The sequence below is a fragment of the Emydura macquarii genome, unplaced genomic scaffold, assembly GCF_026122565.2.
Source record: "Emydura macquarii macquarii isolate MOO-44397 ecotype Brisbane River unplaced genomic scaffold, CSIRO-AGI_Emac_v2 contig_2207, whole genome shotgun sequence".
NCBI classification, from domain to species: domain Eukaryota; kingdom Metazoa; phylum Chordata; order Testudines; family Chelidae; genus Emydura; species Emydura macquarii.
In genome coordinates this window covers 2,349,950-2,625,709 of record NW_027132344.1, presented here as the reverse complement: position 1 = coordinate 2,625,709, position 275,760 = coordinate 2,349,950, and the positions used below count along the sequence as shown (strand labels likewise).

At 41.2% G+C, this 275,760-nt stretch overlaps 1 protein-coding gene and 2 long non-coding RNA genes across 4 annotated transcripts; all 3 read right to left on the bottom strand.

The window, feature by feature from the left end:
• Positions 1-23,792: 23,792 nt before the first annotated feature.
• On the bottom strand, positions 23,793-63,062 carry LOC137160952 (uncharacterized). 2 transcript variants are annotated; one of them, XR_010922012.1, is made up of 3 exons: positions 62,949-63,062; positions 24,213-24,332; positions 23,793-23,921 (listed from the first exon to the last, which is right to left on the bottom strand). It is a non-coding gene; the product is annotated as an uncharacterized lncRNA (long non-coding RNA). The 2 variants fall into 2 exon arrangements; XR_010922013.1 differs by lacking the exons at positions 23,793-23,921; positions 24,213-24,332 and adding exons at positions 56,561-56,791; positions 58,528-58,672 and having other exon boundaries at positions 62,949-63,040.
• Positions 63,063-67,937: 4,875 nt separating this feature from the next.
• On the bottom strand, positions 67,938-76,873 carry LOC137160951 (uncharacterized). Its single transcript, XR_010922011.1, has 3 exons — positions 76,675-76,873; positions 70,622-70,816; positions 67,938-68,044 (listed from the first exon to the last, which is right to left on the bottom strand). It is a non-coding gene; the product is annotated as an uncharacterized lncRNA (long non-coding RNA).
• Positions 76,874-120,175: 43,302 nt separating this feature from the next.
• ATP10A (ATPase phospholipid transporting 10A (putative)) lies at positions 120,176-246,014 on the bottom strand. Its single transcript, XM_067559986.1, has 21 exons — positions 245,369-246,014; positions 204,607-204,811; positions 185,402-185,487; positions 170,854-170,960; positions 170,618-170,749; positions 168,028-168,158; positions 166,122-166,374; positions 152,223-152,440; positions 151,019-151,213; positions 148,681-149,242; positions 144,448-144,551; positions 144,152-144,278; positions 138,774-138,958; positions 137,029-137,350; positions 135,901-135,977; positions 128,795-128,920; positions 125,245-125,445; positions 122,623-122,703; positions 122,426-122,530; positions 121,977-122,164; positions 120,176-121,504 (listed from the first exon to the last, which is right to left on the bottom strand). The coding sequence occupies exons 1-21, from the start codon at positions 245,815-245,817 to the stop codon at positions 120,790-120,792; spliced, it is 4,569 nt and encodes a 1,522-aa protein (XP_067416087.1). The 5' UTR covers positions 245,818-246,014; the 3' UTR covers positions 120,176-120,789.
• Positions 246,015-275,760: the final 29,746 nt, after the last annotated feature.

The following is a 275,760-nucleotide window of genomic DNA, read 5'->3' as shown; positions in this document are numbered from 1 at the left end:
GTGGCAGCCTTCCACTGCGCCTCCCACACAACTACTCCATCAACTTCCATATGCCACTTCCCCTCAGCCCCAGTACTTTCTCCGCCCTTGCTTCAGGGCCTTTGGCTCTGCTGAATCCCAGCAGCCAGCCACTGCTCTGTCCAGAGTGCTAACAGTCCTTCCCCCTTCAAGCTCTTGGGATGCACTCTCCTTGTTCTGATCTGCAGCTCCCTTATATACTGGCCTCCTGGACCCTGACTGGCTGTCAAACAGCTTCCTCCTATTGGCTGCCTCTTGTGCCGCCTCTCCAAGGGCCCTCTTAACCCTTTCCTGGCCAGTCAGAGGCAGGCACCCCATCACACACCCCTTAGCCTTCTCTTTGATAGCTAAACAGATTGAGCTCCTTGAATCTACCATTATAAAGCATGTTTTCCAATACTTTAATCATTCTCATGGCTCTTTTCTATACATTTCCCAATTTTTCAACATCCTCCTTGAATTGTGGCCACCAGAATATAATATTCCAGTGCAAATGTAACCTCATTATTTCTACTGATGATTCCTCTGTTTATGCATCTAAAGATCCCATTAGCCCTTTTGACCACACTGCTGCAGTTGGAGCTTATGTTCGACTGATTATCCACCATGAACCCAAGTCATTTTTCAGAGTCACTGCTTCCCAGGATTGAGTCCCCCATTCTGTAAACATAGTTTGCATTCTTTGTTCCTAAATGTATACATTTACATTTGGCTATATTGTAACGGATATGGTTTGTTTGTACCCATTTTACTAAGAGTTCCAGATTGCTCTCCCTCACTGACCTATCCTCTTCATTATTTAGTACTCCTCTAATCTTAGTGTCATCTGAAAACTTTTAGAAATGATTTTGTTTTCTTCCAGATCATTGATAAAATTATTAATGCATGTAGGGCCAAAACCTGATCCCTGTGGGATCCCACTAGAAATACACCCGCTCAGTGTAATTATCTGTTTACAGTTACATTTTGAGACCTATCACTAGCCAGTTTTTAATACATTTATTATGTGCCATGTCGAATTTGTATCATTCTAATTTCTTCATCAAAATGTCATGTACTATCAAGTCAAATGTCTTACAGAAGAATGTGTGTTATGTCAATACTATTTCCTTTTTCAGACAAACTTGTAATCCCAGGACCTCTGCCCCCTTCCCCATCTAAATAGTGTGACAATCTCTATTTTCCATAAACCAATATTGATTGCCATGAATTATATTCTTCTTCAATCAAGGTCTGTATCTGCCATTCCTTTATTACACCTGGGATTGATGTCAGGCTGACAGGCCTGTAATTAACCCTGGGTGATCCAGGGACTTTTTGGTGCCAACTGGCAGGGAGCACAGGGGGTGCACAGGGATCCCTGGGTTGGACACATGCATAATAGTTCACTAAAGGGTGGCATATGAGGTCCCTACTGAGAGCCCACTGGTCCTCACAAAATGCACATATGGATAGTATTTAATGAGCTATATTTATACTGAAAACTATGTAGTTAGATCTTAGAGCTAAGGTATGTCACCAGGAGGTGACATACCACAGAAATGTTCCTACCTGGTAGGAGTTAGCAGACACCTGTCTCCCTGTCTGGTCATTTGGGTATTATATGCCTCACACTGTGGGCCTATTTGAATATATACAGACAGAGTTTAAGTCCAGAAGGGATCACTAGACATCTAGGCTGACCTCCTGTATATCACAGGCCACCAGCACCACCCAAAACCCGCACACTAATCCCAACCACAGAAGCGAGATGAAAGAAAATGAGACCCACAGAAGACTAGACTATCATCTGCCACAGGGAGTGAACAGGAGGGACTGAGGTGCACCAGTGCTCGAGGCCCCTGCAATGGCAATGAAATGAGTAAATGAGATATACCCAGATAATTCCGGCAAGTGACCTGCACCTACATGCTGCAAAGAATGGCAGTGACTTGGGGGGAGGTTGCCTATCTAACCTGGGACAAAATTCCTTCCTGACCTCTATATGGCAATCTGTTAGACCCTGAGCATGTGAGCAAGAACCAACCAGCCAAACACTTGAGAGAGTGTGTACTCAGTGCCCTCTCAGAGCCCTAGCCTACCTTATCACGTGTCCCATCTTCAGCCGAGGCTATCCTTGATGCTTCAGAGGAAAGAGATTAAAACACCTGCTCAGAATACATTAATGGAGAGGAATCTTTGCCTGACCCCTGCAGATGGCCAGCTGAAACCCTGAAACGTGAGCTTTTAGGAACATAAAACAAACTGGAAGTGAGCCCACAGCTGATGAGCTGCAGGCAAAAGAAGAAACAAAAATCTACAAGAGAGAAAATTCACAGGATGAAACAAACAGCAAGGTGTGTCCTGTTGATGATTAAAGGCAAAGGATGGTTAGGGTGTATCTATGGGGGCAAAAGAACCCATGAGGTCCTTCACTGAAGAGACAAGCTGACAGCATGTCTGTCTGATGAAAGGAGGATCACTGCCAAGCCTGACTGTAAAATGCTACAAGGACTTTGGCCGAGCCATAGTTTACAAAACATGAGTGTATCTAGTTAATTAACTCTAGATTGTGGAATGTATGTTATCATTTTATTTCATATGTAACTATTTGTTTCCAATACTTTTACTGCTACTACTCAAACCTCTGTGCTTTGTTAAATAAACTTACACTTGATTTCAGCACAAACATATCTGAGTCCTTTGTGTTAAGCAGAGCCGTTATCTGAGGTGGAATGGGTAAACTGGAATGCACTCTTTTTTTGGAAGCAACGAATCTGTGAATACTGTGAGTGTCCAATGGAACAGATGCTGGACTCTCCAGGGGGATACTCACAGGGCTGGAGTGTGCCTATCACTAACCTGTCAAGTAACAGTGGGGCTGGCAAGGTCTAGAGGAGAGTGCTTATGTTGCCCATGGCCTGTGGAGTTGGAGAGCGAACTCCCAGCAGGCATAGACAAGGCTTTCTCGCTCTAAGAGTAAGTGGTAGCGATCTCCCTGACAACCATAGGTACTCCCGGAAAGCATCACATCCAGTCATCCCAATTTACCCTCTTTACATATTAGCACATTAACTTCCTTCCAGTCCTCTGAAGCTTCCCCAGTCATCCAAGAGTTACAAGGAAAAAAAAAAAAAAAAAAAAAGAGCTCTTTGGCCAGGTCTTAAGACTCTTGGATACAAGTTATTTGGGCCTGCTGATTTTAAAATGTCTAACTTTAGAAGCTGCTGTTTAACATCCTCCTGAATTGCTGTTGGAATGGAAACATATGAATGTTAGAATTTGTCTTTTTCGCCAAATGCAGAACAGAAATATTTGTTGAACATTTCTGCCTTTTACAATTGACAGTTCTGCCATTTTTATCTAATAATTAGTGTTCTGCAAAAAAACTTTTGTAACATATGTGACCTGTCTGTGCCCAGGGTAGCCACCTGAGAATACCAAGATCAGGGCAGGCTGCAAAAGGAGAGCAGATTCTCCCCATGCTGGTGGGTGACACTGAAGCCCGGCTTCCCAACTAGCCACGAACTGCTTCTGATTCCCCCACACTGGTTATCAAGAAGCCAGTCCACAAATGCACACAGTCCCCTTTACTGCATTCCAGTTCCTGGCTCCCAAATCAGCACTAGGTCCAGTAAAGAGACCAGTTACTTAAACTGTATGCTTTTTACTAAAAAGGTTCCTTCTGACCCCAAGGGGTCAGCCACAGTACCAGTCCAGTATAAGTTTGGATCTTACCTAAAATACTATGCTGCCAGCCAATCCTTTAGTAACTGAGACTAAAGGTTTATTGTAAAGAGAGAGAAATAAACCATGAGAGAAATGTTACATAAAATCAGATACATCAGATACATACAAATGATTGAAAGTCCATATACATCAGGTTTCTGGAAGAAATGTGGAGTTGCAGGCTTGTATAGTTCCCTCTTGTACACATCCAGTACCTGGATGGGTCTAAGTCCTTCAGTTAAGTTGCAAGATGAATTGATCCAGAGGTAGGTGTGTGTCTGCAGCTGGACAGGGACATAGACAAAATGGATTCTGTGGTTTGATCTTATATACCTTCTGTCCCGGGCCATGCGACCTGGGGAAAGTCACAAGAACTAAAATGGAGTCTAGAGTCACATGGGCCAATCCTGGTAACTCTTCAGGTATGGCTGGGGTTTCTTTCTGGGCCCCTTGCCTCTATGAGTGTCTTAATGGGCCATTAAGCAGGCTATTGTCTTGCCGCCTCTCTGTCTGGGGTGTGTCCCAGCCAGCCCAAATTGACATACAGAAATATCAAATACATCCATAACTTCCATTTTACATATAATACATGAACTTAAGCATTATCTTACTCAGCACGATATATCCCTTCTAACAGTACCAGACCTGATGTATCTCACACGAATCATCATGATTCTGACATACTGATGTCACACAATATACTAAATGCTCCCCCACTCAAGCCAGCCCGTTTGACAATGTACATATTTTACTACAGTATAACTTGAAAGGCTCTCTTTTAATGAAGAAAGATATATTTTGTCTCTCTCAGAACTAGTATTTTTCCAGAAATCCTGGTTTGTATACATCTGCATAATTCTCTTCAAAGTATCCTCACTCCATTGAGTCTCTTGCTGTCTTGGAGGTAGTCCAACTTTGAAAATATGTGCTTTGTATTAATAAATCCAGGGGGTAGACTCAAAGCTCACCATGCCACTTTACCGAAGTGGGGAAGTGCGTCTTGATGACTGTTCCAAAAAAGCCAGCACATCCAGTTTTGCAATGTCAGGGTTAGGCAAGTTAATGTAAAGGCAAGTAGTAAATTCCCCTTTCAGATTTGAAATTTCATCTTTAGTGGCAAATGGTTGAAACACTCTGGTATAACAGTCATAGTCGGCTGCAAAATTTACCTTGAGGAAGGAGTGCAACACCTGGATGACATTTCAAAAAGAATCTTTGGCACCAAACACTTTGGGGATCAGATTACGGGCCATGGTCGTCTCCCATTTCTCGCTGAGTGTTGTGTTGAAGGTTTTGAATGCTTTTTTTTGATGTGTGTATGTTTTAGGATGGGAAGGATTTTCAGAAACAGATGGATTTTCTCACCGTAGTTTCTCCTACAGGTTTTATGCTCACTTCATCTGAGATTTTAGTTGTCAGGATCCAGTAAACATCTGTATTGGCAAATGTATTGGAGAAAACTCATGTTTTCTGTGTGTCAAACAGTGATTCTAAGTTTTCAACAATGAACATTACCTTGGTGTGCAGAACATGGTGGTCATTTTGATTATTTGCTAGTCTCTTCAGAGTTTCTGCTTTAGAAGCAATAAACTGAGGATTACGTACTAGATGCATTAGCACAGTCCTTGCATTATTTACATCAAAGGCAGCGAAATACAAGCTCATCCACCGATGTGGCACAACAGGGATAGGTAATGGACTATTGACTCTGTACTCGTCTCACAACGTGTAAAACAAACTTCAACTTGTTCGCATGCTTGAAAATACCCTGGAATCTAATGATGCAAGATTTCATATTTTTCATTTCTTCTCTAGCAGTAACTGATGACAGTGCAATGTTAATTAGATGAGCAGGACAGGTAATACGTAGCAGTTCCATTTCCTGATTAAGTTTAATCTCCCATGCAAACTTAGCCATGTAGGAAGGAGTATCATAGAATCATAGAAGACTAGGATTGGAAGGGACCTCAGGAGGTCACCTAGCCCAACCCCCTGCTCAAAGCAGGACCAACACCAACTAAATCATCCCAGCCAGGGCTTTGTCAAGCCACAACTTAAAAATCTCTAAGGATGGAGATTCCACCACCTCCCTAGGTAACTCAGTTCAGTGCTTCACCATCCTCCTAGTGAAAAAGGTTTTCCTAATATCCACCCTAGACCTCCCACACTGCAATCATTGCTCCTAGTTCTGCCATCTACAACTACTGAAAACAGCCTAGTTCCATCTTCCCAAGAATCCCCTTTCTGGTAGACTCAGACTATAAAGTCAGAAGGGATGATTATGATCATCTAGTCTGACCTCCTGCACAACACAGGCCACAAAGCTTTACCCACCCAACTTCTGTAATAGACCCCCAACCTAAGACTGAGTTACTGAAGTCCTCAAATAATGATTTAAAGACTTCAAGGTACAGAGTTTACCAGCAAGTGACCCGTGACACATGATACAGAGGAAGGCGAAAACCTCCAGGGCCTATGTCAATCTGCCCTGTGGGAAAATTCCTTCCTGACCCCAAATATGGCAATCAGCTAAACACTGAGCATATTGGTCAAGACTCACCAGCTAGACACCCAGAAAGAATTCTCTAGTAATTCAGAACCCACCCATCTAACATCCAGAAGAACCCAAGCCCATCCATCCAAACCCATAAGGAGACTGGCACTAAAGGAAGTAACCAGGTGGATAGGGGACATTACATATCTTTATCTGTGGAGGATTGATTGTTTAAATTCAGTGTCACACTAAACAGATGCAAAGAAATAGGCAGGCAGCGGCTCCCTGTGAGCCAATCGTAGCACAACATTCACATTTGATTTTCCAACCTCCACTATGGAACTGCTTCAATCGCAGAGTTATAGGACACAACAATTGCATAAAGCTTTAGTATTTAACAAAAACAAGTACCTGAAAAAAAATACTGAGTGGATTGATGAACAGGTATAAATCAGTAAAAACTGAACTCCTTTAATAAATAAAAAATGGTAATTTATCAGTGAAAAAAATCAGTAAAAACTGAAAACGCAAAAAAACACTACTAATAATGTCTCAGTACTATTCTTAGGGTTCCTTTTGTTCCTTATATATTAAAGAAAATCCTTATTGTTTTTAATTCTGCTGGCCATTGATTTCTCTTCATGACCTTTTTCTTCCTTTATCAATTTTCTACATTTCCTACCATCTAATTTATATTCATCACTATCCACTTTTCTTTCACCCCTCCATTTTGCACATATAAATGTACAGCCTTATTTTTGCTCTAAGCCAGGTGATTTTTTTTAACCCCTTGTAGCTTTCTCTCTCAATTGTGGGATTACAGATTTTGGAACATTTAGTGAAGTATTTATAAATAATTCCCAATTATGATTCACATTTTTCTGTCCAATTTTTTTCAACCAATTTGCCTCATCATTGTTTTCAGCTGTGTGAAATTGACCTTTTAAAGCACCAAGGATATATACGTTGTTGGGACTTTATTCTGTTGGCCCACAACAAGTGTAATCAAGTCATGAGCACTTGCACCTAAGCAACCACTAACTTTTAGTTCTGTGATCAATTCTTTTTTTCTGTCAAGATGAGATCTAAGATGGATCCAACACAGAGGAATTCTAATGCTTGTTGAGTGTTGTAGAGTAGAATTCTCATCTATAATGATTTTTAGAAATTCCAATGTATTTTTAGTACTAGCATCATGAGACCTCCATCATATGACACTCAGATTGAAGTCCCCCATGATCAAGTAGTTTTCCCCCTTACACATTATAGATAGGTGGTCAAGGAGCTGCTCATCCTGTTCTCTAGTATGATTTGGTGGGTTATAGACAGCAACTCCTTTCCCATCTTGTACTTTATTCTTTAGGACATTGATCCATAAGCATTCAAGATAATTTTCTTTAGAGTTGTCAGTGACGTGTAAACAGGTAATGCCAAATTGACCAAGTGCCAGCCCCCTCCCCATTTGCTGACTTGTTCTTTCCCAAATAAGTTATATGCAGTGACTACCATTCCAGTCATGCAAATCATCCCATCAGGTTTCAGTAATATCAACTAGGTGGAATTTATACTCCTAGATGAACAATTCCAATTCCTCAAGTTTATTATCCTGGTTGCCAGCACTGGCATTTAGGCAATTAAAGAATTTCTTTAAGGAAACCCTATACAGTTACCCAGGGCAGCACAAGCAATCTTTGGTTATTCTGGAAGAGGCACTATTAGTGGGCAGTGTTGAAATAGTAGTAGTAGTATAACTGTAGCCCTAGCAGCCCTAGTCTTGGGCCAGGACCCCACTGTACTAGGTATTGTACAAACATAGAATCTATGTCATGAAGCCTTACTAAATATATTCCACAAATGCTATTTCATCTTTGACTTGATGCACACAGTCTACAGGAGAAGCTATTTGTGGAATTCTCCACCCCTATACCTGACATGTTGGTTATCCCAGTGTTTTCCCACTCTTATAATTACTTCAGGCAGAATTATCTTAGTTCAGGTTTCCCACCTACAGTTTTGCCTTACCACTAGGTGACTGGCTGTGAGAATGGAAATGCAGAGCACAGGCTTGTAGATAGAAACAAATTCAAGTTCTGCCAAGCCTCATTTTGATGATTAAAATAGATTTTTATTTTTAAGATTTGTTTGATTTTTAACTATTTTTATTGATTTTCACAGTTGCTGGAAGTTAAGTGGGGGGTTGGGCTGGGGTTAGGGCAGCGCCGGCTACGAGGATGCAGGAGGCTTCCTGCACAGCCAAGGGGCCCAAGACACCAGGTCGCAAGGTGCAGGAGAGGCTATGGTCCTGACTCAGCAGAGCAGAAAGCCCCGGCCAGGATTGCAAGGACAAGGACAAGCCCCCAGCCACTGGGTGCTGCTAAATTGGTCCTGCCTGGGAATGGTTCCCACACTCCTGGCTGGTGAGTGAGTAAGCGGGGCTGTGACAGCAGGGCTGCAGAAGGCTCCCTGCACTGCTGCAGGGCCAGTGACCTCTGATCCCTGCAGGTGTGAGGTACAGGGAAAGCTGTGGTCCTGGCAGGGCAGAGTGGAGACCCCTGACCAGGGCTGCAAGGAGAAGGGTGTGGCCCTGGCCACAAGGGAGGCCACTCTGCTTCTGAATGGTTCCTGCCTGGGGACAGAGCCATTCAGCAGTGGGATGACCTCCCCATAGCCACCGCTCATCCTCCTCTTCCTCCTCCTCACGGTCCTGGCTGGGGGGTGTCTCTGCTCCACTGGGCCAAGACTGCAGCCTTCCCGGCATTGCATGCCTTCAGGAATCGGGTGTCACCAGCCCTGTGGCAGTGCAGGAAGCCCTCTGCAAACCTGCGGTCATAGGAGTGAGGCAGTGGCCATGACGGTGGGGCTGCAGCTCTCTGTGCTGCTGCAGGGCCAGTGACACCTGATCCCTGTAGTTGCAAAGAGGTGGACTACACTTGCCCTGACTGTTACCTACTGATTTTTTTCATTGATTTTAGTGTGTGTCAACTGAAATCAACATTTAGCAACATTTGTTGATTTAAATGGAATCCGGCCAAGCCTACTCAGGCATTCTTGTTAACAGCATCGGACAAAAAAGAATTAAGAACTGAATGGACATAGATACCTAATTACTATCTCAGCCCTAGAGGGGGTTTCTCCCCCATGGTGTGGGACAGGTTGAGTTACAAGTGTACTGCCACTGCTCATGGTACCTTGTACCTGTTCCAGGAATAAATAAAGAACCTCAGTCTCCAGGACTGTCATTGTGGCACTTTTCACAAGCACTACATCCACCCTGAATAATAAAAAAAACAGTGCCTTTCCTTCCTGCTTTTGGCTCCAGCTGTCACTCCATCACCTTCTACATTGCGTTGATATGGCAACAGTCTTATTCAAGATCAACACTGCAGCACTTCCTAGCAATTTATGGGCACATACTATCTCTGAAAAACCTTCTTCAAAGCTTCCCTGCTTTCTACTGAGCCCCAACACACTTATCATGCAGGGCAGGGCTGGTAAGGAGTCCACAACCCAACAGGCAGGGCGGGCAAGCAGTCTGGTGCCCCTGGCCCTCTGCCAGGGCAGGGCAGGTGAGCAGTTTACAGCCCCCCGGCCCTCAAGCCGGGTGGAGCTGGTGATGTAGTCAGTAGGCCCCAGCCCTCAAGTGGGCAGGGCAGACAAAATAGTCTAAAGCCCCTGGTCTTTTTGGCAGGTGGGGCTGGTACAGCTCAGTAGCCTATGGGTACTCAGAGGTAGCCAAGCACTCCCGGGGTGGTTAGGGAATGGGAGAGGGTGGACGCAGGCCCATCCAACTCCAGTGTGTCCCAGCCCAGGGCCCTATCAGTGGCAGAGTGTTTGGCCACTGATTCAGTGGGGATCCAGCCACAACATGCTGACTGGTTTGGCCACACACTCAGCCACTCTCTTGTCAGCTGTCCCTCGGCTACTTCCTCCCACCCAGTCCCGGGTACCTGCATCCAATTGCTTCCCTCCAGGTCGCTGGGGTAGATGGCGTGCGGGAGATCTGCACGTCCCTCACCGTTGACTGCGGCAGGTCCAAAAACTCCTCAGGGTCGTCCACGGAGGGCAGCTCCTCCAGGTCCCAGGGGTTCTTCAGTCCACAAGGTTCCATCCAATCCTGTGGATCCATCACGTCAGGCAGCTCCTCCAGGTCAGGGCCAGCCTCAGGGTTTTGGAAGGCTTCAGGAAATAAAAACTAATCTTGTAAAATGTTGACCCTGAAGCTTTGATTCATTGGGTCAGGACTGCTTATGCCGTACTCTGAACTCTTCTTTCCCCATCTATCAAAGTATGATGACTTAAAATCTTCAGTAAAACTGACAAACTATGTGTTGCAAGGCACTGTGGCCTTACTCGGAGCCTGACCCTGAGGAAGGGTCGCAACGCCCCTACTGGACAGAACCAGGCCCTGCAGGCCAAGCCACCCGGAAGCATAGGGGCGGAGCCAGGGTCAGGGAGGGACGTATAAAAGGCAGGCCCAGCAGCTCAGTCAGGGGGAAGTAGCTGCTGGAGGCAGATGTGTCTTCCCAGAGGCTGTGGTCTAGGCCTGATTCAGGCCCTCTGGCTGTTTGGAGCAACTGCCTCACCGACCGGCGCCTCCAAAGCATGCCCGGATTGCAGGGCCCGCGTGATTGGGTAAGGCTGCCGGGCCCGAGTGACTGGAGAGCCACTGAGCCCAAGTGACTGGAGAGGGCTGCTGGACCCTAGTGACTGGGTAGGGCCGTTGGATTCAAACTGGAATAGGTGTAGAGAAGGGCTACTAGGATGATCCGAGGAATGGAAAACCTGCCTTATGAGAGGAGACTCAAAGAGCTTGGCTTCTTTAGTCTAACCAAAAGAAGGCTGAGGGGAGATATGATTGCTCTCTATAAATACATCAGATGGCTAAATACCAGGGAGGGAGAGGAATTATTTAAGTTCAGCGCTGACGTGGACAGAAGAACTAATGGATATAAACTGGCTGTCAGGAAGTTTAGACTTGAAATTAGATGATGGTTTCTAAACATCAAAAGAGTGAAGTTTTGGAATAGCCTTCCAAGGGGAGCAGTGGGGACAAAAACCTAGCTGGCTTCCAAACTGAGCTTAATACATTTATGGAGGGGATAGTATGATGGGACAGCCTAATTTGGCAATTAACTAATCTTTGACTACTAGTGGTAAATATGCCAATGGCCTGTGATGGGATGTTTGATAGGATGGGTTCTGAGTTACTACTGAGAATTCTTTTTTGGTGTCTGGCTGGTGAGTCTTGCCCACATGCTCAGGGCTTAGCTGATCGCCATACTTGGGGTCGAGAAGGAATTTCCCCCCAGGGCAGATTGGCAGAGCCTCTGGGGGTTTTTCACCTTTCTCTGTAGCATGGGGCACTTGCTGGTGGAGTCTCTGTGCCTTGAAGTCTTTAAACCATGATTTGAGGACTTCAATAACTCAGTCATAGGTTAGGGATCTATTACAGGAGTATGTGGGTGAGGTTCTGTGGCCTGCATTGTGCAGGAGGTCAGACTAGATGATCATATTGGTCCTTTCTGACCTGAGAGTCTATGAGTCCATGAGCTTCAGTCTCTGGTGTTGATTCTCAGTTACAATCTTTCTGCTGGAAAAACACAAGCACAGAACATGATTTTATTAACTACTCCAAGACTGGCAAACTTGTATCGATGTTGAGTTGTTTAGAGTATTGCATTTAAATACCTGCTGGTCACAGGCTTACAGTAACGTTGCAAAATACGTAGTCTTGGCTGGCTACGCCAGACTATTATTAGATAGATGACAAAAGAGGAGGCATAGCACAGAAAACAAATAAGGTGGGGAAGAAAAAGGAGATGCTTGGAGGGGATGTGTGAGAAAAATCTCACATCCCAGGTGGTATTCGGGATTTAGCTAACGCTGATGGCAATGTCATCTGGCTCCTTCTCTGTGGCTCCGGACATCTCTCAGGATTAGGACAAAGAAGGTTCAGGAACCCACGAGAGTTGGGGGGAGGGGGGGTGGTGTGGCAGCCATGATGGTGAAGCTCAATTCTTCTCTTCCTTCAGTCAGCCAGCATTACATTCATCTTTGTCTGTCTGTCCATCCACATTTTTTCCCTCCCAAAGTTTTTGTTTTTAAGGACCCAAAAGGGAATGATGGGTGAAATAGCCCATTCCCTCAATTTTGTTCACCAATGATTCCTAATTTCCAACATACCAATTTTGGTTTACTAATTTCTGCTTCCATACCTCTTTTCCTTGAATTATATCAGTAGGCCCTTTAGTTTGAACTAATTCAGTCTGTGTTCCTTTTGCAGCTTTCCCCATCTCTCTGCCAACAGCATTTATTGTTATAGTTATGGTGACACTTCATACACTTTCTCATAATTTTTACTGATGAGCTCTCATTTAGGGTCAATTTGTAAGACCAGTTATCACAACATGACCTACTAAATACCATCTCCCAGTGGTTCATACAAGCTGATTATATTTGCTTGGCTTAAGGGACAATAACCTCCACTCTTCAGGTTCTCTTCATGTTTTGATATGGCAAGAAATGAAGACTGAAACCAAATACATCAAAGACTATATCAACATGCTTCCACTTACATGCTCAGAGCCAACTTGAGTTTAGCATCTTTTTTGAATGGTCAGTGGCTGACACATGATCCAATGCCAGTGTATCTAGGAGCCACCTTAGGTTGCACACTCATATACAAATACCATCTCACTAAATTAGCACAAGAGATCGAGCAGAAACTGTTTCCTGCACAAACTGGTAGCATCCACTTGGGGTGTCAATGTGCAAATACTGCTTAGTTTGGGGCTTGCGTTCTGCTACTCAGTTGCAAAATACGGTGCCCCAGTTTGTTTAAATTCTGCCAGACTAGACTAGTAGACACAAAGCTTAAATCATACCATCAGAGTTATCACAGGCATATTGAAGCTAACAAAATTTGTATGGTTAGCTGTCCTGGCCAGCATTCCTTCATCTAACATCTGGCGTCAGAATGCAGCCAATAAACTGATCAGCAAGGTACAGCAAATGCTGCACTTGCTAGTGTTCAGGAATATGTGGGAAAACCTTGTTTTGCCCACATGCAATCATATATTTTATAGTTTAACACTAAGGTTGTTAAATGTTTTTTGCATATGTAGGTTAATGGTATGCTGTATGTGACAGATGGTCATTAAGTTTATAGTGTTCATTGTTTGTTTTCTTTTTGTAGTGTGATGCTTGTATTGAAAAGGAAAAAATATTTTTAAGAATAAAAAATATTGTAAAAACATATTAGTTAAACATGTTGGCTAATAAGTTTTAAGCCTTAATGCCAGTAGGACAAGTTATATCTTAACACACGTTACCTGCTTGAGGTGAACCCAAGGGTTTAACATATTTCTTGTTCTAGAGAAGACAAGCCCTGAGAGTTGCAGAACCAGTCTCTTTCTCTCTCTCTCTCTCTTTTTTTTTTAAAGAGGAAATTTCCTCCTGAGACCATCAAGTTTTTAAATGTTCTGAAGATTGATTAGAAATCCAAATCAGTGGAATGTTTTTAATGGGAGTATTGTTAAATATTTAAGATATATAAAAGTGATAAAAAATCTATAAAGATTGTAATGAATTGCTCATACAAATAGGATTAAGGAACAATGGTATGATTACCTGGGAAGATAATGTGTTAATTCCTCCTATAGTGAAAGCTGTGTGCTAGTTTAAAAAAAAAAGAAAACAAGACATATGGCCTATGCTTTTGGGTGTGCTAAATAAAGTTATCCGGTGGTGGGAAAGATCATCCTATCATCCACAGCCAATTCCTTATATTCAGATATGTATGATATGAAAGCAAAATATATTTAATCTCTTTTAGATGTATCCTTCATGGGCTTTCTTTGGGGAAAATTTACCAAGACATATGATAACTAATATCACTAATAGCCTCCAGTAATTCCAGCTTTTTCCTTTATCTGCACTTAATGGTATTATATTGTATAAATATAAATCAAATTCACTCATTACTTTGCAGGTAGCCAAGAGATGTATTTCTGGTGTATGATAATATAAGACATCCTTCCGCTCCTATTGACTGGTTGATAGTTCAACAAAGACTTCTCCTCCTTGAAAAAAGCTGTAGTCGCAAATAGAGGAAAGAGTGGCAGTGCTCTATTTAATTAGGTTTATCTATTTCATCTGCAAGACAGATGATCTAATTTGTCTTTCAGATTCAATCTCAGTGTGACAATCTTCTTGCTTAAATGTGTCCTATTTGTTTGTATGATTGGTCATTCACCCCCAGTAGTGGTGCTGCATATTGAATATTTTACCCATATGTACAGCTAGTTAACAACAAATCATGTTGCATGATTGTCTTTGTTCTTACTTTGGAGCAGATTTTAAATTGTAGCTTGCTTTTGATGTTGCTGTTTTTCTTTGAATAAGTGCTATTGTTCCAAAATGCAGAATTTAATAAAGAACATTTCTGAAGCTAAGAGAAGTAGTTCAGGAGTAGAGATTTTGTGGCCCTGTGCACTATAGAAATTAGGGCCCCCTCACCTTCACTCAGTTTGGCCTGGCTGTTCCCCTGTCATGACACAGGTAGGGCCAGGCCAGACCTGAGTGGAGATATGACTGCATGCACAAGTCGCAATGCCACTCACTCAGATTTGGCTATAGGAAATGGAAGAAGTGTTTATAGCTGAAAACGCCAAAAGGTGTGTGTTTTGATTAGCTAGTTTTAACAGGATGAGGTTATCAGCCCTCTCTGTATATCGCATACCTGTAGGGTTGCTGGGGAGGTTATGGAAATTGCCAGTGGGACATGTGAACTGGACAGAGATCAGCTTCACCCTGGTGGCTGCCATGGCCACCACCAATGGTTGGGACTCCAGGATATATCCCAACATCATCTGACTTTTGCAATCACGTTCCTGAAAGATGTACTCACCCCAGGCCAGAGAGGAAGAGAACCAGGTGACAGCATCACTTCCCATCAGGTTTGCCTTAATCTTGAATAGTGTCTGGGATGTAAACTTTAGATTTTTGCTAAAAACCTAATGTCATTTTACTTCCCTATCTTTTTGCCTTCTGTCTAACCTGAGTCTCGCTTAGCCAGCCAAAACAACTCCACCTTTTGCAGCAATGCTGTGAGCAAGCTAAAAGCTGATGTTTTCCAGGCCCCAAAGGGTATGTCTATACTGATATTAGACACCTGTGGCTGGCCCATGACAGCTGACCTGGACTTACGGGGTTGTTTAATTACAATAGGCTCATAAAGTTGGAAGGGACTTCAGGAGGTCATCTAGTCCAACACCCTGCTCAAAGCAGGACTAACCAGGACTAACCTCAGCTAAATAATCCCAGCCAGGGCTTTGTCAAGCCACAGCTTAAAAACCTCCAAAGATGGAGATTCCACCACCTCCCTAGGTAACCCTTTCCAGTGCTTCACCACCCTCCTAGTCAAAAACGTTTTCCTAATGTCCAACCTACACATCCCCCACTGCAACTTGAGACCGTTGCTCCTTGTTCTGTCATCTGCCATCACTGAGAACAGACTAGCTCCATCCTTCCTGGAACCCCCTTTCAGGTAGTTAAAGGGTGCTATCAAATCCCCCCTCATTCTTCTCTTCTGCAGACTAAACAAGCCTAGTTCCCTCAGCCTATCCTCATAAGTCTTCTGCTCCAGCCCCCTAATCATTTGTGTTGCCCTCCCCTGGACTCTCTCCAACTTCTCCACATCCTTGTTGTAGTGGGGGGCCCAAAACTGGACACAATATTCCAAATGCGGCCTCACCAATGCCGAATGGAGGGGAATAATCACTTCCCACAATCTGCTGGCAATGCTCCTATTAATGCAGCCCAATATGCTATTAGGCTTCTTGGCAACCAGGGCACACTGCTGACTCATATCCAACTTCTTATCCACTGTTACCCCCAGGTCCTTTTCTGCAGAACTGCTGCCTAGCTCATCGGTCCCCAGTCTGTATCTGTGCATGGGATTCTTCCGTCCTAAGTGCAGGACTCTACACTTGTTCCTTGTTGAACCTCATCAGATTTCTTTTGGCCCAATCCTCCAGTTTGTTTAGGTCCTTCTGTATCCTATCCCTACCTTCCAGGGTGTCTACAACTCTCCCTAGCTTAGTGTCATCTGCAAACTTGCTGAGGGTGCAATCTACCCCATCCTCCCAGATCGTTAATGAAGATGTTGAACAAAACCGGCCCCAGGACCTACCCCTGGGGCACTCCGCTTGTGACCAGCTGCCAGCTAGACATGGAGCCATTGATCACTACTCGTTGAGCCAGTTCTCTATCCATTTTATAGTCTATTCATCCAGCCCATACTTCCTTAACTTGCTGATAAGAAAACTGTGAGAGACCGTATCAAAAGCTTTGCTAAAGTCAAGGTATATCATGTCCACCGCTTTCCCCACATCCACAAAGCCAGTCACTTCTTCATAGAAAACAATCAGATTGATCAAGCATGACTTTCCCTTGGTGAATCCATGTTGACTGTTCCTGATCACCTTCCTCTCTTCTAAGTGTCTTAAAATGGATTCCTTGAGTACCTGCTCCATGATTTTTCCAGGGATTGAGGTGAGGCTGACCTGTCTGTAGTTCCCTGGATCCTCTTTCGTCCCTTTCTTGAAGATGGGCACTATATTTGCTTTTTTCCAGTCCTCAGGGACCTCCCCCAATTGCCACGAGCTTTCAAAGATAATAGCTAATGGCTCTGAAATCACATCAGCCAACTCCCTCAGCACCCTCGGGTGAATTGCATCTGGCCCCATGGACTTGTGTATGTCCAATCTTTCGTAATAGTCTTGGACCTGTTCCTTCAGCACTGCGGGATGGTCACCTCCTTCCCATTCTGTGCCGCCCAGTGTAGTAGTCTGGGAGCTGACTTTGTCTGTGAAGACAGAGGCAAAAAAGGCATTGAGTACCTCAGCTTTCTCCACATCCTCTGTCACTAGGTTGCCTCCCCCATTCTGTAAGGGGCCCACACTTTCCCTAATCTTCCTCTTGTTGGTAACATACCTGTAGAAAACCTTCTTGTTCCCCTTCACGTCCCTTGCTAGCTGCAACTCCAGTTGTGCTTTGGCCTTCCTGATTTCATTCCTGCATGTTCGAGCAGTATTTTTATAATCCTCCCTAGTCATCTGACCAAGCTTCCACTTCTTGTAAGCTTCTTTTTTGTGTTTAAGTTCACCATATACTTCTTTGTTAAGCCAAGCTGGACGCCTACCATATTTGCTATTCTTTCTGCACATCGGGATGGTTTGTTCCTGTGCCCTCAATAAGGTTTCTTTAAAATACAGCCAGCTCTCTTAGATTCCTTTCCCCCTCATATTAGCCTCCCAGGGGATCCTCCCCATCAGCTCCCTGAGGGAGTCAAAGTCTGCTTTTCTGAAGTCCATGGTCCGTATCCTGCTGTTCTCCTTTCTTCCTTTTGTCAAGATCCTGAACTCGACCATCTCATGCCTAGGTTGCCACCCACTTCTACTTCCCCTACCAAATCTTCCCTGTTTGTGAGCAGCAGGTCAAGAGAAGCCCGGTCCCTAGTTGGTTGCTCCAGCACTTGCTCCAGGAAGTTGTCTGAAACACTATCCAAAAACTTCCTGGATTGTTTGTGCTCTGCTGTATTGCTTTTCCAGCAGATGTCAGGGTGATTGAAGTCCCCCATGAGAACCAGGTCCTGTGACTGGAAACTTTCCCTAGTTGACTGAAGAAAGCCTCATCTACCTTGTCCTCCTGGTCTGGTGGTCTATAACAGACACCCATCACAACATCACCCTTATTGTTCTTGCTTCTAAGCTTAACCCAGAGACTCTCAACTGGCTTATCTCCAGTTTCATACTGGAGCTCAGAGCAATTATAGTGCTCTCTTACATACAGTGCAACTCCTCCACCCTTTCGCCCCGCCTGTCCTTCCTGAACGGTTTATACCCATCCATGACAGTGCTCCAGTCATGCGAGTTACTCCACCAAGTCTCAGTCATTCCAATCATGTCATAGTTTCTTGACTGTGCCAGGACTTCCAATTCCTCCTGCTTGTTTCCCAGGCTTCTTGCATTTGTGTATAGGCACTTGAGATAACTAGCTGATTGCCTTACTTTCTCAGTATGAATCAGGAGGCCTCCCCTGCTGCATCCTCCTCCTTCTGCTTCCTTGTGGTGTCCCACTTCCCCACTTACCTTCGGGCTTAGGTCTCCATCCCTCATCGAACCTAGTTTAAAGCCCTCCTCACTAGGTTAGCCAGCCTGTCTGCAAAGATACTCTTCCCAAGCTCTTGGAGCTTGGGCTTACCAGGCTGTTTAATTGTGGTGTAGATGTTCATGTTTAGGCTACAGCTTGGACTCGAGGACCCTGTGAAGGGGTAGGGTGCTGCAGCCTAAACCCAAAACATCTACGCCACAATTAAACAGCCTGTTAAGCCCAAGCCCCAAGAGCCTGAATCATCTGGCATGACCCAACTGTGGATGTCTAATTACAGTGTAGACATACCCACAGTGTGCTATGCCTGTATCTTTCTAGCTAGATGCAGAAGAAAATCAGATGGAAGCTGTATTTTCTACTTCTGCTATTCTTTTCTCTGGATGGAAGAATCTGAAATGTTCAATCATCTGTATTAATAAATGTTGATGGAAATAGGAAACAGAAGTCCAATTCACCCTGTTTATTAAAATCAGTAAAAGTGAGAAACAGAAAGATTGTTAGTTTAAACAAAAGTTTTACCCATATAACTCAAGGACAGTGTTGAGGCCATTCCTGGTAAATAAGAAGGGCGAGTGACTGGCATGTTGGAGTCAGGCCTAGATGTTTGGGTTCAGGCTGCAGTACCCTACCCCTTCACCAATAATGATAAGGTGGATTATTCCACATGTCACTTCTCCTTCATGGCCCTGAGACTTTGAGGGTCAGCAACATGTGGAACTATTGAGGGATTCCTGGAGCAGGGGGAAGGCTCTCAGGCTCCCACTTCACTCCAGGGACTTTGTCTTTTGTCGATGGATTCCCAAAATCATTGCATCATCATGAAATCCTAACTTCAGCACATCAGCAGAGACGCCAGGCCACCACATTACACCAGCAGAGACTCCCACCAGAGACATGTGTGATCCTGCTCTATCTCCCCTTCCCTTGTGTGTTCCTTTCTGTCTCACTATTTTTCCTTCCATCCTGTCTCTCTCTTGGCTTTCCATCTGATCTTGAAGTCAACCCATATAGCATCAGCCCTCTTCTTTACCAGCTCTACCCACTCTGAGAGAACCAATGAAGGAAAGGGACCAGACTAGTCAGATGACATCCCAAATCAGGAGATTACCCTGAGCCCAGGACAACGGCTGTAGTGGCAGACTGGCCAATCCAGAACATTCATCTGTGACTGACCTGCCAGGTGGAATCCTGAGAACACCAACAGAAGCTGTGTTTCCTTCACCTTTACTATCCTGTCTCTTTTCTCCCTTGTGTGGGTCTGTCAAAAAACCAGGAAAGTGATCTTTTTTTCACATCTCAGAACTGAGCTACACTGCTAACCCTTTCCTCCCCACTACAAAGAGTTGTCCAGCAAAATAAAAGATTAACTGATATCCTTTTTTTTAAAGAAGGTTTTGGTTAAAGTTGATTTACATAATGGTTCAATTTTAAAGTGCTTTATAACTTGTTTTAGCTCTGTTTCATGTATTTCCTAGCAAATTAATCTCCAGACTTTGGCATGTATTTCCGAGTGTGTTTACCATGAAACTTAGCAAACTGACATCTCGAAACTAAACTCTGAACAATGCTTAGGACCATAGGTGTGTGCAGCACATTTCATTAGGGCGTGCACCCAGTCATTAGGGTGTGCACCCAGTGAATTTTCATTTTAATCTTTAGCAGGGGTGTCAAACTGAATTCCACTGGCGGGCCACATTTGAATTGCCCGCCGTCGGAATTCTTGCCGCGTCTTACTCTCTGCTGCAAAATCTCGCGGCTCCTTCTTTTTCGGCGGCAGCTCGATGTGTCCGTCCACACGTCACATTAGTTTGGCATTATTTATTGTTCAGATTTTAGAAAAATCAAACCCCACAGAACAATGGAAGCGTCACCGTAAGACTCATGTCATGCTACTAGTATGCCCTATGCTACTGGGATGATGTAATGTTAGTATGGGAATGACTGTGCTGTTACCTGTCTCAAGACTCAGTCCAAGTTGAGTGCTCATGCATTTAATAGAAGTGCTGTGCCTTCACTTCAACCCGTCAGCCTCTTGAGTGCTCATTAGCATCACAGTACTTTGAAATCTAGAATAGAGAGCGCCTGTTGTGATCATAGCAGGCATGGTTAATTCATTGTTTCAGTGCTATCAATAGACAAAAACAGAATAGAGAGTGGAACACTAACAAAATCTATTGAAAAGCCCCATCCTAATGTAATTTTGCAGCCTCTAACACAGGTAGTTCATATCAGAAAAATAATCTGAGTAGCCTCCCAATAGTATTCTTTCCAAGAACTCATGCTTAGAAGTGGGTAACAAATGACTGGGACAGAAGAGAGGGAGAAACATATACTTTTTACAATATTGAAAAGCAAGCCATACACACTAGATTTCATTATAGCAGACCCTTACCTTTTTGGCTTAGCTGCCTCAGTTTCCCTACTGGTGCCTCCTTGGTTTTCTCCCTGGAAATGGTCACCCTTTGGCAGTAGGTTAATTTTTGCTTCCATGTCCCTTCTGGTAGGGTAACTTTTCCTTGTGGCCAAATCACAGAGTCCTCACCTTCTGAGTCAAATGTAGTACTGCCAACTCTTGCTATTTAGTTTCAAATCTTGGTCTTTTCCTTAAAGCCACAGCTGCTGGAATCAAGCGACTGCATGAGAATCTCATCTTTAATTAAAATGGTCAATTTATAGACCTCATGATTGCGGAGAAGCTTGAATACATGAAACAAGTGATCCCCAAAAAGCTCTGAAACCAGAGGGCAAATAAAAAGAACACAAAATTATTTTTGAAAATCTCATAATTTTTTAGTGTTGGGTGGTGATAATACTGCACATTAAAAAATCCAAACACAAAGAATCCTTTAAATCTACCTGGGTTTAATAGTTCTTCATCTCTGTTAGTGCTGGGTTGCTTGATAGTCCTTCTGCCCTTTCCAGGTGACAGCTTTTACTTTGCCGGTGCAGGGTTGTTTGATTGCAAGAGTAGTTTGATCTCCCTATGCTCAACAGTTTCGTTCTTGGCCGTTTCCTGGCCACCCAGTTAAAAAGTCCTTTCTTCTTCAGGATCCACCCTGCTTTCACCACTGTTAATACAAGAATTGAGAAACCCTCTGAAAACCCCAGCCTTGGGGCTCAGCACAAGAAGCTAGTGTTCACTTCCCATCCCAAGCTTTATGTGTGAAGCTGGTCAATTTTTTATTGTTGATTCTTCCCCCTTCACTAGCAAAAAAAAGGTGGAGTTGACCAAAAATGAAAATTTTCAGAAAGTCTGTTTTGGTCAAAATTTGATTTTTCCCAACAAAACAAACCACAAAATCCCCATAACACACCACCAGCACCAAAAACAGAAAGCCAAGTGTTTCAATTTCTGTTTTTCATTTAAAAAAACAGAATATTTTCATGGAGATTTTTAAACAGATTTTTTTCAAGTTCCCACTAAAAAAATAAGTGGCATTTTCCAGCCATCTCTACTTCTAAAATCCCTTTCCTCATAGACTCTCCCTTTACCTCTCCTTGGGGGTCCATCAGTCCCTAGGTCTTCTTCAAGGTCCCATCACAGGCTTTGATAAACTGAAACTGCCAGGCCTTCCATGTACTGATCAGGCATTGAATATCTTACCCTTCCTTGTAGCTCTTTCCTCTTCATAGCCCCTTCTAGGCTGTTCTCCAATATTCTTGATGGAGAATCTCACTCAAGACCTTACCTCATGTTTGTTCGTAACAGACTAAGGAAGAAGCTTGCCTTATATAGGCCTATCTTACCATCACATGGTTCCGGCTGTACTACATCTCCCATCAGTCCCTGTGGACTACGTTCCCCAAGATGTCCTTGTTCAGAGCTCAGGACTTGAGGCCATGCTTTGCTTTTAGACCCCTATAGGACCAGTACATACCTCATTATCATAGGTGTGCGCAGCACATTTCATTAGGGTGTGCACCCAGGGACTTTTCATGTTCTTTATCAGGGGTGTCAAACTCAATTCCATCGGCGGGCCACATTTGAATTACCCACCGGCGGAATTCTCGCCGCGTCCTAGTCTCCGCTGAGAAATATCACGAGGAACAATATTTCGGTGGCAGATCGCGGTATGTTCCTGTCCACCGCAAAATATCGCAGCTCCTTCTTTTTCGGTGGCAGCTTGCTGGGTCTTGCCGTCTGCTGAAAAATCATGCGCCCTACACTCTTTCGGCGGCAGCTCTACCCTCCAGCGAGATGGTGCCGCGAGCCACATCAAAAAGGTTCACGATGTTTGATACCCCTACATTAGGGTGTGCCTGGGCACACCCGGCACACCCCGTACACATGCCTATGCTCATTATAATAGACCAAAACTGGCATGGAAATAGAAAAAAGAGGGTGGAGGATGCACCACTCTGAATACAATACAAAATGCATAAATGTTGCAAAAAGCTACACTGTAGTAAGGCTGCAATGGACACACAATCAATCATCTTCTGTAGATAAAGTATAGAGGACTGCTTCATACTTCTTCTTAGGTGCAAAGGAAGAGCAATCACTGGCCTCTGGAAAAATGCCAGTTTTTGAGCAAAGTGAGTATGAGTCTGAATGTGATCAGGTGTAGGCGTACAGAGTGCAAATTGTGTGTCTTGCATATGTAAAGTGTCTGCAGTTATTTCCTTTTCTAGTCCCACAATTTACTGTTTGGTGAATAACTTTAACTTCACACACCAATTTTTGAAAGGTGGTATTCAGTTTTTTAGAGAGAAACATGCAAATTACTTGCCCTTTATGCCAACTTACATGCTTGTTAAGGTGTCATCTTTGAATGATACCTTCATTTCAGTTCCCTGGACATCAGACAAGTTTCCTTTCATCTGAAGAAAGAAAAAAAAGAAAGGGAGGGGAAGTGTCCATGCAACAATTTTTCTCTTAAGGTGTGATCCACACTCTAAAAAGGTTTGAGAACCCCTGAACTATGAATCATTTAGAGAAGTCCCCTATTTTGGGGCTGGCATCACTGTTCAATCATTCCACACCTCACTGGAGGTATGACTTGGACCTTCATGTTCCACAGGCAGCAGCTTTACCAAAGTCACAGTCTAACAACCAATTTATCAAGCAGCAGCACAATGAGAAATTCAAACAAAGGGCAGACTGCAGGGGAAGTTCATGGTAATGGCATGAAATGCTCCTCTACAGAAGGTAATTGCCTGTAACCCCTCTGGATCCTATAGTCCAAGAAGGCCCTAATTAATTGCCTCTTCCAGATCTCCCTTCTAAGGACAGTGAGATAGTGCATGGGAAGTGTCTAGTGAGCAGCCCAGTTTATCCTGCAGCAGAACATGCTGAGACTCAAGACATCAGGCAATTTTCTTTTTTGAGGTTAGGGAGCAGTCGTTTGGTCAAAACACATGGACAATTCAAAAGAACTGAGTCTGAAGTCTGTTTTGGTCTGAGTAAAAATTGTCAAACTTTATTGTATCCACCCAGCACACCTGGACTTCCATATTTCCCAGTCAGGTATCCGTAGGCTTTAACCTACCAGTAACCTGTCGAAGTTGGATCCAGGTCAGCAATTACCTGCCAAATATAAGATTATTTTTGATGATGCTTGTCACATAACACCTTCAAAACGCTATGCAAACATTAACTAATTAATTTATCCTCAAAACACCTTTGTGAGGTAGACAGTGCTATTCCCAGAATTACAGATTAGCAAACTGGTTAAGTGATTTACACAAGACCAGAGTTTCTAGTTCCTTATCCTGTACTCAGATCACAACCCCATACTTCTTTTTCCTGAATCATTTTCAGAGTAAAGTAGACGTCAGCTGACCAGGAACTTACAAGAAATAGAGAGTCTCTCCTTACCTTGATATGCATTTAGTCACATGGGTACTGCGCATGTAGAAAGTCTGGTATGATGTCTTGATCTTGTTTTTGGGCATTTTGAATGACGCAACGTGAGATGTTTGAATGACAAATGTGTAACTAAAAAAGCAAAGAATTATAATGTGTGGTTTACCATAGAATCCAGTTTCTCATGATGTGTAGCTGCCACACTTGCCAGACAAATTTTGGAAACAGAGTACCAGTGTTGCGTAATTCATATAGACCAATCACACTGTGCTACATTTTCATTTCATTTACAGTGGAATTGGAGATGGAACCCACTGGGTGTGTTAGAACACAGCCATCAGTGTAGTTTTCAGGAGCAATTCCATACTGATATTTCACTTTTGAATATGCCATATTGTAAATAATAATGTAATAAAAGAAGAGACAACAAGGGAATCATAAGAGCTTTTACATTGGGAAAGTAAAAGAAGGGAACCATTCAGTGCAGCAGATAGGCTGAGTTCTGCTCATTTAGCCATTTGACATACCTTCATTAGAAGCCCCACATAAAGTTCCCCGAACCAATGGGTCATTGGGCTGATATGGTTAATGCACAGAATGGCACCAGTGAAAACCTTGCAACACTTGAAAGATCAAATAAAAGTTAAATAAATTCTAATGAACAGCATAAAGGCAGTGTCAGTTTAATGATCTGTATCATTGCTTTAATTAAATCATTAATGATTGTTTAGATCTGACTTTGCCAAAATAAAATTCAATTAGATAAACATGAAAAAAACCAAGCAAATATGGAAATGAAAAGAATACTTTTTTATGTCCCAAAGAAGGAAAAATAATGGGATTATTTCTTATGCAATTTCATACAATTGTTATAAATGTAATTGAATTTGTTGGGAGAGAAGTTTAGGCACTCAGGGCTCATTCTCAAACACTCACCAGCAGATGTCACTGTTTACCTGCCAAATATAAACTCTCAGTCATTAAGAAAACTTTAAAGAACAGGATTGACTAAAAACTGAATATTCCACGTTATCTGAGTATTTTCACTAAGGATTAAGAATAAGTTGTTTTTAAGACTATTTTTATAAAGACGGGACATGTGTTAATATAGTGTGACAGGGTCAGACTTGATGGCTACCGGAGAGTGCTACTATTTGAATTCCGGGTGGGGTGGGGTGGGCAGGCTCAAGCTCGCCCACTGCTAAAGGCCCCTACCCCAGCCTAAGGAGAGGAGCCACTGGGCCCGGGACTCAACTGATTTCAGTGGACAACTAATGAAAAAAACAGGAAGGGTGTGAGGGTCAAAGGGTCAAACAGAGAGAACTGGAAGGGGACACTGAGCAGAGCACTCCGGACAGTGCCCACCGCTCCTGAAAGACGTCTAGGGAGCCAGCGGACGTTGCCCAGAGGAACCCTGCCTGGAAGCGTGAATGGACGGAAGAACGGAAATAGGCCCCACAGTCGCAGAGCACCCCATCAGCCAACCTCCTCTCCCTGGTGGCCCTAGATGGTCACTTTGGCCAGGGCTAGGAAGAGGTTGAATAGGTGGTCCCACGACTTTGTGGGGCCCCAGATGGGGTGTGCGTAGAAGAACAGGTGTGGGGAAAAGTGCAGCCAGAACCTTAACAGGAGGTTCTGAAGGAGCCAGAACAGAAGCTGCAGCCTGGTGCACTCAAGGTAGACCTGCACCAGGGTCTCCCTCACACTGCAGAAGGGGCAGGTGTCGGGGTGAGGGGTGAACTGCGCCAAGCATATGCCCGTGCTCATGGCCCCATGAAGGAGCTGCCAACTGATGTCCCCAGCGGGCCACGGGGTCAGGGTGGAATAAAGACTGGCCCACCAGGGGTCCTCGCCCTCCACAGGTGATATCATGTCTCACCATTTGGGGTCTGGGCAGGAAATGAGGAAATGAAGGGTGTGAAGCACAAGTGTGAACAGATGATAGTCCCTGGGCACAGTTTGGAAACAGACCAGCTGCAAATCTAGCAGCCGGCTTGGTGCGTGGGGAGAGGGCGGCTGGGACGGCACACGAGGCCGGGGCCTGATGAAAAGCTCCAGAGGGCTAGGACTGAGGGGGGATGGGGAGCAGCCTCTCACAGGACCCACTCGAGGTAAACCCGAGCAGTGGGAGGCAAGGCTCCCCTCACCTCCTGGAGTACGTGCCGGGGGGTTTGAAGGGTGGAGAGCCCCAAGCACCGAGACAGCTCCTGGGGATCCACCCAGTCCCCCCGGTTGTAGTCCAGGAAGTCTCCGATCCTGGTGACGCCTGCCAGGACCATCCTCCATCACACTGAGGGGGCCTCCGCCACCTGTACACGGAGTTGGGGGTTGGGTAGCAGGGGCTCTGTGAGGAGGTTCTCCCCCTTGGCGACTGCAACAGACCTGGAGGCTGAGACCAGCCACCAGGTCCAGAGGAGGTCCTGATAGAAGACCAGCAGCTCAGAGAGGTCTCGCGGAAGACCTCTTGGATGGAGATAAAAGAGCTGCTGGTCGTATTGGAGCCCTCGGAGGCAGCAGAGGAAGGTGTGCCCCAGTGTGCTCCACGCTGGACTACTTGCACTATAAAGGAGTTTCTGCAGGGCCTGGAGAAGTAAGGTGTGGACCTGGCTGTGAAGACAGCACAGGCCCTGCCCTCCTTCCTTTATGGGGAGACTCAGGATCCCTGCAGAGACCCAGTGCAGTCCTGGCCAAAAGAACTCCAGAATTGTCTTCTGGAGATAGGCCAAGAACCTTGGGGTGGGACCTGGGTGTTGAGCTGGTGCCAGAGCATGGACAGGACTAGCTGGTTAAGCACCAGTGCTCTCCCCTGAAGGAAAAGGCACTGGAACAGTCCTGTCCACTTCTGCAGCTACTCAGACACGCTGACCTCTAAATCTTGCCAGTTCTCTGTCTGGGAGGGATGGGTGGCAGAAAGGTAAATGCCCAGATAGCGCAGTGGACCTGCACTCCACCAGATGGCTTGAAACGCGAGTGGGAGGGAGCTCATCTGCCACCTGGCCCCTACCATCAGGCCAGAGCTCTTGATCCAGTTGACCCGGGCGAAGGAGGCTGCCGAGTAGACAGCCAGGCAGGCCTCCAACTGCACCAGGTCACCTGGGTCTTGGACTGAGAGGAGTATGTCATCAGCGTACGCTGACAGGACCAGCCTCAGCTCTGGCTCATGGAGCACCAACCCTGTCAGCTTCTGGTGGAGGAGACAGAGGAAGGGATCGATGGTCAGAGCGTACAGCTGGCCCGACAACAGACAACCTTGGCGCATGCCTCGCCCAAAGCTGACCAGTTCGGTTAGGGTCCAGTTGAGCCTGACCAGGCACACTGTGGAGGCTTACAGCACCGGGAAAAAGCCCACAAAACAGGGCCCGAAGCCAAACACCGGCAGGGTGCCCAGGAGATACCCATGGTCCATCCTCTCGAACGCCTTCTCCTGGTCCAGGAGGGCGAATGACAGACTATCCCTACATCTGGGATGTATGGCCCGGGATGGTGTAGGTCTGGTTGGGATGGACCACGTCCTTCAGCACGGACCCCAGCCTCAGCGAGATATCCTTGGATATGATTTTATAGTTGGTGCTGAGGAGCGAGATGGGACACCAGTTCCAAAGGTCACAGGGGTCCCCCTTCTTGGGCAGCAGGGTGAGCATGGCCCACCTGAACGAGAGGGGGAGCACTCCATTGCCTTCGGACTTGGCGCAGACGATGGTGAGGTCCGAGATGAGGACGTTCCAGAACACGTGGTAGAACTCCATGGTTAGCCCGTTCATGCCCGGAGATTTATTCATGGGCATGAGATGGGGGGCTTCTTATAACTCAGCCAGAGCGAGAAGTAGTTCTAGCCAGTCCCAGTTGCCTGCGCCAACCGTGGGGAGTTAGTTCCAGAACACCCTGCAGGTGGCGGCTTTGGTCTGATCCGGGGAGAAGAGGCTAGCGTAGAAGGCTCTGGCTCTTCCGCACATCTCTGCTGGATCCATGAGGGGGGCACCGTCCTCTGCCAGAAGGCAGGTGACGTGCTTTTTAGCCCCCCTCCGTTTCTCCAGGGCATAGAAGAAGCGGGAGCCGCAATCCATCTCCTGAAGGAGACAGATGTGGGATTGAACGAAGGCACCCCGATCCCGAAGGTCTTCAAGGGCCCGGAGCTCCTCCTGCTTTTCCCGGCATGCTCTGTAGAGGGATGGATCCTCGGGGCTGGTGGCCAAAAGCCTCACCAACTCTAAGACCTCCTGCTCCAGCTGTTCTATCCCCACATCCCTCCGCCGGCTGGCCCCCCGAGTGTAGTCGCGGCAGAATAGCCGGGCGCGCACCTTCCCCACGTCCCACCAGTACCGCGCTGAGGGAAAGGTGCACCTCTGCCCCTGCCAGGCCAGCCAGAACTCCTGGAAGGATGCCACGAAGCCCTCGTCCTCCAGCAAGCTGTTGTTAAAATGCCAGTAGGCCAGCCCCAGCCTCTCTGCTGTGAGAGAAGCCGTCACGGTCACAATATGGTGATCTGAGAATGGGGCTGGCTGCGTGCTGGAGAAGTGGACCCATGAAAGATGGTGACATGATAAATAGATGCGGTCCAACCAGGAATGGCGTGACCGATCATCCCCCACCCAGACAAAGGTGAAAGTAGTCATGTTGTCTGGGCGGTGGTTGCGCCTGACGTTCACCAGGGAGTGGTGGTTGATGATGTTGAGGATGTCTGCGGTGGCCTGGCTGTGCTCGGTTCCCGTGCAGTCCTGTTCCACGAGGGTGGTGTTAAAATCCCCGCCCAGGGCCAGGCACTTATGAGGATCCAAGGTGCGGAGGAAGGCAGATGCCTGCTGAAAGAAACGTGCCGCTCCGGGCCCGAGTTCGGGGCATAGACATTGACCAAATTCAGTGTTAGCCCCTCCCTATGGACCCGGAGGTGCAGCAGGCGACACAGCATGACCTCGGCAACCCCCAGCGCCTCAGGCTGTAGCTCAGGGGAGAACAGGGTGGCCACTCCCGCTGCAGGCGTGGAGAGATGGCTAAAATACACCTGTCCCTCCACTCCAGCTGCCAGATGGTCTTGGTGGCTGGATCTGTATGGGTCTCCTGCAGGAACACCACAGAGTACCCTCCTTCCTGAATGAAGGAGAGCACTTGGCACCTGTGTAGACCCATCCTACAGCCCCAGGTATGTAATGTAGCAAAGGTGGTTGGGGCCATGAGGAGGGCTGGGGAGGATCCTCATGGGCAGGCGTGCCAGCGGCCACTGTCGGGCCCTGCAGCAATCTGTGACCGACCCCGAAGGTCATCAGGGAGTCATGGAAGCTGCAGGCCTGCTGGTAGGCCACGGCGTCCTGCCTCCCAGTCCCTTTGCGCTCCCTCAGTATAGCCCTCATGGTCTGGAGGAGAAGGTGAAAGTCCCCCCAGAGCTGCAGGGCAAGCTGCACCCTGTCCCTGGCCCCTCGGGAGTCAGCCAGGAAATCACGCAGCTCGTCCTGCAGCGTAAGGGGATCCGGGGTCGAAGAATCCCAGCCGTCCTCCAGCCAGGTCTCCGTAGCGGCCCTGCAGCCAGCCAAGATGGGCAGACAGGGGGCTGATCCCTGACACGGTGCTGATGTTGTGGGCGCCGCGCTGTCCAGCTCAACTCCTGGTATAAGAGACGGTGGCGGAGGGAAAACAGCAACCCCAGGTGGAAGGGGGAACACAAATGCCGCATCCCAGGAGTTGGTGAATGGAATAGGAAATGACACAACCCTGGTGGTGGCAGCGATATGGGAGGTGGACGGGGAGGGACCGGGGGTGGTACTAAAGGCAGGAGCAGAATCAGGGTCAGGGGCAGTGGCGGGGACGGAGGCAGGGGCAGGGCTGGGATCAAGGGCCCCAGTGGTCGAGCCACCGGAGCACAGCTCCACTTGACCTGGCACAGGGGTCAGGGGCATGAGTCCGGGGTGGGGGCCCTCGCCTACGCCAGACCTGGGCGCCACGATGGACTCAGTGCCTGGAGCCACGGCAGTGGGTAGGGGGAGACTTGAGTTAGGGCTGTTGAGAGGGGGGTAGCTGTCTCACCAGGGATGGGAGCCCAGGGACCGGCTGCTTGGCGCTGGCCATCGCCTCAAGAATGCCGTCCTCAGCAGGGCAGGTGGAATGGTCTGGGGGCAACAAGAAGGCAAGGGCGGGGACAGCACCAGGTCCTTCTCTACCGCCTCCTGGGCAGCGGCCTCTGATGCCAAGAAGAACACTACCTTTCCATACATCTTGGAGGCTGCCATGATGGCTGAGGGCCCCACCACCCATGCCAGCGCACACAAAAGTCTCAATGTGGGGCGAGGCGACTACCAGGACGCAACGGACGCCGTTCCTCCTGGTCAGGAGGCAGATGTCGGGGCGGTGGCTGGAGGGGTGGCGGCTACCTGGGCGTATGCTCTAGGGGTCGAGGCAGGAGCACCCCCAGAGCTGGTGGAGGGGGCGGCAGGTGAAGGGGCAGGCTGCGGCCGATGGCTTCGCCTTCTGGGCAGGGCTCTTGCCCTTCTCTATCCCCTGACCCTTTCTGCCGGTCGAGGAAGCAGGAGCAGGAGAGGTAGACGTCCCTCCCAGGCCTGCTGCTGCCAGTGTCCCAGTGGGGGCAGTGGTGGTGTTAGATCTGGCAGCAGCGGCAGTCAGAGTGGTAGCCGCAGGAATGGGTGGGGGAGCAGGCTGAGGGCAGGGGACAGGGTCAACCGGGGGGGGAGTTCTCCCCCCAGTCTCCCCATCCATATGAGAGAGGGGACAGGAGTAAGCACTAAAGGGAAAGGGCAAAGGCAAAGAGGCTGGGGAAGGGCTGACCATTCCTCCCCGCTGGGACGCAGATAGGGGAGGAGGGTACTTACAGGGAGAGGTCACAGGGGAAAGCACCGGGGAAAAGGGGAGGGCAAGGAAGGAGGGAGAGGTGTGGGATGGCTGACCTCTCTTCCCTGAAAGGCTGCAGGCAGCGGAGTAGGGCACCAATAAGGAAGGGTCACAAGGGCCTTGGTTGGGATGGGGGGGGGTGCTGGCTTCTCCAGCTGCACTGGGTGGGGGGGATACAAAGGCATTAGGGGGTGCAGTGAGTGAGAGCACAACAAAAAGTCAGGTGGTTGCAGGGGTCTTACTGGCGCTTGGGGAGCAGGTAGGGTGGGGCGGGGCAGGAACAAGCAGCAAAAGGGGGGTTAGGGAACAGGTCTACTGAAAGCCAGGGATGGGGTAGGAAAGGACAAGGGAGTCACAGGGTCTAGGACAGTGCAGGGAAGCCAACAGAAGCGGGAGGGCTGGGACGGGGCAGGGAAACCAAACAAATCCCAAGGGAAAAATAGGAGTGGGAGGAGGGGGACAAAGTGGGCAACAAGGGGTGCGTGGGGCAGGCTGGGGGTGTAGGTTGGGCAAACTGCCTCAGAGAGGCCGGAGGGCAAAGCAGAGGGTGCGGGGGGCCCTCCAGCCAAATGTAGCTGGGGAAGGGAGGGCAAATCCAAGGGGGGAGGGAGGGGAAAGGAATCACGTACGCCCATGTGCGCCTGGGTAGTGAAAAAAGAAGTCCTTGCTGCTGCAACAGTCCCAGATGGTGCAGGAGGCAAACAGCTGAGTTGAAGGGTGAGGAGGCGATGCAGGTGGTGAGGGTGTCTGTGGGTGTTGGAGGGGGCAACAGCGATGGTGCTGGTGGTGGGGTGGGATGGGGAGTAGATGGATTGTGGGGAGGGCTCCATGCTGCTCCCTCCTCTCCCCACAGCAACAACAAGAACTTCCCCCACCACCCAAGAGCAGGGATGGCACAGTCACTTAGTCCAGCAATAAACAAACCCCCTCCACATCTCCTGGTGCAGTTCTGAGCACTCCCCCAGTGGTGGTGGTCTTCCTCCTTTTCCTCACAGGGAACAACAACAGCAGCAGTCTCCCAAATGGTGGGAGGAGCAGCAGCAAGCCGGCTGGCCAGGAAGGGCCCCACACAGGTGGTAGCAGTAGCAATGGTGAGGCCACTCACTGCCCGCAGGGAGGTAGGCCAGCAGAGCCCCCAAATGGCAGTGGCAGCAAGCATTGCAGGGGGAATGGCCCCCACAAGAGAGCACCAGCTCAAGGGCTAATGGATCAGCCCCAGAAGGAGCAGCAAGTCCCTTTTCCCCTGGTAGCTGAGCAGGGGTTACTCCAGATTAATTAACACACCTGGAGTCAATCAAGGCCCCACCCAGGACTTGTTAAAATCCTTCCCTCCAGAGAAAGGGTGTGGCTGGAGTTGTAAGAGTGAGGTGAGCTACCAGAGGGGTAAGCAGGCAAGACACTGTCAAGAACCAGGAAGGTTTAGGAGAAGGAGCAGAATGCTGGCAGAAGAGAACCCTGCAGATACAAAGAGTGGGAGAGGGAGAACCAGAGACAGGACTGGGAGCCAGCAGGGAGCGGCCATTTTAGAGAGGCTGTATTACCCTCCCCCACCACTAGAGGGTGGAAGAACACTAGAGGGTGAAGTAGTTCCCTGACCTACCACTAGAAGGAAGTGCTGGACCCACCGAGGTAAAGGAAGAGCTTTGTCACAATAGATATATAAATCCAATGTAACTTAATTTATAAAGGCATTCTAGAAAACTTGAAATTGAATTCCTTTCAGCCCCATCCTAGTGCAACCGCAACACCTGTTGCAAAATCTGACATTGGATGTGTGGATTAGGATCCCACTGAAGTAAATGGGAGGTGTGCATACATATTCCTGGACAAAGTTTGACTGGGAAAGAATGGTTACTTACCTTGTAACTGTTGTTCTTTGAGATGTGTTGCTCATGTCTATTCAGAATTAGGTGACTTACCAGTAGAGCCTCCTCAGGTGGGCAGGAGTTCATAGACGTGATGATTGTAGCACCACTCTGCAAAACCCAGTGCCGTCCCGTGCTTGCTGCGTGATAGCATAGTGGGACATAAACATATGTATTGATGACCACGTAGCGGTTCTACATAGGTCTTGAATGGGTACATGCCACTGAAGAGGCCTGCGCCCTTGTGGAGTGGGCGGACAGGGAAGCCGGGGGCGTGACTCCCGCTTGCTCGTAGCAGTCCATATACAGGCCATAATCCAGGATGAGATCTGCTGGGACAGCACCGGACGTCCCTTCATCCAGTCAGCGATTGCAATGAAAAGCAGTGGGGAGTGGTGGAAAGATCGGGTCCTGTCGATGTAGAAAGCCAATGCTCTCTTCACATTGAGAGAGTGGAGATGCCTCTCCTCATTGGATTTGTGAGGCTTCGGATAGAACACTAACAGGAATATGTCCTGGTTAACATGGAAGTGGAAATGACCTTCAGCAGAAAAGCTGGATGAGGACAAAGCTGCACCTTGTCCTTGAAGAAAACCATGTATGTCAGCTCTGAGGTCAGGGCTTTTAACTCAGTGACCCTCTGTGCCAAGGTGATCGCCACCAGGAATGCCACCTTCCAGGACAGAGGCATGAGGAAGCAAGAAGCCAGTGGCTCAAATAGCAGTGCCGTGAGTCTTGAGAGGATGAGGTTTAGATCCCACTGAGGGACTGGGGCTCGTATCAGAGGAAAAAGTCTCTCCAGGCCCTTGTGGAATCTAGACACCATCCTGTGGGAGAAAACTGAACTGCCTTGGATCAGAGGGTGAAAGGCCAAGGTTGCTACCAGGTACACCTTAATAGATGAGAAGGCCAGGCCTTCCTGATCCAAATGAAGCAGATAGTCCAAGATCATCTGAATAGGGGATTTAGTTGGCAAGATGTTTTGACCCGTTGCCCAGCAGGTGAAACGTTTCCATTTGGCTAAATAATTTGCCCTTGTAGAAGGCTTCCTGATCTCCTGATCTGAGGGATGGTGGCTCAGCCCTGATCTCGAGGCAGAGGGTGGCAAATTGCCCCAACGGCGTTTAATGTTCTTGTGCCTCCTCCTGTAGAGCTCCATCCAGGCCTGACCCCCGAAGCGCTGCTGTTGAGAGGGCCTGAAGTGCCTCCTGGACGAAGGTGTACGGGCCCAATGATCTCAAAGTAGTTCTTGAGTCTTTCAGTCCATGCAGTCTGATGTTGGTCTGGTCCGTGAAGAAGGTGGAACCATCAAATGGGAGGTCCTGGATGGATTGCTGGACCTCTGTTGACAGACCGGATGATCGGAGCCAAAACGCTCTCCTCACCGACACTGCAGAAGCCATTGCCCGTGCCACCGAGTCCGCTGCATCCAATGCTGCCTGTAGGGAGGCTCTGGCCACTGCTTTCCCCTCCTCTAAGACTGCTTCAAATTCCTGCTTGGAGGACTGCAGGAGGGAACTGGCAAACTTTTCCAGCAGCTGCCAGATATTAGAATGATAACATCCCAAAAGCGCCTGCTGATTAGACACCCTTAGCTGTAGGCTCGCTGTTGAGTACACCTTCCAGCCAAATAAATCGAATTTCTTGGCCTCTTTATTCTTGGATGTTGAACTCATTTGTCCCTGCCTGTCATGCTCATTAGCTGCTGCCACAACAAGCGAGCCTGGAGATGGGTGTGTGTATAAATATTCAAACCTCTTGGCGGGCACATAATAATTCTTCTCCACCCTCTTAGATGTGGGAGGCAGGGAGGCAAGAGTCTACCACAGTATCTTAGCGAGCTTCAGCACCCCATCATGCACTGGGATGGCCACTCTGGAAGGAGCTGCAGATGCCAGGAAGCCAAAGAAAGTTCCTCTATATTGAGGCCCAAATTAACCACTTCCAATGTCAGCAGGTCTTGGTGCACCCTGTAATTGTCCAGCAGGGAAGCGTGAGAGAGGCCCACTACCACCTTGTCTGCGAGGAGAATGAGGAGGCAAGAATCTGAGGGGGAGCTGGATTTTCCTCCCTGGTTGTGGTGGTAAGTGAGGGGCTACCCGAAAGAGAGTCTTCCCGGTCCGACCCAATATCTACTTCCAGTGCCGTGGCCGGGCCCTTAGAGGAGTGCAGTACTGAGGCGCTCGCAGTCACCTGAGCATACAGCATCAGGGTCTGAGGGAACCCTCATGGATTCCAAAATTGCCAGGAATCTGGCCATTGTCCTTGCAGCCACCCTCTCATCTATGGCAGCTTAGGGGCTTGTCCTTTTGGGGGGACGACTATTTCCTCTCCCTCAGGGCCGGCCCACGCCATTCTTGCGCCCCAGGCAGACATTATAATTGCGTCGGGTTCAGGATGTGGCTCCGCTGCTGCTGCGTGTCCCTGATAAGCCGGCATAGGCGTGTGCAGCACATTTGATTAGGGTGTGCACATGTCCTACCCACCGCCATAAAAAGTACCAGCATCCTGATGATCTGTGGCAACTCGCATCGCGCGCCAGGTCCTTCCCCGCCGTCGAAAAAACTGACAGCATCCTAATTTTTGGCGGCAGCTCGCGCCACGTCATTCCCCGTCGCCGGAAAAACTTCCGCCAGTATCTCAAGCCCTACGCCTATGTAAGCCGGCCAGTCATTTTGGCGCCCGATACAATCAGGCGCCCCGGGCTGTTGCCCGGTCAGACCATAGCTTGGGCCAGCACTGCTCTCCTGAGTCCGAGGAGCTAAATGCTGGCGACCATGAGTGCTGACTCCACGTGCTTCTCCATGCCACTTCTCAAGCATCCAGGCTCCAGCGATGAGGAGTGGTGCCGAGAACCTGTGCACTGTTCATGCCTTGACTGCATCTTGTCCTTAGGCTTCTTATAGGGACTTTCGCAGTGCCAGGGCTCCGGAGATTCTCCTCAGGGGCTTGGGGAGTGTCGGCGTTCTGGAGATTGACATTGGCATTCCTTGGACAGGAACCGATGTTCCAGTGACTGGCTTTTGGCATCCGGTGACCAAAGACTCGACCCTGACCTATGCCAATGGCGGTACCGGGGAGCAGTGCCGGGACTCTGGTGACCACTGTGAAACCGGTGTGGAAGGGAGGGGCTGTGGTGGAACCAGTGCTCGTTTTCCCTCCAACTGGCCCCCGACCTGGGCATCTGAAGTTTGGTACCCTGCCCTACCCTCCTGCGGTGTAGGCAGCACCGGCAAGGCCAACAGGTCCCTCATTGTCTGGACTGTCTCAGGTGTAGAAGGGACCAGTAAACAGTGTGGGCTTCTGCCACTCCTCAGCGTTGGCGGTGGCACCGGAGTCGGGCTCGATGCCCTCACGGGTGGAGGCTTTTCTGGGGCTGAATTGACTTTGCTCGTGGTGCCTGAGCTCTTATTAGTCGACTTCGGGTCTTTCTTGGCATGTGCCTTTTTCTTCTTCGGTGCCGGTGATGCTGATCGGTGCCATGCAGGCACCAATGCCGGGGGAGCACTTCTGGTCGATGCCACCATACTGGGTGCTGAGTCTGATCGTGGCTCCAACACCAGTCCGAGTGCCGATTCTCTGAGAAGGGACTAGAGTCTAATGTCCCGGTCCTTCTTGGTTCGAGGGCGAAATCCTTTGCAGATTTTACACTTTTCACACAGGTGAGCTTCCTCCAGGCACTTCAAATAGCTCTGGTGTGGGTTGCTCAACGGCATAGGCTTCTTGCATGAAGCGCAGAGTTTAAAACCAGGGACCGGAGCATGACCGAATCCTGGGTAAACAACTAACTAATCAACTACTAACTATCAGATAATAAACTCTGAACCAACAAATATAAATACACTAGATAAAACAAAGAACCGTTAGGAATACTGTACCTTGCAGGAGCAAAAGAGTGTTCCAGCAGCATCGTAGGTGGTAAGAAGGAACTGAGAGGGGGGTGAGGGGGGGCTAGCAGCACCCTATATACGAGCATATACACACACTGCTGCAGAGGGTTCTAGAGCCAGCCCTACGGATACCACTAGGGGAAAAATTTCCAGCACTGGTGCATGCAGTGTGCACACACTTAATTCTGAATGGACATGAGGCAAGCACTTGAAGAAGAACTTTTTTTAAGCCATGAATAACTAACCGTTTGAACTCACTGCTATCACTGTGGTGAAGGATTAAAAAAATTAGTAGGATTAAAAAACTGATTAGGTATTATTATGCAGACTGAGAATACCACCAATATCTAAAACCACCAAGATACAACAGTACCAAGGCCATAAAATCTCACAGTTCAGGACATAAATCAGCTATTAACAGCCTAGGATTAGAAAGGAAGTTTCTGCTAAGAGCAAATTATTCCATAAGTGTCCATTTTTCCAATTTTTTTGTGGTGCTGGCCAGTGTTGGAATAGGATACTGGACTAGGATGGACCAATGCTTTGATTTGGCATGGCAATTCCTATGTTCCCAATGAGTGCCCTGCCAGCCAGACTGCCCTATAATTCCTGCAGAGGCACTTACATACTACAATAAAGAGACTAAAATACCATGGTTGATAAGAATGACTTAAATGCCTACATGGGTAGTGTAGATAAGACTAGTAGGACTACTCACATGGTGACAGGAATATAAACAGGGCAAGGTATAATTTCACATGGAGCATTAATGATTTCTATTCATTTATTTATATATTTAACAAACATTCTGGTTAGGCATTTTGCATACAAAAAAGAAGCAAGAGAGCATGTATAAAAAGAAAATTAATAATCTAACTGCTAGTAAATATATCATTCATACAGCACAAAACATGCAGCCACCAATAGTTCAAGTTGGTGTTAATGGAAAGAAGTGTGTTCTGTGTTTGAACAGTTCCTTGCACAATGGGGTCGTGGTCCATGGCTAGGGTTCCTAGGTACTATGACAATAATAAATAATAATAATGAATAATAATAAAATGATTCCATGTGGAAGGTAAAATGTTCAATATATATTATGGATGGACACATCTCACTTCTATTTTTTCAGTGTACACCAAGTTTTAATTCTCATTCATCTATTATAAATAAATCTTAGACTTCATATTGATTACTGTACTCATTTGTGATGGTCCTTTTCTAACATCTACTCCATCTGCTTTCCCAAATTCACCTCAATGGATTCAAAACGCTCATTAAGCTCGATGGGAGCAGGAGCAGTCCGATACAGAGAAAATCCTAGACAATATTTATAACAAAGGGGATATAAATACTGTGTTACAATATAGCATTTCAGCGAGCTTCACACCTACAGGGCCACATATTTCTCTCAATACATATGACTAACATTAATGTGAGTTGTGTGCGTGACTCGTTGGCATAATTTAGAGTATCCCTAAATCAGGGGTTCTCAAACTTTTTTTGCTGGGACCCCCTTTGAAAATATTCCAGGCTGTGATGGCACTCTCTCCCACAAAAGTGATGACCCCCCCTATGCCATGCCACCCTTACTGGCATGCCTGGGGGGGGGGCTGACAGCTCGCAACCCCCCCCCCCCCAATAACCTCACAACCCCCTGACAGGTCACGATCCTCAGTTTGAGAACCCCTGCCCTAAAGGCACAATTTGAGAACTGCACTTAAGTTTGATCTATTTCAAATATTTTTTCTTAAACAAACTATTGCATATTATTGTAAGTCTCTTTATGATAAGTTACTTCCTCATTATCAGTCTCTTACTATTTGGTATAATTATTGCACTCTTGCTCTCAACTCAGTTGAAGACCTTTATAAATTGCCCTTAACACCACGAAAATGCTTCTCTGACTGAGTTAAAGAAGACATATTCTATTCCTAGGATTTTATTGTGACTAAAATACATCACAGTGAATAAATTAGCCCCCAGAAAGAATGTAGCTTCTGAGAGGAATTTATCAATGTCGAGAGTGTAAATTAGGTCAGATGCAGACCTAGAGTAAGAGATGATGCTAAATTTGCATAACACACTGACTAAATGTAAGCTTCTTCGGGGCCTAATGGAAAGCTTAGTTCCTCAAGGGACAAGAGAATGTGTATTCATGCCAGGAAAATTGTTACTAGCCTCATCATCTACAGAGTTACAAAGAGCAGAGCCATTGTAAACCTAAGCATGGGTAAAGTAGTCGAGTCCAAGTAGAACCAGGTTGAAGTCAAAAAAACAAACTCAGTGTGAAGTGAATCATGTCCATGACTGCATCTTGAGAAAATTTATTCAGGTACATACAAGATTGGAAAAAACTACGATTGACTAATTAAGTCATTTTGAAAAGCATTTCAAGGTATATCGACAGCTATATTGTAATCAGTTGGCTGATTTATTAGGTGTTCTCCCACACTGACAACCTTGTTCCACCCTTAAAATGGCTGGAAGGAAAAGACTTTGGTAACAGTACAGGTTGAAAATTTTCTATCTGGGTTTTTTACTGAAAAATCGGGTGTTCGACTAAATGAATTTGTATGTGAAAAGTGTCTCCTTTCTGTAGATTTTTTTTTAACAAAAAATCAAGTGCCCAAAAAATCTGAATATTTTAATTTGGATATTGATTCAGATATCATGCTTCATGGGAACTGTATATTGGTTTCCTCATGCCCCATTCCCCAATATGGGCTATGTTTCCCATGATGCGCCTTAGCCAGGGAGTCCCATGATGCAACCGCCTCAACCTGTGGGGAGACTGTAGTGCATCATGGGATATGTAGTCCAATCAGGAAGCCCAGTCCATAGAGGAGAATGGGAGCATGAGGCACCTGAACTACAATTCATGAGGCACAGCAGCAGTACTCCTGAATGGAAACACATTTTATCTTCACCTGAAATATTTCAATGTATGATTTTTTTGCCCAAAAGTCAAGCTTTTCCTTGGAAAGTTTTGATAACTTTTTTTAAAAAAAAATTTTCATTGACATTTTCCATGAAAAAAAATCCCATTTTCTGACCACCTCAACATGGGACCACAGACCATCCTGGTAAAGATGGATCAGCATCTTGTCAGCTCTGTAATTCACAGTACCAAGGAACAGGTAACAGCTTTTAGATGGCCCCAGAGATCAGAAACTGGAATTGTCAAGCAGGCTCCTGTGAGCAGTAGGCTGCAGGGAGCAACCTGGAAGCTGGCTTCTAAATGGAGGTTGGGCAGCATGGCTTGATAGGTGGCTGCAGGCAAAGCTGTGGTGTGGAGAAACAGCTTCTGAAGAACTTGGAGATGCAGATGAGAAGATTCCCTGAATGGGACCTCATGAAGATATTTATAATGTTTCCTTAAATCTGTAGGCGAGAGGGAGGCTGGGAAAAGTTCTAGGCAGAAGGTTCACAGTGAAACAGAGAGAGGCACATACTCAAATAGGAGCTTTAGGGATCATACTGTTTCCCTGATTCTAATAAAGTTCCTTGTTCTATATTGGTGAGAAAAAATTATCTTGATAAGCTACAAAGAAAATAATAAAATCATTATAAAAATGTAGATCATATCTGATTTCCATACATATCCTCCATGCCTATGTTCAAAGTACTGGAGTATTCTGATATAGTAGCTATTTGGGTGAATTCTTGAAGAAGTAGAAGATATTTCTGGGAACAAAATAAGGGCATGGTAACAATGCAAAAGCAAGTAATATTAATACTGAGATGAGTTACTTGAATGCCATAGTTGAGTAAAGAATCCTAAATCTGTGAAGAGTGTTAAATGTGTGACTGTCTGCATATCACAATTTGTTCACTTACTATATCCTGGAAGGCATCTTGAAAAGAAAACGGGGGAAGAGTAGAATAAAAGGGGACAGTTGTCGGGAGAGTTCATGCCCCTTGTTTTTGTGATTGTAAGGGACCTGGCCCTAGTGGGTTTGGGCTGGAGAGGAGTGTCAGCGTTCTAGTGTCATCTCCCTTGAGCTCATAAAAACCCTCCATGGGATTCACTGTGGGGACTGGGCTGCACAGGTTGGGAAGAGGTGGATGGCTGTCCTTCATGTCATCATTCTCCAACACCACAGGAAACCCCTTTGCCCATGGTTATATTATATAATCCCTATTGTAGTTGGAATATTACATTGCAAATAATGAAAAGTGTGTATTTTTCTTTTAAAATAAAACTCATTAAGCAGATAACATTTTGCATTTCTACAGCACCTTCCATCTGAATAGCTCATCCCGCTTTACAAATATTAATGCATTAAGCCCCTTAGTACCCTTGTGAGATGGGTAATTTATATCCTTTTATATATAGCATAGAGAGGAATAGAAAGGTTGTAGCTTGTTCAAGGACAGAGTGTCAGTGGTAAAGGCAAATAATAGTTCCATTCTCCTGCTATAATCACTAGATCACAATAAAGAAAGCACTTGGGTTGTATAAAAACAATGTACAAGCTCACAAACAGGATACAAATGAACCAGCAAGTGGAATGATCAGAAATGAAACAGAACCATGGCCTAAATGTGACATGATCACAATGTAGCTTCTTAATATTTGTGTTAGTGTTAGGTTTTTTTCAAATTATAATATTAATGTAAAAATGTCACCCAGTGTTTAACACCTGCAAAGAGAAGCAGCTGCATAACGGCAGCAGAGTGGTAATTATGCAAACAACATTCTAATGAAGAAGACTCCTTTTAACTCTTTTGTTCCCAGCTACAAACTTAAATGACTAGAGCTTGTAAAATAAAATTTAAAATGTAACTCCATTGTTTTTAATGGTGCTACACCTACTTACAAGGGTTCCAAACTTTGGCTCCATCACAGGGGTGTACCGTGAAACTCAAAGAAATAATAAAAAATGGGGCCTTGTTGGGCACATGTCGGGCACAAGAAAGTCAGTGACCTCACATAACTCTAGTTTCTTTCTCAGTTTCCAACCACTGGAATAGGCATGAGATTTGACCCCCCCAAACCTGCAGTGTTCTGAAAGCCATGTGGAATCCACCCAACCGTTTCCTGGTTCCCCGTCATCCATGGCTTCGTGCTCCCAAAGGAAATGTAGTCCAGTATAACCGGCACTTTGAATTATTGAAACAAAGATTTAAGCTGTTCACTGTTCTTCTGGAAAAGTGGTGGCACTGGTGAATTGCCTGTCCACCCATCTGTAGCCATCTCCTCTCTTGGGGTTGGGACTGCTCCCTCTCAGTGGGGTGAACGGTTGTAGGTCTAAGCTCCGGCCCCCTGCGTGTGGGCAGAGCAGGAAAACTGTCTATAGCTTGCAGCCTCCTGGCTGGAGCAATCAATTGCAGTTTGGGCTTTGGCCCCCTGGGTGGGGCAGGGCAGGGAAACAGTCTATAGTAAGGCCTTCTGACCTTGGGTGAGTGGGCTGCCAACCCCACGAGTGGAGTCGGCAGCAGAGGATGGGGGACCCAGGCCCACCCTACTCCACTGGGTCCCACTAACAGTGGCAGGTGGTTCTGCCACTGGGTCAGCGGGGATACCACTGGAGCATGCTGCCTTACTTCCCGGCAGCACAGCTAGATCATGGTCTGGTTTCCTCGGCTACTTCTTACTGCTCTTGTTGAGGGGTGCTCCATCGCTGCTGGGGTCAGCTCTTAAGCTCATGGCCAAGCTACACTTCCTCTGGGTTTCCCCAAATTCCTTCATCTCCAGGGTTTGGGGTGTGCCTTTGCTCCTGCTGGCCAGTTGTAGGTTCTGCAGAGGGCTCAGAGAGATGGCTGCCTCTTTCCCTGGTTCAGCCGCAACTGAGCTGCAGGGCCCTGCTCTTGTACTTCCGGCTCCCCCCTGCACTTCCTGCCAGGGGGGTGGGGCAGGTTTGGTTGCACCCACCAGGAGGTGTTACACCCTTCAATATTGGAGGGAGGTTCTTCGGCTTCACTACATCATCCAAATAAAAAGTGCCAGCTATGAATGTCATCTTCACGATATAAAGTTTTTACATTACAAACTGTTTCCTACATTTTAAAAATAGCACACGTCACCAGTATTAATGATATAACAGCATCTGTAGAAATCTTGGATAACCTCCAACCAAAATACTGTGAGTCTTAAGGGACTGAGCTGTAAGAATTAAACGATGGTTGTATATAATCTGTTCTAAATAAATGGAAAGAAATTGTGCTTTCATTTTTAAAAAACAGCTTACACTTGTTAACATTCCTAAAGTGTGGAGACTAGAAATGCTTAAAATAGTCCAAGCGTAGTTGCACCAGAGATAAGCTGAGAAGCACTGTTAATTCCTTATTTGTCATGGGGTCACACTTAATGCTCAAAAAGAAAGTGAGTTTCAGGAAGTTTGCTTATGCTATCTTGATGCTATGGCATTATGGCATAGTGTTCAAAATATGGACTGCATTCCCTGAGATTTATGGATATTGAGTTGTATCTGTGTCTTATTTGTAGGTGGTGGAACTGTGATCTAAAGTAATTTAACTATCACCACTCTGTGGATTCCCTCTACACAAGTCTGAGAATAACATGGACTTTTTGCCCCCTACAGTGTCAAACTTCAAGTTTGGATTGTATTCAGTTAGATCTCCCATAGATCTTGGGCTTACCCTTTTCCAGATAACCGCCCCCTCCCCAGTTTATATTTGTTCCAGGTGTGAGACTTTTCTCTAATCAGCACAGAATCTGAGCTCTTTGAATCAGTTCACTTGTTCCAGTCTCTCTAGACAAAGCTGTTTTTTTGCCCTCCAGAGTTTTTGCAGCCTCCGCATTGTTGGTGTGGTCAGCAAATTAACCACAGTTGAATTTATACATCATCCACACTGGTAAGTAAGGGGCAGATTCTGACAATCTTACTCATGTTGGAGTCAGTGGGCCTACTCATAAAGTAAGGTATTTCTCAATGTAAGGAGCGCAGGATCTGGCCATAAGAGAGATGAGTCTCAATACTGATCTTTGTGGTACATCATTTGGTATTCTTTCCTATTTAGAGATCTTACCAATTCTTCTTAGTTCCCTGTTATCTATATCTATGTGATGATATCTTTGCCACGATATCTGAATCAATATCCAAATTAAAATATACAGATTTTTTGGGCACTTGATTTTTTGTTAAAAATCTTTACTGTTAAAAATGCCTTCTGTAATTTACATGTCTTGTGATGTTCACCAGCTGCCTTTAAATGTATCATAGAATAAATTTATTATCTGGCAACAATCCACTATTAGTAACAAGGTTTTGTGTGAAAAGTTAGGAAGCGTACACCCCGTTCACACCAGCTGTCAGCCTGCCATTAATTAAATTCTGCACCCAAACATATTTTGCCAATTCTTTAGGTTGTAAATAATTACTATACTCATTATAGGACAGTGTTCATCAAAATGAGAAGAGCATAAACAGCTTTCCAAAATATGACTAAATAGGACTAAGTGCTTTGTTCCAGTATATTGGAATTTGTCAGCTGTTATCAGACAGTGAATGAGCATTTAATCAGCTTGAAGAGGACCACAAAAGATAAATGATTAAGGAGGCTTCTAACTATCAGCTGCCAGTGTGTGGCTGGCAGGCAGCTCATAATGCATTCGGGGGATGCTTTCTCAGCTGCTACTTGTTCTCCATCCATCCATATACACATAACTTCTTGCTGCAAAATATACAGATTTCATATTTACTCAGTACTAGTCAAGTCCAGAGGAGAGTAGCTACAATGTAAGGCCCCAGTGCAACAAGCACTTATGCATATGCTTAACTTTGCTTCCATGATAAAGATAAGGTTGCAGGATCAAGGCCTATAGTTTGCTGAACCAGATTTAACACAATTAATATTTTAACTTCTGTTAGTAACTTGTTTCGATTAAATTTAGATAACTTCACAAAAGAAGAATACAGTAATATCCATAGGATAACTAATTAAATATCTGACTGAGGCCCTGTCCTGTGCAGTCTTTATTCAATACCTACTGAAGTTAAACTCCACTTGACTTTAATAAGAGATTTGCATGTGTCAAGACAGATAGATTTGACCAATTCTGTAAACTACAGAGTCTATAGAACTGACTGTAACTGAGCTATGAAGTATAGTTTATTTTTTCCAAAGAAAGGTGCTGGAATTTGTCTAGACTGACAGCTTTAGAGTGTGAATTCCCCTTTTAATCTGAGGTATCACCTTTGATATTTTAACAGACAAATCACCTATCTCTATAGCTGGCCCTTTGTGAAGTTGGGGGCCTCCTCAGCCGTAAAGACCAAAGCAAATAATTCATTTAGTTTCTGCGAAATAGCCATATATTCCTTGAGTACTCCTTTAGCATCTAGATTGTCCAATGGCCCCACTAGTTGTTTAGCTGCCTTTCTGCTCCTGATGTACTTAAAAGTTTTTTTGCTGTTACTTTTTGAGTCTTTGGCTAGCTGTTCTTCAAATTCTTTTTTGGCCTTCCTAATTATATTTTTACACTTCACTTGCCAGAGTTTATGTTCCTTCCTCAATAGGATTTAACTTCCACTTTTTAAAGGATGCCTTTTTGCCTTTAACTGTTTCTTTTACTTTTGTTGTTTAGGCACATGACCAGGTGATCTCCACCCATATCAGCAAAGATTCAGTCAAAAAGGAAATGAATATTAAAAATAATATTTAATGAATTTATATTAAATATAAATGAAATATTACACTGACTAGAATACTAAAACAGTAACTCTTAATAAATATAACTATATGACAAAGAGAGTATCTTCTTCGATACACTAAAACATCAGAGCAGAAATCTTTTTTTGGCTACTAGAGATAAACAAAATAAAGAAAATTAAAGCCCTGGGGATTGCCTGGTTTCAGATTTCTTTGGTAGGTCTACATAGCAACTGGCAGGTGTGATTCCTAGGGCAGGTAGACATACATGTACTATCTCTGCTCAAGCTAACATGCTAAAAATAGTCATAGGGGTGCTGTGGCATGGGCTAGCTGCCCAAGCATAGTCCTGCCCAATCCCTATGGCACATACTTAGGCGGTTAGCCTGACACACCACCTGTGCCACAATGGCCACACTGCTATTTTAGTTATGAGTATGAACAGAGCTAGTGCGTGTATGTCTATCTGCACTACGAATTACACCTTCCAGCTGCTCTGTAGGAATCCCCACTGTGAACACAAAACTCCCTGCAGTTTGCCAAAAAGGTTTGCTGAGGTCTGGGAACCTGGGCTGAATTTCTAGCCATGTTTCAAAACCCCTCTCCAGGCCCAGTCTTGCCCTTCTCTCAATCCCTCCTTTTTCCCTACAGGGCCACTGTGACCCTCTTTCTTTTTCCACACAACTTCTCTCCTCCATAAGAGATCCCAGGATTTCTTTGACTACCAGCTCATAGGATTCAAGAGTGTAGCTCAGGTTCCAGATTTGTTCAGGTGGCCAACAGCAGTGAACGCAGGAGGTGAGCCTGCACCTTTGATGAAGAACCCCTAAAAAGGATTGGTGGAAGCAGGCCTACTAGGCTGCCCTCCAAAGATTTAAGAAGGGGGAGTAGTCATCCAGTGTCTCTGAAGATCTTGGAAGGACTGATGTGTTGTGATTTGTTAAGCTCACATTAATTTAAGCCACCAAGTTCCACACAGCTCTCAAGTCTGATTCAAAGCCAGCAGAAGTCAACAGAAAGAATCTGATTGACTGCAATGGGGTTTGGCTTGGCCCCTTGGTTGCCAATATTGGAAAAAAAACAACAGATATAATCTATTTGCCTATGTTCCAATCTCTCTCTCTCTCTGTGGTTTTGAACTGAGTGTTTCTTGACTTATTCAAATGCTGGAAGAGAGGCCCATGTACAGTTTGAGATCTACAGGTCAGGTACAAGTGCTAGGGAAGAAGATTAGTTCCTTCTTAGATTGCAAAAAGAGTGGCAAAATAGCTACAGTTATGCTCCTTTTCACTGAACAAGTTTAAAGCGAACAGCGTAATTCTAAGCCAGAAAGACACAGTCTTGTTTTAATAAGTTCTTTGAATGTAGTTTGGGAAAAAAGACCCTGCTTTTCCTCTGCTGGTTGTTATTGTATCTTTTCATTTAAAATCTAACGTACAATATAAAGGAACTGAGTGAAAGACTATTTCCAAGTGACCCTTCTATCCCTTTCCCATGTCATTACACCCACTCAACAAATTCAAAGGCTATACACACAAGTTGCACCTGTACTTTGAACTTCCTGCCTACAGACATCTGGAGATATAAACATCCAGCATGCACTGAGGATGGCATGCTGGACAGACAAGCCAAATTCCTTTACTCAAAAAAAAAAAAAAAAAAAAAAAAAAAGGGGGGGGGGTGTACATGACTCCAAAAGCAATAACAAAGTAATCATTTTGAAATAACAGATTTTCAGGTTCATCTATATCAGGCATGAAATAATACAGACCATTCTTGGCACCTTGATAGCAAAATGACGGTTGCATTGGCTGAGATGGACGGTTGAACAGATACAAGATGCAGTTATTTAAACCTTTAAAATATTGTTGGTTTCCCTAACATGGTTTGAAGTATGCAAGAAATTAAATCCCAGAAAATAAAGGGACAAAGTCTGCTCTGGTGTGGACGCCCTTGACTTCTGCGGTGTATGTAACTATGTAACTGTTATGACTGTTTCTGTGTACTGCACCTTTAAAAGTGAGGACTATCTCCTTTGGAGGCAGTGCTGTGAGGCAATTCAAGGTGGCTGTTGTTACAGAATGAGACATATAATGATAATGTCTGTGGAAAGATAATGGAACAAATAATCAAGCAATCAATTTGCAAACATCTAGAAGATAATGAGGTGATTAGTAACAGTCAGCATTTTGGATTTGTCAAGAAAAAATCATGTCAAACTAACCTAATAGCTTTCTTTGACAGGGTAACAAGCCTTGTGGATATGGGGGGAAGCAGTAGATGTGATATAGCTTGACTTTAGTAAGGCTTTTGGTACTGTCTTGCATGACCTTCTCATAAACAAACTAAGGAAATACAACCTAGAGCTACTATAAGGTGGGTGCAAAACCATTCCCAGAGAGTAGTTATTAGTTGTTCACAGTCAAGCTGGAAAGGCATATCGAGTGGGGTCCTGCAGGGATCAGTTCTGGGTCCAGTTCTGTTCAATATCTTTATCAATGATTTAAATAATGGCTTATTTTAACATATAAAGTTTATCTTAACTTATAAAGTTTGCAGACAATATCAAACTTGGAGGGGTTGCAAGTGCTTTGAAGGATAGGATTCAAATTCAAAATGATCTGGACAAACTGGAGAAATGGTCTGCAATATATAAGATGAAGTTCAATAAGGACAAATGCAAAGTACTCGACTTAGGAAGGAACAATCAGTTACTCACTTACAAAACAGGAAATAACTGCCTAGGAAGGAGTAATGCAGAAAGGGATCTGGGGGTGATAGTAGAGCACAAGCTAAATATGAGTCAACAGTGTAACACTATTGCAAAAAAAAAAAAAAAAAAAGCAAACATCATTCTGGGATGTATTAGCAGGAGTGTTATAAGCAAGACACAAGAAGTAATTCTCGCACTCTACCCCACGCTGATTAGGCCTCAGTTGGAGTATAGTGTCCAGTTCTGGGTGCCACATTTCAGGAAAGATGTGGAGAAATTGCAGAAAGTCCAGAGGAAAGCAACAAAAATGATTAAAGTTCTAGAAAACAGGACGTATGAGGGAAGATTGAAACATTTGGGTTTGTTTAGTCTGGAGAAGAGAAGACTGAGGGGGGACATGATAACAGTTTTCAAGTACATAAAATGTTGTTACAAGGAGGAGGAAGAAAAATAGTTCTCTTTAACCTCTGAGGATAGGATAAGAAGCAATGGGCTTAAATTGCAGCAAGGACGGTTTAGGGTGGACATTAGGAAAAACTTCCTAACTGTCAGGGTAGTTAAGCAGTGCAATAAATTGTCTAGGGAGTTTGTGGAATCTCCATCACTGGAGATTTTTAAGAGCAGGTTAGACAAACATCTGTCAGGGATGGGCTAGATACTTGGTCCTGCCATAAGTGCAGGAGACTGGACTAAATGACCTCTCAAGGTTTCTTCCATTGCTATGCTTCTATGGTTGTATATGCACTGGAGCCTTTATATTAATTCTTTCTTGGTTTTGCTGTTTACCTTAATATAAAAAAAAAGTTGACTGAGATGTAGATTGTGTAAATTCTGTAATTTTAAGTAATGGTAAGGTGCTCAGAGCTTGAGATGGATGTGTGTTAATGTGTATTACAAATCAAAAGAAATAAATAAGAGGAATAATTAAATGAAATAAGTAATTACAGCCTTTTTAAAAAAATGGAAAACAGCTTAATTGGAGCTACACACCCACTGCCACATTTCCCTATGTAATATAGTCTGCTGAACACAAGTGGGGGTTATTTATGATATGCCAAAGATTTTCTTGCCAGAGGATATCAAGCAATCTGACTTCCTTGCCCTGTACAAATTGAAATAAAGTCTGTTTATGTGCTTGGGAAAATAGAGTGAGCTAACATAACAATGGACGTAATTTCGATTTGTACAGCTTAGAAGAGGCAGAGTGGCTGATCTCCTCTAGCAAGAAAGTCATTGGCATATCATAAATAAGAGTAAAGGTCTCCGTGTCCCCCCTCACCTCCAGTGTTCAGCAAACTTTATTACACAGAAACATGCCACAGGCGAGTTATATCAAATCTAAAGGAACAACATGATGCAGAATCAGATACCTTTTCACAGAGGAAATCCAACATATGGTCATTCATGCCTTACTGGTACAATATAAGTGTTTGAAAATCAATCTTAAATTCAACCAGATGTGAAGAAAGAGATTAGTGATGCATGGCTACTTTTGTGCTGCTCAGTAAACATTTAGCAGAATTATGAATCAATGTTAACCTAGAGATTATCCCCCTGTTTAAAGAAATTATATAATTTAGTCTTGGATAGGAGAAGGAGCTCAGCATCTGCTAGAGGAAGAAAATTTAGAGCATCATATTAGAAAATTTCAACTGAATTTCAGCTTTAGTTCTGAAAAGTTGGCTGTAAATCTGTATAATGCCAACATATGGGTAAGTATGAAAAAGTACATCTGATTCATTTTATTTTGGATCCCCAAAAACTTATCCAAACAATCCCAATCTCTCTGGTCTGCAAAACTGAGCTGCTCACAAGGTCAGACTTTTCACACATTTCCAATATTCTGACTTTCCAATCAGATCAGAAGTTTCACAAGAATGATTTTTGGTGGGATTCAAACATCCAGTTCTGCTCAGAATCAGAAAACTGCTTCAGACATGGTTTGGTTGGAGTTCTGGCCAAAAGTACAGGGCACTTTGTATTTTAACTGAACCTGTTTGTACATCCTTAATAATGCCATTCCATGAGGGCAGAGGGTGGGAGTCACGAACAAGCGTGCAATGGAGTTCACCTAACAAAAAGGTAGGTAGTAAAAAGGGGGAAAACCCACAATTTATGGAGAACTTAGCTTACAATGAATGAACTGAGCACTTGCTAATTTTATTAACATTACAATAGTCTCAAAGCATGAGCCAAATGCTGCTTTCACTCAATTGTGTGGAAATCCCAATGAATTCAATGAAAGCTTCCTACATACATGAGAGGGCAAGATTTAATCCCATATGTAGAATAAATTGCTATCTACTACTGTACTCATCCAGGTGTCATCACAAAATGGCAAGTTATTTATATTTGTCCATCCATACTGTGGACCATATCTTGAGATCATCACCCTTACTTTAGGCAACTCCCACTGACTTCAGTATGCACCTCAGACTTTGGGGTTTGATTCAAAAGGCCACTGCACTTAATGGGAGTCTTTCCATTGAGTTTGATGGGCATTTGTACCACAAACAGAACCTTTTGTATCTGAACCTTAACTTTTCAAAGAGTTTCATGGGCCTTGGCTACATCATCCCATTAAAGTCTTGTGCATCCTCAGTGAACATATATCAGAAACAATGTCATTTTCTTAAGGCTTGTCTATAGAGCCCTGCAAATCCACAATTATTCATTTTATATCTGCAGATATCTGCACCGGTGGATCCAGATATCTGCGGACCATTTTTGCAGATTGTGGATTGGTTGTGGATACATATTTTGTATCCGTGCAGGGTTCTACTTGTGTACGCATACAGCACTGCTACCTAGGCCGATGCAAGAGCTTCCCCCATCAGCGTATGTATTCTACCTTCCCAAAAGGCAGTAGCTATGTTGACAGGAGAAGCCATCTGCTAACACAGTGCTATCTACACCAGGAATTCAGTCAATATAACTGCATCGCTCTGCGGGGGGGGGGTTTCCACACCTCATAGTAATGTAACTATACCGACATAAGTCTGTTGGTGGACAAGCCTTAGGAATAAACAACACAGGGAACATCATACTCATTGCCAATGTATTTTTACAGATGTGTGTATTTTGGGCCATAATGATTAAGTACATAAAGGAATTATTGTAGCACTATAAATGCTGACCTTACCTGAGGTGGATTCAGCCCATTGTGGAGTTTTGTTAATATTTACAATACTTTTTCTGATTTCATTGATCGCCACTTTTTCTTGCTTTGCCAATTTGTACTATTCACCTGTTAACGAAAACTGTTTGCCATAACATGTTTGGAGGTGGTCCTCTGTCATGTGGATATGTTCCTGTTTGGAAGCATTCAAGGACATTCTCTTCATAAAGGCTGGTTGTCAGAGCGGTGCTTATTTTATTAATCACCATCATGTAACTATACATTCTCTATTAATGACCATCTCTTTTTTGATACCATAAGTGCCTCCAAAGCAGTCAATTATAACATAGAGTCTCTCACAAACACTGGATTATGAATTCCAGGGGGGAATAAGCAACAAGAGCAGAGGAATTTTAAAAACAAAGATCTTGTTTTCTGCTAAATGCCTCAATAAATAAATAAATACATTTAGAATGGGGACGAATGCTATGCTGTAGAAGCAGAGCTGCTTTCAATTAGAATGTTTTTCAAAGATTTCCATAAATTGTCTAGCTAAAGAATTTAGCAATTGGCCATACAGGAATGTTCCAACTCATCTAGACTCATCTGGTATCCTGTCTCTAACAGCAGCTGGTGTCAGATGCTTTCAAGGGAAGTGTCATCCCTTCCTTGCAGCCCATCCCCTTAATTCAATGCCCACTGAAGAAAATGGAAAGACTCCCACTGACTTTAATAGGCATTAGATCAGGTCCAATATGCCTAATTATGCAATATTACACCCCATATGAAAAATTTCACACTGAGTACAGTTGATGATCATCTTATGCCTTGAAACAGAAGGATGGATTGCCCTTGTGATTTATATCCTAGCTAGAAGACAGCAGTCTTCAACTTTGCAGTGTGATCACCAAAGCATTTTGGAATATTGGCAGTTACAAACCCTGATTAATTTTAAGCATGTGAGTAGTTCCACTGACTTCAGTGTGACTGAGTGTGTGCAGAATGAGGTATGCAGCTGCTCTATGGAGAGCTGTCTACGAAGAACACTTTTTGAGTGGGAGTGGGGATTTTTTTCCCCTTTCTTTCAAGTAGCTGGAGAAAACATATACAAACTGACACTCAATTTCATATGTAACAAATAATTTATTGGAAAACAAATTCTAAAAAACCCTTGAGAAATAAAACTACTGATTTGATGATTTCTAATAAAAGTAGGAAATATTGAAATCAGCATAATTAGCTTTTATTAATTCCTATAATGGGAAGACAGGTTTTTAAAACAAACATAGCCTTGTTCTTCTAATGTAAAATAATTATTGGCCCAAATAAAACTGTTTTCTGAAGACTACTTCTATCAGAACAATATAAAGGATACATAACACTCTTAGCAGAAGCTACAAACTAGCCTAATTTTGATGTTGCTGGAAATACATTTGTATGTGTTTTTAAATATAATTTTGTGCTATAAAGCACATTGTACAATGACTAAACAAACAATCTCTTGGGCCAAATTTATCCTTTGTGTAACACCATTGAAGTCAGTGTGTTATGCCAAGACTACTCTTCGCCTCTTGTTCTGAACCACAGAAAATAACAATGTTATAGCTCCATCATAGTTGCCTGTTTTTTATTAACATTGTTAGTTCTGCTTAGCTAACCAATAGGATTCAGTGAGTTTAAAAAGCCCCACAAAAAAACAACAAAAAATGAAAAAAGCCCAAACCCAATAAACCAATATCAACTACCCAGACTTTAAAACAACGGTTTTCCAACCTGCCAGTCAGTTACTTGCTAGGGTGTTCTTTGAGCTCTTATAAGCAGCAGTATCTCTCCACGAGGGCCAGCTGGCATAAAGAAAATCAAGGGTCTAATCCACCAGGAGTAACCCAGTTTCAGTGAAATATTTACTGCTCAGGAGTTCTTAGTGATTAATCTGTTGTATTATATTTTAAATGCATGTCCCTTCCTAGGATAGGCACTGGTTACCTTGCAACCTTGTGTTGCCAACTCTCATGATTTTGTTATGAGTCTCATGATAGTTATTGTTTTCCTTAAAGCCCTGGCTCCTGGAGTCAAGTAGATATGTGATGATTTCACCCTTCATTCTTAAAGAAAAAGTAAGTTTCTAGCCCTCGTGGCTGTGGAGAAAGCTTCAAAATGTGACTCCAGTGCACCCTAAAAGCTCAAAAAGCAGAAGGCAAATAAAAAAACCACCAAAACTATTATTTTTACTTAATCTCATGATTTTAAAGCCAATTTAATGATTTTTGGTGAGCCTGACCCATGATTTTTGAACATTTGGGGTTGGCAATTCAATTACTGAGAAGGCACCTGGTCCTGCTTTAATTGAAGTCACTGGGAATTTTGCCACTAATGTCAGAGGGAGCAGCTGCAGGCCCACTATGTTTAGGGCCCTCTCAGTTCCAGCTGTGCTCACTTTGGGTGGTGCAGTGTTTTAGCCTCAGCTGTGACTTTGTGCAAATCCTCTTGAGAACTAGTGTCAGTAAGGTCAGGTTGTCAGCTCATACCCTGGGAAAAGTGCTGACCTCAGGAGCAGGACTGCTCCCCAGGCACAGATGCTTTACTGAACACAACATGAACTGTCAGCTTGTGCTGTAGACGACAGCAGTGAAAGTGGCAGAAGTGAAAAGCCCAGTTTGTTTTTTCCTATGAGCTTTTATATAGGCTATTGCACTTAAACAGATACTAGTTCAGATTCATGCACCCATGATGCTGCAGGTTAAATTTCCTTAGATCCTGAACAGAGGTATTTTGTCCCCTGCTATTTACAGCCTTATGGTGCCCCTTGTAAAGGAGGTTATGCCCTCTGCCATTGGGAGAGACCTACTTGTATACGCTTGCAGACAACCCCACACCCTCACGGAGCCCTTTGTACTTTAAAATAATGAGAGTTTTTAACCAGACTTCTTTCTTTACTCTTCTTGGAGACACTTGACTTCACCAATACTGCCTCTTTTACTACTCTTTAGAAACATCTAGGCACACAGCTCTTGTGAACGATCATACACTATGTGCAAAGGGCTCTGAATTGCCACAATTTCCTTTCCCATAATGGACTCTGGCTGGATTACTCAGAAAACAGTTTGAGTCATGCATGAATCAAGCTCTCTAGCAGCATATGGATTCCATGCATTCAGTTTGGACATCGCAATCCCGCCCACACATACAAATACAAACATAATTATCTAATGAGGAACTCATTAGTTATTGTTATCCAGAATAAAACTTAATCTTTGTCTTAACCTGGAAAACACGATTTCTAACAAATTATTTAAAAAATTCAAAATGTTTTTGTTTAATAGCTGTTGACTGTTTTTCCAATACATTTTTATTTTAAAATACGATTTGTTCCCCTGTCTGGCATAATAATGTTTTATTGTAGAGAGCACGCAGCTGCACTTGGCGCCTTAGCAATAGAACAGAGATCTCATCTTGATGGGGTCAGGAAAGCTGAAAATACGAACAAAAGATCCTGGCATTTTTCCAGTGCTGCAACCATTTCTTTCTGATTCTGCATTATTATTTAGTTCCTGTCCTTATGGCCCTCTCAGGGGATAGTGCTGTGGACTTCATCAGCAGATATATTTTTAGTGTATTGTCTCTAGCTTGAAGGCTATATACAAAGAGTATATTAGCAGGATTTTTCTTTTGAATCAATGCCTATTTGCTCTTCAGTACATGAGCCCTTCTTAGGTGACTGAAGTCTCCATCTTATCTGGATTGTGATAAACTCATTACTCGTCCATCTATCTCTGTGCACTATGATCTCCCTTTGACTGATCAAAGTTATCTCTTCCAATGAAATAGCCATGGTTTTGGTATCAATTGGCATAGCACAGAGATGTAGAGCCACACATTGGTGTGATCTGGGGACCCTATGTACATACGACTTGTGAATACTGGTTGATATTATGAAGTTGTTTCTATGGAAACATCTGTATTTTGAATGGCCCTCTGTCTATGTGTATCCACCACTGCCGACAAGCTGTTAAGCATGTACCTCCCAGATCAGAGACAATGGTGGGTCATTAGTACTCAGCGACCATCTATTCAGGGTACAGCACTATAGGACCATGGGTTTGCTTGAGCTGGGAGAAGATACTTTTTTCTTGAGTCTGAAGGGAGGGGGGAAGTGGAGAGAGTGGAAATTGGCCAGGCAGGAAGAGAGACAGAGATGTTGATGGTGGGACATATAACCTAGGGAGACTCAGTCAGGTCTACACTACAGACTCATATTGGTATAATTACGTCACTTAGGGGTGTGAAAAATTCACACTCCGGAGCGATGTAGTTATAACACCTAACCCAAAATTTCTTTGGCAATTTGGTCTTCACCTGCACATTTCCCATCTTTAATCTTTGTCTATTGCATCCTTCACTTCTTTCGCAATGTGTGATGTTATGATGTCTACTTATGGGTGTTTACATTTTTGTCAGAGTGAATAGATTCTTATGGTCTTGGTCTGTTTAGAACCTCTTAAAAGCATTCTGCCTGAAACGTGGGGTTGATGGAACATAATCCTGAGTTTTCTCTCTTCTAATGTTTCAAATTGAAGATCTAGATCTATGCTTCCAAATCTACATCACAAATCCATTACATCAAAAGGGTGGAAAATTGTGCAAGTATTTAAACCTGTCTGACTAAAGTTACTCTCCTAAACCCATATATAAGCATGTAAATAAAATTGGCCTGATTTTCAGATATTCTGAGCACCTGCAGCTCCCATTGACTTCAGTGGGATTTGTAGAAACCTCGCCCTTCTGAAAATCAGGCTAGGGGCCAAGCACAGGAGTTATGAGAGGACAAGCTATTTTCTTATATATATATCTATTACTTTACCTATGCTAAGGCAGTTTACATCAACCTAACTCCGTCAGCGTCTACTCTAACATGAGACTCCCACCAATGTAACTTGCCCACTACACCAACTTAATAACCCCACCTCTGTGAGAGGTGTAGCGCTTAGGTCAATGTAGTTAGGTCGACATGGAGTCAGTGTAGACACTGCATTGCTTACATGGACTGTTGCTGCTTTTCAGAAGCCAGTTCACAATGCCCCCACACTGATAGTTAAATTGGTGTAAGCGCTCCTGACGAGGACGCGCGCCAGCGACACAAGGAGCGTAGTGTGACCATGCAAAAGTGATTTAATTACTGCAGTGGTTGTATGTCGATGTTACTTAGGTCAGCTTAATTTTGACTTGCCCTAATGTAAGAGGGAAATATGATAGGGTTTCAGCAGTTGAGTTACAGTAACTATTTATTGTATTATACAAGTTATATCATTTTAAAAAAATCCTCTCATCCCACTTAGTCCATCTCTTTTCAAATAATTCAGCTGTTAATCTAATACAGTCAGAAAATTGCTCTATTTCTTTTAGTCCATGCTCTGATTTGGTTTCTGTGTGGTACTGAGAAGTTGGTATTGATTCATAAAGCCATAATGGCTTAACAGCCTACTTCAGATATTGCCTCTTTCCTCATGTCATACTGACACAGTTGCAGTCAACGTAAGTGCTTGTGCTGGAGTGCCCTGGATTTAAAAGAAAGGGGGCTAGTCATAGAATATTTTCCTGGAAGGACCCTAAACTTTAGAACCTATTCCCCTAACTACCAGCTGTACAAGTTGCTGTTCATGGAGAGAATACAATGAAACATTGGGAACAGCTATTTTTACTCATCAAAACAAAATAGACAGAAATGACCCAGCAAAATGCTGATGGGAAGGCCATGATATAGGGAATCATCTTTTTATCTTCTGTAAGATTGAAAGGTTTCAGTCTGATGTTAGAAAACTAGAAATCAATTAATGATAGCAACATGGCTATTTTGTGCTTGTAGCAGCTTGTGCTCTCTAAGAAACAAAGGGAAGGAATGTCTATCAAAATAAAGACTATTCATTATTTAGATCCACAGATTCCAAACCAAGAAGGCCATAGAACTTCCCCAAAACAATTCCTAGAGTATATATTTTAGAAAAACATCCAATCTTAATTTAAAAATTGTCAGAGATGGAGACTCTACCACAAATTTTGGTAAATTGTTCCAATGGGTACTTACTCTCACCATTAAAAATTTATACCTTATGTCCACTCTGAATTTGTCTATCTTCAACTTTCAGCCATTGGATTGTGTTATATCTTTCTCTGTTAGATTGAAAAGCTCTTATTTGTAGATATTTATAAACTGTAACTAAATCACCCCTTTTTCATCCTCTAAACATTTTTGTGGCTCTTCTCTGAACCCTTACCAGTGTATCAACATCCTTCTTGAATTGTGGGCACAGGAACTTGACTCAATGTTCCAGCAGTGGTCACACCAGAACCAAATACAGAGGTAAAATATTCTCTCTATAGCCACATGAGATTAGCCTGTTTATATATCCCAGGATAGCATTAGCTTTTTTGGTCATAGGATCACATTGGGAGCTCATGTTCAGCTGACTATCCAACACGACCTTCGACATTTTTTTCAGACTCATTGTTTCCTGGGATAGACTCCACTATCCTCAAAGTATGGCCTGCTTTCTTTGTTCCTCTATGTATACCTTTACGTTGATCCATATTAAAATGCACATTGTTTGCTTTTGCCCAGTTTACGAACTGATCCAGATTGCTCTGAGTCAGTGACCTGTCCTCTTCATTATTTACCATTCCCCCACTTTTTGTGTCAACTGTTTATTTTTACCATTTTATTTATTATAACTATCACTTATTTATACGTCACAATAAGTGCAAGCACTCTCAGGAAATTAATCAATTATCAAAAAAAAAATCACTCTCAAAAGGACCTCTGACAAAACAGACATCATATAGAATATGATCTCGTCTCCTTCCTAAAGTCTATGGCTTACATCTACACTAGAGAGAATCCCTCTAAGCTGTTACAGTCTAAGGCTCTGGTCCTCAAAGGTATTTAGGCACTTAACTCCCATTTAAATCAATGGGAGTTAGATGCCTGAACACCTTTGATATTATGGGTTCAAGTCCTTACTATCCTATGTCTTACTTTGTATGGACACTATAAATAACAGAATGGGCACATCTGGTCCTAGGACTCAAATTGTCTTCCAAAGAACCTGTAAGAGCTTTCATTGCTACATTTATAGATGAGAAGAAAGAATAGTTTCTTCTTCAGGCTTGACAATCTTCTTCTTTGGACTAGAGAGAATTCATGCTAGAGGTCAGTCCTGATCTCCCCAAAGATCCAGCCAAGATAATAGTGTTTTACTGCTGCTTGATGCTATCATCTTGACAAAACTGAACCTACCACTTCAACTATCACATGTGACACACCCAGGTCTAGTGAAGTGAGCAGAGGATTGTGAACCAGGAAATAGAGAATTCCAGTCCTGACTTTGCCACTGACTTCTTCTGTGGTTTGGGACTTCATCTCTGTGTCTCAGTTTCCCCATCTGTAAATGAGAACAATTAATACTTACCTACCACCCCGTGTGCTATCCAACACCAATAAATATGAAGTATTACTATATTCTATTAACTACAAATGGCAAAGCAAGATAGCAGTCAGTTCTTTCATTGGAGGTTACTGTGAGAGACCAGAAGAATCCTGCTGCTGGGGGAACTAGAGTAAAAGCTTAAATTGTCAGCAAAGGGAGCAGATCTGACTCTGAGCACACACAGAGGGTGAAATCCTGTCTCCTTTGAAGTCAATGGCAAAACTCCCATTGACTTCAATAGGGTCAGGATTTAATCCTTCAGATTAGGCACAGGCAGAAGCAATTTGCTGAATTAGGGCCTTGCAGTCCCAGAATGTATGTCTAGCATTTTGAAGACAGTACCACCTGTTGTGTCTTATTATTTCTGTGTTGTTTTGTACATTTTATATATTACTTTAGAAAACCAGCTAGATAGTTTTCATAGAAGGAAATCTGCCACCAACCACTTCTCTTTTTTTCTGAAAAATTTTATTTTGGAAAACCTATTGTCACTAAAGAAAGGTTGACCTTGGTTGAATTGCCTTTAGCAATCTTAACTTTTTCTTCACAAACAGTTTTTGTTTTTGAATTAATAACATCAATTTAAAACAGTAGGGAAAGAATATTTAATAGGAATTCTCTTGCCAAAGTTCTGTGGTGCTGTGCACCGATTAATAATACAATAGGGCATAGATAATCCATTTCTACTGCATTCTCCACTCCCCCCACCCCAAAGTTAAAAATAATACACTTCTTGGCTGAATCTTGGCATTATGTTTCATCTCAGAACAACTTTTATTGTCAAGTCAAAATCCTGAAACTATGGAGTTAATAGCGTCTAATGGGTATTGGGAATCTAGTCCTGGTTCAGTTACTGATCTACCGTGAAAGCTTGGGCAAGCTACTTATTATTAACATTTAGGTATATTGTGGTACTGCCTAGAGGCCCCATTGTGCTAGGTGCTATACACATATATATTATAAAAGCTCCAAAGTGCAACCAATACTCCTTAGTTTCTCTACCTGTAAAATGGGGCTGATGCTTACCTACTTCATTAAAGAGGTTCTGGATGGCTCAGTTAATATTTGTACAGGAAAATGATTGGAATAAAGGTGCTATGCAAGCATAAAGTATTATTCCTATTAAACTCATTTGTTATAATGGAAATAACAAAAAAAAACAAAAAACAAAGAGCAGAACAAAGCTATAAGTTAAGCTTGGATGACTAACTAAAAGAATGAACACTAAACAGGCAAGCTTATAAGAAACACAGGGTTTTCTTCAGGCCCTGGGATCCCTGCAGGACTAACTGTGTTACATACCATATTTATTTCATGAACTAAATAACAGAAATGTTGGAGAACCCTTTACTTTAGCACGACACAGAGTAACTAGACATGAATTATTTCATACCCAGATGGTGTGGAAGCATGATACACATACAAACAAGGAGGAAAATGACAGGCTCAAGCACACCGTCGATCCCTAAATGACACTGAAGACAGGTTAGATTTGAATGGTTGTGGTAACTTAGTGTGAGGTAAATACAAGGCTTGGTGGGTGAAGGGAGGGTAAGAGAGGGAAAAGATGGTCCTTTGGTTAACACGTTGATCTGAGTTCATTCCTAGCTTTGCCACCAGCTATCCAGATGGCCTTAGGCAGATCAGTTGATTTCCCTGTGCCCCAGTTTCCCCACATATTGAAGAGAGATAATAAACTTTTCTTTTTCCCACCTTTTGTTGATTTTGTCTATTTAGACTGTAAGATCTTTTCGGTCTCTTACTATGTGTTTGCCCAACACCTAGCACAATGGGGCCCCAGTCTCAGATGGGGCTCCTAGGTTCTACAATAAATAAATAATAGCAAAGAATTAATCTGGTGTGTCCACATAATTCTAATGGAATAACCCATTCAAATACTAGAATGGAAAGACCATGCATAATGACTGAAAAGGAAAATTTTCTTTAGGCATCTTTAGTTTGGTCTCACAATCAGGCAGGAAATACAGATATTTCAAATGTGCTCCCATTGAGTTTAGTGGGAGCAGGATTGAATCCAGTGTGTTAATGTTAGTAAAATAGGGCCAGGTTTTCAAAGGGGGATGGGGCTCTATCTGGCTGGCATTTGTGCACCTGCTTCTTTGTGTACACAAACACCTGCACATACACTTTTTGACTGCTGATTTCTGTGTCTGCAGGTGATAGAATTTACATGCACAAAGGGGTGGACAAGTGGGTTTTGTGAGCATAAATTCTATTACCACTGTGTGCAGAAATTAGAGGTCGAGAAATTGACGTGCTTGTCTGTGCACATAAAATGAAAAGTGGATTTTTGAAATTTGACCCCAAAAATATGAAGATGGAACCCGCCCTACACAGTTTCCTCCTACGCAAATATCATTTTCCCTTTACAAATGAACATATTGAGGCAGACAGTTTGCTGCATTTCACTTCACTCTTTGAATCTGTTTAATGAATAACAATGAGTTGTAAGGCTTTCGGTGGATTCCGGTACCTCGCTTATATTTGCATTAACAGTTTTCAGTGCTCATTTGATTTTGATTTTGTTCTGCGTTTCTGCCTCTTGTATGTGCCTGCGAAGCTGAAATTCTAGGCACTATAAATAAATAAACAAACAAAACCCAAGCAGGGTATTCTCCAGGGAGCTACACATTATGATCTGTAAAGTCATAGTACAGACAGAGCTCACTTCTCAAATTGATGTGACTCACTCCTAAATTAAATCATAACTGTATAACCATGGTTTCCATACTAAAGAAAAAAAAAAGGTATGTGTGTATGGGTTACCGGAGGAGGGGAGGAGATGCAAAAAGCCATAAAGAAGACAAGAGTCTGGAGGATATGTCTTCACTGCCCAGTTAACTTGGAACTTGACCTGGGATTTAGCCTAACCTTCCCACTCTCACCACACACATACAAAAACCTACGACCTGGGTTTGGAGATGTTTTAAGCCCTGGCTAGCTTCCTTGACTGGCGTATAGATTAGAGGCCAGATTCCACTTTAACTCTGGGCTGGAACTCCCTCACTTTGCAGTAAGGACTCAGGCTAAATCATTCAAGTGCTGATAGTCCTCCATTGCTTTCGCACAGTTCCCCCTGAAGGACAGACAGGTTCTCCCACAACTGACACAATTGTCTGGGAAAAAATTCTAGAGCATCTCAGCATAAAGAATCATGGGATATGTCTCCAGACATTCACATGGGAGTTCATAATGGCTGAAGCCAGTACTCCCAAGTGCACCAATTCAAGTCCTATGCACTGGTGACTTTAACAGCCACCACACTATGTGGGGCTATGAAGCAAATGAAGCTGACAGTGAAGATCTTATGAACTGGATGTCTGCGGAAGATCTGCAACTGGTCTTTGATCCCAATCAATGAGCAACTTTCTACTCCGCTCGCTGGCAACGTGACTACAGCCCGGACCCCACCATCATTTCCAAAGATGAAAGCAGGAATATGCTTCATGCATCCTGAAAAATATTTCCTGATTTCTCCAACTGCCAATCTAAGCCCATCATCACTCACATCAGCACTGAAATCCATTTGATTCTGTTGAAATGAATCCCTTGATGAAACCTAGCCAAAGCTGACTGGGACTGCTATAAGGAAGCTGTCAAAAAGTGGTGATCTGAATATCTGCGACACCAGAACATTACCACTGGTCCATTGGCCTCCTTATTGCCACTGCCAAGAAGAGCATTCCCTGAGGCTTCCAGGAAGAACACACTCCCAGTTGGACAAAAGAATCCCAGGACTTGCTCCGGCAACACAACCAGTCAGGCAGCTCACAGGCAGCTAAGGCCCTGCTAGATTCTCTAGTATCTAGACTCAACCAGATGCCAGTGGTGGATTGAGTGTGTTGAAAGTCTGGACTTCACAACTTCTAGTTGCCATTCTTGGGTCCTACTACAACGTCTTGGACCCGCTAATCTGACGGAATACTGGATCTCAAAAGTCCAGTCACCTTCATAACCTCCAAACTGATGGAGAGCGCTAAAGTACCACTCAACAAAAACATCAAGCAAGCGATCCATCATCAACTAAACTGGACAGTGACCTCAATTCCTCCACAAGACACCACTCCCATCAGCACAGATGAAGTAAAGGAGGGCTAAACCGGAATAAAGAAAGAGAAGGTGGCCAGCGGAGATGTTATGCCCCCAGAATTTCTTCATCAACAGTCAATAAAGTAACACTTGCTGAGAACACATAATGGGCACCACATACCTTATTTCTTCATAAATTTCATCCTGTTCCTGCATTCTCCTGAAACCTTTTTTAAGACTTCTCCATTTGTCTTTGCTCTTTCGTTCTCCTTGCTATCCTCGGCACATGGAACAGCTTCCCAGGTAACAAATGCCTTCAATCTCCTCCTTTAATCAAGACAATGAGCTTCTTCGGTGGATGCTGGAGCAGGGCCTATGTGTCCTAAGATGCAAACATGTTTGAATTGTATTGTACCTGTTTATACCTTTAGGTTTGTAAACTTCTCATTATTACTGTAGCTTATTATTCTGTATTACTACGGGTGTGCGTGGTGCTTTGCAGATGTAAAAATGAGACTACTCTACAACTAGGGTATGTCTACACTGCAGTGTAACCCCAGGGTTTGAACTCAGGCTGAAGTCTAACCACCCCTTCCGTCTACACACAAATTGCACTAACCCAGGACTCTGACTCAGGGTCCCAGGACCCCATGGTATGGAAGGTCCAAGCCTGATTCAAGCCGGGAGCCAGGGTTCAACCCCTATTGCTTTGCGGTGTAAACACAATCCTTCTGGACTTATGCTGTAGGAGTCTGCCAAAAGTATTCCACTATTCCACAGGCTGACTTTCTTTGTCCTCTGGACAATCATATTTGGTGGACAGTCAGTTTCTGCTCCCCTCTCCCCAATGAACCAAGGGTAGGGTTGGCATTGGGAAGTCTGGGATATGGGTCCTGGGTCTCTGGCACGCATAATACAGTGTAGATACTGGAGCCCCAGGTTGTGTCCCAGGGTTCAACAACTCCAAACCTAGGAACGTCTACACTCAGGTTACAAATGAAGGTAGATACTCGAGCCCTTGGTTAACAAACCCAGGGTCTGCAAACTTGAGTTTTACTAACCCTGGGCTTACGCTGCAGTGTAGACATCATAGCTACTGTGCTCAGGGGTGTTAAAAAAAATTCATACCCCTGAGCACTGTAGCTATGCCAAGATAAGCGGAGTAGATGTGTCTAGGTTAATGGAAGAATTCTTTTTGGAGAAGTGGATTATCTACAGCAATGTCAAAACCCCTTCTATCACTGCAGGATGCGTCTACACTATGTGCTGGAGCAGCAGGGCTGCAGTGCTGTGGCTGTATTGCTGTGGCACTCATAGTGTGGACATGGCCTAAAACAAGGTCCCACCTTAAGGAATGTGCAATGTAATTTATACAAATAACAAATCAGAATATATAATCAATATTTGTGTATGGTGGTGGCGGGGGGAGAGAAGACTAGTAGGGCAGGAAGTTTGTATTGTATGTGTTGATTTGTGCATTGTCACTACTCTCAGACACCTATAGGATATATAAAACGGATAACAATAATAAAGGGTTACATTTCAACACAGAATAAAAATTAATCTCTGCATGCTTTCTTCCATCAAATGCTTGTTGTGAAATATTTGGAAAAATGTTGTTTTTATTATACATTAGAACCTCAGAGTTATGAAAACCTTGGGAATGGAGGTTGTTCATAACTGAACAAAATGTTATGGTTATTCTTTCAAAAGTTTACAATTGAACATTGACTTAATACAGCTTTGAAACTTTACTGTGCAGAAGAAAGATGCTGCTTTCCGTGGGTTTTTTTTTTAATACTTTGCGTTTAATACAGTACTGTATTGTATTTTGCTTTTTGTTTTCTATCGCTGCTACTGCTTGATTGTGTAATTCCGGTTCCAAATGAAGTGTATGGTTGACCTGTCAGGTTGTAACTCTGGTGTTTGTAACTCTGAGGTTCTACTGTAGTTTCCTGGTTATTTTCTCTCACTAAATTCCTGCACTCTTTCTGTTTTGAAGACACTTTCTTTCTGTTTTGTATTGCCAACCATCGTCACAGCATGTGGGTACCTTTCCCATAAAATAGATTGGCAGTCAGAAAGTCCCTAGTGGAATTCCTGTCTCTTCTCCCTTTTTAAGATTAGAGAAAACTCTGCTTGTGGAAGGGTCTTTTTTTGGAATTTGAAAAGTGGGGATTGATTGATGCTGTGAATGCTATTCTGATTATGGTGGGGAAAGCTTTATCAAACAGGAAAGTTTTGAAGCATTTCCTAAAGGTAATAAAGATTTTGCTGTCTATTTTTCAGTTGTACATCTCTCTCTTAAAGAGGACTCATTGATGCAGCAGTAACCTAGAATAGGAGAAGATACTCTTTTGATATGTGAGGCAACTTCTGAAATACACTTCCCAGAGAGAAATAAAGACTACTTCTCAATTAAATTTCATCATCTAGAAACAATAACAGAATGTTATGCTTCAAACCACTGGCAATTGAAGTCCTGCCAAAGTAAAGCATCATGTGCAGTAATATGTCAGCTTTTATACTTGAGAAACACATTTTCTTGTTAGCAAGAAATGCTACAGAAATGCCAGCACTGCAGATGATGTGCTAAGAATGGACAGGAGAGTGCTAGCAGCACAGTGCTGATTAGTGTATATTAAAATCTTTTGTTGAGCAATCTCCCTTCAGAAAGCAACCATGCCTGTGTACTCTACTCCACATGCAGCAAGATGTTTCTGTTGTCTTTACATCTTATGCCCACAGTTTACTGGTGTCATAACGGTCTGTATGTGTTTAATCTCACCAGTGCATAACAGCATCTGCACAGCCATTTCATATTAATCAACTTATGCCTCACACTTAGAGAGACCTTCTGTGCTAAACACCATGATGCCTGTTCCTCTGCTACTTCTAAATGCATCCATTTTTTAAAATTCCTATTACAGAGCCTCCAAGACTACCAAAGCACATTTGCTGTGTGAAAAGATTTTCCTATAGTCATAATACCCTTTGGTAATGTGTGATGGGATATTCAAACCCCACACTGGACCGCAACGGGTTAAAGGACTACTCTGGGGTCAACAGCTCACCTGCAAGGCATGCATGGGCTGGAGGAGGCATTTTAAAGGGGAGCAGAACAGCTCACCTGTGGGCTGACAAGGGAAGGGAGCAGACCTTCAACCCCCAGCTCCTGAGGGAAGTGCTGACTGAAGGCAAGAGATTCTCAGCCAACCACTTCCTGAAGGCCCCTCTATGAGGGAAGGGAGGACCAGATTCTTATATACCCTGACATGCGGGCATTCCCCTCCCTCTTACTGACTCAGTTTGTTTGTGTTAGTTCCCCTTGCTCTTTCTTTATGCACTACCCTGGAGGGGGAGAGACTGTGACGTGACAAGGCCGGAGGCCCAAGTCACAGAAGGGCGCAGGCCACTTGACAGGCAGAGCAGCCCCAGCAGGACGTGCCAGTAGAGAGAGAGAGCTACTATGTCTGACCATGAGAAAGAGACAGTGGTGAATCGACCCTGTCACATAATGTAGATCTGAAGCAAGTATTTTTTCCCCCCATACATGAATGTCAACCTCCATGAGACTTTGATGGACTTGATATGCAAATGTCACTAGTTAGTTATGTGGGGGAAAGGAAATCTATGATTTATTTTTCAGCTTGCTAAAGATCTCAGAAGTTGTTCTAAAGATCTCTCACTCTTTTAATCATCTCTCTTCCTTGGTTTCAGACACTTTCCCCGCAGCCCCACTTTCATGACTGAGCCTAAGGGGGCAGAAGGACCTAACAAGATTCTGAATCTTATTTTCCAGGATTCAAACTCATGCTAGGGCTTTGCTTACCTCTGCAGAAATAACAAATGGAGGGAATACAATATAGCTGCTGTACACTTGTATCATATATCAACAAAAATTTACAGCTCTCTGTTAATACAAAAAAACATGTAAAAGCTACTGGTCGTTGTGTTTCAGCTCCATTGACTCATCCTCCACCTTCCTACCATTCTCTGATCTCTTTTCCCAATTATTCTTGTACTCTTTCTCCTGGTGCATGGCTTCCTCTAGCTTTTCATCAACATGGCTCCCATCATCTCTTGAGAACTTCTTTGTATTCATTCATCTCTGTTCTTTTTAAATTTTACATCAAGTATTTACAGCTGAATCATTTATATTCTTGCTCCTTCCATTTTTAAAAAATGACATCATTTCAGTTCATCACAGGGAAGATTTAGCTGCCCAAAGATCAGATCCTAGAAAGGACCCCCTATTTGAAAACTGAGATACAGTTGTGTGCCTACAGTTTATGTATTTTACCCAGTGTATCATTTACCCAGAAGTCACAGTTTTTTTGACAGATTTTTTTCGGAGTCAAGGAATCTATCTGCAGTAGATTTAATATTTCCATGCTCAGATAAGGAAAATGATATAAGGACAAGTAAAAATCCTGCTAGTGTATGGCTGATGAAATCAAATGTATCTCATGGCAGCCACAGTGACTTCATCTGAGAGACAGCCTGTGATGGGGTGTACAAACCTCACACTGGGTTGGCAAGGGTTAAAAGACAGTATTGGTCCCGTGTAGAGCTGCCGCTCTGGCCCTGCAGAGCATGCTCCAACTGGAGAAAGGGTTGAAAAGGGAGCAACCCAGCTCCGAAGCCATGGTGGGGAGAAGGACAGACCTTCCGGAAGGCTCCTGACAAAGATGCTGGAGAAGCTTCGCTGAGGAAAGAAGACAATATACTGAGCCAGGTTGGGACTGACGGTTTGGTTTCCTTTTCTTTTTACCTTATCTTGGACTGGAAGTGGAGAGAGGAAAGCAGCAGTAGGGAGTGACCCAGGGAGGCACCTTTGGGGGCCAGACACTATTGGCCGTCCGAGGGCCCTGGGTTGGTGCCCAGTGGAGTGGGTGGCCCTGTGCTCCTCTACCACTGCCCCTAAAACAGGCAGGACCCAAACCTCCTGTCCACCACACTGCACCTCTGATTAGAGGAGGATTAGGACTGCAGGTCCTACCCCCTGGGCAGTGGCACTGGGTGCACTAACCACTAGGCCACAAAACCCACCAAGGTCTCTACTGCATAGCCTCATTCCCTCAGTCGGTAATGCAGCTAGCTTTAGTAAGGCAAAGTGCAGGATTTTAAACAATCCTTAAGTGATTTAGGAACACAAATTTCACTGACTTTTAAATGGAATTTTTACTTTTAAATCACTCAGAAGCTGTTGAAAAATCCCACCGCTGAAAATCTGCCAGTCACTTCTGAGCCAGCTATCTGTAGACAATTTTCTTGCTATTTATTTGGTTTAAAAAAAAAAAAAAAAAAAAAGGTAAAATCAAATGCTGTCTAAAATGGTTTCTTTAGGTTAGATTGCAATATAAATGTATTATTCATTTTACCCATTGCAATTCAAATATAGCAAGGAACCAACTAGGGATGCTAGGGATTTTATTCTCTTGAGGCACAAAGGAGTTGTGCTCTACTGCAGATTTAAATTCAGTGCTCACCCAGGAGATGAGGCCCTCTTAGTAGGTTATACAAAACATGTCTCAGCATTAAAAATATTGTGCACAGCCATTTAGAATCCAGTGTCTAGAACACAGACGTACTTTTCAGTGTAACTGTAAACACAAGATGGATTCAACACAAGAAGCCCCTTATTAAATAGAATTATTTTCCCTTTTTTGTTTGCATAGCTAAAATATGCGGCAGAGGTGTGGTTACAAAGTTACCAGATTATGCTCTCTTTACTCATGCTGAGAAGTACTTTTGATGCAAATCACCTAATTGAAATGAATGGGTCCTCTTGTGGAGGAAGGGACTACCCAATGTAAGGGACAGACTCAGGCATACAGAACTCAATCCTGCAAGGTGCTGTGCACTCTGGTCCTAGTCCAGCAAAGCACTTAGGCACATGCTTAAATTGAAATCCATGGAACTACTCCCATGCTTAAGGTTAAGTATGTGCCTAAGTGCTTTGCTGGATCGTGGCCAGAGTGCTTAGCACCTTGCAGGACCTGGCCCTAAATGAGTGGAGAAAGTGTATGGAGTGCAGTTTCTAATGAGGACATACACTATGTGAAAAAGTGAGTAACATAGCTAAAGGTATAATAAACCTAGCTGAAAAAGATACAGCCTGGCGTCTTATGTGCAGCAAGTGGGTGAGCCAGCCATTTTTATATCCAATAACAAGTGATTAGGTTGCTTCATTCCCACCAGCATTCTGTTCTTTGGTTTTAGCAATATTCTGGAAGCAATTAAAGTTAATTCTATTCTACATGCGACGTGGCAGATTTGAGAGCAAACCAGAAGATTGCTTGGTGCTTGCTATAAACTACGGTCTTTGGACTCCAGATATTCCTCATTTACTTTTAAACTTTAATACCCCAAGTTTCCATTTTTCTTTTAAGTATGAATGTATTGAACTTGGTGTCTTTATTTCCTCCTCCCTGTCCCCACTACACCAGGTATTTTTTAAAAATATGAAATCTAAGTAATAATCTCATTTTCCTACTGCTGTGCAGAAAGGGCAACAAATAATGGACAATTTTCACCATAATATTGAGTAGTTTTATGCCCCTTGATTATTCTTTTCATCAAAACCAAATGAGGCTTGTACTATGGGACTGACCCAAAACCCACTGAATTCTACTGGAATCAATCAATATTAAGCAGTGATAAATCCAGGTATACTTCTGAAGTGCTAGTACCAGAAGTCTCTTGAAGGACTGTTATTGTGTCTATTTTTATCTTAAGGAGATAGAATCCTTTTCAAAATGAAAAATATGAAATATGTACTCTAGGAGTCAGGATAGACATATGTTTCCTGACTTTTCCAGACAAATGCAAGTATGCATTTGGGAGGGAAACTGGATGTTATGTAAGCCAGGTTTTGTATCTTGGAACTCAGCTCTTTGTCTTATATTGCATTAAAATAGGAGTTGCATCATATGGGATAATGTATAACTTTCCTGAGTGTACACACAAATCCTTGCTTTTAAAATAACCGTGCCACAGGAACAGAATGATGATCCTCTTTTAACCTAATAAAAAGGATTTAAATGAAGAATTCTAATTTGCCAGTTTTTTAATATCTTTTGCTCTTTCATTGTTTCTTCCTTTAATTAAATTAATCTGCCTGGATTTACTAGGGGGACTATATTTAAATTTGCCTTTTTCTGAAAAGGAATATTTATCTTTGGGCAATGTTTGCTTCTAAATTTTTGTTTTTTCTGTATTTGAATTAAATCCTGGTCAATTATTTGAGTTAGGTCTCTGATCTCACCTAAGAAATGTTGGGACATTTGACTCTCCTAAATGTATTATCTTATTGATTAATGTAGTCTTCAAGATTGTTTGGAGGCTTCTTTCAAAAGTTTCTTCAGTATAAAAAGCTAAATAAAAAATTAGAAGCAGATTCATAACCATGTGAGTGAACCTGAGCCCAACTTTAAGCAAACCTAGGATAATTTCTAGTCTTGTAAGGAAATCACAGTTTTATACTTTCAAAGCAAGAGTGAAAAACCTCACATGATCATTTTGTCCTACTCAGCAAGAGATGGATGGGAAGTATTGCGGCCTAGCGGATGGAGCATTGCACTAGGAGTCCCGACTCAGCCCGTGTCCTTGGGTGTCACTTCACCCCTCTGTTTAGACTAAGTTGTTTGAGCCAGGGACTGTCTCTTATTATGTAAAAGACTTTACATAAATCACTTAAATCACTGCAGCATTGGTTTGGGGCTATCCGCACTAATGTAATACAAACCACCGCCAACAAAAACCTAGGGTTAGAAAGATAATGTGGTAGGGCCTGAGGCAGCAGGGTGGCTGGTGCAGTGCTGGAAAAGGCCAAGGTCTACAAAGACTTACCTGAGTGAGGTCAGGGGGCCGTAAGAGGCTGAGATCCTGAACTAGGGCTAGGATTGGACTGAAGCAGGGCCCAAGGCTGGAGACCAGCCAGTGCTGGAGAAGCATAAACCATGCAGCAGCCCAGGAACTCTAAACAGGGTCAGAATGATCATTCAGCAGGGCTTTTGCTAAGATCACCAAGGAGGAAGTAAGGTCCTGAGAAGAAAGGGGAAGAATAAATTCTAGTCAGTCTCTAATAACACATTCGTCAATGCTGCACCTAAACATCAAATTTGGATCGTGTTGTCCAGAGAAAGGCATTTCCCAAGTCGAAAGAATGCTTAAACTGAGTGCATAGTTTCAGGGAGAATTAACCCAGGCAAACTGAAACCAAACCAAGGAAGATATTCCCAGCTAACCCATACAAAGGGAGATCTACAGTTTTTTCTTAGCACTCCCAGACAATCAGTCAAGCAAGCAGCCTGGCAATTAGAAAGCAAGAGGGGCCAAATGCAGCCCTGCAGTAAGCATTCATGACTCCAGGAGAAACAAAGGGGAGTTCTATGCACTTACAAGGACTGAATTTGATCCAAAGAATGAGAATGAGCAACTGACTAGGTTGTATAGCAAATGATATTGTCCTGGACCTTAAAAACAACAATTTCAACAATTCTTTCAAAAGAGAACTCTGGGAAATAAAAAGCAAGTGTAAAAACACTGAACTGTTAGGGAGATTATTTTCAGAGTTATTTGATCTTTTATGTAGAGGGACGCTTACCATCAGAGTGTTGTGAGAACTGTTATTTTTCTGCAGTCTTCAGCAAATAGACTAATAATTAGTTTCCCTTCACCTTGGTGCAGTGTTCTGAAACATAGTATTATTACCATCCAGCAGATGGGAATATTTCTCATCAGAGATGGGAAAGACAAGTTGCCAATATATTAAGAACAGTTAAAGTCAGGTCAAATCAGTGTCTATCGTATTTTATTAGTTTTACAATACCAGGTTAGCAGTCTTAGACCGGGATTTACTAATCATGCAAATAACTGCTTTTTACAATAACAAAAGTGCAGAAAAGCCTGTGCTATGGAGTACAGTCTGTACTATGGAATGCAGCATGGAAAATGCATAAATACTAGGGATGGAGTGAATTGTATTAATATTGCATTTGTGCCCAGAGGCTGCAGTCAATACCACTGACTTGGCGTACTACACGCTGTAGAACAGATAACGGGTTCCTGCCAAAGAACTTACCCAATATGGATTCAGTTTGGACACAAATCTGCTCATAGTCAAATGTTTCAGATTGTTTGCAATTTAATCTAGAATGCAAGGGGCTTAGTTCACTTCCTATAGGTATAGCGGAGAACAATTTGTCCCACACTTTGTCTGTGGGAGCAGCTGACCCCAAGGTGAGATTTACCTCAGTGAAAGGCAAGTGGCAGTTGCACCATCACTTTTTCCTAGGAGTTCTGCCGTGGGGGACATCTTATGTTTACAGGTGGGGCTCTGTGGGGGCCCACTGGCAGAGACTGCCCAGGGATGTGCTGAATCTACACTGGAGTGGCATTAGGTTGGGCTACGGCCCCTTCCTTTCTAGAGAGTCAGGAGAAGTGGCATAGGGCCTCACATTCTCACAGTAATGGCAGCAGTGCCTTCAGGGCCAGTTTCATGGGTTCACCTCCCTTTCCTCCTCCACCTGCCTGGAGGTGACAGCAGGGGATGTTCCAGTACTTACATCCTGGCTGCTGGGCTATTTGCTTGGGTTGTGGGCAGGGCTTCCCAAAGCAGTGAGTCTAGATATTAACATCCCATTGAATTGAAGCGGGCAGATCTGTGACAGAACGTACCACACTCTAAAGCCTATTGTAATAATCTTCATGCAATGTATGTCTGTAAGGTATCATTTGCTGGTCAATATTTTCCTGATAAAATGTGTGGCAACATTGTATTTGAAGGTATAAGATTTCCTTGTATGATGTTATGAACACATATTCCAAACTGGTTGACAAACAGATCTGTCTCAAACAAAAGAATGTGTGCTCTGCTTAATTTGCATTTAAACAGAATCATCAAACAGGAAGGGAGTCAAAGAGAGTTGAAACGGGGGAAAAGCAGCAGGGAATATCCTTACATATAGACATGCCTTCTCCTGAATCTCAGCTGGAAATGTTTTCCAAAATGGGGACTGACACTATAAAAAGGAGGAATAAATGCCCCAAAGGATTCTGTTCTCTTTCCCTCCCTGCCTGTTGCATTCATGGCACCAGAAGGCACAGGACAAAGGAAGCATTCGCTGGATTCTGAGGAGAACAGGTCCTGACCTAAGAAGTTTGGTCAGTAAGATTGCTGAAGCAAGTGATAAGAAAAACTTTGATTTGAATTGAACATAGTTTGCTGTTAGGCACCAGTTGCATTTTCTTGTTGTTTTCCTTGTAACTAGTTCTGACTTTTATGCCTCATTATTGTACTCACTTAATGTCTCTCTTTGTACTTAATAAGCTTTTTTACTGTTTTACTGTTTTAGCTAATCCAGTGTGTTTAAACTGAAGTGTCCAGGAAATTCCATTTGGGTAACGAAGTGTGCATATTATTTCTATGCAAGAAATACAGACTTTATATGAATATGTATTGTTCAGGAGAGGGATGGGCAGTACAGGACATACATTTCTGGGGGAAAATCTAGGACTGGGGGTGTATCGGTGTTGCCCTCCAATATAAACAAAGTGGGTAAGAGCCAGGGTGTAGCTGGCTGGCTGCAGCACTCACACACACAGACATAGCTGGGAGTGACTTACATCCTGGAGGCTATTTGTGAGCAGTCCAGATGGGAGGCTACAACAGCAGAGTACTCCAAGAGAGAGGGCAGGTGTGACACAGCTACTCAGTCTGGATTGCACCCTGGCTATGTCACAAGTTTATGCCTCTCAGAGCTGTTACTTCAGGCTGGCTGCAGACTCAGATAGAAATCTCTTTGGTTACACTCTAGTTCCATTTTGAAACTTCACTTTGTAACCTTATGGTCTAGAAGTGTTAAAAAATTAAGGGTGAGAGTCTGCCCTCATCATGAGACTCTAGAAGCTGAGAATCTGGGCTTTAATCCAAACCTGCTGTCCCATTCAGAGGGAACAATGCTGCAGAAGATCTGTGGTTTTAAGGCCATAAGGTTTTACTTAACTTTGTTCCCTTCTGTATCTTTTTCTGTGGGAGGCAACAACCCGACCCTTAGTCAGGAGACTATTTCTCCCATAGGATTAGCCACACAAATTTGCCTTTCTTTTCAGCTCCCTTTGGAGGTATTAGTGAGCAAAAAAAGTCTCAAAATGAGAAGATTTGATGTTTTTGGAAACAGTTTGTTTTATTATTTCAAATACACCAAAGGATTTCCTTCAAAATATAATTCTGCTTGTTCCTGAGCCAATGCATGGAACGTGTGAGATCGATGGATAATATTTCAGAAAGCTAACAGCCTGTGCAAACAGATGGTTATAATGGAAATTTTAGATGTGAAATCCAGAAGGGAGCATTAGGATTATATAGTCAATCTTACCTCCTGTATAATCTAGGCCTGAGGATTTCACCCAGTAATTCCTGCATCAAAACTATAACTCTGGGTTGAGGTAGAACATACCTTTTTTAGAAAGACATCTAATTTTGATTTAAAGACTTCAAGTAATGGAGAATCCACCATATCAATTGTGTAAGTTGTTCCAATGGTTCATTACCCTCACCGTTAAAATTTTGTCTTATTTCTAGGTTGAATTTGTCTAACTTCAACTTCTACCCAGTGAATCCTGGTGTGCCTTTGCTAGTTTAAAGAGCCCTCTTCTATCAGAAGTCTTCTCCCTAGGTAGATGCTTTTAGATTGTGATCAAGTCACCTCTTAACCATCTCTTGGATAAACTAAATAGATGAAGTTTCTTCAATCTCTTGGACAGGTAGAATGTCTGGCCTTTAGATCATTCTTGAAGCTCTTTTCTGAATCTTCTTCAGTTTGTCAACATCCTTTTCAAAATGTTGATGCCAAAACTAGTCACAGTATTCCAGTAATGGCCTCACTAATATCAAACAGACATACTATCACCTCCCTATTCCTGAAGTCTCAACATGACCTTAGCTGTCATGGGCAGTAAATTCTATAGTGATCACAAATCTCTGTGGTCCAACAGGTGGAAAATAGGGAGCAGAGGAAGCTACCTCGTGTACCCAATTCCATTCCTTTCCCAGCCTGACCTCTTAAACTGCTCCATTGTGTCAAGTTCTGCCCCATGACCATCTGCACAGCAGGAAGCCCATCATCCATACCTTGCGTGCCACAAACTCCTAATGAGCTCAAGAAGTGCATGATCAAGCTGAAAGAGGGACCATCCAGGTGTCCCTTATAGACTCTGGAATCATCTATAATGTACTGATGCGGCGCTATATTCACACTGCACATATCAGTTACAATCATCTGCATTTAGGGAGACCAGAGAGCAAATATAAAAAATCAGGACAGGGAGTGGGGTGGTGAGTAATAGACACCTATATAAGAAAAAGCCCTGAATACCAGGACTGTCCCTATAAAATCAGGACATCTGGTCACCCTAGCTGCATTTCTTGGTCTCTCACCAGCAAGGATGAATTTTTCTGATCTTTTCATTACAGCTCAGTGACCGAAATTCAGGTCAAGAGGTGGAAGGACCCAGTGGCTAGCTCCATTTCCTGCTTTTGAACGCTGCGTGAAAGCAACTGAATCTGACGCAGAATGTCTTCCCAGTGTCTGTTATGTGCTGCTAATGATGATGAGACGTTAACCTGACGGGGTCCCCGATCATATCTGACTATTTTCGGTATTTCTCAGATGGGCTCAAACTGGAACAAAACCCTCTTCAAACACTGGGGAAATTCACATCTAAAGTGTGTGGCTTGTGCTACATAAGATAGATCCAAAGCTCCTTGGGACTTTGTGGAAGTCTGGATCTAGATTTGAATTATTATTACTATTATCTAGATCCATTATTAGTAATGAAGTGGCGGCTTTTGGAACTATTTAAATCATGTGTCCTTGATCCTCAGTAACAAAAACCAAAGGCATTGTAATACATCTCAGACACATTACAAATCTGAGAATTAATTCCGTGTTGCATGGACTGTGCATAGACTATGAAAGTTGAGTTTCCACATGAATCTGTAACTCCCACCATCTACAGATCAGATAAGCAGCCATCCAGCTGTATCCATTTAATTAAATGTGTTTGGAAAGGAAAGGAAACAAACAATACTGTAAACCCACAACACACTAGCAAGGTCCAAGAGTTTGTAATTCACTTTGCATTTTAAGATGATGCCTGTTCCATGTTTCCAGACACTTTCACTGCAAAAGTGAACAGAATTAATTTGCAGGCCTACCACAGCAACTTGAATAGTTGAGGTGGATTCAGGAAGGGGAGAGAGGCAGCAATCCCTCCAGAACCTCATAGAAACTGTCAGCAACCTTGAGCAGCACAGATTTTCCCTTTAATTTCAGTAAAGGCACCATAAGAAAGTCAGGTTCCAGTGTTTGATCAATTTAGCTTTGTTTCCCCTCCTCCCCCAATCTTTTTGCCAGCTACTATTTCACGGAGACAATATCTAGATAAATGGATAGTCTCCAACTTTGAACGAGATACATGCAGGATGAATATTCCATAGCATCTAAGGAAGTACATCATACAACACAGAGCTATGAGTTTCCTCTCATTCTTTTTCATGCTTCATGTGATTTTGTTTCAGGTCATGTCAATAAGCAATGCTGCTACTATCAGTCATATTTAAAGCAAATTTTTTTTTTAGCCATCGGGAACATTTTAGTTTTACAGAATGACAATATTTCTTAGTCAGCATGTAATGCTTTTACTTGGGATAAACAGCACCTTACATAAACATAATTCCACTGACCTCAGTGGCACCATTTGTGGAGTGATGTGAAAAGAGAGGGAGGGGGCAGAATAAACTCCAGAGATTTAGCAGACTGTGAGTTATGTTTCCCAATAAATCTCATGCATGTCAGTTTCCATTTATCTGTCAGGGCCTGTGATGTGTGCTGCCTTACCTAGTGGTTGGAGCCAGGAGTAGAGTTGGGGTTGTAGTCATGCCAAGGATCAAAGCCAGAGTCAATAACCTGGGTCAGGGCAAGAAAATAGGAATAAGATATAGGAACAGGAACAAAGCAAGATATCAGGAACAAGAAGCAAGAACCAGGGACTCAGTCTCAGGTTTGGGCAGCAACAGGCCTAGCAACTAGCTGCTCAGAAAAGGGATGAGACAGGAACAGGAAGAGACAGGAATAGGAAGTTTTATACCCAGTGGTGTCCAATCAGCAGTCTCTTGTTAGTCATCTGACCCCACTGAGTCAGTGGGTGTAGCTTCTAGGGGTGGGTATTAGTAGCAGTTTCCTCATTAGCTTCTGTGGTACAGTGGGTAAGGCTCCTGCTTAGCAAGCCCCTAGGCCTGCTTTGTGATCTGTAACACCTATCTTATCATGCTATCCCTGTAATGAGGTATCTGGGAAAAAAATTAGATGAAGCTTTATTCACTCATCCCATCTAAGTGTAATGCCATCAAGCAGAAATGTGCAGACATATGTCCTGACATTAGGTGATTTTTCAATTACATGTATCAGCTGGCTGGAGTGTGTGTTGAGCGACCGCCTTCACTCAAATGATTTAATATAGTTGAGGAGGATTATGAAACACAGAGCAGGGGGAAGACATAACAGAGCACCCAGACTGGCTGGGAACTTGACCACAACTGTTTCGCTTGACGTGGCACTACATCTTCAAGTTGCTTTTGCCATCTTACAAGATGTCGGTTAATACATTAAAATAGAAACCTGGTGTCACTGTCTCTAGGCAGGTTTCACTTCCTGAGATCCCTTTCCAGTCCCCCACCTGCAACCGTGTGAACTTCTCTTTGGGCTGGCCCATACTTCAACTTCTCTTTGGAGTGGGACCCCGCCCCTTCAACCACTCTCCAAGTGGGTCTCCTGGTTACACACCCCTGGCTGCCAACTAGGTTACCTAGAAGGCCCAATGGGCTGGAATCTAATGACTCATTTATTTATTTTGAATGCATTTTTTCTATTAATCCTAAAATCAGACACACATGGCCTAACTATAGGTTAAATAATTCTTGGATGGTGCTAAAGTTATCGCATCAGCGAGTTACCCTTTTAGGCCAAAGCCAGCACAACAAAGGGGACTGATAGCTCTTGTAAATAAAAGCAGGCCCCAAACAGTGCTCCAACTAGAAAGATATTCTGCTTCCTCAAACTAAATCTTTTATCATCATTTTTGTGAAGAAACATCCAGTCAATATGCCACTGTTCCCTTCCCAGCACCCTGTGTTACAACTACCATCAACAAGACAGGCACTCCCATGGCACTCCACATCTTGAATGAAAATCCACAACCTGTTAGTGTAGATGTCTCAGGGGGGAAGTTGGTTGGGGGTGGTGGTGTGTGTGCAAATAACTGACACTTTCATTTCATGTACAGCAGAGGGAGATTTTATGCATGGTATTTGATCGAGGGGGTATCATTTGATTTCACTTTTGTACCCAAACTGTCTCTTTTTCTTTCATGGAAATAATTTAGGTAGAATATGAGCCTTGCTGGATCTGGACACCACAGCAACTTTGAATAATGTTTTTGTCATGTCCTGGCTTGATTCTTTTAGTCCTCTTTGTGCCCATTTCAGGCGTAGTCTCCTTCAGGAAGGGGCTGCAGGTGCCCTGATCAAAAATGATTAATCAATATAACGTGAACAAAAGTGCATGTTTACTCATGAACTCTCATCCCCACTGGAAACATTGACATCCTATTTGATAATGGATAGGTCCATGTCTGGCGTATCCTCATTGTCTCATTTTAGAGTGCCATTCTGCTTATGTTACCATCCTCCAGCAGGCATACTTGGCTGCTGCATTGACAGTACCACTGTGCTATTCATCCACAATTGACAGATGTCCTTTTGTGTAGTTATGGCTCAGTTCTAGAACTGCCTCTTTACTTTTTGGGAGGATTTTTATTGCCTAAAAGATCACTTCAAAAAGCTGCAATGTGCTTTTGAATATTTAACTTAGCACACATTGCTTTCTTCCTTCGGGTGGTATTGAGAGCTTTTGATATGGCACCATAGAAAAATAAAAACAGTCAAAGATGTGAATGGGACAGGGGTGTGTGTGTGTGCGTGTGTGTGCGCGTGCGTGCATGTGTGCAGGGGAGGAGGGAAAGGGGAAGGAGAGGAAACCAAGCTTCCCAATCATCTAAAATAACTGGGATTTAATTCTGGTCCTGGACGTGTATACAGCTCTCCTGTTCAGCAGATGAGTGTGTGTGTGTATGTGTGCACCCACATTCTTTTCTGAGAGCATACTCTGACCCATGTTTTTAGTATGCCCTTTTGTAGATCAGACTGGGTGGAAATGCAGGTTTGCCTCTCTCCTACTTCAACAGAGGAGTACCCTGCACAAGCTCGATTTGCAGGACAGATACTTGCTCCTGAGTATTGGTATAGACACACTAGCCAGTGCCCTGGAGCAGAGCCAAGGTTCCATGCATCTCCTAAGCCCCCCTACCCACCTTATGGTGAATACCTGAAATCTTCGTGGTGCCTGCTCTCCTCCCCGTGAGGCAATCTGTGGTACAGCTAACCTGGTACAAAGGAGTAAACAGGCCCATGATCTGTCCCAACACACTGATGGTGCACAATAAGCCTATCAAATAAAATTCATGGAGCATGCTGGCCCCACACGGAACAGTATAGTTAGCACAAAGTAGAAAAAAGGATCAATGATGATTAATTATTGTATAATATTTTTTAAAAAAAGCTTAAGCATATCAGATTTACTCTTTATAGCCAGCTTCTTTGCCAATTCTGAAATGAGTTCTTATGTTAGCCAAAAGGTCACAGTCGTTTTTTACCCCAGGCAGAGTCTTACACTGGTCTAACAAAAGATAGCACCACATTTTTCTAATATTAAAGCAAGATTGGGAACTGTCATGATTAGTAAATCTAATATTAATCAAAGATGTACATAATTAAAATGGCAGGATCTACTGGAAACTTAATTGCATGTGAGCAGAAATTATATTTATCATAAACTCCCTCAAAACTCTTGTAATTTTTTACCTGGTACTACATGTCCTGATCACATGAATTGAAGAACATGTCTCTATTTAGCGAAGTTTCTCTTACCTAAAATGTTGCACAATTTGTCAACATGAGGTATTCTGGCCAATTCTACACTGGAACATCATTTTTTCTGAATATTTTGTTGCCCATTGTCTCATGGACACGTGTTTGACAAAAGTGTCTAGGCTGTTGTGATCTGCCATCAGAAGTGTGCTGTGGTCAACAATAATACAGTTTTTTATTAAACGATAATCCAAAGCACCACAGTAACCTCCAGTAATAGCTCAGGTAGTACAGTGTCACAGTTGTAAGCTGCAGTATTTTGAAGTATTAATGCAGAGTACTGTATTTGTTTTATTTAAAGATGGCTTGGATATAATTCAATCCTTGCTGAAAGTTTCCAGAGTAGCTCAGCTATTGAAGTGCAGTATTTTAAAGAGAGAAAAATTAATAGAGTATATTCAGATTTCACGTTTCACTAGTCATATATTGTAATTGTTTTTACTGCTCAGCAAACCTCAAGCAAAAAAGAACAGGAAGTTGGCTATGACATCATCGTTGATGAGTGAGAAGGCAGCCTTTGTTCATAACAGAGAAAATTATTTGGAAAGGCTTCTGCATCAGCCAGCCATCTTCAGGAAGAATTCTGAACTGAATTCTTAGAAGATACTATTAAAAACAAATAGTCTTGATTATCATGAAGTACCTAAAACCTTGGTCATACACTGAGATCCACTTGCGTAGACCTATGTACCCACATGGAATGCGATTCAAGACTTCCAGAACAGAGAAATTTGAATAACCATCCAAAAGGAACCAAATCTTTTGACATTTGCCTTTCCAGAAAGGATTAGACCTTTATATGTGTAACTAGAAGATGCAAAGTTACATTAGATAGAATGAAATTAGATGGACTGTAAACTCACATGCTTCAAGGCATAAACTGGCCACTAATTGAGGTGGCTTACTAAGAAATTTCTTGTTTACAGGTTATTTAATAGTTGTCCATTATGGAATTTCTTTCATTTTCCTATAAAGCACCTGATTACTGATCACCCTCAGAGACAGCTAGGGCTGTTCAGAACACTGGCCTTTTTTCATGAGAAATTTTGGATGAAAAAAATCTTCATTCTAAGTATTTCAGTGGAAAACCTTCAATTTTCCCATGGAAAGTGTTGAATGAATTCAAAATAAAAATTCTCCTTTTCAAGTGACTTTTCAAAGTGAAATGACGGTATTTATTTTTATTTCAGCTTACAGTGTTTTTCATTCTGAGCAAAGAACTGAAAATAATTCTGAGAGATGGTTACTCTTTTTACACTGGTTGCAATTTTATCTTTTGTTTACAACTAGAGCTAAGTGAACACAATTCATTTTTCTGTTCAGTGGCTTAACAAAAAAGAAATTCAGATTTTTGTTTTTGTTTTAGGTTGAACAAAACTTTGTTTGCCTTGTAATAATCCTCCCCTCACACATTTAGGTTTTTTTTGAGGGGGGGGAGGGGGGAGGAAGGTGGAGTTTTACCTGCTCAGCATTTATCAAGGTATTTCCGAGGACAACAGGCTCTTAGGAACAGCTGGATTATAATTTAACATGAAATTACAGAGTCACGAGACCTAAATGACTTGAACAACAAATTTACTGCTGATGAATTATCATCCAGAACTTGTCTGTCTTTGTATGTATTTGGTCTTGAATAAACCGGAGTCAACATTTAAAAAAAAATCTGTGTTGAAGTGCTGGAGTGACAATTATTGCTGAGGAAATATTTTAATTCTAGAAAAAGTCAATTGCTACAAAGTCCATTGAAGTTTGACACTGAATGACACGGAGGATGCATTTTAAATATCAGGCTGTATTCATGGGACAGTGGTAACCTATGATAAATAACACACTTTACTTGCATCTTGCCATTGTCTGATAACATTGCCATTTGTATGTGCTCCAGACATAAGTGAGAAGTATGGGATTCTGCTGTAGATTAATATGGAAGAATTTAAAACTGGGTTCAGAAATATATTGGTCTTCATAGTCCTAAAGATAATTGAGGCACAGTGAAAATTCATAAGGAATATGCAGCACAGATCATACACATCCTTTAAGGGAATTCTCCCATCAGTGGAGGCATGTAGTGCTCATTTGTACTCACCGGAATTATCTGTGTGCTCTAAGGGAAGAAGAGGTCTCAATATAGATGCACAGCTCTTGAAAAGGTTTAACCAAATATACAAGGCCTGTGGCAATAAATGTTCTAGCATCGTCAAATGTCCTGTTTTATAATTATTGGAGCTTTACAGACCACTCTGAATATATTGTCAGCAGATTTGCTTTCCTCTAATATCCGCCAGCTTTGTCAGCTACATCAAGGCACTCCTCCAGTCCAGCAACTCATGGAATGCTAGTCTGTCAATGATTCATTCTGAAAGCAGGTCTTCTGTTTTCTGTAAAGCAGAGACTGGGTTACCATACCTCTTTCCGTTACATCACTGATTAGCTTTAAAATGATCAGCTGGAATAATTTGGGATGTTAAAGCTACTATTACAAAATTTCTAGCTATATCAGCATTTCGAGCACAGAAATTAATGTCAGAAACTTCAAAGTGATGGAATGAATTGCCACAAAATGATGGTTTAACCTGCCATTTAGGTTTTTTTCTGACACTAAGGAATAGCCAATGAAAAATTAGATGCCCTGTCTATGTTTTGTGATGCAGATCTTTATTTGGCCCTGATATAATGCCTGAATCCCATTGAAAGGTCATTATTGAAATTTTCAACTACCTGGTGGTTATATATAATCTTAGTAAAGTATGCACATTTTCACATTTCTCCAATTTTTTTTCTTTTCTTTCTTCCTTTTTTTTTTTTTTGCAAGGTTATCCGCTCTATAATAATACCCTTGTGACCTGCTGCTGTCTTTCAGTGTTAATGTCACAGATATTTGGCTTTGTCTCTCTGCATCTGTATTTCTATCTATAAAATAAAGCTAATAAAGTTGGAGGAATACAGGAAAAGCCCTTGATCCTCATTTTATCAGCACTTACCCAATCCATTAACGATGGGCCACATTGTGAAGTCTTTGTTCAGGGCCCAGTCTTGCTCTCATTAAAGTGAGAGGCAAAACTTGTTAATCAGTTTTTACTCCTGCCTTACTCAGGCAGAAAGGGATGAGTAAAAACTTAGTCAGGACTTCAGGTTTTGGCCTCATATGAATAAGTGAGGCACATATTTTTAGTGATTTTCTGAAGTAGCTTCAGTTATGACCCCATTGACTTGCATCATCTTTTACACTGTGCTACGGTGAATTAAAATGTCACCATTCTGATTTGGTAGTATTTTACTTGAACTTGATCCAGGTGGAAGTGACTGTACAATGTGCAAAGTGGTAGGGAATCAGGCTCCACACCTAAAAGAGGAACAAAGCTGCAGCAGTTTGCAGTTTTACAGAGAAACTGAAGTGCACCTTTGCTCATTTCGGTACTCCAGAACAACTATTGACAGGCAGTGGACCACAGTTCAATGCAGTGGACTTTAAGTCATTCCAAACTCAATAGGATTTTGATCATATTACTAGCAGCCCACATTACCCACAAGCAAATGGAGAGGTACAGGGGGCTGTACAGATAGCCAAGAATATCCTACAGCTGGAAGATCCATTCCTTGCTCTTCTGAGTTATGGATCAACACCAGTAACAGCTACTGGATATAGTCCGGCACAACTCCGGATGGGGAGACAATTCAGAACTACTGTTTCGACTTAGGTTCTTTTCCAATCTCCAAAGTGGCCATACATGAAAAGAGTAGCCAAATCAAAGGAAAAAAAGAGTTTACAAACACTTCTATAGAAGACGTCATTCAGAGAACTGTTGGATATAGAACTTTGTGACCATGTCAGGACTGGATGAAGAAAAAGGATTATCATAGGATCTACTCACCGCTGGTCTGGCGCCTCCTCCTGGTCATTCTGGGGATTAGTTGTGAGGTTGATGCCCCCTCCATGGTTTTCATGCCGTCACTCTGTCTCTCCTGCTGGTCTGCAACCCTTCTCTCAACTCCAGGAGCCACAGCATCCTCTTCATGACTCAGCTCTCCTGCTAGGTCACTTAGTGTTCCCCTCATCTGGGGGCGCAAAGGTCCCTTCTCCTACCAGTCCTAGGCAACCTTCCCTTTTGCTGCCCCATGATGACATTCCCTCTGTGGCTGTTAGGGGAACCCGGGCCCACCCTCTATTCTGGGTTCCAGTCTAGGGACCCTCAGCTCAGCAGCTCTGGGCTCTCTGCCTTCTCAGCACTCAGTCCTCCTTCCCTGGATTGCTTCCTCCCACTTCTGGTTCCTCTTCTCTTTCTGGGTATACCAGCTCCAAAACCCTCTTCCCTCTTCCGAGGGAGTGACTGCTGCCTGCCTTCTTACAGCCTTTCCCCAGCAGCCCCTGTCTGTTGCCAGCTACCTGGCTTTATATAGGCCCTGCCTGTTCCTGTACAGTGGAACCCATTTAGTTCTTTGCTCCCTGGCTCTTCCTCCAGGTGCAGCCCCTGGAGTTAATTGGCCAGCCTGTCCATCTTAACCCCTTCCAATCCTGTGTGGAGTAGACATCCCATCACAAGAATGGAGAGCTCCAGCTGTCAAAGAAAAAAAATTAATTGCCCAGGTCATAGGTGATCAAGACTGACAGTGGAGAGTTCATCAGAAATCAACATCTACAGTTTGTTCTTGAGAAATAACAATCAACAGAGCAAATTCTACAGATGATGAATGCAGAACGAGAAGATTCAGATTCCAAACCAAGTTTTTACATGTTTGGGTCATGTAATTAGAAAACCAATACAATTCATAGACTCATAGACTCTAAGGTCAGAAGGGACCAATTTGATCATCTAGTCTGACCTCCTGCACAATGCAGGCCACAAAACCTCAACCACTCACTCCTGTAATAAACCTCTAACCTATGACTGAGTCCTCAAATCACGGCTTAAAGACTTGAAGGCACAGAGAATCCACCAGCAAGTGAACCGTGCCCCATGCTACAGAGGAAGGCGAAAAACCCACGAGACACATAATAAACTGATAGGTACTGAACTTTAAAAATAGCATGATACTGTTCATAGAAAAATTTGTAAATGGAATACTAAGCTGTATTACACCATTCAGCCAGTAGGTGGCACCATGTATAACATATCTGAGCATTCAACCCATATACATGGCAGTGCATTAAAGGATCTCATGTAAGACATATCTCTAGTATATCTCCTAGGGAGGCTCTGTAGCCAGTTCACATATAGTACATGACAAGCTGCAACATATAGTGTAATTGCTACAAACATGGACAAGCCTATGTAATCCTTTGTCAGGGAGGTTGTGTTTATTTTTACAGTAAAAAAAACCCTAAGAGCAGACAACAATGCTATCTCTTTGACTGCAACCCAGTGGCACTTAAGTAAATAAAGATTTAGCTCAAGCTAAAAATTCAGCCCACCTAGGGCACTGTGCTTTAAGGGTGTAATTCAGCCAGCATTTATGTTCCACTTAAGCCATTTTGACGTATAAGTGACGCATAATTCTTGTGCTCCTGATTCTGTATGTGGAACACCTAAACAGGTGAACCTTTCCCAGACTGAGCCCAACACACATTTTGAGAGTTTACTCTGTGCTAGGGGAATGTTCATTAAAGGACAGATTTTCAAAATAACTCAGCCTGTTGAGTGCTGGAAATCTAGCCATAAGTGGCACAGTTGGAATTGCTAGGTGTTAGAAAGTCTGGACCTGAACTCTTAAAAATTTGGCCCGTATAGTTCTATTCTGCTCCCATTAAAGTCAGTGGAAAGACTCCCATCGATTTCGTTGATCAGATCCATATTGTAGGCACAATCTGTAAAAATCATAGTTTATGATCCTTACTATTGAGTCAGAAGGCTTTGATTTAAACATTTCTTTAATAACATGAGATTCACAGTTTTTTTATGAAAGTATTTCATATCTTTGTAACTTTTTTTTATCCCCAACAGTCCTGTCCCCACGGTGAATTAATTATACAGAACTGAATACTCTGGGACCTTTATATAGCAAAGCTTTTTTATTTTCTTACTTTACCTACACAAAACATCATCATGTTAGAGATTCACTATAAATGAAATTGCAGCTAATACATTGCATTCTCTGAAACAATTTTGGACTTTCTAAGTCTTTGCTATATACAGAGTTTCAAGGTCCTGAACTGTATTGTCATCATTTGCAAAGAGTCAAAGGTTGAAATTTTAGATCAAGTTATGCTGTTGATAAACTGCTACATTCTGCCTTCACTTACCACCTCACTAAAAGAAACACATATGTCATTTTAACTCCAACCCATGTAAAACATTGTTAACTTCTAATATTGACAACTCTTGAAGCTAAAATGCTGAAGCCAAAAAACAATGAATTTTTTTGGATGTTGAATAAACTATTCCCAACTCACTTTCTATACTTCTCCTACCAGAGATGGGCTCAGATAGGTTTCAAACACCCACAGGTAGGAGGGTGTTCCGATGCTTGATTTGGTTTGGGTTCTGTTAGTTTTGCTTCTATCATTTCTCTACACACAGTCTCATACTTGGTGTTCAGCCTGTAGAGAGAGAGAGAGTGTATAAGTAGCATATGAGAGAAAATGTAACACATGGCATCTCCTGTGGATGAAAAGCTAATGACCATAAATTAAGGAATCTCTAGCCAGTAACAAAAATAAGCCTTGAGGAAGTAGTGTGGGAGAAGGATAATGGAGGTGTGAAGGACTGACAGGAAGAGAAGAAAGAGCTCAAGGCTAAGGTGGGGAGGAGGACATTACTTTTGCTGTCTGTCTTATTATAACCAACGTCTGCCAGCGCTTGTCTTCTGTTTAGTCATTTGGCCTCTCCCCTTGAGTTTTGCCTGCTGAGGCCTGATGGCAACACACCCCACTGTGAGCAGACATCTCTGCCCAGGTCCCTTGACCAAGGCTGTGTGGGGCAGATTCAGAAATTCAACCTCTTAGGGGAGGTGTGCTGAAGAGAAACAGGGTTCTTTTCTCCTTGGAGATGCCTGCATGAAATCACCCATGAGATTATAACAAACAATGTTTAACTAAACTAAAAAAATAACTAAAAACAATGAAAAAAATGGGTTGCTTAACATATCTTGATTTAGACTTCTCATATGCTTTATCTAGTGTACATTTCTCAGTAGGAAAAGGCTCTGCTCTGACATCCCCTTGCCAGAGCCAGACCTTGCTGCTGTGTCCAGAGTCACTTCCCCTCCCCTTCTTTTTGTCTACACCTAGAGACATAACAAAGAGTACACCAAAAGGCCAGGACTCTATGTATTTGAGTGCATGAAGTGGAGACCAAATCTATTAATATGGTTACTACTGACAGTATATTGTCTAGTTCCCACATTCCTTATCTTGGCATTCCTGAAACCCAGGTATGAGATAAAAGGGTTCTGAATCCCTTCCCTTCCCCCCCACTCCGCTTTTTACTATACACAGCTCCTGTCAATGCAAAAAAACAAAAAAACAAAAAACAAACAAACAAACAAAAAAAAAACCTTTGAAAAATACCATCTTTTGGGAATTGAATTTCTGCCTGCCTTTTTATTTCCACTTTGTGATTGTCTGCAATGAAGCAGAAATGGTAGAAAAATGTGTCCTTGAGAGCATGTTGCATGCTAGGATGCAGCTGCAACACTAGATTTGAATGAGACAGCAAAATAGGACAATAATGCTACATTCCTGAATGCTCTTCAGGTGAGAGTGGAGAAAGTGCTGTTCCGGCTCTGAGTTTCTGAAGCTCTCCTTTGTTTTTGCTGTTATCAGCTACACAATATGTTGTAGAAAAAAATGCTTCCCCCCTTCCATATCCTTGCTATTTTGTTTGCTTCTGCAGTTTCATGGAGACACTTATGAAAATGCCACAGATAGGCTGACAGTGACCTTGCTATATTAATAGATATGAAGGATTACAAATATGTGCAGAGGGAACCAAGATGCAAAGTTTGAATCTGAACTTCACTAAATTTGGGTTGATGCACTCAGACAAAGGGGCGTTCTGAGGCATTCATCTCTGGAATCAAAACTTGAGCAAAGTTCAGGGGTGTTCAGCTCCAGGTGCTTAGTTCAAAACCATTCCCAACTTCCCCAAATATCTACTTACAAAGCATGAGATTAAACATAGCTTTCTAGAATGCTCAGTGGTAACTACAGCTGCTGTATAATAGGGGGTATTCTTGGCAGGAATAGACAAGACAAGAAACAGTGGATTTGTATCTTTTCATTTGTCTGTCTATGCTTATACAGTACTAAAACCTAGAATATGAACTCACACAATGTCCCCCCATTGAATGGCTTTGAAAAAATGTGTGTGTAAAAAACAATTCTGTACCGATGTGGCCATTCAGCTGCAGAGGGGAGGACTGGCTGGGAAACAACAATTCCAGAATAAAGGAAAAAAATTGAGGTTTCAAAATCTGTTTTATACTGGAACACAAAAAAGTGCTATTGGATTTTTTTTCCCATGAAAACTAGACATCCACCACTACAGAATAGCCCCTTGCCTGGAAGACCTGGATTTAAATCCCTGTTCCAAATCAGACAGTGCAGGGATTTGAAGATGGGTCTCTTTACATTTCAGACTAACTCACCAGCCTCCGGGTTATAGAGTCAGTCTCTTGGTATAGAGCTGTTCCATTGTATATGAATGATTAAATGGGCATTGGCCAATAAGAAAGAGAGCTCCACCACCGCAGACTAGCCAATAGCTTAATGGGGATGGTATTAGCTCAGGACATGGAGGATGGCCTGAACATGGTTCTCCTATATCCCAGACTCTTAACTATTCTGGGGTGGTGTGTCTTTCTCTGACATTTCATCCTGGACCTGAAAAATCTTCAGTTAATGGATGGAAATTTCACCAAACCCCAGATCTTTCTGCAAAACATTGTGATTTCAACAACTCACCATTTCTCAATGGAAATAATTTTAGTTGACTTTCTTTGTCCAGCTTTATCAAAAGATATAAATGAGCCTCCAGAGTGAATGAATGTGTCTGAGGAAAACGGCTGCAGGAAAAGTCAGTTGCCAATTAGCAACTGATATTAACATGAAGAAAGCAATTTTTTCCCCTCCATCAAAATCAGAAGTAGGCCTAATTCATTGACCACTGCTCCACATTTCCCCCAAATTCTATAGCGTTTGGACCCATGTCTAGTCAGAATAAAATCAGATCAGCACACTATATACTTTCACCTTGTCTCCCAGCTGCATTGATGGGTGCATCACAGGAAGCTACTTATTCATGGGGGAGAAAGGTATGAGCTGTTACTATGAAAGAATGGACAACCCCTCCCTCCCTCAAAATATAAAACAAAAAACAAAGATTTTATTGCAATTCTCCCCTATGCAGCCAATTCACATTGACATCAATAACACCTCCCTTATTCCTCACTCTCACAACACCCCCCGCCCCCAAATCAAAACAGTGGGGCAGTGGGAAAGGTTTATTTATGAATCTAGAGAGCACTGTCTAATTACTATTGGCTAATAGTGGTACATAAAGATAAAATGAGGAAAGAGAGAGAATGTGTTCTTGAAGTAACAACTGCAGAGAGCAGCAGCACAAGTGTTAATTCTCACAACTGATGCATTTGTTGTAAAAGTGTAGTAAGCTGTCTTGGAGCTTCTCCAGGCAGCTTATTCTCTATTAGTGAAACAATGGACAAATCTCTCTCTCTTTGTAAGGGGGGGTTCCAAGTAGGTGACTTTCCCCTGAAGCAGTTCAGTCTACCAGCCCCCCTTCTACCGCATCATGTTTCTACAGTTAGACTGAGTAAATTATACTGTAATATCCTCTTGGTACTTTTGAAAATCTGGATTGGTATTACATCCAGCAAAGAGTCTTTGGTAGGACACTATGGCTGGATGGACACCCTGGGTCCTCTGCCAGCAAGAACAAAAGTATAATCTCTTGGCAAACAGTGCAACAGGCAAGAAACAAGAATGAGTTCAGGAAAACATGTCACCAATGCTTACTTTCTCAGCTTAAGTTCTTGTGTTTGACCATTAAGTCAATGACTCAGTAATAAAAGTGTGGGACTGATTGCATTTGTGCACTTCCCTTTTCCTGAAAAAACAAAAAACAAAAAAGCAACACTGGGCCTCATTCTGATCTCACTTTCACTTGTAACTCTATTGACTTTAGTGGAGTTACTCCTGATTTACAGCAATATAGTTTCCCCCTATCATTCATAGAAATCCTCAAAAGGCTATGTAGTTCTTAAACAATAAAAATTAAGGCCTCGTCTACACTTAAAAGTTGATCTATACCTGTATAAAGTGTCTTATATCACTATAACTGCATCTGCATTGGGGCTTTTAGCAGCATAGGTATGCTGAAAAAAAATTAAAATGGCATCTCACGACATTTTAGTTATGCCAGTAAAACTTTTAAGTGTTGGGTCTAAGAGGGAGTTTTAAAGGGATCTGATTGTTCAGAAGAATCTTCTTCAATTTTTTCTTTTACTTTAAAGATGTTCTCTTAGGCTTCATTCCAGCAGGTTTAAGTTCTAACCCCAGTCACTGCAATATTCAACCATGAAACTTTTATCTCCCCTGAGTATGAGCCAAGTGAAACCAAGAGGAGCAGACAGCCTCTTAAGGATGTGATGCATTCTGCAGCCTGCTAGCCAATCACATCAAGAGCTGCTGTGCAGCTCAGATTCTCTCTTTAACTATCATCAGTGGCATGAAAATTCCTCAGGGAGTAGTTTTAAAACTGGCCAGCATAGGTGGCACTTCAGTGCTGATATCACCATCCCACAACTCCCACACATTTTGCATTAGATGGAAATTAGAAAAAAGTATATACAACATAATACTGAATAAAAGGACATCCTCTCAGAGTTGCTGTATAACTAGCAAGACCTCTGGATCCTTGCAGCAAAACAGTAAAACAAACATCTTGAGAAGGGGAGGAAGTGTGTTATTTCCACAACACTAGGGGATTCAGCAATATAGAGGGTTTACTTAAGTGGTAATAGTATATTTGTGGTGTTTTATGAGGTAATAATGCAGTTCCCAAGTGGACAAACTACGAAGCCAAAGGCCAAGTAGTATATTCTGATCAGAGAATTGAATTGGGGCTGAACTAGCTATAATAAAACCTTACCACAATACACTTATATCACTACAGTGCTATCAGCATTTGGTGCTGAATTTCAGCTTATTTCTCCCCCCACCCCCCCACCCCCCACCATTTTTAAAGCTTTATTATATTCATTTTTCCAAATGTATGACACATGTATTATACATGCAAGAGCTCATGGCCTGTGGGATAAACATGCTAAGTTGTTTATCTCCACAACACATCCAAACAGTTCTTTGTTGCCAAGGGTAAAGCTTTCAACTGATTTTCAATCTAATGGAAAATTCTGACTAGTTTCTCTTATCAGACGAGCTCAGTTCTGCAACCCTCACTCACAGTTAGCAGTACTAGCTCACATGATTAGCCTCGCTGCCTTCAAATTCACTAACAGCATTATTCAGCACTACCGAGGGTAAGGGGAGCAGAATCAGGTTCTGTGAACCTGACCCTGCAGCATTGAAGTCAATGAGAGTTTTGCCAATGGAAGCAGAATCTTCACTAGGCGGATAAACACATTGAAGAACTTAACTTTTAAAAATCATATTGGTTCATTTTCTGGCAAGTCTAGTTTGTCAGCTAGGTTGTGCCCTTAGGGTAAGCTGCCAGAGAGGGGAGTAAGGGGGATAAGACATCCCCTTGATTGTGGCTGCAGGTGCACAAGGAGAGGGCAGACTTTGCACCTGATACTTCCCAGGAGTAAATGTGCAGAGCAGGGCATAGAGAGAGCTGGGGAATGGGGAGGGCCATGGCTATGGCAACACTGGCCAGGCATGAGAAGGGGAGTAAGCTGTGCCCTGGAAAGCAGGTATGCTCCCCCCTTTACGCTGGGCTAAACCTACTGGCTCTATTTAGCACGCAGCGAAATTGTCTAAAATACAAATAGTAAAATAATAATGGTTCAAATAGTTCATTTGGTGAAGTGAAGCTTGAGCGTATCATACATGTATGGGTCTAAAGGCACATGCAATCATAAGTGCTAGAACTGGCTTGAAATGGTTTCCGTTTACATTCAGGGTTTACAGTTTGGTTGAATGGCTCTCTGCGCCCAAACTTATAAAAATTGTTCCAGCACCTCTGCATGCAATATAGGGTTTATGCTATGGATACAGTGTAAGACCTATATAGTGTCCTTCGTTCCAGTTGTTTAACCCCATCTGGTCTGTCAGATATATCACCTATTGAAAAGTCTACTAACTTAGTCAGACCTCTCACAATCTGGGAACATGTGTATGCTTTGTTAATGGAGAAAGCTGAGTGAGAGTACAACATAGAATGTAGGGCTCAATACTGTTACACCAGTCAGTGATCTGGTGCAATGCAAATAAGAATAACTGAGATCTTGAAGTCAAGTCAGCTATACCCGTTGAATAGTATCTTCCATGTGAAAAGTCCCACTGAGTCCAACAGGGCTGACTGCACAGGAAGCTTGTCACAGGAGTGTCCACCCCATAGCATCCCTTCCTGGGGATGGTGCTGCAGGTGCTCCCTGACTCAGTTTCCTCCTCCAAGATGGCTCCCCTCAGTCTCTCTCACACCGGTCAGGGTTGGTAACGTAGCTTGTCCCTCCAGCCAACTCACTAAACAAATGTAACCTCTTCCAAGGTAAGAAAAGCCTGAAAGCCACCAGATTCTTCTGACTCCTTGGACTATTCTTCAGCTCACCTTCTCAGCCCCTTCTGAGCTACCTCTGTGTTTTCCTCTGTTCTGTTATACTGTGTTAGCTTCCAGGCTGCTTTTCCTGAAGCCCATCTCACATGCTACCACTTACTAGAGCTTCCTGCAGGCCAGACCCCAGTGCCTGCTACAGGAACCCTATCTACTCCTTGCAGTTCCTCTCCGCCTGAATTCTCTCAGCTCTTTTATGAGGCTCAGGGGTTCTTCAGCCTATCACACACCCACACCCACAGGCTTGGAGGCAGCTAATTATGCTACAGGTTGGGCCAACTGAAGTGGGCTGACTGGCCTGAGAACACCTGGCCCTTAAAGGGGCAGGCTGCCCTGATATAGAGGTCCTGCTCAAAATAAGGAGCACTCGCGTTATGTGCTCCTGGCATGGTACCCTGCTTAATCAGGGGGCAACCACGTTTTGCAGCAGTTTCAATTTGCAAATGGATTTAAGGTGTAGCCGTGCACTGAGTGCAACTTGAGGTGACTAAGATGCAGATCTATAACTGATCCAAACAATCAAAGCTTTCTGACTAGACACATACTGAAAAAAACCTCATCCTGGCCACGGTTACAAAGCTGGAGTCCTAGCTGTGTACCCAACACTATCCCTGGGCTGTGAACTTGGTGACCAATGGAATGTGAGCACCCTCAGTCACAAGAGTAGATATGATCATAAGAATGGCCATACTGGGTCAGTCCAATGGCCCATCTAGCCCAGTATCTTGTCTTCTGACAGGGGCCAAAGCCAGGTGCTTCAGCGGGTATGAATAGAACAGGTAATCATCAAGTGACCCATCCCCTTGGCCATTCCCAGCCTCTGGCAAACAGCAATCCCTGCCTATCCTGGCTAACAGCCATTGATGGACCTGTCCTCCATGAATTTATCTAGTTCTTTTTTGCCAGGTCCTACAGTTATTTTCCGCCCAGTCTACCACCACCACCTCAGTCTTGTCCAGAATGAGCCTCAGCCAGATTGTTTTCATCTGTTCTTCCCACATTGCCTCAGGAAAAAAACAGAATAAAACTTTATGTTGCAACTCGTTGCCTTTGGCACAGTCTGATTCTTTTACTGATGCTCTAGCCATCTTCCGCCTCACTTCATTTGTTTCATGTCATCTTGAAACCATGGTGGGTTTGGCCTCATCCTCAAAGGCGTTGACAGAGATGGCTGTTGAAAGTGCAGTATTTTCCTTCAGAAATGTCTGGAAATATTCTGGTTCCATTATTCTCTGAAGGCAGGCCATCGATGCATGTCCCTGGCCTCAACAGAAGAGAGGTTCTCCAACCTCAAAACACACAAGACAAATGTTGGTCCATGGCATCGGTAGACTTTCCAGTTCCTTAATCTCGAATCCCATTTTTGGTCAATCCCCTCTTTTTTTTCCTATATTTTTCCATGCAGACTTTTCCACGAAGGATGGTCAGATTAAAAGAAACTGGAACATGCTCATTTCTGGGCACTTTGAACAAATGTCTGACCCTCACATACATCTTTCATGTTTTAAGAAACCAAGGCCTTGATCCTCAGGTATGCTGGGGCTGCTTTGTATTGTTCTCAGCATGCAGCTCCAGTCACTGGAGCATTCTCCATGCAGAGGGGGATCCTTGGTTAGCATAGAGCCATCATAGCAACTCTTAAGGCATTCTCCTGGCTGCAAAGTGCAGGGGATATGACTGGCAGGGAAGGAGGCATGGCTGTGGCTCTTTTTGCCCCAGCAATTCCAGGCTGTCATAATGGCTCTTTGGAGCTGTTGGCCACTGGCAGAAATTAGAGTAGCCTTCAGGATGCTCTGCTTGCATTGGGTACCAGTCTGCTGTCTTGATGGCCCCAGAATTGGGAGAAGTTAAAGGAGACCTAAAGACATCTCTGTGCCACTTCATTGGTGTAGGACTCTTCTCAACCACCCTTGAAGTTCTGTTCTCATCAATCTAAACTGCTCACTAAAACATATAGCAAGGATTTGATTGCTGTTTGTGTCATTGCAAGAATCATAGATTTATAACAGCAGAATTCCTGAGGGTCTCTGGAAAGCTGTAAGAACTGAGACACTCCGACCCAGCTGCCGCCATACAGTTCTGAAGTCATTTCTCAAAGGTTACTTAATTTTATTACTTTCTGTATTTTCTTTTCACCCTTAAAGATTATGGCACAATGAAAACTGAAATAAAATGAAATCTAATTAACAGAATTCACTCTAAGAGCACTGTAGCTGGGAGAAGTTTGCCTGGACCCAAGAGAGCCATGCTGCTCTATTTTCAGGTCCAGGTTTAATTATTTTCAACTTACAAGAGCAAATGTCTCTAGTAAAAAAAGTCTCTGAATTACTTGTACAAACTGAACAAACAGCAAAAGAAATTCCTGCTGGGCTTTTAAATGAAAACTTTCTTCTGCTCATCGCTATCAACTCTCACCTACTTCACAGGGCTTGTAACCTCAAAGCTGTCACATCTCTGAGTAATCTTTTTGTTCCTGGAGGGGTGTTCATTACCGACAGCCAATGTCCCACTTCTTACTATTTACCAGCACAAGCTTGGGCCTTCAATTCAGATTTCAGATCATAGTTGGTGGTCCCTGGACTTCCTTTGTCTGGATTCTTTTCTTCTCCTCTACACCTTTTTCTTCTATGCTTGCTTTCTCCAGGTTAGCAGCTCCATCAGATAAATTGACTGTAATCATAACAGACATCTCTGTTGAGTTAAATGTTACTAAACATTTTAAAGCATTATTAGAGAACTGTGTGAAAATAAGAATAGTTAGATATGGGTCTCTTCAAGCAGTCAAAGCACAATTTGAAGCAGCACCATCTCATAGGTGTTATAGATGTCCAAGCATAATACATACCTTTGTTATCAGAATATTTCTGGATCAATACAACATTCTGCAATCACATGGGGACCACCTTGGAAGGGAACAATAATGAATCTTGCCTGAGAGTACAAATTGGGGGCTCTTTGCCCACTAACTGGAGAAGAGAATTACAGGAGTGTGATGCTGTGGGTAATGGGCTACTTCTAAAGGTCCTTTTGCCTTTGAATGGTAGTGCCCCATTAAACTGGCTTGAGGTTCTCTGATGAAAAGTGTTATATAAAACTTTAGTATCTCCAGTGGGACACAGAGCATTTGTTTCTAGCCCTGGCAGGTCCCAACTCATCAGATGATAAAATCATGATGTTAGTGTGTCTAAGCAATTTTGGTAATTTTTATAGGTAACTGTTTTATAGGTAACCCATTTGCTGATTCCCGAGGCTCATAGCAACAACGTCCTTGTAGGTGTGTGGCCCGACCCAGCAGGGAGGATTGCAGCTGTTCCTCGGGCCCAGGCTCCAAGGAAGGCCACAACGCCTTAGTCTATGGTGGGAAAATGCTAGCTGTTGGTGAGTCTTTAGTCCCTGGCCCCTAGACGGGGCAGAGCTGACAAGTAGTTCATAGGCTCCTGGCCCTCAAGTGGGTGGGGCAGGCCAAAGCAGTCTGTAGCCCCCGGCCCTCGAGCAGGGCAGGGCAGGGCAGGGCAGGGCAGGGCAGGGCAGGGCAGGCAAAGTAGTCCATGGCCCCCGGCCTTCAGGCAGGTGGGGCTGGAAAGCTTGGTATCCTCTGGCCAGCACTGCAGAGGAAGCCAAGCACTCCCGGGGTGGTTAGGGAAGGGGGTAGGGGGACGCAGGCTCACCCGACTCCACTGTGTCCCAGCCCAGGGCCCTATAAGTGGCAAAGTGGTTTGCCACTGAGTCACCAGGGATCCAGCTGCAACATGCTGATTGGTTTGGCCACAGCCTCAGCTGAACTATGTTTGGATACCCCTGGGCTACTTCCTCCCACCCTGTACCCGGATACCTGCAGCCAGGGGTCTTCCTCCAGGTCGCTGGGGTAGACGGTGAGCGGGGGTCCCCTGAGTCCCGCACTGTCAACCAGCGGCAGGTCCAGAAACTCCTCGGGGTTGTCAGTGTCGGGCAGCTCCTCCAAGTCACAGGGTCCCAGCAGGTCCTCCGGTATACCGGGTTCAGGTAGCTCCAGTGGGTCCCCAGTGTTGGGCAGCTCCTCCAGGTCAGTGGCCTCGGGTAGCTCTTCCCAATCACTCAGGCCCGGCGGCCCTATCCAGTCACTCAGGTCCGGCGGAGAAGGGATACCGTACTCACCTGCACCCTGTTCTCCTCATTATCATCCTCCTCCTCATCCACAGACTTGCCCTCATTCATCCTAGCCTTGGATTCCCCCGAGGTATCTACGCTGTGTGGTGGCATAATGGTTGGGTCTCTGCTGAGAAAGGCATGCAGCTCCTCATAAAATTGGCATGTTTTAGGCAACGAACCAGAATGACTGTTAGCTTCCTTAGTTTTCTGATATGCCTGCCTCAGCTCTTTGATCTTAACATAGCACTGCTGCACGTTCCTGTTGTGCCCCTTCTCCAACATGCAGTGAGATATCTTCTCCAAATTTCTTTTGCTGGTTCGGACCTGAGCCAGAACAGACTCTTCACCCCACAAACCAATGAAATCCAAGACCTCAGGTCGGCTCCAGGCTGGAGTGCATTTGGGGCATGCAGATGCCATGATCAGTTGTGCTGGCAAGTTCTCTCCACGTTGACCTAACAGGAAATGAGAATTCAAAATTTCCTGGGGCTTGAGGAGAAGAGCTGTTTCCTATTTACATGGCCATAATACAGCAGAGTGTGAATGTCCAGAGCGGTCACGACAGAGCATTATGGGATAGCTCCAGGAGGCCAATGACGTCGATTTACGGTGTGTTCTGCATACACTGATGCTCATTTGACCCACACAATTCGACTTCAGTGCTATGCCACTTGTGCAGGTGGTTTTATTAAGTTGAATTTTACCGCGATTTGTGTCGGCAGAACTGACATGCCAGTGGAGACGCATACTTTATGTGGTCGATGGAAGCTGCATTCTGTTGACCTACGTTGTCAGTGTAGACTAGGCCTGTGTGCTGGACAGCCCTGGTTCCGCAGCTCTGACCACAACAGGCTGTCTACAGCCCCACCACCCTATTCTGGCTTCCACCAGCCTTGGTCACACCAAGCAAGGTAATCCCAACACACTCCCAATGCTGAATTTTCCCAAAACTGTGCTCTGTAACATCTCGACCTCTCCTGGACAATTCAGAGAAATAATATGGTTCATTTGTTCTTCTAAAGACCAGAAGCACATCACAGCTTTTTAAGTGAAGTGGGGTAAATACACCCTTCTATTTAAACACAGCACTGTGTCAATTTATAATAACAATAAAACACATTTATTAACAATAGGATATAGGCTAAGTAATGGCAAGTAAGAGAAACACAGGTAGAAAGGTCGCAAGCAAATAGAAGTGAAAACACACATCTAAAAGTCTAAAACTTAATCTAGCAAGGTACAATCTTTGCCTATGCAGGTTTCTCACCTATATTCAGTTCCCGAGGCTTCAACCCCTGCCTTATTGAAAGACCCATCTTTCTCAGAATGCAAGAGCTCTGTTCCCTTGTCTAACTAATGATAGATGCCAAAGATGACTTCTCCAGGATGACCTCATGATGTTCTTCCCTTCTTGTGGGCTTCCCCATCCCCTGTATGTAATTAAGCTTCCATTGTTCTGATTCCACCATGTTTTATTTACATTGGAATCAGGTAAATAGCTGCCTTCCCTCCTATCTGGGAGTGAACCTGTTTCTCCCTGTTTGGCCACAGACTTTAAAACATAATATAATTAAGTATCCATATTTCCTTACATAGGGTAACTACATACATTTCACGGTGATAGCATCACCAGTATGTTGTTAGCTTTCAGAAAAGACCTCACTCTATACACTCTTATAATACAGTAATATTGTGTACAATCAGTTGATTGAATTGCTTATCACTTGATTTTCAGACCCCTCCCCTCGTCTTTATAGCTCAGTAAATCTTTGACATGGATTCTTCTGAGGGTGACCTCTCAAAGTAAAGTTTATTCAAGCTGTGAGGAAGGTGACATGAAGTCCAGGAGTGAAGCAAGCTCCATATTCTTCCTTCCGCCACTTGTATTTGCTAAAATGCAAATTGTTCTGTTTCCTGCCATCTCCTCTCCTTGCTGGTCCTCTTTTCTGCTTATTTGTAAATTGAGGTAAACAGCCATTCGTTTGTTTAGGACAGACGTATTTAACAAGTCTTCTTGACTTGCCTGGTTTACTCACACTTTAGTCATAATTCTAGCATATATCCATAACTCAATACCCACCACATATGTACATCATGCAAGAACATTAATGATCAGTGAGTTATTAGTTTTCAAATGATACCTTACAAGGCATATTTTGTACAAAAATTATTACAATAGTGTGTTAGGTGTGACTACAGAGGTGGTTAGTGTCACAGTAACACTTATTAGTTGTGATTTTCTTCTCTCTGTGAGATATTTACATTTGGACATATAGCACTATTACACCTAATAAGCAGAGGGAGATGAAACCTAGTATCAATACAGTTATTTAAAGCTCTCCAAAACTTTTTGAAACTTCTTCTGTAATATATATAGCATGTACAGACTACAGGGCTGGAACGTGGTGAGGTTGGAAGGGAACATATCACCCATAACTTTTTACTCTGTTTCCCTCAGTATGTTGTAGGTCTCATGCACTCTCTTAGAACTTGTCAATAGGGCCAGTAACTCACTGTGTTCACTTCTACAGTGCAGTGGAAATCCCAGCGTGCAGCTTAGCCTGCTGCACTGTCAAGCAGCACTGTAGCAGAGATCATGTGGTGAATTGCTGTGCGGTAAGCTGGTGCATTGTAAATTCACACCCTGGCTTGCTGTGCAGTCATTCCACATTTAGACAAACTCTTACCTATCTCCCCTCTGACTCCACCCAGCTAATTTTTAATATGATGTACATACTGAAGCTAAAATGGGACCTAGACTTCAAGAGTCTTCTTGGAGGCCACTTCCTGTACTTGAAATAGTAACCACTTCTTAGATATGTAAGGCAAGGTTGTTAAAATAATATAGCTCTACTGAATTATCCAATAATCTATTAAACATCTTCTATACCTCTATTCATAATCATCCTAGTCTTCCAAAAGAGTTTTCATTGCCATTTCAGTGCAAATGCATACAGTGTCAAATAGCATGAAGAATGAGTAAGAACCTTTAAATCTATTTTTCAGAAAACTAAGCAATTTTCAGAATGCTTATTAATTGGCAAGTTGTGCAGGTGTATCTTGGAGATTAGCCACTTTCACTGCTGCACTTTCTCAGCCCCTCCCAGCCTCGAATAGGACATTCAGACTCATTTGTTTTAACTGTAGTGGAGAAAATTGCTTAAACAGCTCATCCACTCTATGGTGGCCCTGCATTTAGTTTTTTGGATGTTTATGTTCAGCCTTATGTAAAAAAAAATAGCAGTGAATGTGGTGGTTTTCCTCTTCATCTAATAGTATTTGAATACAGTTAAAATGAGAAGACCAGGAACATGGTATTGCTACTTCTGAGGAGATCCAAAATAAGTAACAGACTTCTGAATTGAGGGGAGGAAATGGTAACTTGGAGATTCTAGTTCTGTTTTGGAGATGGAAAGGCCTGGGAGTATCCAGCAACAAGTCTGTTCTTAGGCAGGGGAAGCCTGAAAAATTGTTTTGCAGGCCTGCGATACAGCGGGCCATGTAGCTTCTCCAGCAATGTGTTCACTAAAATCTCCTTGTAAACTGGCCTATCAGAGAAAGCCAACAGCCTTAGCACAGCCTTACCCGGAGAAGGACACATCTCTTCTGAATTAGGCATACTAGTTTGAGATTTAGGGATGAACGGAGCTATTGTGAAATTGTAGAAATAGTTAAGCACACATGCTATTTGGTACTTCGCACTCTGGCCAATTTAGCATCCGATAGCAATAAATCTGTATCTGGAATTGCTGTGTTCATTGCTGATAACTTTACAGTTCGAGATAGGCTGTCTTGATAAGTTGAGCAAACTACCCTTGAACTGAATGCTTTGAAGTTTGTGAAAAATTCAGATTCAGGCCTAAACTCTTCCACTCAGGACCATTTCAACTCAGAGTCCATTCATGGAGTAAAGAGACAAACAAAGTCCACTCAAATAAATACTTTCCTGTGAACAGCCAGGGGCAATATTTCCATTTTATATATTAGACAGAAAGAGTTGTTTTGGGGTTAAGACACAGGATTACAACTCAGACAACCTGTGTTCAACAGCTGGCCCTACTATAGACTTCCAGCATGGTAAATTGCTAAATTTCTCTGTGTTGCAGTTCCCCCATCATCCACTGAATGGAGATAACACTTCCCTGTCTCTCAGTATTGGTGGGAGAATAAATTCATCAATGTTAGTGAAGTGCTCAGATACTATGGTGATGGGGGACTATCGAAATAGATAGCTAACTCACAAACATACTGCCTGTATGTGTTAACTGATGGTTTGGAGATAAACATTTAGTCTTGAGGCTTGTCTTCATTGCAAGGTTAACCCGAGTTATAACTTGAGTGCTGCCCCTAACTCAAGTCCAATCCACGTACAAAGCCGCTTAACGCAAGTGTGGTGGTACTTTTAACTCTAGTTGGCTGGCCTCAGAGGGGATGTTGCCTAAATTTGAGTGAGCACAACTTGTCAGCTGCTAACACAATCACTCTGCAGAGTGGACGTAGGCAAGCTCTATTTGAGTACCGCTAGTCCTCTAATGCCTTCTCAGAGTTCCCCTTGTGTCCAGGAAGAACAGATGAGCTAGCCCACAATTCACTGGTAAAGAATTAATAGAGCAACTCAGCTTACTGCAGCACAAAGAACCTGGGATGTGCCCCCCCCGAATTCTTAGCACCACACGAGTGAATACAGTGTGGACACAGCAACTTGAGTGTTATTTTGAAGAGCAGCTGTTCTCCCTTGAGCTAGGCTAGCGTAAGTGTAGATAACTCAAGTTAGTGCTGAGGTGAAGACATACCCTTTGGGCAGCTGTAGAAGTTTCTTAAGAAGCAGCAAATCTTGTTAATTTTCCTCTTTCTACTCATTCATTACTAGTCATTTTTAATCTGCTCACAAATGCAAACTAACAACTCTTGTATAATATCCTTGTCACAGGATGCTCTACTCACTTCTGAAGCGCTTCCTTCTGGCCGCATCCAGGGATTAGTTTTGCCAGACTAACACCCTTCCTGTGGTTTCACTGTGTCACTTTCTCAGTCTCTCTCTTCTGGGACTCAACCGTTCCTGCTTCATGGTTTGTCTCTCCAGCCAGATTGCTGTAGTTTTTCTTCTTCTGGGTGGAGTGTGTGTATCAAAGTCTCTTGGAACCCACTGTCTCTTAACAGCGCCACTTCCACAGGGGCTGGTATTGGAATGCAGGCCTGCCCTCTACACTGCGCTCCAGCCCAGAGACCCTGCAACAAGCAGTCAAGTTCTGCACAGCCCTCAACCTCACTGCTGTATCCCTGGGATACTTCCTACCTTGCCTTCTCTCACCCCGTGAATGATGGTAGCCTCATTCTCTGCAGCCCCCTTCTTCTGGGCTACTGGGCTTTATACAGGCCCTTCCTGTTCCTGTCCAGCTAAACCTCCTCTTTAATTATTCCTCATTGCTCCCTGGCTCTTCTTCCAGGTACAGCCTAGACAGTTAATTGGCCCACCTGCCCACCTTAACCCCTTTAGACCTTGTGTGGGGTGAACACCCCTCACAGTCTTAAAGTGGCTATTGCTGTAATAGACATATCCTATCAATACACCCAGATTTAATCTGCTCTATCTAGTAATCACTATCGTACGGGGAAGGAGAGTTAAAAATGTACATGATGTGTATGCATACTGTTTCAGAGGGAGTGACAATATATAATCTAAATAGACACGAAACTGCTCAAAATCTTGGCCAGCAATTCATTTTCCTTACAGTAAATGTATTGAAATTCATTCTGCAGTTAGGACACAAGGCGGTTTACGTTTGAAGGAAATAGTGTGATTTAAAAGTCTGATAGCTGTTTGTTTAGACTCCTGGTAAGAACACAGTGTTCCACTGGAAAAAAAAAGTTACATTGATGTCATTTAAGGTACATTCCTAATGCAAAAAATAGCTACAGTTCCTGGAAAAGTGTTTTATGGAAAATACTCATGTTCCTCCATCACAGTGCTCAGCTGCCACCTTCTCCGTGCACTGACTCTACCACAGCCCCTTTGCCAAGGCACCATTAAATGCTCAGGAGATAAAATAGGGGACATCTATTAGCACAATTGAAAAACGTATAGGATTCAGTGGGATGTGATTTTTTCCCTATAGCTGGCTTTATTTTTCATAGATTCTAAGGCCAGAAGGACCCATTGTGATCATCTAGTCTTTCCTCCTATATAACACAGGCCATAGAACTCCCCCAAAATAATCCCTAAAACATATTGTTTAGAAAACCATCCAATCTCAATTTAAAAATTGTTAGTGATGAAGAATCCACCATGACTCTGGGTAAATTGTTCCAATGATTAAATCATTCATAAAAATTATGCCTTATTTCCTGTCTGAATTTGTCTAGCTTCAACTTCAACCATTGGATCACGTTATACCTTTCTCTGTTAGACTGAAGAGCCCATTATTAAATATTTGTTCTCCATGTAGATACTTATGGCCTGTAATCAAGTCACTCCTTAAACTTCTCTTTGTTAAAAGTTTAGCCAAAACAATTGCAGATTGTAATATTGAAAAAGCACAGCAAAAATGAGGACTGAAAAAATAAGAGCTAAATCTAATTTCAAAACCTTTAGGGCAAATTCAATTTTGGAATAAGCAGGTATGATTCAGAAAACTTCAGTGGCATTTTATTACCTGTTATCATGACTGAACTTTGCCCATTGTCTAAAACAAAAGTTGTTAAACTTTCATAATGTGGACTACACTTTAAAAAAGAAGTTGTCTCATGAATCATCTGTCCTCCCATTCATATAGCAAACCTGTGGCAACTACAGCAATTGTTCATGAGGAAAGAGTATTATTAATCTATCTCAGTTTTTTTTAAAGTGCATTTTAGCTTCTGGAAAAAGGAGAAAAAAGCCAGTACCACGTGACTAGCCAGCTCTCCACGGACTGTTGTTTGAGAATCTGGTTTCCAGGGTTTTTTTATGAGACCGCTGCCTGCTGCTAGCTATTTTTTTCAATAAATCATCATTTTAAAAAACTGATTGTCATTAAAATATTTTTATTCCATTTCTTCACAGTGATTCCATCATCTAGCTTCTTAGGAAACTGGAAGTAGGAATCTTCTATTTGCTGTGTTGTCTAGGGATACCTCTAGCTTTACTGTATACATAAAACGTGGTCTTTCTGAGATGTATGTAGCTATAAACCCTTCTTCTGTGTACTGCACTTTTAAATGTAATCTGCTAACAACCTGCTGAGGTGACTCTGTGGGGAGGTTCTGACAGAATGAGATCCTACTCTCTCTCCCATGGAGATTTTATTGTTCTTTCTTTGAGGTCTTCTATCATCTAAAATAAAAGTAATCCAGAATGAAAGTTCATATTTTGTTCTTCTAATATCCTTATTCACAAACTACTCTTTAAAGTTACCATGGGCTTTCTTTCCATTCTGTGTTAGTTGTGTGTCCAGATTTATCAGTTAGTCTCATAGAAAGAACATTGTTCAGTGGTTTCAGCAAAGGATATAGGATAATGTCAGACTATTTTGCTCCAATTGCTATAGCCTTCACAGGTGGAAATGGGAACAGATCTAAAAGGGTTCATGTCAGAAGACACTGAAAAGGCACCAGACAAGGCAGGAGCTGTTTCAAACATGCACAGTTCAGCAGGAACCTTGCTGGACTGAACTGTTGCATTTAAGAGAGATGTTTGTCTGAGCAAATATTCTTCTTCAGTACATAAAGATTGCATCATCCAGTTGTGACAATATATCGGGCGGGCAACCTAAAGAACATGGGACTAATCCCAGCAACTCACCTGCTGAGAAAAGGATACTTGGCTGCCATTTTTGGAGCATACCAGAAAAAAGAAATCAGGAACAAATCCTTGCATTAGTCAATTGGAAAAAGTGATGGGTGTGAAGAAACAGCAGATTCTGATAGCTCTTGCTGTGCCTACTTTGGACAGTGACAGTGACAGTGAGATGTCCACACTAGAACCTTTCTACTGGAATGGATGAGCCTTGAGACTAAGATGTTTTTTCTTTACAGATTTGGGAGTGGATTTAATCCTCATGAAAACAAGACACTGATAGCACCATCTCGTGCCAGATACAGTGTGGACAAGTAGAAGGAAGGTTTCCCTCACATCTCCTCAGTAAATTGCTCTGAGCTAGAATACCTCCCCCGTCTCTGCTATTCCAGTCCTGGACCTCTCTGGAACAGAGTGCTAACTGCACTAAACTATAGTGATTTTGCACTGTATAAAAGTGTAAATTTATAAGACAGTTATTTTCATATCTGCTAAGTCAGATAAGATCTCATCAGATAATGCACCAACTCAAAGATAATGCACTTAGCCCCCCAAACAGTGAAGTTTCAGACTTTCAGCAACAACATAGAAGATGTATTAGAAAATAGGAAGAATTTCTCACATGCAATTCCAGCAACAGTGGAATTTTTTTTAAAGCTGTATCTTTTTAAAGGAGGACAAGGAACACACAGAAATCTTGACAGTTCAGGATCCCCTTAAGCTTTAGACAGGATAATTCTGAATGTTTGCACTGGTCTGGATAACAAGGGCATTATTTGCTATGGTGTAAGGAGGGCAGTTGCCCCGCCCCTGACTTTTCATAGATGTATATGCTCCATTATGTCTTCTACTTGTTGCTCCTCCTCCCCCTTCTGAAATGATGCCTCCGCTGAATAGTAAACCAACTTTCTACACAAATTTGAAATCGTAACTAGATATGAGTCCTTGGGACAAGGACAATTGATGGGTTTAGAGGATAGATGATGGTCCAGTGAGCCCTTCATCTCTGGGGTCACCAGTTTAGATCTCAGTCAGGGCAGTCATAACCAAAAGTTGATACTAAATTTCATCAGACTAGGGGACCTGTGTGATATATTTGATGATCTCAGTTCACTTCCTAATGGATGAGTGTCTACATATCATATATAACCAAGCATTGAATGAGCCATAAACAATCCTGTCACCTTACCCTTCCCATGGTCACACAACACAATTACCACATAGATAACTCTCTCCCCTCCTTCCCTCATTGCCAATTACATCAGTCCTTGTCAGGCTGTGGGGTACCACTTTTCATGGGGATGATATCCAGGTGGAAGGGGAGTGGATCAGGATGGAATGGCAGACCTGATTAGGGAGTTCAAATATTTTCTTAGAGTTTAATGAAATGTTTTCTTACAGATATGTAATACTGTCTAGAGTTGGATGAAAGACTCAGTTGCAAAAGACTGAAAGACTCTGCTATGGGTTCCTAGGTGAGGAACTCCTTATTGGAGCAGGACAAGAATGAACTGAGCCTTAATGTTTTCAGGGCATAATGCAAAAACTCACTCTTCACAAAGAGTCTTCCTTCAATAATGAAGTCTGAAAACAAATTTAGAAAAAAGAAAATGGAAAGACAAGTAAAAGTGGCTAAACCCAGAAGAGCTGGATCATTTATGATTATACATCACTACATATTCATACATGATTGTTCCCATTTGCTAAGCATCTAGGCTTTAAATACAAGAATTAAGAACTTGAATTATGTAATAATGATTGCTTCATAACACAAGAGATCTTGCATCCATTCCAGTGCAAAATACTTAATTGTAAGACAAGTTGTATAAATGACAGTGCATGGACAAACTGTCATGAAAAGTATAGCACAGTTTCTGAAGTTAACATTGATATAAAGTTTAGCTAATCAAATGCCTTACCATGACTACTGAAAAGCAACTAAAGCACCAATGTAATATAGTGAGTATAATCCCTATTTGAGCTAAGGAAGTAACTAGCAGCAGTAATAGACTGTTATTCAGGAAGTAGAATAGCCATTAGAAAGGCAAAAGGCACACATTTTGTAGTGGAATTCAAAGCTATTTGCTGACAGCAGAGGAATATGGAGATACAAAAAATCCTGGGTTCAGTTTCAGGTTCCTGATAGGAGTTTGTTCTAGTGGTTATAGACTCTTCTATCTCTGTATCCCATCGGCTTCTATTTCCTCCTCCCAACTCTTGGTCCATCCCCCATCAAATTCCTGTCTCTGTCCCACTTACCTCCGATTTGGATTTCATGCAAAGTGATTTACCCAAGGTCATGTAGAAAGCCTGTTGCTGAATGAGGAGCTGAACGCAGGACTCCTGAGCCCTGGTGCAGTGCTTTAACCACAAGACCAGCCCTCTTTGAACTCATGTACGGTGGTATGTTGTACCAGCATTTCATTTGCAACCATATTTAGGCTTGGTCTACACTTAATTCAGCGATTCGGTGGCAGTCGACAGGAGTTAAGCAAAGTACGCAAAGAACTTGAGTAACTCCCGTTGACTTCTGTGCTTCTCTTCTGTACGCCGTCTTCATTGCACTGCACTGACGGGAACCGTGTTCCCGTCGATGCAGAGCTACGCCACTTGAGGAGGTGGTTTTAGTGTGTTGACTTCTGGATCGACTGAGCGGGTCTTCACTGACCACTCAGTCAATCCAGATAAGTCAATCTGACAGCGGTGACTTTGCCACCGTCAGTGTAGACATAACCTTATTTTCTAGCCCTTCAGGTTAACATGAAATGATGCATTCCTGAATGTGCAGAAAAAGAGAGCCCAAATGCTGACTCACCCCCTCCACAGGGAAGGAAGACCCTAAAAACAGAAGGATTACCATTATTCTTCTGTTGAGGGGACAGGCATTCCAATAGTTTTATTTGGTTTTGAATGCAAAGTTATTTAAAGCATCTTCCCCTTAAGTAGTTGATAATTATTTACAATCAAACACCATTTTAACAATATTTTGTCTAGTCATATAGAATTAGGCTCAGGCTTATTTACAACCTGCAATCTTAACATGTACTGTCACGGTTACACACTAGCTGTGCTTCTATCCCCTCTTCTGGTCTCTCTGACAGCTCTCCCTCGGGTGTGAGACCTCTTGTCTTCCTCTGTTCAGGAGTGGAATCCCACGATTCTCCCACTCTTGGACTGTTGCTAGGTTACCTGCACATCTTCCTTTTGGGAGCTGTGATCAAATACAGTGACGCAAAATAACCTTTTCAAAACAACTTACTGTTTAATCACAACAGTATGAACAACGCATAACAAGAGCAAAGGGTTTACAATAAAAGGTCTACATACATATCGATCTTACCTACAGGGTTAGGAAGGCCTACCTTATCCAGATCCCTTTGCTTTTGGGGAAAGGGAATTCAGTCTCTTCCCAACTGTCTTTGCCTCCTTGTCCCTCTTTTCCCATTCAGCAAGTGACTTTTTATTCACACAAAGTTCTTTATTCCAGTTTTTCCTACTTGGATCTCCTTGTGGTTACAAACCAGACTGCTGAGCTCAGCATGGTTGGAGGTAAAACTTCAAAGTGAATGACACCCGAATTGTCCTTTTAGCATCAGTAAATAAGATGCCATCTAAAGCTATTATCCTCTTTCCTACATAGTCAACTAACCCTTGCTTGAATTAACCCCTTGTAGTCATATAGCAAACACTACAATAACAATCAGCCAAACAGATAGAACTCATAATATTCATAAAATATTAAGGGCAGCTCCAGGTCCTTCACACAGAAAGATCTAAGATATTCCAGCTCAGGTTTCTCCACTGGCTTGTGGATGTGAGTTTTACTTCTACTGTATCAATGCCTGAGGTTCCTCAGTCAGTCTGCATGTGCTTGGAGATGTTCAAAAGTGAATTTCAGCAATTATTAACATGGAGACATGATTTTTTAAAAAAAATCTGACAAAATAATACAGTGGAAATTTCCCCCAAGACATTGGCAAAGTAGTTCATTATTAAGGTGGAACATCTGCACATAATGGCACTGAAAGTGGGCATATGTCTCATATATAGTCCCCACCCTGGAGGGTCCATAAAGGAGAAAAATAATCTCTTCGCCATTTTTCTTTCTTTCATTTGCTTTTTTCAGAGCAGTATCTCTGGGGTAAATCAGGGTGTTTGTACGTGGGTCGGGGAAATGCAGCAAGTGGAGCACGTGTGCAGGCTTCAAACATCAGTGCTTCTTTAAACCAGGACAATTTAGATATAGAGGGACTTTCCAGAGCTTACAACAGCTGATCTTTTCGGACAATGTCCACATTTTAGTTACACAGAGATCACATTATTCCTTGGCTTTCCCTCCATTGAGTCTTGGCTTTTCCTCACCCCTCAACAAAATGCAAATTATTTCTCTTTGCAGATATTGCCATTATGTTTCAAGATTGATGCATCTTCCAAACCTTTGAAAAATAGTCTAATTTAAAAATTCTGCTTATATGTCTTATGTTTTCTTTTTTGTTTGTGTTTCCTCTATTATTTATCACTAACATATGTTTGCATGTAAATATGGTTGCTCTTTGTAAAAAAATCCACTCGTCCTTAAGAGAGAATTCTTCTCCCTGGGCCTGATACAAAACCCAGTGCAGTGAATGGAAATACTTCCCTTGACTTCACTGGAGCTTTGAACAGGTCGCAGTTGTTTGTTTTGGAAATGATTACTATGTAAACAGAAGATTACGAAGTCAAGTGAATAATTAGCTGCCAGGGCAGATTTATTAAAAAAGAAGAGATACTATTTTTACACAAACGGGTATATTCAGGAAGAACAAATGGAGAAAATACAGGAAATATGACAAGCAGAATTATTTCTTAGCAAAAGGTTTACCCCAAGTTTCCCAGGAAGTCTCAGTAGTCTCTGAGGTCTCTCACACTGTTGGCAAAGAGAATTGCTGCACCAGAAGTCCCTGCGTGCTTGTTTGCAGAGAGCTCTAAGATATACAGCGGGGGGGGGCCTGTTGACAGCTTTTATGAATGTGCACTGGAAATTAATAGCTGTCAGCCTCCACTGACTTCCCTGTTCAGACACAAGGAGATAGTAGGTACAGACGATGCATTTCAAATGCACACTTCTTTTAGTGATAAAACATCCTCTGACAACACACATCCTCAGAAGCAATTAAAACATTTGACCCAGATCTAAATTCTGCTCCCAATTACCACTAGGTTCTTTACCTCCAAAGGTATTTTAAATTTTATTATAGTCCCTTCAATATGGGGCCAGATTGTGCCTAGCTCTGCATGGGGTTCAAAGGTCGGGGAGAGGATGTACAAGGCAGCCTTTACACAAGTAGTGGTTACATTTGACTGAAACAGGAAGGGGAACTCTCATCAAGCCAGCCCAGGGGTAGGCCAGGGAGATGTGCTTTCCCCAGTTCCCTTTACTTTAACCCCTGCACATGAGGAGAAGGACTGAGGCACACAAGGAAAGGGGTTGCCTAGCGCAAAGGAAGGGGTATGATGGGGACATAGCGCAAGACTGTATTGACAGATTTAGGAGACTAGGGAGCCTGCATACAGACCGCACCCTTAGATACTCCTGTGTCCCTGGGGTGAGGCACCTTTGCCCTTCTTGTTTTAATGTTTATCTCATCACCGTTTTAGCATGTGTTTTGTTTAATGTTGCGATACATTTCTGGGTTCAGCAACAGGAAAAGCTGTGGTTAGGCATGTCTAGGCAGGCTGCATACGTGACACGTGACCATTACAAGGCGCATGTGTAACTTAAGATGTAGAGAGGGGGTGTTGAGAGCGTCTCTGGGTGGAGAAATGACGGACACAGGACGGAAAGGAAAGCTCGTCTGCCTTAAGCAGTACGCCTCTCCGGACCACCCAGCAGGGAGAGAGATTGCTTACTTTACTTGCTGTGCTGTAGTCTAGGATCATTCGTTTGGGTCCCACTGTGGTTTTCAATAAATGTTTAAAATCCACCTGGTCTCTCAAACGTAACTGAACTGCTCTATGGGGAGGGGCAGTTTGTAGCACACAGTGCATTCTGCAAGCTTCTGAAGCATCCTCCCCCAACTGCCAATGAGGTCGTTTTGACTGAGTCAGCCCAAATGCCTCGAAAGAGAGGGCCTGTGCCTCTTTCCACCATGGCTCTGAGCTGGGAAACAAGGAGAGAGACTTCAGCCTTTTAAAGCCCAGATTGGAGGCTGATAAGTAAAAAATGTTTCACTACCAATTTTAAACAAGTCGCTGAAATAGGAACATATGACTAGAGCTGGATCAAGAACTCTGGGGGCACTGAGCACAGAATGTCATGAGGCTTCCCTACCCTGACTGGTAAAAAACAAAACAAAAACCCTTAACAGAATAAGGGAACAACACACACATCACAGCCAGACATTAAGAATTAGGTTTAGCTAGTATTTAATATTTAGAGCCAGTAGGTTTCCACAGAAACACTGCCTGCTTGATACTGCAGGTCAGCTTAGATACTAGATACTGTAGCAATTTCATGCATGCGCCGATAGAGAAAAACAAGATAACGAGTTCACTACAGAGGCACAAAAAGAGGGCAATTTGGTTTTGAACACAGAGAACAGATGTTGCCAAGTGTAGTGGAAAATAGATATAACAGTATTCACTAAAGTGGAATTTCTGATCACTTAAAATTTTACCCAACTCTGTGCAGACTTTGTCTTATCAATTCTTCTCCAAAACAATTTACAGAAAAGTAAAAATAGGCATTGGTAGCAAACCAGCTACCTCTGGAGACCTGATATATACCAGTTGATTGTCCAATATTTCATGTAAATGTAATATTTCATATTAACACACTTCATGTTCAACAAACAGCCCAAATTATAATCAGGCCTAATCCTCAAGCTTTTAAGGTATATTATATGAAGATATATTTTTTGTTTTTGATAAAGATAAAACAGCAAACAATAGTTGCAGAGATAATGCAATTCTTTTTAATCACAAATAACTACAAAATACAGTAACAAAATACATCTGATAGATGAATAAAACATAAAATATCTTTGCTATGCACACTTTTCTGACTTTAAAAGCAAAACATAACTATTTTTATGCAACTGTTTTCTTCCTAGCTCTAGGCAACCTAAAATCAGTGATTAGGTCATCAAAGTTCTTTTCTTGGACCAACTCTGACTCTGCTGTCATGAGGGACAAAGCATTCAAATAACTTTGCTGCATTGTGGATCTCAGTTCATTTTTTATCCTAGCTATCTTCAAAAATGCCCGCTTTTGTTCACAGTTAGACACATGTAGGAAGCAAGTGCTGCTGCCCATTTTCAAACTTCATTGATGCCCAGTGAACTCAGTTCAAAACAGGATTCCAAAGTGTTCATACAGTATTTTGTAAGTATCGAGTCAGTAATGTAGGTAACCTGTAAGTTTGTCAGTTATAACCCAATGTTTCAATGCAAAATTGTTCCTTCACTGGCTTCCTTCATGTGCTAGTTCTACCTCTTCAAACTCATTCTTAAACTATTTTCTTGACTATGATGATACAACTTATGCTGAGGGTATTGAGAAGTAGCTCTGAACATTTTCTTTGCACTGAATTCAAAATCCTCAAACTGGTCATACTATGTTGCAACAAATATTTCCAGGGAATGCCGTACTTAGATGCATGCCCATTTTCTGTAGCTGGAGGACGGTCAGTTTGAACCACCAAAGCACAGTGTTCCAAAAGAGGGCCATGAAAGCTGGCCCCCAGTTGTTCTATTTTCTTCAGACGAGACATTGCATTTAAAGGCCAGTCAGGAGCCTGATTTGTATCATTTGACAGCTCTTCCAAGGCTTGTTGAACACTGCTATAGTTTTGATACAACATGTTGGTAGAATCAGCATGACCATACCACTGTTGACACCAACTATATTTGGGAATGTGAGCATAGGGCACATACTATATTAGTAGATGTGACACTTCCTGGGGGTACCAGGGCTGTGAGGCACTTCGCTACCACATGCCCTTAGCATGAAGCCTTCTCTGACTGCTGCTCACGATCTGCTAGCAATGCTCCTACTAATGCAGGCCAATATGCTATTAGTCTTCTTGGCAACCAGGGCACACTGCTGACTCATATCCAGCTTCTTATCCATTGTAACCCCCAGGTCCTTTTCTGCAGAACTGCTGCCTAGATCATCGGTCCCCAGTCTGTAGCTGTTTATGGGATTTTTCCATCCAAAGTGCAGGACTCTGCGCTTGTCCTTGTTGAACCTCATCAGATTTCTTTTGGCCCAATCCTCCAGTTTGTTTAGGTCCTTCTCTATCCTATCCCTACCTTCCAGGGTATCTACCACTCCCCCTAGCTTAGTGTCATCTGCAAACTTGCTGAGGGTGCAATCTACCCCATCCTCCAGATCATTGATGAAGATGTTGAACAAAACCGGCCCCAGCACCGACCCCTAGGGCACTCCACTTGTGACCGGCTGCCAGCTAGACATGGAGCCATTGATCACTACTCGTTGAGCCCTATGCTCTAGCCAGTTCTCTATCCATTTTATAGTCCATTCATCCAACCCATACTTCTTTAACTTGCTGATAAGAATACTGTGACAGACTGTATCAAAAGCTTTGCTAAAGTCAAGGTATATCATGTCCACCACTTTCCCCACATCCACAGAGCCAGTCACCTCCTCGTAGAAACCAATCAGGTTGGTCAGGCATGACTTTCCCTTAGTGAATCCGTGTTGACTGTTCCTGATCACCTTCCTCTCTTCCAAGTGCCTTAAAATTGATTCCTTGAGGACATGCTCCATGATTTTTCCAGGGATTGAGGTGAGGTTGACCGGTCTGTAGTTCTCTGGATCCTCTTTCATCCCTTTCTTGAAGATGGGCACTATATTTGCTTTTTTCCAGTCATCAGGGACCTCCCCCAATTGCCACGAGCCTTCAAAGATAATAGCTAATGGCTCTGAAATCACATCAGCCAACTCCCTCAGCACCCTCGGATGCATTGCATCTGGCCCCATGGACTTGTGTATGTCCAATCTTTCATAATAGTCTTGGACCTGTTCCTTCAACACTGCAGGATGTTTATCTCCTTCCCATTCTGTGCTGCCCGGTGTAGTAGTCTGGGAGGTGACCTTGTCTGTGAAGACAGAGGCAAAAAAGGCATTGAGTACCTCAGCTTTCTCCACATCCTCTGTCACTAGGTTGCCTCCCCCATTCTGTAAGGGACCCACACTTTCCCTAATCTTCCTCTTGTTGGTAACATACCTGTAGAAACCCTTCTTGTTCCCTTTCACATCCCTTGCTAGCTGCAACTCCAATTGTGATTTGGCCTTCCTGATTTCATTCCTGCATGTTCAAGCAGCATTTGTCTACTCCTCCCTAGTCATCTGACCAAGCTTCCACTTCTTGTAAGCTTCTTTTTTGTGTTTAGGTTCACCAAAGACTTCTTTGTTAAGCCAAGCTGGATAGCATCTTGATAGTAATGGCTAGGAAATACCTAGGAGGAAAAGAGACAATGGCCACCACCAGGGGTTAGTGTAAGTCCTTCATGATGTGATTTTCATTCATCATGGGATATTTTTAAAATAGTCTTCTATTAGCAAAATTATATTTCCAGCTGCTTTGGAGGAGGGTGGAAATGAATTCCTCACGGCATATACACCATTCCTCACTGTGTTTCATGTTTCATGAGCAGCTTTTACTTGCTTGAAGTCTGTGCCATGGCTTCTGTACAACTAAAACAAAAGGAGGGCTCCTGAGATTTTGCATTGTTCCAAAGGGTGGATCCTGCCTGGTGCTGCTGAGCCATGAAAATCAATGAGAGCTGAAGATGCTTAGCACCTCATAGAATTGGGTCCTGAAGGGGTGTTCCAGAAATGATTTTACATTCAGTGCACTCATTTATAGAAAACAACATTTAACTCTGTTTTCATAAAGTTGGCAGGGATTAAAATTCCATTGATATGGAAAGATCACGGGCCAAACGAAACAGTTCCCAAGCCATTCTGAGGAGTGCTGGGCTTCAGCCAATGAGCTACTTGTACTGTGCAAAACCAACAATGAGCAAAAAAAATTAAAAATGCAGTGTGGTAGATCTCAAGAGCTATCAATTTCTCATTTATACACTGACTAAATAATGGGCCTGACTCTCCCCTGCCTTGTACCTTGCGCAGTCATGTAATGAAGAGCAAAATGCTGCTATGCTGATCTGACACCTGCTATACAGAGATGCAAGGCAGGGGAAAATCAGGCAGTGTATTAATTGTGCACTAAACACCCACATTCCTACCTGGGTATGAAAAGACTACACCAACTACCTCACCTTGCAGAACAGCTTTGCTCCAATTGTCTATGCAGATACGTCCATGCACAGAGTTTGTCAGGTTTGTTTCTTTAGTTTGCTAGGCTGTTTTTGACTGAGACAGAACATTCTATTTTATTTTTTACTATTGCATTATTACTGATGGCTGTTCAATCCTAATGCCAAATATCAGGGCACGAAGGTCTTCATGAAGGATAATCTTTTTCAGAAGTGGCTTCTGATGTTGGGAGCCCCACTACAGATGGGGAGGTGCTGAACAATGGGAGGAGTGCCTGGGTGAAAAACAAATAATTGGATACCCAAAATATAAACCACCCAGAATCAGAGGCTACATAGGACACTTTTGGCCTGGAGAAGTGTGAATTTGGGAGTGGAAGGAAGGAATTTAGGGTGGGCAGGGGAGCCAGTTCCAGCAGAAATGTTTAAACTTGCGAAAAGCAGCATCAGGGAGCAGAAATAGAAAACAAGAAGACTGAAATAATTTCTGAGGGAATCATCTGCAGGTGTAGCTGCACCTTGGCTTTGTTCTTATTTTGTGTCAGTTATTGACTGAAAGGAGAGTTTTGTAAGTCCATACTTTCCAAATAGCGCTTCAAAGCACTCAAAAATCTGTTTCACATCACACCTCACAACGTAATTTAACACAACACATGATTCCATGCATAAAATACTTAGTAGAAGCACAGCAATAAAATCAAATCATAATAGCAAACAATAAAAGCACTTTGCATGGTTCCCGCAAACACTAATCCATATCCTTGCAGTCAAGTGGGTGTTAAGTGTCTCCAGGACTGAGACTTCTATTGTACTTTTCATCTCAACTGCTCAGACATTAATCTTCACATTACCTGATCCCCATCCTGTAAGCTAGGCAAGTACAAAATAATTTGACAGTCATTAGAATAAGGGTTATCTGTAGTAAAAAAGGGGTTAATTGTGGAAATGTCAAATATGATTGCTGATAATTGTTAGTAGATATCCACATATTAACAGCAATCTCTTTAAATTAAAATTCCCATTTAAGTAAAATAAATTTAGAGACCAGCTTAGTTTGGCACTGCTTTTTTTTTTATAACCCTGATTTGCTTGTTATTATGAATTTACTTTTAATCTGTCTAGTCTGTGGTGTTATGGACAGTAGCTGCCATTAAATAATCATCATTTACCAAAAGTGAAAGATCTCCCAAGCATTTCCTATTCTAAGTAGAAGAAAATATTTATATCTACATGACCTGCATCACCATGGTACCGGAACTCTTCCCACGAGTTAAAAGATGATAATACCATCTCTTCCTCCTCCTTTCCCTGCCACCTAAAAAGCAGTTCCAGATTTAGATATGTTTCTCTTTTAAGGGCTCTGCCAGAACGAGGGTGCTATTGTGGAAATCTAGGGTGAAGAACTGGCATTTGGTTGTAGCTTTGTATGCAGTGAGGTTGGTGGGTGTTATTTCTGCTGGCAGTGAGTTCCATACACTTTGTGTGGTTCCTGTGAAGATATGTTTCCCATAGTCATGCGCCTACCCCTGTTGGCTGACAGTAGCATTATTGCAGTGGAACAGCTGTTGTGGGAGGTCATTTTGAAGCACGCCAAGTGCCTGGTGCTCTCATTTACATGGCAACATCCAGCATATTCTTGCATTTCACAAATATTTCATAAAACTGGAGGGGCCAAGCTCTGGTGAGAACACATGGAAAGATTTACGTGCACAGCATGACCCCTATTTTGGTCCCTTCACACTGAGTAAAAGGACCAGGGCAGCATAAAGGTGCTCATAAAACTCTGCATCCAGCTGTGGGAGAATTCCCCCGATGCAGGATCTGAGGACAACCAGCTGTAGTTTTACCCTGTGTTAGCAAGTTGAGGTAAACACAGGGCTCCCCTATACTGTTTATCTCAACCTGCTAATGTGTTAAAATTACACGTGCGTTGTCCATAGTCGCATGCTCTCATTTGCTAGCCAACACGATTAAAAGCCCACCTTTTTTCCTAGTGTGGATGCACCCTTAGAGGCAGAGCACATGCCATCCTGCTCTCACCCCATCGTCTTTTCTCTAGAAAAAAATGAATGGACTGAGTCAAGAGAGTCTCTGTTATTCTCAATACATTAATTTTCACAAACTATTCCAGCAATGAGTTTCTGATTGAAAATCCACGATTGTTTTGTTTTTAAAAAGTCCCTGACCTTTCTGCTAGCTCACACCCTCTGGGACATTTTGGCGTGGGACCATTTAACTTAACTGGGGAAAGGAGAAGGTGCTGGGTGCAGTGTGAGAACCTAAACAGGATTGAATCCTGTAAGCTGGACTTTATAGTGGTCTTGGTAGGTTATAGAGAAATAGACTCATATCCCCACTGAACTTGAATGCAATTGGGTTAACTTACATTAGGCTAAGAAATTCAGTGCAAAACCTTGGTAACTTTAGGGTATATTCTCCCCTTGATATTTGCAGTTAACTCATATTAATATTAATGATTTTCATATACACTGAGGGGAGAACCCTTAAGCCTTTAATCAGTGTCTTAATTTAAATTAACAATCAGTGTAATCATTTCGTCTTCTGTTTCCTGTGCTTTTAATTCTGTCATCTTTACATCGATTTTAAGATTAATTCCCTTTAAGCTGTTGTAATAGCTCTATAGACTTTTGGGAAAATTGCAGAACATAAACTTACTAAAAGTTAACCATATCTACAAAAGCAAACAGGACAAAAAGACAGAACTCTCACAAACTCCCAGTCCATTCAGAAAAACTTAGTACTTTTATCCCCACATGAACTAATGCTAATTAGGACTGCTAGAAAATTTTCTGTTGAAAAAACACAGGGCTGCCACCTCCAGAGTACCCCCTCATGGGCTGGGGAGGCACTGCAGCAGACCTGCCTCAGTTTCCGCTTCTCAGTCTGCTTCAGCAGCTGCAGTGACTTGCTGTTGTAATTCAGCTTCGGCTAAATCATTAAATAAATTATAATTCCTAACTTCTACTTACCGCGGCGTCTTCACTTCGCTGCGCCAATGGGAAACATGCTCTCATCGGCGTAGCATTACTTTTTTTCTAGGGAGTGGATTGATTAAATTGATTTCTGGATCGATTGAGCAGGTCTTCATTTCTGCTCAAATGATCTCAAAGAATCGATCTGACGGTGGTGAATATGCCCCCGTTAGTGAAGACATACCCTGAGTGAGTGGAGCCTGGGACATCAGTGGTGGAAAGAATGCCATCCTGAGGGATCATGTGGAACCCAATCCAGTAAGATGTTAAGCATTCTCAACTTCCAACCCACAATCTGATGTTAAGACGGATGGGAAAGTTGCCTCGGAATTTGGCCAGGGCCACAGATCAACCTTATTACCCCTGAATGTGTGAAAAGTACCAGAGGACCATCAATAGTCACCAGTGGCCAGGGTCTTGGTTTCACATTTGCATCAAAAACAGATGCATTATTTTCTTGGCACGTATAGAAGTTAAATACAGCTGAACCCAGTAAACAATACTGGTGTGCAATTCGGCTTCCATTTCAAGATTTTGTATGCCAGGTTTTTCCACATAGTACACATTCACTGGAAATATAATATCTGAAATTGAGGCATTCAGATGATAGAAGAGCTCTTTGTTAATATTACTGTACTTGTAGCTAGCTATTTAAAACCAATGTATAGGTCACTGGTATCTGTTTATACAGTGCCTAGCGCAATAGGGCTCCAGTGTCGGGTGGTGCTTCTAAATGCCATTACAATACAGTAACAATGATAGGGAGAGAAGTGGCAGGCCACAGGATCTGCATTTATATGGATCCAGTGGCCCCAATACCCTGCACACCTGCCTTGGGGGAGCTGGAGCTGAGCCGGAATAGCAGCCATGAGGGACATAGATAGCAGTCTCCTTCCCTGGTCACAGGTATTGTTGGCCCAGGGAGTAGATTTCAAGTCCCCAGCCTCTCCAAACTCCACTCACTTGGTTTCTGAATATTCTGGCTTTATGTGGGTGGAGTGGATTTCACCCTGACATCCTGTTTTACAACTGAGGAAATGTGTCTACCAGATGGCAATATTTTCAAACGGATATTGCTTTAAAAAGGTGCGGCCATTCCTTCCTTTGACATTAAAAAAAGAGGTTGTAGCCCCACCTAGGAGGGTTCTTTGCACTGGCACATGCTGCATAGTCCATGTTAAATTTTGCAAGGTCAATTGGCCAAATGAATCCCTCCAACAGGATTATACAGGATGCATTTGGTGGTCTGAGCATGTGTAGAACTCTATTGCCTGAGGTAACAATAATACAGAATGTAGAAGCCTTACAACACTTTTAGCCAGTAAAAATCTATTAAAAAGAAGAGACGCTTCCTCTACTTTAGAGCTAACATATTCTCTTTTGAGAGGAGAAAGAAATGATGAAGCATCGTTTGAATCACAAGTCTTTCCCCAAGTTAATCTCATGTTTAATGAAAAGCTAGAATATGTGAATCTTATGGATACATTTAGCTATTCAATATATACTTCACAATGAAGACAGAAATATCCTCATTCCAAAATGTAGCTTGGCTGTACAGTTGTGTGTCACACTTTATCATGGCAACATAAATAAAGGATAGTAGTAACCCTTTATTTATATTGCTTTTAGAACATCCCTTTGTTCGAGTTTCACATTTTGATATTACCAATTTTGTCTGTGTTTGTGGGAACTGGCCAACATGGAAACCCTCTTAAAAATACCTGGAGAGGCTTAGACACCTGTATATGGCAAGTATTGTGGCTTCATGTTGAGGGAATCCATGTGAGCCAATATGGCTGGGGATTTCCTGTCAACAGACAAGACTATGAGGTGTACAAGTTCTGGGCTTATTAATAGTAAATACAAATAGGACTGTAACAATAGGACTCTGAAAACTCAAGCTTCAAAGACAATAAGTGAGAACTACATCCTGTGTTAGTTTATGTGTGAAGATGGCACACACTGTGTGATAATGTATGACAGACCCAAACAGCCTCCAGAGATAAAGATGGTCACTAATGTCTTGGGTTTCAAGTCAGTGAAGAAGAAGTGAAAGAGGCTGCATTCCATAACAAAGGGCTCTCCATGTACACTCCATGTACAAAGGGCTCCATGTACAAAGGGCTCTCCATGTACTCTTTAGCAAACTGGACCTACATTCTTCAGCAAGGAACCTCAGTTCTATGGCATTTCAGCAGAGCAGACTGCTACACATTGAACGTGCTCTCGGTTCCCACTGACTTATATCTTACCACGCATACAACATGCAATCACCTCCCCACCTAATGATCTTTTTACAAAGCAAAACAGTTTTTCTTTTAAAAAGGAATGGCCTGACCTGCCGAATGCAAGCTATTTTTACTGACTGCAAGTGAAGTACTGAACTCTGATTAACGACAGACTGGGTAACCACTTGGTAATATGGTCGGTCATTTATTTATTGTTTTTATCATGACAAATAAAATGCTATTGATAAGATATTAAAATATGGTGACATTTATAAGATGCTACTGTATTTATACGGTGGTGAGACATTGTTAACATTTACAAAGAGGTATGGTATTTCCAAAGTCCTGGCCAGCAGTTTCCCCCTTAAAAATCTGATTGTCAGACCTCATAGAGGTTTTTCATTTTAAATCAGATGTCAGATTATCCAAACTGCTGGGACATAGTGTTATCATTATGTTTTCCCCTCCCTGATTGCTGAACCAACTATAATCATGTCTGTAATTGCTCCTGAAATCCAATACTTTTGGACAAGGTAGGTAGGTCCATTGTTTACAATACTTGCCAGAATAAAAGAGAAGCAACTGAAAAATAAACATACTGCATTTTCTTATAAAATGAGATGAAAAAATAAAGCGATATAACTGGAACTTTCAAGATTTCTTTCTTTATATTTAAAGCTCTTATTTCAATATATAGTATTTAAACATTTTTTAAATAAAATTGTTTGTACCTTTGATTTCTTGTTTCATCTTTGGAAACAATTTCACCATAAATCTGTGCAAACGGAAAATATATTAAATGTACTCAAGGTCCAGGTCATAAGAAGGTGGTTTCAAGAGTTTCACTTTTACAGCAATCAGCTGGGGTCCCTTTAATTTTCTCCTGGAAGTCATTTGAGTTCTGCCCTGGTAAGCCTTTGAAATCCTGATGCAAAGAAGATATGGAGCCAAGCACAGACATGTCCTGTACTTCATTTTGTAAACGTCTTGTTGTAAAACGTTGTAAAACTCTCCCAAACTGACTAAACAGGGGAGTTGATGTGATCCTGTTCAATAAACTGAAGCTCGACTGGTCTACTGTTGAGTTCCATGGGAACGTTTCTACTACAGAAATTGACTCCATCTCCAAAGCATTGTGAGTATTTTCGTGAAATCCCAGGGGTCGTGCGTCACTATTTGCCATGGAGGAGTTTTTATTTTTCCCACACAACAGAGCTCCAGGGGGACAGGCAATAACACTCAGTCCTGTTGTGTGTTCTGCCTTTGTGTTTGATGGGAAAGCTGGTTCATTGCCATGCTGAGATGGTTGCGAAGTGGGGTTTTGGTTACAGGCCTTAAAACAATCCCTAGCACTGGATTGAGGATTCTGTGGGGAATGTTCTGCACATGGTGGTTTCTGGGGAATGGATTCTTTTTTGATATTCAACCTGTTCAGAATCTGATTGCGCGTCTCTGGATCCAATCTATTCAACTGGCGTCCAAGCTGAAGCTGGGTTGGAAAGACTGTCCCTTGAAGGGTTCTGTATAGAAATCTGCAGGAGGAAAAATATATATATGAAAAGAAATCTAAGAAACAGGAACTGCTTGAGATTTTATCATGAGAAAAGTGTCCACAGAACAGAGTATAACAATTACTTTAAGATGAGGAGAGCTGGATACAGGCAAGTAACACAGTTAATTCATTTTCTTTAGATTGGACATTTAAAATAAAAAGATTGTTCAAAGAAGAGCTCTGAGTACCCTGACAATAATTTGATTTACAATAACCAACCACCAGTGATAATACTAATACACAAGTAATTGGATTCTGCTAGCCAGCAGCTTTAAATAATCAAATGAAGATAATAATATGCCTCAGCTGGCTGACAATAAAAAAGAAAAAATTTTAGAAAAGTCCCTCACCCCCAACTTCTATTCAGGCATATCCCTTTGCCTTTCCTCCACTTCCATCACAAACAAAGAATATGAGCCACTAGCATACGCACACAGGGAAAGATACTGTACCTGGGCAGTAACGCAATAACTGGTGTTATAATGCAAGTCAAGTAAAACATAGGCTCTCCCATCAATTTTTCCATAGTCCAGTAAGGATTGGATGGAGCGTAACATATTGGGCAAGAAATGTTATAAACCAGAGCCACAATGAAAAATAAAAGGATACTGAAGATACAAGATGACCAGTTGAGCAAAGTCTAGAAGAAACAACAACAACTGATTTTTAACTTTCTGGTACAAAATCCAGGCACAGAATGTATTTACATCAGTGTAATTTCATAAATCCTTATTCTATAAACAGGATTACAAAACTGCTCACAGATTTAAACCATTTTGATGTTTGGTTAAAATGCTTGATAAAAATAGAAAGTGCTTTTCTTGATTTTAAAGAGTGACACTAAGGAAATAGGTAAAATATCCCAGAAGGCGCCTATATAATTGTCCTGTAGACAACTTACCCAAGTTTTGGTTTCAATAGCCAAATGTAATATGATGGTGAAAAGAGCCATTGTGACGATGGGGGTTCCCCAGGAAAATATATCCACCTCTGAGTCATAGTAAGTCTGAAAAGAAGGAAAGGGGATTTACTCTAATCTGTATTTTCAAGTCTCCTCCTCACATTGCATGAAATAGGATGTCTGAATGGATAACTTACAAAATAAGGGATGAAAAAACAAACCAAGCTTTGATAGAGAGCATCAATCATGTTCATCCAAAACATGTGTGGCTGGTACTCCTGTGACACAAAAACACATAGTAAGAGGCTAATGAAGAAGCCACTTGTTAGCACCAGACAAAAATCAGAATTGAAATGTTTTTCTTCCAGTGCTTGTGCAGACAACCTCATCACTCTTCTCTCTTCCCAGGCCAACAAACCCCACTCTCCCGATGGAATGATTTGCTGGGATTTCTATGACCTGAATTTATGCTTCAAATTATCCTCTTCTGTGAATTTTTCCACAAGAGGGTATAATTTGGAACTAAGGTCCTGATCCAGCAAAGACTTGGGCATGTGCCTAGCTTTGTGCATTATAATTAGACCTATTGACTTCAATGGAGTACATACTTGTAGTATGTACATTTCAAACACATACTTATATTTTTTCAGGATTGGGATTTAAGGGCCAGATTTTTAAATACAGCTTGGTGCCTAACTCCCACTAGGGGGTTTAAACTACATTTAAAAATCTGGCCCTACATCTTCTACATACACAATGAAAGACTATATTCAAGAAAGATTAAATATGAAAGTATGCAGCTTACTTTGAAAGAAAAACCCAAAACAATATTTAATGAATATTTACACAGCAATATAATCACTCCTTAAGAAACAGGACTGAATTTTACTAACCCATTAGGATAAATAATTTAACCATTTTTTACATTTACATGAATTATCATACAGAACAACTGGGTATAGAGGAAATCATTTTGTAAACATCAGATCTGTAAAATGCTCATTTATTTTACTAATGTTCTTACGCAGGTTATACATTTCCTGTGATAAATATTTTTTTAAAGAATTCATTAAGCTCCTTTTTTCCGCTAACTGAAGGTTTCCTAAGCCTAGAAACGAGACTCTCATAAAACTCTTATGGTCTTTGGTCTAATGAAACAACATGTAAACTGATTCAATTAAAATCTTTTCCAAAGAGAAGAGTGAGGATATTACTGGCTATCTACAAGCAGGAATGGCATAGCAGGATTTTCTTTATAAGCCTTTTTAGACAGGTATTCAATGAAATTGCTAAATAGCACTCAAAGAATTTCAGAATGGCTCATGGATTCTACTTTGAGAAAGAATTCTACTGTCTTAAAGAAAGAACTTGAAAGATTTCTCTTGTCAATCTGCCAACTCTTTTTTCAAACCAATCCATCCTTTAGACTGGCTTGTCAATGAAGAAAACCAAACAAAACCTCCAAATGGGGTTAAAATGTAGCTAGCTATTTTTGTCATCTTTTGATAGGGAAGTAAATGGGGGTATTAATTTTGTAGAACTTTAATTGCAATGTTCTGGAGCAGAAGGCCAAAGTACAGAAATATAAAAACCAGAAACAACACCTGATAAAAAAAGAGAGAATCAAGACGAAAGCACTAAAATGAGAATTTCTACAATTCCCCACCTCTTCTTTCAAGAGCAGTGTCTAGAAATATTACTAGAAACTCAATGCACCAAATACTGAATACACTATTGGTTGAGAGAGTCAATGATTCCCTTCAGAGGCCAAGGTGCCAGCTGTCTTGGAGGAAGCTGTTGTAAGGCTTCCAATCAAGAAGGCGTCTCTTGACACTTGATAGTCTTGCCAACCTGAGAAGCCACCTCTCTCCCCTTATAATATGAGTGCAGTTGCAATCAGCAGGAGTGGTCTAGCTTGATGGCCTCCTGCCCCTTTCCTCATAGTTTAAACAGAAATGGGCTGCAGATGTGTTCTCCAGAAAGGGTTCTGGACTCTGCAACTAACTTCATCACTTGGTCTACCAGAGTCCGATTTGTTAACCTTCTAGGCACACTTCCAAATTCATCCTCCCCCCCTTGGGGAAGGGCAAGGGATTGACAGAGTTCTTGTTTTTGGTGGGTAAACATTGTTACGTTATGGTGGGAACAGCCCATTTTACTCCATTATAAAATATATAAAATATATAAAATGACTTTTATTTGTGTTTATATTTGAAATAGGTGTTACAGCACCTAGATCCCCGAGTAGGTGCTTAGTATAAATTGGAAAAAAGCAAACCCACTAAGAAACATAAATCCATATATTTTAAGATATTGATTACAAAAAGGCTTTTTATCTTAAAGGTAGTTTCTGGCATTTAGATATTTTGGTTAGGATTATTTTAAGGGATGTCTACACTGCGATAAAAAAACCCAGCCTCAGAGCCTGGGTCTGCTGGCTCAGGCTTCTGGAGCTCTGGCGCAGGGCTATTAAAACTGCAATGTAGACATTTGGGCTTGGACTGGATTCTGGGCTTTGAGACCCTCCCCCCACATGGGGTATCAGAGCTCAAGCTCCAAGCCAAACCTGAACATCTACACTACAATTTTATAGCCCTGCAGCCTGAGCTCCGTGAGCCCGTCAGCGAAGCCAAGCTAGCCCTGGGTATTTTATTGCAGTGTGGATGTAGCCTTAGAAATGCTAACACGCAAGAAAAACACTTTCTCAGACTCCCATTCTTTAGCTTTACTTGGTGCCAATGTGTCCTTTGCCAACAAGACTGGTTTTCACTACAACTCATGACCATCTGCAAAAATCTACTGAAAGGCAAAGTTTTTACCTCCATCTTCTGGCCACTTTTGTAGAGCTGAGGTAGAGCAATTAGCACTTCAGCTGGTATATCCTTATCCAGCACACCAGTGATCAATTGTGGAACAGACGAGAATAATAAATTAAAGAAGATCAGGTACCACTGATCAATCATTGAAGACCCAGAGAACCCGCAATAGAACTGGTACCAAAAGAGAAGGGCCACAAACATCTGCAACCAAAACAGCAATACATGAAGCATGATTAGTAAGGAATTTAAAATCAGTAGGGGAAAAATAGTGTGAATCGCCCTACATCATCTCTCATTGTTCTGTGAAATCACATTGACTCCGGTCCTGTGAAGATTCATGCATGTGCTTAATCTTAAAATCATGAATAGTCCTACTGAGGACACCTGTGGACGTTATTTATTATTCCCATTCCCACTACTCCTGCTTAAAGTTAAGCATGTGTATAAGTGCTAACAGGATTGTGGTCTTAGGTATGATTGGGGGTTCTGCCTCACATGAAATTAATTTTCAGTTCAGTTAGAACACTCTACTACAAAATGCAGCTAAACTTAAATGAATAATGATACCCTTTTTTTGGTGGCGTTCACCATATATTTCATGAATGCAGATCACGTTGTGTTGTTTATTATTGTCATAAGAATGACAATGTTTCTATTTCAAAATCTTGTGTTGGTTTGAAAATTTTCAGGAGACTCAGCTTTCTCAAAAAGGCAAAGTAGATGGAATGAGGATAACCGGGCCTTTTACCTCTTTTCAAGACCGTAATGAGAGGAGCACAGCCAGGACAGAACTATATGTTTAGTGAAGTTATGTTTGATTTGTCTTTGATTTTCAATTTCATCTGCTTAACAGTGGGTGGAGAGGTATCAACCTATAATCCTCGCTTTAAAATAAAAACGTAAATTATTTGCACTGAGGGAGTGTGGTGACCCTGGTCTTGGGAATGCTGCATCCAGCTTAGTTGGGATCACCTAGAAATGGACAAATCACACAACCCACTTTTTCTCCCATGTATAGACAACCAGACCAGCAAGCCTGAACTGTCTGTAGAACAGCTGGGGTTCATTTAAACTACAGAGCCTAGCTGTTAGCAATATATCTACCTATAAATGGAAGTAAAGTATGTCTGGAGGTGAGGAAATGCTTGTCTCAGCTTTGAGGGGAGACTGGATGTCACAACCTGCACCCTGGAAAAGGGAGATGTAAGCTGGCGGGCAGGTTGACTGCCAGCAAAGGAAATTAAGCTCCAAGTCTCAGTCCTTCTAAGGCCCTGTTCTCCAGGCTTGTAGGCTATCCACCAAAGAATCACAAAAACAAAAAGCAAATCAACTGAAAATACTTAGCAGTAATTCCTCAGAGGCTTTCCCCACTTTAACTAGCTAGGAGGAGAGAGGACATTCTCTTTCCCTTAGCTCCCATTTGACCCAGCTTTCTCTTCCTTTTATACTATGCTCCAAGCAGCCACATGACCAGCTGGGAACTATCCTGCAGCACCTTTTTTAATCCTGCACCATGGTTTCTGCAGCAATCTGGGTCTTAAACTATGAGCTAAATAGGTTCTACTGCAGAATAGAAAATGACATAATACAAGCAAATGGAAAACCATGAGGAGACAGAAGATCTAGTAGAATATATGCAGTTATCTTGATTCCCTGTGGACAATTCATCAAGAGTGGTCTCCTTGTAAATGAATCAGGTACTTAGAGGAAGTTAGAATTCTCTTTCCCTGAGAGAAGCTAGTCTGACATATTCAAGTCTATAAATTGGATTTCCCACTGTGGTTTCAGAGTCAGTAGTAACTAGGACTGCTCTTAAGGGCACTGAAGGCAGCAAAAGTACAGCAAACACACAAAAAAAGATTCTTAAGTTTCATTCAAGCCCTGGGGCAACAGCTTCAGAAAATGTCTGTAGTTGGATGTCTTACTAAATACAGCATGAAAAATAATACTTGTAATCAGGGGGTGAGGGTGTTAGAGGAAATGTAAGATTTTACAAGAATTGAACAAAAATGCAAATGTATAAATTGAATCCTTGTATGGAATGTAGTTTCATATACGTTTTGAGTGTTTTTATTTAAAAATAAAAATGCTCCGAATACATTTCTCTGAAAGTGTAATATTCCACTTTCATTGATGAGATTCAATATTACCATGATGATGGGCACATCAGAAATACACAGGAAGGATGGGCAGATGCTCAACACATCTCAGGATCAATCCTAGAACCTAAGCCTGTGTACAGTAGAATTTTTCTGTAAGTTTCCTGCCATTGCATTACCATAGATGCAGCTCCACCAATGGTAGCCATGGTTGGAGCACTAGCATAGGCAGACTATTCAAATTTGGCTTGCTTTTTAAAGCTCAGTGAGATCTTCAGAAGTTCAGAATTTGGAAGTGTTTACTTTGATTAGTTTTTGAAAGCATGCAAATATATCATTCCTGATCAGAACATACTTAGAATATTTGTATCGTGCATATGTTAACTCAAAGATAGCTAAATTATTTTGATTATTTGCCTAGCACGCCCTCAGTGTTCCTATGCTGGTCAGCAATTTGAGCAAAATTCAGTCTGTCCCAAGACAATTAAAAATTATCCTTTGGACTGAGACCAGACATAGAATCTTTAGACCAAAAGGTATTTATATGAGAAAGTTATGAGCAGGGATTATATGGAAGTTGGAAATAAAACTTAGCTAGACTGAGTGCTACTTGCCCTCTCAATTAGATACAGGTGGCTAGATCCTCATTATCCTCTGGAGCATCAGGAGTGCTGTATGGCCTGGCGCCATCCTACTCCTTCATGATCACTACTCTCAACAGAGTGAGCAGGCGATGCAAATCCACAATATCTTCATGCCAATAATTCTTACATGCTGAAAGAATCCTCAGCTGCCTCTTTGAGTACTGCGTGAGTGATGCAAAGGGGCTCAGGCAGGGCTGAGGAGCTGAGTTTCTAATGGCCCAGTATCTAGTATGGCGTTATTCATGATTGGCACTGGTGTAACTGGGAGGACATTCAGGCCCATACTTTGATATGCACTGCAATATGTTCCTTCCACAGTGTGTTTATTTGGCTGAAAGAAGTATGGGAAAACAAAAACCACTTCCAATATGGTTGGCTGATAAATACAGAAGGCCCAAATTTAGTTCAGATCACTGGGGATAATTTACAGTTTGCATAAGCAATTAAAAAAGAGGATTAGGAAGAGAAAACACACCTACTACTACTTCAGACCAGCACATGGTGAATTTGGCATGAAAGGCTGCTATGTCTAGCCAGCTAGATTTTTGCAAGATGTACTGATCTATAAAGAAGCTTTTGTTAAGCAGCACTTATTCATGTTACCTCATTTACACATTCTGTAGCACACTATAGCTCTCACAGAGTGGGACCTGCTATTCCTGTGAATGGCAGCCAGCTGTCTTTCAACTCTGCAAGTTTCTTTGCAGTTTATTTATAAACCATTTGAAGGCTGACCTCATGTTCATTTCACACGAAATAAACCCTGGAAACATGCGGAGCCACAAAACTGCCAGGTTAAACGCTTACTGCATTTTTGTAGAAGAAATACAGCACCATATTGGCAAGCCGGGAATAACACCAGTGCCCGTGAACAAGCAAGAGCTTCTCCAAATGCCGGAACCGTGGAACTGCAAAGTCACTCGCCATCACTGCCTTCAATGCAAGAAGAGTTGAAATCATTATTGTGAAGCATCACCTAAGACACACAGACAGTGCACTTGACTGCAAACATCCACAAACTTAAAGCAATCGTAGCTCTATTAAAGTCCAATGGAATTGGATTAGTTCCATCCTCATGTAAGTGAAAGAAGAGTCTTGTCCATTGTGCCCTCAATGCTTTCAAAAACAGTTAAAATTTTATAATGCCCAAAAGCAAACCAGGTGAACAGAAGGGTGTGCTGTCTGCCAGGTGCTAAGATACGGGATGTGGACCTGAGGCTGAAGAGGATCCTAACGGGAGTGGGAAAGAATCCACTGATTGTCCTTCATGTGGGTACAAATGATATAGCTGGCTTCTCGCTGGAACGTATCAAAGAAGACCATGCCAGGCTGCGGAAGACTTAAGGAAATGGAGGCTCAGGTGATCTTCAGTGGGATTCTGCCTGTCCCTAAAGGAGGACAACAAAGGCGTGACAAGATTCTGATGATCAACAGATGGCTCAGCCAGTAGGGCTATAAGGAGGGCTTTGGGATGTGTGGTCAGTGGGAGGCATTCATGGACAGAGGACTGTTCTCTTGGGATGGACTTCACCTGAGTAGGGAGGGAAATGCACTTCTAGGATGGAGGCTGGGACAACTGATTTAAGAGAGGTTTAAACTAGGGAGTTGAGGGACATGGTTGGGAGATGCTCCATGCCTGATTTTAGCATTGAGTGGGAGGAAAATGAAGTAAGAAAGGACACAGCAGTGGGGACCAGAATGGACATTAAGTGGAAGGGTAGTATAGATACCAATCTAATAGGCAATATTGGCAGTAGAATGACTGTGCCAAATCAGGTAAGGAACGTGAGCGAAGCCAAACAGCAAAAATGAAGATGTTTGTATACCAATGCAAGGAGCCTGGATAACAAAATGGAGGAACTAGAGCTACTGGTAGAGGAAGTGAAACCAGATATTCTAGAGATCAGAAATATGCTGGAATAGTAGTCACAACTGGTGTACAAATATTGAAGGGTATATGCTGTTTAGGAAAGACAGATAAAGGTAAAGGTGGTGGAGTAGCATTGTATATCAATGTTAAGGTAGACTGTAAAGAAATTAAAAGTGATGGAATTGTTAAAACAAGTCTGTCTGGGGAAAAATCACATTGCGGAAGAAAACTACTAGAGTTTCCCCTGGGATAGTGCTTCGGGGTGTGCTATAGACCACCGGGATCTGATTTGGACATAGATAGAGACCTCTTTAAGGTTTTTAATGAAGTAAATACTACTGGGAACTGTGTGATTATGGGAGACTTTAACTTTCTGAAGCTTGCATCCCAAGGATGGTGAAAAAATTCATAGGCAAGAGTTGTAGACCAAACTGGATGAGTAAGCATCTCAGACTGGTGATTAAGAGAAAACAGAAAGCCTACAAGGAGTGGAAGATGGGAGGGATCAGCAAGGAAAGCTACCTGTTGGAGATCAGAACATGTAGAGATAAAGTGAGAAAGGCCAAAAGCCAAGTAGAGTTGGACCTTGCAAAAGGAATTAAAACCAATAGTAAAAGGTTCTATAGTCATATAAATAGGAAGAAAACAAAGAAAGAAGAAGTGGTACCGCTAAGCACTGAGGATTGGGTGGAGGTTAAGGATAATCTAGGCATGGCCCAATACCTAAACAAATACTTTGCCTACGCTTTTAATGAGGCTAGTGAGGAGCTTGGGGATAGTGGTAGGGGGCTAATGGGAATGAGGATATGGAGGTAGAAATTACCACATCTGAGGTAGAAGCCAAACTCGAACAGCTTCATGGGACTAAATCGGGGGGAGGGGGAAGAACGGATAATCTCCATCCAAGAATATTAAAGGTACTAGCACATGAAATTGCAAGCCCATTAGCAAGGATTTTTAATTAATCTGTAAACTCAGGGCTCTACCGTATGACTGGAGAATTGTTAACATAGTTCCTATTTTTAAGAAAGGGAAAAAAAGTGATCTGGGTAATTACGGGCCTGTTAATTTGACCTCAGTAGTATGCAAAGTGTTGGAAAACATTTTGAAAGAGAAAATAGTTAAGGACATTAAGACCAACAGTAATTGGAATAAAATATAACATGGCTTTACAAAAGGTAGATCGTGCCAGACCAATCTGATCTCCTTTTTTCAGAAGATAACAGATTTTTTAGACAAAGGGAATGCAGTGGATCTAATTTACGTAGATTCCAGTAACACATTTGATACAGTTCCACGTGGGGAATTATTAGTTAAATTGGAAAAGATGGGGATTAATATGAAAATTGAAAGGTGGATAAGGAACTGTTTAAAGGGGAGACTACAATGGGTCATACTGAAAGGTGAACTGTCAGGCTGGAGGGAGGTTACTAGTGGAGTGCCCAAGACCAATCCCTGGGACCAATCTTATTTAACCTCTTTATTACTGACCTTGGCACAAAAAATGGGAATGTGCTAATAAAGTCTGGAGATGACACAAAGTTGGGAGGTACTGCCAATACAGAGAAGGATCGGGATATCATACAGGAAGACAAATTGGAGGATTAGGCCAAAAGAAATCTGAGGAGGTTCAACAAGACAAATGCAGAGTCCTCCAATTAGGACGAAAGAATCCCATGTACAGCTACAGACTGGGGACCAATGGGCTAGGCAGGAGTTCTGAAGAAAAGGACCTGTGGATAACAGTGGATAAAAAGCTGGATATGTGTCAGCAGTGTGCCCTGGGTTCCAAGAAGGCTAATAGCATATTGGGCTGCATTAGTAGAAGCATTGCCAGCAGACCAAGGGAAGTGATTATTCCCCTCTATTTGGCATTGGTGAGGCCACATTTGGAGTATTGTGTCCAGTTTTGGGCCCCCCATACAAAAAGGATGTGAACAAGTTGGAGAGAGTCCAGAGGAGGGCAACAAAAATGATTAGGGGGCTGAAGCACAGGACTTATGAGTAGAGGCTAAGGGAACTAGGCTTGTTCAGTCTACAGAAGAGAAGAATGAGGGGGGATTTGATAGCAGTCTTTAACTACCTGAAAGGGGGTTCCAGTGAGGATGGAGCTAGGCTGTTCTCAATGGTAGTGGATGACAGAACAAGGAGCAATGGTCTCAAATTGCAGTGGGGACATCTAGGTTGGATATTAGGAAAAAGTTTTTCACTAGGAGGGTGGTGAAGCACTGGAGGTGCTAGGGAGGTGGTGGAATCTCCATCTTTAGAGGTTTTTAAGCTGTGGCTTGAGAAATCCCTGGCTGGGATGATTTAGCTGAGGTTAGTCCTGCTTTGAGCAGGGGGTTGGACTAGATGACCTTCTGAGGTCCCTTCCAACTCTAATCTTCTATGATTCTATGATTCTTCTAAGATCTGGATGACCTTGTAAACTGGAGTAATAGAAATAGGATGACATTTAATAGTGGAAAGTGCAAGATCATGCATTAGGGACTAATAACAAGAATTTCTGCTATAAACTGGGGATGCATCTGTTGGAAGTGACAGAGCAGGAGAAGGACCTGGGCATATTTGTTGATTGCAGGATGACTATGAGACGCCAATGTGGTGTGGCCGTGAAAAAAGCTAATGCGGTCTTTGGATGCATCAGACGAGGTATTTCCAGTAGAGATAGAGAGGTGTTAGTACCATTATACGAGGCACTGATGAGACCTCATCTGGAATACTGTGTACAGTGCTGGTCCCCCAAAAAGATGATTTCAAACTGGAACAGGTGCAGAGAAGGGCTACTAGGATGATCTGCGGAATGGAAAACCTGCCTTATGAGAGGAGACTCAATGATCTTAGCTTCTTTAGCCTAACTAAAGGAAGGTTGAGGGGAGATATGATTACTCTCTATCAATACATCAGAGGGATAAATACCAGGGAGCGGGAGGAATTATTTAAGTTCAGCACCAATGTGGACACAAGAACTAATGGATATTAACTGGCCATCAGGAAGTTTAGACTTGAAATTAGACACAGGTTTCTATCCATCAGAGGAGTGAAGTTCTGGAATAGCTTTCCAAGGGGAGCAGTGGGGGCAAAAAACCTAGGTGGTTCCAAACTGAGCTTGATACATTTATGGAGGGGATGGTATGATGGGACAGCCTAGCTTGGCAATTGACTGATCTTTGACTACTGGTGGTAGATATGCCAATGGCCTGTGATGGGATGTTAGATGGGGTGGGTTATGAGTTATTACAGATAATTTTCTTTGGTGTCTGGCTGGTGAGTTTTGCCCACATGCTCAGGGTTTAACTGATCACCATGTTTGGGGTTGGGAAGGAATTTTTCCCCAGGACAGATTGGCAAAGGCTCTGGGGGTTTTTCGTCTTCCTCTGTAGCATGGGGCACAGCTCACTTGCTGGTTGATTCTCTGTATCTTAAAAGTCTTTATACCATGATTTGAGGATTTTAATAACTCAGTCATAGGTTAGGGGTCTATTACAGGAGTGGGTGGATGAGGTTCTGTGGCCTGCATTGTGCAGGAGGTCAGACTAGATGATCATATTTGTCTCTTCTGACCTTAGAATCTATGATTCTATGAGGTGCTTCAGACAACATACAAAATGAAACAGTCCTTGCCACTAAAAGATTACAGTCTACACTACAGATGGTGACATGAGTGAGAAACAGTAGGAAGGAGGTGGGGTGACAATGGACCAAGGGTTATAGTCATGTGATTGCATAGATGATGATGGGTATAAGATTTTCTCTTTGTAAGAAATACAAAGAAGACAGTACTATAGATTTATTGTGCAGAAGAAGGGAGTTTTCAGGAGGGATTTAAGTGAGGAGAGTGAGAAAAATAATAAAATGCTACGTCTCAATTAATGGAATTAAAAAGGCAAAAAACCCAAATAATTTATTTTAATTAATGATTATGACCTTGGCTTGCAAAGGTTTGCCCCAGACACATTCCCCTGAGATCTCAGTATTTTGAGGAAATTTATTTTTATCCAGATGCAAATTGTCTAAATTGTCTGTGAGAAATAATTCCAGAAGAGGTTCCCCTGAAATTTTAGAAGCTGCCAAATCACATCTACCATATGAATCACCACAGTTTCTTTCTATATCATAGCTACTTTTGACTGACTAAAATTCAAAGTAAAGTATGCCCAAGATTTAAGGCCTCAACATGAATGGAGCAGTATATCAGTAGCTTTAGATCCCTCCATATCACTGAGATGGCCACAGATTCCGCAGAAAGTTGCATTGGTTTTTAAATTTACACGTTGTTTACCTTATTCATTCTCAAGGATGCCTATAACTGTTTTCTTCTCTCCTGCCCATTCTCTCATTTTATAAGGAATGATGAGGTAAAATTGTTTACTTCTCTTAATTTTTTTGTTTCCATCAAATTATTCTAAAACACATTATGAGAGTTTTTTAAAGATCTGTAAAGATAGTTTTATCTTATTACATGTGCATATTTATTTTATCTCAGAATATCAGCTTGGATTTTACAAGTTCATTCTCCTCCATTCCCTCACCCCAATTTTTGCAAAGGAAAGAGTGATTCATGCTCCATGCTGCTCCTTCCATAGGATGTGAAAGAAAAATAAATCAGTCAGTTTGCTGACTGGGAGATCCAGATGCTTGACTCCTTTGAAGTATCTGCATGTATACAATTCTGACAGCTGCTGATAGTACAAAGACATACACGATTTCTTATAGAACCCTGGGATCAAAGGCAGGAGATCCATAAACCTTGCCACTACGTGTTAACATCCAGTAAAAAATAAACATAAAATAGGAAATAATCCAGGTGGTTTAATGGAATAACAAGCGAAGTGACAAGCTTTCAGATCAGAATGCACTGAAATAGCTAGGGACACAGAAAGACCAGATGTCTAAGAATTACAAGATCAACTGAAAAATGGAACTGGAAGGAGGAAAACAAATTATATATATATATATATATATATATATAATTTCATTATAGCTGGGAACTAAAATGATGTTCACGAGAAATCAGTGGCTTGAGTTCACACAGAGATGGTGATTGGAATGACTTCAATAGGCTTTGGAATGGGCCTTGTCCAATCCTGCTCAGCATTCCTCGCTTGTTAAGCTATATTCAATCCAAATGTCCTCCATGCTTCCCACAACTGCAGCATGGAGGATCTTGATTACAGGAAAAAAACGCAGTCTTATTTCTTTTTTACTGCTCACCATATATAGCAACTTCAGAGTGCACGCATCATCCCTCAGCTACCTTCCCATAATGAACAATCCATGGATGGTGAGTCCCCTTGGGATTGCACTGAAGCAGAGATTAACCAGAAAGAAGGCACCCATTGGGTTGGAGATTTCCACTTCCCAAACTAGCACTAACTCTCACTGCAGCTACTCATATTCCAAGGACTGTGGAGTAAGACCCATATCCTGCACGTCGCAGCAGGGAGAGGGGAGCAGGCCTTGTGCACTGTTCAGGCTTATTGTCTGAAGAGGTTGGCTTGGAGCACAAGTGGCAAATGCAGCTTTCTGAGGCTTATGCACTGCAATGCCACCTATCTTAGCTGCATTAGGTAAATAGATTTGTTCAGTCATGCCACAAGTTAATTTTACAGGAGTAGTGCAGGAGGTAGGAAGAATAAAAGCAGAGAAGGAAAATGCAAGGAGGGGGAAGTCAATGTAATCTTTATTTATTGTAGAACTAGTACATAGTTGAGGGTTTTTTTTTAAATTAATAACTGATATTTTAAAAAAGTGAATGCACTGAAAGACCTCTTATAATTTGAGTTCTATGAAGTGAAAGCAACATGTTTAGGATCACCACAGATTGGAGAAGAAACATATGCTTGAACTCAAGCACAAGTGATTTTTTACAAAGTCCAACTGGTACCCCTCAGGGCAGCTTGCAACTTCCTCATTTACTTGTGCTGTCTGTCAAGAGGTAACTTGTTCTAGCTGACAGGGAGGCAAGATGCAAGTAGACATATGGAAAACACTTGGTCCAACTTTTTCTTGGGGAAACTTTTCAATAAATAAACCACATTACCTGCATGCCCTCTGGACCAGAGATCCCCACACCCACATCCGCCACTTGGATCATACTGACATCATTAGCTCCATCACCTAGTAACAATAGAATGCAACATTGTTTGATATTATTAAGCAGGGATGATTAATGGCAGAAAAGCAAAGGGAAAATAAGTGATTATAGAGCATCAGTCAGAAAAGATGGCAATGGGACCTGGTTTGAAACATCTGTACTTCATGGAACTACAGTTTCAAAGCCTTAGAAGGGACCGCAAAGGCCTTCACATCTATCTATCTAGGTTTTTGTTATACCAGGCTAAAGAAACATAAACCGAGTACTTCTAAGTGGGTCTTTTTAATGGGACCTAAAATACAGAGGTCATGTCTGTGCTGGAAGAACATGAAACAGTCCATGTGCAACAGGAAACAAACCCCTGAAAACATTCCTGCTGCAAATTAACTGACTGTCTGGAAGTATTATGGGACTCTACAATTGACCAGGAGGCAGAGCGTAACTGGATAAACTCTGTGACATTAGATTCAGAGTGGGGAAAGGAGGGTTGTGTGAGGAATAAGACGAGCTTTCTCAATTTAAAGTGTGGGAACCCTGTGGGTGCTGCAGGATTCTGAACTGGATGACTGACAAAGTCCCCACCACCAACCACACAATGGAAAATGGTTGTGAAGAACTATGTTAGCTGATGTGATACTGACCACAACTTTGCAATCACTGTAGTCCTGCACAACTGGTGTTCAGCACCGTCACCAACTCATAATAAAAAGTTCAGAGCTGTGAGTTTAATCATGATTAGCTGAAATGATGCTGAACACAAATTTGTCCTGATCTATACTGCAAAGTGATGATCAACATGGTGTCAGGTCAGCCCACTCAGTTCTTCACAATGGTGCTTGAACATGGCAACATTTTTTAGAGTAGACCAGCTCCATTTGGCCATCTTCTGCAGGAAGTAATCCCAGATGCTACCTTAGAATCTCTATTTTTGTTTGGAATAAATGAGATTGAGCTCACAGAAGCATTTTCAAACTAAAATTGAAACTTTTAGGCTTCTGAAGTGGCCAGAGGAAAAGGGAAATTCCCAGGGGGGTGTGTATGTGAAGACAGGTTCATTTAAATGGAGATACTTGCCTATTGCCAAGGTCATTGCTTTGAGTTTATCTCTGACTAGTTTTACTACCATGCTTTTTTGCAGTGGGGTAGAACGACAACACAGAACTGAGCGACATCTCCTGGCTAGTGAAAGAAATTTTTCTTCTAGTGTTTTATCCAGTGCATAAGCCAGAGTTTTTCCATCAATCACTAGGCCCAAGCTGGAATGCAATGAAGATGAAGGCGGAGAGAGAGGGCCAAACCCAACTGTCATGTTTCCAGTAGTCTTGTCCATTGCGTTGTTTGAAAACTTAGACTCTATATATTGTAGACACTGGTCCAGCAAAGCAGCACTTGTTTCCTGAGATAAAATACAAAAAAGGAAATATGTTTAAGTGGAAGTGGCTGCTGGGGGATCATGTAATCAGCTTACTCTGTTGTAGATTTAGAAATGGGAGACATTGGAGTCCGCAATATTGATTCTACTTTGACAGTTTTTATTTCTATTAGTCTTTCCTCCTCTTTTACCCTATCTAAAAACACTTAATTCTTGTTGCCAAAGATACTGCCAGCATAATTAAATAAAGGGCTCCAAAGCAATTCTGTTTCCTTTTGAACCTGCAGTGCTGTCTTTTAAACTAATTTCTTTCAGCTTCTTCTCAGAAGAGTAGAGTTGATATGTTATATGATGAGGATCAGTACTGGGTTAACTATGGTGATGGGTATCACAGAAATGCCTATAAATCAAATAATTAATCATGTATTTGTAAATGCCAATTAAAGGTTATTTAACTTATTTTAAAAACTATGTCCTAATCAAACTTAATTAACAAAATGTATTGCTAACATCTGAACATTTCAAATAAAATGCTACTAGTCTTGTAACAAAATATTTTCAAGTTATCAGAAGTAAAGAATTGAGATCATAGGAAATCAATTTACCAGCTAACTCGATACACTGAAGAATGGAACATCCTGTTATCTTTTCTTTCCTTTACAAAGGAATTGTAGCTGGATAGTGCTGGGCTACCTCCAGTTATGGATTTGAAGGCCGATTAGATCACCACATTAAATTACTTTGGTGCTATTAACCTGGTTCCTTCTATGTTTGACCATATCAGCAAACCCGTTGCTATTGTGTATTTTAGACAAGCTGAGCAGTGCCTGAGTGTAGCTTGGGTTATCAGTCCATCATGACTCTGAACACTGAAATTCAAATATTTTCCTTACCATCAAATGAAAAAGTTGATGTAGCACAGTATGGATCACTGAATTATCTAGTATTATAGTCCATTGGTTTTAAAATAATTATTCTCAATAGGCAGTTCATTGTTTTCTCCTTCAAAATATGTATAATAGATTGCTTTTGTATTTGCAGTTGGTGGCAATAAGAAATAAGTGAGTACTATGAGTGAGTACTATGTCCCGGCATACCTTACTATGTCCTACATTAAAAAGTATGCTAAAGAAAGGCATTCATATTACGTTATGACATATATTCATGTGTAGGGTGCCCGCTGCAAATAGTTCTAACATACTGTATACATTTCAAGTTCAGTCATGATATAAGACACTAGTATCTAGGAGTATAAATAATTAATAAATAAATATCCACATACATATCCTATCCCCAAACTATAGATTGACCAGGAAGAAGAGAGAGAAAAAAAGAAGAAGAAGGGAAAAAAGCAATCATTTTAACTGCAGCTGCCAAAGTCAAAGCAAAACTAGTTCACATCTGGACTTCAACATAACGTTTAACCATATGACAAGGATCTGTTTACCAGTGATTCAGCATTCAAGGTGATGATTTCCTCATCATGATCTAGTAGCTTGCATGCATAAGCTATATTAATGGCTGTTTCTTGCTTGTCTCCAGTGAGAACCCAAATTTGCAGGCCAGCTTTGCGTAAGTTTGCAATGGTTTCTGGGACACCATCCTGTAAACGGTCTTCAATACCAGTTGCACCTGAACACATGAACAAAGCAAATAAAGCAATTAAATAAATACTTTGGATACTCAAACTGTTACATCATGAGCTCATCTTAACATCTGGTTTTGTAAACACCAGTTGCTTTCACTGGAAATAACTCTTCTAACAAATGTAAATGAAATTCTGACCACTATGATCACTACTGATGACAGCTTTTTTGCTGGCAGCAGAGGGACTGTGAGGAGAGAGGAAGGATGAGGTTGAGGCAAATCAGTAAACAGACAACAACATCCAGAATTCAAATCCTAAAAAGCAATCTGCTGACATCACCGGTACCAACAGGATTAGAATACCCTCGCTGGGCCTCTTCTCTGCATCCATTACTTTTTCTGACTCTTGACAGGGAAGATACTGTTGCTCCCAAGGGCTACTCCATCCTAGGAGGTCTTGTTTTGCTTCCCTCAGGCTACGTGGCTAGCAGGGTAACAGGGTCTTGTGCCCTTTAAGGGGATCTTCAAGAGGGAATTTAATCAACTACCGGCTGGATGTCTGGTAACAAGAGGCCTCGACCAAGCCTCTCTCTGCTCCACTGCTGGTCCTGGCTGTCGCAGCATGACATGGCAGAGGATAAATAATAAAGTCACAGAAATATAGCGCTGGAAGGTGTTGCTGCATAATTCCCAGCATATGCCCACCCCTCGCACCCCCATCCACTCGGTGCTAACAGTAAAACCGTGACCTGACCTTATTAGGCTGCAGCTGTTGTTGTCAGCATTTAGTTGTTATGCTGCTACCCCCCCATAAGAAAACCGCCTACGCTCCCCAGTGCCAATGTTGTTCACAGATGTCTTTGTTGCCCACCGATAACGGGCTATGTATCCCGTGCCATAACAGCTCTACCCAAGGCCACAGGCCTCGTCATAGTCTGGCACGTACTAATGTATATCCCTCCCCCAATCCAGAGCTACCAAACTCATTCTCTAGTATAAAAAGGGGTACGCCCCATGCCCAAATTGAGAAAGCGTTCGCCAGCCTGATCACCTGGACCACCCCGCTTCTCCCGTTCCCGTACTCTGAACGCAAATCGTGAAAGCCGGCCCGTACCGAACGATATGCTACGACTCCTTCTCTGTTCCTAGTGGTGAGATAGAAAAAGTAACTGCTTTGCCTGTTTCTCTGCCTGCTTTATATGATAATCATTTAAGCTACGTATTAAGTATTACAGCATGTACCCCATATTCCTTAATAAAATTTTGTTGTATTATCCAACTGACTGATTATTGACTCTGGGGGATCCATAACCTGTCGAGACAGAAGGGACCTCCATAGGTCACCTAGTGCAGTCCCCTACACTGAGGCAGGACCAGAGTAAGCCTATAGTGCATTTTATTTTCCTTCCTAAGTATAATATTTGGCACGTGTCTTTATTGAATTTAATCTTGTTGCTGTGAGACCAATTCTCCAATAGGTCAAGGTCATTTTGAATTCTATTCCTGTCCTCCAAAGAGCTTGCAATCCCATCCAGTGTTTGTCATCTACAAATTTTATAACTATACTCTCCGTTCCATTATCCAAGTCATTAATGAAAATGTTGAATAACACTGGACCCAGGACAGACCCTTGTGGTACCAACTAGATATGTTCTAGTCAGACAATGAACCATTGATAACTATTCTTTGAATATGGTTTTTCAACCAGTTCTGCACCCACTTTATAGTAACTTAATCTAGACCATGTTTCTCTAGTTTGCTTATGAGAATATCATGTGGGACTGTGCCAAAATCCTTACTAAAATGAAGATATATCATGTCTATAGCTTTTCCCTTATCCACTAGGCCAGTAGGCCTATCAAAGAAGGAAATTAGGTTGGTTTGGCATGATTTGTTCTTTACAAATCCATGCTGGCTATTCCTTATAACCATGTTATCCTCTATTATCCTCTAGGTCAGTGGTTCCCAACCTTTTTGGCTTGAGGACCAAAGATATCATTTTTACAACCCTGAAGGGCCACCAGACTCTGCAAACAGCCCACCTTTCCCCCACTGCAGCCCGACGGAAGAAGTTCAGCAAGGAGGCTGCTTCCTTGCTGATCTCCTGTCCCCCAGGCTGCAGCAGAGAACTGCAGGTGTCCTGTAGCCCTGTGTGCTCCACTTGGGTCCCTAGGCATTGGCTCCTTTCTGCAGCCAGGGGGATGGGAGATCAGTGCTCTCCTCCCTCTGGCTCCAGCAAGGACCCCAGAGCCTAGGGACCCAGGCAGAGTGCTTTGCCATGCTCCCTGCTACAGCTGGGGTAGGGGAGCGCTGATCTCCTGTCCCCTTAGCTGCAGCAAGGAGCCTGCACCAGTCTTGTAGCCTCGTGGCACCGAGCTCCGCCTGGGTCCTTGGGCAGCAGCTCCCTTTTGCAGCCAGCGGGAGGGGAGCAGTGGCCACTTTGAAAGACTCCATGGGCCACAGATTGGGAACCACTGCTCTAGGTGCTTACAAACTGATTGTTTAATAATTTATTCTAACATCTTTCCAGGTACTGAAGTTAGTAAGTAGTCTGTTGTTACCTCGGTTCTCTTTGTTCCCCTTTTAAAACATAGACGCTATGTTTGCCCTTCTCCAGAAATCTGGGACCTCACTCGTCCTCCATGAGTTTGCAAGATGATCACTCATGGTTCAGAGATTGCTTCAGCTAATTCCTTAATTACCCTAGGGTGAATTTCATCAAGTGCTGCTGTTTGGAATACATCTAACTTCTCTAAATATTCTTTAACCTATTCTTTCCCTACTTTGTGTTCCTTCCCCCTTGTTATTAATATGAACTGTGATAAGCCTATGGTCACAGTTTAACATCTTAGTGAAGACAGAAGCAAAATAGGCATTAAACACCTTCTTGATGTCATCCATTATAATTTCTCCTTTCCTGCTAAGTGGTGGCCCTATACTTTCCTTCATCTTTTTCTTTCTTCTACTGCCTTATAGAACTTCCTCTTACTGCCTTTTATGTCCCTTGCTAGGTGTAACTCATTTGGTGTTGAAGCATTTCTAATTTTGTCCCTACATTATTTTGTTATAAATAGTAAATCTAATTGGATTGCACTGTGACCAGAACATGGGTGGTAGGAAGGCACAGAACCTGACCAGGGCCTGAGACACTGTTTGGGCCCAGTGCAATGCCTATTAAAATCAATGAGGGTCTTTCCATTAACTTTAATAGGCCCTTATCCCATTTTATACCAACAGAATTCTGTAGACTTCATCAGAGTTTAACTGATTTACACCAGTCTGAGCCAGAGGAAAATCAGGCTGATTGTGCCTCAGTTTGGCAAAATGCCTCTGGGAGATGAGGGGGAGTTTTGCTTCTGCAGCATCTGTTCACAGGATACAGCATATCTGCCAGCTCACTGGCTGGTGCTGAGGCCCTGTTGCCTCTCTGAGTACTCTGGGGAGACTAGTTCGAACAGAAGTACTAGCCCGGAGTGGTCCATGCAGTTACAAGGGATGCTCTTGCTTATGCACAGCTGCAAGGGGAAAGATGCCTCTCTCCCAACCTGCCTTGTGCAATCCTGCAGTGCTTCCCATAGTGCACCTGTAGGTGATTAGATTCAAAGTCTCTTCTACCACAGTTTGAGGTTGTCAGAGGATAACTGGCAGAACGGATTGTTTATTTCTGGCTGGAGTCTATTTGTACTTATCCAGCTGTGGTTAACTATGTTTTAATTTATTATTAAGATCTGTATGTGCACCCAGAGTCAACAGAAGCGGCCCAGAGTCAAATTTGCTTGAAATGATTAAAAATGTTAGCACTGTTCCAGTTATCTTGGCCAAAGAAAAAAACTGACAGCCTGAAGAAATAATAGATGTTTAAAATGTATTGAACATGGGAGCTTTTGACATTTTACTTATGTAAATAAATAGTAATACTTAGCACTTGTACTGTCCTTTGCATTTACCAATTTTAATGACATCACTAGATCCCTAGGAAGTAAGTATTATTATCCCCTTTTTCTGGAGCATACAGGCCCTCATCCTTCAAACACATGCTTAACTGTATGCAGATGGCATCAGGAATCAGGGCCTGCAGGAGAATTCATCTCCAGGCAGCCTCATCAGTACAGCTGGCTTGTAGCAGGCTGCCTGACTGGCCACGCCACCTGATTGGCTGGAGGTGGCCATCTGGCCGCTCTTAAACCAGCAGCAAAACCAACTCGCTGGATGCTCAGTGTTCATGCCGACCACTGTGCCTGCTCCAGTTTACCTTGTTCCTGCTGCTGCTCCTATCCTGCCTCCAGCCTTGCCTCTGTTATGCCCCGGCTTTGAACCCCTCCTCGCCTGCTATTTTGCTTGCTCTAGTTCCTGACCTTCAGCTTGACCTATGGCTCTGATTTCTGACTATTGGCTCAGGCTTCTGCCCTAGTCCTTGCTTCATGTTGGCTTCTCTAACCACTAGGCCTGATGCCTGCTCTGACCACTAGGCTAGACAGCCCTCTCCCCAGTCACCTGACACATGAGCTGTCTCAGTGAAACCACTCATGTGTAAATCACATGCATAAATGTTTGCAGGATAAGCACCACAGGCACAACTTAGAGCTTTCAAAGTACCCAGTATGTGACCCTAACTCTGCTTCCATTATAAGCAAGGGATGTTTTACCGCTCATTTTAATGGGAACAGTGAGGCTGATGCAGAGCGCTTTTGAAAATCCCATCCTAAGTGACTTGCCTGAGGCAACATAAGAAGTCAAGGAGAGCGCCCAGGACTGACAGTGCTCCTATCTCCCTGTGAGTTGTGCTCACCCTCAGTCCACTAAACCATAAATACAGTGTTTATGAGCATCATTTTCTCTAAGTGTTTGGTGCTGCTGGAGGGAGCATCTAGTATTTTCAAGATGCACCACCACTATAATGAAAGTCTGCAGAGAGACTGGGCCAAATCCTGCTTTTCTTACTCAGGTCAGTCAACCTCATTTAAGATAATGGGTCAGATTCATCCCTGGGATCACACCATTGATTTAATTAGTATTGCATCTGGGATACAATTGTTATCAAAGCAAGGCAAACAGGATGTGTCTTGTGTTAATTATTATCCCACCTTCTGTGATGATGCAAGAGACATGCCTGAGAAAGTCCAGTGATAACCAATTTCTATATGCGTAGAAGCCATTTAAAAGATACAAGGGTTTTAAAATAAAACTTTGAAAATGTTTAACACATTTTAATTTCATGTCCAACTCCCATGTAGTTACCGAGCAGATGCAGATTTGTCTCTATACGAAGTGCAGATTGAAACAGCAGTTCTTCACGGTTTTCAATAGAAGATTCTGCTTCCAAGTGACTTTTTAACCAGCAAGCATACTCTTCTTTGCTTAGAACCTATTTAAAAGAGAAGGTAAGAGAACATCCAAAAAGATACATAAGCATTCATGTATTACTGAGTAAAATGAAAAAAAAAATCCTCATAAATGTTCTTGCTAATGTACCGAAACGAAAAGGATTTGTCAATATCTCCTTAAAAGCAAACTAAGAGCCTGTATTTACTTACTCTCTTGGCAATACACAAGGTTCGCAGCCCATCTATAGCATACAGATTAAGGTAACTCTGAGTTTTGCTTTGGATTTTTTTTTGATGTGTGCCTCTAGGGTCATCTAGATAAAAATAAAGGAGAAAACTAATGAATGAAAAATAGTAGCAATTAAATGGCCTTAGAGAATATAATTGTTTTCACAGCACTTACTGTACAAAAGCTTAAGGAGTGATATTTTTAAAGAGCTGCTGATGTCTCATGGGAAACTTTAGAAAGCTTTCTATTTAGAAACAATTATCTTTACATATTATCTGTTTTTTAATTCCCTGTTTAAAAGTCACCAAGAACAACTGTATAACAATAAGATATTTACTTGTTAACTATTCATCTGCTCCACAAGTATTTCGTGACATCATGGTAATCTCCATAGTAACCAAGTATGTCGCCAACAAAAGTATAATTTCAAATTGGCAATAAACAGAAGCAGATGGACTATATACCAAAAATCTTATCATTAGCCAAATGTTTCTAAATAAATGTAGGTAGAAAAGATGACATTTAACTATATTTAGAAATGACACTAAGTTCTCCATCCGGGTTGGCTTCTCTTCAAAAAAACCAGAAACAGGGCCTAGTACCTAATATTTTGTTTCTGCTTAAGCAGATTAAGGTGCTGTTTGTTATCAAATCCCTCATTCCATTTGCTTATTCTGACCTCACACATAAAACTGAGTTATTGAAAGAAACTGTAGACCTAATTCTGATATCATTTACACTCATGTAAAACCTGTGTGCTAAAATTCTGCCTGGTACATTAGCATAGTTTGAATTGAGTTACTGTGTAATTACATCAATATATGAAATGAAAATCAGGCACGCTCCCTCTCTTTCTAGCAGGGAGTGGATCAAATTGTTCATAATGTGAACAAAAAAGATTATTTCATACGCTGGTAATGCATTTTGTTACATTTCATTGCTCAAAATGATGTTGTCAAGAATTGGAAAGGGATATTTTCATCCTTCAGGATCAAGACAAACTTAAGTACAATGTACGGTCATGGCAATAACCAATAATATGAATTAGTTGTAATAATTGTGATAAAAGGACATAGAAGCAGACAAAGAAAGCATTTTAGGTTGAAACAATAGAGTGAGTATACTTGAGAAATCTCGATACCTTGAGGCAGCAATTTTCCTATACCTCAAGATCTATGCAGTGTTCCTCAGGTAATATTGCTTTTATTGATACCTCTTGCTTTACATGGTTCACAACTGTGATCCAAAATGAAGATACGGAGCTGGGAAGACACAGTCTGGTGGGTCTGGCATTAATAATTCTTGATACCTTTGCTCTCACCCAGCAAGGTTTTCAGCAGCAGGTCTGGAGAATAGATCACTTTCTAAAATCAGATCAAATGTGATATCCGTCTAATCGATGTTGGAATTTTATACTGCCACTTGACACCATAATATCTAGGCGCTTGCCACATAACAGCAACAGCAGCGGCAAAGTCCCTAGTGAACTTCATGACGTTTCTGGCGCTTTTTCCTTTACATGGTAAATAACTGCTTTCGTTTTTGATGTTATCAATTTTCGTTTTTCTTTTCCTTTTTTGGTAGTTCATATTTTGGGGGTAGACAAAGGTGTTGGGGTTTTTTTTTTTAGCATTTCCTTGTGTCATGGCAGCAGGTCCCTGTCCTAAGCTTCCTAAAGTGGCAGTGCACATTATTAACAACGGCTTATCAGACTTAGTTGGGGGTGGTACTGCTGTAAGCAGGGGGTTGGACTAGATGACCTCCTGAGGTCCCTTCTATCCTTAATATTCTACAATTCTACAACATGGATTTTTGAGGAACCAACAAAGAAAGGATTTTTGGATAAATAGCCTGTTAAATAGGTGTTAAACAGGCTCAGGGCCTTCTTTCTGATCTTGCAAATGGACAGGACCCCTGGTTCATGGAGGGCCCAATCCTTAGGGAAGGTTTGGAATGACTTGGCCTACTGAGGCCCCATAAGACCAAGTGCTTGTCCTGAGCTGAAGCTGCGATGAGTTTAAACCAAAAGAAAACCCCTTGGGAGGAGTGTTGGAGGATTGCTCCTGCCACAACCCACGTTAGGGGTGGAGTGATCGCTGGTAAGCTTATTAGCATGCATGTAGGTTCTTTTATTGTTTTTAATATGTTTTCTCTGTAATGCTTTTAACCTGAAGAATAAAGTGGGCTTAGAAAAAGCAGTGTGGTAACTTATAACTGTGGGCAGTCACACTGTTATTCCTGTCTGAAGAGAAAGCAAGCAAGTGTGCTTGGCTAGCCTGTCCAAGCACATGCAACAGTTGCTCTGAACTGACACGAATATCAACATTTCCTGTAGCTCTTTAATGAAAATTCACTGGTATTTACTCCAGGAGCCTTCAGTAATGTTAAAGTAACCATAGAGTCAATGCACTAGTGACAAACAGGAAATCTCTGTAATACATCAGATTTCTGTCCATTCACACTGGGTTAACCTTTGAACATTGTACACAGTTAAATGTTGACCACAATAAATCAGACATCACACCTATCGAAAAACCTATGTCTCAAATAAGTGTATAAAAGCCAGCCAGGTAGTCCTGAAATCCAATTGATTAAAATAAAGAGACATTAAAATTACTTCTGGTTCACAGGATGTTCACATATTTGAGACTTTTTAACTGAAAAAATACCATCCAAAAGATAAGCTTTCTGTTCACAGTTAGAAGTCTATTAATCACTAATCATCTGCATCTTTAAAACCAAGACCATTATTAGTAATTACCCAAGCAACATTTCTCTTAACGCAAAAACACCTGAGTAAGCAAGCAATGTTGGGAAAATGTACTCAATGAAAGGTAAATTGATTTGGGAAGTTCTTGAAAAATGTTCACTTAAAATAAGGTTTGCCATTGGGAAAGCTCATACTGAAATCAATATTACTCATATTTCTTTAGGCAAAGTACCAACAATCCATTATAAGAAGTTATTGGTCATTGAGAGCAAAAGTTTATAAAAGAAGCAGAGAGGTCCTACTGTGATACTTCCACACATATGCACAAACTATATAGACACAGCTCTGTGCTAGAGAACTGCAATCTGACATAATGAGTGTGACACTGGCTGGATTAGGGGGACTATTTATGATATTTAACATCAATATTTCATAATAACAATAATTCATATGAGATATGCCATGTCAGATACCATTAGAAAGGTTACGATTTGCTAAGTATGATGATATTGTTTATGTGCATGTGTCATATTTGTATTGGAAGTTATGGATATGTTGGATGTATCTGTATTTCAACTGGTGCTGTGTTTCTGGTTGACACCCCAGACAGAATGGCTGCAGCACTAGTCTGCTTAATGGTCCATTAAGAAAACTCACAGGTACAATGGGCCCAGGGAGAGAAGCCAGGGCTACACCTGATGAGTCACCAGGACGTCCTCACGTGATCCTGGACTCCATCTTATTTCTGTAAATTTCCACAAGCAGCATGACAAAGGCCAAGGGACATAACAGTCAGCTGCGCCACATCCATTTTGTCTTTAGTCTCCAACCTTCAACCTTAACCTACCTCTGGATTTACTCATCTACAACTGAAGCTGTGAAACAAAGGACTGAGGCCCATCCAGGTACTGGATGTCCACCAGAAGGACTAGACAAGCCTGCAAACTCCAGAATTCTACTGAAAACCTTATGGACTTTCAAATCAATTGTATGTGTCTGATTGCTTTAATAATTTAACATTTCTCTTATGGTTTGTTTCTTTCCTTTTATAATAAACCTTTAGTTTTAGTTACTAAAGGATCAGCTGGCAACGTGGTATTTTGGATAAGATCCAAACTTATATTGATCTGGTAATGTTGCTGATCCTTTGGGGTCAGGACAGCCTTTTGGGTGAAGAGCATAGAGTTTTAAATAACTTTTCTCTTTACTGGACCTAGTGGCCGATTGGGAGCCAGAGACTGAAATGCAGTAAAGGGGGCTGTGTATATTTTGTTATAGCTTCTTGATAACCAGTGTGGGGAACCAGAAACATTGTTTGTGGCTGGTCAGGAAGTCTGACTTCAGTGTCACCCACCAGTGCTGGGAGAATCTGCTCTCTTTTTACAGCCTGCCCTGACCTTGGCATTCTCAGGTGGTCTATCCTATGCACAGATGGGTCAAACTGAGGTTGCAGTTCTCTAGCACTGTCTAAGAGTTATTGGAAAAAAGTAAGAGACAACTATACCTGAAGAACAGGGCAGAAGAAGATCCATAATAACAGAATCCGCTCCTTTGGTGTAAACATTTATTTCATCTGTAAGGGGATGCCTAACCACCACTGACATTCTTTTTCTGATGGAATCGAAGCCCAGTGTGTGCAAGAGTTCAAAGGTTAACCTTCCCAGGTGAGGTAGCTCTACGGATACCTGGTCAGACAATCTTCCAACCAGAGCACAGTTATATGCCCTCGCTGCATAGACAAGCGCAGCTTCATCTGGACTCTCTGCCTCATAACGGAGTTCTCCTTCTTCAGGTCTAATCCCTATAGCCCTTCTGCCCTGCTGTGAGCTATATCCATTGTTATTCATCTGTGCAGAGTGTGCCAACTTCTCTTCCAGTTTTAATAAAGTGCTCTCAGTGGATGCAGTTGAAAGAATACTAGAACCAAGTCTGTGCATTGATTTACTGGTACTCAGGCTTGATGAACTGCTGCTGTTAGATCCAGATGTCAGGCGGCTGGGAGTGAATCTTCGAATGAAGTCTTCTATGGTCTTGACTGGAGACTTAAGTTCAAATCTAACTCTAACCTTCAGGAATAAAAACCAACAACCAAAGAAAGAATATGTAAGAAATCTGACATTGTCATTTGATAACTCAAGGTAGGTAACAAATCTGAGTTTTGGTGTCAAAAAGCTACGACATCTAGAATCTGGGATGGACAAGTAAGTGAACAAGACTCCCTAAGTTGACTCTGTACCAGAAACGTCATTGGAACCATTATGTATGCACTTCAGAATTACACTACTGTTGACCTTTCCTTGTGTGTATGCATTAAAAATATTTTAATTTCTCCATTCTTTTCAGAAATGACCAATGGATATAAGCCATCAACAGTGAACCAACATTGGAACCACACTCTAGAAATGAATGTTAATATAACTAAAACCTTTGCATTTTATGGGTATCTCTGCATGTGTAAATCCCTGATTGCAGAGATATATCCCTGCTAGCTCTCATCAAGCTAGCGCATTAAAAATAGATGGGTAGCTGTGAGCAGCAGGAGGGACTAGCCACCCTGAGTCTGAGACCATATGTACATAGCTGGGGCAGCTAGCCCCTCCTGCCACTTGCGCCACTGTGGCTACACTGCTATTTTTAGTGCACTAGCTTGATCAGAGCTAACCAGGTATGTCTCCTCCAGCTGGAATTTATACGTTCCAGTTCTGGAATAGATGTACCACGTGTGCGTATTCAGTAAAGTTGGTTGAAAAAATGTTGATAGAACACTTCCCTTGAAAAATGCAGATTTGATGAAATCTAAATGTTTCATGAAAATGCACCCATTTCAACAACATTTTTGATCAGAAAAAGTTGATACAAATCATTTCAGCTTTCTCTTTCATTTTGATAATGTTAAAACATTTTGATTTGATAATGTGTTTTATTCCAATTTTATCATTTTGTTCAGACTTGTATAATACATCAAAATATTAATTTACTATTACATTAAATACATAGAATATACATTATATATTATAAAGTTTTAATGTAAAAAATGTTTCAATGGCTCCAAATCAATTTTTTTTGTAATTTTCATTTTGTGGAAAATTTTGATATTTCCACTATGAGAGAAAACAAATTTAGAAATGTTGGTATTTCTCTTTAAATGGAAACTGCAGTTTCTGATCAGCTCTAATAGTAAGTCTAATTGTATTTGTGTGATATGCAGTATATGGTGAGCGTTTTGCCACAGTTCTCATTCATAAAGGACACTAATTTGTAAGTGTATAAATCTGCCAAATAATCAGCTGTCATAATCTTGCCTAATTTGTGTTATTTTTCTTTCACTCAATTTTCAAGATTTAAGAGGGGTCTCGTCAGCACACCCTCTTTTATAATATATATATTTTTAAATTTAGCATTCTACAAATGTAGTTGATATAAACAAAATATTTATAGAGAACTGCCTATGTGCCCCTCATTCCAGGGGACTCCTACAAATTAATCTAATCTTCGCCCAGAGATACAAATTATACTTATATAAGGCATTACAGTATATGAACTAAGGAAGAAAATGATTTTCCTTGCTTCAAAAATTGCAGGCGCATATAAATAATCTGTTGGGGTTAAGTGAAGCAATTGAAATACACCTTTTAACTAATGCTTGACCTCACCACTAATTTTAAACTCATATAAGTTGTTTTCCTCATTGAAGCGTGGACTGGTGCCAAGAATTGCATCATAAACATGTCTATTTTTCTGTAAGAAATGACAGTTTTATGTCTCCTATTTACAAAACTCTGAGATAATCAAATATAACACAACAGAGACTCAAACTCCATTATGTTGTCTCTCTAACCTACCTTTTGCCGTGGCTGATCTGGAGAGGTAACAACAACTGTATTGCAAATAGTTAAAGCTATGAAAAAGTCAAAGATGTCAGAAAGTTCAGGGGTGAGCTGGGATAATAACTGTTCATTGCTTCTCATGACCTCAAGACTCCTTGCACATTCATTTACTTTTTCTAACAAGTTAGGATCAGGTGTGATGTCTTTTTCCTAGAAATACAACAGGAGCAGTGTTAATATTTTGCAGTTCTGTATATTTCAAGTCTCAGACTGAGCTGGTTCTGGTTGATGCATCAGCCCCTCTCTGGCGGCCACATAATTTCTGGAGAAGTTCAATTTTCCATTAAATGAACTTCCCCTGTCCTCTTCCCCCGACCAGACAAGCATAAATGTGTACACTTTTTTAGGGTTAGATCCAACAGTGCAAATTGCAGCTTTCCTGTTCTACACTTGGGCTTTGCACTAGTGCAGCTACATTGGTGACTGGCCATCAACAGCTGGAATCAGGGCAGACGAAGTATACAGGCCCTAATTCTCCATTCCATTAAAGCAATTTAGCTTGCTTTAATAAAACTCCATTGGCTTCCATGTAAAAACACTGTAACAGAGTAAAGCAACATGTTTATGCAACATTAATGAGATACCAGTTTGCAGGAGGAAAAACAGGCACATGACATGTAAAAACACTTGTAGACATTAGTCATGGAAAAGTTATGAGGACATTGTTTCACCTAACTTTTCTGCATATAAAGGAAGTTTTTATTTGTTTGTTTTTTAATGTAACTTTCTCTACCTAATGATAATCTTGAACCACTTACACATGAAACTATGGAATGATTTACGTTTGCAATTACAGTGCAGATCTGAATATATTAATGTCACAGTCCCCAATCCAGTACTTATTATTCATGCATTTGTAAATCACTACTTCCCAAAAACTAAGATTAAAAAAATGTGTACGTAGCCCACTAGAACCCTTGATTTTAATCCTCAATCTAACATCAATCGCTGTAAACAAAGGGATGAAACACAAAGGTTTCAGTTTATCTTTATGAACTTGGAGCCTAGAGGGATGACTTTTTAGATAAAATCTCTTCCTACTTTGTTGTTTTTAACATAAAAACTGTGATGAAAAGGAAAAAGCCAAGATCTTTTCCCTTGAAAGCAACTGTGACTGCAGAAGATACAGAGCAAAGAGCATTTGTTGCTCACAACTAACCATTGGGCTACTGAATGCAGTGTGCTTGGAGAGAATGCTTGCTCTTTTTGCTTCAGCTCTGCTGCCGGTGCGTCGGTGGGATTTCGTACTCAGGGTTCTGTGGACAACCTTAATGCTCTGATGACTGCCAATACTGTCCCTCTGGGATAATGTTCCTCCTTTAGCCCCTGTTTCTTCCTCCTCGGAATCAGCTTCCTGGTACATGGCTAGACGTCTGGCTATTGATAAAAATACACAAAGTGTAAGATTACACATTTTGTAGAGAGGAGGAAGACAGAAAGAGTAGTGGTGGCTAAAACTTTCTCTGTGTGGTCTAGATTTAGTTATTATACTGCATTTTACTATGAGAATGAATGAGGCTGTTTTTACAGTATAACAGGGGCTAGTCTTAATTGAACAACAATATCTATTGACTAAGGCAGATAAAATAATTAGCAATTTAATTCAGTACACTGCGTGCCTCATCTTCAGCTCCGTGTGACAAGGCTATTAGACTCTTCCAGTAGCTCACAAATCCATTGACGCCCATTATAAAATCTAATGTTTTTCTTGCTAAAACTATGCAAAAAATTGCTTGTCAGTTATGGTCTATGAAGGAAAAAACAAACAAACCTTACTGTCCTCCAGCAAAGGTTGGGAAATTTTCTCTCATGTATTTCTGCCCATGAAAATTTCAGAATGAATCTATTGATGATCCTTATAAAGCCCTCATTAGCATAATATCTGAACACCTCACAATCTTCCTATTTCACAAATGGAGAACCGAGGCACAGAAATGCTAAGTGACTTGCTCAAATTCACATAGAAAGTCTGTGGCAAAGCAGGGTCAGGAACCTAGGTTCCCAAATTTTAGGCTAATCATTGGACCATCCTTCTGCTCTGAATGAAACCCTGAACAAAACGAACATGACAATGCTAAGTAAAAGTACAATAGATAATAAACCGCAACAGGCCATCAACAAAGATTTTTGAAACCTCATTCTCTGTGTTGTTTATTAACGCTGTAGGATACAAAACTGCTATTAATCTGATGGTTGCAATGGCTTGATTCTGTTAGTTGAGTACTGCAGAGCACAATATGTACACAGAATTATGTTTGTTTCAGAGTTTTCCTGTTTTGTAAATCAAATCTTTTCTTTCATTAGACAGGCATTTATTACTAACATTTATCCATTCATCAGGTATTAACTGAAAAGGCTTTCATTATACTCACAGAAACCAGAGTATAATTATGCACAGTGTACTAAATGCAGATGCATAGTATCCATTATGTACTGAAGTCTTCACTTTCTATAAATTCTCAGGTGTAACCAGTCAGGCTTTCCCAATTGCCATGTACTAAATCACTATCATATAAGTTCATTATTTAGCGACTTAATATGCAAGCAGGATAACACTAAATTTTTTTCCATTAAACATTCATTAAGAAAACATTGCATTACATTTAACTGAATTTATTGTGTACTTTCTTTTAATACAGCTAAGATTTAAAAAAAAAACTACAATCCAGTGTAATTTTCAAAACAAACTTCATCTCTCAGAAAGCAGCCACATGAATTGAAATCAGATGGCATACAGTATATAGGATACCACTATTGGCGTTGTATGTCAGTAAAGCTAGGCAAGATTTTTTCAGAAGGATAGTTTTTTTGACAAAAAATGTAGTTTCGGTAGACTTGAAACTTTTCACAAATTTGACAAGAAGTTTCAGTCATTCACAAAATGGCCAGAAGAAGAGGAGTAGTAGTAGGTGAATATGATGCCAGCCCCCCAACTGATAACCTTTAGCCCAGAGAGTAGGCCACTCACGTGGGATGTGGGAGACCCAGATTAGAATCCCCGCTCTGAAACAAACCCAAAACAGATTTTTTGATTCATTGTAAATTCTGAAACATTTCAGATTCAGTTCAAAACGAACTGAATTTTTTTATTTTTATTTTTCAAAACTTTCACCACAAGCTGTCAACTTCAATTTAATTTAATTTTGTTGCCAGTGGGTGCCAGTGGGGGGTAGAGTTTCAGGGGAGAGCAGGGAGGGCAAGTGACTGGTCACGTGACTTACGTGTCTCAGAACAGCCCCCTCCCCGCCAATGGCTGTCCTGGTCTCCCCCACTCCCTGCCCCACTTAACAGGGGGGTGAGCCTCCCCCTGCATATTTGGCCATTATCCCTGGCAGTTGGGTGGGTGGCCGCTTCCAATCCTGGCCCCTCCTGGACACTGCTCTGCAGCACAACGGCTACCTGTGAGGACTTGGCTGGGGAAAGCGGCTTCCCCTCCCTGCCCCAGGTTGGCTGCCAGGACAGGGACCCAAGCAAACCGACAACTTGCTGGGGGCGGGAAGGAGGGTGGCTCTGGTTCACTTGGCCCCTGCCCCCGGCAGCCAGCCAGGACGAGGAGGGGAAACTACTTCCCCCAGCCACCCCGCTGGGCTCTCTCAGGCAGCTGCTGCGTGGCACAGAGCAGTGTCCCACTCATTTTTTCTGATGCGCAGGGAGAGGCTGTTCACAGCCCATCAGCTGAAAGACTCTGAAGCACCATCTCTGAAGGGTGCCTGATCGCTGGCCAGGCCAGCCCTGGTGAGTGCTGAGTATCCCCTATTTCTTCTGGTGGGTTCTTGGGCACCCTGGCACCGACAGAACTCAGCACCTTCCCCTTCCAATCAGTTATTCATCCAGCTCTATATGTTGTACAATCTTTTGAATAACTAAATACACAAAAAGAGACAGATCCTGAGTTGCAGCCACACAGCACTTCCTGCACCTCAGGAGGATGGAATGCAAGAATGCCATTTGCATGTCCTCAATTCAGTACCAGTCAATACCGCCAGTACAGATTAGAGAATCCTGAGGACTGTACTAAGGTGTACAGACAGTCAATGGATGTCGTGGGTCGTTCTGGCAGATCACTGGGACACAAGAATGCCCAGGACACAAGTCTGTATCAGCAGACTCACATGGCACATTACAATCCTAGATGAAAAAATATTCACATATCTGCTACAACAGGTATTTGTTGCTCTTCACCAACATTTTGTTAAAAGTGTGAGAATTTTTCATGCAAATGCATACTAATTTTTCTAATTAAACTTTGCCTGCTTCCTCTCCCACACAAACACCAATGTACTCTGGGAAACATATGCTCATTTTCATTAGCATGTTTTCATCTCAAAGTAGCATTGTCAACTCGTTAAACATCAAAGACACGTTTGAACACCACATCCTGAAAGCTTCCAAGCAACACCCTCAACTCCCAGCAGAATCAATGGGAGTTGTGGGCACTTGGAATCTCACAGGAACAGGTTCCAAGGCCGAAGATCTCAGTCTCAGGTTTTCCACATGCAATAATCTTTCTCACAGTTGATAACGTGCACTTGAAGGGTGTGCCAAGGGAATGGTATACTCCTCTGTATTATGTACCTTTGCTAGGTTAAAATAATTACTGTATATCTTTACAAAACTTTCAACACAATTGGTCAAGCTCTTCTCCAGCTATATTGGTTAATAACAGGCCGTGGAAGTTTTGGGTGAATCCCTGACTTGCTGAGACTTTCTAAATGAATATGAGATCTTATAATCACATCCAGGAAAAGTTTCTGTTTTGAAAACATCTTTCAAAATGCATGACTCCAAGCACAGACCCTGAGCTAATTATTATTTTATTCCACAGACACACAAATCAAAAGCTAAGTGAAAATGCATTACATGGAAAATGTACCAAAGTTTCCTTTGCATTCCTTATCTGTATAATTATTCATTGATTTTGTCTCTTCTATTTAAAAAAAAAATCTTCTATTTACAGAAGGAGCATACAATAAGTGTTTTCCTAGAATGTGCTTGAGACTTTGATCTTGTATCTACTTCAGTTTACGGGTGGGGCTTAGGTTTAAAATGTCAAGAATGACTAAAGTGAGTTACAAAGAAAATCTTTCTTGAAAACAGAATATTTTCAATAGCTTATGCAGACTAGAGATGACTACAGTACACATATAATATTGATAAGCATGTTGAACGTCAGACACGTGATTCTCACTTTACACACATTTAATTCTTTTGATATTAATGGAGGACCTCCAGATTTAAGCCAGTGTACACGAGATGAAGCTCGAGCTCTGAGAGCGTAATAGGATTTTGGCTATTCATGAAACAATCTTATATCTTGTATGGTAGGTATTAAGAGGTTTTAGAAACTATGAAATGTGGTTTAATCTACACACTATGACTTAGGTTCATAACTCTTCTACTGTGCAAAACATGTTTATTTAGGAACACTATGTTCTCTCCATTCATCCACCCACCCATTTACCCCCTCAAATTCAGAAACCTTTTCTATGAGCTTTACTTCCTAAAAGACATTGTTGTGGGCTGGTTTCACTGTCAACAGCTTCTACTCACTGACTATTGATGTCCTTGGACTTGCCCCTTGTAAAGGTTCTTTATTCAAAGTAAATATGTACATACCTTTCAGAATCACAATAATGTAATTGAAGAATGTCAAATTACACAATAATATAGTTCATGTTATATAATCTTTCATATTAAGCCGGTAACAAGCACTCAAAAAAATCAGTTCTTTTTCCATGAACTCCATTATATTTGTCCTATTCAAATGCAACAATAAAGTATTTAAAATAACTATCCTACACTAATAATCAACTAGACTGGTTGGTGAGATTTGATTAGTATTTAATTATTTTTACTTAGCCCTATGCTTCACTAATTAATATGAATTGACCCTCCATATCATCCTACAACCTCTACTGGACTAACACTATAGCATCCGTACTAGGCTAAAGGAGTCAGTCTGGGATGCTGGTAGTTAGACAGCCTGCAAGAGATAGTCATTAAACATCATGGTAGCTCAATGGACGATATATTCCAGGTAAAGTGCAATCAGTATTCCCCCTTAACCATGCACAAGTGCATCTGAGACCCCCTTACTCCCCACACAGATCAATGTATGGCATTCAGAATAGACTCTGTGCCATTTTCTACCTTGCCTCACCTGCCTGGGTAACCTTCTCCCACTCTATTGCTATTTCTGAGGTAGGAAAGCTCCAAGGTTTTCCCCTTCATTCCCCTTCAGTTCCTTAAGGCAGACTCACTGAACCTTTTCTTCCCCTAGGGTCTGAGAACTATTTTAATTCTTATGAGAATTTCCCAGTGCAAATATGAATTTAGGCATAGAGTAAGAGAAAACATCCTCTGTCTATTGAAGGTCTCAAATTACATCAATGGTGAATGCTATTGTGCTTGTTTTTTAGACAGGGATTAAAAACACACAGTTAAACCACACAGTTCTAGCTTTTCACTCTCTTCATCAGGGATAGATTGAAACTATTCTTTTCACAAAGCAAAAGAAAATGAAATGAAAAAAACAAATCAGTTACAACAGTGTTTCCAAAACACCCAACCCAATCAGCAAGTGCTGATCCTGCTGGGAAAGGGTTAAGTGGACCCTGAGGCACGTGAGTTTTTACCCCATGTGAACATAAGAGAGGTGAGCAGTCATGAAGGTGCAACAGCCAAACCTGGGGGAAAGGTTTGAGTTGATCTTTATCATCTTACTTTTTTTTTTTTTTTAATTAATAAAGCCAAATTCCCAGGATGGATGTGAGGTGAGTTTGAACTGTGCACAGTATGTCTGTAGGTCAGGTAGGGAAAGACATCTACTCACAAGAAAATAAAAGTTCACTTGCAAAACTGACACAAAGCCGAGAAAGTAATCTTGCTGCATGATGTACATCAGCTCTGCTGAAATCTTCACCAAGAACAAACAGGCAGCGTCCCAAGAGGGATCTCATTTTCCCTAAGACAGTGACCGAGAAATTTGGCTAATCTAGGTGGAAAATGTTAGGCTTTTCACCATTCTCTTTCCTTTGAGCTTCCCTTTTACTGTTCCATTCTGTGGATTATTTCCTCTCCACAGAAATTGGAAGGAGGGGAAAAATGCAAAGAATGAATAATTATGGGTTTTCTGCTTTGTGGGACTGAGTTCCTAGGTATTAAGAAGTTACTCACCTTGTGCAGTAACAATGGTTCTTCGAGATGTGTCCCCCTATGGGTGCTCCACTATAGGTGTTTGCATCCCAGCGCTGCTGAGAGGAGAACGTTGGTAGCAACATTCATTGGGCCCACACATGTGCTGTCTCTCCTCATGCTGTGCCACGAGGCTAGCCAGTGCACACAGGCTAACTGTCCTCAGTGCCTTCTGTACCGTAGAGTCATAGCAAGAACTCGGAAGCAGAGCAGGTGAGGGTGGGTAGTGGAGCACCCATAGGAACATGCATCTCAAAGACCATTGTTACTGCACAAGGTGAGTAACTTCTTCTTCTTCTTCAAACCATGGGTGCTCTACCGTAGGTGACACCCAAGCAGTACTTCCCCTTGGAGGGCTGGGACTTCGGAGTTGGGTTATTCACAGGTGATAATACTGTGGAGCCAAAAGATGGTATAAGGTCTGAGGCCTTGTTCTTTGGCTAAGCCAACAGCAGCAGGCATAAGCTAAGAAGCAAACAGTCACAACTTCACATCCTCAACCCATCTAAATTACATCACAATGTAATATTGGACTGTTAAGAAGGTGCTACTATCTTAATAGCACCTACCACCCCCAGATAAAGAGACAGATCATAAGATGTTTAAAGAAAACTTTATTTGATAGAGTTCTGTCTGGCAAAGAATCACTTATCAACAATTGTGGTTGTAAAATCTACACTTCATATTGTTTTGTCTTATGTTTTACACTTCTCTATTGTTTATCTGAATGATTTCTGTCTGATTCTTTGATTGTTTGTCTGTTGCATAATTAATCGTTCAATATTTAAATCAACTCAGGTGGTGAGGTCTGATTGGTTAAAGAACTGTTTCATAATGGGTTAGGATTGGTGTTTTGTAGTACTTTAGTTTAAAATGATTGGTTAAGGTATAGCTAAGCAGAACCCAGGTTTTAACTATATAAACTGAGGTCCAAAAGGAAATTCTTTGGAACCTAACTCCAGGACACAGCCCAAGATCAGTGCATGGGCACAGGTAGTAGTAGGGAGAGGTCTCACGGTGCCTCAACCTGCCCGTCAACAGTGGTTATTAGGGGCAAGTGGCTTAGTCGAGAACTGGGAGCCTGAAGGCTTCTGTTAGGGGAATTTCCCTTTCTTCTTTTGGGGCTCATAGTGCCATTGTGATGGGAATTGGGATGAATAAGGCTTCTGTTGGTATTGAGAGCTGAAATGTCTCTTTTGTCGCAGTGTGTAGATTCCCAGTGACCTGAGAGTGGCCCTGGAATCCTTGAAGGAGTGGAGGGAGGTGTCAGTCTTCTTCACAAAGAGCTTGACACTCTCAAATGGGAGTCCTCCACTGTGGTCTGCACCTCCTTCAGGAATCCCAAGAGGTGGAGCCCACAACACCCATCTGTGGAGATGGTCCTGGCACCTTAGTCAGTGGCATCAAGGGCTGACTGCACATGTGTTTTTTATACCAATTGCCTTCCTGGATGATGGCCCTGAAGGAGTCCTGAGAGCTCTCCGGCAGTTTATCAATAAAGTTGTGCAATTTATTGTAATTCGTGTAGTTGTACTTTGTTGTGAGCACCTGGTAGTTGGCAATTTGAAACTGTAAGGTGGCCGAGGAGCATGTCTTTCTACCAAAGAGATCAAGGTGCTTCTAATCTCTGTCATAGGTATTTGTCCTAGCGTGATGTTGTCGGCCATGAGCGTTCACAGCATCCACCAGAATGGAACTGGGTGGAGGGTGGATGAACAGAAACTCCGTTTCCTTCGCAGGGACATAATATTTTTTGTCTGCCCACTTGCATGTCAGAGCTACTGAAGCTGGGGTTTGCCACACCATCTTAGCTGGGTCAAGGATGGCCTCATTAATTGGGAAGACGATTTTGGAAGCAGTTGAAGCATGGAGGATATCGATGAGCTGGTGGTGTGTATCTTTAACCTCCTCCAGTGGTATGTGGAGGGTGTCAGTCACTCTTTTCATCAGCTCTTGGAACAAATGGAAGTCGTCCATCATGGAAGGAAGCGATGGCATGATTGCTTCATTATGCAAAGAAGAGGATATGGCCTTGGGTGTTACGTCCTCTTCTGTGTCTACCTGTTCCTCCACTTCTGGAGATTCTGAGGTCCACAATGCTGTGGCCATCAAGCATGCCTGGAAGGTTCTCAGGCGATGCTTGGTCTCTCTGAGGCAGGCTGTCGAGGCACTGACGAGGGGTCCCAGAATGGCCGGAGGTGCCCACGGGTGGCCGTATCAAGATGGTAGCAGTGCCATCTGGTGGTGCATTCCTGGACTCTGTTGATATTGGGTCCCCTATGGAGCTTTGGAAGTGTACTGAGAAAGTCCTTCTGGCTCACTGGCCAATCCCTCACTTGACAACAGAGGGGCATGGCATGATTGCAGGAAAATAACCTTTATTCGACCATGGCATTCAGCTGGTACCGAGTGTCCCGGCTTCGGTGGCAGTGCCGAGGGGGATAGAGATCTTGCCTGTACTGATCTCTCTGATGCTGGATGGGCCGATGCCTCTGATGGTACCAACAGCAGCTCGCATACTGGGAGCATCTTAGGGCTTTCTTTCTGTCTCTTATCTCTCTCTCTCTCTCATCTCTCTGTACCAAAGATTCGGTGCCCAGGCCCAAAGGGTCCAATGGGCTATCAATGGTACTGGACACCAATGGTCGCCAGGGGAGACGGATGATCTTGGTGCTGGTGGTGCCAAGGATACTGAGCGAGATGGTTATCACTTTCAGTTATACCTGGGCTTGCTTAGAGGACTTCCCACTCTTTTTGACTTATAAGAGGAGTCCCCGGACCCTTTCTTCAACCCACTATCCTTCAAAGTTGAAGATCTTCAAAGGGAAGATTCATGCCAGCCAGAGGGCTGGAGTCAGAGAGCAGCCTCCATAAAGATGATTTTCTGGCACAGCTCTCTGTCCTTGCGAGATCTCAGGTTGGACTTGCTGGCAGAGGGAACACTTTTGTTGGATGTGGCCATCGCTTGAGGCAGCAGATGCCCTGTGAGTACTTGTCTGCAACTGGGATCGTCTCGCTGCAAGTGCGGCATTCTTGAAGCCCGAAGAGCTGAGCATACCCTGGCCAGCTGCGGTTGGGAAGGAAGTGAGGATGATTAGCCCATGCATGTTGTCTAGCCTTGTGGCAGAGCATGAGTAGAGACAGCGCATGTGCGGGCCCAATGGACACTGCTACCAAAGTTCTCCGATCAGCAGTGCAGGGATGCAGACACACCAACTGTGGAGTATCGACAGGGACACTACCTGAAAAAGAAACCTGGACTTGGGCAGTCAATCATTCCATACACAGTGAAAAACTAACATTAGAAAAATTGTGACCGCAATCCTAGTCAAGTCTGCTATAAAGTTAGCCTTTGGAAAAACATCTGGGGCAGATGCCAGGCTGAGAATTAACCAGAGGAATTACATTAGCATTCCCCTCCTTCTAGAGGAGTTATGTACAATTCCACAATAACACATACACAATTGTCTTTAATAAAATGGACTCCACGGGCATCAAACCTAACTCAGTATGGTTTAACTTAATTCAATAAAGTTTATCTTAATTCCACAAGGTTTGTCCAGAATGTTGCAGGATATTGTCAGTCTGTCACAACTTTTGTGGCTGGTGAAAGAGTCACGAGCAACTGGTGCCACTCCTGATTGAAAGAGGCAATGCCTTATTCAGGGAAGAAATCTTTCCTTCCTCCAAACACACAATAGCTTGACCAACACTGAAGAAACCCACTCTGGATATATCAGTACTAGCTAACTACTGACCAGAGTCTAATCTCCCGTTACTCAGCAAGTACATGGAAAAGCTAGCTAAAGGCCAACTATAAGCTCATCTAATTGAAGCTAATATCCTAAACCCAGCACAATCTGGATTCAGGCCAGGATGTGGGATGCAAAAAGCTTTAGTGACATGGATAATCTCCTGCTGTCAATGGATAGAAAACAGGCTTCCGTTCTCATCCTCCTGGACCTCTTTTGAGCTTTTGATATTGTCAGCCATGAGATATTACTCTCCCACCTGAGAGAAGTTGAAGGGGACCAGGGAAATGTGCTAAAATTGTTTAAGTCCTTCCTGGCAGAAAGCTCCCAAAGAGCAGTGATGGAAAATTCCACCTCATCACTAGACTTCTGTGATGCTGTATGACTGAAATATGACACTGTATATAACTGATATTGCCACTGTTAGACAATCACAACACGTCTTGTACAAAGTATTTCATGTAAGGTGTCAATGGAAAAGTTCTGATTTGCTAAGTATGATTATCCTGTTTATATTCATGTATCATTTTTGTATCTGAAGTTATGAATATTGGCTATATATCTGTATCACAACTGTGTTTGTTCCTGGGGTAATACCCACAAGGTAGTTTACATTCAGTCTAGCCAGCACACTATGAATGAACTTTTCAAGCTTGATTGCCCATTAAGGACACTCAACTCTTCTATGAGCCACAGAAGAAATTCATCCTGTCCAGTAAGTCTTCCTGTGGATACCTTAGCACGGATATGGCCAATGTCTACCCCCTTTGAGTCAACAAGCCATGTAAGGACAGGTGACATTCTCATGTGACCCTGGACTCCATCTTGGAACAGTAACTTTCCACAAACAGAGGCTGTGAGCTGTGTTTTGAACCAGTACATTTCCAGGCACATGGCAAAGGGTATAAAAGACACCTGGAACAATTCCATTTTGCCTCTTTCGTGCTCTGATTCTCTGGACTGTGGATTTACAACTAAAAGGAGCACATCAAACTATGAACTGAAGACCTTCCAATCTTTCTGGAAGTTATCAGAGATGCATCTGACAAAGTGGGTTTCTGCCCACGAAAGCTTATGCCCAAATAAATTTGTTAGTCTTGAAGGTGCCACAGGACTCTCATTTTATTTCAACCTTGGTTTCCCTGATATAAAAACAGGGCAGTGTTTACCTTAAACTAAAAACAAAATCCTGCCAAAACAAAATTCTGCACTGTACACAGAACTTTCCCAGTGAGGAGAGGATGAGAGAGAATACAAAGCACATGTGACAATCATTATTACACTGCTTAATGCATTGCTGGAAGGTGCTCAGATACTATAAGAACCTAGATAAAGTCAGGAAAAAAAAATGACAGAACCTTTGGATGAATTTTTGGGGTGTGAACAGAGTTTGTAACATGCCACAAATCATGAAAGAAAGGAGAGAAGACTGTACCCAGTCTACTACATGAGTTACCAGGTACCACTGTATTACATTCCTATATAACACGCTCAAACGAAAACCTCAGATTAGAATTCCTAGTCTAAGAATATTCACTCCTGCAAGGCACCATAACAGAAAATGAATTGTGGATTCCAGCATCATAATCAAGACATTGATGTAACAGTTTTAGATCAGCTCTTGCAATGATTTTTACATTTATCTCATCACTTCACAGACTACTCACAGTTTGATTCCTAGTGTCAAATTACTATGACTGAAAGAAATATTATGATTAATAGAAAAAGACACGAACCTTTAAAAAACAATAGATACGATTATGCAGAAAGGCGGGTGGATTTTGTTTGGTTTGCTGGGTCCTTAATACTCAGTATGTTTTAAATTTGCATAAGTGGCAAGACTGGCAGATTTTAGAGTTCTCTAAACTTCATTTTAATTCACAAATAGAACTGACTGGGATAGATGGACAGAATCAGTTATTAAATATATCCCAAATACAACATGGTGGGATTGCTGGTTTCTGGTATGTGTAATGGAAGGGCTTCCTACAAATCCTTTTGTATTTATACTCAAGAACATAAAATGTTATAGATGTTCTTAATGCCAGGAGAAACAGTTGCATGAGGGGTATTATGTGACCTAAACTAGTGGATAATCAGCAGGTGGGAAGACAAGATATCAGTGGAGTAACTTCACAGAAAGAATGGGCCTGAAGAATAAAAAAATCGCTAAAAAAATCGCTAAAAAAATCTCAAGTGAGAACACTTGTTTACTGTGTCATTGATCCTGAAAATGGAGAATAAAATGAAAATTATGACCATTTATACATAGAAAGGCAAAGAATTAGTGCAAGATAACTTTATATAGAGAAGAGAAAATGAAAGATTCAGAAAATATGATTAAAGGGAATTGTCGACTTAAAAATCACATTTAAATCTGAAAAATCTGTAACAACTAGAATTACAAGTGAGCACAAAGATGCCTGTAAATGAGAGCAGATAAAGAGAAAAAAACTATTATTTTATTTGCTTTGTGTATTTGATAATTTTGTGTATGGTCAGTTTCACTGTTTTGTTTTTATTATTTTCTAACATTTATATTGTAATCCCAAAACGCTAAAGAAAAGCATGGGTAGACTTGACAATGATAACACATTGTAAGATAAAATATTTGACACTTAATTTCTTCTTTACTTACCCATCAAGACCCAAGTTCAGGGTTCTGTATTTGCCTTGCATCACCTGGTGTAATCTAACTTATAAAAATACAGCCCTTCCTGCACTGTTTTAGTTAACTGTAATATTAACTCTTGGAAGGGACACAGTACATCCTGAAATCAGAGGGTGGCAGGTAAACAAGAAGAATGAAGAGAAGCAGTACAGTCTACTGTTTAGTGTGCAGAACTGGGAGTCAGGAGATGTGCTGTAGATTCTAATTCCACTTGTGTCTCTGACTCACTGCAAGCCCTTGGGGAAGTTGCAACTTCTCTCTTTCTTAGTTTTCCCATCTGTAACATAGGGTTAATAATAATATCCCACTACCTTTGTTAAGTGCACTGATTTCTTCTCCAGAAAATTGGTGTACGTCCAATATATTACGACAATTTTAAAATATTTCTTTTTAAAAGTAAAGTCACTGTGTAATTTAAGCCTCCACAATATTCTGTTACTAACTTGGGATCTCATACAATTTTAAATGGCTTTAAAGTTTACAGTTCACCTTTAATAAGTACCTGTTGTTCCATTTCTGGTGTGTTAGCTGAACTCCTCAAATGCACTTCAAGGAAAGTATAATGTACTGCAGGCTAATATACTTAATTACTGCATTTAGAAAGCCAGTATAGTAGATATCAAGTACACAAAGAGAATATGATTTGAGAACTTAACAACTTTCAATTCCCAAAGGATACAGCTAAAATGTTAGGGGGAAAATAGCTTAATACAAATTACACAAAATCACAAAATAGGAAGTCACTTAATAATTTTAAGAGGTTGATGAGATGACACATGGGTGACAACTAGAGGGAACCTTATTCCCTTGTGGTAATGAATTACTTTTTAATGCTTCAAAAGTCAGCTATTTGAGGATGTTCTGTTCAGTTACAGTATTTGTTTGGCAGCAAAAGAATATTAACACAGAGATACCCATCACACAGGGGCCCTGAAGTGAACAGGATAATGCTAAAAGAGATGAAATATTATTACACCAGACTGTGCTATTATGTTAACATGAAAGCTACACTAATAGCCTTGCTCATATTCTGTTCTTGACACTGACTATCTTGAGCGAGGTTACACAATAAGGGACAGATCCAGCAATGTACTTAAGCGCACACGAGTAGTCTCATTGATATCAATGGTATTATTCATGTGCTTAAAGTTAAGCATGTTCTTAAATGCAATGCTGGATAGAGCCTAAACCTACAGAGAACAGCAACCTTGACAACACACTCAAGATCTCGTACAATCCTTGGTAAGATTATAATTCCCAAATGAACAGATATCAAATTATAGCTAATTTTACAACCATCATTGTGATTGGTGTCTGTGTTGGTGCACATATCACAAATCCTACACAATTTGTTGTTTACTTTAAAATCACAGCAACTTTTTTGGTGAGTGAAAACCAGTTGAAGTAAAACCATTGGTCAGCAAACAAGGTATCAATTTACCATTAGCATCGTGGGAATATTCTATGCCAGACACAGTGCATCTTCGGAAAACCATCTTATTTTCAGTAAGAGTTCCAGTCTTGTCTGAGAATATATACTGCATCTGCCCTAAGTCTTCTGTGATGTTTAAAGCTCGACACTGCAGCTGAGAGTCTGTCTCTTCATCATATAAATCCTTATCTTGATGAATGAAGAATACTTGGCATACTTTAACTATTTCAATGGATACATACAAAGAAATCGGAATCAGAACCTAAAATACATAAACACACTAATTAGGAAAAAATAGTGGCATTGATATTATATTGAATTGGTATAATCTAATCAACTTTATAGCAGACTAAAATCACAAAGAGTGTATGTGCTATACTTACCTACCAGGACAAGAGTTTAATAGGCTTAGAGTCAGTATCGTAAAGTAATTAAAATGTTCGCAAAAAGTTTACTGGGACAGATTAGGAAAGCCTATGGTGAAATTGTAGAGCTGAAATCCATAATTATGTCTGGAAGAGTGATTATCAAGGCTTGGACAGAAGCAAATGTTTTCAGGCTAATAAGATGAGCTTGAAAGAAGCTAGGAAAGGAAAAGAAGAAAGGGAAACATACAGTACAGTCAGAATCCCGCAAATACAAAAGAACATCATGCATCAAATAAGGGATGAGTAGCTCCCAAATTTTATCTGTGTAAATAACAGGCTGTCACTGAATTAGCATTCCAGGAACAGGAGAGGTAAAATGAATGAATGAGGGAAGGTTCTGCAGAGAAAGCAATCTTTTCGGTTGCAGTTTTTGAGCAGCAGTTCAGCCAAATGAAGAACACATTTTGTAATTGCTGAACAAAGTGTTATGCTCTGCGGGATTTCCAGAAAAAAATTTCAGCAGTTTCTTAGTGATTTTCAGAAATCCACGAAAGACATAATTTATAGTTGAATATTGCCTTGCAGATGTTTTTCAGTGCAGAAATTCTTGGTTTAGAATCAGACTTGTGGGGTGAATTACAGCACATATATAAGCATCAAGTGTGGCTGTTTAAACAAAGGGTGTACATTTAAATAACTCTGTTTTGAGTTTTCCTTAACAGAAAAAAGCCCCCCAAAAACCTTGGTACATTAAAATCGTAAGCTAGAAATGGCAAAAGCCTAGTTATTTAAATCCATCCCTCTTCAGTGCAAGATTGTTCCCTTCACTAGTGTGCTATTTTCTAGTGCTGTGTCAGCTCTAATTTTACATGTCCCCAAAGACATAGGCTTCCACACTTCACTTGACACACCACAGTATTAAAAAACATAGTTGATCTCACTATCAGAAGCCTTTCTCCCGCTCCACTACCCAATATTCACCTCCTTTGTACAGGTGCTGAGTGATGACAACTCTAGTCATTTATCTTCTGTATAAATTCTAACCAGTTTGGTGCTTTTAAAGGGTTAAATTCCAGTTCACCTCCAGGAACCTTGTTCTAGGTGTTCCTCCAAGCTTTTGCAGCATGGTGTCCCACAGAGAATGAAGTTTGTTCCTCCCCAACAGGCACCTTCCTCATCTGAAACCCATCCTGCTTTTTACAAAAAACCACCTAAAATGTTTGGGACAGAACCTCAGCAGGTGTGAATTTTCACAGCTCCATTAAAGTCAATGGAGTGATGACAATTTACAACAGCTAAGCATCTACCCCTTTATTTTTTCAGTGCTGTTTTCACATTAATGAAGCTCCTTTATTTTTCTAGCTATATAATATTTTATTCCCCATTTTTCATGCTTTAATTGTATTGTATCTAATTGCATTACATTTTAAATACTTAATTAGCTCCTTAAGTGCCTTGATGGGACAAATGGGTCACTTTCTCCCTCTCTATAATCATTACTATCACTAAACTGTGAACACAGAACACAGTATGGACAACTTTGTTACCTGAAAAACTATTATCATTGTCAAAAATGAATATACTGCAGCTAGAGCTGGGGATAAATAGTTTCCATCAGACCCTGGAACATCAAAAACTGGTTTCTTCTCACCATGTTGCCACACCCAAAGGCCATGACCTGCAGAAGAGTTGAAATAGATGAAAACTCAAATTAACACCAAGAAATTAAAAAACATGGGTTTATTTTGTATGCATTTGTCCTTAAAAGCAATCTGGAAAGGAAAAAATAAAGGGCTTGTGCCTTTTTCTTGCTTTGTTATGATTTATGAGAAAGGCCTGAAAGGTGTTTTTTTTAATATGTATTTTATACACTGAAAATTCAGGTCTTGTCTGCCCTAGAAGACACCATGATGACTGGAGAACTAGTGAAATGGTGGCCATCACAAGAGTCTAAAGAATAGAAGCTGAGTAACTGAGAGAGGAAAAGATTTTAGTCAGACTATTTCAAACTCTTTGTTTTTTGTCTTTCTTTGTTAATTCCTATTTAATGCAAGGGAAGTATTAACATTTTGGAGAAATGATGTCTTTACCAAAGATACAGCAATCCCACCCTTTTAATTAGGGTGTCAGAATAATGAATACATATCCTCTGAGACATACAACAGGTCCTCCCAGAACAGCCAGGAAAGACCTGAGTTGATACAGTAGAACCTCAGAGTTATGAACACCAGAGTTACAAATTGACCAATCAACCACACACCTCATTTGGAACTGGAAGAACACAATCAGGCAGCAGCAGATATGAAAAAAAAATACAGCACATTACTGTGTTAAACATACACTACTAAAAAAATAAAAGGAAAGTTAAAAAAAAAGGATTTGATAAGGAAAGGAAACTGTTTCTGTGCTTGTTACATTTAAACTAAGATGGTTAAAAGCAGCATTTTTCTTCTGCACAGTAAAGTTTCAAAGCTGTATTATATCAAGGTTCAGTTGTAAATTTTTGAAAGAACCATAACCTTTTGTTCAGAGTTACAAACATTTCAGAGTTACGAACAACCTCCATCCTGACATGTTCGTAACTCTGAAGTTCTGCTGTATTTCCGATATATTTGATATTAAAAACAAGCAGAAAAAACCCAATACCTTAACTTCCACCCCAAAACCTAACAATCTTTCAGGTCCTACTCTTTATATGTCATAAAGCAGCAAAAAAAAAAGAGCTAAAGACCTTTAAAAAAATCCTTTGTTTCTAAGCTGCTCCTTGTTCCCACATTGACATCATAAATAAATAAAAATATCATTGTCTCACTAAATATTTTTCAACAGTGCTAAGATTGACATTATTTCTGTCCTGATGTGTCTATCACTATTTTAAATATTTTAGAGTAAAAATACTAAAAATTCTCCTCTTGCAATGGACTATATCAAGTTTCTTTTTACTAAATGTTCTGATTTTCGAAAGATCTAGCGATTCTGGATGCCACAAATTTATGGACTCCCAACTTATGGCAATGTCTTAAAGGGGCTTGGTTTTCAGAGGGTGGGTGTTTAGCACTCTGAAAAATCAGGGCCCTTTTCAAGCTGGGCTCCCCAAAATTGAGAAACCCCAGATCTCTAGTCACTTTTTAACATCTTGGCTTCTCATTTTAGTTCATATTTTATAGACAATATTGATAAGAATTTTATGGGGTCACACAACTCATTTTAACAACTGGGAAAAAAAAGAAAGGCTTCTGTTACTAGGATTCTACTTTTAAAAAAATTGAAAATCATTAGGGTGAAATGCTGTTTTTGAATGTGCGAGGCTCCCTTTGAACTCAGAGAGAACAAAGCATGAATAATAGAGTGGTGTTTGGCCCTCATCTTTCTTCTTCAAACAGGATTTACCAACAGCTGGAAAAAGACACAATTAAGAGCGTTAAAATAACACAGAAGAAATTCCAGAGCTTATGTACAATGGACACACATCCAGAACAAAACCCAAACATTATAAAACATGGAATTTAAAAGCAACACACACACACACACACCTTACCCCTGCTCCTCTATTTTTGTTAACATTTTCTATGTCAGTTACAATTCCATGGAAGTCAATGGTAGTCTTTTCTTTGACTTGTCATTTGAATTTGGACTTTATATCATTTCTAATATTATCATTTTGGATACTTAAGCATGTTGGGTTAATATTGTGTATTATGCGTCCTGGTTTTAATCTAATAGACCTAAGTGAATGGTATTGTACTAATTATGTTTACTCCATGTTCATACATTACCTTGGCAATTGACTAAGTATGTGCCAAATTCTGCCACCCTTAGTCATGATGAGTTGATTTCAAAGATACTACTTTTGCAGTAATGCGTTACTCATTGCTACTAAAGGTGGCAGAGTCTGACCCTATAGTTGTCTAATTTTCTCTAGTAATAGAATATTGTTGATTGTTATTAAAAGATTACTATTTGGATGTGCTTATGTACTAAGCTGATGTTTATTACAAAAAAGAAAAAAATCTTTACATAGAGAAGTAGATACCTGAATCAAGAGACAGAAGATGCATATTTTTGAATTTGTAAAGCAAAGCATGTGACTCTCAGATAGAGTTTGGTCTTTAACTTCTATTTTTAAAAATAACTTACCAATGGCTGAAAATAGACACATGACTATAAGTATGAGGACACACCAAAGGACATCAATATTCATCTGTCTTTCAAGCTTACTGCGCTTGTAACGTGGTCCACTGTTATTTAACAAAGCTTTGGTCTCGTGCCCTGCAGAAGCAATAATATTAAACAATATAATATAGATACTTGATAACAGTCTAAGGAAACTATCAAGTTAACATGTAAAGTAAAAGAGAAAAGCAGTCTTTTACCTGCATAGATTACTATCCCTGTAACCTCTTCTGTGTTCCTAACAGTACATCCACGTAACAAAAGGTTTTCTTTAGATAGTCCATCCCTTTTCCCACTTTTATGTACACTGCAAAATATTTAATAACAGAACTCAACACAGAGAACCAAAACATTCAGTTTACTGAATCACATCACCACTGAGTAAAATAAATCTATGGATTATCCCCAAAGCTTAAATAGTCAGAACCCCAAACGCTGGCCTGAGGATAAAGGACTCTAGGGTTCACAAACATTCTTGAAACCACAAATATTCCAGGGAGGACATATATGGGTGAATGAAAGGGAAGTGAGGGGCAAGGATGTACGTGCATGAGTGAGAGCAAGATGACTGCACTATATGATTCTTATGGACTGATATATAAAGAAGCAATGACATGTACTTTATAATTATGCATGTCAATTATGGAGGTTCTAATTGTGGCTGTGCTGAGTTTTGTACTTAATGTAGTATAAAGATTATTTTTGAAGAATTCTACAAATTATTTGTCATAAGTATTTTCCCTTTCTCTTTTTTTCCTCTCTCTCTATTGTCCAACTAGAGAAATTTTCTTTTTCCCTTTCCAATGATCAATTTCTTAAATTCCTTAGGCCCTTTTGGCCCTATTCTGTCTCTGGGAACACTGTGATTCCTTTCTCCTTCCTTTTCCCCAATCCCTGCACAGCCTACTCACCCTTTGACCCCTCATTCTGATATTCCAACTACCTACTAAGCAGGACCAGATTAAGACCTCTCGGGGTCCAGGACAGAGAATATACTGAAGCCCTATTATGAAATACTTAAATTTTCCTGAGATGATTAACAACATGTCATTCAAAGAATTAACAGAATAAGGGAACAACACAAGCAACATAGCCAGACATGAAGAATTATATTTAGCTAAAAATTAGAATTTACAGCTAACAGGTTCCCACAGAAACACAGCCTGCTTGATACTATGCATCAGTTTAGACATTAAATGCCTTAACAATTCTGTGAAAGCACTGACAGAGAAAAAAGATAATGAATTCACTACAGCTGAGCAGAAACAGAAAAATTTGATTTTGAGTACAGAGTACAGCTGAGGCCAAGTGCAGTGGAAAATAAATAAAGTATTTATTAAAGTGGAATTTATAATCACCTAAACTCACTACCCAATTTTGCGCAGATTTTGTTTTTCCAGTTCTTCTCCAAAACAATTTACAGAAAAGCAAAAATAGGCATTGGTAGCAAAACAGCTACCTTTGGAGATCCAATATGCACTGTTCTACTGTGTGATATTTCATATAAATGTAATACTTCATATTAACACACTTTGAGTTCAACAAACAGCCCAAATTATAATTTGGTTTATTCTTCAAGCTTTTAAAATATATTATGAAGATACAATTTTTGGTTTTGATAAAGATATAACAGCAAACAATAGTTGTAGAGATAATACAATTCATTTTAAACACAAATAACTGTGAAATATAGTAACAAATTTACACAACGTTTAATAACAATGTAGTGAGTGCATCTGATAGGTGAATAAAACATAAAATCTCTTTGCTATGGGAATTTTTCTGAAGTTAAAAGCAATAAAAAACAATTAATATCTTTTTCTTTTAATGTAACTGTTTTCTTCCTAGCTTTGAGCCAGAGGTCCCCAAACTGTGAGGGCGTGCCTTCCTAGGAGGGCGGGAAGGAACCTTTGGGGAGGCGTGGTGGGGTCTGGGCCAGGTGCGGAGAAAGCGCCACCCAGTCTTGCTCTGTCCCCATCTCTGCTCTAGCTTTGCCCTCTGACTGCAGCCACAGCCTCAGCTCCCAGCTACAGCCCCGTGCCTTGCTCCTGGCTGGTCCCGGCTCTCAGTCACGGCCAGAGTCCCATTCCTCGCCCCGACCCTGTGGCTGCAGCTCGAGCCCCCACCCTGGCCCGAGCTGCAGCCTGGGCCTTGGGCCCTGGCTCCTGACCACAGCTTTGGCCCTGCTCTCGGCTCCAGCTCCCAATTGCAGCTACTGGGGGGGTAGGGAGAGACGTGGACCAGGTAAGAAGGGGGACACAACCCCAAAAGTTTGGGGACCACTGCTTTAAGCAAACGAAAGTCAGGAATTAGGTCATCAAAGCTCATTTTTTGGACCAACTCTGAGTCTGCTGCCAAGAGGGACAAAGCATCCAAACAGCTTTGCTGCATTGTGGATCTCAGTTTATATTTTATTCCAAACAATTTAAAAAATGACTGCCTTCCTTCATAATTAGTCATGAGAAGGGTGAGAAATATTCAGTGGACATATTAGGAAATGTAGACTAAAGTTGATTGTACCATATCATCTGATAGAGTACTTACGGTGACTTATCTGTCTCATTTTGTGCAATGAAGTGAAGCTGAAACAGTTCATCAGGAAAATTTTGGTCCAAGTCTGAAGGATAAACTGCAGCAAATTTTGCTGCATATCTGCAAACTTCATGGAGATCCACTAAATTCAGTTTAAACAGGATTCCAAAGCGTTCACACAGCGCACTGTAAGCATCCAGTCAGTGATGTAGACAAACTATAAGTTTGTCAATTATGACAAAAATATGTCAATGCAAAATGGATGGCTTCTTTACAATACTGATTTTATTTCTTCAGACTCGCCCTCAAACTATTTTCTTTTCATGACACAACTCATGTGGATGGTACTGAAAAGTAGGTCTGTACATTTTGTGTGTGCTGAATTCAAAATCCTCAAACTGGTCATGCCACCTCACTACAAATATTTCCAGCAAGCACAGCAAACTAACAGCAGTACTTCGATTTTCTGGGGCTAGATGCTGTAATTTGAACCGCCAAAGCAGTGTTCCAAAAGCGTGCCATGAAAGAGGTCTCCGGTTGTTCCATTTTCTTCTGAAAAGAAGCTGCATTTAAATGAGTGTCAGGATCCTGATTTGTACTTTTTGACAGCTCTTCTAAGGCTTGTCGAATACTGCTTTAGTTCTGATACAGTGCATTGGTAGAATTGGAATGACACCACCATTGTGCAGCTGACAAACTTTTGAGATTTGCAGTGTTGTTGTAATGATGTTGGTCCCAGACTATTAGAGAGACAAAGTGGGTGAGGTAATATATTTTATTGGACCACTTCTGTTGGTGAAAGAGACCAGTTTTTGAGCTACAGAGCTCTTCTTCAGTTGAACAATTGTGTATCTCTGGCTAGTGTCAGCATTTAAATTGTGAAAAATAGTTTTCCATCAATATGTGCATCTGAGCAATTGTTAACATGGTTGACTCCAACTAAATATAGGGAATATGTAGTGTGCATGGCACATACTCTACTGGTGGGTTTTTCATGATAGATGGGTCTGCAGACCATTGTAATGAGCAGCCATATTACCAGTATTATCACACACAGCAGTTAGATACATCGAAACCTAAGTTGTTTTATCATAGTGAGCACAGCTTCAGCGTGGTTTGCCCCTGTGTAGTTCTCAAGTGGCTGAAAGTCAATTATTTCGCCCTTCAGAAATTGAGAAATCAGAAGATGAATATGAGCAGGTCTACAAGTGTGAAATCAGGAGATGAATCAACAATTACAGAGAAATACTTAGCTTGCTGAAATTATCTTGTTATGGTATTTTTAATTTTTTCCCCATCAATTCAATGAATTTTACACCTAGAGTTGAGGACAGGTAGGAGGCCTTACCTTTCTCCTTCTGTCCAAATTTAGCAAGTTGGTCAGCCAGACATGGATCAAACTGTAAGATTAGCTCAAAAATCCCCAAATCTTTTCCATAGATTTTGGATCTTAATACTTCATCTTGACCATGGAAGCCAAGCCCATGAGTACTTAAACTTTGTAACTGCCATTGCATGCTGAAGAATGTCTCTTCAGGACTTTTGTTCTGAATTGGATTGGTGTGTCATATCAGAGTCAACTTTACAAGATAGTTTTAAGTTTTAGCCAGGCTAGCACATTGTTTCAGTGTTCTGTACCCCTCTCATGTTTGAGAGTTGCTTCGGATGTTTCCAATATCTAAATCCTGCTGGAAAAGCATATGATGTCCTTGAAAAAAGCTTACTTGCAAAGCAGTAAATATTTCCAGTAGATGGAGAGTAAATAATCCAATATCATGCAACTAATTCACCACTGAAGAGACAAAATGAAAAAAGTTCTTCAGCAAACATTCTTCTCTTCCCTGCAATTACCTGCACAGAAATCAGGAAGTTTTCTACATCTGCATCTTTACACACAGCTGAAACCCCAAACTGTTTGTTGTTTTCATTGAATTTTCTCCATAGCACAGGATCAGTAGAAATCTGGATGTTCTTTTTATCCAGGTAAATGTCCTCAGTGTAGTAAGACAAAGATATTTCAAATTAACCACTAAATGGTAATAATATCAGCCTCTATAAACAACTGCCTGACCAAATAGCCAAATAGGCCAATTACAGGAAAAAATGGGGCATCAGGATAGAAAAGAAACTCTTAGTAAACAAAATAACATCTATCCTAGTTAACTACTTACTGTTTGTTATTTATGTGCTGACAAAAATTGCAATTACGTCAGAGAAACAGAGGGGGAAAAGACTGGGAGAATGGATTGCCACAAGGGAAATATTAAGAATAAAAAATTAACTTCTTACATCAGTAGCACTAGAAAATTGCTAAGGAGAAGGGGAAGAAAAGTCAACTAACCTTTTATAGACCTGCTGTGTATGAATGAAATTCCACATAACAGACTCCAGTATCTTAATGCTTCAGAGAGCAGATGGTGAAGGAAAATTGGAAATATTTTAACTACTGTGCATTCAGATCAAAAGTAAAATTCTTAATTTTTCAAAACAAATTGGAATTCAGAGCTAATAAATAAAGAGAAAGGTTGAAAACTGAATGCATTAGAATAAAACTAAGATATTTAACTGCTGTTGCTGCAGCCTCAAACTTTATTTTTTATGTTTATTTTGCTATATTTTGTTTTATATAGTAGATTTTGCCATCCTTAAGTATGGTACAGTTTAATACCCTGTATTGCCAATCCCAAGCACTTTAAAAACATGAATTAGGCCCCGCAAAATCATAAGATTAGCTTTAAAATAATGTGTTCTTTTTATTTGCCTTTTAGTTTATGAGTCTTTAAGGTGCACATGGGTCGTGTTTTCAAGCTTTTCGCCACAACCTTGAGTGCTAGAAACTTAGGCTTTTTTAAAAATGAATGCTGAGATTCTCACCTTATCACATGCCTCTAGGAGCTGTAGCTTTAAGAACCACACCATGTATCACGAGACTAGCAGAAAAATTGCCAGAGGTGGCAACACTAAGTACCTCACTCTATGAAAACAATGAGACTACTCACTGAGTAAGGGGCTGCTCATCTGAGCGTCCCTCAGTGTCTGAATAAGGCATTACACAGAAATAAAAGAAAACACACTCCTGCCTCACAGAGTTTACAATCTTAATCAGATGAACAGGTGACAGAAAGAATGATGGTACGTGCCAAGCATTTTAGCAGTGGGAAGGTGTGCATTTTAGATACGTTATAGATACTGCAGTGACGATATCTGGCAAGAGACCAGAACTGAGGTGAGAAAGAAAAGGAACAGGTAGGATTACCCCAAGTTTGTGGCTTTGAAGCACAAATGAAATTTCACCCACTCAAGTAGAGAATTCCCCTCCGCAGTTCTGAGATGGCAGAACACAGAGCCACGTTTTCCTTTTATTGAGTTCTGAGTTGCAAAAGTTCTGCTTTAGTCCTCTTCCATCACTGTCCCAGCCCTTAATCATGGACTTCCTAACTTTGTGCCCAGCAGGCCAATAAGCGGCAATTATTCACTACCAGCTTGGGAGTCTGAGCTTTGGGATGTATTAAGATTTATACAATCTTGGGGAAATTGTTAAATTATCCACAATGGAGCTGCAGTAATCCTCCTCTTCTTAGTACTATGTCTTCTCTGGTTTTTAAGACCAAATCCTCCTGCAGCTTGTCTTGTAAATTACTAGGATGTTAGCTTAAGTTTCCAGTGAAGTCTCCAAATTGTAGTTAACTTCCCTGTAAATAAGTGAACGTGGCTTTTACAAATTCACTGGAGAATTAGTAGCTTTGGTTTGTGATTTTATAGCCCACACAAGTTCTTTACAGATGACTGTTAATGACAGTAGACTGTGATATATATGCTGTTGACTATAAACTTGTGTATACAGTTATAACATGCTACAGGAAAGTAATAGAAGGGAAGTGCAAGCTTACTTGTCTGGTAATTAAAATATTTCAGTTGCACTCAGAAGGTCTTGCTCACCTCATGCCATTTCTTCTTATTCAATTAGCTCTGATAAAACACTGAATGGTCAGTATTCAGACACAACACAATCTGTGCCTACTCCACAATAGTGCAACATTTCAAATTGATCTGTTAATGCTCAAGACCCAAATCTATTGCCTTCATTCATTGACTGGCCCTTCCCTCAAAAGCTTAAGGTGCAAAAATTGAAGAATCTTATGGCAACTTTTTCCCCGTCTTACCGATCAATAGACAAATAGCATTTGCTACTAATTATCACTTTTGTCCAACAAAATTAAGTTGCTTAAGTCACAGCCATCCCACTAGTGATCTACATAGTCTTAGAAAATGACATGGAGGGAACTAATCCATTAGAGAGAGGAACAGGGAAAATACAACTAATTTATTTTCCTCTTCTCCTCTTCTGCCCCCTCCCTACAAATGATCCACTAACTGGATATATAGAGAAATGATGAGCCAGTTGGACATAGACATTTAAGGAAAGAAAATTAGAAACTAGGAGATCTGGATGGAAAAATTTCAAAACTAGGCCTCTATAAAATACACAGATCTGATAACTAGCCTTCCTAGGCTACAGGCAAATGCTGTGGGACCCACTGGGGAGGAAGGTGAGGTTCCATTTCCATCTCTGTAGGGTTGAACCTTTAGCATTTTTTTTTTAAATGGTGACTTTTTGATGCTGCTCAGAAATTTGGAATGTTAGAGCTAAACTGCAGGAAAATGGATTAGTGAGCAGAGTGCAGCTGAGATGGTCAAAGGTGCCTGATAAATACAATATATCTCATGGCTCTGCAATTTCACACATGAACATCACTCCCAAAATATGTGGCATATAAATACCTACAGCGCATGCGCAAGCACACACCTATTATGAGAATTGGCTACACTCGCTGCATTTAATTATTGTTTCAATACAAAATTGTGATGGTATTAGCATAGAAAAAGTCTTGTTTCACAGAGTAACTTGAAAACGAGCCTGACTGTAGATAACTTCTGCCTTTCCTTGATTTTGTCTTGTTTTTCATTTGCCAGAGTGGGATCAATAGGGTGATACATCAATACTGTATCAACTCAAAAAAAGATAGGAAATGCTTCCTCTCACCTCCAACCCATAGTTTCTGAAAAATAAATTGTGGGATTGTCATTGTTTTCTCAATAGTTGAAGATCCATAAACAAATATCCAGCAATCCTGAAAAATATCTGTATGCCTGTGATTCCTGCTGCTACCACCAGATGAAGCATTCTATGTGAAATTAAAATCTCCCTGAACTTGCCTGTTTTTAAAAGACATAGATCTTCCTCAAACAGGAGTGTTTTTGTTGTTGTTGTTGTTCTTGGTTTTTTTATACAAAATGATTTGTATTGATAAAGTTTCTAAACTGGGCAAGGAAGGATTTGCATTATCTGGATGTCAGAATACCTTCAGCAGCTTTTAATAGTGTATTTCTAATTTTGAACTGGAATTGATTACATCATGGAAGTCAAGTGGATGAAGTTATTTGGTATGTCTTCTCGATCTGAACCTAACCCTTGTGGTCAGGAGGATTAGCACAAGTCAGTTTGACTTATTTATCAGAGGGAGTGTCCATATAACGTGTGCTCCTTTTAAATCAGTCAAATGAAAAAAAAATGTAGGAAAATCATAGCATCTCTTACTTTTCCATTTGCTTGAACCTTGAGTTTTCCCTAGCAATGACTCACTCAGATGCCTTTTACGCAAATTCCCTCGTCATACTAAACACCTCCTCCACCAGAGACCATGCTGAATTTGGGAGTGGGGGCAGTGGCATTTCCTTTGAAAACAACAGAGAGGAGAGTGGACCTCTGGAGGGGAGTCGCAGACCACTGGTTTATTCCATGCAAGGTGATAACAACACACAAAGGGGATGAGGATTTGCAAGGAGGAAGATCAACGGCAGGGCCTATTGCGGAAGGCTGATTGTGTCACGGCAGCAGGTCATAAAGAAAGAGAGGCATCAAAACTTTATTCTGAAATGTACTTCTAACTTTTGGATGTACCCCCAATCATGAGATTTACATTTATTTTTTGTGATGGCAAAGCTGATTTGCACCATAATTTTAGATACATTTGTACTGTGAGTTTACAGCACGCTCTTATACACATGCAGGATTACCAACTCTCATTATATTTGGTGTTTTTCTTAAAGTCCCAGGCTCCTGGAATCATGTGATTATGTGAGGATTTCAGCTTTTATTTAAAAATTTTAAAAAGTGGCTAGCCCATATAACTCCAGAGCAAAGCTGTAAAACCAGAAATCACATACCTCCCTCATGTATTTTTTTAAAAATCTCAGTATTTTTAGGAAAATTTCATTATTTTTGAATGCTTGCAGTTAGCAATACTGTACATAGTTTGGCTATGCTCATGCTGGGTTTTGCATTTTTTATTTTATTCTCCTCACAATACTAGAAGCAGGGCAAGAACTATTTAAAAGGTGAGGGGAATGAGAAAATGAGTTTGGGATCCACAGATGAGCAGAAACTGTGGCCATCACTAAATTATTAACTGCCCCTCAACATGTACTGAGTGTCTTCAGTGTAGTTTATGACTATGAGTAAAAAGGTCAGCTTCACATTTGCAACAGTGAGAAAGCTGGGAGCCAGGCCTACCTCAATGTATTTTATTGTATTTTTCATGGCTCGTTGTGCCTACTATCATGCTAAGCTGGGGGAGTGGTAGCTACCCTGGAAGGTAGGGATAGGATACAGAGTGACCTAGACAAACTGGAGGATTGGGCCAAAAGAAATCTGATGAGGTTCAACAAGGACAAGTGCAGAGTCCTGCACTTAGACAGAAGAATCCCATGCATGGCTACAGACTGGGGACTGACGGGCTATGCAGCAGTTCTACAGTGGATAAGAAGCTGGATATGAGTCAGCAGTGTGCCCTGGTTGCCAAGAAGGCTAATAGCATATTAGGCTGCATTAGGAGGAGCACTGCCAGCAGATCGAGGGAAGTGATTACTCCCCTCTATTCAGCATTGGTGAGGCCGCATTTAGAGTATTGTGTCCAGTTTTGGGCCCCCCATATAAAAAGGATGTGGACAAGTTGGAGAGTCCAGCAGAGGGCAACAAAAATGATTAGGGGGCTGGAGCACAAGACTTATGAGGAGAGGCCAAGGGAACTAGGCTTGTTTAGTCTGCAGAAGAGAAGAATGAGGGGGGATTTGATAGTAGTCTTTAACTACCTGAAAGGGGGTCCTAGGGAGGGTGGAGCTACGCTGTTCTCAGTGGTGGCAGATGACAGAACAAGGAGCAATGGTCTCAAGTTGCAGTGGGGGGAGGTCTAGGTTGGATATTAGGAAAACATTTTTCACTAGGAGAGTGGTGAAGCACTGGAACGGGTTACCTATGGAGGTGGTGGAATCTCCATCTTTAGAGGTTTTTAAGCTGCGGCTTGACAAAGCCCTGGCTGGGATGATTTAGCTGAGGTTAGTCCTGCTTTGAGCAGGGAGTTGAACTAGTTGGCCTCCTGAGGTTCCTTCCAACTCTAATCTTCTATGATTCTATGCTGATCTGTATACAGTCTACTGACCAAAAATATTGGTAATACTTTGGCATTCTGGGAGGGAACAGGCCATCTTACTCATGCTGCTGAATATGCTGCTGCATGCGGAATAGTTAGGTTTTACAATGGAAGAAACAGCATGGAGCTGAACTGGATGGACTAGCCTGTCAGAACCACCTCTAGGATCCGTCTGAAGTGATGAGATCCCAGGAAGGTAGAAAGGAGAGAGGTAGTCTCCAAAAGGTGGATGGAGATTGGGTTGGTTCAGCGGAAGATCCAGTATGAGGGGTGATTTATGACCCTTGATCAACAGGTCAAAAGGGTCGACTGGAAGAGATTGCCTCCTGGGAAGTTATTATAGATGATGGCCCATTCATGTGGAATCTGGACCCCTTTCTACATGTTTCAACTGGTCTGTGGGAAATTTGGCTGTGGACTGGTTTAGAATGTCGTGCTGTCTGTGACTTGCTGAATTTTCTCATTGTCAAAGACTTATAGAAGCCAAGAGATTGCAGAGTCACCCTGGGTTCACTGAGAGAGTGCAGGGATCCATCTGTAGCATTATTGAAGATCCTACGTCCTTCGAAAGGAAGGTCCTCCATTGTATTTTAGACCTTCCTGGGAAGGCTAGAGGATTGTAGCTAGGAGGCTGGACGCATGGTTACAGAGTCACTGTAGAGCATGAAATTGTCTTGAGAGAAGCCTTTATGATGATTTGTCCTTCTGTAATGAGAGCTTGAAACTGCTCCTTCTTGTCTTCAGGAAAAAGATCAATAAAATGTGAAAATTTGCTGTAGCAGATAACCCTGAAGAGTGGCCAAAGAATGGCTCTTATGACTGAGGAGGCTTAAGTTTTTTATCAGAGTGTGTCAATCTGAATGGACACTGTCTATTTCTTTCATTTACAGCATTGACAACCAAAGAATTAGAGGTGGGGTGAGAGAACAAGTACTCCAAATCCTTGGGTGGCACATAGCACTTTTCATGTAGGTGGAACCTTTTACATGTAGGTGGAATGGTTGCTAGTGTGTGCCACACTATCCAGGATGGTGATAATAAGGCCTTGTTGACAGGTAATGCTATCTTCCCTTGAGGTAAGGTATGTAAGATGTCCATCTGGAATGTCCCCTTGTTCTTCCTCTCAGGGGACCTACAAGGCCTCTGCTATGCATTTCATTGGGTCTTGAAAGTCATCTGTGAAGGATGGCAGAGGGGAGATAACTGTTTCATTTGGACTGGAGGAGGATTTGGTATATGATAGTTTCTTGTCCTTCAAACTTAAAGCCTATTCTGGTCTTCCTGAGGAAGAGAGTCCTGAGGTGTGGTGGCTGTTGATCTTAGCGGGTCCTCTTGTGTGAGGTAACATCTGACAGAGTTGGTCACCGTAAGGGGCCTAACAGTTCCAAAAAGCCCACTGTGATGGGGCATAAGTGAAAGGCATGGGACCCCAGGGGTATTCCTGTCAAGGGAGGTGAGTCATTCATTGACTGGCTCCTGGGGTCTTGTCTTTGGGAAACGTCTTGAGGGAGGAAGGCTGGAATAGGAAAATGGTGGACTCTTGGGTGGAGATTTCTGAGCCTGAGGAAGTGTCACCTTCCGTGTCCAGTGGAGGAGCGGGGGGTGACAGTCCTGGGGCTGGTGTCGGTCCCAGGGCCTGAGTCGTGTCCAGCAACCACTTTGATATCTGTGGTCAAGTCTTTATAGAGGGATGAGGCAGCACTGGATAGTATGCAGACTCTGGAGGGTATGTACCCCACAGCAGAGGGGATTCAGGATCTTCCATGATCCTGAGATCCTCATGGTAGAAAAACCTACACAGTACCAGTAAGCCTGGGCATTGTTTCTCAGAGTGAAGCATATCCAGCGGTATTGGAAATGATATGGATGGTAAGTCCGTACACTGTTGATGGCTGTGATCTGAAGAAGATGATACCAGTTGAGTGGAGGATAATTTCTCTGAAGAATCTTTACATCTGGGGGACTCTGATCTCGCTACTGATGACAATGCTACATGGGGTTACTTGTCAGAAAACTCTCTTTTGTGGTGGTACTGAAGTCTTGGTACCAAAAGAGAGAGAAGCCTCAGCAATGCCTGCACTGGGATGCAAAGCCTCCTTGCTCCTAGCTCTTAGTGGTGACTTTTCCCTCCTGTTGCACTGTCTCACAGGGGAATGGGGTCTTTAAGTTTAGAAGACTTCTGAGTGCCCGAAGTAGTCTCATGGTCCTGACTTACCAGAGCTGGAGCTGAGGAAGTCACTGGAGCACTCTGAGTGGCTGAGTCTTAGGTATAGGGGTGAATTGGACCCCACAAGTCTCAGAGAGCACTCCATGAGGCCTGGCTTCAGTCCTGCGGTTTTTGGCATAACCTGCTAGGAAAGGCTGAAAGCAAACGGGGGCCGAGGGCAAGAAGGCTCTCATCGCAAAGGAAAAAGACAGCGGAACTCACACCCCAAAACACAAAACTGTGCTCTCTCTCTCTCTCTCTCTCTATATATATATATATATAAACTTAATAAACTAAAATTAAAAAATAAACTATAAGTAAGGTGCATCAGCTAAGTATTGACACTGTGAAACTCTCTCTCAAGCAACAGATGGTTGAGAAAGATCTGAAGAAGCAGTGGATCCACCCCTCCCTATATGACCTTGTACTGGAGTACAAGGAGGTAGATTGTAGGTCGCAAGGACGGAATTGATAAAACCCTTAAAGGGCCTGGGTGCACACACGTGAAACACCCATACAGACAATAATTCAAAGAAGAATTTGGTCATGATTATAGATCTAACAGAGAATTTGCTTCTATTCAAATGTGTGTCTTATTATTTTTTTTTTTCTAAAATGTGATTTGTAATTCATCCATCAGTTCATCAAATTCATTTACAAAACCACACAAAAACCCCCAAACCCTAAAAATTGGAAGAGAGCATCCTTTCCTTGATAAATCTTCAAAAAATAAAACTAATTTCTGTTGTTTGAGGCTATTGTCTATTTTTAACTTCAAATACCACATGATCCTTTAGTTGAAAAACCAGCTCTGTGCAGCTAATGAAATCCAGAGCTGATCTGTTGTTTTTCATCGTTATAATGTCAGTCTGCCATATTAATTATTGATAACTGATCTTCCACAGGTTCAAAGTACATTTGTCTCAAATACAAAACATTACAATTTATAGAAACTAACATGCAGCATAGGTTGAATCAGGGCCTTCATAAAGGTGCTAACACCTATCTGCTTCAAGATCTAAACGGCTCTGCTGCTCTACATGATTTACCTTTCAGCCTGAAGCCACAAACCCATCACTGAAGTATAATTTGTTTATATCTCTTGTAATATTTTCAGGATTAAGTCACACACACAAAAAGTATGCTAGTTACCTGCCATAAACACTGTATCAAACAATGGCAGTTCTGCTGTATGATATGCTCTTTGTCACAGTATGCTCTCTACAATACATACAGTAACGTGACGTCTTGTGCCATAAGAAAATGTAATATCAGCTCTCCTCTTTACATTAAATGTATGTCTTTGTGCTACTACTATAGGGTCACGTTACCAGCAGCTGGATGTAAACTGATGTAGATTCACAGGAGCTATGCTGATTGACATGAGTTGAAAATCTGTCACACAGCATTTATAATGTTTCAAATAATATAGGAAGGAGTGTCCATCATGAACTGATACTCTTTGAAGCTAGTGTGGATGAACAGGTTATAAAATCTGGAAAAAAAGTGATAAATTAATAGTTTTTGAGATGGAAGCTCATATCGATTTAAAAGACCTATTTTTCAGTTTTTGCACAACTCATTTTGCTTATTAACAGTGTTTATCACTGCTAATAAGGAAAATAGAAATAGATCAGTGTTCACTGAACAGAATTTTTTTTTAAATTGTTTTTAACTGACGTTTAGACAAAGATTTAGGGAAAGAAATCTCTCATATTGTACTTGGCTACAGACTAAAAATTGTAAAAGTTGTGCTCGGACAATATTTCCTAAGCCAGAGCCACTAAAACTAAGACAACTTTATTCATTTGTTTCCAAGACAGGAGGAAAACATCAATGAGAGTGGAGAAATATTATTTCTACTTCTCAGTTTCCTCCATGAGAATAATTTAAAAAGAAAAATCAGCCAGAGACAACTTAAAAATAAAATGCAGCTAATTTTTTTCCCATTTCCAGATCAGTTTTTTTTGCTCGTCGGGGTTAAGTCTTATCTGTTACTGCCCTTCTTCAGGCATTTAAAAGTATGGTGTTAGCTGATCAATACTGACAAATAAATTCATCTTCAGGAATGTAAGTGAGAGTCTTCTAACTCCATCTGAAAGCGGCAGGAGTTTGGAATGTGTGCCCCAAAACAACAAATAGGTGCATCTTACCAAAGAGTACAATTTTAGCATTTGCTCTTAATAAACAAGATAAAACATGCCAATGTCAGGAAGAATTAAAGCTGCCTAGGCAACCTTAATTCAGCCCTCTTGTGCATATGCATTATGATACAGTCTTTAATTACATGATCACATAGCAATTCTATGGAAAAAATAGTATCTCTTTAAGTGCACAAGGTAGTTCTGTTCTGGGGATAAATCAGGGTTGTGAAGTGAAGGACCAGGATGACTCATTAGTTTCAGATGCTGGAAACTGTGTAGGGAATAAGGTAGGGGACTGGAAGAGGAGAGCCTGGAAGTCAATTCTGTCTTATAGAGAAGGGACTGCAGACGGAAGGTAATTATATGAAATACTCACATGTAACCTCGAAACCTACTTAAGTTGTTGTTTGGCTTCTCACATTCAATGACACTGGTGAACTTCAAGGGGTCAAATTCAGAGTCCTGGAATCAAAAGGGTTAAATACTTAATGAAAAGACTAGAGTTTAATTTATAAGCATAACTGTTTTTTTTTTTTTTTTTTTTTTTTTTTGCACAACATCCATTATATATTATGGGTGGACTTTTTAAAAGCCCCTAAACAACTTAGGAGCACAAGTGTCATTCACTGAAAGTCAATGAGACGTGTTCAAAATTCCCTGGGTGCTTTTGAAATTCTCCCCTAAAAAGGACAATTCCTGACCTCCACCCCTCAAAGTAAAAACACAAGTCTCAAGGACATGAAATAAACAAAAAGTCAGCCTGAGGAGGAAATTTATTTTGGGTTGGAAAGGAAAGCTCAGATTTGTCTAAGTAGGTTGAAAATATTCAAAGTATCATTACTAGATTTCAAATACTTCAAATTTACTTCAAACTACAAGTCTGGAGCAATATAAAAATTCAATATTTTGCCAATTAGGAAAAAGTTAATATGAACCTTCTGAAATATAAGCAATACTTCTTAATTGCTTTACACCAGCAAAAATAAATTAATCCAATACAGTAATTAGACACCTATAGTAGAATCCTTTTTTCCCCCTAATTAAACACTCAACTGTACTTGAAACTCTGGCTAATGAGGCAGAAGTTGGTATTTCTACTGACTGTGGTCACTGGACATTTACCAACAGCTACCACGCTGTGGTGTTGGAGACAAATGTTCTATCATAGAGTAATTATTTCATTACATGAAATGAAAATCGAGGTGCTTGCTGCTGCTGATGTACTAAACATAAGGTGGACTGAGTTAAATCAAAGTGATTTAAATAATCTATCTTGATAATTTAAATCAGCAAGCAGCTTGATTTAAATAACTGATTTTAATCTTGTTTTGCATTTGTCGTTTTTATTTATTTTCCTAAAGAAAGGTTCATTCTCATTGGTTGCCAACCATTAAAACATGTTGATTTACAACCAAATACAGCCTTTACATAGGTTTGAAAGGATTAGATTTGTATCGGTATGTATTAGAAAATGTCAGTTTCATTGTACACACACAAACCAATGAAAATATATTTCTACCCCTATAAAAATCACAATTAACAGATAGGCAAAGTAAGAAAAATGCTGCTTGAGAACTTATTAGAGTTTGATTTAAGATTACTTACTTTGTATATATTCACATATGATAGGGACAATTTGTTTTTTAATGGTTATAAAGCTTTAACTTTTTGAATCTCAACATTTATCATTAAATAATTATTGTCCGACTGCCCTCCCCATAATTTCCCGCAATTGTGAAAATTGCTAACTATACATTATATCTATACACACATTTTTAAAGCAATTACATGGCTTAAAATACTTTTATGCAGATTGTTAATTTTTAAATTTTATATTATATTAAAAATGGGAAATGATGCCTTTTTTATGTACTTTAGATGATAACTTTTTACTTGGGATTTGTATCATATTGTTTTTGGATGGAAGTTGGATTTCAATTAAAAATGTACAAAACCAGAATTTTAAAATTGCATTGTAGGTATTAGTTAAATAAAATTACCTTACATGTATCAGACACAAGAGAAAAAAATTAACAAAACAGGTTTTGCATTTAAGGTTAACGGATTTCTTAAACAAAGGAAATTATTTATTAAGGTACAATGAACTATAAGTAGCGAATTGATGGATTGTTTCTGGTCTACAAGGGCCAGATTTTCAAAAATATTGACATGCCTAAAGATGCAGGTTAAACGCCTAGGGGGATTTTCAAAAGTGCCCACATATGACATCTTTTGAAGATTTTGCTATAATGGTGAGAAATAGGAGGAGGGGGAGGGCTGAGAAGATGGGGTGGAGGACTGTAGTGGCATCTCAGATAGCTTTCAACTAGGAAAAACAAATAAGTAACATGAACAATGGATAACTTTTAGCAACCAGAAAAAGAGCTAGTTCACATATCCTTGTAAAACAAGCATCAAAGAATCTAAGACACAATAGGTAATTTGGGTAAATATTGGGAGCCAGATAGTCAAAATATATAGGCTGAGGAGAATCATTGGTGATCCCTAAAACAGACTGGGCTTTTGAATTTTTAAAGTGCAGTTCCATATGAAAAGTGACTGTAAAATAGCATAAATAGCATAAATTATCCATTCACCTCTTTGGCTATGTATTCCTCTAGAACTATTCCTTTAAGCAACTTCAGAGTTTCATAGACAACTTCAGAGAGAACTGAGGGTTCACTAGTGAGAATACTCTTCTTAAAGCCTTCATACCTTGAAGTCTGAGGTCTGCTATCAAAGCACTTCAATTGTTCCCTATCTCAGAGTGGTCACAGTCCTGCTCCCAGTGTTCAAAGGTTCACATCACAAACACACTACCTTGGCAACTAGTACTGACTAGTAACTCCGCATAATATGCTTGAGCCACCAATCAGCAGAGAGCATGAATGTGCGTTAGGTAAGGGTTAGTGTCACAACATTTTAAAGTCTAGGGATACATCTACACTGTGTTAGACCCGCGGCACAGCCGCAACTGGTTTGGGTCAGCTGACTGCAGCTCGCCGGGCTTGGGCTGTGGGGCTATAAAATTGCAGTGTAGATTTTCAGGCTTAGGCTATGAAGAGGGGTTCCAGCCCATGCCTGAACATCTACAAGGCAATTTTATAGTCCCGTCGCCGAAGGTCTCCACCCAAGTCAGCTGACCTGGGCTAAGACTCCGCACAGCAAGTTTTTTTATCACTGTGTAGACATAACTTATGTGTAAATGGAAGGGCAAACAATATTTAGATAGGGTAGGGAAAGATTTTACTTTTTATCATAGTATACAGTAATGTCACTTTTGAGCAGGCTTCAGTTTATCAAGCATAAATTTTCATTCCATGCTCTTAAAAAAAGACTTAATTCCTTTGATAAATGTCTCTGAGGATATCCTAGAGACACTTAATAGCAAAGGCCAAGCTAATCAAATGAAAGCTCCCTGTGGCTGCTGAACTCAGCAAACAGAGTATGGGTTGAAAGCTGTGCAGATATATTAACTTTAACAGAAATTTCAAGTTTAAGGACTGTGTTTCCTTCCTCCCAGGAACACCTGCCAACAAAGCCAATAGCTTTAAAAAAAACACAACATTTTAAATCAAGAACAAAGTCTTTCCAAACAAAGATCCTATCAAGATCTGAAAGAAATAATACTAGCAGACTTCCACATCAGCACTACAGAGCATATTTGTTTTGTCCTGTCTGGTGTATAATTTTCATACATGATTCCTTTTTGGAGCTAAAATTCTACCTTTCACTGCTGCTTGTATACTTGTATTCTCTTATAATGTTCTTAAAATATGCCACTATAACCTTTAACCAGCTAGTATCTGGGATGGGGGGAAATCCAATTACAGTAGCAGTCTGAGGTAAGCAATTCTGATTTACTGCTAAAGTTCTTTAGCTCATAAATAAATCAAATGGCTTCATCTTTTCCTGTAAAATGAAAGTGTAGATATACAGTATTGTATTACAGAGGCTGACAGTTTTGACATGAAATTGCCTTTTTGTAAATGAATGAGCAAATACATTAAATGCTGCCTGTATGAGACTTCTTTAGATGCATATAAAGAAGCTACTAAGTTAACACAAGATTTCACACTGATCAAAGTTTTGCTTCTTTTTATGTTGATCCTCATGCATCAGCAAAGTGAGATGGAACTGTCTCTATGTTCTTGGATAAAATAATGGCAATGTGAAGGTGTTGCTAGGAAAATGAGGCCAAACGAAGACTGCCATCTACTATCTAAGAGTGAAATTCCTATGCTGTACAAATAATTATGTTGACAATTTGAAGTGAAATTTATATATATAATTTTTTCGTACAAAAAATTTCCACCAGCACCCTACAGTAGTTTTCCTCTCAAAATGGATTTTATTTTTCACTCCTGAAAAACTATTTCATCACAAAAAGGGAGAAGTCAGCAGCATACGTCAGTCTTCATGGTAGTACTCAGCAGTGGTTTTATGTTAGCACCTACATGTCCTCAACTGAGACCACAGTCCCATTGTGTTAGGTGCTGTAATCCACGCTGGCTCTGAAGACTTACAACCTAAAAAGACTTGGGAAAAAGGAAACATTATCATCCCAATTTTACAGATGGGGAATTAAGACATAGAAAGATCAAATGATTTACCTAGGATTCTGCAGAAAGTCTGAGGCAAAGCCAGAAACTGAACTCAGTTTTCCTAAGACCCAATTCATTGCCTTAGCTGCAGGACCATCTTGCAGTTCAATGTCAACCCTTCGGAGACTACATCTACACCTTGACTGAGGGGTGTGATTCTCAGCTTGTGTACACATACTCGTGAGATCAGAGCTAGCACGAGTATAAAGAGCAGTGTAGTGGCGGTAGCATGGGCAGCGGCAACATTGACCTAGGATGAGTATGTGCATACGAACTGGGAATCACCCCCTCCCCCCCCAAAGTGTAGACATAGCCTGATTCTGCTGGCAATCCTCTAAAGATGTCCTAGCTTAGGAAGCAAAGCCTTGCCAAGTGAACCACTTTTATAATTAAACAATGTTCAAATAACATCTTTCCCTTCATTAAATGTGTGTTAAAAATGATGTTTATTTATTATTAAAAAATTCTTGTTCAGTGGTCTGCTCTACCCTACCACATAAGAAACTTGAGTTTGATTTATGCTCCTGGTCCATACCCTCCCCAGAATGGCATGAGCTGGCAGGATACTGGAGAAATGTACTCAATATCTTACACATGGGGATGGGGGAAAGAACTTCACATTAACCAACATTATTCTTTGACCACTAGCCAAATCATCTGGTATTAATTGGTTAAGAAGGGCATCCCATCCAGTCCTCCTTGAAAGGGGGCTTTACATTTTGTTTGGGGGGGAGGGATATGCAAATAGTCAAAAGGTTACAAAATAACAAAAACATATTCACTGTTGATGTATTTGTCTACGTTATTATAGCCTTACACAGTAAGCTACTGCATTTACTGTATAAAATTAACCTAGCATCTTATTAATGTGCAGTCTGAATTACATAATGATGTTATTTATCCAAAACATGCAGAATGCACTTTTAGCAGTTATTTATATATTAAAGAAGTGATTTTTTTAAAAATGTCTAAACAGCATTAGCATCCACAGAAGAATTTATCTATACTGCTAGTTCACAAAAAAGAAAAAGCAGTTTGATATATGGTATTTAAGGAAAAAAGAGACCCAGCAGTAAATTAGAATTTAACAGCTTTGTTTTCTTCATTGACTATTACTATAGCCAGATTTTTTGTTAAGGCAGTGTTTGTTTAAAGAGAACAAGGATGTACAGTTGCACAAGCCAAACACACTTAGGGGCCAGATCCTGCTTCTACTGAAGTCAACAAAAGCTTAATCATCTAATGGAAATTATTATGAGTGAACTGTGCAATATTCAACATGCAGGGAAACAACTTTGCTGTTCCTGAGAAGTACTCCACCATTCTTAAGTAGCAATTTGGTCAAAAGGCTTTAGCCAGTCATGGGACAAACCAGTGACAAAAAAAAGTTGAAACATGTAGAACTTTTATGAGCTTTTTCTGACATACCCCTATGTGTTGGAGAGGCCCTGAGCAGAACATTAAATATTACACAGCTGCCAGAGAGATGTGAACTAGCTAGACGGCTGACTACAAATTTCTTCTTTTGTATGGCAAGACAGATGATTAGCAAAGCTCAAAAAACCAAGAATAGTGAACTAGTGAAGAGCTTTGAAATTGCTGTAGTATACTGAGTACTATGAAGGAGACTAACACTCTAAGGTGATAGTGGTAGTGATGAGTGGTAGTGGTAGTGATTAGGAAAAAAAGCAATTCATGGTTGAAGTAGATTCCCAAATATGGATCCAGAACTTGACTGAAGGTTAAGAATGTGGAGACCTATAGCTACCAAAGGCCAGACACCGGAATGGATTAATTGGTTTATACTTAACAAGAACCAATCCAAACATCAGCCCAACCCTTGAATAAAAACAAAGACCAAAGCTTTAGGGTTTGAAGAAGTTGTGGGTGCAACAATAACTGCTATCTTATGAACTCCTTCTAGTTTCACCCTCACAACCCCTCCAACAGGATACACTAATATTCTTCCATACCTTGTCCATGTCCTCACAACTCCCCAGCAGTCCATATTCTCCTCACCTTTCCTTGGTACTGTTGCTCAACACCTCCACCAGGCTTTCTGCTGGCTGTCAAAATTGCTAGATTAAAATCTCATGTGCTGTGCGTTATGCAGTACAGAGTGCACAAAATTTTAATTTGGCAGCACAAAGGCCTAAGAAAGCTGATGAAAATAAAGGGGCCTGCTGCTGCCATAGTCTCCTAGGGTGCATCTACACATCCTATGGCAGCAAGCCACCCAGCCTGGATCAAGAGACTTGGGCCTACACTAGTGCTCTCAAAAAAGCTGTGCAGACAGAGCTTTGAAGTTGCAGTTTGGGCTGGAGAAGGAGGGCTTCAGGCCTCAAGCTCCACTCTGGGCCATTGCTTTAAAGTTATGTCTACACAGCTATTCTCAGGGTATGTCTATACTGACGGTGGCGGCAAAGCCGCCGCCACCAGATCGATCTTTCTGGATCAGTTGAGTGGTCAGTGTAGACCTGCTCAATCCATCAGGAAGTTGACTGAGTAAATCCACCCCCTGAAGTAGCGCAGCGCAGTGAAGATGGCGCACAGAAGGGAAGCAGAGCAGTCGATGTGAGTTACACAAGCTACTCTGTGTAGTTTGCGTAACTCCCGTTGACTGCCGCCGAATCTCTAGGTCAGTGTAAACCAGGGCTGAGAATGCTAACCTGAGTCTGCTGATTGGGGGAGGAAGGCTCCCGCAGGCTGTGTAGACATACCCTAATAGTCAGGGCTTAGGGCTGCTCAGACTAGTCATGTGATGAACTGTTGCCTGGAAAAGGAAATAAAAGCAGGAAGGGGGGAAAGTGAGTTGGTTAGCCATCTGCTCATCTCTTAAAAGAAACTGCTGATGAAAGGGGAGCTCTTTGGCATACTCTGTCCCCTCCCACAAAAATATGGCAGAAGGAAATGGAAGGAGAAATGAAAAGGAGGGAGAAGGGTCTCTGCCCTCCCGTGAAGAGGAGCAGTCAGAGGGTAGGGGTGCAACTCGTCCATGCATTATGTTTCTCTGATCTTAATTATATTCTCCTGGAAATCGTACAGACAGGCTCTTTCATTAGTGTTGGCACACAGCTTTCTTTCTCTCTCTTTGCTGCACAATTTAAAATGGAACTGTAGAGCCCCAACACCACCAGCAGTGACTGGTGACGGATATTTCCTTTATGAATAGTAAATTCTAAGATTAACAGGAAACCAGATGTGAACAGTGAAGCTTGATGTATCTATTACATTTACATCTAAGAAATGCAATTTAGATAAAAAAAAGTTTATCTCATGACATTACACAGAAGAAATGTTTATATAAGATGATTCTAATCTTATTTGAAATGGGTGGAATCTGTAACCTGCAGGAAGCCTCTGCGTCTGTGTGATTCCAGTCCTCACTGTTTGAGAAAACAAAACAGTCCTAACATGGATAATGAAAATGGAGCATTAGTTTTGAATATTACAGGGTAGCATGAGTGATGATACTATTGCCACATTTGTGTCAGTCTTTCCATTATAGTCTCTAATTTCTAAGTTATATAATTAAGTGGTAACAATGCTCTCCAAGCTGGGAACTGCCATAAAGTCGTAGCCTAGAATCGTATTTTTTTAACAACATCCACTACCACAGACTTGTGGCATTAGTGCTCCTGAGGCTATCATGGTATTAAGAAGGCCCTGTCCTCACATAATACTGCAGCCAAGCACCTCTAGGATAGCTCTGCTGTGGAGGAGCAGGGAAAATGGGAAGATTAACAATAAATCTGTGATTAATAACTCTGTGCTTGACACACTCCATATAGGAGAGAGTTGGGGAGCTTGAGAACCACTCTGGGAAACAATTAACAACTCTGTGATGTTGTTATCCAGGCCTAGCAAATTGTCTACTTTACTAAATAACATGAACTCCTGGCTGTGTAAATTCTGAGGAGTCCATGAGCCATGCTTTAGAAAGAGAACCTCTCTGCTGCTGCCCCTGTCTTTTTGGAGGAGAAATGGAGCCTGTGCAGCTCCCAAAGGGAAGAGGGCCTTTGTTGTGGTTCCAGGGAACAGAGGTGGTCCCTGCTGCTGACCTTACCTCTCTGAAAGGGGAGGAGCCACTCGCTCACTCCGAGTGAGGGTGTGGCTATGGAATTGGGGGGAGGGGGAGGGATGGGCAGTAGGACCAGTGCCATAGGGTGCTGTGTGTCGTGGTGCCTTACTCTGATCCTGAATTTAAAAAATCTCAGTGTTTCATAAGAAAGGACCATATTTGGTAACAGACATTCTAAATGGTTCCCCCTTCCCAACAGACACAGCAATTAGTACCTAGGACTAAGGAATAACCATTCACAACATTCGGTTTTATTAAAAAAAAAAACATATTTAAATGCACAAAAGAGCCATGAAACTCTGGAGTTGAACCAAAAGCAACTAGGAAAGTTTAAAGGAAAGGCCAAAAACCTGTTGTTAACTTGCTTTACATTTTAATATTTACCCCCTTTTGAAGCAGAAAATTAGTTTAACATTTTATTTTTTTCTCTAGATCTGAAGTGCTTAATTTTTACTATGAAAACTTTTAATGTAGAGGTGCCAAATGGACCTCCTGAAGACTGAAGTCTTCTATTTCTCCACAGGTACAGCATGAGCAGTGGCATTACGCATTTCTTTCCATAGCTTTACCACTGCACCTTGACCCTGGGCTGAAGTGACCCTCATATTCCTAGAGGTGATATTTCAGTCCTCATGGCTAGCATTTTCAACCCTGAATACTTTAAGTTAGACACAAAAATAAAGATGGCCTATGGCAGCTGGAGATGCCAGGTGCTCAGCGCCTTTGAAAATCACACCATTTATTTAGGTGCCTCATGTTGGGTGCCCAGGTTTGAAAATTTTGACCTATGCTTGCTCAAATCCTTAGCCCCTATAATGAGATTGCCAACAAATCTTGACAGTGGTGTGGACACCTACACACTGGAAACTAGAATGAGATAATCAACTCATTTCACATCGATAAAACAGGAACTGAAATATTCTTTACTCATTTCCATAACTTCTCCCCACCAGTGTAAGAGTAATTACTAGATAACAATACGAAGGTAGTGAGGAGTGGAAAAAGTGGTCAGCTATTATACTAAATAAAAATTCCAAAAGCAAACAGATTTACAATCCTTTCACTTGCTAAGGACCCACTTTAAATTTTATACTCAGTAAGATGTTCTACTTGTTGCTGCTAATTGCTATATCATCTTGTTAGAAAAAATATTTTTTATAGTTAGAGACACCCACAATTTTTACAGAAGCTGTAAACATCTGATCAACAGATTTTTCTGATTCAACAGAAGCTGATCAACATACTTTTACACAATAAGATATGGTACAGCAGTACAAAGAGTGTGCTTTTCACCCTGTTTCATCTATTAAAAATACATTTGTGTTGCTTTGAAAGGCTTTACTTCTACTGATATAGTGAAATTTAAAAGCCTGTCTTTGAACTGTGGTTTTGAATGGGCTTGACATGTTACCACTTTACATTGCATAACAAAAAGCCTATATAGTACAATGTGACATGTCAAGTTTGGGAATTCTGAAAAGACTTATTTCACTGAAAGCTTCAGCTAAAAAAAGTCAGTTTTTAGTTTAACTCCACTGCAGTAAAGAAGATACAAAATGAGGAAGCTGGTTTCTCTTTTTTGCTTGTAGTGGGTTTTTTTTTTTTAAACTCTCTTTCTTTTCCCCATGGTGAATCTAATTTTGGCAATGTGTGTGGGATAGAGCATTAATCTGCTATTTTAACATTCATATATCTGGAATTTTAAAGTAACTTTTCTTAGCTCCATGAACTTTTTCAATGTAAAAAGAAATACACAGAGAATTACACCAGAAAGTTGCTAGGAATGTTTTCACCATTTGTGCATCCTGCTTCTGTCCATCCAAAGTATTACATCTCTAAATAAGACCAGGCATGATGATTAGTCAATCTCCATTTAATTATTCATTGTAATTTAGTATTTTTACTAGTACTTTCAGAGGGGTAAACACAGAGTTAGACTGAATGGATGGATGGATGGGGCGGGTAGGAAAAAGAAAGGGAAGTAAGAAGTCTTCTTTGACCCTCTCTGCCCCTTTATGGGGTTCAGCCACAATTTCTCAGGTCTAATCTACATTACAAAGGTTATTCCCTAGTGGAAGCACAGTTTATACAGTGAAACTAGCTCCCCGGATAATATAAGCTATAATGTCAAAAGCACTCTTTTTGCTGGTATAAGCTGTGGCTACATGGGGAGTTTTGCTAGCAAAGTTATGTTAGTTAGGGATTTGATTTTTTTTCCACATCCCAACTGACACAGCTACACTAGCAAAACTTTGTAGTGCAGACCTGGCCTCAAACATACAGCCAGTGCCACCAGCAATGGTAAGGTCAATCTATATGCACAATTGCACTGGTTTTAGTTGAGGAGTGATTTTAAACTGGTGTAGTTAAACCAGTGGAGAGGGCTCTTATTTAGGTTTCAACTAAGCTTATTTCCAGTTTAGCTTAAATTGATTAAGACTTCTTAAACTGATTTTTTACTGTCTTAAGTTAAATTGACATAGGAGAGTTTGAATCCAAAGTGTCCAATATAAACCAAATAAATGTGCGTTCACAAAGGGATTTTCACTGGTTTAGCAGAACCACTTCATTTAAATCTGTTTAATCAAACCAGTGCATAACTGTGTGTAGACGAGGCTCTGCTCTTCTGTAAGAAAGAGGGCAAAGGTTAAGATGTGATCCTCCACTGTCCAGACGTGAAGAGGAACACAATCCACCTTCTCAAAAGGTCATGCTGCTGCCGCTCCAATATATACTCCCCCAGAACCTACTCCTGGGGCTCCTGTTGAATTGAAGCTCTCCACCTGTGTTTTTATAAACCATAATCTGGTGAACAACATCTAAAAGAGCCTTTGTGGGTTTTGTTAGAAACACACTAAGAAAAAATATTAAAATATTTGGGTTGTTTCATACTGTAGAGCATTAAGAATGTAAATGTTTTTTCATGAGTCTAGATTAATACTAGCAAAATATTCTAAATCATCCTTATGAAACCTGAAAGGAAGGACTGATTCCCTGTAATGAAGGCTGCATCGGCTTAGCCACTCTCAGAAGAGTGGCTGACAAAATATTTCAAACATATGTACAACATTCCATAAGCAATTATCGAGGGTGTGGTGGTAAAACAGCCTGCACAGTAATACAGAAAACACATTGATTCTTCTTGCACAATGTGTCTCCTATTAGGTACAGCACATTAGAAACGGTTGCTGTGACATAAAGAGCAGCTAGGGTGGGTCAGAGTTTAGAAGGAACTTGGTATATCACCAAGAAACATTACGTTTTTCCAAAGAGTGCTGATTGTTCACTGTTAAATGATAGGTCATTCAAAACTGGGTATAGCAAAGTACTCTCAACTTAACTTTCCAATGTGTCTTAATACACACATTGATCTGATCCAAGCTCCAGTATGAAAGAAATCTCCTACATTTTTTTTGATCTAAAGGCAAATTATATGAAAGGAAATTTCTGATTATTTTAAAGTTTTCCTTAAAACTCATCTCCATAGTATCTAAGCCCTGAGACTGCAGTACCTAAATATGAAGGGGAAAAATTTCAAATGCACAAATGCCTTTGAAAATTTCTCCCTATATTTTCCTCCACAGAAGAACCATTTAAAAATATTGAGTATCATGACAAGTTAAAAGAATAATAAAAAATTCTGAAATATTTCATTTCATGAGCTGCTTTATTCATTTTAAATAGAATTGTTCTCCAAAGATTTGTTTACATAAGACCAGACATACAGGGCTACTGAAATAAAAACTACTGGTTAAGTGCAAATCAGTATATTTAAAAAAAAAAAAAAAAAAAAAAAAAAAAAAGAAATTTCTTCTCATAAATCTATGGCAAAATGAGGAAAAAAGATTAGTAAACTCAATTATTGTGTAGTAGTACTTCAAGTATTGAGCGGTTTCAGGAGAATCAGATCTTTAAACTGCAATTACGCAAATTGAGTTGATCTTGCTTGAGTGATCTTTTATTTGCTAGGCTAGTTGATGTAAATGTATACCAAAGAGTCACACATTCAAATTGGATTCTTCAAAAGCCAGAGAAATGGCAATACAGCCCATGAAATTAAAATCGTGTATAGCATCAAGGATTGCTTTCACAGTTTGCGTATAAATGGGACGTATGATCATATACAGAAAATACAGGTTTTAGGTCAGAAGTATCACATTTACGAACATACAAACAATATTAAGTAACAACAACATTCCCAAGTTACCACATATTATTCAGGTAAATCAAAGAACTGAAATAAGTAATATTTCAGTAATTATTCAGCTAAACTAAAGAACTGAAATACATAATATTTCTAGTTACTCCACCACAAAAAGTAGGTTCTTAGCATTCATCAGCTGAAAAGACCAATCCATGCCCACAAATGCTGCAGAAACAATTCTGGGATCTTCACAAGCCTTCTGCACATGTGATTAGAGTGTGATAAGGCCTACAAAGTGCTGCATCTTCAGGCTTAGGACTGCCACTGTAATTGCTTACTGTGATTCCAAGTAGTGCTGACAAGGGACCCATCCAATCTTGAAGTTGCTCTGGTGAGAGAATGGTGTTTTCTGAGCACAGGACTGGAAGCCAGGAATTCTGACCATCTCTAGTTTTGGAAAAGCAACTAACTCTCTGTGAAGCTCTGGACCCTATATACTCCTTATGGAATGTGTAGAGGCCATAAAGGAGGTGTAGACTGTTCTTGGCATAACAGCTCTGCACTGGCTTCTCAGTCTGTCCCTGACAAATGAGAGCATGTTGGGGGCTAGAAGAGGCATGAGGTATTGCAGAGAAGGACCAGGATGTCATACAAGAAGATCTGGATGACCTTGTAAACTGAAGTAATAGAGATACGATGAAATTTAATAGTGAAAAGGGCACGGTCATGCATTTAGGGACTAACAACAAAAATTTCTGCTATAAGCTGGGGATGCTTCAGTTGGAAGTGACAGAAAAGAAGGACATGGGTGTATTGGTTGATCACAGGATGACCAAGCTGTCAATGTGATGTGGCTTTGAAAAAAGCTAATGTGGCCCTAGGATGCATCAGGCGAAGTATTTTCAGTAGAGACAGAGAGGTGTTAGTACCGTTATACAAGGCGCTGGTGAGACCTCATCTGGAATATTATGTGCAGTTCTGGTCTCCCATGTTTAAGAAAGATGAATTCAAACTGGAACAGGTGCAGAAAAGGGCTACTAGGATGATCCGAGGAATGGAAAACCTGCCTTAAGAGAGGAGACTCAAAGAACTTGGCTTGTTTAGCCTAACCAAAAGAAGGCGAGGGGGAGATATAATTGCTCGCTATAAATACATCAATGGGATAAATACGAGGGAGGGAGAGGAGTTATTTAAGTTCAGCACCAATGTGGACACGAGAACTAGTGGATATAAACTGACCATCAGGAAGTTTAGACTTGAAATTAGATGAAGGTTTCTAACAGTCAGGGGAATGAAGTTCTGGAACAGCCTTCCAAGGGGAACAATAGAGGCAAAAAACCTAGCTGGATTCAAGACTGAGCTTGATAACTATATAGAGGAGATGGTATGAGGGGACAGCCTAATTTGGCCATTAACTGATCTTTGACTACTAGCAGTAAATATGCCCAATGACTTATGATGGGGATGTTAGATGGGGAGAGTTTTGAGTTACTACAGAGAATTATTTCCCGAGTGTCTGGCTGGTGCATCTTGCCCACATACTCAGGGTTTAACTGATCACCATATTTGGGATCAGGAAAGAATTTTTCCCCAGGGTGGATTGGCAGAGGCCCTGGGGGTTTTTCGCCTTCCTCTGCAGCAATGGGCATGGGTCACTTGCTGGTGGATTCTCTGCGCCTTGAAGCCTTTAAACCGTGATTTGGGGACTTCAGTAACTCAGTCATGGTTAGGGGTCTATTACAGGAATGGGTGGGTAAATTTCTGTGGCCTGTGTTGTGCAGAAGGTCAGATTAGATGATCATAATGGTCCCTTCTGACCTTAAAGTCTATGAGTCTAATGCACTGCACTCTGGCTAGTGTGTATGGGTGACATAGCTCTCTATGACGTGCAACTGAGAGTAGACCTGGCATGCTGTAAATTGCATGGATAGGGACAAGGAGGGACTCTGGCCAGGGACAGTATTAAGGAGCCATAAAAGTGACTCTCTCTGCCCATGCCCCCTCCTCACTTCCCCATGCCCTGCACAGGAAAAGGTACTGAAGAATGTGGCCTTCTCTCTCAGCTTCCCTATTGAGACACCCTGTACCCCCTTGCTCACTCTTTACAGCATAATTGCCTATTGTTTAACGCAAAGTATGTCATATATGATATCTCTGGTATGCTCATGAGGTGCTGAGCATTATAGTTATAGTAATGTGTTTGTTGCCATGTCATGTGTATGGTTATGAGGCTTCTCTATGTAGTATTCCCAAAGATGGGTCCTCATGGCTTGAAACATAACCAGGCAAAACTCTCCTGGAGCAGAAAGGGGCAATTTGCATCTCATCGAGGCGTGTGTAGGGCAACAAACCCAGCATTCCAGGAACAAAGGACTGGCCTGGGCCAGGACCAAGGATCAGTTGGACTCTCGAATGAGTCACCTCCTTCCCCTGGGTAGCGTGGGATCATTAAGAGGTAATGCTCACTGACTCAGGACATGGATGAGTCCATATAAGGACATTATTTGTCACCTGAATCTGCAAAGCTCAGGAGAGGAGAAGAAACATTATAAAAAGGGGAAACATTTGCCATGCTCTCTCTCTCTTCCACCTCCATCTGCAAACACCACCAAGCGACTGAAGTGCTGACCAAAGGGGAGAACCTGGCTGAAGGGAAAGCAGCCAGCCTGTGATGAGAATCACCTAAGTTTGTAAGGTTGCTGAAAGTGCTAAGCTTAGTTTAGCATGTGTTTTGCTTGTGTTTAGTTTGACCAAATTTGACTTGTTATGCTTTGACTTATAATCTTTCTGTAGTTAATAAATGTGTTTGTTTGTTTTACCTAAAGCAGTGCCTTTGGTTTGAAGAGTGTTGGAGACTCCACTTAAAACAACAAGGCTGGTGTATATCAATTTCTTTTTTAAATTGACAAACTTATATGAGTTTACATTGTTCAGTGGGCATAACTGAACATTGTAAGATGGAGGTTCCTAGGGTTGCATCTGGGACTGGGGATGTTGATTGGGGTCATTCTGTTGCATAATCCAAAGAGTGGCTGGCTAAAAGCACTCACTCACTTAGTTGGGAGTTGGTTACATATTGGAGGTTGTGCGTGAACAGCCCAGGAGTGGGAGGGTTCTCACAGCAGAGTGAAGTAAGAGGGGTACCAAGAGTGGAGGACTGGGGTGGCACAGCAATTCACCAATCCAGATTGCACCAGGGGAATGTCACACCTGTCTGTAAAATGGAAATCATAATACTTACTGACCAACTTCTCAGTAATGTTTTAAGAAAAAAGTCATTTAATAACATATGAATGCTAAGTATTGATATTAATTTTTCTCAATGCTTAAACTACTGCTATTGGAATGTTAGCTCAAATCCTGTGATTTGTGGCTGATATTTTAACAAGCAGCTCCTGCAAAAATTTCTTGCCCTTGGCCTGTGATAAGCCACATGACCCACATGTGTTTGTGCTATAAAGAGGAGGGAGGAAGGTCTGCATAATCTATTCATTCGTTTCCCCATTTAAACAAGAATGCTGTGGAATGAGTCAGGGCCACATGGCAACAAACATATTAAGAGTTATTTTTTCTGTACATACTGATAATATAGTGGCATTCAGCTCTAATGAGTTAATGGGGTGGGCTGGAGTTCTTATAGGCAATTTGGGGACAGGCTCTCATGGGTTTGCTTGTTTTTTTAAGAATGATACTCAACATTTGGTGCAAAAAAAAAAAAAGTGCTCTTCAGAAACATTTTTCTGAGCCCCAGGAATAAGCCATCTTTGGCAGGCATGATTCAACTATGGTCAGAGAAGGAGTGAACTTCATTTTAGAAACAGGGAACCAATCTTCCTTTTTGTTTGGCTGTCTAAAAAATGACACCAAGGAATTCCCTCTGACATATCACTGCTCAACTCTCAGCAGGGTAAGTTTTTAAGTTTGTAAAGACTCTTCTCATATTAGTGAGACACCTACAGTGACGTCACATGCAAGGGGTTTTGGCCAGTACTTTAATAAGGACTGCTAGTGTATTGCTGAGGGAATTACAGGATGCTGCAGTTGACCTAGACTTCTTGGAAATTGCAGGTATGGACGCTGCTGACACCTTAATTGACACTGAAACCAGGACTTGGGTAGTTATTTTAGGAGGAGGTGGTCATGTGATGTTTCCTTTGGGGCTCTCTTTCAATATTGGACTTTTGGGGGCTTTAATTAAAATAAATAGAAGTTTTGTCATTGACTTCAATCTACCTTTGGTACTTATATGGGCCCCACTGCCACAGTACTGGAATGTCTCATAGTCTTTAATGTATTTATCCTCACAGTACCCCTGTGAGTTAGGGAAATGCTATTATCACTATGTTGCATATGGGGAATTGAGGCACAGTGTGACTTGCCCAAGGTGACACAGTAAGTCTGTGACAGAGCAGGGACTTGAACCTGAATCTCTTGACTGGCAGGCTAGCACCCAGACCAATGGACTGTTATTTCTCTCAGTGAGAGTGGGATTGTGCCTTTAAGAAACAATCCATCTGTTTTGCTAAAGTACTCCTGTAAAGTGAGGGTTACTCTGTGTGTGAAACATTTCTGACCTCTCTACCACAAACTGAAAGTCATTTCCTTACCGGTGCATTGTCAGCGAATGCCCGGTGATGTGTAGGTGTCTGGTTGGCTGGAAGCCAAGTGATAACCTTAAAAGGTTATGTGGCAAATGATAGCCAATGGTCACCAAGGCATAGCAAACTGTTGCATGTGGAAAACTATAAAACCTGGATGCCAAGCAACAGTAGCGAGAGGAAGAAGGATTACCTAACACCCAGCGTAAGAGTGTATTAGTTCAGTGGGCTGACACATTCTCACTAGCCTGCTTTGCTACGGATTGATCACCCGAAGCGACTCTCTCCCGTCTGCAGAATCTAAGGCAAGCAGTCGTATAAGTATTGGCCAACATGAGGTATTATTGATTAAGCTTTGTAAGTATAAACTAACTGTTATTTGTTGTTGTACTGTAAACCCTCTTGGGAAACTCCATAACTGGGCACCCTAGTGTCACAAAAGTGACAGCCGTGTGTTGATCCTGTGAGATCATTAACGCAGAAGTCTTGGGTGGCGCACTTTGTTCTTTCGCACACGGAGTTTCCCTCACCTTTTGCTGTCATTTGTTTAGAATAAAAATTTATTGGTTAAGCAAAAACAAGCCTCATCACTGTCTCTCTGACCTCCCGTATCCTATAAACCGAACTTTATTCGGTACCTATTGGTTCCAACTTGACAGGGTGGTGGAAACTAATGTTGTAAATAATCTGCTCTGGGTGTCTTACAAGCAAAAAGGCCTCAGATACTGCACTGACCTCCTTCTTCCTTTTTGGGTGCAGCAGAAGGTGGGGTTAGTTTATAAAGCTCTCATGTGGCTTCAGACCTGTCTATCTGAAAGACCACCATAATTCTCATCTTGCCATTTCAGATCAGTCGAGGTGATGCAGTTGGCAACTCCCTTCTTTGAGAAGGAGACACTCCCCTCCAACCTACCCTGGAAGAAGGAGCTCACCTCCTGCTAATGGTTTGACAAAGCTGTTTACCTTCAGGGCTTGCTAAATGGTTCATCTAATTCCTCTCTCTCTTTGACTTCAATGGGCATGGAGGGTGCTGAGTACTCCTCTGGAGGGTCAGGATTAGGTCCTTACTTAGTAAAAAGATTCATGTCTGACAGCCTGATCATAGCTGTTGAACCACTTCATCAACACCTGATAACACTTTTTCTAGTTGTAGTAGCTGTCTTGTGATGTCTAAATTACATGTAGGGATCATTGCTGATTATTTGTCTACAATGAAGAATTACTGGGAAGACATACTGATTTTTTGTCCCATTGGTTGTGCTATGACATCATTAGTTCTTGGAAGGACACTGAATAGTGTATTTAATTTTCAATCACAGGTAGCTTGAGGCACCTCCAATGACAGGATGAAGCTGCTAATCATCTGAAAAATGCCAACACAAGCAACGCTATTAGAAAAAAAAATGTAGTGAATTTCTAGAATAGAATTTCAGATGGTTCTTCACTTGTCAAAGTGTAGGAGACTCAGGAAGAAAAGTGGGAAGGAAATGATTAATGCTCAAATACAGTTGCTAGGTTAAGTAAAACTCAAGCTAATTGTCCAAATCATTTCATTGAAAGCACCTCCTATTTCTGACCTCCTGTGTTTTTTATTTGTTTGCATGCACAATGTTGTCATGAAGAGATGAGTGCCAACAAGACAGCAATGAGGAAACTTACAGCTTGTGCGTTCTCCAACTGAAAACACACTAATTAATATACATGCATGCTGAACCTTTAAAGTGAGTGGGATTCAGCAGGACATGTATAGTCAGATGTATAGGTAGAATTTCCAACTGAAAGTGATTTGGCACACAGACATGAAAAATATGTTATTTTCTATGTTAAAAACTACCTACAGAAAGAACAGTTAAAATGTGATACAAAAATCAAAATATAGTAGAAGTCATTAAGAAAAGCACTATTTGCCTCCCCCCCACAATTACCAAATATCTCCTTTTACAAATACAGGGAAAGAATGTGGCAATACCTCAGATACCATTATGCAGTTAACTGTTGGCATATGCTAGCAGTTTCAAGGTAATAACTGCAGTGGAGCATCAGTGCTACTAGAACAAGAAGCGTTAATTGATTGGTGTGGTTCTAGATTGGTGAATCACTTATGGAGTTTAGACAAACCATTATCTTAAATAAAAATGAAAGATGTTGACTTACCAACTCTAAGAATCTCCTCACTACCTGTCTTTGCTTTAAATTGGTCTCCCCATCCAGGTTAGCAGTTTCTATATGACACAGCCCATCGGGGTCACTTGAAGAGAGCAGCAATATGTCAGCAGGTATGATTTCATTACAACGAAGCTGAACAAAGTCTCCAACTTCTACTTCTTTCCAATATCTGTTCATATATTTCTTTTCATTCCTGACAAAGAGACATGTACAGGAAATACATCAAAACACTGACCAGGAGGGACGTTTCAGACTAGTTTAGGCTGGACTATAGAGTCTTCGCAAAAATCACCAAGGTATTCTCAAATTCTGCCCTCTTCAGAAAAATTAGATGGCCACATTAAAAAAAAAAAGGTAATGTAGATGTCACGTGGCTGGATAACAATTATTAAGAGCTAGATCATGGGCTAGGCTGTGTGGTCAGGTGATGCCATAAAAGGGAACAAGAGACACCCTCCTTTCAGCCTCTAAATGGCCTACCTAGATCTTGGGCCTGGGTACACAGGGATAAATGGGTTCTGTACATCCATTACTCTTACCCTTGACAGATGGGCTGGCCTTGGCTCCTCTCCGTATCCCCCAACCCAGTGTGCCAATCAGTTCAGCTTAACCAGTGCAGGGTAGGGGGTTAGTTACCTGCTATTGATGAAGGCCAGTGATAGATTAGTATCTCACCTCCTGGGGCAAGGGTGGAATAGGGAAGGCACTGGACAGGTCTCTCTGAGGCACAACTCCTTCCTTGAACTGTTCCTGAGGCACCACAGCTATGTGCCACCCTATATCAGCCCAGTCTAGCCTTCAATAAAGTAATGACAATTATTGCACACATTTTAATGCAAAAATATACAAAGTTATTTACTAGCCTCTTTGGGAATTATTCTTAAAAGAAGTCCAGCACAGAAGTCTTTTCCCCTCCCCACTGACTACTCACGGCGACTATGACTTCTAAGGATGAACTTTGTGTGGTGCTGCATGTGAAACTTTGACCAAAAAAACAAAAAATAGACAACCCAAATGAATTCTAATATAAAACATTCAGCTAGAGTCACCAGGGGTCTCTCTGCTGAAAAACCACAGACACAGATATGGTGTGGGGAGAGGACATTTCTGTTCCCTTAAAGTGCACTTTTATAGTGACACATTAACTATGGTGGCAACTGTTGTACAGTTAATAGTCTCTCTGCCTAGCCATTGTAAACCTTCCATGTTGCAACTTAATTTCTTTGTCACTTCACAGATTTATCTAGTTGAAATATTAACATGTATGTTGTTAAACTAGATCTGCTCATTAAACCTCTGGGTTTTTTTTTTTTAAAAATCAGTTATTTGGTAACTTTCTTTTTTTGTTAAGAGCAGGGGAAAAAAGGAACAGGTGCCTGCTTAACTAGCGCTAGTTAAAATAAAATGCTTTAAACAATTCTGTGCTGTTAGACATTAGCGTAAATTGCTTCCCCTTGGTATTTTAAAAGAAATTAGTTTTTAAAACAGCTGAGATACTAACTTTGCAAAAGAGCTACTGCAAATGGGACTTAGCTATTTTTGACACTTTCCTAAACTATCAGAACACGACACTTAGCGGTGAAATGACACAGCACAATATCCTAGATGGTTGCCATTGTTCTTACATTGCAATTGACACTGCAGTTATTCTTCCTTGACACCACTTTTGCCAACAGAACAGAATTCTGAAATGGGGGAGGGGGGAAGGGAATTGCTATTTTATGTACTTTAGAAGGTATTCTGTAAAAATATGTTTTGTATATGAAGACATCTAACTGACTGAAGAGCCTAAAATTCATTTTCAAAAGGGACTTATCCATTAGGTGCCTCCCCTTTTTAAAATGACATCTAGGCTCCTAAATCAGTCAGGTGTTGCAATACTAAGCATATTGACACCTAAATATCTTTAAAAAGCTGGGCGTGTGTGCCTAATTCATCCTTGTTTTGACTTCATTGGTGTCAGCAGAATTACACAGCAGCTGTGCTTGGCTACCTATATTTATTTAGCATACATATGGAAAAATAAAATTCCAGGTAATAGGACAGGAATATACCAAGCCAGGTTTAACACCCAGAATTTCTTAGCACCCTTCTCTGCACCCAGTTTATAAGAGAAGGAATAAAAATTACAGCTAAACCCTCTTTTTAAATAAAAGCTGCTACCAATTAATAAGAGCACCAAGTATAAAACGTGATATTCTAACAAGAAGAAATAATTTTCACATTGGCTGCAGATATTCCCCATTCCCTTCACGATCAGTCTGAAACGAGCATTTAACTTTAACTTTTTCTACTAATGAATATGAATTGCTTTGAAACCAAGAGTGCAATAATATAGTACAAATCACTGGATCACAGATCTAAAAGATTTGTTAGCTATGCAAGCTGTAACTCAGAATACTTTCACATGTGACTGCTACTCTTGATCTTTCTTAATTTAACTGTGGAAGTTGATGAAGTTCAAATGTATTTGTAATGAGTGGTGAATAAGTGTTACCAGACTAAAAATGAGACAACAGCCTGCAGGCTATGGGGACTAAAACTTTTAATTAACTTTTATTGTTTAAAAAGCACTACACTTCTAGCATTTCCTAATCTCTCACACACTTGGCAATTATTACACCTATATACTATCTGCCACAGGAAGGGTGGATATCTTGGAATATAATGCCAAATGCCTCTTTAAGGATGCATATAGTGTAAGAATGTTTGTACACATGTCAGGAACACAGAGTAGCTCCCCCTCAATTAGGAAGAGAGGAACTACCATATCAAGCCAGTCCATGTAATCTAGCTCCTGCCTCTGATACCTTGTATTTAGCTGTGATACTCTGAGTGCCTTTCCCAGACCTGAAGAAGAGCTCTGTGTAGCTTGAAAGCTTGTCTCTTTCATCAACAGAAGTTGGTCCAGTAAAAGATGTTATCACCTCACCTACCTTGTCTCTCTAACATGTAGGGCCCTCACATGGTGGGGGGAAGGGTACACTTTACCGGGGCCCAAAGGCCTTGGGGGACCCGGCCCAGACTGCAACGCCCACGGGTATGTGTGTGGGAGGGGGCCCGTGTTACAAGTTTGCGCTGGGCCTGAAAAAATTATGCTTGGGCGCTGCTAACATGTATTGTCTACTCATAACTCCAGTCTTTCTGACAGCCCCAGTTCAATTCCTCTTTCCTATGAAAATCTTTCCATGCCTCTGATCATTTACATTGCACACCTGTTTTGAGCCATAGGGTGACCAGAACAGAACACAGTACTCCAGGAAGAGTGTACCATAGATTTCTATAAAGTGGCATTATAATATTTTTTGGCATTATCTTCAATTGATTTCTTTTTTTCATTCCATCTTTAAAAAAAAATTACTGATGTACGTTGAATGGATATTTTGACTCAGCTGTTCACAATGATGCCCAGGCCTTTTTCTTGAGTAGTTACAGTTAATTTAGAACCTAGTAAAATGGAAGCGTAGTTATTATTCCTTTCAGTGTGCATTTGCCAACCATGATTTTTTTTTTTTTTGCCATTGTACTGCTCATTTGTCAAACTGATAGGTGCTTCTGATGGGCCTCCATGTCTTCTCTAGTCAATAACCTAAATTGTGCATCATCTGCAAATTTTGCCAACTCTCTCTTCACTATTTCCCAGGTCATTATTGAATACATTAAATTAATTGTGCTAAAATAGATGGTGGACTACCCCACTGCGACCTCCCATGTAACATTCTGCCATGCTGAAATCTCTCCACACATGCCTGATTTGTTCTTATCTCACAGCCAGTTTCTAATCCATGACAATACTTATGCCAGTCATCCCATGACTTTAACAGCCTCTTGTAAGGAACTTTAAGGCTTTCTGAAAGCTTAAATAAATGGCTCTTGTTTAGACTCTATTTTTGATATACTTCAAGTCCAAGAATTTTAGTATACAAGAGAAGTATAATTTTCCTTTAGCCTACAAAACGGGAGGTGTAGATAAGTGTACCTCAGAATCTAGGCATTATTATGTACTACTGCTATGCTGCTTTACAGAATAAATGTTGTTACTTGATAGTTAAACCGACGCTTTATGGGTGAACTAGTTTTCAATATGTGTGCCCAAATATTCTAAAGTGTAGTGGAGAGTTTGGCTCCCCTCAGCAAATGCATGGATTAAAAAACTGTACTCCCCCGCCCCCATTCTACTTTCCACTGACAAATTTACTCTGAGAAGACTGAAGCTGCTAGCTAGGGTTGCAAACAGCAGTGACTGAAATCTCTTCTCTCCCACTTTCTTCTGCAGCATAAACGGATACAAAGCAAGCCAGCAATTCCACTTTTTTGGGGCAAGCCTTTAACTGCAGACATAGATTTAAACCTAAAGACTTAAGGCCAAAGTCTGCTAGCTATTGGTTTCAACAGGGTTACACCAGCAGAAAATTTGACCCTGAAAGCTATGGGGATAACCCTGGAATTGCTTAAAAGAATAAAATTCATCTGCAACAATTAAGTGCAATTATTCCAAAGTATCTATTGACCAGATACTTTTAAACAACCATGGCAGGCCTGCAACATGCTTTCAAACGCAGAGAGGTTATTGTAACTGATACCTAATACTTGCATTACTTTGACTGCTCCAAGTATTTAACCTGTGCTCTGTTTTGCTGGGAGGACAGCTCCTGTGTTTGTGCCAGATCTTGGGAGTGGCTGTATCGAAAAGTCTTAGGCAAAAGGTAGAACATACAGAGCACTATCAAAGTATTTGTCCCTAGATTTAAATTTAGGTAAATAAAAAATATTTTATTTGTTTTTGTTAAGGTGTGTTTGTTGGTTTGTTTTTAAAACTATACCATTCAACGTTTAGAGGTTTCAAAGCAGAAGTACCTGCATCTTTCTAGCCCTTACAACAACAAATTTTGTTTCTCCCTTTTGAGGGGTCTCAGATGTATTGGCATGACAAGGCAGTAGATAAAGCGACAATTTTTTTTTTTTTTTTTGAAGAAAGACAATATAATTACAGACCTTTTCAACACTTAAAACCTTTACAAGCAATGGAAGGTAGGAATTTTTAAGAAGTTAAAAAATGTCTCAACAGTTATAATTCTCCCAGGCTGAAATCCATTCCATTTGCACAACCTGAATATTCCAGCTCTAGGGGAGTGGAATGAAGTATATGCCAGGGCCAGGGTATGGGACTGTTGTAGAGTCCCTTCCCACTCGCATTCCCCAGTGGCAACTACTCCAGCAAATAAGCTGGAATAGTGGGCACAAAAGCACCTCATCAGTTACTGTGAGGGGTCCTGAGACCACTGGATCCACATAAATGAAGATCAGTGGCCCACGTCCTCAACCCACTTCCAAGTGGGAATTCATGTTGACCTAGGTAGACCTGTGAAAAAAGACATTTTCAGAAAAATGTAAGGCCTGTGGAGACACCTCTCGATTGCCACTTAGAGTCTGGTTCACTACAGAAAACAGGGGTGCTCTTAACTTGGGTTAGCTCACCTGAGTTAGACAGTTAGCTAGCTCAGGTTCAAATAACAGTAAAGACAAGACAACTCAGGTTCTAACTAGGGGTGGCAACTCAAGTTTGACCCCAGGCACCCCCATAGGGTTGAACTTGAGGTGCTAACCTGAATGAGAGCCTGAGGTTCCATGTCTTCACTGCTATTTTAAACGGAGTTAGCTAATCTGAATTGAGAACACTTCCCACCCCGCAAGTGAAGTCACCCTTAGTCAGAAACATGCACCAAGCAACCCCCTCTGTAGACCTTATGTGGTCTGCAAAGTCTTGTGCAGGACCTTAATACTCAAGTTAATTCACCCTCATCCTCAGACCACCTGCTGGATAGCTTTTGAAGCAACAATTTCCTTCAGTTCAAAGGAGGACAGATGCTTTAGGAGCTAGAAAAGCAACCCCTAAAGGACAGGATAAAGGGGGAAAACAAAAACAAATAAAAATAAAATGAAAATGGAGGGAGTATGACATGTTTAAAACAGTTAAAGCAGTTAAAGCTATTCCTGAACCTAATGTGCTTATTACTTAAGATTGAACAAGCTAAATATCTACAGACACATGCTGAAACCATCTAGGTAAGATTATAGTGCTGTGGCAGAATTAAGGAAAAACATGTAGTAGAAACTAGAGCCAAAGCACGTTACATAATGTGCAGAATATGTCTCCATTTCACCATAAACCATAACATCTGTTTCTAGGGCAAGATTCACAAATAGAGTCTGAATCCGGTATTAGATAGCAGCAGATGAAGAAAATATACTTCTCTTGAGACGCTTTTAATAAAAAGGGCAGAACCCCTCCATTGCAGAATTTACTACATGGATTTCTTATCTTTAATTTATACGGAGTGAGTTTAACATTTTCCCCTTGTTCATCGTCTTCCTAGAATTTACTATCAATTAGCAATTGGGTTGGTACATAAAAAGATGTTAAACTATCAAAAGAACAAGGAGTGTATAAGAATAATAAGGCACAAATATGCCTTTGATGAATTTCAGAGCTTCTGAAAGTACTACCTTTCTTGTTACAAATCAAACTGATTTCACTTGCTCTGAAAAACCTAACCCATGGAACCTCAGCTGTTCAGGTTTTAGAATATGGAAGGAATTGCTGATTTTTATTTATTTATTTATTTATTAGCATAGTGCTATCTCCATTATGCCCTGTGCTAAGAGCAATCTTACAATTGTTCACTGTAATGAAACATTTGATACTTGGAATAAATGATTTTTCAGCCAAGAAACTTACAGTGTTGAGATAACACGATTAAACATAAAAGCAGAACACTTAATGAGAGCTGACATAAATAGAATAAAGAAATACTAGCTTCCAACAACTGACTTTCTGCTCTGAGTATTTTTTTAAGTTACAGGAAGCATTGTAGTTGGATAATAAAACCAGCTCAATGTATGTTTAGGATTTATTTTTTAAGCTATAGAATTTTTAACACTTTTCATTTGATTGCTGCAGATAGAAATAAATTAATATCACCCTCCCAAGAAGCAGACAGATTGTGAAGAAAGAATATATACTGTGTATTTTCACTGTGACTAGATGTCATGTTGGTGCTCAAAGGAGTGCCCATAGATACCATATAGTAATGTAGGCAAGTTGATTGCGGACAGGGTCATGCACAAGGGGGAGCAAGCAGGGGCACCCCCCTACAATTGGCAGGGATATAGAATTCCTCTGGCCCTGGGGTGAGGAAGCGGGGAGCTGATGGCTCCTCCGGCCCCAGGGTTGTGGCGGGGGCACAGAATGTGCCCCTCCAAAAGTTGTCAAATTTGACTGGCTAGGATATTGTGTCATGCCCTGTTGGGTGTGGCCTTGGCTATGGAAAGTGAGCTTCAGCGACAACTACCACAATGTATAGCACACCTGGCACTGAAAGTGAATGCCATGTAATGTTTCAGATACTCTGCTGTCTCTCTCCTAAGCAAGGAAAGGCAACGAGAACATTTCACACCATTGCTCTACCTATGCTGTATTGGCTCCCTGTCCACTACCTTTTCTGATGTAAGTCCTTGATCCTGTTATTCAGGACTCTGAATGCTCTTTGCCAGCATTTCTTTGGTCTTGTCTACATGGAGTAGCCATGCTTACTAGAGGGGTGTGATTTCTAAAGCACACCAAGGTGTTACAAACTAACTGGTCTGTGTAGACCCTGCTGGCATGAGCTAAAAATTCCCTAGTGAACATTAAGGTATTGCTGTTTCAAACAATACTAGATTAATATGCACAAGGGAACTTTTAGTTGTGCCAGCAGGCACTACACAGGCCATTTAGCATGCAACACACTGGTGCACTATAGAAATCACACCCCTCTAGAGAACACTGCTGCTCCGTGTACAAGCCCATAAGGATCGCTTCTCTGTAACAATGACTTACCATGACAGCTGTGCTCCTCAGTGACCCAGGGTGAAACTCACAACTGCAGGGACTGAGCCTCCTCAGCAACAGGCCCACACCCATCGAACTCCCTTAAACTGAATCACAGAGAGGCCATAGAAGATTCTAGATCTTAGAAGATTCTAGATTCATAGATCTTATTATTAAATGATACTATGGTAGTGCCCAAAGCCTCAATCAGGATTGAGACCCCATCGCACAGGGCACTGTACAAACCTAGAAAAGAGACAATCCTGGCCCTAAGCAAGGCCATGATTCCTCTAGGATACATTAGACCTAAATTATGTAGCAGACACCCCAGAATTTTGAAGGCTTCCTCCCTTCAGCTCTCTCCCATTTACTGTCGTCTCTGAGTTTAGTCAGTATAATATTGTTTGTGATTATTTTGAATTTAAATCTCAAATTAAATTGCTTTACGCTGCTCATCATTGCATATCTTCCTTGCACAATACCTTTGCTGTTTATTTTGATCCTATCCAATCATACCTAAACTAATCTAACCAAGTGGGTATTTTTAGTCAAACACTTAGAGAGTTCTCCAGACCTGTTCAGAAATGCAGAACATATTGGGTAGTTTCCACTTCATGTCTTAAACTATAAATGTAGTATTGATGTGTATGGTGGAAATCCCTTTTACTATCTGGGACATGGATACTTAAATAAGACAAAGCACTCAAAAATATATAGCAGAGAACTATCCTGAATTGGCAGGGAGGTTGAGTGGACGAACAAAAATTACTTTTGTTTCTTACTTCTCTGATGCTGAACAGCTGCCATACTTCACCTCAGAGCCACCCAATTTTCAGTAGTTTAACTGAGTCATAAAAATATTTTAATATATGTAATATGCATACTATATCCACAAATAGAGAGCAGAAAAGAAATGGTAATTTATGAGAAGAAAGGCACTGCTTAATGCAAGATATTATTTTTATTTTTAAAATATTCCAAATCTTCCATTTAAAAATTAGTCACTGAAAGAATTCTATCCGTAAAAGTATTTCCTTGCTAATGACACACACAGGCCTGCTGTAGATGTTGATATCAGTTTGCAAGAATATTTCTTCAAGTATCCTCCTGCGCATAACTGTGCCATGCAAAGACATCCCCTTTGGAGGCTGCTTTGAAACTCAAATGTTATCTAACCACTCAACTGTGTATGCAGAAAGGAAACCAGAAACTACTGTGCCTCAATAATTCCAATTCTATGTTAACAAGCATTATTAAACCATACAGAATTTCATAGCTCATCTTTACTTAGAACAAAACTTGTATGTTAATTATGACCTTTTTCTTAGAGGAAATTTGGTGTCTAATAGGAAAATACCAATCGCTCTGATTAAAAAATAAAGCCTTTTACTACTCCTCTTTCCCCACTCTTCCAAAAGTCAATGAAGTTTTAGGATTTCCCTCCCTTCCTGTTCTTTTTCTTATGTTCCTGTTAGGATAAAATGACAAGATTCACTGCTCCCCCTTCCATTCTTTCATTCATTAAAGAGAAAGAAAAAGAGAAATGTATAGGAAAAGTTAAATATAGGTGGAAATAGGGTAATCCACATTTTAGTTCAGGATCCTGCAAAAAAAATTGCCCATCGAAAGGCCAGTTGCCATCTCAGTGACCTCGGCTTGTGATGCTCTAACTTTGGTCTAAGTGAGATGGATCCTTGCATGCTGCTATCTGTAAGTCCTCTAAGGTTGTACCTTTACATTAAAGCTGAAGACAACATTGGCCCATGCCACACTTTGCTATATCCAACACCAAACAACAATAAATGCCTAAAAGGGATCAACAATGAAAGAAAGGCGAAAAAGCACCAAGAATACAGTATTTTAGAAAATATCTTACAGGCCAAAGTGAAGCTAACTATTAGAGGTCCTGCACTACATCTTAATGATTCTTCCCTTGACCTGAAAGTATTTCTTATTCTCAAACTGAAATATGAATCTGCATTCTGTTTGGGTTAGAGATTGCAAAGAACCTACTCCTGAAACATCTCTCCCTGCACACTTGGCTGAATTCTTAACAACTTTTTTATTTAAACACCACTAAAGTATTTCAATGCTCCTCCTATGAGGTTTCATCAGATGGAAACAGAAAGAACAAAGCCTCTCACTCGCTCTGTCACATCATAGCCATTGTCGACACTGGGAAAATGTCATTTTGGATCAGATCCAATGTCCATCTACCTCACTATCCCAACTCAGAGGCCAGCATCACTTGCTTAAGAGGAAGGGGCAAAAATATTTGCTGTAGACATTTATTGGATAACTAGCCCCTGGAAGTTTCTTCCAAACCTCAAACAGATAAATGTTGCCTTAAGTCCTGAAAAGTGAGGGTGTTTATACTCCTTGCAAAAGCCTGTTTTTTGTTTTTGTTTTTTTACTATTCCCAAATCTCTCCCTGTTATATTGCCAGGTAGCTCCATCAGTACTAGAGACAGTGAGGGCACGTCTATACTTAAAATGCTGCATCAGTACAGCCGTTTTTTAATGAACATGCTCTAAGTTGATGAGAGAGAGCTCTTTCATTGGTACAGTTAATCCATCTCCTGTCAACATAGCACTGTCTATACGGGGGGTTAGGTCAGTAGAACTATGTCACTCAGAGGTGTGGATTTTTCACACCCCTCAGCAATGAAGTTATACCGATATAGGTTTGTACTGTAGACCAGACCTGAGATTTCTAACACAGATGCCACCAGCAGTCTTATCACCATTCAGTCTAAACCAGGTCTCAAGTAATTGATGGTTGGTCTATGCTAGTTCTCTCTGTTCTAGCGTCTCACTGTTGCTAACGTCAGTGCCAGGCCAAAGCTGGGAGAAATATCTAACATTTTCTATTTAAATTCAGTAACATTTCCGTTAGAATGACTGCAAATTTAAATCCCTTGGGAGCTCCTGATTTGAAACATGAGCTGCTATTTCCAGCATCTTCTCATCCACAAGACTAGAAGGAGCTGTAAATAGCACTGGAACTTGCAAAAATCTTAATTCTTCATTGTAGTTGGCACGAGAATAGGCCTTAACTTGTACTCCAGTGTGGTATAGTTAAAGGTCTGGTCTACACCTAAAACTTAGGTTGATCTAGATACATCACTCAAGGCTGTGAAAAATTTCATGCACTGTGCAGCATAGTTAGGTTAGCCTAACTCCCACTGTAGAGGAAGCTAGGTTGACGGAAGAATTCTTCTGTCAACCAAGCTACTGCCTCTCCAGGGGGTGGATTTAGTACAGTGATGGAAAAAACAACCTGTCACTGTAATAAGTGTCTATAGTACAGCACTACAGCTGTACTAGTGCTGCAGCTGTCTCTCTGATAGTGTAGACATACCTCAAGCTTTATATTTAAAGCAGCACTGATTTATCCTAGATTATGTGTAGTCCAACTTCTTTATATTTAGTTGCTATCCCAGGTTATGTTGTATGTCCTTACCTTTATGGATCACTGCTTGCCCCAACAAGACAAGAATACCAATGTGAGGAAAAGTAAACAGCCTCAGGCTATACTTCAGTACTAAGGGATGCTGAAAGAACCATATTGTTCTCACAACAAAATCATGTTGCAGGAGTCACCCTAGTTCCTTGTCTATTTATAAAAGAGTCTCTAATACTTTGGTATAAAATAATAATGAGGTAGCTCCCAAGGAGGATTTTTTTTGGTTAAGGTTGACAAAATAAACCTTTAACAGGACAATTTTGCTTTTAGACAAACTCAGAGAGTATACAAAGGAATGCTAATGAATCACCTCCTCCCACTCCAAATATACAGAGCAGAGAACAGTGGATAGTCCAAACTGGACACAAATAACTGCATATCATGCTATGATTCTTAAAGAGTTGGATTATCAAACTAAGTCTCCATTTTTATGCGTGACAGTTTTGCATCCAAAATGAACTGTGGCTGCAAAGCTACGCCAGAAAATAGAGGTCGTAATGGAAAAAAATCAAGATCTACAAAATTTAATAATTCTATTACTAAAATTAAATGTGAGAATAAGACAGATTCTTCTTCTAATTTTGGTGTAGTTTAGGTTCAAACAATCTGACTAGTATTAAAACCTACATTCAACAATATCCAGATTTGGGAGGAGCATTCAGTCAGTATGATCAATATCAATCAGCAATTTATAACCAGAGCCTGTATTTTTTTACACAATTGGAGTCTGACTTTACTTCAGCAGCAGTCTTTCTATCTCAATAATGTGTCAGACTTGCTGGGGCCAGTCACTGAGGATAGATGGATCTGAAGTTCTTGAAGCTTGAACAATCTTTTTTTCCCCTCATACAAAGCTCAGGTTCCTTGTTCTCTCCAATTGATTTACAATTCACGTGACTGTCAAATATCATAAATGGGATAAAGTCAGCTGAAATACTCCATATATTTCTTCATATGTGGACACACATCTTTTTTCAAAATAACTTACATTTCGAGTTCTCTGAAGAGATGCAAAATTCAGTGTTGCCATTTGCCCTCAACTTACTCCAACTACCATCAATAAAAGAGAGATGAATAAGAATGAAATACTGTCAATATACATTTTTGTACTGTTACCATCAGTTTTCTAGAGAATACATTGTTTTACAACAAAAGATATCCTTCCATAGCTAATAACTATCCATAATCTTTCTTATCAGTCAGACAGTCATGACCTGCATCTTTGCAAAAACATTCTGGTTGCCGTATATATAGGAATATTATTCTTATAGCTGCCTGAATCTGGATCAGACAGGTCATTCTACAACATCCTTTAAAAAGACTTGTCTATACACTGAAATCTTTTAAGTTCATTTGAAGACTTCATTTGTTCAAAGGGGTTGTATATTCTTAAAAAATAGAGCTGGACAAATAACAGTCATGAATAATGTATTTTAAAAATATTTTTCCTCCCATTAATTGAATACATTTCTGAATGCCTTTTTTCCCCTATTATTCAGCCAGGTCTATGCATGGTCAGGTCAAATAATTAGTTAGATAAATTATTTGCAAATTTTCCTCTCACAAGTGTCAAAAACATTCATGAGTTATTTCTGTTTATTATTCACTAGGCTGTATTAATAGATCTGAAACCAAGGCCCTGATTCAGCAAGTTGCCTAAGTATGCACCCAACTTCAAGCCAGTGAGTAGTCACATTGTCCTAAATCCTCAAAGAAAACTTAATTTGAGTTCATTTTCATGAGTTCTTTGAGAGAAAAGCCTGACAGAACATCAGAATGCAGTATCATAGAAAAAATAATTTTCACTTTAGCTAGAAGAATGTGACCAACTATAGAGAACAGTGTTTTTGAAAGATGCAGAAACTAAAGTTAAGAGCAGGTGATACACAGGAATTATTCCCTGGAAGGTTTCAAACCATTAGAGGGAGAACAAACAGCCTAAAAGGTTTTGAGATCTGAAACACCTCAGCAGAGTGCAGACAACCCAGAAAAGCCAACATTCAGTAACATTGTGTTTCAGAGACCAAAAAGCTACATTTTGCCTTAGATTTTGACATAAATTTAAAAAGACCAGAAAATTCAGTGTTAAAACTGACATTTTGACCTCATCTCTCAACAGATCATTCAGAGTGAAGTCACTCTAATTTGTAGATAGCAACACTAGGCCCTGTACATGAATTATTTTTTAAAAATCGTAAATGACTAAGAGAAAAAGAAACTCAACATTTTTAAAAACTGTAATTCACGTCATATTCCAGAATACGAGTCTCATCATCAGATTAAATTTAACAAGATTAAAGACAAACTCCTAATCCTCCCTCTCAAATGTTTTCTACCTTGTGTTCTTTATCAATGTCAACACTCTCACACTTCTTCCCATTACTCAAATTCATAATCTAGTGGTTATTTTTTCACTCCCTCTCACTTTCTCTACACATCTAGGCCATCTCCTATGCAATATATCTAGCATTTGTGCTTTTCTGTCTAGCCCTATAGCTAAACTCTCAATCAGGCCTGCATTTCTGGTCTCAGCTACTGCAACATCATGCTCTCTGGACTTCCAAACTCCCATGTGGACCCCATATAATCCATACAAAATGCTGCTGCTAAAATAATTTTCCTTGTTCTTCATGTTAACTATGTCATTCCACCCCTTGCAGTTGAAGCCAGTGGTTCCCTTTCTGCTACACCAAATTAGCTCTTAAACTTCATTTAAAGAAAAGCAAGGCTGCTAGTGTATTGTGACCATTGTCTATCACTTGTCCAATCGTTAACTTGTGGTATGTTTGTCTGTTGTTGTATTTACCATTTAGATAGACATTTAGATTTTAAGATCTTTGGTGCAGGGACCATCTTTTTTTGCTCTGTATTAGTATAGCATAACTGTACTAATAGTACTAGTATAACTGGGTCCTGATCCCTGATTGGAGTTCCTAGGCACTACTATAATACAAGTAAACGAATGAATGAATAAATAAATAAATACTTTCCTAATGTTACTTTTCTATGTGAACATTTGCTGTAGTCTCCTCGAGGACTTTATTCCATCATCAGTAGCAGAGGAGGTGGATTGCATAGTCAAGAAGCATAGGGGAGAAGAGAAAGAGTTCACTAACCAGTCTAATAAAATGCAAACTTTGCCATGAAAACTTTTGAGAATCTCTGATCTCCTGTGTGAATCCAGCTACTATGCATGAGCATGGGTCGGCATGCTAAAATTCCATATACATACTGCACGACTTCAAACAAAATATTTAAATATTCTTCTAAACAATAAAAAATTAATAACACAAACAAATGTGCCAGCCCACATTTTGGATTTGGATCTGAATTTTTTTTTGTATAAAACACAAAGCTGTTTTTGTTTTACAGAAGTATAGAAATGGATCTTAAATCATTTTTTGTTTGAAGATTGTAAAAAAAAGAAAAAAGCTGCTACTGGGCCAAGATCTTGTTTGAGAACTTTCTGTCCAAAGCATTTTTTTTTTTTTTTGAGCAGCAGAGAAAGTTAACAGTGGAAACAATGACACAACCTTAGTTGTGGAGGTGCGATTAGTGCTGCTGCCATTGACATCTTAAAATACACCGCCTGACCTTAAATCATTACCATTTTTGTTAATTGACAACTCCATAAAATAAATAGAAAGCTGCTTACTGGATCCTCTACTTGAGGAACCTAATGATCCACACTCATTTCTAATTATAATACAATTGTAATAGCACTGGGCTTGATTGCGGCTTCGCCACAATTCCTAGGGACACAATCCCTAGTCACAAGTAGCTGTGCTCAAGGTGACAACCCATCCCAAATTGGGTGGGACAGTCCCAAAATGTAGAGATCAAGTCCCAGTCCCAGGCTGAATGATTCTGGGACAGCATTTATCCCAGATTCCCTGCTCTGAACCTCCCTGAGGCTCAGGGGCAGCGCCAGCCTCTTCCCAATGGTGGGGAGGAGCTGAGGTGGGCATTAGCTCCCCCTTGCCATGAGGCCCTGCCCGCTGGCCAGGCTGGAAGCCAGAGTCAGGCAGTGATAAGAGTCGCCCAGGGAGCTTGGGCCACTTTGGAGAGTTCTGGACCCCCCATCTGCCCTAGGTGGCGCAGCTCAGGTGGTTGGGACATGGGCAGGGCACTGCTCTTGCGCACCCTGGTCCTCTGGCCAGGGCAAGTGGAGGGTCCCAGGTTCTCCATAGCAGCCCAGGCTCCCGGGGCAGCTCTTACCATGGCCAGGCTCTAGCTTCCAGCCTGGCCAAGCAATGGGGCCTCAGGGCAAGAGGAGGAGCAAAGGGCTGGGACTCACGGGGGCAGGACTTGTACACGTGTCCTGCTTATGCCTTTTGAAAAGATGGTCACCCTCACTATGCTCCCTCAGGAGCAGACCGGGAACCAGACTGTGAGGGGTGCAATTTGGTCACTGCTTCCCTCTAGCTCCAGGGCTGAATGAATGGTGGGGGCAGTAATCTGTGTCAGCAGATGACATCCCCTGGTGCGGCTGGTCAGTGCAGCTGAACCAAGTCTCCACCAACAATGCGTGGGAGGGGACATAGTGGCCACACAGAGGCTGCTCTTCTCCCCGTGCTGCTATTTATGGAAAAGGTGTTTAAGGTGGCTTACAGCTGAGCTCATTGTGTTATTAAAATGAAAGGCCCAGTTCCTTAAATCCAGTGTCTATACACGCAGCAGATGCCTCCTGTGACTGTTGAGGGGGGAGCTGCATCTGAGCTCTCTCCTCCAGTTAGGCGGTAGAGCTCAAAAACTGATCAGCAAAGCAGAGACCACAGTGTGAAATCCCATAACGTTGGATGGAAGACCAGAAGTCCCCAGATATTCTGGAAACCCCAGTATAGGCTAAGCTACAGCAGCAGCAACCTTTTGCAGCTATCTGGCTCTCCTGTTCTAAATCCCTGCTCACATTAGAGGGTAAATTTCTCTGTATCAGAACCTTTGGTCTCCTGTTGAAGTTCATGGATGATTTCCTTGAAACTTGTTGCTCTCTATGGACTTTTGGCCACTAAGCAATTCTCTGTGTTCTTAGTATGCCTCCTGCTCTTGTCCTTCTGACGTTTTACCATGTATTCCTCCTCCTTTCCTCTTCCTTGTACTTACACCTTGTACAACTCTCCTCAATGTCCTGAGTCCAAAATCTTCTGCCCTCACTCACCTTTCTCATTACTGTTTCCAGAGAGCATAAGTTAAAGGGAGAAGAAAAACAAATTACATTAAAAGTTAAAAATTAATATTTGAGAGGACTATAGAAAATATCTATTATTTAACATATATTTTACACACAAAAAACTCATCCATAGAATGTATTATGTTGCAGAGACAAGCAATCAAAATTGAGGAAATGCCCTTCTTAAGGTTGCTTGTTGTGGTGCCTAGAAGGTTTGATATTGGCCCCTGAATATACAATTTTAATATTCTTTTACTTAGAAATTATAAGGTAGTGATACAACAGAATAGCTCACACTTGAATCATATATCCTTGCATTAAAACCAAGGCCTATTTTTAGGCAAAGTCACTGCAATGGAGCTCTGAGATGTTTTAAAATAGCTTTATTATTCTTTCCCTGCATCCTTGGCTTAGACATTTCTAACTATGTTAAATGTTATCTTGTGACCTTCAAGAGAAATATATAGTTCTAAGGGAAGGAATAAAGGAAGGTGTCTTAATGTCTCCATTCATTCCAGACCTGTCCTCTACCATCTCTCATCTATATTTGTACTTAACATTTTGAATAAGCCTGTATTAAACTAAAACACTAACAAAGCCTAAAATAAGAGGTAACATGCCAAAAAATCTCAAAATACATTTAGTATCGAAACAAATGTTTCAATTCCTCTCCTAATAAGTGACACAGAAAACTACATAGGATTCTACAATCACTTTTCTCTGCATCCAGTCAGGCCATATCTTGTTTCTAAAGTGTCAAGGTCCCAGCAAAATGGGAGCATTAACCTGAGTGTCTCTAAAATCAACATCTCCAAAAATGTTTTGGAAATGTTTAATTAGTAGTTTTGAGCAAACTAAATGGTTCCCTCACAAAAGTTAGTGCACCTCCTTGCAATATGCAAATGAATAAATTAATAAGTAATCTCACAACATTTCCTAATTCATAAAATGAAGAAAAGTAAAGAACCAATATTTTAGTCATTCACGGAACCATAAAACTAACGCCAAATCACATTTTATGACTTTTTTGTTAAGTGATCAAACAAAGGTTTTTTTGTAATAAAGTAGGTTTTTGTATAGCTGAATAAGTTTATATTCATATGAAAAGACCTTTTTACTAACAAAACAGAGATTTTGATGTACAGAACTACAGTAAATATTAGGGCTGTCAAGCGATTAAAAAGATTAATCATGATTAATCACAGATTTAATCACACTATTACAATAATAGAATACCATTTATTTAAATATTTCTGTCAATAGTATGCAGAGTCATATTAAATATATGCTTGCTGATATCGGAAAGCTTTCTGGGTGAATGTGGCTGTCTGTGTTGCTGCCTGCAGCACTTTAAGTGAAATGCAACTTTTAAAGCATTGTAATGTTATTTAGTTTGATTACTTTAATGGAAGAGAAGAGGCTGTGATCAATAGAGGAATGCATTTATTTTAGCCCTCAATCCCTTATTCATAAATATGCAGCAATCCAGCCTTCAATTTTTCACTGTGTCAGTCTGAAACCAAGTAGTTTTATCAGAGCATAAAAATGCATGCACTCAGGGTGAGAAGAAGAAGTTTTACGCAGGCAAGTGAGCCGAGTGAGGCTGAGTTGCTGCTGTCTCCTTCTTTTATGGGGGACACGGGAGGAAAGGAAGAGATGGACTCAAGAGCTCCTGCTCTTTTAACAGGATGAGATAAGAAAGGCAAAAAGCTGATCTGCCCTGTAGCTTTTAGTTCTCTTTGAGGATGGGAAAAGGTGGGGGAGGGAACAGAGTGACTGGATCCTCTACATTTTTCAAAGGCAGGGAACGATTATTGAATTTATTTATTTGGAGCCAAATTTACTCTCTCTCTCTCACTCACACACACACAACTCCCTGCACTGCAAAATATAGAACTCAACCCCAGTAGTTGTTTTGGATGTTAAAGTAACGGGCTTTTAGCAACCACGTACAGGGACACAAAACTACTGACACAAGGGCTGTTCTGTTACACTAAGGAGGAATTTGACCCACTAATTGTAACATTGACATTTTATATACACAGTTTGAGTCCTAATGCGATCTACATGTATAAAATTATACTGTACACATGCTTATCCTTGACATTTAAAAAAAAAAAGCTTTTAAAATGTTTCTTCTTCTTCCTCACACCCCTTTACTGAGTCACTTTTAAAACTGTTACTTTTACTCAACCATCACTTGAGCAGTAGATAAATGGGGCCAGCATAGTGTGAAATAACTGACCTCAGAAAATAGCTTGCTACCATGAGCAGTAAAGCCAGTAAAACACACATTGCATGCAGAAGGCCAGATGCTGTGCATTGCCTCTTACAAGGCACAGCACAGAAAGCACAGCTCAGGTGGATGGTGGGCCACCAAGGCTTGCTTTATGCCTCCTTTGTACCGCTTGGATTCTGGGCTTCTGTAGGGGCTGAAACAGCTGTTGATGTAAGCATCTCTAGGGGCTGCTACCGCTGCCTGCCACCCAAGGCTATCTTTGAGCTGCACAGTCTCTGCAGAGCTGAGCAATGTAGCTAATTATCATGTTCCAGCCCTGCCCTTTTCACTGGGACTTGCGAAGGAAGGCAACGTAGATCTTCTTTCACCCCCCAAGTCTCTTGCTGCTCACTTACAACCCCTATACACTATTTGAGCTGGGGATAGATTGAGCCTCTTTAACTGCACTCAATTTATATTATTCTAATAAAATTCATTTAAAAAAAAAAAAGAAAGAAAAGAGAGAGATTGTTCTTTACTAGCCACTAATTGTGATGCTTCCTGTCAGGGTTGTGAAGCACCTTGCTATCACCTGACCTGAGCAGGAGGAAGCCTTGTGCGTGCCTGCTGGAAGTGAGCTCCCCAACTCCACCAGCCACAGGCAGCACAAGCACTCCTCTCTAGGTCTGTGCAGGCCTGGTGTTGTCTCTACAGGTTAGCAATAGACACACTCCAACACCCCCCCTCCCCCCCCGGGCATCTTGGTAGAATGTCCAGCTCCTGTTCCATTAGACACTCAGTATTTAGATTCACAGCTGTGCCTCCCATTCTTTGTCTTCATTCATAAACACAACACCCCTTGCTGCTTTGTTTCTTCCTCTGGATTTTTTCTCTTGTAGATTTTGCAACCTTTTGACTGGCACCTGGGCTCAGTATGCCAACAGGCCTCTGTTGTGAGGCAGACAGTAAACATATAACCAGACAGGGAAATAAGTGTGTGTTACCTCCTGCCTGAAACGAACCTGTCTGAGGTATGTCACCTCCTGTTGACCTGCCTTAACTCCAAGACCTTAAGAACCTAGTTTTCAGTATAGATACGTAACTCCTTAAATATTATCCACACAAATATTCAGCAACGACTATGATGACCAGTGGGCTACTAGCTCTCAATAGAAACCTTTTCTGCTGCCCTTTGGCGCACTATTATGCATATATCTGACTGAGGGGATCCCTGTCACCTTATGCACCACCTTTGCCCATAGGCATCAAGAGGTCTCTGGGTCACACTAAGTCATCCCCAAGTTGCCACCACTATGATTGAACAGTGATCACATATCAACCATAAAGATTTGAACTTCTGACTCAGCGCTAACATGCCCAGAAAGAGCCAGTGCTGTTTCACTGATTATAATTTAATGGCTGCTCAATAATTGCTTGAGATACAATCATGCAACAACTTTTTAACAAAGCAAATTTTATAATCTTTTCTAATTATAAGGCTGCAGCATACAAAACTATGCTTCTTTGAATTTCAACACACCTAGGCCCCAGTCCTGCTGTCTATTCAAAAGCAACACTCCTACTGATGACATTAAACAAGGACTGAGTAAGGACTACAAGTTTGGCCCTATTATACTTACAGTTAATGATATATTAAATACAAAAGCTTTGGTTAATGTAACAATCTGATTACAACTTTATACGTTCAAAAGACTTGAGAATGTTTCAAGACAGGTTGCACATAAAAATATTAACTTGGCTATATTGTACATCCTGCATATTTTATTGCATGTATTCAGTAACAGAAGTAATAGTACAGTAAGCTATGATTTTAAAAGGAAAGGCATGGAAAGGAGTTGTCACAACCTGGACTCGTTTTCCCCTGCAATGACAGCAATTTGTTGAGAGTGGACTCAAGAATTGGGTCCCACATGCTTCTGTCCCGTAAGGGCTGGACTGAGTCTGGTGATTGTTTCTAGCTCAGGGTGTCTAGGCTCAGTCCTCTTACCTGAGCCTTTCCTTGAGATATGGGACTCCATAGTTCAGCTACCCTAGATGCCAAAACCAGTGCCTCAGAACTTCTGAGTTGCCAGTCACTTCCACACACTCCCCCAGAGCTCCACCTAGACTGTGGACACTGTAAGCTTCAAGTTTAGCCCCTTGAGGGACAACATGGTATGGAAGCAAGGAACACAGGAATTTCTTGACCACAGCCACTGTACTCTTAAAAAGCTCTAGAGCAGTTATGTGCAAAACAACAAAAGTTGTGAGACACACCCGCCCCCTGTCTGATTTCCCTCTTCCTGTGAGTCCGAGATTTGTCAACATTTCAGGCTAGGCAGAATTTGTCCTGTCTCTCCAGGCAGTCCTGTTTACATGAGGTGATGGTCTGCACTGCCTAGCACAGTCATGCAAAGTCTGTGACAAAGCTGGGAATGGAACCCAGATCATCAGATTCCTTGCCCTATGTTTTAACCACAGACTGACTCCTAACCTTGTACAGTGAATGAAAGATTAGCATATACACAGTATGTCTTTCATTTTAAAATTATGTAACAGTTTTAAGTGGGTCAAATTCTGGGTGTCTTTTAGTTCTCGATCCTGTAAGGTGCTGAGTATGTTGGCCTGATGCATCAAAGCACTTAAGCATGTGAACTGAATTTATTGAATCATTGAACTCAATAGGGCGATGTGTTTAAAGTTAAGTTAAACTTAAAGTGTTACTGGATTGGGCCAGAGTACTCAGTACATGTCAGATCAAAGCCCTGAAGAAAATTGTAACATTTTAGTTTGTTGGTATTTATACTTTTACCCATCAAGGTTGATTAACAAGATAAATGTGTAAATAAAAACCTCTCTCCTTTCTTATATACATTTGGGAGTCTCCTTACTAGTTTATCTTCCACCAATCTCCACTCTGCCTTGTTGCAGGTGGGCACAGCTGAAGAACACTAGTTGTATTAATTTATGTACAATTGATCAAAAGAGTTAGAATGAAACTCTACAGTTTTTTTTTATATACAGCCATTCATTTCCCTCCCCTGTCAAAGCCATACATATGCTTTTTTAATATTTAATAAGAATTGGCGTGGTGGTAAACTGGGAATTAATGAAACGCCTAGGGAGCATGGTTATTTTAAGTATGTTAATGTATTTCATTCAACTTATTCATGAAGTAGACTACTTAACAAGGTCACAGCATGTTTGCTTTAGTATATAGAGAGAGTGACCTTTAAATAAAACAGCTGGTTTTATTTTTTATTGGGAATGTTTTGTTATCAGTTTTAAAGCAAAATACCCCATTGAAGTTAATGGAGAAGATCGCCTAAAAATGTATGGAACAACATGGTCCACCCAATGTTAGGATTTATTGTTTGTATTGCAGTAGTAACCAGTGGCTCTAATCAGCATGGTATAAACACAATCATAAAGCTCTGGGTTTATTCAGCAAATCTAAAGAGAATGGAACAATTTTTTTTTGACCAACAGGGTATATAAATCATATCATCAGTGTGAAATGAGACAACATGAGTTTCATTAGCTATAGCAATTCCTTGAATTTTAGGATGATGGCATAATATGTGAGTCAACAGTTTAAGTGCCAAGATGAATAACAATGATGAAAAGAAGCAGACTTTTCTGGTGTCACATTTTAAATTAAAACTGCCAGAGTTCCCATTGATCAAAATTCCAGACTTTTGTCTTGCATAGATGACAGGAATATAATTGATAAAAATTGCCTACCAAATCTATTTTTGACAAGACTTAAACTTGGTTACATTTTTTTTTTGAAAAGTTAGTAGTTGAAAGAAACAGAGGATATAATATTTCTGGACTTCAGTAAAGCTATTGATACAGTGCTTCATGAAAGTTCACTTCAAATGGTAATTTAAATTGACTTGGGTATAAAGAGTACTTTTACATGAATTATAAACTACCTGGAGGACTGTCAACATAGCTTAATAATAAATGTCAATCTAACAAGTTGGGGAAGTGCACAGTGGAGTAGTCTTATTCAGCATTATGGCTAATGATCTGGAAGACAGAGATATGTAGCATGCTGATTAAATACGCAGATGAATAAAACTGGGCGGCATTGTAAACACTGCTGAGGAAGGTAAGAGGGCTTATGGAAATTACATATATGGAGAGGAAATAGAATAATATTCAGCCTAGAAAAAAATGCCATCTACATAGATATTTAATGACAAGGAGATAGATGCATGGAAAAGCAGTAATGCTAAATTAGAGGCTAATGATGGCCAATAAATGCTAACTTGCAATGTACCACGGCAATATAAAAAGTTAATATTATTTGGGGATGAACACAGAGGCATCACATCAAAAAAGCAGAGAATTGCAAAACCTCTTGCAGCTGTGGTGAGACTGCACTTAGTATATTGCACACAATATTTAAACATTTAAACAGCAGAAAGAAAGAGGTTAGAAATTGGACAGTTTAGCAAATAAATCGTTTAAGTGATTGATTGATTGATTGATTGATTGATTGATTGATTGATTGATTGGGAAACATTAAAATAACTAAGACCTGGTCTACAGTTAAAACTTTTGTCAGCACAGCTATGTTAGTCAGAAGAAGGATTTGTCCCAACCCTGACCAACATAGCTATGCCGGTAAAATCCCTTGTGTAGAAGCACTTATATTGGCAAAGAAGTCCTTTTGCCAGTACAGCCTATTTTATTCAAGGAAATGGTGTAAACTAGACTAGTATAAGCACTCTTTTGTCAGTATAAGCTGTGTCTCCATCCAGTAGGAAGATTTGACAATAGAACTATACCATCTATACTAAATCTGTATGCAACACACTCAAATATAGACTGGGGATACAGGATAACCTTACAAACACCTGAAAGTTGTTTAATATTAAAGAGGGAAGGTGATTATTTAGTGTGATGCAGAAAGGGGAATAATTTGATGTAACGGAATGAAATTAGGCAGAGGATTTCTTTATATCGACTCAGAAGATATGTATTGTGTGTATTGATGAGCAATTTTAAAAAGATACTTAAAAGTTTGTACTGATTTTTCTTTACATTTTTATATAATTGTGAGCAGGTGAAAGATGTTGGAAGGTGAACCCTGCAGACCAAAGCTCTAAGTTCATCCACAGAACTGATACCGCAAGGGCAGTAGCAGTTCGAGTTCTCCCTGCACTGCTCTGTTAATATGCTCTACCCTCTTTTGGAGGGAACACTTTTAGGGGATGAGAGAGTAGTTCATTCTCCAATCTTATTCCATCCCTGATTTCTTTGCCAAGAGTGTGTCCAGGATACTAATTAATGCTAATTGTTGGGGCTGTTTTGGGATGTAGATCCCTGTCCACTGATAACTAGACTGGGACCATAAACAAATGAGGTTACTTGGATAACCATTAGATGGTATTAACTTTCATTTCTGCCACTAACCTTGGCTGAATTCAAACTGGCTATTGTCAGGTGAAGAACTCTACATCCAGTTATTAATCCACTGAGTGAGCCATCCACTATTTCACTTTTACAGAAGATGAAATGACAAAAGACAGACTTCTAGATGTCATTTTCCTTGGGGTTTTATTGTGCAAGTAGTTTAAAAACTAGACATTACACAAAGAGTGCTGAGTGAAGACTTGGGCATGGAGATGTGTCCTCTGGAATTGCTACTATAAGTTCAAACTGAACTGGAATGTCTCCCGCTACAGCTATCATCGCTAAGAGCTGTAGTCTTTTGGCAATTAAGCTTTGTCCCTAATACGTTGCGAATACGAATGATCAGTGAGGAGGGCAAATGAGTTTAATAAGTAATTCCATTTTGGGAGACTACAGCTGCAGTGTATTCCGGGAGGCAGTTCATTTCTGAGAAGCTACAATATTCTCTAGAAAAAAGGAGCAAATTCTTCGGTTCAGGGTGGGTACAGAAAGGTGGTTTTCTAATAGTGAGCTAATTCAGTCTTTCAATAAGCCTCCTCATCCCCAAGATAAATAAATGCTACTTCCAGACAAGTTTTAGGTTTGTGTGTCTCAACAATTTTGATTTCTTTTTTAATTAAGATTCCTAGAGTGATCCTTGACATAGCCTAACTCCACTGGGTGTGGATATGGAAATATTTGGTTTTTAATCTATTCATTTTCCCAGAATACTAGGGGCTTTTGCTACACACAGCACATATTCTAAGTATACTCAAAGCACACATGCATGAGTTCATGCACATACACACCCTCAAAATGGGTGCCTAAAGTTAAGCTCCATGGCTAAAATTTTCCAAAGTGACCAGTGTTTAGGGGTGCATCAGCGTTCTGGTGCCCAGCTTTGGAGATACCTTAAAAAGGCCAGATTTTTCAAAGGTGCTGAGCCATCCACCCACTGATGTCAGTCACCTGTACTATGTGACAAGTTGGACACCCAAAATCATCTGTCACTTTTGAAAATGAAGACTCTGATCCTGGAATTAACCTTACACTGTTAATGGGGCTCCACAGAGGTTCAAGAATCAGAGAGCTCGTTGATGGATTGGCGCCTAATCCTCATTTAGGTGCCAACATAAGTCACCTGATTTTCTCACTTTCGAAAATCATGCCACTTATTCAGACACCTAATAAGGATTTAGGAGCTTAACATTAGGCAGTCATTTCTGAAACTCTCAGCCATTACATGTACACATGAAGGGGTAAGGACGATTCCAAGATATGGGAAGTGAAGGCTGCCACTTCACACTAAACTTTCACAACCCTTAAAAGGAATTTTCTCCCTCACATTAGTTTTGGGGAAGGGAAAGAGCAAAGGGGCTGGTATCGATCAACCTTAAAACCAACAAATGTCAGGAAACAGAAACTTAACTTAGGCTGGATTATCAACAACTTGTAAAAGAAGAGTTTTGTATTTAATACAATTTACTCTGGACCAAGTACAAAGCTACATTTGTGTATTCTTTCTGCTGTAGTGTGTATGCTGAGCTGATTCTGAACAATCAACATGAGGAAACATTACTTTAAAAAAATGCATTTTTTTTTTTACTCAAAAGGGGAAAAAAAACAAACAAGGAATATATGCCTACACCCAAAAGATTTTGCCAATAACATTTATATTTGTCATTAAAAAGGTAACTGTGCTTTGCTGACCACATCAAAGCACCTTAATTTATCTATGATCAATCTGTAATAAGCTTGTAAGAAAGTATCATTTTTTTCCCTTCAACTTAAAAGAGCAAACAGGAAAAAATTATTCAAACTTCAAGCTAGTGCCCTATATCGAGTTACAAATCTTTCTAATCTTCACTAGTTCCCTAAGAGTGGATTTTTAAAACAATGAAGTATACTTTCTGATTCAAAACCACTTTTAGTTAGAAGCACTTGTACTTGCCCTTCTGGAATGGTCTGGAGCTTTATCTTTATCCAAAGCCCATTAAAGTCAATAGCAGTTTTTGCATTGACTTCTATGAGATTTTGGAACAGGCAACTAGCAAACTGAGATTTCTGGCATACAACAGGGTCTTAAATAACCTCCAGATTTATAAATAAGATTGGGGGACAGGGGAAGGGGAGCAGGACTGATTCTCATTTACACAATGCCTTGTACCATTGACCACATCATGAACTTTCCCTGAAGTTAATGGGAGTTCTGAAGAAAAATCAATGGCAAAATCTGCCCCCCCCCCCACCTTTTTTAGTGTCTCGGACTACTGTAGGAGGGATAATATTTACCTAGTCCATAAAGGTGTCACAATTAACATTTGAAAATATAAAGCCCTTATGATTCACTGTATTAACAAATTCCATATGAAGATCTCAAAGTTTGAGCCAAATTTTCCAAAAATTATTGATTTTAGGTGCCTCTGTTTCTGGGTGCCTAGCAATTGAGATACATTAAAGCAGCTTGGTTTTCAAAAAGCATTCAGCACCCAGCCTCTGAAAAAGCAAACCCATCTAAATAAGGCTGAGGTTTTCAAAGGAGCCTAAGGAATTTAGGAACCCAACTGCCACTGAGTTTTAAGGTGAATTAGGTTCCTAACTCCTGTAGGTTCCTTAAAAAAATTCCAGACCAAGCTTCAAACACCACTGTGAGATAGCAAGTGTTAGCCCCATTTTACAGATTATGGCACGGAAGCACAGAAAGGTTAAGTAACTTGTTCAAGATCACACAGTAAATCTGTGCTTCAGCTATTCTGACTCCACATCATGTGTTTAAACCACAAGGCCTGCTTTCCTCTCAAGGATCTGAAAACTTAACAGAAGGGTAGTTTAAAAAGTTTTTTAAAATCACAGAATAGGCACCTAATAGAGTTTCAAATGGCTTGATAGGATATTATGATCCTCCCTTGTTTTTTTCTGTTGGCACTCAGGTGCATAAGAAATCTTCTCCTAGGATCATCTTCAGGAGTCACCTTGATATAGAGATGAAGAATTTGAGAAAGAGATAAGAGGTCTATGTTTCAGACTGACTGAGGCAGAGTTTTTCTAAATTCTTGTGTGATGGCTATGGATGAGGATTCCTGCCCTAGCATCCAAGAAGTCTTGAATTGTTCCTAATGATCAACAATATGAAGAGTTCAAGATGCTTCTGTTTTGGAAAAAAAATGATTCTTCTCTTTGCAAAGCATTTTGCATTTACTGCACAGGTAGGATTAACTGGATTCAAAGTAGATTGGCTATTTTCATGGCGATAGTTTCAGGTCCAATGGGAGCAAATGCATTATGTATGTTTCAGCTAGTTTCACTAACTGGGGTTCTAAAGGACCACCTGCTTAGAACTGGGGTTCTAAAGGACCATGGCTCGTAAAATCAACTGGAATATTGGGTCAATTACTGGTCAAAATACTTAATTCTTCCCTTCAGTAAGGCAGGATACCAGCCTCAGAACATGCTCAAAACGTCTCTTGGCATCAATGATCATACCATTTTCACTGTCTTTAATTTTCTCCTTTTGGGAAATATTACTGAGACAGGTTGTGGCAAAGCAACTTTGGTGTCATCTGGAGCACTTGGATTGCTTTCCTCCCTCTAAGTCCTGCTTTCAGCTAGATGTGGTACACAGATCACACTATTCTGTCTGTCTGATTAATAACCTTGATGGACAAGAGACTTAGAATGGATAACTACACTTCACTTCACATGGGACTCCCCTTGAAAGCCACATGGAAGATTCAAATAATGCAGAATATGGCTGAAGATTGATGATGACATCTTCTATCAGAAAATTACTTCTTTTTCATGTGAGCATCTGCTCCTTTAAAAGGAACAGCGTGAGTTTCTGCCCTGAAATGTTTTCTACATTAAAATGGTAGTTCTTTGAGAAGTCCTTCAAGTTATCAACTTTTTTTTACCTGCCTCTCCCATTACTGACATCTAAAGTATTAACTAAAAGGCCATCAAGTTTGAAACAACAACATATTGTCCTCACTAGCTGTGAAGAACCATTATTCTCGAAAACGTGCTGGGGTGCGGAGGAGAGAGGGGGGAAATAATGACTTGTACAAAAATAAGTTTGTTTTGCCAAGTGAAGATGCTATAAGTCTGTGCGTATGTGCGTGTTTGTAAGGTGTTAGTAACGTAGCTAATTTCAATTCCATCCATAATGCTTCAGAAAAAAAACCCCTAAAAACAAAAAAAATACAAATGTTTGCCAAACATAAAGGACAGCATTGCTAGGTAAAAAATATTTACCTGCTAGCATCTAAGACTACTACAGACAATGGAAAGCATTTAAGAAAACCTTATTTAAAAATTACTCAAGTGTTCCTTTAATATCCATAAATGCAAGAAAACAGAGTCAAGTCTACAAATCCATAAAGGTTGCCACTGTTCTTTTTCCTCAGTAGTTTAAATTAAGTTAGCATCACCTCAGATTGCAGCCTTATTGCTTCGTCATCTTGGCCTTGTGCTTGTAGAGAGACAGAGTCACACATATCCCTAAAATATTAAGCATCTGAATTACCCTAAACACATAATTATGCCAGAAGCTGAGATGGACACAGCCTAAGTGGAATTAGACTATATTCCAAAGCCTAGGTTGGAGCTTTCTGCATTGCACAGCATATGAGATGTCAGTGTTCAGTTTGGCGCAACACTGTGATTATACTATTCATCATTTTCTTCATGATCTCTTTGAGTTCTGTGAAGAAAGGACCTACCCTGCATTTGTACCAATTCATTCTTGAAATCTGGTACAAAGTTGTCCACTGTGATGCTTTTTGGTATACAGGTCCTTTATTGCATACCCAACACCTTGAACATTTGAGTAACATCCCGCCCCATTACAACCACCACACTCCATGTATAAAGTGCCACCTGCTTGACCATAGCTAGCCATCAGTTCACCTGCTTTTGACAAGACAACAACACAAACACCTTGCCACTGGGGAGAAGAAAATGGTCTTATGGCTAAACCCTGGATTCTGTTCCTAGCTCTTTCCACAGATTTCCTGAGTAACTTTAGCCACTTGATCCTTCTGTGCCTCAATTTCCTCATTCACATATTTGTCCAACACACTAGAGTGTTTCAAGGCTAAATTAAGTGATGTCTGTAAAGTGTACTGCACTCCATAAATAGATGGCAGAAATTCATAAAGATATTACATTTTATATACCCTTTAAAGGCCTAACAAGCTCCCAGTTCACTCTCCTTCTCTGATCCCAGACACTGAAAATTTTTAAGTCATATTTACCCTTTACTACTGACAGTGTTTGGGAGCCTGCAATGGCAGACATCTTTAAAACTCCTTATTCCTTTGTGGTTAGGAATATACTCTGCTGTGTAAATCACTATAGACAGGGTTTAAGATATCTGCAGACATACATGAAATGTCAAAATGAGTGGGAATTGAGATGATGACACAGTCTGAGATTAGCATTCTGTGGGCACCACACAGAATAAAATAAGGTTCACAGTCATTTGGGTTTCTGGGTGCTAATGTGTTGAGTAGCTGTCATACTTGATAGACAGGTACCTATCACTCATGTATACTTTAGGGAAGGTGTATTATAAGGAACGTTTGTTTTTTTTAACCCTATCCCTTGTGCATTTAAACGGAATTAAAAGTTTACATTGTGTATTCTGTGGAACTAATTGCTGCAGGATATTATTGGAGTAAATTGCTTAACTAATATAGATCACAAAGAAATTAGACATTTATTTGAGAAGACGTTGCCTCCAGATGTTAAACAACATCTATGTTTAAGGCAGGTAAATGGAAATTACAGGAAGTACAGTGTCCTCACATTACAGGGCATAGAGGGATCAGAAAAAGATTTGACACAATTAAGCTTTTCTCCCTATGGTAAAAGGCTAACAACACAGCACAATTTTCCTGAATCATAATTCTTTTTGTAAGGGTGTGGCACAATCTTCAACTTAAAAAAACCCCAAAAAACCTCTGAATTGGGATAGCAAGAAAGATGTTCTGGAAGCTGTCTGATGGGACAACCCAAGGAGTGACTGTTATGACTAAAAGACAGGGCTCTCTGCAAGAAACAGTTACGGCAAGCGATAAAACACAAAGTTCAAACAACTGAGCCCAAGATTGCCAGATACAGAAGGGGAAGTTTCCAAGTCAGAAGCAACAATGGAGCAGGGACACAATTTAGTTATCTTAGAACTGAGTAAGGATATAAAAATCCTTAAAGACAAACTAAATGCTATTGAAAATAAACTTATGGACAAAAACATTCGAAATTGGCTTTGAATTCTAAACATTCTTTCAGAATTGATAATACTTTTAAAACCTCTGGCAAGCACTGGAACATAAAGTTTGAGGCTCCCTGAGTCCCTTTGTGCTTAGAAACAAATACTACAGTTCCGGTTGTACCAGAACTCCCATTGACTTTAGCAGCATTTTTATCTGAGGAAGTTCTGAATGTTTTGGACCCATGTTTTCCCTGATACTGGTCCCTTTATAAAAACCGAAATGATCAAAATGATTATTTCACAGTTTTGAAATCTTCTTTTTCGATTTATGATGCAGTAAAAGCTTGAAGCTTAATCACACTCCCAACCCCAAAACTCACAACAAACAACCACAACCACCACTCCTGAACATATATTTTATATATATATATATATATATGTATATATATATCCATCCCACATACACTGGTGGTTTTCTTCCTAGTCTACATGTGAGTAGATGATCAGGTGGCATTACATTTGGTGTAAGGCAGATATGGCAGGGAACTATGCTTTAATATTTCTTATTAGGCTGCTTGAGGTGGACAAATGTATGTTTTCCCTAGTCCAACTGGCTCCGGCTCTCAAAAGCCAAGCCACTTCCCTGATATATTATAAGGGCTTATGATCATATATTATGTTATATATTCGCATTAGAGCTTTAAAGATTAAATCCATTCTTCAGTAACTGCAGTAATATTTGAATTGCTTGTACTGTATGCACTGTTTATTCCATGTTAATAGCTGTTATGGGCCATTAGCTGGGCCACTGGTCCCGGTGCTGAGGAGAACAATGAGATAGTAAGGATGACTTTTATCCCCAGGAGTAATAGCTAGCTCAGCTCTCGCACCAGACTTTGTGTTAAAATAGCAGTGTGAAAAGTGCACCTGAGGATCAGACTGAAATAGAAGCTCCCACTGATGATTATTTATCATGGAAGCAACACAGAAAGTAAGAGTGGAAAACTGAGCAGAGGAAGAATGGAATTTAAAAAGGGAAAGAAAAAGGAAGAGCAAAAGGTAAGGGAGGCAGAGACAGTAAATGAAAACTGAAATATCAAGAGGAGCTGAATGTCAACAGTGCAATAAAATTAATATAAATTTAGAAAGTTTAATATAAAAGAGAGAGACATTGCCATAAGTGGACACGGTGCTGTTAGACTAGCAACATAATGGAAAGAGAGGGACAGCAATTCAAACACAGAAGTTAGGACATTTAGGGTAAAATCCTGATTCTATTGAAGTCAGTGGAATTTTACCACTGATTTCAATGGGGCCAGGATTTTACACATCATCTGATCCAAACCCTGTTCACGTAGCATCATTATTTGAAGTATATAACACCTATCCCTAGAGAGGGAAAAAACTTTACATGTCTGTATGTGACACTTTAAAGCTGCTTCGATAAGTACGCTTATTTTCTATTTTGTAAAACAGCAGTAAGCATATTGAAAAACATAGACTTCTGTATTTTTAATAAATTATACACATTAAATCCTTTTAATTGACCTAGCACTTAACCATACAAAGATGAAGTGATTAATGCAGAATCAAACGCATGCTAGAGTAACTCATGTTCCCCCCCCCACAAAAAACAAAAAATTCCTAGAACTATGACTTGATGTAAAAGCAAACAGCAAAAGGAGAAAGAATGTGCACTTTATAGACAATTCCACATAAAGGTCATCAGTTATTCAAGGGAAAATATTATTTATTAACAAGAATCTCTTATACTGTTTCTTAGCTTTGATATAAAATATGCAAATAGAATGCACAAGTGTGAATAATATGTTAATGGATAACACAGGAAACAAAATACAATTTGAGATAAGGCATTTGAGATTAAATTAACCACTTCATCTAACAGAATACATTTAATCTATGCTAAAAATTCAGTTCTTAAACAGGCCATTTGGAAAAATAGCAGGACAGACACTGTGCAAACTATCCAGAAGTCTTACTGGATATTGATTGAAATAATGCATACATTGGAATTATTAAAATCCAGTTACTTTCCATCTCAGAGAGAGAAACAACTAACAAATTACTTCAGGCAATAGTCAGTAAGGTCAATGAAAGCCTAATTAGAATTCAAGAGGATTTCCATCCTCCAGCTACACAATAATGTAACAACCTTGGTGTATGTGGAAGACAGGTAATATGAAAAAAGAGTTAAAGGACTAAACAACCCGTTCTACTCATGAAAGAGGTATTCCATACAATAATGAATAAAAAGTGAACATAGAGTAGGTATTGGGGGTCCAGAGAAAAGAAGCCACAATGCTCTATGGTGTGCAAATATTATTCAGATGCTAAAAATAAAGGATCCCTTCTTTCCTGGTCTAATGTGTAAGCTCAAGCCTTTATTTCACAGGTTTGCAGGCACATAACGAAAAGGAAGGTAAAAGAAAAAAAGCTGACAACGTGGGCAGCCAAGACATGGGAATCCTGAAAGGGAGAGGAAAGATCCTCATGGAACACAGTCGACATCTGAGCCCTAACAATCAGGAGTAAATTTTTGACAGTGAGGGTAATTAACCATTGGAACACTTTACCAAGGGTCCTGGTGCATTCTCCATCACTGACAATTTTTAAATCAAGATGGGATGTTTTTCTAAAAGATGTGCTGTAGGAACTATTTTGAGAATGTTCTCTGTCCTGTGTCATGACATGGAGTCAGACTAGATGATCACAGTGGTCCCTTCTGGCCTTGGAATCTCTGAAAACATGTAAGTGAAGACCTGCTGTAATCACTGCACTGCACTATAATTGCAAGGTCATCTCTTAGTGGACTTGATTTCATATAATTTGCTTTTGATCTGAATTGATGTCTCTTGCTTTTTCTCATGACTTCTGGTTAAACTCCCCCTTTTGCATTATGGGGATCTGCAACTAAGCACCAAAAATCCGCACTCAGGAGCCTAAATATGAGGCCTGATTGTCAAAGATGCTGAGCACACTTAAGTCCCATTGACTTCTATTTAGGAGCCTAACTTTAGTCATCCTGCTTTGAAAACGTTGGCTTACGTGTTTTGGGGAAATTCAAGACAGCCCCTCCTGCAGAGAAGTAAACAAACTCTGATGACAGGTGACTCAGCGAACATAGACATATCTAAGCCATTCTCAGGTTCTCAGCCAGAGAACAGAGTAAGGGGGCCAGCAGAACAGATATTGTCAGCCTACAGAACGGCTAAAGCCTAAGATATCAGACAAAAGACAAGTTTAAGGGACCAAGGTTGCAGTTTCTACAACAGTTAAAAAAAGGCGGGGAGGGGGAGGATAAAAGCACCAACTATTTTGCAATGTTTTCATGTGCTACGTGTTAAAATAGTAGTATGGACATATCCCAGCCACAAATGCAACTATCTAGATTGCAAGCATTTAAACTCTTCCTCAACGTGGGTCATTACTTCTAGGCAACCAGAACATAAAACAAAACAAGTGACCTCTGTACCTAGAGCAAGTCTCCAACAGAGTCTGAATTTATGTAATGACTCTTCATGATGCAAAAGTTGGCTGTTGTTCCTGAGAGACCTGCCCATTTGTACCCCACCTTGAAGGAAGAAAACATGGCCAGGCAATGAAATAATTTTTAATAAAATATTCAAGAGAGACATAACTCTTCCCCATCTCTAGATACTATTAAGTCATCCTCTGCCATATAGGATTGATCTTAAGGATTATTCTTAAGGGTAGGGGGTGTATTAGGTGAAGATCTGCATCGGCTTTACTTTAGACACAGGGAAAAAAACAACACCCAGTGAGAGCAGAGGGCAGTGAATCTGGCAAGGTCAAGTGGATTAAAGAGACATCTCTCAATGATCCACAAGACAGGGTTTATTTTCAGCTGGGTGGTTGGTTGGTTTCTGTGGGCATCATGATGTATTTTTATGGTTTCTGAAATAGTAAGAATAACATTTTTGCAAAGTTATTTCTTCTGTGCATTTAGAGCACTTATTTTTAAAAACAGGATCATGTCTTTTATTGAAAAAGACAGTTGGAGGGATTCTGCCCCTGACTCTGTCCTATTACAATTCTTATAAAAGAACACAGGCAGACACGCTGGCTTGGATTTCTGATCCTATGTTTCAGGCATGTCTAGACTTAAGCCTATTTTTCTGAGACCTGGTCTACACGGGCTGTGAATTTCAGCAGCAGTCGATGTGAGATACACAAGCTATGTACAGTAACTTGCGTATCTCCCGCCAACTTCCTAATATCTACTTACTGCGGTGTCTCCACTGCATTGCACTGACGTCGACGCAGTGCTACGCTTCTTGCTGGGGTGGATTAACAGAATTGACTTCCGGGTTCGATTGAGCGAGTCTTCACTGCCGCTCAATCGAATCTGCAAAATCGATCCTGCACTGCCGGCGGTGCCACCAGCAGTGTAGACATACCCCGAGTCTCTGTGCATAAATGATGATGTATTGTCCACAGATCAACACAGGAACAGTACGGTTTGTTGTCAGGCCCATTCTGTCTCAGAGTGTTTATTGTCTCACTACTTTTTAACTACACCACAATTTTAAAAACCTCAGGCAGGTCAATTAAAAGTGGACTTCATTTTGAGTTTGTTTTTAAAAACAAAATTTTGATGGCCCAACTCTTGCTTCCACCTTCTCTCTGGGGAGACAGGTTGAAGGCATTCCTCCAACATCAACAGCATAACTTGTCGATACTGGGGATTTGCCCCAGTTACAATCATTGGTGGCCAGCCATCAGTATAGCTGCACTTCCAGCGTATAAAGGCGTACTAAGGCAGAATAGTTATAAGCTATAATGTGCACTACAGAAGGTAACTCCTTCAGTCTGCAGCAACGGTAAATTACAGGAGTGCACATCATGGCTTATAGCAGTTTTGCCTGTTAGAGTCGGAAAGAGGAGAAATGTCAGTGGCTGGAAACAGATAGCTGAAATCCACCGTCTACCTGTCAGTTCCCTGTGGTCTCTGAATCCCTGCCTAGAGACCAGAAATATGACCACAGACTTCACAAAGTACGCATAAACAGAAGCCTAGATCATTTCTACAGGGCTCTCCTGTGCATCATAAAAAAAAAGATATCTAGCTTTTTAAGAGGGAAACTGAGGTCATTGAGGAAGTTTGCCCAAAGTCACAAAACAGGTCAGTGGCAGATCTGGAAGAGAACCCAACTCTCCTGACTCTTGGTTCAATTTCCCCCAGACCGCATGATTGCCACAAAAAAACACTTGTGTGTGTCAAGTCTACATAATGAGTAACTGGCCCCATCCTGCTTCCCAATTAGTTATTCACTGTCAGCCTGGACTTAACATAGAAAACAGACCAAAAGACAGCAGCATCCGGAGTAATGCTCCTCTAGCCAGTTGAAAAAGGCTATTGCCCCAGTCACACTATCCTACTCCCTTATTCTCTGTAGCCAATTTCTTGCGTAAAGAGCTCGCTGCAGAGGAAACGTACTAATCCTAAGTAGTTTCTTTTTGAATCAGATGCAGGAACACTTTACATCTGGAAGGGCTGCAGAGAAGCAGTTCCGGCCCCCACGGGGATGTCTTAGGATCCTAAGGGATGTAACTTGCTTTGCCCCATTCCTCAGACTGTGTGTGGAGCTTTGCAAGGTTACCCGGTGTTTCTTCTGTAAGGCTGAAAACCTGGTCATTAAGGGAATGTATTTTGGAAATTCCATGAAGCAAGTTTTTCATGCTCTTTTTTTCCCTTCCCTTGAGTTTTACTGAGGGAGGATAAAATTTATTATAAACAGCCAGATTTTCTGAGGCAGTAAACACCTGCAGCTCCCACTACAATCAGTAGGAGCTGAACATGATCAACACCGCTGAAGAAAATTCAGATCCTGTTTTGATTTGATAAATCTAAGTTTCCATGTCCACAAAATAAATGGTATTGCTTTTTGATCGGTAAATGGATAAGCTTACACTCTATGGCAATGTTTTTTATGGACCTAAAAGACATTAAAACAGGGACTAAAACTAAAGCCTTTAATACTCCCTGAAAAATGCTAACTGACAGTGTTTCAGCACCATTGCATGAAGTCACTTACAAAATATAATTGCATACAGGATGAGTGCCAATGTTATTGATATTAATTTTCTATTTATACAGCATGTGGTGCTTTGTAAGAATATACTGAAAACAAGATCCCTGTCTATAAGAGAATTTAAGACATGCCACTTCCAGCCCATACTTGGTATTGCCAAATATTTAAAAACAGCAGCAATGTGTGTATCTTGGAATGATTCTGAGAAAACATTTCCAGTGTGCAATCTGCATTTTTTCCTATTGCTAGAGGGCATTAGAGCAGCAGTAAAGAAAAAGTCACCTCTCTTCAAGCTGCTGATCATAAAAGAAACAAAACCAGAGGGGTTTCACTACAAGATCATGATATTTCAAATCCCGATTATTAAACACAATAAATAAAACTTTCAACCTGAAACCCCATAAATGTCTCTGTCTGTGTCACAATGCCAGGACAGAATGAAAGAAGAGTTCACCAGAGGTTAAGGTTTGAAGACAAAAATCATCCTCTGCAGGTTGGGTTTTAATGCAGGGCTTTGCAGTGAGTCTCAAATGAAACCAATCCAGCAAAAGCCTTTGGATGCATTTTCTTCCATTCGTCTTTGAAACCAATAAACTGAAAAATAGAAAATATACCATACAGAGTAGCTTCTGAATTTCCCCTGAGCTTCCCAGACCTGGCTTCTGGTCTAGGGGAATTTAGGCCACCATGCAGTCAGCTAACACAGCTTCAAATGTATTAGCCTGCATTTTAACGGGGCTTTTCAATTGTGTTAAAATAACTGACTGAGCTGACATGACTGAAAAACACTCCTTTTTTGCCTATGAAGACATATACCCCAGGCACACTCCTGGGGCCCATCTGTACATTCCATTACACCTTGAAATAACAGTCCTTGTTTTCCCAGCGTGTTTTATCCCTCCCCTCTATGCTGCCATACAAAATTGACTCCTTCAAAAGTTGCTCAAAGAGGCGGAGCTTGGTTTCCCGTTAACTGATTCTAAAAAGTGATAGCTATCTAGGGTCTCTGCACCATATCCATCAAGTTTCCAAAACTAAAACGATTTAACTCCCTATGAAAAGGAGTTGCATCATTATGATATCAGCTACTATTACTGTTCTGGTGTATCATCCATCACTACAGTGTTATCATGTAACTTTTGCCAAGTGTGATTTGACTGATGTCTATTCACACTGCAGTAGTGGCTTTATAAGAAGGGGTTAGCAGAATTCCCATGCTTGGAGGGAGGTAGGAGGATAAAAGCATAGCACCTACAACAACTTTCTAGCATCCTGCTTGTTAGTGTACTATCAGTCCCTCCTATTCTGTGAAGCTCAGATTACAGGAAAGATCTTTTTGTATATTTATTACTGAAAGCCTCTGACTGGAGTTAGTACTTCTGTCAATATCCTGTTGAGGCTCTGTCCTGATTAGCTGACACTGACAGCAGCAGGCTCTTCCTATTATTACATTTCAGTTTTGTAATTTATGCTCAATAAGGAATTGACACTGTGGCCATGAGTAAAGCAATACAGTGAGGACAGATGAACTAGTCTAGGTGATGTAAGAACTAACTTGAATCTTCATCTGAAAAGAAACATCAAACAATTAGAAAGCCAGGGCCAGTCTGTTCTGTATGGACATTAAGGGGCCCGTGGCACTCATAATAAAAAAAATGGTTTTCCCTATTAGTCCTGGGCAAAATCCCTGCCTCGGACTATAGAATATTTTGGGAACTAGTTGTCTGCTGCTGTCTCCCCCAGAGGTGGCTGCATTTCAGCAACATGGTGCATAGATACAGTAATTTGTGAAGTACTTTAGGATCGTTTTGGGAAGACAGACATTATCATACATTTAAATTACTTAGGCCCAATGGATAGGCTAAAACTGGGAGGATGTTGACAGCAGCATTAAATGCCACACAACTATCCACCCAGTTAGGAGTAGATCTCACAGCTAAAAACTGCCCCTTCCCAGCATGACCTCTTTCCTTCTCCAGCAGTGCTTGAAGTCCTGTGCTTCAAGGGAAAGAGCTCACTTGGACTTTGCTCCTTGTTGCAGTTCTACCTACGCAGCATTCAACATCATCCCTATTCAGAATTTTTTATTTGAGTAGCTGGCCCCACAGGTCCTATGCTTTCAAGTTTACTACACCGTTGGGAATAGATTGATTCAAAAATCACAGGGGTACCCAAGCTATTCCCAACTAAATCAATATAAACATAACTTTAGAATTACGTAGTCCGCAAAATACTAGGACTCTAGCCTGGAGTTTCACACAGCATAAATACTAAGCATAACAAACTAGAACAAAGTACAACATCTTACACACTTAGCTGTGAATCTCAACAGGCTGTAACATCAATTTGAAACCAACAGTGAAGGTACACATTTTCTAATGGTCATTTTTAACCTTTTGGAAGCACTTCAAAAGGAAAAGTTGTGATGGGGAAAGCCAGTCCAGAATTACTATTAAGGCTTTTGAATGGCTTCTACAATATGTAGTTTTTTAATTTTTAACTTTGGGTCTAGACTACCTGTTTCTCCACTATTCCTATTCATTAACAGATAGATTTTTGCCACCATCACTCACACCGAGTATTCCCTTCCTACAGGAGTGGCGCTACTGAAGAAAGTGGAACGGCTCAGAAAAAGGTATTACTCCACATGACTTGGAGTGTCAGAATTTGATCCTAAATAAGGGTTATTTGTTTGCATGTTTTGTCTTAAGTTATTATTACAGTTTTAGCCAGCTGAAATAAAACCCTTTTACTGTCTTTCCTACACAAATACATAACTATAGGAAGGGGAAAAAACAGGCTGAGATCCCTTAGTGTGATATGAGACTGGGAAATGAGAGATGGGATTTGATGAAGACTAAAAATACAGCTTATTGCTAGTGTTTATTCTCTGACTTTCAATGAGAGAGTTGCTGTCTGCTAGAATGCCTGTATCAGTCAGGACCCCGACTTCCAACAAGAGACAAGTAAACTTCTTGACACTTGTTTCACATTCCTGCCTCACTTTATTGCCTTTACTGCAATAGCAGCAGTAGCAGAAAGATCAACAAAACCGGCTCTCTTGGAAACTGGAGCATAAGGTCTCCCTGCTGCCCTCCTCCCAAAATCTCAACAGAAGCTACAATTAATTGGGTGAATAACCAATGATGCTTTAAAAAGGAGCTGCTATAAAACTCTAAGGGACAGATCCTAAATTGATGTAAATCAGTGTAACTACTGACTTCAAAGGTGTCTTGCTGATTTACACCAGCAGAGGATCCAGTCCTAAAATACAGCTCTGATCACATGCAAAAATTAATTCAAGGGAGAGTAGGAACAAAAGAAAGAAAACTCTGCTTTCAGCACCAGGAGGCAGGAAATTCACAGTGGATTCACACTGAGATGATCATTCACTGGCTTTTGAAAGGTAAATATTGAAGGATGGACCCCCACCTCACATTCTTTAGAAAAGCAAACACAGCAGAACCCCACTAATTCATACTTCACTAATCCACACACCCGCCATAATTCAAACACAGAGACCAGAGGCCCCTACCCTCCGCTCAGCAAAGATTTAGTAGCACATTGTTTGAGTGAGGTTTCAAGTTACTAAAACTAAATTACTGTTAGAAAATATACTGCAGTAAAATTGACCGCTTACACTAGGAGGTATTCTCACAAATGCTTACAAATCCAACACCACTGGTTTAGTAAGTGAATGAAGTTCATTTTTGGTGCTGCACAAGCTTTATTTATTTATTTATTTTTGAAATCCAAACAAACTTTGCTTATTAACTAAATCTCACAAGTCCGTAATTCACTGTGAGATTCCCAGTTATCAGAAGGAATCAGAATTTCTCTGTTTGCAAGTACGGCTTATCCCAAAAACTTTTGGAACGTCAAAACTTTTGGATAAGAGGACAGCAAACTGGGTACAGGGGATAAACGCCAAAAAGGTAGAGAACAGAACATTTTTCTTAAACTGAGTTAGCGTTGCAAATGGAAACACTTCAGAGCAGCGTGACCTGCTCACTCCTCAGCTCTCATTGTTATTCGTTATGTTACTATAGCACCTAAGATCCCTAATTATGGATGGGGATCCCATTGTGCTAGGTGCTGTACAAACATGGTCAAATGTACAAGTCCCTCTCTCACAATTCATAGCAGCAGCCACATGGGAGGGGGGAAGGGGGAGGAAAAAATCCTGTTTGGTGACCAATCCCTGAATAATGTTGTATTAACATCATTTCCCCTTCTTTGCCCCATCCCCAATCTTTCCATTGAAGCCAACTGCAATAATGCCCCTCCATATGGGCACCTCCCACCCTCTCCCCACATGCACACAGTTGCCCCCACCTGCAGTAGACCAGACACTCCATGTGGTTAATCTCATGGTCCGAGCGGTAGCGGCTGTAATCCTCCCACAGGTCCTTGATGGCCGTGACGGCCAGGATGAAGAGCACAGGGGCCAAGGCCAGCTCGGGCTGGAAGGCGTTCACCGCCGGCACGAAGTTGAGCAGCGCGATGAAGACGAAGTAGATGTTGGCCAGGCGGTGGAACTGCTCGAAGAGGTTCTTGGGCAGGAAGAACAGAGCCGTGTACTTGGTGGTCTTGAGGCAGTTGCTGGCCAAGGGGCTCCTTCTGGGCTTCTCCGCCTCAGGCCCAGGTAGCAGCAGGTTGGAGCGCACAGTCCGGGTCTTGCTCTCCTTCTTCTTCCTTCGCCTCCTCTTCTTCTGCCTCCTCTCTGGCTCCTCTTCTCTCTGCACCTGGGGCGCATCCCCCCCTCCTTCCGTGTCCTGGGCCATCTCTCCTGTCCTCCCTTCCCAAACACACAAACACAGGAGCAGCGTTACAACTTCTGCAGTGGGGGCACTTGGGAGAGAAATGACTGGCTGCCCCTCCCTCCTCTGCCCTAAGTTATCATCCTCTGAACTACTCACTCACTCTTCACTTTCCTTTCCCCCCCACAGGCAGAAGGGGGGGGGGCTGTTTCTTTCAACTCCCTGTTTTGTTTGGCCTCTGGTTCTCTTCCTCCTCCTGACTTTGGGAGGGGAGGGGAGGGGAGAGCTCCTTTTCTCCGATTCTCTCCCCCTCCCTCCCCGTCCCAGGCTCTCAACTTTCTCCTCGCTAATGCTAACTCGTGCTACAGCGGTAGGGGCGGGTGGGTTGAATGACTGCTCCCTTGTCTCTCCAGGAGAGCAGCAGACACACAAAGTAACCCTTGTCCGGTGCGTCATTTCTCACCAACCACTACTCTCATTTCCGCTTCACCGCTACAAAGAGGGGCTTGCAGGGATGGCGGCAGCAGCACGTTAGCAGGGGAAAGGAGAATCACACCCACACACACGGGGAGAAGAATGAAACATTTTTTGAGAGAGAGAGAGAGAGAGAGAGAGAGAGGGAGACAGAAAATCAGACACACACCGGGAACTGGGAACTTTACTTAAAGAGAAGAACTTTTCAGTCCACGCAGTTAGGCAGTTGAAGTGCGATCCAGTGTCTGGTGTGTATTAAACAGCTGGTCTTTGACATTGCTGGAAGCCGCTCCTTCATTCTATCCTCTTCTTGACCATATATCTTTATTCACACAATCAGCCAAGGGCAGACATTCCCATCTCTCCCCCCCCCCCCCCATCCCTCCACACATTCTGGATATAAACCCACAGGTTCCACTTTATGTGCTGCCTTTGACTTTCCATTACACATAATGAGTGGGAGGTTTGGTTTGTTTGTTTTCCCTTTGATAGCTGCAGTTCTGGACTGCATTCCATCCAAGGATCTCAAGAGTGCTATACAAATCTGAAACAGAGTCCGTATCAGCTTAGTCTTCACACATTGATTCATTTCAAAATGTTCCTGTTTGATAGAGGACTCTTTAAATAGTATGTCATTATAATACACACACACACACACACACACTTATACTGAACATGGGCAAAATGACATGTTTTCCCCTAACTTTGTTCTGAGAAACAGCTGTATCATTTTTGTTCCAAGAAAAATTGAGCCTAAGGCAGACACCTGGCATGGAAAAGTTCAGTTCCAATGATTAAAGTTTGGCAGCCTTATGAGCAACTGAAAATAGGGTCTTATAGTGGAACATGTTGGCAGTCTCCACTAGGAATGACTACCAGCAGCCCTATAATACAGTATTTAATTTCACAAAGCTTTTCAACTCCCCTTCAGTGGATCTTCAAAGTGGGCAGGGTATTCTGCACCAGTGGCTCTCTCTAGAAAACTGTACCCCTTTCCGGAATCTGATTTGTCTTGTGTACCCCAAGTTACACCTCACTTAAAAAACTACTTGCTTAAAAAATCAGACATAACAATACAAAAGTGTCACAGTACACTATTACTGAAAAATTGCTCGCTTTCTCATTTTTACCCTATAATTATAAAATAAATCGATCGGAATATAAATATTGTACTTAGATGTTAGTGTATAGTATATATAGAGCAGTATGAACAAGTCATTGTCTGTGTGAAATTTTAGTTTGTACTGACTTCATTAGGGCTTTTTATGTAGCCTGTTGTAAAACCAGGCAAATAGCTAGATGAGTTGATGTACCCCATGGAAGACTTTTGCGTACAACCAGGAGTGCAACCCACTACTCTACACTGATCTGGTCTCCACTTTTTAAAAAGGGAAATATTAAAAACTCAAACTTCAGGGAAAGACAACCAGCGTGATACAGACACTTGGAGATGAAGAAAAATTAATTTAAGTAGATGTATTTAGCCCAAAGACATGAGACTCAAGGACAACACAAGTATGAAAATAGCCAAAGAGAAATAATATCAGAGAGTAAACACTATTTGCATCAGACACATGCAATAAACACAAGACTTTGCAGTTATCAGCTGTAGCACCCCACATCCAAGGATCTCAAAAACTGCACAAGGCTGCTCATGCCTCCCTTCTTACTCTTTGCACATTTGCCTGCCTGCCTGCCTGATTGTCTTTTCACATTCAAACTGAACTGAAAGTCAGAAATGTACAGATGGGGAAACTGAGGTGTAAAGAAGCAAAAAGCTGTTCCCAAGATCGCACAATAAAGTCACAGCAGACTCAGGAATAAAGTCCTCAGCTTAATTCCCATACTCCACAATAACATCTTTCCTTTCATCCTCGCTGTATCTTCATTTTCTCCATCTGGGAAGTGGTAATAATCACACAAATATCTGAGAGGGTTGTTTTTTGGATGATGCTTATGAAACATATCCAAGATATAAAGCACTATACAAGTGCTAATTAATTCACATCTCTTCAGAACAAAGCTCAGTAGTGGTGTAGCATTCTTTGGAAAGATACAGCATGAACTCTAACTTTGTGTGAGTGTGGAGATGTGCCCATCTCCGCTAACCCAAATAAAAGCAGATGTTCAAATTAGTACATTTGCTGTAAATCTGAATATCTAAGAATGGCTTTTGCACAACATTTTGATGATAATATTTTCACTAAAAATGAGGTTGTGAAATATGCTGGTTAAACAGTGCCTTTGTGTTGCCAACTGCAGTTATTTTACCATAAATCTAGCAATATTTGGTGTTTTTCTGAAAGCCCAGTTCCTGAAATCCTGTGATAAGGGAGGAATCTCAGCTTTCTTCTTTTTTTTTTTTTTTAAGATTAAATTTCTAGCCTAATGGTTGCAGGAAAAGCTTGAAAATGTGACTCCTACAGGTTCAAAAACCCAAAGACAAAAAAATACCAATATTTATTATTTTTAAAGATCTCATGATTTTGAAGTCAGGTCTCATGATTTATGGACACTTGGGATTGGCAGTATACTTGTACTTGGCATGAACTTGAAAACCCCAGTACTGGAATTGAACAAAAACCTTGTGCTTATTTTGAGTGCACCACAAGTGTTGAATTGGAGAAAACAAACGGTGGTACTTTTCTAAACTCCAGCCACAAACCAAGCTTCATTCAAGTGAGACACCAAAATGAGAATCTGCTTCCAAGAGGCCAGGCGGATGTTCAAAACTCTTCTTGGACTTGGCTCCTCACCAATGGGGTTCAGAGAGCTGATGGGTTCTATTTGGCTTCTCAAGCCTGTCTCCCCCTCACTGGGGCTCAGACACCATCCTGGTTTCAGCTCTCTGCGTGCAGGACTTGGAGGCTCCTTTGGCTTGCTGACTCCACAGGTCAGATTAAGAGGAAAAACAACAGTGGCTGCAGTTACAGAAGCATCACTCACTTGATCAGTGAAATAGTTAACCATGTTGACATGAAGTCATCATCCTTAGGCTTCTGAGTTAACATTTCACTGAGAAGAATGAGCAGTTCCCACCTCTCAGAGCTTTTGGTTCAGACTCTGAAGACATCACCACTTCACTGATACTTTTTACACATTTTTCTTCACAGCCATAAAGGCTAGAGATTTCGGGACAAATTTTCAAAAGAGCTCAGCACTCACAACCGGGCCAGATTTTCAAAAGAAAGAGCCTGGCCCATCGGGTACTGAGTTCCTTAGAAAAATCTAGTCAGTGTCACAATGGAAGCCTGCTGGGTGCTAAGCATTTCTGAAAAACCTGGGATGAATGAGATCTTGGCCCCATAGAAGTCAAGGCAAAACTCCCATGGACTTCAAAAAGGTCAAGATTTCACTCCAATCCTTATTTAGGTGCCTAAATGAGAGTGGAGCTCTTCTGAAAAGCTGGCTCCAATTGTGGGTGCTGAGAATTTACAAATCCAGTCTTGAGCTCTTTTGAAAAATCTGGCTTCACCTTTGTATTTTTTAATGCTAGCCGACATCCTGGAAAACTCAAAAATAAGACGTACTGACTTGCTGAGCTGCTGATAGCCAGGTCAGTCTGAGCCTGGGTGCCATGCATCACAGTCTGTCCACCAGGCTTTGCATTGTGTGTGTTTGGTGAAGAGTGACAAAAAGTAAGTTCTGTACTAGGTGTGGAAGAGAATTAAGAACTACCTTTCAATCACAAAGTTGAACACAAGTGGAGAAAAATCAAAAGTTGACATCCCTTGTAACCCGTGCCTCTAGGGAAAACTAAATGCACGGCAGTAAAGGATGGAGAGCTTGATTGTGAGGGAAGCTGAGCACCCTCGTCTCCCAAAGATGTTAGCTACACTTTTCAGGAGCACCATTGCTAACCCCAAGAATTAAAAAATCACAAGCCAGGCCCCCCAAATCATGAGACTGGCTAAAACATCACAAGGTTTTATTATTATTATTATTTTCAAATTAGGTCTTTTTTATCGGTCTTCTAATTTTTTAGGATTTGTGTTGTAAGCTTTTCTCCACAAACATGAGGGCGGGAAACTTGCTTCTATTTAAAAGAAATAAAGAAATCAAAAAGAAAAAAAAAGAAAGCTGAAATTCTCATATAATCACTTGACTCCAAGAGCTGGAGCTTGACGAAAAAATACCAATTTCATGAGATTCAATCTGAGCATGGGCAACACTGTAAAGTGGCTATAGATTGTGTGTGACTTAATTTGAGGCTTTTTAAAGTGTCTTTTGTCAAGCACCCACAAAATCAGGGGCCAGTTTTGAACAGTTTGTCCTTAAGTAGATGGAGAGGGTCCAGCACCTCGCAGGATCGGGTTCTTAAAAATCATAGAGTCATAGAAGATTAGGGTTGGAAGGGACCTCAAGAGGTTGTCTTGTCTAACCCTCTGCTCAAAGCAGGACTAACCTCAACTAAATCATCCCAGCCAGGGTTTTATCAAGCCCTCATTGAGAGCTCACTGATCTTACTCCTCTGTGTTGTTGCTGTGTTGCCACTGAGCTTCTGCTCTTTGTTAGCTTCTCACACCAGCAAGATTTTAACTTGGCTGTTTCCAGTGAAGATTTTTCAACTGTTTACCTTTCAGTCATGAGAGAAATCCCCAAGTGTCAAAAGTCATGGATATATATTTAAAAGCCTAAGGACATGAAGATAAGTGAGTTTTCTAAGACCACATAGTGAACTGGTGTCTGAATCAGGAATAGAGGCCCCCTGTTCTAACTATTAGATAATGCTGACTCAGAACTATGACATGCTTTCAAAGCACCTTTTATCTCAGAGAGTTTTTCCAGAGAACCGCTTACCCATTACTTTAGTCCAGCAGCTGTTTAACAGCTCATAGGACAGCTTAGACTAGGAAATGAAGGCTAAGATCATATGTAATTAAACTGCAGGAAGAGTCACGGGCCTGGTCTATACTTACAGGGAAATTCGGCGGCAGTTGACGGGAGTTACGCACGCTACGTGGAGTAGCTTGCATAACTTACGTCGACTTCCTAAATCCTCTTCTGCGCGCTGTCTCCACTATGCTGTGCCGACGGGAACTGTTGACGCAGTGCTACGCTTTTTGGGGAGATGGTTTTACTAAATCAATTTCCGGATCAATTGAGCAGGTCTTCACTTCCGCTCAATTGAGCCGGATAAATCGATCTGACAGTGGTGAATTTGCTGCCGTCAGTGTCTACATAGCCTAATGAGGCAGAATCTAGATATTTGAGTTGGAATTTGGTAGGACACAGGGATTAACGTCCCTAATTTCACCATTGCCAACTATCATGATTTTATCATGAGTTGATTTTTTTCTTAAAGCCCTGCTTCTGGGGTCATATGATTACTTGAGACTCTCAGCCTTTTAAATGAGTAAGTCTCTCACCCTCATGGTTGCAAAGAGAATCTTGAAAACACTAACCCTAAAGGTGCAAACAGCAGAAAATAAATGAAAAGATGCAAAATCTATTATTTTAAAAAATCTTGTAATTTTTTAGACAATTTTGTGATTTTGGGAGCTCTGACTCCATTTTCAAAATGGTAGGGCTGGAAATACTGTTACTCTTATGAAGCATGCCATGGGATTTTAAATGACCACATGGGGCTAGGACTGAAGTTTTATGCCTTGAATCCCATGCTGGGGCATCAGTGCCTCAGAAATCTGAGTGACAGCTAACGAACACCCCAGATCACTTTTTGCTGTACATCACCCAAGAAAGAACAGACTATTGCTGATTAAATTGTCCTTTGCAAATAATTTATCTGAGGAGTTCAGCCCTTTCTTTGTTTGAGAGTTAGGGAAGAACAATTTGTTTTTCTTTTAACTGTTTGTTCATTATCCAAAATAGTTTGACAAATTTTTGTGCAAACAAATTTTAGCCTATGGTTTGTTAACTAGTCACTGTGGTCTAGATTCTGACTTGAGTTGTGTGGCCACAAAGGGCACAGAGAGAAGTAAGAACACCACCCCTTGTACCCCAGTGCAGGCCACCAAGTTCATGGGTCTGGGTACGCAGCAGTAAGTGGTTGATGTATGCTTAATGCTTCTTCCCCTCCTGGAGCAGCTAGTGCAACACAGCTTGCACAGGGGGCGTCTGGTTGCTGGTGTAGGCCAGCAGCCATGATTTCACACAAATGCAGAGCAGTAAATTAAGAATAACAGAAGAAAAAAAAAGATCTTGGATACTAGGAAAAAAATGTAAAATAATACAGGAAAAAAAGGGATAGTAAGAACAGTCAGGAGGGGCTTCCTTCCAGCGAAGAAGTGACCTGTAATGTTTATACCCTGACTGTCTAAAATCATCCGTGCTTGATCCTTGGATCAAACCAAATTGTTGATCAGTTGGCTAGTCCTTTTAAAACAGCTGAGTATAGATAGCCACAAGATCACAGACACTGAATATAGTGTTTCTGTGTTATAAGAGAACTTACTATCTGTCTTTACCTTATATGCCTTTGACTGTTGATTGGTTCTGCAGATCAGCACTGAATTAATTCACAAAACACAGAGAGAAATCTTGGCCCCATAACTGTCAATGGGGCCAAGATTTCACCCATAGTGTATCTAGCTAAGGCCTTCCTATGGTGCCCAGCACAAGGCCTGATCCAGCTCCCATTGAAGTCAATGGTAAAATTCTCATGAATATAAGTGGAATGTTTTTAATGTCCCTAAAGAAAGTGCTATTATTATTTCCCATCTAAGTAGAGAGCAGTAGGAGGTGAAGCGGGCATGGCAAGTGAAGCAAGACTTCCTTGAATGTACAACATGTAACAGAACCACAGTTTACGTAGATGAAAGTCCTAGAAGATGAGTACTTACATAGTATGTTTACCAACATGGTAGACAATACAAACCATTTACTCATATGCTGAATATAGTAGGGGCATTTTTCACAAAGCTTTCTATTTTTTGTTAATTAGCTTGTGCTGGCTTTGAAAAAATAGAAAATAAAATGTTGACATTATTCTTCTATTCCATATATGCTTTTCTAACATACTCATCACCATAGTACCTGAGTGCCTTCTAGTAATCCACTATGTTAACTACATTAATAGTACCTTAAAGACTAACAAATTTCTGTGGGCATAAGCTTTTGTGGGCTGCAACCCACTTCGTCAGACTCTCGTTGTTTTTGCTATATACAGACTAACACGGCTACCCCTCTGGTACATTAATAGTGATAACTTTAGAAACCAGACCATACCCAAATTCAAAACCCATTATTCTGTATTTGACTAGGCAAGCACAGCACTGGATCTGAGAGGCCTGCACCTTCAATTAAAACCGGTTAATATGTGGGAAACTGGGGAGAATGCCAGTGGAAGGGTGATGTTTTGAATGCAGTCAGAAGAAAGCTGAAGGGCAGCCCGTGTAATAAATGTAAAGGATGGAGAAGAACTGCGATAGTAACACCGTGTTTTCATGAAAATGGAAAACTTTCATATATGTAGCAAAGCAAAAGTCCTAAAACTCTAGGGCCATGATTATTATACAGGCAGAAGATACTGTGATTTTAAGAACAAATACAGTTCTCTTTTGATTTAAGAATAATTCTTCTGTAATTTCTCACATAATAAACACATGCTATTCTCTGACTTTACGAACCACTCCAAGAAAAGAATATAACCAAGTGAAGAGGCCTGCAAAATAATGAGGAAAGAGTGAGCTCATATTTTAATAAAAGTGTGTGGTCCGAGTAAAAATCCAGTCTGTAAATACTGGGGAGTACTGTTTATTTTTAGTATTCTAATTTCTTTGGAATAGAATAGACAGTCATTCCTCCACAACCTCTGATTTTATCAGCTTTTTAAGCAGACTGCCTACATTAACATAACAACCTCACACTCCCTGCTAATCTGACACTCTCTACTGTTTGACCCTGACTCTTTCTCTCATTGATCTTCCCCAGACTTTATCCTCACTGTGGAGTTCAATGTGAATGAAATGTCTCCCTGTCCCAGGTCCTACTCATCTTTCCTCTCAATGCTTGATTCCAACTGCCTTGCCTCATCTGTCATTCCTCCCAAACATACCCATGGCAGTGCTTTTCAATCCCCCCTTCCACCTTTCCTATTCTATTCCTGATTTTACTACCATACCTTGTTTATATTTGGACACATTCTCCACTGCTTCATTCCATCCCACCAAAAATTGCTTTCTGATAGGCAGCACCTTGATACTATTATAATACATCCTGATCACAGTGTTGCCAATACCAAGCATTTAAATACAATGAATCCGGCTCCAATATCACAAGATTTAAAAAATAATAAACTTTGGGTTTCTTTTCTGTGCCTTTGGGTGTTGGAAACTTTAGGGTTCACATGTTCAAGCTTTTCTCTGACACCATCAGGGCTAGAAACCTACTTTTTATTCTATAAGAAAAGCTGGGATTCTCAGGTAATAACAGGATTCCAATAGCTGGGGCTTTAAGAATTCCCCTGCCTTCCCCCCAATATCATGACACTCACAATAAAGAAATAATCATAAATTGGCAACGCTTTTGATGTACTTTCTAAGGGTGCACTTTTGATGCACTCAATTACTGGATCCCTTCACAGATGGAACTTTTCCTGTACCTCCTGTGTCATTTATCACCACGAGAAAAAGCTGCTGTTTCACTTCATTTCCACATCATCAACAAACTGATGGCACAGCAGGGAACTGTCATAATCCAGCTACTCCAGATGCTCCCCTTCTCTTTCCACCATATCTCCTCCATCCCTGGTCTTATTCCTTTTTATTTAATTAGTACATTGGGCAATGTGTGAGAAATTCCTTTCTCCCCAGAACTAAACATGAAGAAAGAGTAAAAACAATGCTTCTGGTCTGGATTTTAAATGGATGTTTATCACAAAAGAGCCGCCAGGACAGACAAATTTAGCAGTGAAAATTGGAACAATAAAAAATGAAAAAGTTTGTATGATGCCCCTCCTTCACTCCCACTCTGTTTCATGCTGGGCTGTAGCGTGGATTTAGTGAGTGGGAAAAGGGATGCAAAGGAGGGAGCATAGCACAGACTGAATAGCATGAATAATGCAGTGGAAAATAGCCTCTTCAATTCTTAGACAATAAAAAATCTCCATGTTTAAAGTAGAATTTTAAAGCACATACTGTCAATGCCCAAATTCATTCCTTTTTCATTTTGAACAGTGAGCAGCATCAAAGGCATTTATAAGGACACATTGTTTTGGTGCTCCTCCAGGGCTATTTTTTGGTTTGTAAGCACAGCATGGCTGTCATGTGAGGGTCCAAAAGATTGGGTGTCCTTGTTCAAAGCATTATGTAGAATCAGAGCCCATGAGGGGGAAACAGCTGAAGGAAGAGATTAGAAGGACAAAAGTCAGATCAGAGAAGGGGGTGCGGGCATGGATTAAAATAAAGGTTTTGAGAGAATTACGCAAATTAAAAGGATGTAGTGTTAATCTGAGGGGAACATAAACCTGAAAAAGTGTGTCCGAATGATGCATCCTAGTAGAGATCATAAAAAACCCACCCCACCAAAACCCAGGAAGAAAAATACTTTGGGATTGTAGTAAATTACTAATGTTTTAGTTGTATAGAAAGTTTACTTTATTCAGTGTTTTGAATTCTAGATGTAAAGTGTCTCAGTCATTTCCAGTCCCAAAGCGATTTAAAACGGCTGCAAATTTTCTCGTCCTTTGCTTTCAGGGGGTGTGATGGGCAGGGCAGGAGTCGACACAACCTATGGACCCAATCTCTTTGGCATGCTGTAAGGTTTGGACTGTGTCTGAGAAGTGGTGGATATAGGTAGAGCTACAGCCAGGAGAATCAGACCCTTTCGAGTGGAGGAAAGCACACAAACTGCCTTGGGACAGGGCAATGCTGTCCAGCTAGGAGGCAGCAGTGTTGCTAAATGGTGAGGCCAGGAAAAGAGCCATTGCTGTGATCAGTGTTGAGGAAAAGGCCTGAGGAATGGCTTGGCTCCATGGGCCAACAGGAACCAAAGGGGTTGCATGCGGAAATTTGGGGGGAGTCCTGTAGTCAGTCATTCATAGGAGCAAAAGCTGTCACGTGGGGGGTGGAGCTAGGCAGGAAATGCCCCCTCTCCCCCACCAAAAAATTAAAAAAAAAATGTGTTAAATTGTTTCTTTCGAGAATAAAAAGCACGCCCCCACACACAATCCATTGAAAACATGGCCACTAGCTTAACATTGAACGGCCACATCCCCAGCCTAACCCCCACCCCAAACATATCTCATAGCAACAGCCATTCCACCTCACTACCCACCAATGAGAAGCAGCGGGGGGGAACAGATAGGCAGCAGGGTAAGTAACCAGCTGACTGTACTAGAGGTAAGGCTCAGTCCTGACACACCAACTAAACGTGAAGATGGAAAGAGGCTGTAATAACCAAACCCGCCATCTAGTGGTGAAATGGGAGCCTAACATGACTCTAGCTAATCAAAGACTGCCCCACTCCAGTCATTTAAAAAAATCTTATTGACATATAAAACCTAAAATAAATACTGTTTATAATCCACCTCCACTGAACTGCGGTACTGCACTGAAGTCTTTTGCAAAGGAGTTATAGCTAACTAGTAATAGCCAGGTGTCCCTGAAACACTGAGAGAGGCATCCTATGCATTCCATTTTCTGAAAGCCTTCACTTAACTGTTAATTTAGTCTCAGGGAAGCCAAGTCCACTGCAACTAACATGTTTTTTTAGTAATTTCCAAATAGCTAACTCTTCCCTAAGCTCTTGGTGGAAACCAGAGCTACAAGTATCTGAAGTAGTAGTGCTCTGCCTTGTCAGCTGTGGCCCAAAACATCAGCAAGTGAAGGGGCCACAGTCACCAGTGGAGAGGCAGTTCAAAGCTGTCTTTTTCTTCCTCCTCACTATCCTAGAGTCTTAAGAAATTGAATTTGGAGGCTTACACATGGGTCCCAAGCTTCAGATTCTAAACTGCTCAGCTGCTTTTTCATCTCAAGCCCAGGTGCTGGAGAGGGAAGTGGTGATTTTTGTTACAGCTCCTGCTATTTGTGCCCTCGGTCATCCGAAACAGGCCCATTTCTGCATTCTTCCCAAATCCATCCTCTGTGGAAGCACCCTTGTTGGCCCTGATCCCAGAAGAAAATCTCTTTCCCCAGGAAACCCTCAGCCTTGCATCCCTCCAACCAGCTGCAGGGAATTCATCTCATCTCTCCCTCCAGTCCTCTCTAAGGTGCAGGAATACCCTCTGGCCCTCAAACCTCTCCCAACCTCCCACCCTGCTCTTCAAGAATATCTCCCACTCCCAAATATCCCCTCCCTCTCTCTACTTCCCCCTTCCTTTTACCTACTCCACTCCAAAGCCAGTTTCTCACTCCATCCAAATTACTTGAGTCAGTTAATTTGAGACCCCACAACCTTCCTAAAATCAACTGCAGTGAGGGCACCTCATCGCTAAAATCAGTAGCTGCCATCTCTTTACCTCTTTTTGCCGCTGTTCTCTGGTGTTCTCTTCCTACTGGTCTCTCTTCTGAGTGCCCCACCTCCTCCTGAACAAGCTGCTTTGCTCCCTCTTTGTAGACTACAAGCTCCAGCCCCCTGCTCTTTCACTGTCCCCAGTCCCCTGCTGTTAAAACAGCAGCAACAGCTGATGCTGCTCAGAGGCTACTTTGCTCCTCCCTTCCTGAAGAGAAAGCTATCAGGAACACATTTTCAATTTGTAAACAAACATTGCAAACATTTTCTTCTCAACACAATTGCCTCAATCAACACCCAATTTCTAACAGACTTGGGGCCAAATTCAGTGCTGCTGCAAGCAGATGCAAATACCTGCAAAGTCAATGGAGTTATACCAGTCAAAATCGGCCTATGTATTTACTTTCTGCTCTGAGCAATTGGAAGTATGCGCTGGATGCACACACAATGGTTGTATCGATTGTGACAGGATCAAACTATGTCTAAATGTCTTTTTTCAAAGGCTATGTCATTAAAACGCTGCCATTTTTATCACCTCTAGCATGACTGACGTTACCTGAGGTATCCAGGACAGCCCACTATGCATCTGTGGTGCTGTGTAGGATGCAGCACGCATACTGGGTGGTTACTCTTCTTGCGTTGGGTTCCCTGGAGATCTTCCCAATCTGAACACTGTTGACTCAGAGGCCACTGACTGGCTCAAGTCTATTTAGCTGTTTTGGTTTTTTAAGCCTTGCCTTGCCCTGCCCACACTCAATCACTTTATTTCTCTCTCTCTCTCTCTCTCTCTAGATATATATATATATGGATCACCTGTAAGGATAAGGAAATTACAGTCATTTCATTGCAATAAAAAGCATTATGGCCATGAATTTTTGCTAACTCATTTGATAAGACACTACATATTGCTTAGTAACAAAAATAAATGATTTGCTTTTCTATATAGAGGTTTGTCCATTAGCTATTGTGGAAAAGAGGTAATTAATTTAAGTACTATAATTCCAAAATCTTGCGTACATCTATGGAAAAGCTGTTCTTGCTATAACTGCAGTTTATCCATCTAGACTACAAATCCTCATTAACAACACTTAGAAGTTAAGTTCGTGTCATGCTGGAGATAAGATTTTTCTGCTGCACTTATGGATGGATTCATTCTGAGCAGATTCTCATTTCAGATTCAGTCTGGAAACCTACTAATAAAATATCCTGTTGACCTCAAATGATATTAGATGTCTCCAGGAGCACAAAATAATACATGCCATTGTTAAAGACACTACCCCATTGTCACCTAATTTCAAAGGCCATTTAAACTGAGGCAGACTAAATGTATCCCTACAATAGTCTGGATAATTATGAGAGCTACATACATTCTGTACAGTTTTTTTCCCATACATCTGAATTAAATCTCACTTCCATGAAGTCAAGAGGTTTGATTTTGATCTCACAGCTGTTTGAACCTGTGTAACTCGATTCGTTTGACATAGGTTTTGCAGAATCCTGGATTCCAACCAATAGGACTGCAGTTTTGTACAAGAACTGAGGAGGAGAACAAGCAGGGAGGGGGAGGAGAATGTCATTTCAGCTCTGGTGTCACAATTAAAGATGGTCAACAACTGAGCTTTTTGGTTTTGTAAAATTCAAGCCAGATTCAGGATCCATTTTACCAGGAACCAGAAAGCTCAAGGAGATGGAGTAGGGTTTGGATAAATGATTCACTTTCAGTTCATTCGTAGTCACAGTCCTACTTCATAGCAGGGAGCTGTACTATTCATTGGGTGGTGGCTGCAGAGAAAGAAGAGGGATAAAAGAACAGAGAAAAAGAAAGGGTTGATGTCATCTTTGATACTAATTCCCTCAGAGGCAGAATAGTTCAATGGCTAGGGCACTGGACTGGGAGCCAGGAGTCCTGCATTCAATTCCTGGCCCTGTCACAAACCTGCTGTGAAACTTTAGGTAAGACACTTCACACCTCAATGACTGTTTCCCCATTTGTAAAATGCTGATATTAATACCAGATCCACCCTGTAAAAGAATTTTATGATCTATGGAAAAGAAACACCGAGTAAGACCTAAGTATTATTTAAAAGTGTGGTTTGATTTGCGTCCCCCATAGGTTTGCTGAGACCTGAACAAATGGAAGGGGGGGGGAATCATTAGTTTTGTAGCAATAAGTTTCTAATATAAATTTTTGCATTTAAAAAACCTTAGCTCTCGTATTTATATGGGACATTTAGTGCATGGGGATCATTTTCTCTTTTGTCCCAGTGTTTTCAACACATCTGAAATTTAGTAGCTTCACCGAAATACACTCTCGTTTTTGTGAGGCACCTCTATCAAAGTCAATAGATGCTGACACAAACTATTTCAGTATTTAAAATCCATATAGCTTTGCCAGCTTGGCAATAGACTGTGATTTAGCATGATAAGTAGGCTGGAGCTCACTGATATTTAACAGCCTCAGCACAGTAGCTATTTCCCTTTAATTACAGAATCACTATGGCTACATTAAACACCAGATGCTTCTTGTTATGTTGCAGTTCCAGTTCACTTTAGTTACCACTCCGACTAGCGCATCTTGACTTGTAACTCTTTTCCTTGCAACCTTTTTCAGCATAGTTCTAAGGCCCAGATCTTCAAAGATATTTAGGCTCCTAACTTCCACTGAAATCAATGGACATTAGGACCTAAGTACTTTTGAGGATCTGGACCCAACTTATCCAGCCAAATGGAGAGCAAAAAGCCCAGCCATACAGGCTATCTATTTCTCTACCATGGACTTTAATAGAAACACCTAAAATATACTAAGTCCTTTCCAAACTGAAAAGAAGGCCCAGTCCCTGCCCCAAGGAGCTCACAATCTGTGTAGCGCTTGCTCACACTCATATCAAATTTAGTTATAATTATTTAACCTCTACGACAGGTAATGGCAGTTTGGTAATGAGCTGCAAATCTTTCTGTGTAGGAATGAAAAGGAAGATTCTCAGATCCACTGTGGATATTTAGTGCTTCTTAGTCAATGAAAATGGACTGCAAAGCTCGTTTAAATGGCGATGTGGGAATTCTTTCAGCAAAGGGCACCCCTGAGTGGTATAGAGTTGGGATTACAACTCTGTGCCACCATTCCCATTGCTTCTAGGCTAGGTGGCATGGCAGGGAGAAAAAGGAGTATGGTCAGAGTGTTTCTATGCTCTGGCTGTTTGTGGTGACTGGAATGGACCCTTGGCCCCATAGACAGCCGACATAAATTTGAGCCCTCTTAAGGCTGCTGAAACTTACACTGGGAAACAAACTCATTTCTGCCTGGCTTTAAGATTAGGTAGCCACTGAAGTTGACTTTAAAGCTATCTTTGTCCACCTCTGCCCAAGTCCTGTGCAGAATGCAGGCTGCCTGGATCTGAACTGGGGGAGGCCATTTGTTTGAATTGTGATTTATTTACCATGTAGAAGTCATTCATCTGAAAAAGATGTATCGACAATTGTTGAGCCTACATAAAATAATTCATACCTATTAATAAAATGTCGTTTCCCTGGAAGCATTTAATTATTTAATTTTTGTTAATATACACCGTCAGACTGCATCTAATTCAATTTAAAAAACCAGCAGCAGCAGTATTGGAGTTTGGCTCACTGACAGTCTATTTTTAATGAATTCTTTGTAACCTACCCCATCAGTTATCATCCCAGTTACATCAAAAATAAGTGGACTGAAAAAACCCAACAATAACAAACCTTTAGTGTAATAAGTTACTGTAATTTGATTTATAGGGGCAAGATAAAATTTGTACATTCCCCTATAATAGACCTGCAAATTCCTTTAAGTGGGGTATGATATCTCAGTTCTGAAATCTTTTCTATGCTTCTTGCCTTCTGTTTTTCATTCCTCCAGGAGCAAAGCCGCTTTGGTACTCCTACATTGAATGTATCAAATTCAGTTGGGCTAATGTCAGGTCTAACTGTTATTAATGAACCTGAACTGGGAAAGTTATTTAGCTGAAAAATGGGTTCAAACTTCAATAAAGTCAGTCCCCTGGACAATAAACAAGTTTGATGAATGGAAACAAAAATGTGTAGGGTGCAGTTATGTTAGTGCTAAAAAAAAATTCATAATAAAGGCACACAATATTCACATATTAGATTATGGGACAGGGTGTCCTCTCATTTTCAGTGCTTGACTTCAGGTCCCCAGATATTGTAGTGAAGCATATAATATAGAAATCAAGATTATTTATATTACAATAGCACATAGAGGTCCACATGAGCTAGATGTTGTTCACACATCTAGGAAGAGACAGTCTTACCCCAAAGAGTTTGCAGCTGTATACCAGAATCCTGCACTGAGCTTCCCATGGACTCAGATTGTAGCAAACCAATCAGTGCTTAATGGCCCAGGAAGTTTTATCCTGTTAATGTCAGAATGTGAACAACCGCATTTTCAACCTCAGCCAAAACCATGTCCACAAACTGCAAAGGCCAAATTCTCAAGCTCCATCTCTCAAGCAACTTTAATTTTTCCTGCTACAGTATACCTTTCCCTGAGCCTTGGATACTCCACTGTTAGTTAGCTCTTTATAGTTATTGCTGAAGTGTGAGAAAGTGTAGTGTCCTCAAAATGCTGTCAACTCTTAAACGGTCCTCCATGATAAACTTTCAAATGCACTTCATAGCCAAAGTGCACCTGAGCCTGATGTTATGGGGACTTTAGCTCCCAATGACACTCCTGAGGCTACTGCCGCTGGTTAGAGATGGATCCAAAGATCTGGAGATCTAAACCCCATCCCTGCACTCAATACAAGCCCTGTGTCCATATCCCTGAAGTTTGTGGAAATTCATTCTGGATTTAAACTGTGTAGGTCGGGATTATCCCTACTTCTAGCAGCAATAACTGCTATAATCACCATCAAAAACTATTGGCCAAGCTGATTACAAGTGACTAAATAGAGTTAGTTGTGGCCTTTTTGATCTACACATTTACACAGGAGCTCATTCTCCTAGGTTCCATCTCCAATTTCTTCCCTCTCTCCATTTTCCCCCCAGTACCATCCAACTTTAGTAGGTTGTGGCAGAAATTGAATACCTAATTGTTCTGCCCTACTCTTTGCTTGGAAAACTTGAGTTTTATCATCACCATCTGGCATCTTGGTATCACCAAGGGAGATTACAGAGTCTCAAAAATGGGTGAGGGTTCTTTTAGTTTTGTTTTTAAAACTACAGCCTAAAGGTGCCATGTGACTCCCATCTCAGACAACTGTGTTGTGATTTGTTAATTCCCTGTCCTTCTAGCCTCTTATTTTCTCCTCCTTTCTATTTTTATGTTGCTAACAGGCTATTGTCTAGGTCTAGCTCCCACCCATGAAAATCTGGAAGTTTTCTCTTACTGTATAATGGTAACTACCACCTAACAGCCTTTGATTTGCCCCAGAATCTACTTCAACAGCTGGTGATACATACAGTGTCTCTTGGGAAGTGTTCCTTTAATCACTGAAGAAGATTCTGCGTGTTTCTTAGCTCTCTTGGCACTGATACACACTTCTTATGCAGTCTCAAGGCTTGTCTTCACTGCGAAAAATGTGTTTTTTACCTGAGTAATTAACATGTGAGCTATTCTGAGGAACAAACACAATGAAGATGAAGCATTGTTATTTTAGCAGGAGCTAAACTCACTCAGATCAATGTCAGGAACTCAGCTGGCTTCAGGCACACTAACCTGGGCTGGGCCTAATCAACTCTCACTAAGTGACTGTACTTCTTGATTGGACAGAATGGCCTGTGGATCCCTATTTAAGCCCCGTAGCAAGACTAGCCTAATGGCTGCTCAAGGTGTTCTATGCTTGTAGCTACAGAGTTGCTTCCTAACCAGCTCTTACTCCACTCTTTGCCTGTCCTGTCCCGTCCTGTCCCTAGTTCTTGCCTACTTCTGGATTCTTGGCTCTGACTATTGGCTTGTCTCCTAGCTATGACTCTGTCCACTGGTTCTGTCTTGGCTCTTGCCTCCTAGCTGTGACCAAGGGTTTGCCTTGGTTCTGCCCTCTGATTCTTCTCTGGCCATTGCTTATGCCTTGGTGTATGTGATAGTCAATCCCTGGAGGAGGCATATGTCTGTTTACCTAATGACAAAATTAAAGTAATTGGTCTTCACTGTATGTTTACCTCTGGATTGGTCATGTGTATTCATTACCAACAAGTAAAAAGCTCCCTTTTTTGCAGTGAAGATGAACCCTGGAATAGTTAGACAATAAAATAAAACCAGAGTACAGAAGAAATGGTAGGGGTATGTCTACTTTGCAGCTGGAAGCATGTCTCCCCGCTTGGGTAGACAGACTCCAGCTAGCTCTGCTCAAGCTAGTGTGTTAAAAATAGCAGTTTGAGTGAAGGCTAACGCTAGCCACCTGAGCTCAGACTCCAGGAATCAGGTGGCCTGAGTTGCCACTTGAGCTGCAATGTCCACACTGCTGTTTTTAGCATGGTAGCTTGAGTGGAGCTAGCATGACTCTGTCTACCTGGCCTGGGAGACAAGCTCCTAGGAGTAGTGTAGACATACACTTTGACTCTGGCTCCTGCAGTTCGATTAAAGGCTGGTTCTGACTACAAGTTAAAAAGAAAAGTGGTGGATAAAGAGCACTTAATTGCAAGTTAAAATCATTAAAATCCTGATCTGCAGATTTTAGAAAAGGAAGGGTGTTCACCTGTAAGCAGGTATAAAGTTTCACTAGATTAAGATTGAAGAATAACACACAGTTATCTTTAAACTCTGAACACAAGTCAAGATTCCAGTCTTGCTGTTACCAACCATGGATATTAAGTCTTGACTTGTGAAAGTTAGTATCACCTAATCTCTGCAGTCTCTGTATAATTCATTTGTATAGCTAGATCTATCCCTTTTTTTTTATGGTAGCAGTGTTTTAGAGCAGGTTTAATTAAGGAACTGTCATGTTTCTATGATGAACCCTTTTTGCAGGGGTTGATACATTATTACAGATGCTTTAAATTACATTGGGGTGAAATATAACAAAAGTTTGGATGCAATATTTTTCAACATAATTATTTGAATATGCTATCATTGGTTATAGTTACAAAGCAGCATCACAACTCTAAGTTTAGCACGTGAAATGTATTTCTAGTAAATTTTTCGGTTACACAGATTGAATTTTTCAAAACAGACTTGGGGATTTAGTGACAATTGCCATTGAAATGAATGGGCACTTTGTGCTAAATACCTTATTCTGCTTTGAAAATCTTAACTAGATTGTTGGATTTGTGTATGGCCTAGGGATCGCGCTGAGAAAAGAACAAAGCCAGTATAAAGCAGCCCCACTCAAATCTATAGGTAAGATAACAATGATAGTAAAGGCAGCTGAGAGATCTAATAATGGCAGCTTTGGTAGCTGACCTTCATACATAGCCAGGAGCAGATGATAATTCAGTGCCATCTATATAACTTTGAGACATAACCAGGTCTGAAGCCAGAAGGACAAGTTAATCTTAGACATTCAGGTGATCTAAGAGTTGTCTCAACACAATCTTATCCATAATCTTAACCAAACATGATGGTTGCCTAAGCAAAGTTTGTATACACACTTTAAGATATTTTAAAAGATCTGCACACAAAGGACCCATTCTATCCCCTGGCCTTCACCAGCCAGTAAGGACATGGGTCCAAAACTAAGGAAATGGAATTAAGTTCTCCCAGCACTTCCAAAACCTCAGTAAGCATTGCTAGCCTGAACTCAATCCTTTTGATTTTCTGTTTTGTTATCACAGATGTGAACTGCTTGGTCCCAAACTGAGCTCTCTTTCTCTCCCCAAACCAACAAGAAATTCCCTTTTAAGGTGGCATCTGAATGAGATGTCCCACCCTAAAACTACATTTGCTATAGTGTAGCCCTTTGGCATGGGAATCCTGGGATAAAGTTAAAATGACACTATTTTGGTGTATTGATTGTACTGAAAAGTCCTTCCCCCCGACAAGTTCTGCCCATTGTGGAAATACCAGTAAATAAGGTGGAGTATTGCCCTTCTACAATAATGACAGATGCTAGTTATATCTGCTTTTAAGTGCATTCAGCTTCGAACTGTAACTGAAGGCTTATTGAATGAATTTATAATACATTAACACAGCCACATAAACTTGGGACCTTGCTGGATAATTTATATACAATGTGTTGCTTAATATAAAGGATCTTTGCCAGGCTGTCCCAAATGTCACACAGCCTCTCAGGACTTATCTTCACTGCAAAGTTAATTTGGGCTCTTGTTCCGGCATTGTCCCTAACCTCATCCACACACAAAACACCTCTCTCATCCATGTGGAGTGGTGCTTTTCAAATAGGCTAGCTGGCCCATCCTTTAAAGTCATGGGAGAGGGGAGAGCAGCTGCTTACACTCCTGCTGTTAACCTGCCCATTTTGCAGTGGGTGTGAACTAGAGTATTTCCATGATCTGACCCTTATTTTTTAGTAATGCAATTCTATGTTCTCTGACTGAAAACGCTGCATGCTCATTATACCACTATTTCTCACTCAGTATGCCTTTCTTAACATTCCCTAAAACTGCTGAATGCCTGAAAAATCCAGCCATACTGAAGGAAGCAGAGACCAGATTTCACAACAGTAATTGTAACTTGAGAATGTTCTCTGTTAATAACAATATTCTGTGGTATCACCCTGCTCTCCCCTCTCCTATGATGTTACAGGCTTGCTTAAGGGCCTGTAAGCATTATTCCATGATAAATACCTTATTCAAAGAGTTGTGCAGTATAACCACAAACAACCTTTAGATTTTAAAATGCAGGATAAAATGCAAAGATCATTTAATACAAAATTTAAAAATAAGTCTGAATACTTACAAATGGAAACAGAACAGAAGCAGCTATGTTTGAGCTGCACCTAGATACCATAAATAATAGATAATTTTTGTGCCATTGTGTGAAATTCAAAAATGGTTTTGAATAAAACAAAACAAAAAGGCCTGCCAAGTGGTTAGAGAACAAATTAACAGAGCCTGGTTTGTTACACTGCCATAGATTTCAACTGGAGATTTAGGTGCTGAACACTTATCAGGTCCATAATTGCTGCTGACTTTTGGTATTTTGAAAAACAGCAATGAAGCAGTTGTTTTTGTCAGCAAAGCACCTAATATTTAAAAAATGCCTGAATATATTTTTAGAGAGGCACCCATGAAAAATGAGTTCTTTTTATTAATAAAAATTAAACAAGGAAATACAATGTGCTTAGACAAGAGACAACCAAGAAAAACAAGGAAATAAGTCAAAAGATGAAATTTCATCCTTAGATTTACACAATTTTGTCTTGTTTTTCTTCCAACAGTTTAAGTTATTGAAAAGTAGGAGAGCCGGTTTTAATTGTGACCATCCTGCTAGTTCTGTGGTTTTAGTTGCTGGTGTACTGTTTGTTTGTTCTGCCTTCATAATAATGTACACCCCCATAAGGAAGTAGAGTTTTCTTAAATGCCAAGTTCTTGCTATTTTTGTGGTTTTATTCCCCCTTCAATAATGTTTATAGTACAGAGAAATCATGATCTAAATGTTGGATACTGGAGCACTCTGGTGCCCCCAAGAAAGTTTTTCATATCTTTATACCGTATTCTATATATAAAATGATATTATGGATACAGCCCCAATACTAAACTTTCACCTAGAGATGTTGTGGGAGGAGGGAGAGAAAAGAGAATTTAAAATGGGCATCACAATGTAAAATATAAAATATAAGAAGTAAAGCTTTCTCTTCATGACTACAGGTGTTGTCAGTTGCAGAATGTGTGATGCTATGGGCATAGTTATTGCAAACCATGATAAAATAAAGGAGAAGATAAACACATGCTAATCAGCTTGTGATGTTTTTTTCTAGAGCGGTGGGCTCTGATTCTGCACAAACTTGTGCATGTGAGTGACGTAAACATTTGCATATACCCACTGAAACTGCTTGCTGATGTAAAGTTCCTCTCATGTGTAAGTATGTGCAGGATCATTTTAATACATTTATTTATATGTCTGTCTGTCTCTTCCATGTACATAGTAGATGGAGAAATCTTTAGGCATTATAGCTTCCCTGTTCTCCCCGCTAATGCTACCAGACAGGAGGTCCAGGCTCCCACTGCTGGCTATTTGGCAGCTCTCCCAGGAAGCCCCACACCCCACTAGGGACGTTCTTTTCCTACATCTCTTCTCTTCCAGTGAACTACTGTGGAGCAGTGGGAGTGGCCATCGGTTAAAATTCCATGCTGATAAATTTCAACTCATAATGAATTCATATCTCCTCTTCCTGTTGTTAATCTCCATTTAATGCCCCCTGAATTAAACCCTTCTCTATCTCCCCCCCCCCTAGTTCCTGCTAGTGCTAGCTGGCTTCTATTGCACAGACTGTTTTTTTAGATTGTAAGCTCTTTGCAGCAGGGACTATCTGTTCCTCTATGTTTGTACAGGGCCTAGCACCATAAGACCCCATTCATGATTGGCCCTTAGGTATTACTGTAAAAAATGGGATTATTATTAATAATAGCTGATCCTGCAGGTGATCAGATAACAGATGCTACAGTGCATCCCCTTCCCAGTGAGTCAGGGAGAGAGCTCATGAGCAAAAGCACAGGAGACCGAGAGAATGGAGGGAAGAGGGAAGAAACAGCAGTTGGGGGGTGGGCATAATTCAATTCAATGTGACTTTATCAGCATGACAAGTTACACAACAATTACCAATGTGTTAAAAAAGGGACAGACCCCTTGGCTGTCTGTCAGAGGCAGGTACAACCTGTCCAGGAATGGAATGCATCCTGCATTTGGGCTCCGATCCCCTCTATCCATTTGTCATTACTGTCCACTCCTGATCTGGTGGCAGGTTGCTACATAACATGTTATCTTCTCTGCTGACTCCCTCCTTTTCACCCAGGGCTGGGTGCAGCTGTTCCTCATCTCTTTTTCATTAGATTTTTAAAAAATGATTCCTGATCATTTGAAGAAGTCTTTCACACTCTGATGTATTTCTGACATTGAAGTGGAAAGTATCTCTCTCTCTCACCTCTAGGTTGTGTCCATTGATGCTGTATTTGGGTGAGAGTCTGCCTTAGTATTGCCCATTTCCTTGTTGTGAGGTAGCCTGCTAGTATTCTGTGCAAGAATCTATAGTAGTTAGCATAGTTTGTGGGTGGTGTTGATTTGCTCTTCTCAATGACTTATATCATGTTGTTTTAGATATATTTTGAGATTTTTGAAGGCTTGTTTCCTCAACTGATTGAGAGATTGGAGTTGCTGAGCCTGGTGGTGCAGGAATGATGATATATAGTAGGGGACCATGTTTTCATTTAGTTTTATTTTTCTCTGCCTAAGTGCTGCATCATGGAAGGAGCTACTTTGGTTGAGATAGCACAGAAGTCTAATATTCTTTACTGTAGATTAGCAGAGGAAGATTGGCCCAGTTCTGCTCTGCAGCCATTTTTGCTGCAGTTCCCGTGCAAGTAGGGTATTTGTTTACAGAACTGCAGATATAGGGTTTCTATTGGGGTTTTATCCTAGTCAGCTCATTGTGAAAGCTGAGCCCCAGATATAGCTCCAATATAATAGAGTAGGTTGGATTATACTCTCCAATAGTTTTATTAGGGTTTTGTAGCTACCTAATTGTTTCTTTACGGTACAGAAAGACTGTAGAGATTTATCTTGTAATATTTTTATAGCCAGTATGGAGCTCAGAATGCATTTATTATGAGGTCCCTGTGTGTAATTAGGGTGCATTCAATTCAAATGCAATGTCTCTATAGTGGAATTTCCCTCTGCTACGGTTGGTCTGAAGAAGAACTCTGTGTAGCTTTAAAGCTTGTTCTCTCATTAACAGAAGCTGGTCCAATAAAAGATATCACTTCACCCACTTTATCTCTATAATATCCCGGGACAGACTCAGCTACAACAACACTGCATATGTGGTTGGTTTGGGTTTTTTCTGAAATAGTGTGATTTTTAGGGTTTTCTTCCAGGTTGACCTGTAGGGTCTGTGTATTGTGGCAGGTTTATAGAAGGGATACGTTTCTTTGGAGACCATTCTGTGTAGATAATAATATGGCACTGAGCACTTGGCGAGGGACAGGCTAGCCCAGAATCTTGAGGTATGGTGGCTGGAGAGCACATATACACATAGGCATAGCTATGCACATGTAAAGACATTCATACTTTTATGCTATAAATGAAGAACATTGTGATACTGGGGTATTGTGGAAGGAGGAAATCCAAGCTCATGGAGGGACCAACTCCCTGCCCTCATCCTTCTTTGTTGGGTGGTTGGTCTTATGCTAGCTGATTGTTTTGATGATCAGTCAGTAATAGTCTATGCAATGTAAATGGTTATTGTTTCAAATGCCTCAATGTAACCAGAAATTTAAAAGGGAAGTCATTTTTTTTTAAGCTGTACACTAGCCAAAAAAGGACTGTAAGCTTTGAAATTAGTTACTAAGAAGGTATATTTGGCTTAGTGTAGTCCAGATGAGACATCTCTCTCTGACCAGATTATCTAAAATACATAGGGATCTGAGGAAAAGTGAAACCCCCAAAGCAAGTGAATTATTTTGATAACAATATCAAAATGTTCTTAAATCTGAGTGCTCCACTAGCCCATAGAGTAGAGCATTCATCTTGCACTTCCATACATTGGCTTGTGGGTCATTTATTTGTTCATTTAGTTCAATCATTTTCAATTTGTTTGCTCCACTCCTGCTCATCTGCTGTTACTCCTCCCTAATTACATATTTCAGCAAATTCCCTTCTGAAACCATTTGCTTCATAGCATAGCTGTAGGGACCTATTTACTTAATAGGGCTTTAGGATTCTACCAATAGGTGGGTTTATTTCTTACACAAACTGGTAACATACTTCCTACATGTAAACCTCACTAGATGTTTACTGGTTCTTAAGACAGTAAACCAAGGAACACAATATTATTCCAAATATTGACATTTGCACCTCATTATTTGATAATATTTGCCCCAAGCTGATCCCTTAACCAGCACCTTTCCTAAGCCAAAATGTCATCAGTTTGATCTACAAATTGGAGATGTATGATATATGTCAGAGGTAATCCATAGGCAGAGTGCCATTCAGACAACCAGATGCTTTTGAATGGATCCCCAAATCTTTTTATTTACTTATCATTATTGTTATTTATTTTTTATTATTTTCTGTGGAGTCTGGGCCTTGACTATACCTTGACCAAGAAATTTGGACCCTGACAACAAATAATTGACTATATCTGCTGTATGTGGAGGAGGAGATGGGGGGAGAAGGGGAGAGGAGATCTTACTGTGAAACTGGTAGTCTCTACTGTTCCCCATTTGTTTAGCTATCCATTGATAAATGTTGTCAAAGAACTGAAACAATTTGAGATGCACAATCTTTTATAAAGATGAGCCATAAGTGGCCATGTTAAATGATTCCATGGTTTTATAATGCTTTATCTGTTCTACATATTTCCAACATTATTCATAAAAAAAACTGACCCTAGACCAGAGGTCAGTTAATTTTTTGTGCCTTTTTGGAATGAAATTCTTGAATATTTAAATACCATTATCTGGAAGTTGGAAAGAACAAACCAAATTTGGGGTGAGAAACTAAATTATTTTTACCTATTTGATGTGCACTTTTCTACCTTGTAGAATAAAACCATTTAGTCACCTTACCCATTTAGAGCCAAATACTTATTCTGTCCTTGTTCAAACACAGGCTTCAATGGGAGTCTTGCCGGAGGAAGGGCTTCTGAGTTTTAACTGGTCATAAAATAGCTATTTCTTGTATCAGATCTGAAAAGCATGCAGTTATGCATGCAGCAATTAAATATCTATTTCATTGTGTGAGAGATACTCCAACATTTTAGATCTAGTTTTCTCTTTATCCCTCTGCTATTGTAGTAATTTAACCTTATCACCACGTTAAGATCTGTGATGTACTCTGTATAAAGGAAGAAAGTATACATGTGCTCACTGAATATGTCTTCTATACTACCCCGCCACAGCATGTTAGTGGGGAATGCCTTTATCCAAAGCATGGTCCTTGCTTTGCCATCAAAGGCAGCATATGTATGTGTGGGGGTATTGAGGGTGTTTGACTTATGAAAATTTGAGTATCTGGTTTTACAGCTGTTGGAGTACGTGCATTTTTTTGGTGTTATTCTGTTTATTTTCTTGAATAAAATGGTTACATGGCCTGAGAGAATATTCTTGATCTACAGAAAGAGAACCCACATTTGCATTCATGTAATTGTTACACCCAAATTGCATGTCATATAAAAGAGAAAAAATACATTTTAAAAGAAATATGTAAAAGAGGAGGACTAAACAGCTAACCAACAAGTTACAAAGTCCAAATATCAATTTAGATTTATACATTGTGCCTGCCAATAACTATCTAGGCTGACGCAAAATTTAAAAAAACTCAAATATATCAATCGATTAGGAAACAAAACAGTGTCTCATGAGTTATGCAGCATGATTGTCTTTAAAATATGTCTTCAATTTTGAAAGTATTACTGTTTCACTTGTTTTCTCCCTTTTGGGCCTGAGACTAAGCCTAGTGAACTTGGGCTACTATTAGGGTGTTGCCCCCAAACCGTTCCCTTCCATGTACAAAAACCTGTCACTCGAAATTAGTGGTATTTCAGTCATTGCTAACTGGCCTGGCAGGGGGTAGGGGTTAGAGCCCAGGTCCTGCTTTCACTTGGGCTGCTCACTGCCAAGACAGTGGATTAAGAGAGGCTAAACCAGTTGAGTGCTGATAGTCCTCCAATGCCTTCCCACAATACACCCATGTGTCTACCAGAAGGACAGAAGTTCTCCCACAATTCAGTGGGAAACAATCAGAGAGCAACTCAGCTTACTGCAGCACAAAGAACCATGGGATATGCCCACAGAGGCCTAGTGATACTCACTGGTGAATGCCAAACCAGTAAGCAACTTGTAATTCAAATGTGACTTTGTAATGTGGATGCTCACACAAACTAAACCGGTGCTGATCACTTGAGTTAACTCTTCAAGGGACTTTCTCTCAAAACATTATGCAGCCTACTACTGGCAAGAGAGCTGAGATGAAGTTGCTGTAAATTTATGAAATAAAGACTTTTAAAGAAGTGTAGAGAGTTGGGAATTTTAGCCTCATTGCCATAAAACTTGGAGGGGCCCAAAGGAAGAGGAGATGAGCATGAATTTCCCCTGTGACAAAAAGTGATGGTTTTGGGTAGGAAGGAATTGTTGTTGATGGAAGATGGAAAAGAGCTTGTTGGGAGTTTCCCCCACAAACACAGCCAAGTTTGGAATTGGGGTGTGTGTGTTCAGAAGTATGTGGCTTCTCTACACTCCTGTGAACACAGCAAATTTGGGTTTGATGCTGGAGGCATCATAGGTGAGGGCAGAAGATCCTGCTCCCCATGAGTAGAGTTGGAAATGGAAGTGACGGACATGAGTCTATTTCTGTTGTGAGTGCCAAAGTGGCTGTAACTCTTCTTCTCAGTAGCTCTCTGTCTCAAGAAAAACACAGCATTAATATAATATTCTGTAGAAAGGGTATTTGAATACACATCCACTCACCCTTCTTCCTGTTTGCTAATCTCAGAGACCATTCATTATATTAAGGAGTCTTGTGGTAAGTGCACAGTTAAGGTTGTGACTCACAACTGCTGCATTCTGTAAACTGTGACTCACTTTTGACACAGTTTTGACACTCTTTGTTGCTTCCTCAAAGATCTTCCTTTTCACCTCAAAATTTCTCATGACTACTCTCCTGCCAGATCATTATTTTTTGGCAAATTTGAGTTTAGTTACACATTTCAAAAGATACGAGAAAATTTGAAAAAGAAATTTGGCCTAAAAAATAATCTCTTAAAACCTTAATTTGCTGTCTCAGTAGAACTAGTGCCTTTGATGCCTGGTGAATTCGGCCATTATTTGTTACAAATATTTGTATCTTTGAGAACTTTGCCTGATGGTTTATTGGAACATAGATAATCTACTAGCAGATGGATGACCTGCTAGAGTTTCTGAAGCTCTGTCAGACAAACTGCTCAGGTTAAAAGAGGTTACAAACTACTGGCATAGCGGGCAGAGTCTGTCAGTTTCCCTGGATATTGTCATCCTCCTCTGATTCAAGGAGGTTTACAGACCTTGGCTTGATAGAACTGTCCTATAGAATTTAATAGGAATGAAAGCTGCATAGAAAGTACTCAAAAACTTACTGAATGTGATAAGGAAGGATATCCTTTCTACAGAATTTAAACCAATTTAGAGAATGTAATAGAGAATTATATCCCATCTATAGTATTCCATAGGGTGGCTTAAAAATTCTATAGAAAGTCATCTATTGCTTTATTTAATTCTACAGCTCTTTTCCATGAGGCCTTTAGAGGGTACTGCCACAGCCTGTAGACTCTGTAAACACCACCGATGAATCATTCAGGCTTAAGAAAGTTAAAACTCCTCCAGACAGTCTATGATAAATATAATCCGTCAGTTGAACCATTCAAATGCAAGAGGGTTATAAACTCTACTGCTGAAGTGTTCACCTGGGACATTGTTATCTTCCGTTTCACTGAACTCCACTTAGAGTATTAATATGGCAAAATACAATCCATTAGAAGAAAACAATGTACAGCTAGAGTTCACATGTCTGTGGCAAGACTGTTCTCCCCCCTCACCCTCACACCATTTCTGCTTGAAGAGGGAACAATCCACATACGAATCTCCTCTTGCACATACAGAAAGATGAGAGGGGAGCTACCTGTGCAGCTCTATCCCAGGACCCACAGATAGCCATCCATTGGGACAGTGATCTGAACATAGGGGGCATCAGGGGTGGTGGAGGTGGAAAGAGACAGAGATGTGGTTGGTGGAATGATTCTGATAAAACACTCCCAATACAAAAAATGAGATTGGTGTTTATCCAGTAAATGCTGGAAAAACCCTGGAAATGGTTACTTGTATCTAAAGACTTGTCTACATGGAGCAGTAATGTGGTCTTCACAGATGTGATTTTTAAAGCATTACCGTAGACCTGTAGTTCTCAACCTATTTACCATTGTGGGCCACATCCACACAGCTCTCTCTGTGTTACATGGGCCAAATCCACACAATATATATACTACCTCTATGGTCATGAGGATGTCACATGGGCCGCAGCTGTGTGCTGATTGGGCTGCAAGCAGACCGGGGATTGAAAACCACTACAATAGATGCCATAGGTAGCACGTGCCTCTTGCATTTGGGGAGGCTGGCTCCACCCCAGGCTCCGCCTCCTTTCTGCCCCCCCCCCCAAGGCCCTGCCCTTGCTCCACCACTGCTCCGCCTCCTCCCACAAGGCTCCCCTGCCTGTTCTGCTTGCTCCTCTTGGCTTCTCCCACACTCTCTCCACTTCTTCCCGCTCCTGCTCCACCTCCTCCCCTGAGCTCCTCCACCCGCCACTTACTCTAGTGACTCTCGGAATGAAAGCCATTTAATTCTCTCACTTCCTCCCCCAGGCAGTGCTTCCTTGCTCTCTCTTCCTACCCACCAGCTCCTCTCTTTCTTCTCTTCTTTTCTCCCTCCATTTGTTTTTCCTTTTCTCTCTTTCTTCTTTTTCTCCAGTCCCTCTCTTCCCCTCTTTTCCTACCTCTGTTAATTCAGATCTGTCCTCTTAATGAGGCTTCTTCAGGGAGAAGCATAAACCCAGGGCAATCAGCTGGGAGAAACAGACCAGGCTACAGTCTCTAGGTCCCCCATGCTGCTCACTCCTCTTGGTCCCTCTGATCTCCCGCTGCTTCTTCCCGCTACTGCTCCACCTCCTACCTGAGCCCTCCTCCGAGCCCCCCTCCGCCCACTTGCTTGCTCCTGTGCGGAGTGATCAGCTCTATTGATGCTGAACATGAAAGCTGTTCCATTCTCTCACTTCCTACTCTACCAGTGGGAAGAAGTGGAGAGAGAGCAGGGGGGCCGAGAGGAGTGAGCAGCGCAGGTGGGGGGGGGGGGAGGTGGAGTGGGAGCAGGAAGAGGCGGAGCGAGGGTGGGGCCTTGGGGGAAGGCAAGCGGGAGCTTCTGGCAATGGTGGCTGTTTGGGGAGGCTTAGCCTCCCCA

What these genes read in the sequence shown, in the direction of transcription:
- ATP10A (XM_067559986.1), bottom strand. Translation starts at nt 245,817, where the DNA reads ATGGCCCAGGACACGGAAGGAGGGGGGGATGCGCCCCAGGTGCAGAGA. An exon ending in GTGTCTATTTTCAGCCATTG is followed by an intron (nt 168,159 to 170,617) that starts GTAAGTTATTTT and finishes ACTCTTCTGCAG; the next exon opens with GTCATGGCCTTTGGGTGTGG. An exon ending in CCTTGAATGCTGAATCACTG is followed by an intron (nt 137,351 to 138,773) that starts GTAAACAGATCC and finishes ATTTTATCTCAG; the next exon opens with GAAACAAGTGCTGCTTTGCT.